This window comes from Chenopodium album, chromosome 24 (genome assembly GCF_948465745.1).
Source record: "Chenopodium album chromosome 24, dcCheAlbu1.1, whole genome shotgun sequence".
Lineage (NCBI taxonomy): Eukaryota > Viridiplantae > Streptophyta > Magnoliopsida > Caryophyllales > Amaranthaceae > Chenopodium > Chenopodium album.
In genome coordinates this window covers 34036687-34240511 of record NC_137857.1, presented here as the reverse complement: position 1 = coordinate 34240511, position 203825 = coordinate 34036687, and the positions used below count along the sequence as shown (strand labels likewise).

The window sequence follows — 203825 nt, the reverse complement described above, 5'->3', positions numbered from 1 at the left end:
GCATGCATGGAGTAATACCAAGGAAATTAGTTATCCATAATAAAAGTATATCAAAGTCTTATTTCCTTATGTATGACAATGCTAGTTGACAACAACCGCCGCTTCGTCAAACAAATATAGTAGGACTTGTTACACTTGTATGCAGCGCCGGTCCTGACATTTTCGGGGCTTTAGGCGAAAAAATTATTTAGGGGCCCTTTTATATAAAAAAAACGTAAACACTATTTTTTTTTTTAAACAAACCAAAAACTTGTATTAATTCAAGGGCAAAGAGTACATCAAAACATAATTTTATTGTTATTAATTTTGGCATTTTGTATTTTTAAAATAATAAACATCAACTCAAGATCAAAGAAGAAAAGTAATCAAAGGTGCATGTAAGAAACATCATTATACAAAGCTCAAATAACCGGATGGGAAGAACTTGTTGAATTCAAAAGGAATATCTACTAATCTACATTACATATAACAGATTATATAACAGCAGATGGAAAAAAAAAATCAGAAAACTAAAATTCCACTTCAATAATCAATAAACAATGTTTTGCACTCTAATTATAAAAGTAAAATAAAATAAAATAAAAAACTTGAACTCACATTAACATATAATGCCAAAATTTAAATAACTAATTAGTGGGCTATGGTGAGTGTTGGGACGAAAAACTCTATAGGGCATCAGGGCATGATAACTTTAGTAGATAGTAGATATCATAAGAAGAATTGGAGTTAAATGATGAGAATAGATCTAAACAATCGAATTACCATTCTTATAAATTATTGTGTTATCAAAAAACAAAAACAAAAAAATTAAAATTTATTGGGAATGATCATATTTTCAATGCAATGAAACTTTCAATTTTCTTATTTAATGCCTTGTATATTGAAATTATTGCAATATTTTCAACGAGTTGGAGAAGCTCTTTGAAAACAGAGCTATGCCTATGACTAATAATCTACTCTGTATCTATTACCCTAATAAGTATAGGGTTAATAGTGATAAAAAAAAATTTAACTAACAGATTAATATTTTGGGCCCCTTTGACTCACTTTGAGCCTTGGGCCCTAGGCGGCAGCACTCGGCGCCTACCCTCAGGGCCGGGCCTGCTTGTATGTTGTACGAGACTCAAGAGGTGTCTAAATTAGGTACAATGAAATCGGATTGGTTTAGATCAAGTCAATTTTTAAACTTAAGTTATGCTAAATTATTGTGTCTACTCTATATTGTAGTCTTTTTTACAATTTGGCGTGGTGCTGAACACACTGTTTATCGGCCTTGTATATAATTTAATGTTGAAACGTAGATCAAATAATTGGATTTGTTGTACTACGTATGAGCCTAATTGATTTTATGACCATCACCTTGAAAATGAGTAACTAGATTATAAGAATAAGTAAACATAATAATGAACTTTATGTTAGAATAATATAAAGCCCATTGTAGGCTTGTAGCCCTTAGAAACAAGCTAATGCTTCTGCGTGTAAAGCCAAACCTGAAATTGTTTTTAGTTTTTTACAGTGACTATTAGTTGCACATTAGTATAAATCTATTAATTTAATAATGTTAATAAATTACTCATTGAACCGACTCAAATAAGACCCAATTTGACTATGTTATGCTGTATAAATAAAGAGTAATTATGAAAATCCTACCATCTTATGAATATGTCAAGATTTCAAATAGGAAGAACAAAAAGTTGTAGTTGGGAAGGGGGATTTTACATCCAACTAAAGATTACATAGAGTTAGTTTAGACTTCAATGCATCATTATCTTAAACGTTTGATAAATAACAAACACAAACTGTAATTGGTTTATAAGAGAGGCAACTTATAAAGCTTAAACTTAAAAAAAAAAAAAAAAAAAAAAAAAAAAAAAAGGTTTTAACCATCTTTTTGATATGGGATAATATATCAATTTTACAACTCCAATAGAAGTTAATTATTTAATTTGCATTCAAGAATCAAGATTATCTCTTATATATCCAATAAATAAAAATATTATCATGAAAATGTTTTCAAACTCAAAAAGAAAATAAAGTAGTTCAATGATTCTATCTTCTATGTCTACTTGATTATACAATTGAATTAAAGTTTTCTTCTTATGTACTAATTAGGGTCTGTTCACATTTACTTAATTTCAGTTCAGTTCAGCTCCAATCAGTTTAGTTCAGTTCAGCTCCAATCAGTTCAATTCAGTTCAGCTCTTAATTTCCCTCTCTCATAAAATATTCATTTCAGCTCAATTCAGTTCAGTTCAGTTCCAATCAGTTCAGTTCAGTTCAGCTCCAATCAGTTTAGTTCAGCTCAGTTCAGTAAATGTGAGCGGGCCCTTAGTCTAATCACTTAGCAATGCTATTAAGGAAGTTACATTTATCAATGTGATGTATAAGTTCAACAGTAGTTATTGGTTGTTATAAAATTATTTGCTTATTTTTATTTTAGCTGTTATTGTGAATTTTAAAAAAGCATGAAAAGCAATTAACAAAGGGCGTTGCTTATGATTGATTGATTGAAACTTGCTTGAATGCAAATGAAATTTACACGATGATCATGATGATAGAGTGTAATTAGCTATCAGCGTAAATTAAATATATGTGGTTATAAATTATTTGGCCCCCATGCCTTATAAAGATTGGTCTCTTAGAAAAGAGCTATTCTGTGAGTTTGTATTCTTTTCTTTTTGGTTTCATGCTTTAAACCTATGAAATTTTTTCATACAATCAATGTTTTAATAGTGCATCAGTGAAATTTCACTTGCTAGAACTATATGTGCTACAAATTCAATGCATAGTTGGCATACTTGACTTAAGCCCTGAGGGTTTAACAAAGACACGTGTCATACTAGCGTCAATTTGAAAAAGTCACTAATGAGGATACTTTGAAGTTGGATTAGACTTGCTCTCATAGAAGTTCCATCAATTTAAAGCAAGCTAGGAAGTTGACACTAAATTTGAGAAACGAATATTAAAAGTAGGGAACACGTTCCATCTCGGAATTGAAGCTGTGAAAGATAGAAATGAACCTCTAATTTCCCAAATTGCTATTTGATATCCTATGTTGTACCCTTGCCCTTGTACTACTTTACATTTGTTTAAACAACTTTGTTGATTCACCATTTTCGGATTTTTTTACTTTTTTTATTTTTAAAGAATAATGGTCTAAAGATTAACTATAGGACGGTTTTATAGGAGACTAGCTAAAATAAATCAACACGAAAGTAGTCTTTTTCGTCTTTAATCCTAGGGTGCATAGTGCATTCCTTGGAGTTGGGAATAATTGGAAGAACTCAACCTACAAGGCCATATGTAATGAGATCCCAATTGGACGGTCTACCATAATTGTGTAATCATGCATCAATCCAATGGATATACAAACCTCGCAAATTATTAGCTGAGGTTGATTTCAGCCAAAGCTCGCTGAGGTTGCCAAAAAAACAACAACGTTTTACTTGGTGTATATCCCAGCTGTATTTTTCTTCCTTCTCTAAACGACGCCGTTCTTCTAAGATGTTACATTTCATTTTCTTTCGCAATTTTATTCTCTTAACTGGGCGTATATGTTATTTGATTTGTTTTCAATTGGTACAAAATTGGTACAAAATTACGTCGTTTTGAGCGACCTCACCAATTTTTGGCTGAGGTTGATCTTAGCCATTAAGCGTTGTACAAACCCCGCATAAACCAATATTCAATACGGCTTGAACCGATTAGACCTAGTTCGTAATTAGAATTGATCGTAGGCCTAATTTGACAGCTTTAGGAAGAACTCAAGCTCCCAAGGTCCAAGGAAATGAGATGAGCCCATTGGACAAGTTCTCTGCCATAATTGAGTAGCCTTTAGAAATTTTCAGCCCAAAGGAAGTGTTGCCCAATTTTGAATTGGACTTCTCCAATTTCAAGTTTTTTTTTTTTTTTTTTGCTTGAAGTACATATTCCGTACAACAATTTGTCTTTTTGTGCACAAAAATGCTGCAAAATATATTTCCTTTTTGTTTGAATTAAACTCTGCAAACTTTACAAAAAAAACCACTGCCACCCTTTCCTTCTTCAGCACTCATCTTCACCTTCTTCATCTACCACAAATTACTTCAATTGTACTGTAATTTTTCAAGGTTTTTCTTCTTCAAAATTTTCACATTTTCAAGGGTTTTCCTTATTCAGAAAAATGGGAGATTCAGATTCATCAACTGTTTCTGTCTGATCCCGACTCCACAGAGAACTTGGACTTGAGATCCTGATACTCCTATCGGCAAGCTGAGAACCTACACAATGAGAAGAAGTTAGCTAACCCCGGGGTGATCCGGGGATAACCACTCCGATGGTAAAGTCAGAAAGGTGTTTAAGAAAAAGAAAGTAAGAGAGAGAGAAAGTAGAGAGAGATTAGAGAGATAAAGAGTGTAATTAATGTCCTCATTAATGAGGTCTTACCTACTATTTATAATGGTTTATCTTGACAGGTGGCTCTCATCCATGCAGAGCCTTTTGTGCCAAGTGTCGAGCTTCTGTTGCCACGTGTTACATTTCGGTGGGCCGACATGTCTTCAATCTGTGACATATCAGCATATTCTCCATGATTACTAAAACCTGATCATGTTTTCATAAGATATCGGTCATGCCAGATATCATCCCATACAATTAGCCCCCCAAGTGAGGACGTATGATTACTCATCGTCGTGCTCAGTTTATACCAATAACAAGCTGATTCCGACGAAACAAACTTTGGGTTCCACATCTCATTCTTTAGAGTTTTCCTTGTGGTGTAAATTCTACTGTAGCAACGTTTCTTGTACTCTGTCAAGCACCACTTGTTAACAAAGTTTTACTACTGATGTTGTTGTCTTGGCTTCGTCACAATTCATCTTACTTGCTTGCTTGATTTATATTCAGATAAATTAGCTTGCACATATGTATTGTAGGTCTATATTTAAGCTCTATGTTCTTTTGCTGAGAAGTTTTATACTTGTATAAACTCCATTTCCCCCCCAAGTGACCTTGTGTGCTGATAGCAGACAAGGTCTACTTTCTGTAAACTATCTGGGAGCGAAAAACTCCGTTTTCCCCCCCAAGTGACCTTGTGTGCTGATAGCATACAAGGTCTACTTTCTGTAAACTATCTGGGAGCGAAAAACTCCGTTTTCCCTCCCAAGTGACCTTGTGTGCTGATAGCATACAAGGTCTACTTTCTGTAAACTATCTGGGAGCGAAAAACTCCGTTTTCCCCCCCAAGTGAATCTGGGAGCGAAAAACTCCGTTTTCCCCCCCAAGTGACCTTGTGTGCTGATAGCATACAAGGTCTACTTTCTGTAAACTATCTGGGAGCGAAAAACTCCGTTTTCCCTCCCAAGTGACCTTGTGTGCTGGTAGCAGACAAGGTCTACTTGCTGTAAACTATCTGGGAGCGAAAAACTCCGTTTTCCCCCCCAAGTGACCTTGTGTGCTGGTAGCAGACAAGGTCTACTTGCTGTAAACTATCTGGGAGCGAAAAACTCCGTTTTCCCCCCCAAGTGACCTTGTGTGCTGATAGCAGACAAGGTCTACTTGCAATAAAATTGAAGTGTAACCGTTCCTAAAAATATATTTTACTAATTTTTTTTTAGGCGGGAAAATATTTACACGTGTCACAAATCCTGCCGTTGCTTTTTGAAAGGGCTTGTTAATTAACAGCCGTAGGATTCCTGAACCGCCTTTCATTTCAATTGGCGATTCAGTTTTTCCTTTTTAGATCAAAAATCCACCATTTTTACCATTTCACACCTCTTCTCCTTCTTAATTTTCTCCCGAAAGAAATTCTTATCAATCTTGCGCTTAGTTTGTGCATTTCGTCTCGTCGGGCGTTCCTTCTCTTTCTTCGTCGCTTTCATCTGTAAAAGGCGTTCCTTCTTTTTGCGATTTTCTTCGAAGGTATTTTCGTACCCTAACCCTTGATTTTTATGCTGTTTTATGTGCTTATATTCAATTAAATGTCTGAGGATAGTGTTGAAGAGAACTTTCCTAACCTTAGTACTGCTAGGCGTCGTTTAATTAGGCAGTCTTTAGGTAAAGAAACTGGTAGTAATAGGGGCAATTCATCTTCCCTTTCTGACAATATCGACTATCCCTTTGAGGCGTTAACTTCTGAAGAAGAAAAACGTGCTTTTATGATACATAGGACTATTGCTCACCGTGAAAGTGCCTTTCACCCCTTTAACCCTGATATTCCTGCCGATACTGAAATTCTTGACGTTGAGCCTGTTAGTGTCCGTTATCACTTACGCAACTTTACTGGGAGACGCTATTTTAACCAATACGGCACTAACGTTGGCAATATAGGTATTAACACTATGCCAAGGGTAAGGAGTACCAGTTATCAGCCTGAAGTTGCTGCTCGTGAAGCCGCCGAGGCTGCCAAAGCAGCTAAGGCAGCTGAGGCCGCTAAGGTGGCGGAATCTAGTAAAAGACCTGGTCAAGGTCAGGTTATAAGTTCTTCTTCAGAAGAACTTGGGGACGACATCCCACCAAACCCCCAGGAAGGTCAGGTATCTCCTGTGCATGATTCTGCCGTCAACTCAGTTTTAGGAGATGACGAAGCTCAGGAAGATAGTGTAAGTAACGAGAGTAGGGATAACATTGTTGATTTAACGGCTGAGGTTATCCAAGAGGAGAGTTTGGACGAAGGATACAATTCCGAGACTGACAGGGCTGAATTCCGACAACCCATAGTCCTTGCCAACGATGGAAAAGTTGCGAAGGAAACAATAAGTGAAGCTTTTAGGAAAACGGCAATTACAAAAGATTACTGCCGTCGTGCGAAGAGGTTTTTTAATCTTCCTGACGGCTATGAGTTGTCTCTTCCTCCATCTGGTGCTTCAGTATTGGATTGCCCAGCCGGGTCCGTGGCCGTTTATCTGAGACATCTAGACTTCGGTCTCCGTTTTCCCCTACACCCATTTGTAGCCAAAATTTTGAAGGCCTGGAACGTTTGCTTAGTTCAGCTAACCCCTCAAACTATTCGTGCCGTTATTGCCACAGTTTGGGTTATGCTTTATCGGAACTACCCTTTGACCCTTAATGTATTTCGGCGGCTAATTACCCTGAAGAGAGATGGACAGTCTGATGGGTGGTGGTCTTTGTACACTCAACCTCACAAATATACCGTCCATCCAAAACTTTCTAGCTGCAAAAACTGGAAGGACAAGTTTTTCTTCATGTCTGTTCCAGATGATTATCCCTTGAGAAGGACTTTTTTCAAGCCTCATCCTCATTTTGACTCAATCCCCGAGAGAGATCTCGGGAAACATGAAGAGAGGGCCGTCAACCATTTTGACGTTTCCGAATTCGACGAAGGTGACGGCAAAGTCCGTCTCATTCCTGCGGTGTGGGTGCCGAATGTGAGTTACATTCTGGGCAACGCGCCGCTATCACGCGTCGGTCTCTGTTGGACTGACCAGCATGGTATAACTTACTTTTCCTTTTACTCCTATGCACTCTCTTATTTCTATGACGAAGACGGCATAGCTTACATGTTACTTTCCTCGTCCTTTCTTTATTGTCATTTGTATCTCTCTCCTTTTTTTTTGCATTTTACCGATTTTTTTATTTCTTTTTCTAGGTACCGATAAGTTGGATAATAGGCTACTCGGCCTATCTGCTGACGGGACTAGGGTTATCAGGCGGTGTCCCAAAGCTTGCGATCCGTACGACACCCTTGCTACTGTTTGCGGTCGCGCTCCAGCCATCAGTGCTAAAAGAAGAGCTGAGATCATGGCCGATGAGAATGCTAAGAAAAGAAAACTTACACCTCTTGCCAATCGGCGGGGTGGGATCGTGATCTCAAGCCCTCGGCAACCTGAAGGGCGTGCCGAGAAGAGAAGGGATCAACCGGCGCCCGAGAAAAATAAAGAGCAGTCGGTTCCTGAGAAGACCCCGACTGCCAGCCAAGTTAAAAGCCCCGAGGCCATTGTGAAGAAGGTCATTCAGGGTATTGAGATTGAAGATCTCACCTCTGCCGAGTCTCCCCCTCAGCCTCAGGTTACAACCGTAATCGCTCCTATGACAGTTGGGTCGGACTCCAGCATTCCGGCCTTGACTTATCGATCCAATCAGTGGATCGAACGAGTGTCTGGACGGTTTCCAGAGGAGGTTTTAAGGGGGTTTTCTGTCCCTCCTGGCCATTCCGGCGACCGCTGGCAACCAGCCATGGATGTCGGCCGGAATGAATCCATGATAACCGACGACCCTATGCAAGGTGGGAATCTCGGTTACCGGCTGCTGAGTAACCTGACGCTGCCAATGGACAGACCCGCTGGTCCAATCGGCCCCCTTGCTGCGTCTCATATGCATAATTTGATGAAGGTTAGTGTATTACTTACGCGTATATACTTATCGTCTTTATCTCTTATTACTATTGGTATTTCTATATATATATTTCAAGTACTGATATCGGTTTTTTTTTTTTTTTTTTTTTGTATGTATCGTACAGGCCGTCATGTCTGGCACAGAATTGGTTGAGATGTACCGCTATTACCAGGAAAAACATCATCAAGCATCTGCCAACGAAAGCGCCATGCAGGAGGCCATCAAGAATGCTGAAAAGGCCCTCAGTGATCTGAGGAAGATAAAAGAAAATGACGACAAGGAGATGTCGGCCTTGAAGATCAAGGCTGAGAAAGTTGCTGGGTTAGAGTCGGAAGTGCAGAGTCTGAAGACTCAAATTGCCAAAAAAGATGAAGCCATCCAACGTCTTCCTTCCGTCGAGAAGAACCTCGAAGATGCCAAAACCAAAATTAAGAGCCTTGAAGAGAAGGTTCAAAAAATGGAGGCTGACAAACCTGGTATTCGTCAGCGTGCGGTTGGCCGTTATCTAGCGTCCGATGAGTTCTGCTCCAAACTCCAGGACCGTTTCGATGGGGGTTGGACTGCTGCTCAGAGGTGTATTGCCCACGCCGCCGGTTGGAAGAAGGATGATTGGGCAAAAGTTGAGAAGGCTTTCAGCGAGGAAGCCTATAAGATTCCTTCCGGCTTTGAGGCGCAGCAATTCTCCGAAGAAGACTTATATAACTTGGCGCCAGCTGCTGATGACGGCCCCAGCAACCCCAGTATTCTGGACTCCCCGGTGCCTGAAAACGGTCAATCTTGAAGGGGCGGGCAGTCATCACCGACATCTTCTTGTGGGTCTTGTATCATTGGGCCTTATCAGCTATAACTTTACTTGTTTTTTGTATGTATGGACATTTCTTTTGACAGTGCTGTTTTATCGGCATATACCCTTTTTTTGTGGTGATGCCTGTCGATTGTTATTTTTATCTATTATGTATTAACTGTGTATAAATTTGTACACTTTTCGCTATAACTGTATTGCTCTCTATCTGCTATTTTCTAACTTGTTTACAATTATTCCAGTATGATAACTGCATAATCTTGCAAATTAAGCATATATATAGAGAAGAACTTGTAAAAAATAAAACTTACTTGGTAGTTTGCTTGAAATCTGCCACTGAAAGCTCTCTAAAGAATGTCGGCCTCTGTAGATACCAGACTTCGAAACTTCATCCTTGGTGGACACTTTATCAAGACTGCATTTTAAAAGGTGCCGACATACTATGGATACCATTATTGTACTGAAAACTTTAAACATTTTTTGAAATTTTAAATATTCTTCAAATAACATATCATCATGCAAGCAACATACCATACAACCTCCAATAGCATATAATATATCCAAATAACATATCCAAATAACATATCATCATGCAAGCAACATAATATATCATTATGGTACTCCTTGCCCCCCTTAGTATACATAGTTCTTCTCGGAGCTATGTATACTGATTCGTAACCGGCTGTTGGTGGTTCAGATTATAACAACGGTCACCCACTGCTTTGATATTACAGTCAGTTAGGTACCCTCTCGGCGATCACATTCTGAGCTACGCCTCATGTCGGCATATACTCGAATTGATTTGGCCGGTATTTATACTTTGAACCAGCAACCTCATGAGTTAACGTATACAACTGATCAGGTTGTACAACTGTTAACTGCATGGAAGCGGTTTTGAGCTGTCCGTCCCATTTAACGATGTTTTGTTAAATGGAGGATGCCTATTGAAATGCACATTGTCTGAATACTTCTTCATTCATCACCGATATCTTTGTCCGATATCAGCTTCAAAAAGTGAGGTTTATTCTCTACACATAGTATTTTTTCAATACAGCTGAATTCCATACATTCTTTAGAGGAGTCCCATCCAAAGTTTCCAAGTAGAATGACCCTTGGACGATGATAGCTTTAATCCGATAAGGTCCTTCCCAGTTTGCAGTCAGTTTCCCGTCTTCATTTCCCTTACCGGTTGCGGCGGTTCTTCGTAGCACCAGATCCCCTATCTGTAACGGCCGATGGGATACCCTTCTATTATATGCCCTAGACATTCTTTCCTTGAATGCAGCTGACTTAACGGCTGCTTTTTCTCTTAGTTCTGGCAAGAAATCCAGTTGTTGTCGTAGGAGTAAATCATTTTGATCTTCACAGTAATGCTGAACTCTGAATGTCGGCAGTCCAACTTCTGCCGGTATGACTGCTTCTGTCCCAAAAACCAGGTTATATGGTGACTCTCCTGTGGCCTCTCTTATTGTTGTCCTATTTGCCCACAATATCTCCGGTATCAAATCTGCCCACAAACCCTTTGCATCTTCGATTTTCTTCTTTATGGCCGTTATGATCTGCTTGTTTGCTGCTTCTGCCTGGCCGTTTGATTGTGGATGGCATACTGCTGCATATGCAAACTTCACTTTATACATCATCAGAAGATCTTTGACTGGCTTGCAATCAAATTGAGTTCCATGATCAAAAACCATCGCCATCGGCAACCCAAACCTTGTAAAGATATTTTTCCATATAAACTTCTTCACTTCTGCTGCCGTGATCTTTGCTACCGGCTCTGCTTCTATCCACTTTGTGAAGTAGTCAATTCCTACTATCAGATATTTTCTGCCTCCTGTGGCTGATGGGAACGGCCCTACTATATCCATTCCCCACTGGGCAAATGGAACTGGGTTTAATATCGGCGTAAGGTCATTTGGGGGGAGGTTGATAACTGGGGCATACTTTTGGCACTTCTCACATTTTCTAACATAAGCCAAAGCATCGGCGTTCATTGTCGGCCAATAGTATCCCCTTCTCATAGCTTCTCTGGACAGGGCTCTTGCCCCAAGATGATTTCCACAACTTCCTTCATGCAATTCTTCCATTAACTTTACCGATTCAGATCCTGTTATGCATCTCTGTAACGGCAGTGAAAACCCTCTTTTATATAACTGGCCTTGATACATAACAAACCACACACTATCCTTCTGTAACTTCTTTAACTCCCCCTTGTCTGTCGGCCCTACACCATGAACAATGTATGCCAGTATTTTATCATACCACTGATCCCCTATCTCAACAGAACAGACAGTTGCCGGTATCTCATCTATGCTTCTCTGCCTGAGTATCTCAACCATTACTGTTCTCTCCAAGTCATTAAAACTTGAACTTGCCAATCTTGCCAGTGCGTCTGCTTGAGCATTTTTCAATCTGGGAACCAATTTAATCTCAAAGTATTGCAGCTGAGCCGCTAACTGCTTCATTTTCTCCAAATACTTCACCATTGCCGGCTCTCGAGTTTCATATTCCCCACTGAACTGGCTTGACACCAGCTGTGAGTCAGTTGTCAGAACTAGCCGTTTTGCCTCTGCCGCTATCGATAGCTGCATTCCAGCCACTGCAGCTTCGTACTCGGCCTCATTATTTGTTGCCTTGAACTTGAATTTCATGGCGTATTCAAATATTTTTCCGTCTGGGGCCGTTATCACAATTCCAGCGCCTGCCCCCGTTGCTGTGGCTGACCCATCAACGGATACCTGCCACGTCCCCAACTCTTCTTCTTCATCTGTGTATGTGGTTTCTACAATGAAATCTGATAGTGCTTGAGCCTTAATTGATGTTCTAGGCTTGTAACTTATCTCATACTCCGACAACTCTACTGCCCATGCAAGTAACCTTCCAGACGTATCCATTTTTCGCAATGATTTCTCCAAGGGATGGTTGGTGAGGACTTCTATCGGATGTGCGTCAAAGTAAGGTCTTAACTTCCTGGCCGCTATTAATACAGATAAAGCCATCTTCTCTATAACTGGATATCTTCGTTCTGCCGCATTCAGAACATGGCTGACAAAGTAAATCGGTTGTTGACGTCTCTTCCTTTCAACCAACAAAACGGCTGCTACCGTTTTTGGTGACGCCGAGATGTATAACTGCAATACTTCTCCCTTCTCAGGCCTGGCAATTGTGGGAAGAGATTTGAGATGATTCCTCACTACTTCCAAGGCATCACTTTGTTCTTTTCCCCACTCAAACGCCTTATTCTTTCTCAGCACCATAAAAAACGGAAGAGCCTTATCAGCTGATTTGCTGATGAATCTGGTTAACCCTGCCATCCTGCCCGTTAACCTCTGTATATCACGAATGGTTTGTGGTTGTTTCATTTGAAGCACTGCATTCACCTTATCTGGATTCGCATCTATCCCTCGTTCACTGACCATAAAGCCCAGAAACTTCCCTGATCTCACTCCAAAAACACACTTCTCCGGATTCAGCTTCATTTGATACTTTCTCAAGGTTTCAAATGTTTCCTTCAAATCGGCTACATGGTCTTCTGTGCTCTTGCTCTTAACTATCGTATCATCTACATATACCTCAACATTCCGCCCTTTCTGTTTCTCAAAAATCTTATCTACCAACTTCTGATAAGTTGCCCCAGCATTTTTCAGTCCGAACGGCATTGCCTTATAACAATACACACCTGCATCCGTTATGAAGGCCGTTTTATTCCTGTCGGCTCTATGCATGCTGACCTGATGATACCCTGAAAAAGCGTCTAGAAAACTAAGCATTGCATGACCGGAGGTTGAATCAACCAGTCTATCAATCCGAGGTAGCGGATAGCAATCTTTTGGGCAAGCTTTATTCAAGTCTGTAAAATCTACGCACATCCGCCATTTCCCTGTCGGCTTTCTCACCATAACTACATTTGCCAACCATTCTGGATACGTGCAGGGCTCTATAAACCCTGCCGCCAAGAGCTTATTCACCTCGGCCTGGATCGCCTCTATTTTCTCAGTCGAGAAGTTGCGCTTCTTCTGCCTTATCGGCCTGAATTTTCTGTCAACATTCAGCTTATGTTCCATTACCTCAGGATGTATTCCTGGCATCTCACTGGCCGAGAACGCAAAGACATCAGCGTTCTCGCGCAATAAACTTATCAGATTGCACCTAGTCTCCACATCCATATCAGCCCCAACTTTCACTGTTCTACTGGGGTTGCCTGGCTGTAACTCAACTTGGATGGTTTCTCCTCCTGGCAACGGCCTTGGTGTTTCTTCGGGCCTTGCATCGAAGTTTTTCATGGCCAGATCTTGCACTGTCGGCTCACTCTCCTTTGCTGGGTTACATGGAACTGCAGTACTTCCAACTGGGTTCTTCAACGCTGTTACATAACAGGCTTTTGACATAACCTGGCCTCCATACACCTTTTCCACGGCTCCCAGGTTTGACACATAGGCTATAGCCAAATGGTATGTTGATACCACAGCCTGCATGTCATGAATTATCGGTCTGCCGATAATTGCATTATAAGCCGACTTGACATCCACCACTAAAAATTCTGCCATCACATCCCTTGCTTGTGGCCCATCACCCATCCTTACAGGCAACACAATACTCCCCTCTGGCCTCACTGTCGACCCATTAAAACCAATTACGGGATATGATACCGGCTTCAAGTATTGTCTTCCGATATTCATCTCTTTAAAGGCTTGAATGAACAGGACATTTGCCGAGCTACCCCCATCTACTAGTACTCTTTTGACATCAGCACCATTTATCCTGGTTATCAGGACTAACGGATCGTCATGCGGGAATACTACACCTCGTGCATCCTCTTCTGTAAATACAACTTGCGGTATTGATGCCGGCCGAGGACGATTGTCTATATCTAGAGCACACACCAGATGTCGGTGCTCCGCCAAATGTTTCTTTGCTCCACTAATCGTTCCCCCATGAATCGGCCCGCCCGTTATCACATCTACTCTTCCAGTAGATAACGGCGGCATTCCCGTGTCCCCTTGTCGGACTATCCTCCCTTGAGTCCTTTCGGGCCTCGCTTCTATTTGTTGCCTCTCAGCTATTTGCGCTGGTTGTTGATTTCTACCAGTATTCAACCGATACTGTGCTAAGTGCCCTTTTCTAATCAACTCCTCAATATTATCCTTCAACTGAGTACATTCCTCTGTGTAATGTCCCACATCCCTATGAAACATACAATACTTCTTTACATCTCTAGACTTCGCCTTCATCGGAGTCGGCCTTGACCAATCTTCTCTATTCTGATTCACTGAGTAGATTGCGGCCCTTGGTGCATTCAGGGGAGTGTAGGTGCTGTATCTCATTGGGAGTCTTGTCGGCCTGGTATCTTGCCGACTTCCTCCTCCCCTTCCTGGGGCAGGAGCTCTTGACCTGTTTCCTCCAGATGAAGTCCCTTCATACTGACTTGGTCCCTTTCCAGCTGCCACATGTCTACTACTTGTTTTCATCAGCTCTTCACTTTTTATGTAATCATGGGCTTTACTGAACGCCGCTGCCAATGTCGGCAGGCTTTTTCTTGTTAGATATCTTTTGAAATCCGAATCAACCAACCCATTCATTAAAGCCATCACGGCTATCTCCTGTTGCAACCTCGGAATTGTGTTTGCCTCATTATTAAATCTCCTGATATAATCCCTCAAAGATTCATCCGGTTTCTGCTCTACAGCCATCAATTCTCCAGAAGTTCTCTGCCTTACACTATTACTGACATATTGCCCTACAAACATCTCAGTCAGTCTTTCAAAGCTGTCTACTGACCCAATTTCAAGGTTGTTGAACCAATCGGCTGCAGCCCCAATCAGAGTTGTCGGAAATACCTTGCACCAAACTGCATCCGAGTTTGTGTATAGCATCATGTGTCCCTCATAGGACGTTATGAATCTTGCTGGATCCCCTCTTCCATCATACCTACAAGTCGGCATTTTCACCTTCTCCATTGGTTGATCCAAGATGTGCTGGGCAAACGGGGATGCCCTTAACTGCACCACCGTGCGCACTGCTTGCCCTTCCACTTGCGAACTCCTTTGTTGCTGAGTTCTGGTGCTCATAGCACGGCTCGAGGATTGTTCATCCTGCCGTAATGTTGTATGCGTCCTTACCGGCGACTCATGTCGGGGCCTCCTTGACGGGTTCTCCAACTGATTATACTGTTCTTCTTGGTTTCGGTGCAATACTCCTCTTTCTGCCTGAGCAGCTTCTCTTTCAGCTCGTGCTGCCTCTGCTTCCTTCCTTTTCCTACTCATTGCACTCATCACCCTGGCAGCCGTTTCCAACTCATCCGGGGTGAATGCTGCCATAGGATCCTCTGCCTCCCCTCCTCCTGCTGGGGGAGTTATCGGCATATGGAACTGGTTATCCTCTAGGGTATGGGTTTCATCTACTATCTCCACCTGGGGTTGTCCTACTGGTGTTCCATTGTTTCCAGTCATGATTGTTGTTGTTATACACGTGTTTTATTTTTGTGTGAGGTTCTTAGGCGATAGAAGTGATCAACTGCTCCCCTCCTTCTAGCGCCAAACTGTTTCTGTCTGATCCCGACTCCACAGAGAACTTGGACTTGAGATCCTGATACTCCTATCGGCAAGCTGAGAACCTACACAATGAGAAGAAGTTAGCTAACCCCGGGGTGATCCGGGGATAACCACTCCGATGGTAAAGTCAGAAAGGTGTTTAAGAAAAAGAAAGTAAGAGAGAGAGAAAGTAGAGAGAGATTAGAGAGATAAAGAGTGTAATTAATGTCCTCATTAATGAGGTCTTACCTACTATTTATAATGGTTTATCTTGACAGGTGGCTCTCATCCATGCAGAGCCTTTTGTGCCAAGTGTCGAGCTTCTGTTGCCACGTGTTACATTTCGGTGGGCCGACATGTCTTCAATCTGTGACATATCAGCATATTCTCCATGATTACTAAAACCTGATCATGTTTTCATAAGATATCGGTCATGCCAGATATCATCCCATACAATCAACAATGTCAGAAATGGCTGAAAATTGGCGAGAATTATGGTCGGAAATTCTGAAGAGAATCCCAGCAAAAGAGTTAGTAAAATGCATTTGTGTCTGCAAAACATGGTATTCTCTCATTTTATCTCCTCAGTTCATAACTTCACACACAAAATTTCATCAAACCCATCTCAATTTCCTCCTTAGAAGCTTCACTAAAGCTTCCCTTACTGAAAATGGTGTTGAATCTTACCATTTTTCCTCTGATTCTGAAGAAATTTCTGGGGTTTTTAACAAGAGTTCTGTTCTTCCTTTTAAAACTGGGGTGGGTTTGAATTTTCGTGTTGTTGGGTGCGTTAATGGTATTGTTTTTCTTGCTGATACTCAATTTGGGAACAAATATACTTTCTATTTGTGGAATCCTTTGATTAAGAAGCATATTAAGTTACCAAAACCCAGAATTGTGTTTGATGTTGTTGGGCCTTATATGCATGTTTTTGGATTTGGGTATGATTCCAAAACTCAGGATTTGAAGGTTGTTAGGGTTTCTTACATTCAGCTTAGTTCTGGGTTAGATGAGATTCCTCCAAAAGCTGAGGTTTATAGTGCTAAATTGGGGGTTTGGAGGTGGGTTTTTGCTGATGATGTTACTACTTGCATTGCTGAGGATATCTGGTCTCAGTGTTTTCTGCAAGGGTGTGTTCATTGGGTTGGATTTGATAGGAAAGACGAGTCGGATTCATCGTTTAAGAATAATTGTCTGTTGGTGTTTGATGTTGAGGAAGAGAGGTTTAGGAAGATGGAATTGCCTTTGGCATTGCTTGAGGTCTGCCCTATTGTTCTCGAGGTTTCCGAGTTCAAGGGTTTGCTGTCAATGATTCAGTATAATAGGTATGGAGATGGTTTTGAGATGTGGATTCAGAAGGAGTATGATGTGATTGATTCCTGGAGTAAGGTTCTGAGAGTTGATTTCGAGGAGCCGAAATTGCTGAAGGTTCTAAGGTGGAAGCAGAATGGAGAGGTACTAGCACAAACCTTTGAAGGAGAGCTGGTGTCTTATGATCCTGGCACCAAAAACATGGTAACTATTCGCTATGATGGCATGTTTGCTGCCTTTTATGCTTGTACATTCACAGAGAGCCTGGTTTTCCTGGAAAAAGATTGTGAGGGCAAGAGGTATGAACAATTTTAATTTCATTGTGTGAATAAATTAATTAATTTTTCTATGCTATTGAGTAAGAAATTAAGCCTTAGTTACCTATGCTTTCTTATGATTGAGTGGCCAATGTGGTCTTAGTGAACCTGATTTAATTGTTCGTATATTTTCCTATATTCCTAATGCTTATGCTAAAGATATCTCTATTATCATTAACTTCATGTCTTTCATGGCTCTTCACGTAGCCTTGCTTCATTGGTTGGTCTCAATTGAGTTGGTTGTTTCTTAATTACTTGATTCCTAATGCAGAAACTAATCATAAGTTAAAGATATTGAGTCTGAAGTATTTGACTGATGATAGTTTTCTATGATTGGAACTTTTCATGTCGAAAAGAAATGTTCAGCTGATATAAGAGCTATTAACCTGTTTCACTATGTCATTTGTGAAGGAATGGATGAAAATATGATTTAGTCTCTTGTACGATTTTATGTTGCGTTATGAGGAATGTTAATTGTGGTTACAGGACTGTGCGTTTGGAGGAAGATGGTACTGTGTGCAATGAAGATGAGAATATTTCATCTCTAGATACTATCAGAGTGTAAGATACCTCTATCATCTACACAAATTTCCTTAAGGATTGTCCTAAATTGTTTCCTTTTCTTGTAGAAAGGTAGTACTTGGGATGTTTGACAGTCTTGTTCTACATTAGTCAATGCATTACATTCATATTGGTGTCTGACTTTTTATTTCTGTGAATTTGGAAGAAAAACACAGCTTATTATGTTCACCAACCTGACTAGCGTGCATGTTAAGTGTCATAATGTATAACATATATGATTAAAACCTTAAATTCACCTTACTAATTTGCTTCAGTCCGAGCATGTACCTATTCCTTGGTTGCACACACATTGTAGGATAAGACAAGTGTATAGTATAAGACATGTTCAAGGTTACCTCTGGCCTTACAACTGAGAATCTGGATTATATTGTAAACTCAATGACAATCAGAAAGTCACTCTAACCCGAGTAACCCCTAAATTGTATATAAGGCACCCCAAGACACAAAATCTTAACCTATATATACCTTTGGTCTACCGTACCCTAGAAGTGCTGTAAGCATACTTTTCAAATCATCTGTTGATTTTAATGCGTTTGTCACCTGATGCTCTTTGACTGATACTAATTTTGTTGTGGTTCTTTGTAGACGCATGGGAAAGGCTTTTGTAATGTGCAATCAAATGATAAAGTTTCGTCGTGAATTCTAGATATGCTTTCAGGTTTGTGATGCTAAATTACTATTTCTACCAAGTGTATTGATTCAGAATTGAAAGCTGAAACATCTTAATGATATCTTTTTCTATTATTATTTTTTATCATAATGAAGATTCTTCTAACATTGCATTTGTCGGATAGTAGACAGCTAAGTGACAACTAAACTATGTGAATTAAGCTTTGTGCGTGCCTAGATAACTTCATGTTCATGTGTCTAATCCAAGTGAATATAGTAGCTCATGGTTGACAACGTGACATCTTTTTTTCCATGGAACATTAATCCTTTATCTCTACATTAGAAACCAAGTACTCTGTACTCTCTTTCAGATCCAGGAAATAACTCTCAGAAATCTTTTTTCCTTTTGGAAGATAGGGGAGCGAAGCAATCAACCTATTAATATTGGAAGACCCAAAGGATTTTTCCAATGTATCATTTCTGGGTCCAATGGAATTCATAGGTATAGGAAGAAATATAGATTTTTTTTCTTTTGACCATATATCGATTGACCACTACTACCACAAAGAGTCACAAAGCCAACTTTGTCGATTGTGTAATTAATATTTGCATTTTATAACACATGTATGCTGGAAAATATGTTATGTGAGATTCCTGTGGAAATCTGTTATTTGATATTCCTGTGGAAATCTGTTATGTGAGATGGATTTTACAGCATAAAGTCTGTGAATGATCATTGTGTGTGTCGATTGTGTATAATATTTGCATATTATAACACATGTATGCTTAATCATGAATGAACATTATTCAGCTTATGAAAATCTGTTATGTGAGATTCCTGTGGAAATCTGTTATGTGAGATGGATTTTACAGCATAAAGTCTTTGAATGATCATTGTGTGTTGTTTATGTAGTGTTAATTCCTCTGTTATGCTAATGTTTGATTTGCCTATTTTGTTTCAATTCCATGCTATATGCAGCTTGCATGTTGGTGTGATATTGCGCGTTGGACCTTTTTTTCCTGATGAGGCTTGTGAAGTGGTTGCTTCGGCTTGTGGAGTGGTTATTAGTTTGACTCGTAAACGAATTATGCTTAGTAAGATGGTAATTAGACATGGGAATGTTATTGTTTAGTTATTAGTTTTGTGACTAATTATCTACTTAGTACTTACTCGGTTACTCCGTAGTAGCCTGGCATGTTTAGTACTAACTTGAAATTGAGCTTGCTTTGTTACTAATCAGAAAATGCTTTGTCGCTAATTCTTGACTCTAAGAAAAAGAAAGTGGGACTGAACCCATCATATTAACTATCAAGCTCATCTATATTCATAATTTCTTAAAGGAAAATTTCACATTTGCTACCAGGGAAAGCACCCTATTTCACATTTGCTACCCCTTTAATTTTTTATTTTATACTACTACCACCTAAATCAGAGTTTTTTAAAAATCAAAGAGTCAAAACGATGTTGTTGCTGCTGCATACTACTCCGTAGTATCTGCATTTTGGCCTAATAGAAAGAGCTCTAATGGGCAACGTTGTTTTTTAATATTAATATATAGAGTAGTATTCTTTTGATTTTTTTTTTTTTGATTTTTTTATTATTTTTTTAACTACAAGGTGATTAATATATTAATGATCAAAGTTGTGCATTGACAAACATGTATAAAATTCAAACTTTTGTGTTGTTATTAAATATAGTATTTTATTGAATGTTGGTGTAGTGGTGATTAGGACTATATTTGGTAGGGAGGATCCGTGTTCGATCCCGTGCAATACAATTGGGAGGGGACTGAAACCTAATCACCCAGAACTGATCCCAAATCCGGATTAGCCCAAAGGGTGAACCGGGTGTAACGACACCAAGAAAATAATTAATAGAAGAGGAGAAGCCAGGGGTACAAACATAATTTCCAAAGTCTTACATGGTGAATTTGTGATTAATCAGAGGGGAGGGAGGGTGGGCAACCCAGGCCAAAATGGCAAAATCCCTATCATTTTTGCTTAAAATTCTCATTTGGGTTGTAAAGTTTGTGTATTGATATCAGTTTGAACTCTGAAGTATGTGATTACTAACTTGCTTTAAATTTTCCATGGTATGTAAACATTATGCTATACAGTAGCTGCAACAAAAACACTTGCTGGTCTAGTTAGTGGGTTAATATCTCCTTGCATTCGAGAGGCATATGCTCCGTACACTTTTGAAGTACTAGAAGCGAAATTGAATCAGTTGAAGGAGAAGCTAGAAACAGGCAAAGATAAGCTAGATACATTCGAACGACAAGTAAATGGGATTGCAATCCCCAATAATGACGCGATAAAATGGAAGAAAGAAGCAAATGACACCCTCAAAGTCGTAGAAGAAAAGATTAAACAGCTAGAAAACAACATAGAAGCCACATGTACGAGTGGCTGCTTGCCTAACTGCTGTCGCAGGCGTGCTGCAAGAAAATCAATTCAACAAGAAATTGAGAAGGTTGATAAGTTGATAGAAAGACATAAGCCTGTGGTGAAAGGATATAAGTGGTCTCATAGCGATATTGTGTTGAAGACGAGAGGCGATGATGTACAAAAGGTATGGGAGTGCATCAGCCAGAGGAATGATGTCAAAGTCGTCTGCATACATGGAATCGCCGGTGTTGGCAAGACTGCTGTTGCACAAGCTGTTTGTAACAAGGCTATGACCGATGACCACGAAACGTTTGCTTATGTTATATGGGTGGAAGCTGACTACGGAATTGAACTCAAGGCTTTCCAAGAGAAGATTATGAAGAGTCTTAACATTGACATCATTGCTACTGATGATAATAGAGACAGGGCTACAAAGATTCGTGATGAGTTTGTTCGAAGGCAGAAGTGTTTAGTATTTATTGATTTCTTATGGGAGAATTTCACCCTTCGCGATATTGGAATTCCAGAGGAAGACGGAGTTGTTTGCAAGGTTGTATTGATTTCCAGGTCACAACTTACATGTAATAAGATTGCTAAAGACGAATATTTTGAAATAAAACCTCTCTCTGATGGATGGGAATTTTTCGAGAGTAATCTTGGCCGTCCCCTTCCTAATTTAAAAGGCGAGGCAGTGGATCTGATGAAGAAAGCAGTAGAAAACTGTCAGGGATTGCCATCAGAAATCATGATGTTGGCATATCATATGAGAGGAATACATTGTCAGAGCTTGAGTGAGATTTCTTCTATACTCGCGCTCAAGGAAATGTTGAGTAGCCGAACTAAGCCTGCATCTTCAGCTGACACACAGTTTAAGAGATTGGAATACAGCTACAGGAAGCTAGAAAATACTACCTATAAAAATTGCTTTCTGTATTGTGCCTTGTATCCAAAAGGTTGTCCTATCGACGTAGAACAGTTGATAGACAATTGGATATGGGAAGGTTTGCTAGATGTGTATATTGTATCACTGCAAGAGAAGAGAAAGAAAGGGAGGAATATACTGACATTACTCAAAACTGCGCGTCTTCTAGAGAAAGCAGACTCCAATGGCACCAGAGAGACAGTCAAGATGCTTAGCTCATTACACGATATGGCAGTGAATTTGATACAAGGATCAGGGGTGCTAATCGATTCAGGGAACGATCTCACAGACTTTCCATTAATCGATGATCCGAATGGTGAGATACTAAGAGCTTCTTTCATGTACAATAAACTAGGAGTACTTAAAAATCAACCCAATTGTCCAAAATTGTCCACATTGCTACTCCAGAATAACCCACTTGATCTATTTTCAGATTACTTTTTCATTGGAACCCCAAATCTCAAAATACTAGATTTATCTTGCACCAATATTTATAACCTCCCATCATCATTTTGTAGCCTGAGATTCCTTCAAGTGCTTCATTTACGCCACTGCCTCAACTTGAGATCCCTACCTTGCTTGTCCAACCTCGAAGAACTGATTGTACTAGACCTTTTCGGAACACCTCTAGAAGAATTACCATTAGGAATGGAAAATTTGAAAAAGCTTAGGCGTCTAGATCTTTCCCACTCCAAACTGACCAAACTCCAAGCTGGATTAGTGAGTGCATTAGAAAGTTTGCAAGAATTGCTTCTCATGATGAATGATGCTGAGGCTTATAGTTGGAAATCGAAACAAACAAGGTCAAACTCAAGGGAAGCTTATGTTGAGGAGCTTGCTTATATAAATGACTTGAGGATTCTACAACTCAATTTCTTTAACAAAGAGGTGTTCAGTGAATACATGAAAGCTATTCCTGGAACAAGGCCACGCCCACGTGCACCTCGTTTTAAGTTCTGTGTTGGTGGATTCAACATTAATGGGGCCTTAGGTGAAAACAGTATAGCATTCATTGACGGCTACCCTGTTGGTCAGCAACTTCCAGAAGGAACCTTGGAGCTATACCTGAGTGCATGCAGATCTGGCAGCTTAAGTCCCAGCAACACACTCGAGAAAACAGGCATCGACTTTCAGAACTTGAAGGTCCTGAATCTGTTTAATTGCAGTGGCTTGAACTATCTTTTCTCTATAGAGATGATGCAGTGTCTCCGAAGCCTTGAAAAGATACTTTATAAGCTTACTGTAACTCTGTAAGTCTGTAATACTGTTTTTTTTGTTATCAGTTTACTGAAAGAGGAATTTGAGCATGTTTATAAAGTACTAAATCTACCTGTATTACACTCAATTATGTTTTATAGTGTAAGGCTATCATAACTAGCAACTTTAAGCAACAATTTATAGAAATCATCATCTAAAATTAGTAAATTACCTTGCATTTTTCTTCCTGGGTGCTTTGTATACTATTCAGCTTTCTCCCATCTAGCCGGTGGATGGTTCTTGCATCATCTATTAGATCAAAGACCTTCCTACCTCTTGCAAAAGTCCCGTTACTGTCATTCTATAATCCACTACGATACATTGTAGGTTGGATCAATCTGACGATAAATGAGAGGGTCTGAGGGTGTTATAGTTATATATAATTATATATACCTTCAATTCCAAGAAGAAAGACTTTCTGAAACTTCATCTAAGAGCATAGTTAAGGCAACATATAAACCAATATCACGATTATCACCTGTATTACAATATATCTTTGGAGTTAAAAATCTCGTAACACTGTTGAATCGAGGTTAGACATTAATTAGTGCAGTTGCATAAAGCTACTCTAGTTGTATACCTTTCACCAGGATCAGATTACTCTTGGCAGAATTGATTCGTGGAAAGTTCAGCAACCTTGAGATTAGTGAAATATTTTCGATTCTTGATCATAAAATTGTCAATTCAGAATATGTCAACTCAAAACTATACGACAAACAAAAGTAATACTAACAAATTAGCATTATTAGATCAATTATGTTACAGATTAGATCAAATAATGTCAACCCAAAAATACAAAAAAAAGTTGCTCTAGAAGGAAAAGAAGAAGTGAAAGCTATCGTTCTAACATTATTAGACCAATAATGTTACAGATAGTAATACTAACAAAAGTTTACATAAACAACAAAAGGACCCAGAAAGGGGGCACGTAGTAATCAAGCTGAATCGTGTTCTACAGTATCATACCGCTTACTTCTGTGACTGTGACTGTGACTGTAACTCTCAGATGGGCCGTATGCTCGACAACATAGAAGAAAATACAGGAAATTAATCAAACTCAGAAAAGCAACCAACCAGTAATAGTAGTCCACATGACCCTTATTCAGATTGCTTGATAACCAGCTCACCTTTCCCCCAGTGCTTGTAAAAGTATCAACAAGATTAACCAAGAGGCTACCCACCACACTTGATACCGCCATTCCTAGTGTGAATATACCCATCGCAATGCTTGACATGCTCTTAGAAAGGTGAGCATAATAAAACTCTATCTGACCAACAGCGTTAAAGGCCTCAGCAAATCCTAGCAACACAAGCTGTGGCGCCAGCCACAGTGCTGACATGTTGACCACTGCATCAGGTTTATCTTCCAATCCCTCATCAATAGCAACTTTTCGTCTGATGGATTCCACTACTCCAGCAATTGTCAGTGACGCACATGATAACAGTAACCCAGTTCCCATACGAACTCTAGGTCCAAGCCCACGTGGCATGCCAAGGTACTTGGCCATCAATGGCACAACAACACGATCATAAAATGCTACCCAGAACGTGATAGTCACAATTGAAAAAACTTGAAAAGTACCTGCTGGAATTTCTAAACCTGCAATGATATGTCGGTCCATACTTTTCGCTTGAAGGGTTGTATAGCTGTTGTTTAGAGCTACTAGCATCATGATTCCTGTAGTCCACATAGGCATAATTCTTAAAATAGATTTAAGCCTTTCCACTCTCTCCACAGAGCAGAGGCTCCATGGGTTTGATGCAGATCCGTCTGGATTCAAGTCCCTTGCAGGATCTATAATTACGCAAGCATTGTTTAAACACCTACAAATTGCAACAGATACAACACAATCAACTACATAGCTGATTCTGAGTTCTATATAGCTAAAAACAAGAAACCTCAAAGCATGTAAGGTTGGTTGCAGAAGTATATAGACATTCAGTGATGAAGAATGACAAACTAAACCATAAAACACTGTGAGGTTGGTCGCAGAAGTATTCAGACAATCAGTTATGAAGGATGTCAAACTAATTAAGTGTACCTTACGTGATCACTTGGGGTAGTGGCCTCAGATTCATTTTCGCAATAGTAATGCACTTCAGCATCATCAACAGAGAAACTAATTTTCCTTCTCCGGTATGCAGCTACTGGAACTTGAAACAAACCAAGAAATAAGTTTTCTTTGGCCTTTATATGTACATACAATGGAGAACCGAGTAGGAAGGTCACAAGAGAAAGAACCATTAAAATTGCAGGCACACCAAATCCAATTTGCCAGCCAAATTTATCTTGGATATACACAATAAATGTCAGGGCAATGATAGTAGACAATCCTGTTGAGGCATAATACCAGTTAAAGAAACTATCTAAAACCCTTTCATTATTAGGGTTCTCTTTATCATTCACTTGATCAGCCCCAAAAGCCAGGGAACAAGGTCGCACACAACCAGCTCCAATGGAGATTAGGCCAAAAGAGCCGAACAAAACAAGATATTGAAGCGAAGTAGCTGTGTCACAATCATTACTATACTTTGCACAAGGTGAAGGTTTCATCCATGGGAACACAGAAGTCGACCAAAGCATAATTGTTCCCTGTAAAAAATGAGCACGCAGATTCTTAGTTTACTGATGCATACTGTTAATTGAAATAGCAAGTCAAATGAAGGTTTAAGCACGATAACTAATTTCTTCAAGAAATTACTACAGTATTATCAACTTAATGTTGCCCACTAACAAAAATGTAATTCTTATATAGATTCCAAATAAATGAAGTCCAATAAACTTATCCCTTTGTTCGTTCAAACATGAGAACTATTCACAATTTCCCTAATCCTTGTGGAAATAACCCTATTCCACATAAGAGCTCTTATTTCAATGAATAGTTGACTAAAATGACAATACATTACCTTCATAAGAAACTTTCCATAGTTCTTTCCTTCACAATATTATCTAACTCACTTAATAGTATAATTTCCATTCCCATTTACAGAACCACCACAAGTCTCATACTCCTATATTTTTCAAAAAGTAGCATATTTCCTTATACTATCATATCTTAAATCATTCAAAGGATGAACTAACTTAACAGAACAAACATAGAGTTTTACGTAAGGGGACCAAAATGCTTCTCTTAGCAAGGCAGTAGGAAAATTAACGGCATTGCAACTTATATCAATCAAATGCCGTCACATTGAACACAAATGCAAACCAACATGTCCTATTTTATCAAATACTCTATTAAGTACTATATACATGATTTCAGGAGGAAAACAAGCAAGAATTATTCAGAATCCTAATAAATTTCCCCAGAAATAGTAAGAACCTGAATTGGAAATAGTATTTAAAACAAAGACATCAAACAATCCAAAAATCAACTTACAAGAAGGCTGCAAAAAGTCCCAAAAGCAATGACCCGAAAACGACCCAAGTAAGAATCTGAGAGAAACCCCCCAAAAATGGCCAGTACATTGGAAGCAGCAGACCATAGTGACAATATGATACTCCCTTTTGCAGCTTCCAAGTGATACACATTCATCAAGTAAAATATCATGTTGGGCAATAAACCATAGCTTGCTACCTTCTCAAATGACTCATTCACTGCCCATAAAAATCAAATTACAAAACCAAAAAATGCAAACAACCCATCAAATATTAACATTAAGCATTAACTAAGCAATAATTACACCAATTGAAGCATGAATATGCTATATACATGTATTTCTAATCCAACAAACGAAATATACTTAATGATGCAAAACCCAAAAAAAAAAAAAGGTAAACAACCCACTAAAAGTGCAAACTTTAAGCATTAAATAAGCAATAAAAACACCAATTGAAGCATGATTTTGTTATATATTCCTAACCCAACACAGGAAATAAATTCAATGTATATTAGTCCTTAAGGCTGCATATATCAAACTGTTAAAAGAAATAGTATAATCCAAAATCAGAAAGAAGTATAAGCTAATAAAAGAATTGGGAAAATGCTTAGAAAGAAGAAATTAAGTTGTACCAATAATGAAAGGCAGAGTAAGTAGACCACCCCTTGTTCTGGGTTTAGGGGATTCATGATGTGAGTTCTGATGATTTAATAAAAACACCCTTTTTTCCTCTTCTACACTCTCATCAATCGCCATTATTTGATTTCTTTGTAATTTAATTTCAGAAATTGCAGAAACAAAAAAATATATATTGAGCTACTGAAGATTGTATAGTTATGAAAAGCTGAATATATGAAATTGAAGAGAAGTTGATGTTGATGTTGATGTTGATGTTGTGCAAGAATAAGATATTAGAATCCCAAGTCAATGGGATAGTGAATACGACCGTCTTCGCATTAGTTACTGACACAACGCGAGGCCCTCGTGGTTTCTTTGGTACCACCATAAATTTATGTCATGTTTTCTGTTGCTCTATAGTCTATTCTTTATTTGGGACATATAATGGTCAAGAGATTGCCAATGGGTTAGTCTAGACTATAGGCTGGGGTGGTATTCGATGTAAGAGTCTGCTTTGATTGATTGGAGCTGAATTGAGCTGAACTGAACTGAAATGAACTGAATATTTTTATGAGAGAAAAAAATTAAGATAAGAACTGAACTGAATTAAAAATAAGCTGAAGATAATAGGCCCTAAGTTGGGATGGGACACGGGAAAACCCGAGGTGGGACCGGGTTGGTTGAGGAAAACCCGACTTTGGCTAGTTTGTGGATCGATCAAATCATGTATGAGTTGAGTTAGATTGAGCGATTTATAGGTTAGAAAGTGGGTTTGAGACCATTTTTTTTACGTAGTATTTGTATTTATCACTAGTTTTTGTGAATAGATTTATGTCCAAAATACAAAAGTGCTACTAGCATTTTTGTTTACAAAGTAATCCCGGCCTTTGTGTGTGTGGGGTGTGTGTATTTTTATTTATTTATTTATTTTTGATAACTTTGTTGGCATGTTTACCAATACACAACTTCAAATTAACTTTGATACGAAAGCGTGATCAAAGTTAGATATGTAAATAGGGACAAAAATTTGGTAATAGTGGTTAAAAAACACGCAAAGCATAATCATTTGCAAACATGAAATTAACAATATTGGGGTTTCGGAAACTTTATCAATATTTATTAAAATGCATGCTCGATCATGATTTCATGATCTATAAGTGATTTTGTTTGAAACAAAGATAGGTTTAAAAGCTTGCGTGTAAGTTTGTAACTAGTGTATATATGCGAGTGTGTAAGTATGTTGTTTTGTACTCTCTCCATCCTTTATTATTTGCACTATTTGACCTAAAAAGCTCTCACAAAAAGTATGTTTATGGTGCAATCAAAAGAGGATTGAGGGAGTATGTATAAAGTATCTTATACTTCCTCCGTTTCTTTTTACTTGCAACACAGCCTTGTGGCACGTGTTTTGAGGTCGGGTTTATGTAATGTAAACGGATAAATTATTCATTATAATTTTTACAAATGATACTTAACCCTATTCTAATTTTCGTGTAAAAATTATATTGATAAATTCGCTCGTTTACCCTCACTAATCACCTCCTAAAACTGCGTGCCTAAAAGGTGTGTTGCAAGTAAAAGAAAACGGAGGAAGTAATAATTTTACACAACGGGAAATACAAAATATAATGTGGATATTGATATCTATACTAATCTATTAAAAGGCGTTACTATAAACGTCTATGCGCCATGTAGACTCCCTTATTTAGACTCCCTTATTTCGCCACGTCACTTATTCAATTTCTTAGTATGCCACGTCATCCACACAAACAACAATACTCCGGTTCGAACACGTGACCTCTTAAAAGAAAGGTTATTGTTCAACCAACTAAACTAATTGTCAAATATGTTTTAACCTTGCACAATAAATAATATTGTACTATAAAGTATTGAAGACACATACACATACACAATATTAGATGCTCTTAAAATTAACAGTTGCACAACTATAAAAGTAGTAACTCGGGACAACGCCCGGATTACTCACTAGTTATAAATAAAAAAGTGATAAGCCCATCCATCTACCACCAAACTAATTGGCTTGTGACTTGATTATGACTTGTTTCTTAATTATGGTCACTGTTAGACGAGACAAGATAATTATATCTATATACGTAGTAGATTGTAAATTTCTCGAGCTAGAGAAAAATTATCACACAATTCAACCATCCTCAAAGAAAAGGGTACAGCTATGAATTTAGCTTGAATCTAGTACCAAATAAGAGTTTAAGAAACAAGTTCATAATAATTAAACCCCTTTAATAATCTATTAATGTACGTTCATTGAGGGAGAAATTTTGGCTACAATCTACAATCTCTAGCATTTCATACATACAAAGGAATGGCCCAAAATGGGCAAAATCTACACCACAACATTCATATCACGCATTACTATCCGGCGTAGGAAGAGGGTGACTAGTTTCGAAAGGCCGGTTAGGCGAGGACTCATCTATATCTACCACATAACCATGTTGGTGTACCTTCTTATCATCTTCATCTTCATCTTCATTTTCGTCGTCTTTATGATAATCTTCCTCGTGATCATCCTCCATGTCTTCATCTTCCACGGCGTGTATGATGACAGAATTCCTAGGGCTTTCATAGTCATCTTCCGGTTTTGATAGGAATGCCAAGGCAGTTACAACATCACTAATTAAAGGTCGTGTGCTAGCTTCTTCTTGTAGACACATTGCTGCTACTGCAAGGGCTTGATACAAACTTTTTACTGGATACTTGTCTTTTAGTAGTGGGTCTGCCATCTTTGTGAACATCTTTCTATCCTTAAAGAGTGGTTGTGCCTACAAGAAGGTAAAAAATTAGGCTTTACAAACTTCAACATGAGATAAACAGTTTATATACATTGCATAATAGAGTTGATCATGGGCCGAGCCATAAAAGGTTGTAGTACAACTAGTTAGTGCCTATAATTTATGCCCAAGTCCACAAAATCCGAGAAAGGGGGAACAGGTGGATCAACTTAGGTGAATTATGACCAAACTAGGTCATATTACTCATATACATACGCTTCTAAATTCAATAATAGTTCCTACACAAATTTGGTATGAATAACTAGGTTATAAACTTGCCTAAACATTATTGTTAATATAATGTAACAAATTTCTTTAATTTTTACTAATAGATAATCCAACATAATAATTCTCAAAGCCGCTACAAGTTTGCACAACTAATAATTATTAAAACAAATTAAACAGAGTTGCTAGTTAAGAATTTAGACATACCCAAGAAATGAGGTTTTGTTCAGCTGTTGGTTTAGTAGTATCAACGGCTCTCCTTCCTGAGATGAGCTCAAGGAAGACAACTCCAAAGCTATACACGTCCGATTTTGTGGTGAGCTTACCAGTCATGGCATACTCGGGTGCACAATATCCATACGTGCCCATGACTCTAGTCGATACATGTTCCTTGTCCCCAGTTGGACCAATTCTAGCTAGCCCAAAGTCTGAGAGTTTAGGATTAAATTCTTCGTCTAATAGGATGTTTGATGCTTTGAAATCGCGATAGATCACTGGTGGCTTGCTAGTCTCGTGCAAATACTCGAGCCCCTTGGCAGCTCCCTCGGCTATCTTCATCCTTGTCTGCCAAGACAAGGGCTCCGTGTTCGGAGGAAGATCTAGAATAGGTGTCAATAGACTAGTCAAACAATTGACTCGGCCTGCTAAAATCGGACCAAATATAACTTGATAACTCATGAAAATTTATCTAAAAATACACATTTCATCTAGAATTTGCAACCTAGCTAAAATAAGTAACATATAAAGTCAAATGTAATATTAACTTTAGAAGTTGACTCAACTTAAACCCGATAATTTTAAGTGATCTAAGATTTCGATAACCCTAAAAAGGAATTGATATTGATATTACCTAAAAGATGATCTTCCAAGGATCCAAAAGCCATATATTCATATACTAAAATTCTTTGATCACCATCTGCACAATATCCAATCAAATTGACAAGATTTGGGTGATCAACAAGGCTTAACATGAAAACCTCTGAAAGAAATTCTCTGTTTCCTTGCAGTCCATTCCTGTCAAGCTGCTTCACAGCCACAACCTGATTCAAACAACAACAACAACAAATAAAATTAAAGATCATTATTCCATATTCGCGACAAACTAAGCTAAATCTATGACTATGGACTAAACTTCATTTCCTTTAAAACTGCAATTATTTGACCAGCAAATTTGTCAATGCACAACTTTAATCATTAATCTTAAATAATAGATTAGTTAATATTATAAACCTTTGATACAAAAACATATTGAGACAAATCCAACTAATACGTGACCAAAATTCGTGTATAGAAAATGCATGCAAAAGCCAAATTGTTGCAATTCTAAGAAAACAAATTAGAGGAAGTGTGACATTACCTTGTCTACACCTTGAAGGTAACCTTTGTACACCCTCCCGAATCCGCCTTCACCTACGAGATTATCGATGCTGAAGTTATTGGTCGCGTTAGCCATTTGCCGAAATGTGAATGTTTGAGCTGCTGAAATCTTTTGGCCTGTGATTGATCTATCAGAATAATCAACCGTCTGCTGTTTCTTCTTACCTATCACATACATTGATACATGTTCGGGTTAATTTAGATCATATAAAAATATACTACATCCGTTAATTGTTACCTGCAACTTTAAAAAAATTTATATCTTACAAATATTACCCCAAAGTTGCACATATTAATATCATAACATATATTTTCCACCTTCGGTATTTGAATTAGATTATTATTTTCGTCAATGTTGTTTTTTCCAAAACCTTTTTTAACACAAAAAGGAGGCTACACCTCAATGCAAATCATTGGAAAATCATACTCTTTATCTTTACAACATGTATGTGTACATTAATAGTAACATCATCTATCCCTAAAATCATAACATATTAATCATGTAATAAGATCATTTTCAAAATCATTCTAGCATGCATTATGCTAATTAAAAACAAAAAAACTTGAAAATTTTAGCATTTTCAAATAACGAAAAAAAAATCCAAATTTAAAAAAAAAAAAAAACAAAACAAAACAAAAGAAAACCTTTGGTAGTAGTTCTCAAAGAGAAGGTCTTAACAACGGTAGCAATAGACATCTTAGCATGATAATCAGTACCATAACTCTCGTTATTCATAGTGCCTCTCTTGCTACTCCTTCTCCTCCTCCACCTATTGCTCTTCCTCGGCGTCGACACGAGGCTGCTACTGCTGCTGCTACGGCCTTCCTCGTCGAGGATTTCCGCCCTGCAGCAGCCAAGAAAGATCATCTTCTTTCAGCTTATTATTTTCCCCTCCTTATTTTCCTTCAAAAAAGCAAACACCCCAAAGTTAACTTTGCCTCCTTTAGCTTTTTATCATAAACCATTCATTACTAAATCAATTTCTCTCCTTTAAATTTAATATATAATAAACCAAAAAAAAAAAACCCCCCCTCTATTTTCTCTAATTTATAAATAAAATATAATATTTTCCATTTTATTTCCATTTATATAAAATTTAATTAAATTGAAACAGTTGGCATATTACAAGTCTAGGCCTGCAATTTTTGTTTGTTACAACATTACAACTATGTATTGGCTGCACGACCATATGTATGTGATTAGGTTGACAATTTGTTTTTTAACAGAATTAATTATCTCATCTATTTTATTTTTTTTCCTTTTTTATACATGTTTATCTCTTTTTTTCCGTAAACTTTTAACTTTTATTGGCTGATTTTTTAACTAAGGTGTATTATATCTGATCTTGGTCAACCTCGTGTCAGCATCATCCTAATAAACATTAATTAATTTTAATAATCATTTAATCATGTATGCATGTATTTGTACTTTCTAAATAGATACATGATCAAATGATCATTGAATAATATACTTACAAAAAAAGGCTTTTATATAAGTTGAATTAAGACTACATTCTTTTCACTTTATAAGATAATTAGATAAGATAAAATGTAATAAAATTAGATAAGATAAAAAGTAATAAGTTCAAATAAGATATGTGAAATCAAAAAATTAGCTTATGTGAAAAAAACACTACATAAGTTAAAAATTAGCTTATGTATGGTGCGAGGGAAATAAAGTGGTTTTAAAAACGTAATATTATTTCATCTCAAATTCTTGATCAATATGTGATTTACAATAATTACATCCCCATCCCTCTCTAATTTGGTTCTTTTTTCTTTTTTTTTTATTTATGTATTTTTTTTTTTTTTGGTGTACGTTATGCAAGGACGTTTGACCAAACATTTAAATAACAGTCAAAAATAAATAAACAAATTGATAAATTAATAAATAATCTAACAGCATTATTTCAAAAAGTAGGAATTAGATCATGGTACAAAGACTAGATGTATATTGTATACACGACTACATTAAGATAGAAGACTAGCTAATATGCGTAGCATTGATGTCAATGTTGTGTGATCAATTAATCAATGAAAATTGATGTTTGTTAATTGGAAAGTTCTAAGGTTTTTGTTTGGGTAATTGGATAGGTGGTTTTAGTTAATAAAATCAATTCGGAACAGATGAGCCATAAAAAACATACCAAGTATATACATATTGACATCATGACATATATGAGTAGTACTAAGGGTCAAAGGAATGATCAATTTGATAATGTAGTAACAATAAGTCAACAATTTACTATATTAGCAAAGGACAAGATTCTATTCCAATCACTTGAGAAAAACAAGTTAACATAAGGTGTGATAAGTTAACAATTAATTAAATTTTAATAAGATAGCAATAGCCACTAGCCCATTAGGTCATATGACTTGCAACCTTATGGCACAACCCGACCTGACATGAAAAAAGCGTAGCTCAAGCACGAAAACCATAGACACAGACAAGCTATCATGGCTATCCATGCGTACTTTGTCAACCCTATAGCTTTACTTTTCAAAATTGATTGTCTTTTTAAAAAATTAATATGACACGTAGATAGTGAGCTACGCTATGGAGTTTGGATCGAGCCTAGCCAATTTCGAAATAAATGAGTTCGACACGAGGCACACCCCATAGTAGCCACAAGCCCACAACCTAACTTCAATAATCAACACTTCATTCAATCATTCCTTCCTAATTCAAGTTTTTTACTTAAGACAAATGGAACAAAAATGGATAGTTAGTCAACCACGTGTTGTGCCACCTTTCATCTTCTTCCCATCTTAAAAAAACCCTCCTAAAACCTCCATTTTTTCTTTCTTTCTTCCTCCCCAATTAATATAATCACTTGTTAATTTGTTAATTTTGAAAAAAAAAAAGGAAAACAATTGAAATCAATTGATCTTCAAGCTCAACAACAATGGCGATCTTCAGATCCCTTCAGAAGATCATCAAAAACCCTAATCTCAAAATCATCTCAAAAATCAAATCCCAGCAACCATTTTCTCGAAACCCTTTTCTCTCTCCTCTTCATTCTCAATCTCGCTTTCTCTCTCCTCTTTCCTGTGACGTCATCATCTCCCCTTCATTCTCTCTCTTCAATGGGCCCCTCTTCCTCTCTTCATCTCCATGGATGCTCTCTCAATCTGCTACCCCACTTCTTGTTCGAAGCGACGTCGTTTTACCCCGTAGCTTCAAGATTTTGCAGAATGCTAAATTAGGGTTTCCGATCAATTTAGGGTTTGTTAAGCCGTCTTCTGATGCGAGGGTTGAGAAAATTGATGCTAAGGTTGATGTTAATGGCAGTGGTTTGGTTGATAGTATTGTCAATTTGCCTAATTTCGTCTCGTTTGCGCGGTTGCTTTCAGGTCCTTTGCTCGGTTGGTAAGCATTTTAAGCTCAATTGCTCTTGAATTAGCTAGTCTATCTTCAATTTTGCTGTTAGTGATGTTTTTGTAATAGTGTTGTGTTAAGAACTTTCAAGATTCAAGAACATAATTTTAGTACTAGAAGAAAGCTACTATGATCACTTTTGGTTCTGGATGAGCCACAATGGCATTACAATTTACGAACTTGGGAGGAAGTTTCGAACTTGTGACCTATTGTACAAATGCCCTCGAAACACTAGGCCAAGGCCTCATTGGTTGATCACACTATTATATGTGACAAACTATTGTTTCGACATTGTGGTAAAATAATAAGTATATGCACTATTAATTTCGAACTAGAGAATGTCTTACTTTTAGAATGATGATATAATAGAGGGATAGCTTAAGTGGTTAGAGCTTCCCTCCCGGTTCCGGTCGATCACGGGATCGATTCTCATCCCCGCCCATGTGACTCTCTAAACACCAAAAAAAGAATGAGGGGGATAGCTACGGTGAGTTTATTCCCGGTTTCCCCTTACTCTATTGGACTTCACAAGACTAGAAATCATAGGGGCTGTAGTCCTGTGGAGACTTGTAAAGGCAAGGATATGGTGAAGATTTTTTAAGATCCACAATAACATGTATGCAATTGTGTCGGTTTATGTAAATGAGTGAGAGCAGTCAGCAATATGTTGAACTTATGCGCTTATAGGATTTTGGCTTGACTGTCTTCATAACTTATGCTGAACTTATGCTTGCAATAAGTGTTTACCTTTATACCTGTGGCTAGTGTTAATTCCATGCTGTCTTTTGTTCGTTCGGACTCTTCGGAGGATTGGGGAGGTGTTTGGCTGATTGACTTGAGGAGAAAAAGAAGGTTTTGATGTAATCTGATTATGTGCAGGATGATTGTAAATGAATGGTATCTTCCGGCATTTGCAGGATTAGCCATTTCTGGTGCTTCAGATTGGGTGAGAATGTCTTTCAATCGTGTGTCATCAGATTTTTTTTATGATCAAGACCTAAGTCTTTTTGTTTATGTAGCTGGATGGATTCCTTGCCAGGAAGATGGGCATTAATTCAGTTGTTGGCTCCTATCTAGATCCTCTTGCGGATAAGGTAAAGGAGCTATTATACTCTCTTCCAAGCTTCATTCTTTGAAATATCATACACAATACATAAAAGAATGATACACTATAATTCTCTCTTCCAAGCTTCATTCTTTGAGAAATTTCACACACACTATCTACAAAAGAATGATACATTTGTCCACTTATCTTAAAGGTCTGCAATTATGCATTTTGGTGGTACAGGTTTTAGTTGGATGTGTTGCTGTTGCAATGGTAGAGAAAGGTCTTCTACATCGTAAGTGACCTATCTGCTTACATGTGGGTTAGGAAAAAGAATTATGTTCCATATTTTGTATTTAGGCTTCGTTCTTATAAAGACATGATACACTGGCTTTTCCGAGTTTATTCAATGCTTTTTTTCTTTTTAGAAAATAACAGCAACAGCTTAGTAAATAGTTATTTCTGTTCTAAATTAAAATTACAGCTTCCTTGATACTTTACAATTAAGAAAAAAGATTTTTATGAAAGGAATTGCTTGTTTGGTTTAGTTTGAGTTGCAAATGTCATCCCATCTCCTCCATTTGATGTCTTATCTACTTCTGTAGAATTTTCGTGCCTTGGGGAATAGAACACAGCAGCCAAATATAAATTGGAGTCATTTTGTCTCATTAACTTTTCCATTTTCTGGATCCTGAAGTTTTATATTTTTGTGATGGTTCAAGTGTTACTGGTCATTATTTGATGATTTGAATCAAGTCTGGGATATGCATTTGAATTAGTTCTATGCCATTCATGGATCATTTGTTTGGTTCAAGTATATGCATAAATATCCTTGCCATATACTAGGCTTGGCTAGTTGGGTGTAAAATCACAGAGTGAAGAGCATAAGTTAGTAGTGTGTACATGTTTGGAGAACTAATTATGAAGCTTTGGTGGTAATGTGAAGCTGGACTTGTTAGCATAGTGGTGCTGCGGGACGTAATGCTTGTTGGCGGTGCTTTCTACAAAAGAGGCAGTAGCTTAAGTTGGCAGGTTAGTCTCCTCTCATGAATTGGTAGTTATTGTAAAGGGGGAAAAAATATATTTTGCTACTTTACAAACAGAGATCTTTGTACAGTGGAAGAGTTGGTACGACTTCTTCAATATTGATGGAACGCATCCTGAAAAGATTGAACCTTTATTTATCAGCAAGGTGAGTATTTTGGTTTTTGTGGAGCTCAGTTCCCACTTCCTGGTTTGTGTTATGGGGCATGTGTCCTCTTCAGGCCATGACAAGTCTTTGGGCAGGTAAATACATTTTTCCAGATCATCTTAGTCGCTGGTGCCTTGCTGCAGCCTGAACTTGGTACTCCTGAGACACAGACATACGTCACATATCTGAGGTATATTGGTGAAAGAGTATTGTTGTTTATACCATTTGGTTGACATGAGCTACTAAGCAAAGCTGGATATATGTTATTTGGTGCAGCTGGCTTGTGGCTTCTACAACAGTGGGTTCAACTGCAGCATATGGAGTGCAACACATGAGGAACAGATCACTCTTTAGAGTAAGGAGTCGTTAAGGTGGAATATTCACCGCTTCACTCTTTAAGTTGCAGAATGATTCCGCTTGATGGAAATGATGTGCACTATGCCAAGGCCGGCCTGTCAGACTCTTCTCTACGTCATGCATGATTTTTGACTCGGAGTTTGTTCTTTTCAAGTTCACTGGGTAGTAGAGAGTGGATCATTTATGAGAACCTGAAAGCTATAGTGATGATCAGACTCCAACCTCTCGAGCTGCAAGAGTTTTAACAAGTGAGGACTGATTACAAAAGAAATGGTGATTAGTCCTCCTATGCTGTACTTTGCCTTTTTGTAAATTAATAGTTTAGGATGTAGATGCGGCGTAAAGTAATGTAAAAGGGAAGATGTGCTGTTGGTCTATTGTCATGAGTACTATTCCATTTGTTGTCTGTGGATTTCATGAGTATCACAAAAGAACACAACTCCAGAGTATCACAAAAGAACACAACTCCAGGATTTTTGCTTTTTCTATCTTCCAATTTTGAATAATGATTACAAGAGTTCCTCAAAAAAAAATTGCAAAGCCGTTTTTAACAAGTTTACACCAAACAAAAACATATTAGAGAATCCAGATGAAAGCATAAAATTCTTTTCCACTTTAGTACTTTAGTCTTTACATGAGATCTCGCATGTAATACTACTCATACAAAGGTGTGCACATTAGAGAATTCAGAATTCTAACCCTCTTGATCTCACAAATCACTACAAGACTTAGTGTGTGTGAGGCTCACCCTGCAGCTGTTGAGGTATTAATGGTAGTTCTTGGTATCTCAATAGCAATAATAACCGCCTCAGCTACAGAAGTAATGGTGTAATACAAATTACAAAACACACTACACAGAGCCGTTCAAAGACAGTCGTCTACAAAATAGCAAATCTGAATGTATATGTTCTCTGGCTAGATTTCACAAATTATTGCTGCTTGCAAAACAATAATTAAACAGCAATGATGAGAGTGGCCATTCAAAAAGCACCATCACTAGGTCAAAGAAAAGATTCTAAGGAAATATCAGCAAGCAAAAAGAGCTAATGACCTTATCTTATGTCAAAAAAGCTTAGTATCTAGGCTTAAGAACAAGGAGGAGCTTTTACAAAATACAAAGTAGTACCCAAGCAGACATCTCCGCTACAATGTTATTAATAGTATAATATCCAACAAAGCATGTGAAGATCAATTCTTTAGTCCCCCTTACTGTGATAGCTTCTCTTCAGTTTCTTTCCAAAGATCAGCATTGTTTGGGAATTTCTCCTTCAATAGAGCAACAAGCTCCTTGGCTTCATCAACCTTTGAAACGCTCACCAGACCTTCCACAAGAGATTTCATGGTAGTAAAATTCGGAACCCAATTCTTCTCTATACTCTCCTTGGCAATCTGCAATGCAGTCTCATAATCACCACCTTGGCACAAGTAGTATATAAGAGTAAAGTAGCAATCAGTGTCCGGTTTACATCCATGATTGATCATTCTCTTAAACAACGTCTTTGCATCCTCAAGTTTCCCTTCCCTACAGAACCCATGGATCAAATTAGAGTAGGTAATTGAATTCGGCTTGATATGCCTTTCAAGCATCCCATCCAACAGAGCCTTAGCCTCGAATGACCTTCCCAACTTACACAAACTCTGGATCCTGACATTATAAGTGCTGAGCCCTGGTTTCAATCCATGCTCTTTCATTAACTCTAGTACTTTTCCCACATCCTCAAACTTCTGCTCCTTGTAAAACCCAGCAATCATATTAGTAAATGTTGTTGCATTTGGCTTAATATTATTTCTCCCCATCTCAGCCAAGATTGAATAACCTGAAGTCGACTCACCCGCCTCACAAAAAGCCTTGATCACAGTATTATAAGTTTCAATATCAGGCTGAATGTTATACGTTTTTGGAAAATCCGTAAAAATTCTCTTGACCTCGTTATTTTTCTTAGCAAAAATGCAAGAAAACAACAAAGCATTGAGTGATTTGACTGTCCTATGTATACCCAGTTCTTCCATTTGCTGAAAAGTATCAATGGCATTTTGGAGCATACCTGCAAACAGCATTGTTCATCAGTTTGTTGGCGAAAAAAAAGGTAAACTAGAACTTGCAAATTCAGAGATCAGCTGGGTCTGGACATCTAAACTAGAAACAAACACACCATGTGTTCTCAATTTCTAATCACCTCAAGTTCACTTATCTGGAATGATCTTAACCTATCTCAACATATCAAAACTTGTTAAACTTACCAAACTTATCAGAAATTATTTATTTATGTCCCAATAAATTTGTTTATTAGAAACAAACACTTATATAAATTTATTTATGTCCCTATTTGAACTTAATACTCCAGAACTAAATTCTCTTAAGGTGAAAAGATTTGAATGGTTTCACTAACCCACATATGCCCAGAAAATTTGAGTTCAGAACTGTCAGATTGACATAGCCTTCTTTACTCCATCACATCGGCAAGTTTCAGAGTTAAACAAACAAGATTAAGAACCACCACCAAAATTACTCCATCACGTAACCTTGTATATCTCCATTGTCAAATACCATAATAATTGCATATTTGATCTCATTCTAGCTCGAAAACTTTCAACATCAGAGACACAAATTAACCCCAAACCAAAAACTTCCCCTCTTAATTGTGTTATTATCCCTCATCTAAAACTATCTTTCAGAGCCAAGTTCAGCCAGAACAATGTAAACTGAATCACAAAGTTCAAACATTATAAATTTCTCACCATAATCATCCCCCAAATCATGTTCCAACCACATTCAACTTCACCCAACACACACATCAGTTCGAACTGACAAATAAACCCGAAACCTAGTTTTTGCATCTAAAAGGGATATCAATTCACAGTTCAGAACAATTCAATGTGCAAATTTGCTCATAAAAGCTGTTATAATCAGTAATGTCATCACTTCTGTCGTCGAAGGTAAAATTAAGTCTATCACACCACCTTCAACAAATGAACAGAATATATACAATATCCAACTCATAATTTGACTTTGCACTGACCCAACACAATACTCAGAAAAATTACAACTTTGAAACAATACTAAGGATTTAAATTCAAATTCATCCAACTAAATTTGAAGCTAAAACAAGAATTTACACATTTCTAGCAATAACAATTGATTAATTTACTCAATTCATCATTTCCAATACCCAAATCCAATTCAAAATCAAGCACAAAACAAGATTTTCCTATTAATTAATTCCTCAGTTCACAGTTCTAGCAACAACCCAAATCAACAAAATTGCCAAGTAACCTAATAAAATGAAGAAATTGATAAGAAAATGAAGAGAAACGTTTCATACCAGCTTGCCCATATAGTACAATAGAATGTGCAATAAATCGCTCGTTTCGCAAATCTGGGCGTTTCTTAAGTTCCTCAATAAAAACGCGAATACCCTCGAAGTAATTCGATTCAGTGAGCTTAGAAACGGCGACAGAAAAACAGATGCGATCAAGGTGAGATTCTGGGGTTAAGGAAGCTGCTCTGCAAATGTCGAGGATTTTTTCTGGGTTTTTCTCGGTTTTTAGGAGAGAAAGAGCTGCCCTAGATTTCTCTTTGCTTGTTAAGATTGTTTTGGAATCTGAGCTTAGGATTGATGAGGGAGATAATGAGTAGTTTCGGAGTTGAAGAATTGATCTTGATCGAAATCTGGCGAATAACGCCATTGATGAAGGTTGAAGAAAGGTTGAGGAGAGAGAAAGAATAGGGTTTTAGTTTTGGCTTTTGGGGGGGTTTATGAAGTTCTGCAGAATTGTACTCCGACTCGTGGAATTGGCTAGTAAGGGTCTAATGGGTCGAATTGATAAGCTCGTTTCATTAAGGGTCTGTTTTCATTTATTAAAAATAGTTAAACTGAACTGTTTATGAGGGAAGGAAATTGAAAACTGAACAGAATTGAGTTGAAATTAAGTTGAAGAGAACAGACCCTAAAATCGATACGGACGTAGCACAAGTGCACGACTTTTAACTTGGAAACTAGTTTTTAGGCCTCGGGTGATGCCCCGGGTTATTACATTAATTTCAAGATTAAATTATAAAACTTCGTTTTTCATGTACTAAATGTATTGAATTTGCTAGCTTGCAAAAATGTCTAATACGAATATATCGGATACAAAATACGTCAAAAAAGGGTATATATGCAACTTTATAAGATCATTAAACCTCTCATAAATACGTAAAAGCTACTGCGTAATAAAATATCTTAGTCTAATACACCTCTTTGTTGCAAATTTTGCATGTCCAACGAAACTTGAGCATTTTCACAATGAATCAACTTTTCATTTATTTGCTAATCCCTTTAAATGATTAACGTAGTTAATTAATGCAATTGCGCATTAGATAAAGTGGCTCTTTCACTGGGTGTCCCTAATATAAATGAAAGAGAATACGTCACTTGACATGTAAGAAATGTAACGAATTTATTCATATGCTAAGATATCTAATATATCGAATACAAGTATATAAGACATGCTACCTACATGAAATGTCCACGCAACTTAAACATAAAAAGACAAAATTATTGATTATCCAAAACATGAAACATGAAATGTCCGTATAGCTTACTTTAATGTTGCAAATCAAACCACCAATGAACCTTTAATACTTACACTACCTATTAAAATCTCAAACTATGAGTTGATAATTGCACTAAACAAATTGGTTACTTGAAATTTTAAAAAAAATTAGCAAGTCACTTCCAACCCATAAATCAATTAATATAATGAACTAATAATTTAAATTAAAAAAAAAAATATCCGTTTTTGGATCGGGGGGTTTGAACCCGACGTGAATCGAACACGCAACCTTCTGATCTGGAGTCAGACGCGCTACCATTGCGCCACGGATCCTGTTGTTGACTGATTAGCTTCCTTAATCAATATTACAGGACACTAATTACTATTTACTGCAGTAATTTTGTTATTATTCCAAATTTACTTTCGCATTGGACTTTATATGATCTAATGTATTATCAGATTGGATTAAATATCATTCACTGATTGGATTTACAATCATTCTAGTTTTACAGGAATTAGATGATTGATGAAAATGATTAAAAAAATAATTATTATTCATAACAAGGTGGTTTCAATGCTCTAATATTTACTGTATCATTTTGTTCAATATAGGGGTTCTGATCTCTTTCATGATTCCACCACTAACTAAATAAACAAGACCTTATTATCCTAATACCCTAACTAGACGTCAACCCTCATAATTATTTTGGTCTTGTTTGAACTAAATATATGACAGACACTCGAAAGTTGAAAGTGAGAAGGGATGGATAAGGAGATCTTCATCCCCAAGAATACTACGACCTTATGATTTCGAAGTTTTAAGATGATTTACCCCAACCTTGTTTGGTACTGTACACCATATCATACAAAAACCTCTTTTCTTGGTAAGATAAAGAGTCTCATTAAACTTACAAAGTGATATGAAATAATAGTGAAAAATCCTACCTCTCTTGGAACCTTCGATATTTAGTAGCTTAATTGTTATTTTAGATTTTGCTTACAAGTTTTTACCTTTCACTTGAAAGGGTTTTTCTTGTTTTAAGCGGTTAGGATTTATCTCCTTATTTTAATCTTTTATTTTGATTAGTTTTTAAGTTTAAGATTAAGTTTAGGAAATTTTATCTTTTAAATAGTTCTATCTTTATTAGAAGTGTGTTTAGGAATTTGGCTAGTTGATTTTATCTAGGACTTCCAATGTAATTAGAAATTTTAGTACTTATTTGTAGCCTATATAATGGCATTTAGGCTCTTAATAAAAATCAGTTTTTGTCAAATTGAAATTTATAAAGTTTTACGTAAGCTTGTGCTTGTGTATTCTTGGCCTAGTTTAGGTTTTAAGCTCGTGTTGCTTAGCGTTTCTTGACCGAGACTCAAGATTCCAAACCTTTCAACTGCGAGTCTGCGATTGAAGGTTATATCCATCAAAATCCATATCATTAAGTCAACTCAATCACGGTCAACAATCCTTATGCATTGCAAAATACTGTACGAGACTACGAGTATACAAATACGAGTATTAATTTTGGACACATGGACGAGGGAATAAAGTTTGAAAATTGAAACTGAATCTAAAATCAAAAGCTTTAGGTATCCACTAGTCAATTCAAGCATTGACCTTGCAAGAAACCCACAAGACTAGTTGGTAATAAGCTTTATTCAAAACACTGGATGCTGCTTCCACTACTCTGCAGTGATTCATCTTCTCCAACTTTTTAACCCAGAAAAAATATTTCTGGGCAACTCAGAAAATTTTGTGGGAATCAACAATGACATCTGAATTTGTGAAATTGGTGAATAATGTTGAAATTGGTAGGTTAATTACAAGCTGGTGGAATGAAATCAATGACTCAGTTGGGTGGCAAGATGCCATCTTTTTCACTCTTTCTGCTCTTTTTACCCTTATTTCTTCTGTTGCACTGGTAAGTGGTAACTTTCTCTTTCTCTCTCCTCCCTAGAATGTTTGAATTTGTTCTCCAATAGTTAAATTTGCAGTATGCTGAGAATTATGTGTTGGGTTTTCTTTATATTAATTCTTTATGACTAGTTTTTACTGGAGAATGTGATTTTTGATTGTTACAATGATGGAAATGGTTGTGTTTGGATGATGTTGGGAAATGGGATGAGTCTATGAGAGTTAGTAAATTTCTGTTTTGGGTAAAATTGGTAGTTTCTTTGTTGTAAAAAAAAATGTGTAAAAGTCCAATTAAAATCGAGCCGAATTATTTTGGTTTAGATGGGATGTTTTGGAATCATTTTTTAAAAAAGTTTGATTTTTGGTTTGATAATGATTTTGATATTTTTGCTCTTTTTTTACTCTTTCAGCCAATTTGTTCTGTTACATTATGGCAGATGATCTTTTGTTTAATGTTGAAAAAGGGGGAGGAAGGGTGAAAAGAATGATAATTAGATTGTTGAGGCATCTGAGGGTGAATGGTCTAAACTAACATTCTTTGGAATTTTTAATGCCAAGATGTTTGTATCTATAAAATGTATGGTGTGGAAACTTGAAATATTCAGTGTGTTTGCCAGTGAACTTGCTGCTTGTGTTTTTTTATAGAGCAATGGAGGATCACTGTAATGGCTGTGGCAAAGTAACTGTTTTCTGGTTCTCAATTACAAGTTTATAATCTGCAGGTTCAGCTGATTAGAATCGAATTGAGAGTTCCCGAATATAGATGGACTTTACAGAAGGTGTTTCATCTTATGAACTTCATTGTAAATGGAGGTGATGGCTAGATTCTGTATTTGTAATTTCCTGAGTAAAATGGTTATTATCCGTTCCTATATGTTTTGACAGTGACTTTTATATTTTCAGTTCGGGGAATTGTATTTGGCCTGCACAAGCAAGTATTTATTTTGAGTCCTAGGGTAAGTTTTCTTCCATCCCTTAGACTAAGGCATTCTTTCCTTACTTTGGCTGGTGTTGTGTAATTTTACTCTATGCACTGTGAATTGGTCATAATCCAATCATGAATTTGGCAGTAGAATTAGTCTTTCATTCCAATATTCCATCCATCGATGTATAAGTTCATAACAGACCTTCATTAGAGGTTATATTAAAGACTTTGAGTTGAGATACGATACCCATATTCTCTGTGTATGTTTTTACTTCTCCAACATGGAATAAGTAATCTTTAGCTACACTGTTTGGTTTTAAAAGCATTTATGGACAGAGGGAGTATCAGTTTATTATCGCAATTCCTCTCTGCAGTCTGACGTGTCAATGTAACCACCATGCTGGATTACTGATGGATTTCTGGCATGCCTGGTAATGGCTAAAAAAGACTATTACTTGTATTTTCTTGTACAAGTACATATTGCCTCTTATGATTCTTAATTGCCAATGATTAGTTAGGGACCTAGCAAATAAATTTATAAATATATGCTTGCGCTACTGTTTCATTTGAGGTTTATCCTTTAGAATGTTTTGTTCAAACCGTAAAATGTTGATATCATGTCTTTACCATAATCCATATTATGTTGGTCCATACTCGCTGTTCTTGAATGCATAATTCTTCTCCACTTCCCCAGCCATCACTTGCCAGGAGGTTGTCTCTGAGCAAATTCTAGAGCTTGCGAATTTTATCACAATGAGCTTTATTCTGTCTCTTTGGAATATTTGTACAGAAATGTGCATTGAGATTTTTTGTGTCTATCCTATGATAGGTTCTAATGTTGGTGTTACTGGATCTTCCCGGACTTCTATTTTTATCCACATACACACTCCTTGTCCTCTTTTGGGCAGAGATTGATCATCAGGTAGAGTCTAATTTGATGTTTCCATGCTTACATTTGGTACCGAAGTTGTAACAGACATCTCATTTTAGCTCCTTTTTCCGCCTAACAAGTGATTACTAAATTAATCATCAGGCTAGGTATCTACCAGCTGATAAACTGAGGCTTGTTTACATTTTGCTCAATGCTGGAATTTATATCATACAGGTTTACTACAACTCACATTTACTTGTATTTTTTATGTCAGTGATTTGTTACCAGTTTATCTTCACAGGGTTTGAATCCATGATATTAACATTTTGTTCTTTAGGTTTGCATCTGGATTTTTCTCTGGCTGTACAACAATGAAATAGTGGAAACCGTTGGACGGATCTTTATTGCAGGTTCGTTTTTTTCATTGATGATAATGTTTTGTATTGGGACCACTATTTCCGTACTCTCATACTTCTTAACTTCTTTTAATTTCGTCAGCTGTCTCACTTGTTGCTGCGATCAGTTTCTTGTTTTATGGACGAAGGTCAGTTTTTGAATGTTTGATCTTCTAAAGTTGAACACCAATGCGGATTTGTTATACCAATATACTTTGTATTTGTGTTTACTAGTCGTATTTTCCTTGAATGACTCCAGATTATTTCTAATGCTGAGACAGTTCCCAATTGAATCTAAAGGGAGAAGTAAGAAACTATATGAGGTTTGTGCTTTTATCTGAAACATTTTTTACTCCAGTATCTCACGTAGTTTTTTTTTTTTTTTTTTTTTTATGGATTGCATTTTCTCCGTACACAATCTTTTAAAGATTTGGATTGAGTAGAAACCTTCAAACCTTTACTCACAGAAAATTCAGATTTTCGTACTTCTAATCATGGTTTCGGAAGTGTAAACTGATAACTTCTATTTCTAACATTAGTTGACACTCCTGAGACTTGACATACATTTGAGGCTAGTCAATTTCTACAACCTCAGAACTAGAAATTCTTTTAGAGAAACCATAATTTTATTATTCAGAACAGATTCTAGCGTGCCTTTAGTAAAGAATCAAAGCTGCTCCAGCCTCATCCAAATCCCAATATTTCATATATCCTCTCCCCACCCTCCATCTTGTTTGTAATATCCCCCGTAAGAAAAAGATCTTAACTTGCAGTTTCTGACATTGCCAGGTTGGATCAGTAGCAGCTGTATGTTTCACCTGCTTTCTCATAAGATGTATTGTGGTGAGCTTCTTATTCTTCACTGAGGTGTCATAAAAGTCTGTTTGCCGATTTTCTATGTTTGAGCTTAACTAGCAATGGTTCTTGCTCCTACTTGCCTACTCTGCTTAACTTGGTAACTTGGTGATTTGGACTTTTAATTTCACGCCAATTACTCGACACTTCATCATGTTTGGACACATACCTGTGTCTGAAGCAAGTATCCGAGTCTGTTAACACAGGGATTAGGCAATGTGTATTGACATTCACCTGATATAGGTACTCGTGTCTGCATTTGATGTGGATGCCTCCCTCGATGTATTGGATCATCCAATCCTAGACTTTTTCTACTACATGGTATAATTTTTCTCCCATCAAAAGTAATGTTTTTAAGCCTGAATTCTACATTTACCTGAGACATCTTTTTTTCCATTTACTCTACCAATGCAGCTTGTTGAGATATTACCTTCGGCACTGGTCCTTTTCATTTTGCGGAAACTGCCTCCAAAAAGAATCTCAGGCATATATCACCCAATCTGTTAAACTCAGGCGCTTCTTCAGCCCCGCGCTTGATGTTCTCCTTTGAGATGCAATTATCCTCAATTGCAAGAGTTAAGACACTGCACAATTTTGAACTTCAACAAATTTTGTCACAAAGAATTTATGGACTATTGATATAGTATGCCCTATGAAAACTATATTTCGTTTGCAGCTAAACAATGGGAAGTTTTCCCCAAATTTTTGTATGGTTATATGGGATTTTGTTTAGCTAGAAGGGCATATATGTGATGGATTCCTTATTTGTTGCTTCAGTGGTTGCAAATTGCACTACGCAAAGGTGGTTCAAAAACTAAGCACAAAGCTTCGTGCCAACACTTGCTGCACAAGTCTTGTTTAGGGCCGGTCCTGAATTGCAATCCTTTTAACTAGAAAAAACTGTTAGTAAAGCTGTTCTCAAAATGAAAATTCAACTCTGGGTTTTTCCCTTACTTTGAGTTGTTTCTGTAGACCATGCTTAACACCGCGGCAACAGCAAATTGTTTACTATAGTTTGAAACTTAGGGTCATGCAAGTGTAATATGGAGTACTCTGTAAATTGCTTTAGGAGAGATAGCAATATGGACTAATACGTTATGAAATCGCCTTCGTGTGATATAAAAAAACGTCTCTCAAGAGTCTCAACAATATAAAAAAGACTAACTAATACTACACTTGATTCATCAAAATTGCCTTAACATAATATAGAGTTCACCTCTCGAGAATTGTACGAATACAGCAACAAAATAAAAGTTTACAAGCATTTGGCAAATGAAAAGGCAGATCAAAGAAAATCAACATGCCTCCCCAAATACGAATTAATCCACATATCTCATTTCATGATTCTGTTAAACACAAAAAACTCGTAACTCAAAGCATAACAGAAGAAGTGCTGGAAATATAACAAATGCACGGAGAATAGGCCTAGCCTACACTATAGAAAATATCCAGTGACTTAGCTTTGACTGTAAAAAAGCCAAATTGGTGAAACTGGAAGTTTACATTACAGCTACATTCCCAACAAAATAATCATCATTGTCACAATAATTAACATTACCCTGTAGTTAGTCATCAGTAACGGCAACAACCGCGTTCAGCCCCAACTATTGCCGCACATAAAATAATTACAAGTAAACGCAAGGCTATATAGACATATAGTCTTGGTTTTTAAGAAGGGTTTAATCTTGATGGAGCTCGTCTGCTGCAGGGGCTGCAAAACGGACGTTTCCAGGCTGTGCTACCACAACAGGTTCATCAGCGAACAGCGCTTTAATAAAGGACGGAGTTTTAAGAGGGCGACGACCTGTCATTCTTGGATATACATCTTCAAGGAAATAATAAGCATGTCCGGCAATCATTCCCTGCAAACCAGAACCATTAATGCTTGTTGCCAAGAAAAGACTAGCAAAGTTCATAACTAATGCAGGATATCAGGAAACAAAATCATCTTTATACATTTATATGGACATAAAATATTTGAACCACTATAAATCACCTAGGCTAAACATGACAAGAAACAGTTGATTCCAGACTCTCGAAAGGTTTTCATATGAAAAAATCAGCAAAAGTGAACCACTATAAATTAGCCTTTACTCAAAACAACCCTGACTTGTTCAAAACCCTTATCAATGACCCTGAGGTGGAAAATCTCTGAAAAAAAAAAGCCTTACTCTGAACAGTAGGCTAACAGCATAAAATTTAATGCACAATCCTCATAGAAAGACCCGAGAACCAAGGTTATTTGGTATTCTGATTTTACCACAAAACACTGTCCTCAATAATAACACCTCAAGTTAATGACCAAAAAAAAAGAATTTAAGGGTGACATGTACAACTATGCAATTTAGAATGTCTTGTCTATCCTTGAAAAGTTCAATTCCTTTCAGAGTAATTGTCTCTAACTACTCCAAATACGTAGTACATGAAGTCTAACCAACTAAAACAATTCGTTAAAAGTGATAAAAAGATTAAGAGGAGATACCAGAAGGTCGACCCAGGGGCTGGCGCCAACCAGGATAGAGAATCCCAACAGGACCTGAATTCAGAGAAACCAATTTAGCATTTTGTATATGATTATACTTACAGACAGCAACACAAATACTTGACATCACTTAGGGTATTTTACACTAGAATAGCATGCTATTATTCACCATTGGCATCGCCCCAAATAGCAAAAAGTTCGTGAAAAGGCAGCCAACACTGTGACAATGAGACTACAACTTAGATACATAAAACTAGAGGTTTATATGCAATATTTTACAGTTATGTCTCTTTGGTTTCCATGATTTCAAACATGCACAGCAAGCGGATACTTTATCTATCCTAATGTAATTCTTACCCATGGAAGATAAGCTGCGGTAAATGTAAAGAGGCCCAAGAAGCTCATGTGGATAAAAGGATTTTGCTTGCTCCACACATACACCTGCATATTAACCAAATATATGAGGACACCGTCAAAGAGCAAATACCGCTTCGATACAAAAATTGAATGCAAGGAAAAAAAAACTGACCATCATGAATGTCAAAGAATTGCTCAAGAATATGATTCTTGCAAACGACTCAGACACGTATGGTATCATTCCTCCAACAAGAACAATTCCAGTCAGAACAGTAGCCCCAAACAAGAGCATGTAAAAGAAATCTGCCGTCCTTCCCCGGAATGAGTTTTCCTCCAGAAGTTTGCAATATCGGGCGAGAAAGAACATGTGGAACAGAAAGTCCAAATCTAACAAGAAGAAATCATATTGAAGTAAATAAATCAGCTTCGGTGAACTAATTCTGGCCAACCACTAATCAGAGTATCAAAGTGCGGTGATTCACAAATAGGCAAATACAACTTCCTATGTTTGACTTGGATTTTCTTAGTACCTGTGTTTGGAATGTTTTGAATTGGACACCCTAAAAATTAACATTGCTTTCCGGATATCAATGCCTAGCTCTTTTAAGAGGTGCTATCTTTTATCATTTCTAACACTCCTTTTAATATTTATGTTTTCCCATCCAAGATAGTCCAGATTAAACAGAGAGTACAAATTAAAAAACCATCTAAAAGTGTTACAAATTTACTTACAGTTAAAGACTTGTAGGGTAATTTATATTTAGCCAGATATGGAAGACCTCTAATCCTCTATCCAACAATGTGAAAAAAAAATGCATACAAAAGACGAGGAAAACTCACAAAAACCCAAAGGATAATCATATACAGTATAAGGTAACTAAATCACACATGAACAGGTAACTTCAACCAAAAAGTTCACGTGAGTAAAAAGAAGCGGGGAAATTACCCATTTTCCGGAAGTACAAGAAATTTGTAACAAGTCGCCAAAACTGATACTGCTTCATTACTAGCCGTGGATTCAAGTACAGGTTGTACGGAGAAATGATCTGCAGATCATTAAAATACATATTATGTGTTTGTAGTTCTAGATTAATGCATGACGAAGTTATTAATTGGAACTTTACAGATTCTAAGTTACTCTAAAAGATTATATTAGTGAAAGCATGATACATAGGTGGACTGCAGACTTGTGGAGTCTAAAATATAAAGAGTGGCAGGCAGATCAGTAATTCACCACATGACCATAATTTTTCTTTGCCTCACCTTTGCTTCTAATTCTAAGATAAACAATAATATTGAAATTTAAGATACTAGCCTGCATCTAGTAACAAACTTCAGAGACAAACACTTATGTTGCAATCTGATATTGGTATGTCAGTATAATCATACTTATTAGGTTATTACTAAAAAAAAAAGGCATGCTATCTCTAATACGACCGGAATAGTGCATGCATATACAAATATACAATGTTGCTGCCAAACACCAGTCATGTTGCCTTCAACATGTTACCCTTTTAGGCCTCTATAAATTCACTAAAAAAACCCAACTCACATAGTTAATATTCAGTAATTATGCAGTAATGTTACTTAGACTCTTCATTTAACCTCAATTACCCGTGTCGGATCCTCAACACTCCGACATGGGTATGGACGCTCCGAAACTTTATTTTGGGCTGAAAATTTTCACAATTTAGTCGAGTAGGACACTTGAACACGTACCCGTGCTCGACACTAGTACCCGGTCCATGTAACATAGTTCAGTAGAAACTCCTAGGGAAGCTAAATTCAAAGTTTTAGAAGCTTGAGCCGGGTGAGCTTTAATAAAATAATAGGAAAGACCACTCTAACGCTAGGTTTGGACTGCATTACACATTATAAGTGATAGACAAAAGCAGACGTGTGTGAACTGGCATTTCTGTGACAGCAAAATATAAGTACTTCACTATTCCTTCCTTTACCCATCACTATAGACTCGCAATTTCTTTACTTTTTTTTTTTTTATAAAAGAAAATCAAGAATATGTTCATAAAGATCTCCATAAAGAATAGGAATTGACATCTACCGAGCATCTAAGCTATATCAAAACGCTTTATAGTCAATAATAAAGCATCCTCCTGCCTAAATATGCTACATCATTTCTAACTATACTACATCTTCTCACTATGCTACATCAATTCTCACTATGCTACATCAATCCCAGTTATAACTCAGCTATTAAATGAATGTGCTTTGTGCTTCATACTATTATAGCAAATAGAGACAACGATACTACAAAAACCGCAATGAAATCCTATCCTGGATTCATGGGATTCAAATAACAAACTCATTACCATCATTTCTTTCCAAACAAAAAGAGAGTTACGTATCATAAATGCAAGCCGCAATGCATTCCCGAGAAATCAAACAAAAGCCCCCAAAATAGGCACCTCCAATTCAAAATCATTCCATACAAACCATCCTAAACCCACACAAGAAATTACCATCCTCGAAACTTAATTTACTATGATTTCCGCCACACATAAATAAATTTTCAGACCATCTAAAATCAAACAAAAAACCCCACAAATCTCCACTCAAGAAACTAGCTAATTGACCAGAAACATCTGCCTCAAGCTCTCTAACCATAAACCTTCTACCAGCAAGCTGAACACCATGGCAGAAACTTAATACCCAATTCAACCATTCAATTACAAATCCAACAAAAATGCCCAATTCAGAATCAACCCTTATTCAAGTTTGTAGGCATAAACCCAATTCAATTCACCATCAAAAAAAAAAAAAAATCCAGAGTACTCAATTCAATGTACACAAGACAAACCCTGATTGTCCCAAAACTAATACAAAGAACAAAATCTAATTATCCCCATAAATTGAACAATACCCAGTTCATATCATACAACAATAAACCAACCCCAGATGCCCAATTCAATAAAATTACCCAATAAATTAAAATCCAAGCTCAAATTCAATCAAAACAGCAATAAAAATCATATAAACTAGAAAATGAATTGAATTCATGATTGAAAAAAAGAAGAAAACAACGTACATCAAGAGAACATCCAATTGTTGTAACAATTGCAGCAGTAAGATAAGATCGAGTGATGATTGGCATCTGCTTATACCATTCTTCGACCGCTTGAGCCATCTCAAACACTCTTATATAAACTTCGATTCAATCGAACTGTGTTTGATGTTGCTTAAGAGGAGAGAGAAAGTATTTGGAGTTCGAGCTAAATGAATTGGTAATGGTACGCTTTTAATTGAGTTGGGATTAAAATGAAATTTTACAGGAGAATTTCGTAAATTATATATATAAAGCCTATTAAATTTCAGATGACATTTGTTTGTCCAATAATACGGCGTGTATATCGCACGACCCAATTGTATTTTCCCAATTATCTCTAAACTTGTTTTACACAGCATAGTTTACTCTCCAAATTTTTATTTGGAAAATTTGTACATTACCACCCTAAAAGGGTTCTATTTGGAAATTACCACCCAAAAAAACTTTTATTTAAAATTACCACCCTTAAATTTAAAAAATTTTCAGATTACCACCTTTTTTGGAATTCCGGTGAAATTTCTGTTTGAGGGCTCCACCTTATTAATTTTCCTCCTTTTTTTATCTTCCTTTCCCTTGACCTAATTGTCTGACTGTAGTATTACACTCAAAAAAACAACTTCTCTCATCAATTCCTTAAATTAATTCATCCAAAAGCATCAATCTTTTCCCTCTTTCTTCCTTTAATTCTCTATCAAATTCGCAACTACTACTAAAGGCTTGAATCAAAACCTTAACTTTTCTATTTTTCTGCAAATTGAATGCTTTATTGTACTTGCATGTATTGTTCAAGTCGCCATCTTGGTGTGTTCTATAGGGACTAGAAGCGCGTAATTGAAGCTCCTGACAATTGCTCATGTCAATGGTGACGCCTGAGGTAAGCATTTCAGACAAGTACCCTAATTGCAAAAAAAACCCCAATTTAATTGCCTCAACAACCCTAATTCCTAAATATAACCATTTACCCCAATTATTGTTGGTGAAAAAACCCTAAATTAAGAAGTAGTGGATTCATACCTTAGATGCGAATTGAGAGTCTGCACTTCAGTGGATAAATTCTTCAAATAATAACAGCTGAAATTTGAGTAAATTTGGTTGAAATTGGGGCAAAAATCGTGAATTGAAGTTGCAGACTTTAGAAACAAAGAAAATCGGGGAGGGAAACAGTCAAAGTAGCCGTTTTTAGCCGTTGGGTGGGGCCCTCAAACGGAATTCCAAAAAATGAGGTAATCTGAAAACTTTTTTAATTTAAGGAGTGGTAATTTAAAATAAAAGTTTTAATGTATGGGTGGTAATTTCAAAATAGGACCCCTTTGGGTGGTAATTTATAAATTTTCCTTTTTATTATCGTGTAATGGTTTTTGTTATCACACTACTCTTTGCGTGAGGAAGTAGTAATGGAGGAATGTTACGTATAATGGTGTTTGTTATCACACCAAAATATGCAATTGTTCAATTGTTTATACATATGTGTAATTACATGAATGTCTCTTGTTATGCATTACTCCCTTTAAAATCCCTTGCATGATTGTATGTTTTTGTTATTCTTTTATATTCAAAACAATTTAGCCCGTATCATTTTTTACATATAAGAGAAGATAATATAATTAATAAATGTTTTAAATTCAAAAGACATAAATTTTTTAAATTAAATGAGCAGCTCGTGATTGACTCAACTCACGTCGGAACTTAACGAGCACGAGTCAAGCAAGCCTCTGCTCATGATCGAATTTTACTCGATTATGTTACAAAATATGTCTTAGGAAATGACAATATTTATTTGTTAGCTTTGAACTACTACTACTACTACAAAATTCAAAAATCTATTCACATGAAATGTTTCTCTTGCTGAGGAACTAAAAAGACTAGGTACTTAATTAAGAGCACTATCACAATGAGCAAAAACTGGTTTCCTTATTCTCACTCTACCCACTTTCTCTTGGGGGCGCCCTAATTGATCAGCTTGATCAACAAAATATGTTAATTAGTTCCTTTTGTGAGCCAACTTTGCAATATAATACACTTTTTATTTTTATTTTTATTTTTAAATAAAAGGCTTAGATCTAGCATCACGAACCACCACCATCTCCATCTACCCCCTATCTCACCGGTCATCGGTCATCACGAAGCCACCACGCTACCATCACTATCCCCCTATCATCTCGCCGATCAACCACGAACCACCACCATCATCTCTGTCTTATTGTGTTTGTCTCAGCCGACATTCGACCCTTTGTTCCTCTCCGAAAGGTCCTCTTCATGTCCCTCTTTGTCTTCCCTTCTTCCTCCTACTACATCGCAACTACCCCAACGTCGCTTTGCGGTAATAACAAAAAGACACCCTAGTGGCAAAAGGGTGTAAAAATAAAGTGGTAGGAAAAACAAAAATGTTTCTTTTGAAAAATCATAAATGGTGATACTTTAGCGATTTTATTTTTGTTTACTCTTAATAATAAAATAAAATAAATATAGTTCATTATGTAGGTCTGCATATGCTAATTTGACTATGTATACATGCATTACCTATTTATGTAGTGGTGTTTGGTATAAAATCATTGGTTGTTAACTTGTTACTCTTGATAGTTGATAGTTGATAGCTAAAAATCATTGTTATAGATGTGTGCATTAATTTATCATTAATTTTGAACAAGTTTGACAATGAGTTGTTAATTTATTTGATCAATTCTCATATGAGTCATATAGTTTCCCTTCAAAAAGCTCTTATATTGCTTCAATGTTACTAGTAGTTTTTTTTAGACTGGATAAAATTTATTAGTTTTGAATTTTTAACAAGAATTTTTTTTTAAAATCCATTCTCAATCAAACACTTACAAGAGTTATACTAGAAGTTTGAGGCCCTGCTCTTTAGAGCTACTCTGCTCTGTCTTGCTCTGCTTTGCCCATAAGCTCAATAGAACAAGGCTTGAGTTAGTTAACCTCTATTTTGCCTCAAAACTATTCTTATGTATATTCCAAACTTCCACAAACCAGGTGTCAATAAAAATAGAGTTTTTTTTTTGTTCTCTATAGGGCCCTTGGAAGGGTTATTCCTAGTCTCCATTGCTAGGTTTTTTCAATTTTTTTGAAGGTTTTTTTTATCTCTTTTCTCACTTGTTTCTCCGATCCATCTCTGCCATCTCTTTTCCTCTTGATCTCAGTTGTAAATCTTTGTAGGGGCTTCTATTGGCGTCCTTACCGGTGGTAAGCTCTAAAAACCGTTAAATTACTTTCAATAAATAGATTTCATCCTTGAGATGATTTATCTCTTGAGTTTATTTTCTTTCTATGTTTCTATGGCGAGAGCTGAAGATCTAAGATTAAATTAATTTAATTATTTAGTAGTTAAGTGAGTGTTAGAGAGTAATTAAAAGAGATTAGAGGTTAATTGAGTTAATTAGTGATACTAGGTTTTTTTTGAACAAAAAATTATTAAGTTCGGGTTTTTTTTAAGGTTTTTTTTTGCAAAATGCTGCATTTAAAAGGTTTTTTTTGACAAATTTGCCTAAAATACTTCCTCCGTTTTTTTTAGTTGACACGTTTCTTTAGTCACGTTTGTCAATGCACTTATCATTAATATCTTTAATTATCGATAAGCAAAAATTATGAAAAGTTGATACTTTGAAAGTATATTACGTGACGAATCTAACAAGATCCCACATGACTATATTTTTCATTACGTATGAAGCACAAAATACAGTCAAAGGGAGGTGGATGAATAGTGCTAAAGTCAAAACGTGTCAACTAAAAAGAAACGGAGGTAGTAAAAAATAACCTACCATAATTTCATAATAATCCTCTTCATTCCTCAATCCATAATCCTCAACACTTTATTTTACCGCTTATTCTCTCTCTCCAAAATTCAAATTTGAAAAAAAAGCACGTTACACTTCAAATCCATACATATTCATTCAGACAAACTCCTCCCAAATCCGATAATCATCCATACATACAAAAATCGCCCAGAAAAACTTCCGATTCTTCATCTTCAACAATGGCGTCTGAAAATCGTCAACCTCCATCTCCATCACCAAACATTCCTTCATTCCCTTCTTCTTCACTGTTCAAAGACATTTCCAATTTCAAAACCCCAAAACCCAAAACCCCTTCTTCTAGAATCTTCCAATCTTCTACTCCCAGATTCTTCACTGCTTCCAAGCAAATGCAAACCCCTTCATCTTCTCTCTCCTCCCGCCGCCGTCGCCGGCCTTCTTCACCGGCGGCGAGTAAACTCCGGCAGTTCGAGCTTGAGGTGGCGCAGTCGTCGCGGAAGGAGGAGGTTAAGAAGGAGAGATCGATGAAGTCTTTAGCGAAGTCGCTCACTGCTTGGCTTAATTTTTTGTTTGAAAACCCTAGGTCTTGCGGTTGCGACGACGGTGGGGCCGGCGCCGGAGGTGGAGGCGACGCCGCCGGTGGTGGTGGTGGAAGGAGAGGAGGGAAGAGAGAGAATGTGTTTGGTGGTGGTGTTGGCGGTGGTTGGAGGTTGCCGAAGAGGCAGAGGGAGGAAGGGGGTGGTTTCATGGAGGAGGATCGCCGGGAGGTTTTGAGTTCGAAGAAGAAGTTCGGGTTTTTGTGGAAGTCGTTACGAGAGGTTTGTAGTTTCGACGATTTGGAGGTGAGGATGAGGGAGTATTTGAGTTTGGAAGGGTGTATGGAGGTTTTCACTGCAATGTCTCAAGTTGCTAAGGTGTGCTTCTGAAGTCCTAATGTCTTATTAATGTTTATGTGTTACATTTTTATTTATCATGGTGTAGTCTTATTGATATTTCTCGATTACTTCTTTTGTTTGTTTAATGTTACCATGTTATGTTTTAGTGATGTGTATGGATTGGGTTTGGAATGAAACACGCGACTTAGTTTTGTTAGACTAGCCACATGTGTAAGTGTGTAACGTGTACATCGTATCAAATTGCAAGTTCAGGATTGATTAGTGCGTGTATGTGAGTATTACTAGATATTAGGATGCTTTCCTAGGCTTGATAAAATTTATAGATTTTTACATGTTGATTGAAGATTAATTGTCTAGCTTGCATTGTAATGTGCCATTGGGGCGTTCCCTACTGAGCGACGCGCTGCACTTCCCAGACCCGGGTGCAGTGATAAGTATGTAAGGGTTGCTAGGTCGTCGCCCAGAAGCGACGCGCCATATTGCCCAATTGTGGTGTCAAATAATCAAGGACTTGGAGTTGGGATCAGGAGGGAGCGTGGGAGAAAAGAATTTAGTTTGCGGATTGGTTCTTGGAATGTGGGGTCTCTTACGGGAAAATCAGCAGAATTGGTAGAAGTAATGAAAAGACGACGCGTGAACATCATGTGCCTCCAAGAGACAAGATGGACAGGAGAAGGAGCTCGAGGCTTGGTTTTGGGGTATAAGGTATGGTATGTTGGGCAAGAAACGAGCCACAGAACAAGGAATGGTGGAGCTAGGAACGGAGTTGGTGTGGTTCTCGATGAGAGGTTGGCAAAAGAGGTGATCGAGGTCTATCGGAAGAACGATAGGTTGATAAGGCTGAAGTTGCTAGGTGGCAAGGAGATTGTGAATGTTATCAGTGCTTATGCTCCCCAAGTGGGTTTAGATGCAGAAGAGAAACGACAATTTTGGGAGGACCTAGACGAGGTGGTGCAGGGTGTCCACCACTCAGAGAAGTTATATATTGGAGGGGATCTAAATGGGCACGTTGGGGCGAGCCGAGATGGCTATGAGAGTGTCCATGGAGGCTTTGGGTATGGGCAGAGGGACGCCGGTGGTGAAGCTATTATGGATTTTGCCCAATCATATGATTTAATTTTGGCTAATACTTGGTTTAAGAAGAGGGATTCACACTTGATAACTTTTCGGAATGGAGCAAATGCAACTCAAATAGACTTCCTGCTCACAAGGAGCATAGATAGACAAAGTTGCATAAACTGTAAGGTTATCCCAGGGGAGAGTGTGGTCACCCAACACCGGCTATTGGTAATGACTATTCGTCTGAAAGAGAAGGCGAAGAAAAAAGTTAGACAAGAAGAACCAAGGATAAGATGGTGGACCCTAAGGGATGCAAAAGCTAAGGTTTTTACAGAAAAGGTAATTGAAGAAGCGGATTGGGATGGAGAGGTGGATCCGGACATGACCTGGTTACGAATGAAGAACTGTTTCCTAAGAGAGGCCAAAGAGGTCTTAGGGGAAGTAAGGGGAAGAACTTCGGTACAGAGAGATACTTCGTGGTGGAATGAAGAGGTGAAAGCAGTAATTAAGCAAAAAAGGGAATGCTATCAAGCCTTAGGAAAATGTAGGAGTGATGAAACCTTTGCAGCGTATAAGGAGGCTAAGAGTAAGGCAAAGGCAGCTGTTCGCCAAGCAAAAGAAAAGGCATATCAGGAGGTTTATGAAAAGCTTGATTCCAAGGAGGGAGAAAGGATCATTTATAAGATGGCAAAGAGAAGACAAGAGGCAAGGAAGGATATTGGCATGGTGAAGTGTGTCAAAGATAAGAACCAAATGGTCCTAGTGCAAGAGGAGGGCATCAAGGACAGGTGGAAGGGGTACTTCGATGAATTATTTAATGGAAGTAATGGAGTTGTGATAGGAGATACCTCTATGAGTGATGAAGAAATCAATATGGAGTATGTGCGAAGGATTAGGAGAGTAGAGGTGGAGATTGCACTGAGGAAGATGAAACCTAAGAAGGCGGTTGGCCCTGATGGGGTACCGATAGAGGTGTGGAGGTGTTTGGGTAAGATTGGTATTGATTGGTTAACAAACCTTTTCAACAAGATATGGACGGCTACAAGGATCCCACAAGATTGGAGGAAGAGCACCTTGGTCCCGGTTTATAAAAACAAAGGAGACGCTCAAGATTGTTCTAACTATCGAGGAATTAAGCTTATGAGCCATACTATGAAGTTGTGGGAAAGGGTGATTGAACAAAGGTTGAGGGCATGCACAAGCATTTCAGATAACCAATTTGGTTTTATGCCTGGGAGATCTACTATGGAGGCAATCCATTTGATAAGACAAATGATGGAGTTTTATAGGGTAAAGAAGAAAGATCTTCATATGGTCTTTATTGATTTAGAGAAGGCATATGACAAGGTGCCAAGAGAGATACTTTGGTGGGCAATGTTGAAGAAAGGTATCCCACGAAGGTATGTAGACCTAGTTAAGGATATGTATCGGGATGTGTCAACAAATGTGAGGACATGCGGAGGGTTGACAAAAGATTTCCCTATTACAATCGGATTGCATCAAGGGTCTGCATTAAGCCCTTTTCTTTTTGCAACGGTTCTAGACGAATTAACTAGACCAATTCAAGATGAGGTTCCATGGTGTATGCTGTTCGCAGATGATATCGTTTTGGTGGATGAGACTAAGGATGGGGTTAATGTCAAGTTGGAGCAATGGAGGCAAAGGTTGGAATCTAGAGGGTTTAAGCTAAGTCGGAGTAAGACTGAATATTTGGTATGTCGTTTTGGCACTCAGAGGGGGACAAGCAATGAAGTGGTGAGTTTGGATGGAAAGGATTTGACCATGAGTGAATGTTTTAAGTACCTAGGGTCGATCATCCAGAAGAATGGTGACATTGATCAAGACGTGACCCACAGGATTAAGTCAGGGTGGCTTAAATGGAGAGCGGCCACGGGAGTGCTATGCGACCGCAGCATTCCCTTAAAGTTGAAGGGAAAATTCTACAGGACTACCATAAGACCAGTGTTGCTCTATGGTACAGAATGTTGGGCTTCTAAGAAAGAGCATATTAAAAAGATGGAGGTTACGGAAATGCGCATGTTAAGGTGGATGTGTGGAAACACTTTAAGAGATAGAATCAGAAATGAGGTTATTCGCAAGAAAGTAGGTGTGGCGGGCATTGTAGATAAATTAAGGGAAAATCGTCTGCGTTGGTTTGGACATGTAAGACGGAGACCCGAGGGTGCATCGGTGCGAAGAGTGGAAGAGTGGGACCATGGAGGGATTAAACGAGGAAGAGGGAGACCAAAGATGACTTGGTTGGAAGGAGTGAGGAAGGATATGAAGTGCATGGATTTACGTGAGGATGAAGTTTTGGATCGTAAGGGATGGAGGAGAAAGATTTATGTTGATGACTACACGGAATAATCAAATTTGGTTCATGTTAGCCGACCCCACTTTTGGGATTAAGGCTTTGATTGATTGATTGATTGATTGACATTGTAATGTTCAGGATTAGCATATGCTCCAAGTCTCCAACTGAAAAGATATAGCTTTATATGATAATGTAGAATTGACATAAAAAAATACACATGGAATTTTAAGTTATAGTATTCCTACAACGAATTAGTCCAATTCATAAAGTATTAGGACAATTTTATATTATGGATTGTAGTAAAAATTAATATACATGAATCGACGAATTAATGGAAGAGCTAATGGAACTTCATGTCAGTATTGTATGACAAGAATCATTCTACCTAATGCAAGAAATATGGAATTAATGGAAGCCTTTTGTTGTAGAAATTATGTCCAATGTAATGATGCTCTTGAATGAAAATATATGGAATAGGAAATGTGAACAAAACCTGTTGCATTCTTATTTCTGAAACACGGGCGAGTCAGTTAGATGTATGCTATTTAGTGAAGTTCTGAACTTCTGATCTGGTAAAAAATCAGTACAGTAACGATTACTGAGGATACTTCATAATTTTCAGTATGGGAGTAAAAGTTGTTACTTTGTTCCTAGTCTAATGATCCAATTAAATTGTTAACTTATTCTTGTGTTAGCTGTCTGGGAAATTTTTCTCACTTTCATATGCTGCCTTGTTTCTCAGAATATTGATGAAGGCAGGCTCAAAATGAAGGCACATTGTCCCATAGTCACTGATGTTGGAATGAGAGAAAAGGCCATCAAAGTTCTTATGAGCTACAATCCAGTTTGGCTTCAGATTGGATTGTACATTATCTTTGGTGGTGACTCTTTGTTGCCTAAGGAAGATTCTAGTAGGGAAGACGATATTGCATTCCTGAAGATGGTGATTGAGAAACAATTGTTCTCACACGCGGGTCTGGCTAAAACTTATGCATATAATAAGTTGGTTGATGGCATGTACAGGCCAGGGTACTTCGAAACTTTAGGCAATGTCATATTAAAGAGATTTTTGTTGCTTGTTCTTATACTTGATAGAGGTAAATGCCAGAGTAGCTTGCCTATCAAGTATGGTATTGATGGGCTAGATGGAGGTTCTCCCCTGTTGTTCAACGTGAAATCTAACATCAAATCAAGTAGACAATTGATAAACGGTAAGAGTATTAGTTATGGCTGTTTTCTTACCTGAGTTAGTGAGCCTGACATCATTCCTAAGTTGACTTTGCTTGTTTGATGGTGATAATCAGATTTCTTATCATCTGAAGTCATGCATGGAGAGGGTAATCTACTTGCTCATCTAGTGATTGTGGGGTACAAAGTATCATACCAACAGGTAAGTACTAAGCAGCTTTTTCTACTGTTATGAATTCCTAGTATCCTAGTACTCTAGTAGTAATTTCTATCATTATGGCTGTAAAAGCACCTTGTATAAACCCTTAGAATTAAGCTAACACTGCTTGAAAGCATGGAGATCACGGAAGAAGAAATAGTATAGAGAAAGAAGCATGCGGGTGTGAGTCCCAACTTGAGAGAAAAAGTGGTGAGATAAACTTAAAGCTGATATGTAAACTTAGGTCTCAGATGGAGGGAGTATATTTCTTAAGTTAATGTTTTAGCAATTAGCATGCACTTAGGTTCTACAGTATCTATAAGCAGTGTGCTTTATTATCTTTTTAAACAACGTCAATGCAGTATATCAAGTACATGTTTAAAGATGAAAGATAAATGTCTATGTGCAGAATCCTCTCATTGAGTATGACTTCAGAATTACAGATCTATTCCAAGATATTCAGGATGGTGTGAGGCTATGTCGAGCTATTCAGCTCTTACAACATGACTCTTCTATTCTACTGGTTAGACTTTCTTAAAACATAACAACTTGCATTGTAGCCTTTCTGGGTATTATGTTAACTTTCTAATCTATTCTTGACATGATTTATATTGAGCAGAAAGTGGTGCTTCCATCAGATACTAATAAGAAGAAATTGGCAAATTGTCGCACTGCGCTGCAATATCTCAAGCAGGCAGGTGTTCCCTTGCTTGATGATGATGGTACAATGATAGTTGGAGAGGATGTTGCTAATGGAGACAAGGAACTTGTGCTTTCCTTGTTGTGGAATGTATTTGTTCATCTGCAGGTCTGTGTTATCTGTGGGTCACATGCCTTAAGGAGAAATGGTCTATAAGTTGACATGATTTTTTGCATGTTCAATTATATAATTCTAAAAGTAAATTATAAACTAAAACATGATAATATGTAGTCATTTGCTTTCTTGACAAGGTAGCATTCAGCATTTGCCCTGCCTTTTGTCTTCCCTGCAGCTACCTCGACTTATAACTAAGAAGATATTGTCAGAGGAAATTCCTAAAATCAGTAAAGCTCATACTGTATGTATCCTAAATTTATTACTTAATATTCAGTTTCCTGAACAATAGCCATGTTTGTGACTAGGTTTTTGCCATCCATTTTACAGGAACTCATGGATGTAGATACGAGTAATCATTTAGATATGCTCCTAAACTGGATGAAGGTAGGGCTACTTAACCTTTGTGCATCCAAAGGCATTGTTAGTTTTTAAATTGGAGATCAACCAGTGACTCCTGTCAATTCTATGTGATGTTTCCCTTTGTGAAATTTGCTACAACATCTGTCATGTTAAAGCGGATGGATTTTTTTTTGGTTTAGTTCTAAGTGAGTATTAGGAAATTAGGATGAAACTTGTTTTGGAATTTATGCTCTGATATCAAGTTAAATAGTGTAGATATTAAGATGCTAAGAAGTAAGAAAGTGGGTGATTTTGTCTCTATTGTTCTATTTTTCCTATCAGCATTTCTTGCCCGCAAGTCATGGTTGTGTAATTTGTGTGTCATCTTTTCAGGAACTAATACCCTTATTCAGATTATGATTCTTTTTTTAAATTTTTTTTGAGAGGTTTGTTGTGATGTTTTTTTTTTTTGGTGATAACTAAGCTGGAATATGTACTTATGTTGTCGCAGGCAATCTGTGGAAACTATGATGTCAAGATGGAAAGTCTGGCTTCATTGGTTGATGGGAAAGCTATGTGGTGCCTGCTGGACTTCTATTTCCGGAAGGAACTTCATTGTTCTTGTTCAATTAAGGCATGCTTTTCTTTTTCTCTGGTTGGTTATATGATATTTCACTTTTTGCTGCTTTCTTTTGGTCATTAATCTCACACTATACTTTCTTACAGGACCTCAATGATACAAATGAAGGATCAATTGTGTCTATGCGAGATACTTCAGATGCAGTACACAACTTTGTCTTATCTCAGAAGTTGACAACATTGTTGGGAAATTTTCCTGAGGTGAATGCTTTACTTAAGTCATAATGTGGTCATTTATGGTTTGAAAGAAGACATTCTATTTTGTATGGAGTGTCTTGTAGCTATTCTTTTTATTACCTTCCGCAAAGGTTTTAGTTAATCACTCCATGAAGGTAGTGACTCAAGACTCAAGAGTCAAGACCATGAAAGAAAAACAATTTTTAGAATTAGAACATAACACAGCTCCTGTAATCTACTCCAACATTAAACACCTTACAGTTGCCTAATGCAACTAATCTTATTGCTCAAGTGTAACACAGTTAGGTAATCACTTCAGCTTTAAATAAATTCTCCATATTCTCATTCCAGGTCTTGCAAATATGTGACATACTCGAGTACAATGGCGCATGTAATGACAAGAGTGTGATCATATTATTGGTCTTCTTGTCATCCCAATTGCTTGTCAAGAAAAGTAAGGTAATGTCAGTGCTTCAAAATTCTGTCTTCTAAGTCATGATATGTGACTTACATTGAAAACAACTCTTAACAGGATAAACTAAACTTCCACAAGCTCATGGGATGCCAATGCCAAAATCCAGAGAGGAAAAGGTGGTCCATGAGTTCCGAAACTACATGTCATAGAGAAAGGGAACGGTCTGCTGAAGGTTGTTTCATCTGATTATTGACTTTTAATGTAGTCTGTAAGCTGCTGTTAACATACTATATACTATGCATGAAATTGTTGATTTTTGAACCTTTGACATCGCCACTTTTGCTTCTCTAAGATTCTGGGATTCTATGCAGCAATTAAAAGGATGTTCAATCTTCTCTGATTTTAATTTTTTCACTTAACTGTTTGAATTAATATCTAGATGGTGGAATGAAGTTTAAAGCAGTCCAGGCCTGGTGGCAAGAAATGGCCAAAAGAAATAGTGATGGCGCTAATCATTCAGATGCTCTTGCTATCCTGCCCCCCTCTGCTGAAAATTGCATCTTTGAAAGTTGGAAAGGTGATAATTAACGATCACGTGCATTCTATTTTCTAACTTGTTATCTTATTTCTGCTAATACTTTCACAGTTTTCCTATTTCAGCCAATGTATTAATGACTACTTTTGGGCTTTAAAGTAATGTGAAACTATACATGGCAAAACCTGGTTTAGTTACTGAAGTTATGTTTTAAAGTTTGTTTCTGTTGACCTTTTGCAGTTAATGCTGCTGTAATCATACAGAGCCATATCAGGAGAGTGGTTGAGCGCAAGAAATATTTGAAGATGAAGCAATCAGCAGTGACCATTCAGCTTGCTTGGAAGCAATTCATTGCCAGTGAGTACTGGCAGACTCGGTGTTCAGCTGCTACTATAATTCAGAGGCATATACGTGGCTGGATAATGAAAAAAAGATTCGTGAGGCAAAAGCAAGCGGCTCTTCAGATTCAAAGTGTTCTTCGCTCCATGAGATATTTGAAGGCTTTTCATGAATATAGTATAGCAACCAAATCTGCTATCATAGTTCAATCTCATGTTCGGGGTTTTATTGCTCGTAGAGACGCTTGTCGACAAAGGAACTGCATTCTTCTGGTGCAAGTAAGTTTGAGTAGACAAGTATTTAAAAGAAAATTTTGCAGGCCCTTCCTTCATTGATAATTCTCCATTTACACTTTTTCAAGCAGATGTTGCCAACAATTGATGTAACCTCTTTCATGCTTGTGCTATCTGTTTGGTTTGATTATGAAGCATCTTCTCATCACCTTGCATGACTGTTGGGCAATGTTAATTCCTGTTGTCAATAGTAACCACTTTTCGTATTTGTAATTGCAGAGTTATTGCCGTTGCTGGCTAGCTAGGACGAGCTTTCTTCGTAAAAAAGAAGCAGCATTAACAATACAAAATGCCTTTAGGGTTAAGATGTGCCGGTATGCTTTTCATCGCAATAGGAATGCTGCAACTGAAATCCAACGCCTTGTCAGGGGAAAGATTTCACGAAATAGACTCCTAGGTTTCTGAAACATTCACTCTTTTAATAAGCTCCGTGTTATTTACTTGATTTTTACAAATTTCTTCTGACAATCTGAGATAACTTTGATGCTGAACATTTGTATGAAATTTTGGTTATGCAGGTTCTTCCTCCCTTCGTGTTGCTGCTTCTGGTCACACTACTCTTACTTCAAGCTACAGGTCATACAGCATTGAATTAAGTATAGTTTTAGATGCAATTGTGAAGCTGCAAAGGTGGTGGAAAAGCGTTTTAGAATACAGATTGAGAAAAGAAGCAGCAGTCGTTATTCAGTATTATATTCGTGGATTTATCTGTCGGCAAAAAGCAATTAAAGAGAGACGTCATGCCATTACTATTCAAGTAAGATTGAATCCTTTACTAAAATGACGCCTGGAATTTTTTTTCCTAATGGAATATTTTGATGTTTGGACTGTTAACTTCTAATATAGATTCCTGTAACTCTCTGTTTGGAGTTTAAACACAAGCAGGAATTTTATCTTATGTTTTACTCTGTATTTGTTGTGGTTAACTGAGGATGGTGTAATGTGTAATCTATGCATACAAAGAAGCATCTACTTTTAACTATAATTTTTTTTTTGGAATGAAAAATAGCTTTGCTGTACCAATTTTCTTGATGAGTTAGTTTGTATTGTGTAGGCACATTGGAAGGGCTACCTTGCAAGGAAACATGCAAAAGAGCAACTTGCTGATCTGCGCTTGAGAATACAGAAGTCTGCTGCCACTGTGGAAGATAGAATGCGTATTATGAATAGACTAATAGCAGCACTAAAGGAGCTAAAAAGCATGAAAAATGTTAGCGGCATTCTTCATAATTGTGCAACTCTGAGTGAGTTTCTTACACTGTGACCACCCCTCCACAATTGAATTAGCTTTAGTTATGTATTTCAGTGACAAAATATAATGTGTTTCCTACATTTGCTCACAGATATGGCAACTACACATTCCCAGAAATGCTGTGAGCGGCTTGTAGAAGAAGGGGCAATTGAAATTTTGCTGTATCAAATAACTGCAGTCACCCGAAGTATACCAGATCAAGAAGTTATGAAACACTGCTTATCTACTCTCCGAAACCTTTCAAGATATGCACATTTAGCTGATGTGCTTGTTGCCCATCAAGGATCCATTGAAACCATCCTTCGAGAGTTTCTAAGGTTGGTATATTATGTCATTTACAGCTTAGAATTCCTTTTCATTCTGGATTTTTTGGGGGGTTTATTAAGCTGCTGCTAAGTTGGCAAATCTGAATCTGGTTCAGGAACAAGGAAGAGGGCTATTTCATTGCTTGTGAGCTACTGAAGAACTTGTGTACACGCCCAACAAGTGTGGAAGCAACACGCGGTTTGTCTTCCATGTTGAAGCGACTCCAAGCCCTTGTGGACGATCTTACCAGAAAAGCAAACCATGAGAAGAGGTTAATTTTGTTTGTTCTTTAAAATCATTTTTAAAGATAGCATTTCTAAAACTGCATTGATTTGTCTTCGAGTTAATACTAAGAATATGGTATTGCATATGCAGGAATCCTAGAGCTGGGGCTGCACGAGATACCACAGAGCGAAGATTAAGAGAGGCCACTGAACTGCTGAATTTGATTACATTTCGGCTGAACAGTTCAAGGCCTTAAAGCATTGAACTAGTTTTCATAGAAACCAAGTGCAACTGTAGAATTTGTTGTAGGACAACTCCAAATTTTTTTTTTAGCTTTCTTGGAAGTTCTATTCCACTGCACTATTTGTGCATAGTTAGAAATTTGTTGAAAATGTGAGTACAATTAACAAAAGTTTTAGTGTTCATATTTTAGGAAATTTGCATTCATATGCTGATATACTATGTATATATCTCCTTACCTTTGTTAATCGGATTTTTAACTTGATTTATTATTGACAATCTCGTCAGCTATAATTCCTTATCTTAGTGTTAATTCTAAAGTAACTAAAGATTTAGGAACACACTACCCCAATTCGAATTCAGTTGTATCATCAGTTTCATAAGCAGCTACTTATTGATATTACATGATTTAGCTCTACCCTGTAATGCAGCAAGGAGAGGGTGCAATACATAGAAAGAAACTATTGCCAGCTTTAACTTTTGTTTATTCTTTGATTAGAACTAGTGGGAGTTTCTTAAGCTGCAACTTGATTGGCATTTTGGGCGATTAACAGTTGTTTAGCGTAATTATTTGAAATTCAACTACGCAAGTGGAATTTTTTTTTGGATGTTCGCGAATGATTGATTAGTGGTGTACAAGTACAAGTAAATAGAAAGCTTGACTAGGCTGCCAACGACGGATCTGTTGAACAAGATTCTGCCCCCTATAATAATCAATAGCAAACAATTCCGAAGCACACTCTCTTGCACGTCTTCACTATCTGTTTTTTAAGTAGCCTGTTGGCTAGATTACACTTGAGCATATGTATGCTAAACCCGTGTGTAATGCAGTAACATCAGAACGTACACGGACTGCCTCGACGTCCTTTAGATACACAAGTGTAGGGTACAACAGTGTTTTTAATCAAAATTTACCCTCCAAAATGTAAAATTCATTACATATATATGCTGAAAACAAAACTTGGGTGAAAATGATAGTTTGCATTTGGCAAAAAAATTAGAATCCACAATTTTTTTTTTCTTTTTTTGTTATTTTTTTTAAAAAAAGAAAGGTTCAAAATAAATTAGATTCCAAGTGGGAACTCTAATCAACTGAAGTATGGACCACTTGATCCATTAACAGATTCCCAATATCAGAAGTTGTTGAAAGTTGGATATATTTTGTCTTCCTCTTTCATTTTCAGAGGGCCCAATTTAAATTAATACAGCATTTCAGCCTTGTCTTATGATATATTTATCCAATAAAAAAATTACAGAATTATTATTGTTGTGACTTGTGAGATCCAAGTAAATACTCGGGATTTAAGAGATGACTTGTTATATTGAACTCCGGTTAATTTTTAACATCTCTCGACTATAAACCGGTACCACAGTTTCTCCTAAGGCTTGATTTACAATAATTGCTACCTTTGTAATTAGTTTTCCCATATAAGAGCCCGACTCACATACAAAAAGCCGTAAAATTTCCTAGAACAGTTGCTTAAATTCAACATATCGAAACAATAAAACTAAAACATTAATTTATACAAGAACGGAATAATCACTTTTGATTCATGTAGCCAACCCCACTTATGGAATTTATGCTTTAATTGATTGATTAATTTATAGAGAAATCAAATATTAAATGCGAAATGCTACATAAAACAAATTTAAGCAGCCCTTGCAGTAATTTTTAGTCTATTAACTAAAACAGCAGGATCAATGAAAAAACCTCTCCTAGGCACAGTTACTGTAAGAACACCATCCTCATACCCAGCTGATATTCCATCAAGATCAACTCTTCCCGGAAGCCGGAACTTTTTCATGAACCTCCTCGGAGGGTCCACGGTATCATCACCGGCCTCGGTTCGTATTATTAGATACTTTAAGTCCTCTAGTTCCACCTTAATGTCTTCTTTCCTCACCCCTGTCATTACCAAAGTTACAAGTTGTATGATTATATCATTCATTGAATTTAAAAACAGCCATACTTGTATTAACTAACTAAAAAGTGGGAACTATTATTTCTGATTAGCCATATTATATCTTCTGATTTCAGCTTAAGTTGAAGTGTATAAAGATTAAATTTCCCATAATCTTGGAATTGATTTATTCACCTAAGACGGGGCACATTTAAGATGTATGCACTATGCAGATAAACTTCAGTACTTCACAAGCTTAAACAAAAAAGGACTAGGGATTGATGACTGATGACTGATGGCCAAGTTTGGCGAGGTTCAGATGTACACAATCTTACGTAGTACACGAAGTATTTCACAATATAATAAAGAGGAAGAAAGAAAGTAAAGTATAGGTACCTGGAAGGTCAGCAGAGTAGACATGAGAATCAGGAGTTTCTCTCCAGTGTACATAGTTTTCAGGCTTATGGAAGTATGGTAATAACATGTATGGATTGTAAAGAATGTCCCAGGAATAAGGATGAAATGGGGAAATCTCCATTTTTATTGATTTGATTTGTTTTGGTTTTTTGAGGTTTAAGGTATGCAAATGCAGAGACTAACAGTAGGGTTCTGTTAAGCAGGGTCACAAGGATATGGGAGGGTGTCCTTTTTTATAGGCCAACTTGGGAGGTGGATGTGGTATCAACATCAAAGTTTACAAGTTGTAGATTTGGTAATCGAGCTCTTTAATTTTTACTTTTTCTGTCCGAAATTAATTGTTTCAATGTCTCGATCTCCATAATTAAGTATTCGTCAACCGTGATAATGTCACTAGAAACCCTCTTTTATACAAGTTGTCATCATCTTCTAGGATATAACTATTTCGAATATGATACATACATGAGTAACATGACACGGCAATCTGAATCCACAATAACAAGTTCACAAAGAGTAATATTTTATAATTATAAAAAAATATTCAATGCCCAACTATATACGGAGTAGAAAAGATATTTTTGGGAGGTGAGGACCAGAAAGATTGGTCGCTGATACAAAATGACATTTTTGCCCCTAGATTTTTTATCCCGATTTTCAAATTTCAATATCTACACAATTGAAAAAGAGGTACCATGTGCTAACTATATGGGAATACTGAAATAGTAAAGTTTAAGTAAAGTTCAGAATCCTGATACCTTGGTTTCATGTGTCCTTTTGCTTTTGGGTAAGGCCTGCTGCTGTCAATTATGCAGTACAAGTATTTTATGTAACATAAAGTATAGGAAATTCAGGCAGCAAGTTTCAGAAATTAAAACACTAAAATTCAGAAATTCCAGCAGCAAGTTTCAGAAATCAAAGCTTCAGTAACATATATTGCAGAGAAACACATATAGTTAAAGCAGTACATGTATCATGGATCCATGGAAAGGGCCAGTTTCGATAGGTCATGTGTGGTTGTTTTGGTGCGGCTAAGTTGAAAAAGGGTTTAGGAAAATATGTGACTGTAATTTGGTGTCACGAGTCACGACTCACGACTATTATACTTTGATTCTTTTATTTATCTTAAGTTTTTGACTTAACACTCGTACTAACCTGAGACATCGATCACCCTGACAAGATTTTTGTAGAAAAAATACAGATATAGCAAAGAGAGTTGTGCAATATATGCTCAGAAATGGGCTTGAGATACGATTTTAATCAGGATTAGCAGACGAGCCTATATGAAAATGTGTGTTACTGTATCTAGTATCTACTAGTAATGTGAATGAACATTTTAAGAAATATTTTTGATCTATACCTCATCCCTCCCTGCTTCCATACCCAATTTCTAGGACAGGTTGCCAGGTCAAAGTTTTTAACATGGTGTGATTGATGCTTGTACATATTGCTATGAACATGATGTGTATGAGTGACATAGTCGCGCAAACAGATTTTAATAAGCACAGTGAACTGACTACTAGCATAAGAAATCAATCACCAGAAGACCTGAAGTCTAAGCAAGTCATATCTCAGAGCATTTTATCACAGAAGTAGATAATACAATGAGTGCTATTGAGAAATTCTTTTTGTTGCATTCAGACACCTCTCTTTCTAATGAAGCTCCTGGCACAGCAAGATGCGATATCAAAGTGTATGAATCCAGAGCATACTTTTTTGCGCAAGTGTATATTTATCATAATATCAGACCATAGAGGAACAAACATTGGCTACCTCCCTGGCTTAGATAAGTCTATACCAACTATACATATAACTTAGGTATCCAAATACTAATGTTCAGTATCAGCAGTTCCTTACTTTCCTGACTTCAAAGAACTGGTCAACGACATGCATGCCATTTGGTATAAATATATGAAACTACAAAAATGTATTCTAGAGACCTTATTTCATACCAATCCTTCAATAGGTTTGGATTATTGTCACAGGTTTGACAGCCAGAATTCAATCAACTAAAACTATCATGCATCAGATCACCACAGTAGGAAACTCTATAAGAATATAAGCAGCAAGTTCAGAGACTAACTATAGCTTTTCATAAAGAAATGGTCTCAACGAAGATTTATCAACTCAATGAAGCCCTTAAAAGGAAATTAGTTTTTCTACATGAAAATAACTAGAATATCTAATGTCTCATTACACTAAAAATGTAGTACAGTAGTCATACGTACGACACATAAATAATGTATTCAAATTCAATCATGTTCCACTAATCATACAGTGAACTTCAAGTTTATTCAGAGTACCTTAAAGCTTATATCTTTATCATGGATTTTCCATCATATTAAAATGACAATCCAATTACACACAATATTAAGTCACTGTAGTCAGCCCAAGCAGACAAAGCATTAACTGTAAGATGGCACATTTGCTGAAGGTCTTCTGGAGAACGAAAAGGAATGGAATGACAGGATGAGTAATAAGCGGGGCAGCTGAACGAAGAACATGCTTAGCAATTGTGCAAGAAAATTTAGACTGGTTGGTTAAAAATACAGTAACACCCATGGATTTGATCAACTCAAAGAGCTCCACCCCTAATTATATTGCTCTCTAATTTACAGTTCATTGCAACAATGACATGAGGAAAAGGCAAGTGGGAAATAAAAGTACTCTCATTGCAAGCTCCTCTTCTCTTTATTTCATGGCTGTATACAGGCCACACATGCCCTTATGAGACACCTTCCAAAGCTGCTCCTGGTAATTAGGGAAACAATAACCTATCGCACGAAGATCTACTGCAAGGACAAAGACTAAACCACATCGCCTCAAAGTACCATTTGAATATGCTTTTTAAGTCATAAAATGGTCTTCACTAGTTGGTTCTGTATACTCGGTGGTGGTTGAGTTGGCTGATGAAAAGGTTTTTTCCTCATAAGCCTGACCAGGTGGATGTGAAACTGTCACTGCTACAATATCATTGCCCTTGGCCATCCCTGCTGGCCATTGAACATCCACCGTTTCAATAAATGGCTCAAAACGCATAAATTGAGACCATTTGGTTGTGGCTTGCACATCTTCTTGTAGCAAAGGGTGAACCAAAGTCATACCTCTCATGGAAGCATACACAAATCTAAGCTCCTCAAACATTGGATTCCTATATCTAAGCTCACCATCAGAATTGCAACACACAACATCAAAAACAGGAAAGTACTCAGTTCCTTCAAGAGACAAAGACTTGATCATTTTCTTGTGACAAGGAAACATTAAGGACTCTTTCTCAAAGGTCACCCTCATAATCTCAGTATTCGGGGCAGGAATGGTTTCTCTTAGCTTTGTTGCCTCCTGAGCATCATTCTCAGATCGATATAGATAAAACGCTAGATCCCCACCATCCCCCCCAATGAATTGGACACAGGGAAATGGCTGCACTCTGCCAGGCCACTCAGAGTTTTTGCCAACCCTAACACCAAAGAAATGTCCGGGCCGTAATCGCCTCCATGGATCAGTCCTGTATAGAGCTGCACCAGCTCTATAGAGTGACTTGATGAAAGCAGCAGTTACACCCTCGACTTTCATCAAGCAAGTACTAGATGCAGGACCAAGTCCTGGCCCAGATCCAAATTGCTCATGGAATCTACCAACCAAGCTCTTCAAATGCACATCCATATTAACTTCAAACTCCTACTAACTTCCACCCCAAAAACAAAGATCACTGAAAATTCAACAAAACAATGACCTCAGAATAAAGCAGCTTATCATCCAAATCAAAATCAACATTGTTAATACAAATTCAAAGAACACTGAAAACCCCAAAAATCTAATAGCAGAATTAGACTTTCCAGGTCCCAAAATCTCTTCTTTTAATTACTAAACAAGGGAAATTCATTCTCAAATAAATTACAAAATTAACGAATACCCAGAAAGCCAATTTCATATATGTTGCAACCCAGATGCCAAAATTTAGTCCCTTTAAACTAAAGCAGTAAGATTTTAGAGAGATAAATAATATACTTGCAATAAACTTAGTAATCAAACGAATTAAATAAAGCAACAATGATTGAAATGGCTATAAGATAAGCAATTAGATTAAAAGGAAGAGTGTAAGGTTACTAGGTTAGTACCAGATTTCAGTTGAAGAAGAACAAAGCCTTGCAATTTTCTTGATGAAAAAACCTATGAATTACTTCTACATGGATATGGCTGTTTTTTACCTCTCGGAATTGAGAAAAAGGAGGGGGGAAAAAATCTACCACTTTGACTAATGGTGACCAAATTAAATTGAAGTCAATAAGATATTCATTGGTCAATAAGATATCCATTGGTCAATAAGATATCCATTGGTCAAGTACTCAATTTTTTAGGTAATCTTAAAGACTTAAACCTTGGCTAAGTATCCTCTAATATTTTTATTTTTTTTTTAAATAAAAGGAAAAGGTACACAGTAATACAGTACTAGTAAGTACGACTGTCTGAGTATCCTCTAATGATGGTATGAAAGACTACCTTTAATTTAAGGGATGATATGAAATCATGAACTATTAAAGACTACCTGCTTAGGTTTAAGTAATTTTTTTTTTCAAGTAAAAACAAGTTGATTTAAGTGAAAATTTTATCAAAAATAAGTCAGTAAACAAAACCTTATAATGTTCAAAGATATCTATAAGGGTCTGTTCTAATTTATCGAACTGATCTGAATTGAAATGAATAGAACTGAACTGGACTGATTGGAGTTGAACTAAATTGAATAGAGCTGAACTGAATTGTTTATGAGAAAAGAAAATTATGAACTGAACTGAATTGATTGGAGCCGAACTGAATTGAAATTAAGCTGAAGAGAACAGGCCGTAAGCTAATTTTTTTTTTAATCAAATTTTGGCTTATTGTTTAGGGAAGAGCGGGCCATATTACAATTACTGTAGTGTTAACTGTACAAAAATTACCATTTTTCTAATATACATTTTTACCTTAAAAAACACTTATAATAAATCAAACTAATTATATTACTTGTCAAAAATATATATATATATATATATTAGCCTTCATAATATGTGTTCATTATAAATTATTCAATAAAATACAATTTTACTCACTACAAATTAAAAATTACCATAAATATTGTTAAAGCTGCCTTCAAATTGACCGTCTTACAATAAAATAACACAAATCCGTCTTATACAAATTTATTTTTATTTTTCTTAATAAAAAAAAACAACTAACAATAATAAGGGGTCGTTTGGTTTGCATGGGGTAATGGGAATGGAATGAACAAAGGAAAAGAAATATGGATGAAAATACCTTATATTTGCTATGTTTGCTTTAAAAACAAAGCAAAACCATCCCACCACCACAACAACAACATATTTCATTAACTTTCCACCTTTTCCGCCCACCATCCATCTACCAAACCACTCCCCGCCCTTCACCAGCCCTCCCTCTCCCTCTCCCTCGTCAATCCCAGCGCAACTCATCCCTCCCCCGAAAACCTCTCGTAGCCCAAAAAACCCTAGAAACTAGTCTCACTCCCCGTAGAACCCGTTGGCCAACCGTTTTATAGTGAGTGAGAAGGGTTTTTTTATAAGGATTTTACGGGTATGGGGATAGGGTTTCGATGCGGATGGCCGACAAGGGGAGAAGAGGCGCGACAAGGGTGAGGGGATAGGCAGCGAGTGGTGACGTGGCTAGTCGTGGGATGCGAGTCATGTGACTAACCGGTGATTTGGGTAGGTAGGAGAGTGGTGGTATGGTGGCCAGGTGGTGTAATGGTGGCTAAGGAATAGGAATGGAAATACCTAGGGGGTTGCAAAATCAACTTAGAAGGATTTGGAGGAATGAAAAGGGCAAAGAAAATGGAAAAAAAGGCCTAACAAACAACAACAAAGAGAATCAAGAATGTTCCCATTCCCTTTGATAAAACCCCCAACCAAACGACCCCTCATTGTACTCCAATAACCTTCTTTCCATGATTCTATGTTTAAATTTTTTTTTTTGGAATAAAACTTTCCTTACCAAAAGTGGTGAAAATTCAGACAACCATTAGTTAATACGGCCCGAAATCATAGCCCAAATAAGTAAAAGAAAGAGAGGCCCATAACTTCAATATAAAATAATTGGCGCTCATGATACCCAAAATATCTCCACTTTCTTCACCTTCTTCCTCCTCCTCCCATTTTCTCTCTCCTAGGGTTTTTCTCTCTCCTCTTTCAACGTCAAATCGACAATGATGCAACCAGGACAACAAGGTATGGTAGCTCCACCACCATCAATGGCGGCTTCGCAACCTTCCATGGATCAGAACTACCATCAGCAGCAGCAGCAGATGCAGCTGTTGCAGCAACAGCAACAGCAATACCAGCAGCAATGGATGGCGCAGCAGGCTCCGCAACAGCCGCAGCAGGGTTCGCAACAGCCGCAGCAGCAGTATCAGCAACAGCCTGCTGCTACTGCTGAGGATGTTCGTACGCTTTGGATTGGAGATCTGCAGTATTGGATGGATGAGAATTATATTCGTAATTGTTTCGCACATACCGGCGAGGTATATTGAATCGTATTTGAATTTTTATTGATTTTCATCGATTTTTTAATTTTGCGATTTTTGTTGTGAATTTGTTGTGTCATTTGTCTTGTGTTTGGTAATCTGTTTGATTAAGGTTATGGAAATATATGATCTGTTGATGTTGATGTAATTAAGGTTGTGGAATTTTATGATCTTGTTTGATTGAGGTTCAATTTTTGGCAGCTTATGTGATTATTGATTTATGGTAAATTGTTGTAAATTTGTTATTGTTTTCACCTTGTTGAAGGTTTTCTGTTAGATTGAAGTTGTGAGAATGTATGATCTGTTCATGTTGTGATGATTTGATTAAATTTTAGCCGATTATGTAATAATTGATTATAGTGTAGGATTAGCATTGTCGTGTGTATGACTATATGTATAAAACAGGGAAGCGATTAGGTCTTAGATGTTTAGCATTGGCTCCCTGACTGGTCCTGATTGATGGTGAGGGAAGGTACTAATGAGAGATCTTACTTGGGAATTTTCTGTGGCGGAGATTGAGGAAATTATATTGTTGTTAATTCCGTATTTACTAGACTTGGGAAACCTTGATGTTTGACTCGTATTTCTTCTTAATTTTAAAGTTAATGTTTTTTTTAAGGAGGCTGTCTTTTATTTGTGGGTCTTGCTAACATTCTGTTTTACTGAAAGCCCAAGCTTTAATAAGGTGGCTTTGGTTGCCGTAGTTTGTAATTACTCAAAGTATAAGGATTAGATTTGGTGAATTTTGTAAGAGAGGGTTCTTTATAGTGTGAAGTTAGTTTTATCTTTTGGGAGGCAAATTAGCATAAATAGTTCTTTGATTTGATTTCTGATTGGTATGACTGAACATGTAATAAGTAAATGTCATGTGTAAGTGTCTGCTTCCATGTTACAGAGTTACTTTATTCACCACTAATGTTACCTAATCTTGCAGCTTTCCAATGTCAAAATCATTCGTAATAAGCAAACCATGCAGTCAGAGTGCTATGGATTTCTTGAGTTCACTACTCATGCTGCTGCTGAGAGAATTCTGCAGACATACAATAACACCCTGATGCCAAATGTTGAGCAAAACTACAGATTGAATTGGGCTTTCTATGGATCTGGAGAGAAAAGGGGAGAGGATGCATCTGATTATACAATTTTTGTTGGTGACTTAGCCACAGATGTTACTGATTACACATTACAAGAGACTTTTAGAGCCCGCTACCCCTCAGTTAAAGGTGCTAAGGTGGTGATGGATAGGCTTACTGGTAGGGCAAAGGGCTATGGATTTGTTCGTTTCAGTGATGAAAGTGAACAACTACGTGCCATGTCAGAGATGAATGGAATGATGTGTTCAGGTCGTGCAATGCGTATTGGAGCTGCTGCTAACAAGAAAAACGTCAGTGGAACAGGTATTTACTAACACTGGTCTGTGTGTATTGATTAATTCTGCATGCATGAACTTGTTGATTTTTGTATTGGTTCCTCCTTTTGTTGTTTATATTAGTCAGAACATAAAGTTGGTAAGGTTGAAAATATGGTGGTTGCTTTTGCTCTATGTTGGTTTGTCATTAAAGTTTCAATTGGGTCTCCTACATTCAGTTGTTCTCTTGAAGATGCGCAGAATTTCAGTTCCAGTGCTTTCCTTTCAGATTTGGGAATTATTAATTCTAAATTGAAAATCTTATAGAACTCCCATTGTCTCAAAGCAGGGTGTCAAGAGGCTCTACCATTTAGGGGCCTGGGACTGAATTCAGCCGAAATGGTTACCCCCTTAATACGTTGCCTTGTGTAGGTCAGTAATGTCATAAATTTTCCATTTACAGCAGTTTCCAGTGCTAAAAGTTATTCTTCCATTCAGTTTAGTATATTATCCTTTTTACAACTATATCAGTTAAGTCCAATTTCATTACAATTTAGGATGTCAGTTTTTGGCATTTCTTTCGCATTAGCTTAATACGTTACCTTGTGTAGGTTAGTAATGTCATAAAATTTCCATTCATTCTTCCTTTCAGTTTTGTAAATTATCCTTTTTATAGCTATCAATTCAGTTCAATTTCATTACAATTTAGGATGCCAACTTTTGGCATTTCGTTCACATTCGCTTTTTCTTGATGCTACTTTGCCCTCCTTTATAAATTTCATATTCTAGTCTTATAAGTGTTAACTCCTTGCTGTAAGATCTTGTACTCTTTTTCTTCTTCTGTTATCAAGAGATGCCCTGTTTGCGTTGCTTCTTTATTTATTATTATTATTATTATTTTTTTAAAAAAATAAGATTTACACGAGTCTGTGGTCTAATCTAGTTATGTACCTCTTATAAACAGTCAGTAGTATTGTCTGGTTTATTTTGGTTCTTAGATTATTATCATCTCCTTGGTGAGCATAACTACCCGTTTATTTCATTACAATGTTGGGATTTAATTCAGTGCTCTCTATAAATATTCAAAGTATGTATTAGTTGGTCATAAATAATGTGTATGTCCTTATGTTTGTTTTGTTCAATGGTGAGGGATTCTTTGGAATTTGTTTGCTGAATGTTTTCTGTGATCACTATTTTTGTGAATTGAGGTGGTGTGATTTTACCTTATGGTGATGGTAAATATTCCATACGGGTTTTAGGTCATTTGCTCTCTTTTTGATGTAATATTCAGTAGATTTGTGCTCCTTCAGATCTTCAGCTGATGAGCTGATGAATAATTTTATTTTGCTTTTTTGCTTAGAGAGCTAGGTCTTTGGCACTTTTCATATGGTTGTGCTGGTGTTTTGTATGAGTTCCTTTTGTTTTTGTGTTATAATGTTCTGTTTTGCCTGTTCCCGGTTTTACTTAGTTTTATTAAGCCTACTAACTTTTCATTTTCCATCTCCTTGTGTTTTGTAACCTTTGTTTTTGCACCCTTTTTAAAGACTGTAAAAGTAGAGAGAATATAATTGGACAGGCAATAAATATGTCAAAATTAAACCCTACCAATAAAGGTTATGTTGATTAATGGAGACTAAAAAAGTTGTTGCAAATATAAAATGACAATGGTGTATTAATTTCATATCACTGCATTGCACTTTGATGATCTGACTTTGTAGTTGAATATGCTGTTTTTAATCTTTTTTCTTCAGTCAGGAATATTAGCACTTTTGACTTGCGTTGTCTGTCTGAGTTACATGATAGTCATTATTTTTTTTGGTGGAAATAAGCTTTTATAAGGTCGTTGTTGCTTTATCCTTGTCCTCTTTCTTTATCGCAGCTTCATACCAGAACTCTCAGGGAACTCAAAATGACAGTGATCCAAGTAACACGACTGTGGGTACTTTTCCCTTAAAGAGTTTCATCTAAGTTGTACTTAATAATATCTTGACTTGATATATTTTTTTTCCAGATTTTTGTCGGCAATCTGGATTCTAATGTTTCTGATGAAATTTTGAGACAAACGTTCAGTCCCTATGGGGAATTGGTACATGTCAAAATACCTATGGGCAAGCAATGTGGATTTGTTCAATTTACTAACAGGTTTGCATGGATTTTTTATTCAGTGTACATCTTTAGTTACATATGATTTTTGCAGGTCTGCATATGTGATTTGAAGTTAATATATTGTCTTGCTAATTTGCAGAAGTAGTGCTGAGGAGGCATTGAAAGCATTGAATGGAGTACAATTAGGTGGACGTAGTGTTAGACTCTCTTGGGGACGTAGTCCTTCAAACAGACCGGTATGTTTTTTTTTGTTTTTGGGTGCTCAGTATAGTATATCTTTGTCCTAGTCCTGAGCTAAGTGGTTGAATGTATGCAGTCACAACCTGATCAGAGCCAGTGGAATAATTCTGCTTATTATGGATATCCACAAGGATACGACTCCTATGGATATGTGTCTGCGCCTCAAGATCCTAACATGTACTATGGTGGTTATCCCGGATATGGTGGTTACCCAATGCCTCAGCAGGCACAGATGCCATTGCAACAGCAACAGGTTAGTTGATGTTCATATTTATTGTCAGTAAGTGTCAGCATGTCTTCTTTTGAGGCTTTCGGTTTCTGTGGAACAAGTTTGATACTTTTGGATGAATCACCTATTAAGCATTATTAGTGTATCCAAAACGATGGCTGTTCATGTTTTACTGTTGCAACTTTAAAGTCGCAGTTCTGTAGCCCCTAGGTTTCCAGTGTGTTTGTTTGAATTTATAGATCCTTCTTATACTCAGTTTTCTGGCTTCTTAAGTTCTCGGAACTTTCTTGTTAAAAATCTCATTACATTTGTTTTTTGTGCAGTGATCCAGCTACGCTAAGCGCCTAAGCGGGATAAGTTGATTGTCAGGGAGCTTTTTTTTCACCTGAGGCTGCTCTTCTGGAGCTACGGTCCTCTCTGAAATGGCTGAATGTAGTATACTCTGTGATTCTGCTGGTCAAAATTTTTTTTTCTTTCTTTTTTTTTTTTTTTGGGATTTTGCTCAAAGCTGCTTGTATGTAGCTTGCTTTTGGTGCGGCTCGCGTAATGTTCTTGAGATTTGTCATACATGGATATGGCTTGTGAGTTTTGATCGTATCATGTGTTATTTTAAGTTAGATCTATTTTTGATTCTATATTTATCTCTTTGGTGCCTCTAAATGTCTTTTTAATGGAATAGTAACGACCTTTAGCTAGAAGTAAAAAGTAACGGTTTTCCATCATGTGCCTGTGGGAAGTTCACATGTTTGCAAACTTTCAATTCCCTACCCTATAAAAAGTAGAAACATACTCTTATGAATAGTGTAATGTCAATTATACCCTTCAAAATGTGTATTTACATACATATCCTCATTAATATGTGGATGTTATTTTAATGAATAGTGTTTAGACAACTATACCCTCTAAAATATTTATGTACTTTTATGCTTTCATAAATGTTAGTTGTCTTGAACATTTTTACCACCTAAATATAGTTGATTATATTTTCTCTTATTGTTTTTTTTTAGGAAAAATTTCTCTTATTGTTAATTTAACTAATTTTGTGATTTAAAAGCTAAACCAAAAAAAACCTTCAAGATATGGCTAGCTATGACGCGCGCATTGCGTTAGCTGCCCTAGTTTAAAGAAAAGCTATATTGCCTATATACTAGTATTTAAAAAAAAAGAAAAAAAGATAAACACTAAACTATATAGGTGGATTATGAATATTGCAATAAATTTTATTGAAAGTGTATTCAAACAACACAAATTGATAATAATATCATATATTCACATGGAGTACGAATTTGTTTGTAACAACTTACAAGTAGCCAATCACAAAACGTCAGTATTAGAGGTGGTATTGATGTTTATTTAGTCTTGTCTCAAGTTAAACAAGCATCTTCAACAAAAAAAGTGAATGGCCTTTGAAATAGAATTTAAAGTTGTAATTAGCTGGTTTAGGTCCATTCACTATGCACCGCCTTGTTAAGTTTGCTGAGCATGCATGCGCACTGGTTTATGCCTATACATGCCAGCCTAGTAACATTTTGCTTCCAGAAACAGTGGCCAACAGTTAATGACAGAATGACAGATCAATAACAATGGAATGCAAGTTAGTAAACTCAACATGTCTTCTTAACAATTTTGTTTGGGCACTAAAAATTCTTAAGCCAAGCTACGTGCTACACTAAGATTACTAACTAAAAGATACCGGCTTAGTTCATTCTAAAACATTTAACTAACAAATGCACAATATTTGGGAACTGTACAAAGATGACAGACACAGGCTGCGTATCCTCCTTGTTTGAACACAACTTCAGGCCAGTAACTTGATCAACGCAGACAAGATCTACAATCCTTTTTTCTTTCCCAAGGGGAAACATCTTCAATATGGTTTCTTCATGTTCAAGCATTTATCAGACGCTTCACTGAACAGATCCTGGACTTGCTTTAATTCCTTATCTGGGCAGAAAGAAGAAAAATGTGTAAACCATTACGACTCAGTGACTCACTGCCATTAGCTTTACTAAACACCAGAAAAGTAGCATCAGGAATCTATTTAGGAAAACTTCCTACTGAAATCAAGCATCATATTCAATTAGTTTAAAGTAACAGATTCTGTAAGACTGATAGCTACCACATTAATAACTCACAGGCTACACAAGTAAAAGTGTACACATATAAGGTACACAGTACACAAGTCAGTTAACCACCCTCATGCATCAAGAGTAAGCTAGTTGATCCAACTCCTCAATTGAAGGCATACACACAAAGTAGAACTTTTATAGCCAGTTACACCTTTCACAGCACATTATAGCAGAACCTTATGCTCTGCTTATTCTGGTTGCACAACTATTTATAGAGTAAAATGATTCAATGGGGCTCAATGTGGTTATAGGGTGTATCAACTGAACCAGAAGCTATGTGCAGATGGTCAGGTAGTACACCATCAACTGGTTCGAGTAGGAGCCAAAATTACAGATTAAAAAAATTCTAAAATATTTCCAGTCAAGTATTTGAGACTTTGAGAATAATTTATGACAGGGGCTTTATTTCACGCAGGCAAAATCTAACGAAAGAGTAGACAATGCAAATTATTCCATACAGAATATAATTTATAGTAAAAAAAAACAAGTCATTACCAGCAGCTTCCAGTTGCTTCTGCAATTCTTGGCCAATAGCATCATTTTCTGCCTGGTAATATACACAAGAAAGACTGCTTTAGTAGGCTCTATAGATTTCTATATTTCACAGAAAATTATCTACTAGACTACTTAAATACCTGAAGCTCAGCTATTCTTTTCAGTTGAGCCTCTTCACCTCCCTCAGCCAGTGGTAGGGCATTAACTAAGGCATCAAACTGTAAAAGTGCAAGTTAGTTAAAAAAAAAAAAAAAAAATTAGCGATGACAAATTATTTGAAAAGGCAGAAGAGAAAATTATTGAAGGCATTTGATGGGTTAAAATACTTTCCCCAATGTAAAACTCCTTATCTCCCCAACAAACTAATAAGAACAAAGAAAAGAAAAGAAAAGAAAAGAAAAGCTTGCCATATCTGCACTGGTCTAAAGAATAACAAGTCAAAAATAGAAGACAAGAACTGATATCTATACAAAAAAATCAGTGGCAATTTACACAGGACATTACTAGTTATCTAATACCTATTATTATAAAACATGATAGGAAGCTCAAGAAGCAATCAAATCTTGAGAATAAGCCCTAAAACCTCAATAGAACTATCTACGGTAGAAACGGAGGCATGTAACAAACAAAATGGCAACATCATTTTCATCCTAAGGAAAATAAGAAACAAGATGAAAACGGAGGAAGATCTACATTAGTTTGCCATGTGTGTGTGTGTGTGTGTGTGTTTTTGGACAACGGTATCCCATGTTTATAATAGAAACCTGGCGGCTAAAAGCTGCATTATAGATATCCAGGCATAAGTATGCAGCTAAAATTTTCTTGTAACCCCGATATTTGAAATTTCTATGCTCAAAGCTTACACCTCTATTTTCATCTTTCCACAACTATTAAAGACTCTCCCCTTTAGAGAGATGTCAAGCCTAACAAGATCCAGAAAACAGAATATCTTCATCACACTCTAATCATAGGGAGGACACAAGCACAGATACAAATTGGATCAACCTAAAATATAGAGCTTCTTTGCTATGTGTCTTACTCAAACTGAGCAGTTACTCTCTATTGTAGTAGTTGCAATGAATTGTACGCCTATTACCACTTCTTCAAGTCATAATCAAATCAAGCGAAGAAAAGATGGTCTAACTTTTTCGGACAGAGTTATCATACACACCGAACCAACGAATTCCTACTCATTGACTCAAGAAAGCCATTCTAGTCTAAAATCATAAACCACCACAAACAACCCTATATGTGTATAGAATGTCTCAGGAGCTCCGTGCATAAGCAATTTTTTTTATAAGCTAATTGACACTAGCAAAAGAAGCCCGTCTCCATACATTATAAGTTTGAAACTAGAATAACATCTCCAACAAAACACATAATTAACATCAATATTATGAGCCTAAAATAGCACAATTCCAATAATTACAGTTCAAATTTCATCAATATACACCCAAAATTCAATTAATAAAGAAACTTAAAAAGGGCAGAAGAAAAACAATAAACCCCAGAAAAATTTACCTGCTTTGCAGCCTTAACAAGAGCAGCACTGGCGGTTTTGGGTTCATCAGCAAAATTGGCAGAAGCATCAGGCGGCGGTTGTTGCTGCTGCCCTTGTTGGGATGGATTGGGATTCGAATTATTTGAATTAGGAGGTTCAGGGTAATTAGGAGAGAGACGAACAGGAGGAGCATCTCTTTGTAAAGTTCCGAAAGTATTGAATGCAAGCGATGCTATCAAATTTACTTGTTCTTGCAATTGCGATATTATATCCATCTTCTTCGTAAATTAAAATTGAAATTAATAAAATATTAGAATTAAGTAGCAAATCAATTGAAGTATAACAAAGACGGTATAAGTGAGAGAGATTGTGAAAATTTGCGGATTTTTTTCCTGCAAAATTCGAAGATCAATCTTTAATTTGGTTACCTATAATGGTTGAGCTCTCTCGCAAGTCGACAATACTAGGGCATAAAGACGATATTTTAAACGAGATATTTGGGAAGGCTAATGATCTACGGATGAAGACGCTTAAGAAAGTGGTGGAAATCTTAAGTCCAATCCAAGCCGTTGATTTTTTGATTGCTGCTGCTGATGCTAATTCTATTTCAACTTAATTATTTAATATGTCATTCTTTTTATGTTATTAGTGTTATTAATTATTTAATTAGTAAGTTTTTTTTTTTTTTTTAGGAAAGTTAGTACTGTAAGTATTATTAGTACTCCGATCTTATTTAGCATTATTATAAGATATGTATGTGAATATTAAGGTACTCAAACTGTACAAGTATGTATTTATTTTTTTGAAACCATACAAGTATGTATTTTCGTCAGTACTTACATACGAAGTAATTATATTACTATGTGTATATGCATAATTAATAAACTACTAGTAGTCATAAAAAAAAAAATGTTAGTAAATTAGTAATGTATGGATTTCTAACTTGTACTTCTTTAGCTATATTTTTGAGAAACGTGCACCAAATAATTTATCAACTAAAGAATTAAATATCCGAGAGTACATAAAAGGAGAAATCTCATAGGACAATGATTGACTTACACTTATTTTTCCAACTTGTATTATATGGTAACAAACTAACAAGAGCAGCACCGGCGGTTTTGGGTCCATCAGCAAAATTGGCAGAAGCATCAGGCGGCGGTTGTTGTTGTTGCTGCCCTTGTTGGGGTGGATTGGGATTCGAATTATTTGAATTGGGGTTTCGAATTAGGAGGTTCAGGGTAATTAGGAGAGAGACGAGAACAAGAGGAGCATCTCTTTGTAAAGTTCCGAAAGTATTGAATGCAAGTGATGCTATCAAATTTACTTGTTCTTGCAATTGAGATATTATATCCATCTTCTTCCCTTTATTAATTGATCGAAATTGCAGTAAATTAAAATTGAAAATAAGATCAAAAATTAAAATTTAACAAGCAAATCAATTGAAACATAACAGTATAAATGCGAGAGATTACGAGTACTTACTTGTGAAGATTTGTGGGTTATTTTCTGCAAAATTCGAAGAGAAATCTCTGTAAATTTGAAAAGAGGAACGAAAAAGAAGATGATTAGCTAATTGCTGTTCTTGTAGGGAGAAAATACAAGATATCAACAAAAATTGTTAATATAGGGGTATTGTGGTCTTTTTAACTATGTTAATGAGGGGCAAAATTGTAAGAATAAAATTCCAGCTCATTCCCGTAATTCGAAGCCCGTCAATTTCGCTTTAACCAACGCACTCTTGTGGCTGCCTTCAATGGAGAATGCAGAGTTCATCTTCAATTGTGAAGCAATGAAAGCTAATCTTTAATGGTGGAAATAATGGAGGAGTTTAACACCTACCCTTTGGGGTTAATTATATCCTAAATTACTCCTTTTTACTTTGGGGACATTGTTTAATTTCTCTCTCCTCCTCCCCAAATTTACCCACAATTGAATTAAAGGAGTTGACGACATCAATTTTCACATCTACTAGAGTTCCGTAAGAGAAATTGGCATAACGGAGTCCACCTCAACACTGCCATGAAATTCACAATATTTGTTGATATCCGATATCAATGGGGAATATGCATAATGCTCAGGCTCGGTTACTCATAATCCAACACGAGTACGTATAACGTATCTAAATGTCTGACTAGTCTATTATACGAAATTTTTTCATGATTTTGAATTAAAATGAAGTGTTTAAGAGTCATACCTATGATCGAGTGTCGAGGGTCCGACATGGGTACTTGAGGTTAAAGAAAAATGTGCTCGGATATATATAGTGTACTTAACGTTCTCCCCTCTGCCTAAATAGTCATTTATGCATGAATTAATAGTCATTTATGCATGAATTATATCAAATTAATGATCATGCAGATAAAGGTCACAATACTCACAAACATTATTTCAGTTTTTAACAATCATGCAACATTGCGGATGAAGGAGATATTTGTTTATGTTCATCCCTGTTACTGTGCTAGCTAGGCATTAAGACAAAGTGCTCAACTGTCGAAGTATACCATAGCAATTTCAAGTAAGCAAGAAAAATAGATCAGATCAGTTGTGTAATTTAAGAGCCACAAATAACATACAAAAGCACAAGTGCAGAAATTATATTTATTCATAGATTCTTATAAGATAGAACTTTACTAGTTCATTACTACAATAAGAAAACATAAGCTAAAAAATTGTTTATCATAATCATAACCTACTAAAAGCAAAGGAAATCTTAAGCCATCAGCGTTCCAAACAACAACAATCCCACATAACCAACTCAAAAGCCACCACGGAGACGAAGGACAAGGTGGAGGGTGGATTCTTTCTGAATATTGTAGTCAGCCAAGGTGCGTCCATCCTCAAGTTGCTTCCCTGCGAAGATCAATCTCTGCTGGTCCGGGGGAATCCCCTCCTTATCCTGGATTTTAGTTTTCACATTATCGACAGTATCTGAGCTCTCAACCTCCAGGGTGATGGTCTTCCCAGTCAAGGTCTTGACAAAAATCTGCATCCCACCTCTTAAACGCAGCACCAAGTGAAGGGTAGACTCCTTTTGGATATTGTAATCCGCAAGGGTCCTCCCATCCTCAAGCTGCTTCCCAGCGAAAATCAACCTCTGCTGATCAGGGGGAATGCCTTCCTTGTCCTGGATCTTAGTCTTTACATTATCAACAGTGTCTGAGCTCTCAACCTCCAAAGTGATGGTCTTCCCTGTCAAGGTCTTAACAAAAATCTGCATCCCTCCTCTCAAGCGCAGCACCAAGTGAAGGGTTGACTCCTTCTGGATATTGTAATCAGCAAGAGTACGCCCATCCTCGAGCTGCTTCCCAGCAAAGATCAACCTCTGCTGATCTGGGGGGATTCCCTCCTTGTCTTGAATTTTGGTCTTAACATTGTCAATAGTGTCGGAGCTCTCAACCTCCAAAGTAATAGTCTTTCCTGTTAAAGTTTTCACAAAAATTTGCATACCACCCCTTAATCGGAGCACAAGATGAAGGGTTGACTCCTTCTGGATGTTGTAATCAGCAAGGGTACGCCCATCCTCGAGCTGTTTCCCAGCAAAGATCAGCCTCTGCTGATCTGGGGGGATCCCCTCCTTGTCCTGTATCTTAGTCTTAACATTGTCAATAGTGTCTGAGCTCTCAACCTCCAAAGTGATAGTCTTCCCTGTTAAAGTCTTCACAAAAACTTGCATACCACCCCTTAGCCGGAGCACAAGATGGAGAGTCGACTCCTTCTGGATGTTGTAATCAGCAAGGGTACGACCATCCTCGAGCTGCTTTCCAGCAAAGATCAACCTCTGCTGATCTGGGGGGATTCCCTCCTTGTCCTGAATCTTGGTCTTAACATTGTCAATCGTATCAGAACTTTCGACCTCCAAGGTGATTGTTTTTCCTGTCAAAGTCTTTACAAAGATTTGCACTCCACCACGAAGGCGAAGCACCAAGTGCAGAGTAGACTCCTTCTGGATGTTATAGTCTGCAAGGGTTCGGCCATCCTCGAGCTGTTTTCCAGCAAAGATCAGACGCTGCTGATCTGGGGGAATTCCCTCTTTATCTTGAATTTTGGTCTTAACATTATCAATCGTATCAGAATTCTCGACCTCGAGAGTGATGGACTTGCCAGTTAGGGTTTTGACGAAAATTTGCATCATCTAAATCATTCAAAACAATAATCAATTAATCAACCATTCAAAACAATAATTTATAAATCAACAATTCAAAACTATAATCAACTAATCAACCATTCAAAACTATAATCAACTAATCAACCATTCAAAACAATAATCAACTGTATACAATCCCCATAATTGAACATTCACATAAATCAAAACATAAATTCTTACTTTAATCGACAACATTGGAAGATTAATTCACAAAATATTATAGCAATCAAACATGAAACCATCTAGAAAAAACCATGAAAATTTGATCTAAAGAACAATTTTTGCAGAAGCAGAACAAAAAAGTAATCTAAAGATAATTAAACCCTAATTTGTAAAGACAAGATAAACCAATTTCAATTCATACCAAAATAATCAAATTCGGCATAAATTTCCCATATTGTATGCAAAATAAAATTGCAAATTGATCGATCAATTGACGTATAGTTAGAGATTGAAACAAAATAATGGAAAGATTTCAACAAATTGAAAGAAATCTAGAGAACTTACGATTGAATATTGTGGAAAAGGGTGAAGAAAGAGAATTGAATGATGATGAAGTTATTCGATCGCTTTAGATGTGAATAAGTGATGAACTTATGAAACTTATGTCGAGTATTTATAGGGTTTGTTTGACCGGCATGAAATTAGCAAAATACAACTAGGGTTTGGAAATTGGAATATAGAGTTGCCAAAAGCAAACACGACATAAACCAAACGTCTAAAGACTCCAAACCCTTTAATATCGGGTTAGTATCAAGGTTTTGGGCCTGTTAAATTAAACGATTTTACACGATACGCCATGACACATAATTAAATAATGATCAATAATCTATGAAATTTAAATAATTTGAACTATCCTTCAAAATAAATAAAGAAATTAAATGATGCTTACATATTTTTAAAATAACACGACACAAACCGAAAAAAATGTGTAAGTGTCAAAGGTTATTAGCATGTTTAAACATATACTCGTATATCAACATTACACGATACGTTATTATGAGTCTCCCTAACTAGTTTATAGTTGAACATGAGATGTTTTAACCAAGATAGAGAACCTTCTAGAAATTTATTTTTATTATTCTTCAGCTATTTTGTAACCCATAATTAAAATAATGCAAATGGATACTCTAGTTAATACTCCGTATTAGTTACCAAAAGTGCATGTTACCCCAAGATTTTAAGTTTGAAACTTTCACTTCTTAAACACTTGCTAAAAATGGAAGTTCAAAATTAGGGTCACTCTATACTAGATTAGATGGGTGCCACCACTGTCATGTTGGTGAACTCTGTAGAATATAGTGAGCCAATCTAACTCAGCTTCTACACTTTTAATAAACTTGATAAAAACTTCATATTGAATCAAATCATGAAAGACTTCATGGAGTTCGGAGTTCTAACACTTGAACGAATGTATCTATGTTTGACAAATTGGAACGCATCAGAACAACACAATCCAACGTTTGGTCAAGTTCTAATTTAAGATTACATTACAGAAACGTCCAATCCAACAGTTGATCTAAAACATGAAACATCTGTTTCTATTAGTTCATATGCGACAGAAAAATGCATCAGAATATAAGAACCGTCTACCAGGTGATTGCTACAAACATAAAACTAAGTGTTTCATCAAAGCCATAAAAAAGTTTAGTTCCTACAAGTTTATCTGTGGAAACCATAAAACAATCAAGAAAAATCTAACCAAAATTATCAGCCCAAGCAGTCAGGAGGGTCTAATTCTATCTAGTTTGACATCTGCAATGACCAAAAAATATCTATAAATTGTGAACAATTAGAATCATTAATTCCCCTAATCATTTGTCTCCCCCTTGTTCTGTTTCCATTGGGATAACGTCATTTGGTGGTTCAGACATTTCATCTTCATCGTCTGGATTCTCCAAGCTAATCTGAAAACCTGAAGTTGGACAAATGTCCTGCTCCATGACTGTCTGAGCATCTACTGATGAGTCTTTCAGGGATATTGCGATTTGAGGAGGACTAATATTTGCTTCCATAGGCAAAACAGTATTAGTAGCTTCTTCAACAGGCTTGACAGCATCCTCAGAATTTTCATTTATGACAGCATGCTCAGAATTCTCATTAGTGACAGCATCATGTTGTATCATATCCTCCTCATTTGACAGACTAACAGTTGATTCATCAGTCTTCTGCTTCTTTACCGGAGGCTCTGACAAATCTTTCAGACTCTCCATTTTAGCCGAGACCTCCTCAATGATCTCAGCTCCTAGTGAGAGCTTCTCCTGATCCTCCACATCAGCTAAAATCTCCTGCAGTTCCTTATCATCTGATGCTTTCTCATGCTGCCCCTTATCTTCTGAAGCTTTCTCCTGCTGCTCCTTATCTTCTGACGCTTTCTCCTGTTGTTCCGTCTCATCTGAAGCTTTCTCCTGTTGTTCTTTATCCTCTGATTGCCCCTTCTGAGTGAAACTTGGGGAAGGGACCTTTTCCTGCTGTTGGATTTCGATGTTTTCAGCTGGATTCAAAGAAGAATTACGAGCAGTTTGTTCAGCTGCCTGAGTGCTGACATTCATCGAGGGGATTGGGAAATCTTTTCTCTTATGCATCTTAGTATTGGGAGCAATATCATTTTCAGGGGTAACAGGAACAATACATTCTTCCTTGAACACAACGCCTCGCATGTATACATTACTATCCCCAACTTTGACTGAAAGAAAATACCCTGCATCAAAGGCATACTCTAGGACTCCTGTAACCACCTGCCCAACCATCTCATCATATTCCTGATCATCATCATCATCATCGACATCTTCAATACTTTCTTTTCCTTTTGATGGATTGCTTGCTGTAGGTTTAAGTGTACTAGATCCCTCCCCTTGTATGATGGGAAAGCTGGGAACTGGAGGTCTTGGAGGTGCTTGACTCTCATCCTTCCGAGGGCGCCCCCGTCTCCTTTTTGGTTGTGCCTCTGCTGGTATAGTAACAGTTCCCTGATTCATCAGTTGGCTCATCCTGCATGCACATACAGATCCAACTTCAGAGACAGCATAACATCATATTTTAAGGTGAAGCATAAGATAATAAAGAGAATTCAGCTCAACCTAGAAAACAAAATACTATAACACAAGTTAAATCCATAAATAACAGAATACAGCAGTTCAGTTTAAAATTCTCTCAACCATCAACTGTTATTACAAGAACCATTGCCTAGGATGGCCCGTAACGAAGTTTTTCTTCCTGATGATTTATAAGATTAATGAATTGGAAAGTAAGATGTGCTTCAAAAAAAAAAAAAAAAAAAAAGTCAGAAACTGCGGATTTTATGTGACAAACAAAACCATATGCTAAACTAACCAAAATTCATGCCTCTCATTTCATTTCTTTAACCTCTTTTAATGCAAATAATCCAACAAGGAAGAAATGCACATTGAACTAGAGATTCCATCGTATCATCGTACAACATGACTTGGCATCACTAACACACACAACACACGTACACGAAGGATGACAAAACAATTCTCCGTTCCACATCTCGTAATTATAAGTAATGTCACTTTGATAAGACCTAATCATAAACCATAACTATTTAGAAAAGGCGACAACTTTTTCCAAACATCCTAAAATTGTATCGGATACATAATGTACCTCGTAAAGAGAGAGCACAAAGCAAAGTTCTAGCAAAGAAAAGCTCATCTGCTGATTAAAGTCTTAAAGATGCTTTTGCAGCTTTGAAAAAACAGGGGAAAAGTTACTGATAACAAGATTTACAGAAACAGGACAACCAAACTTCTCAAGAAACTAGTACGTCTAATGGTAATCACCATTAACGCCATTACTTAAACTCGAACCGAGTTCATCGTACTCCATTCAGCCTTAAACATACTGAAAACCAACATGATATTGTCTCTAATTTCACTAAACATCTTCAAATTAAGCATCTAATATTAACACAAAATTTCCTGGAAATGTGATCTTGAATTATATACGATGATCATGCATTATGTTACATAAACAAGAAACTTTAATCATCATAAAATTAATCTAAACATACACAAACTAGCGTAAAAATCATCATTACATGAGTAATCTTCCAAGAAAGCAAAGATTTAAAAAAAAAAAAAAAAAAAGCCCAAGAATTATGATTAATGTGTTATTTATTAATAATAAAAATTGTATAATTCACTATAATTATTCAAGATCAAATCATTTTTACGAGAATAATTAAATCAAATAATGGGTAGTATCATACCTGTAAAAGTTGTAATCTTGTTATCACTGTGAATTTGCTGATTTGCAGTGAAAATTATGAAAAATCACAGTAACCAAATTAAGAAGATTTGTGTAATGTTGCGACACTTAAAATCTCCAACAAATTGGTAAAGGGTTAAAGAAATGAAGAAATTTAATTTTTGTTTGATGGTGCAATTACCCAGAAAAATGAAATGGGATGATGAAATGAAATGGGATAATTGGGTATTGAATGAACATATTTATAGTTCCTTGTGAAGTCTCAATTAATGCTCGACTTTGAGAATTCCTCAATAAATTGTTTATCACCAAATGCCAAATGGGTTGGGAACCAATTGGGCTAGGGTTATTTTGTGTAAAATACCGATCTTGGCCTGAACTTGAAAAATGGATCGGATTGGATAGGCATATTGTATACTTTCGTGTTATATTGATCTTATCATTTTGATCAATTTTGTCTGACAAAAAGATGTCTAATTGAGAAGATCAATATAAAATCGAATGAGTAATAGTTACTTTTAAATAAAATCTTCTCTATAAAGTTTTAGTTTTGAATTTTGTATTGTCATTTTCTCATACTTTTCAAGCATTAATATGAGTTCACGGCTTCACAGCAATCACAAGGTATTATATATAACTTTATAATTCTTATTTTCAATTAGTTTTCTAAATAAAAAAAATATATAAACCCATATGCATGGTGTAATCAAGGTTATTTTTTTTGCTCATTCGGTGACTATATGAGTAATACCCATTAAAATGAGTAAAAGAAATACTTTTAGGTGCACCTTTCATCATAGTGTATACAAAGTATATCTTGTGAATTTTCTTGTTATAGTATAAATCTTTATATAATATTATATTAACATGTACGGGATATTCTTGTAATCCTGAATTCAACTCATAATACTAGAATCGAATTATTAGTTAACTTTCTAATATTACAATATTCACAATATATTGTATTTCCATTTTATGTCATACGAAGTATCTCAATACCTTTTTTCAAGTTGAGCATGTAAAACCACGCGCGTTGGCACATTAATGTAAGAGTTTATAGGTACTAAATTCGGAAAAAAACATGAATCATATTCATACAGTACCTAATCCCAAGATCTAATGCATAACACATAAAAGAACATATAATTGTACCTTTGAAGCGTGATTCCGTGTGCGATCGGGCAAAAACAATGGGAGATAAAGAACCCCAAGCGTGATTCCTCTACTTGGTCCACGGGCACAATTTAAACCTCCACTAATGCTAGTTAGTCGTGATTGAACGCTTCAATCAACCTTTGACAGAGAAGAGAGGAGACAAACGAGCCACGAACCACCACCACCACCACTACCGTGCGACCACCGTGCGCCGGTGTTCGTACCGTACGAACAAGGGGAGGAAGAGAGAGAGGCGTGTGAGAGAGAGGGGTATAGTGTTTGGTTGCTTGCTTCACAATTTACTATATGGGTAAATTATGACTTATGTCAACCCTAGGCATGACCTCTATTTATATATCACATATATAGTTAGAGTACATGTGAAGCCCAAACACTTAGCCCACTTCTAACCACACTAGCCCTACTCCCTACATGGCTTGTCATATCCTCATGAGGCCCATTAATGGGCCTCTAACTTATTTAACCTAATACCCTTGTGTGTGACCTCATAGAATCCATTCTAGCGGGCCTTGGGCCATTTGACTAGTCCAAAGATCATCGTTCATAGTCTAGTAACAGATGATGACGACCCAAGAGAACGAACTTATTATCTCCATAATAATGATTCTTGATATATCTAGTAATTGCATTTATCGAAGACACTTCAATTAAGCCAATCAACGTGATAGGAATATAAGAAAACTATGTGTTCAAGTTTTGAACCCAAAATGGAACACCTTCCCTACAAGTAAGGGGTTCTCACACATCCAACTTGGCACAACCGTTGTCATACTTATCATTAACTATCATTCCCGTCATTTCATAATATTCTGTAAGGGATTTTAATCTTAGTGAAGAATTGGTGTTAGGATAGAGATAGGGTTTAGGGTTAAGACTTTAATTAATGTTTTATTTGTGGGACAATATGGTCTATTATTAACTACTTCCTATTATATAAGTGCTATATTTTGGTTGTATGCATTTGTCGAGTTAGCTTTTTTTAGCTTATTGCTCTTTTATTTTTGGTGACCCTTTCATAGCAAGTCAATTGTATGTTTGAGCTAGCTATAAATTATGGCAAACTTGATTGAAGAAGATTTCACACACTTGAGATTGAAGAACTTTTCACAAATTTGTCATTGGATTAGGCTAGCCCGTCGACAACCTTGCACAACATGAAAAGGCCCAATCCAACTTGAGCTCAACTAGACAACCAATGACCTAACACGATTCGATTTTGTTGGACCACATCTTTTTTTTTATGCATAAGCCACACAATCATACCAACCCGAAAATAGGTCACTATTCATCACTAAGCATTGAGAGAAGTTGAGGATTCGAATAAACATAGTAACACAACATAATGTGCGTTCTATTTATATGATTGTCTCTAATCTAGACCTAAATGAACTCACTTCAACTTATCAAAAAAAAAAAAACTCTTATTTTAGTCGTGAAATAAACTTAAGCTAACCTTATTTTCACTTATTTCGAGTGTAATAAGTTCATAAGTTTAGTTAAGATAAGTTCATATCAGCGAAAATCAGGTGAATAGAAACACACCATAACCGTTATCTTAACTTATATAGCTTGTAAAAAAACAAATATAACAGGGCCTCTAAATATAAACCGTGATTTCAATGGTACGTGGTATGTGCCCATGCCTACTTGTCTAGCCAAGTACTCAAGTCTAAGCCTCTAAGGCATCACCAACCCAACTCCACCAATGCCCATCCTTTTCACCCCATCGAACTAACCAAGGGTCAAGAATGCCCAGAAATCCAAGATGAACTAAAATTCTTGAAACCGCCATATGATCCAAGATGGTTCGTGTCATCCACGAGTCTCCCAAATTTCACAGCCACAAAAAATCAAAGCATAACTACAAATTTAGAATTTCCTCCTAAATTTACTTCCACTCAAAAACATCATCTTCATCTTCTTCGATAATTATTCATTCTGCGGAAAAAAATCAGCCATGGCATCTCTACTAGCAAACACCATCTCTCGATTCTCTCTTCAACCCTCTTGCGACCCACCATCATCGACCTTAATTCATCAAAATCCCAATACCCTAAAACCCAGATTCCCAAATCTCACAAAAATTAGAGCTGAAGTTGGGTACGATTCAAGCGCAACAATTACTTCTGACCCAGGTAATAAATCAATTTCTCCTGCTTTAATTCCTAAAAATGAAGATGACCCACTTCAGAGATTCCTTAAAAGGGAGTATAAATGGGGTTTTAGTGAAAAAATTGATTCTTTTACAATCCCAAAAGGGTTATCTGAAGAAACAGTTAAGTTAATTTCTGCCCTAAAAGAAGAACCTGATTGGATGCTTGAGTTTCGATTGAGTTCATATCGTAAATTTTTGAAGATGGTTGAACCAAAATGGTCAGATAATCGATACCCACCAATTAATTTTCAGGATTTATGTTATTATTCTGCTCCTAAGAAAAAGCCCACTTTGAATAGCTTAGATGAAGCTGATCCTGAGCTTCTTAAGTATTTTGATAAATTGGGTGTGCCTTTGAATGAAAGGAATCGTTTAGCTAATGTTAGCGGTAGAAATGTGGCTGTTGATGCTGTTCTTGATAGTGTTTCGATTGCGACTACACATAGGAAGACATTAGAGAAATCGGGGGTGATCTTTTGCTCGATTTCGGAGGCGATAAGGGAGTATCCTGATTTAGTTAAGAAGTATTTGGGGAGGGTAGTGCCTTGTGATGATAATTACTATGCTGCTTTGAACTCAGCTGTGTTTAGTGATGGGTCATTTGTTTATATACCTAAGGGTACTAGGTGTCCTATGCAAATTTCGACTTATTTTAGGATTAATGCCTTTGAAACCGGGCAGTTTGAGAGGACTTTGATTGTTGCTGATGAGGGTAGTTTTGTCGAGTACTTGGAAGGGTGTACAGCCCCTTCATATGACACAAACCAGTTGCACGCGGCTGTGGTTGAGTTGTATGCTGATGATGATGCGGAGATTAAGTACTCTACGGTACAGAATTGGTATGCTGGTGATGAAGAAGGGAAAGGTGGGATTTACAATTTTGTTACTAAGAGAGGATTATGTTCAGGGGAAAGATCAAAGATATCATGGACACAGGTGGAGACAGGGTCAGCTATTACTTGGAAGTACCCAAGTGTTGTTTTGGAGGGAGATGGCTCGGTGGGTGAGTTTTATTCTGTGGCTTTGACTAATAATTACCAACAGGCTGATACTGGGACAAAGATGATACATAAGGGCAAAAATACCAAAAGTAGAATTATATCCAAGGGTATTTCAGCTGGGAACTCAAGAAATGTTTATAGAGGTTTAGTTCAGGTCCAATCGAAGGCAGAAAATGCTCGGAATTCCTCACAATGTGATTCTATGCTTATCGGGGATAAAGCTGCTGCAAATACTTATCCGTATATTCAGGTATTTCCTTGAAGATGTCATGTTTTCTTATACTTCTCATTTTACATGTGTATGTGTTTTCTTATGCTGGTATTATTTTCAGTGGAGCACTTGAATTAAAATTGTCTGAACTTTGTTTTTGGTTTAAGATTATTTTGGATTGCCTTTAAGCTGTATTGTATTTGATAGGCCACTAAATATTGCTGATGTTCTTAGAAGTAGAGTTCTCTTAACCCTCCCCCCCCCCCCCCCCCCCCCCCCCCCCCCCTATATGTTTAGTTGTGAAGAAAAGAAGAGGTTTTATGTTTTCAAAGATAATGCTGACGTTGGTTAATGATAATATGACAATTGTTATGCATTTTAGACTTATAGGGAGTTAGTGACACTTTCAAATAGATTCACCTTCTTATACTTGGTTATTTCAACAAAGTTCACCCTATCTAAACTTTTAAAGTTTTAATTATAATTTATTTGAACATATGTATAGTTGTAAAGTGAATTTGGTAGCCCTTATCAGAAATCATTGATCCTCACCAAGAATTATCCTAAAAAAAAGCCTAATAATCAACTAGCGACAAAGAATACTAGAATAGGACTTAGAGTGAGTTATTTTAATTCAATACTTATTTCATACGTTGAGTTGTACAATGATGCAATGGTTAGAAGGAAGTATGTTGGAGGATTATGTTGTGGGGCACAGTGGAACATATATTGAAAAAATGCTGAGAACAAAGGACTAATGGAGTTGTTTCATTAGAGTTAATATAGTATATCATATAAACATGTAAACAATTTGTAGGATTATGTAAAAACTTACTTGGAGAAATTCGAACAGAAGTCTCATTTTAATTTTCTCTCTTGCTTGCTCATTTATGTTGGTACTCCAGTAATCAATCTGATTCTATAAACAATCATTATAAACTTTCACTTTTATTTCCTATGTGCCTACCATTGCCTGTAACTTAGTTTTCGTAACTTGGTAATTTTAGAGTTGCGACTCTCGTTTACTTCATCTTTTCATTGACGCTTTTTGTGCAAATAAGTTTTGTATTATCCTACTTCCAACAAGTACAAAAACCTCTTCTCTTAGCAATTTGCACTAGACATGAGAGTATTGAAATTATCCCCCTTATCTACGGATGCATCCTTCAAATATGGATGTTCTAAAGGCTTATACACAAATTTCAATATCAATTAGATTTCACCTTATGAAAAAAGTATAGACGTTGTGTTGCATAGGCAATAAAAGCCAAAAGCTCTGTTTTTTTTTTTTTTTGGTTAATACTAGCTTCGAGGTGAAGATATAACCTACTAAATTGTACTTAATAGACATCTTGTTTATGACAAACTATGTAATTGAGATTTATGTCACACTGCCCTCTATGGTTTCTGACTTGAAGTCAGCAAGCAAGGCCAGTAAACATGTGGAGGAGAGGAACAGCTTGCGACTCTTAGACAAGCCTAGCTAAGTTGCACCTGCTTGCTTCATTTTTAATTACAATCACTGTTAACTAACTTGAAGCCAGCTCAGATTAATGAGAACTTGAAATGCTGATTACTTTGAATACTAATCATTAGTCATTTCTTCATTGGCCAATATATTTTGGTTCTTGAATTGCATTACCAATTTTTTTTTATTCATGAACTTGGTATACACATGTATTTTTGATTATCCAGATAGATATAGCCGTTTGATCATCTTGTGCTGTTTATCTGGCCCTAAACACTGTTAGAAGATCTCCAATTATTCTGAAAAGCAATAGGCAATAGCTTGCAGTACAGTTCTATGCTTGGTACACTCATTACCAACTCCTATTTTTTATTAGTAAAATAAGCCTATTTTAATTGCACACTAGTGAATATTCTGAGGTAGAATTAGAGTATGACAATGTACAAAGTTGTGGTGATTTTTTTTTTCTATTTAGGTAATATGTAAGGCTAATCAGAAACTTGGGAATGGTTAAATGGTCTTCTAAGTGTCTGCATGAAAATGCATTAATAAAGAGGCTCAGTGTTATGATCTATTTGGACCGTAACTCTTAGGCTAAGAACATTTCTGTCCTGCCTTTTGTTTTTTTCCCCTCAAGTATAAATTAATTGTGGTATGTAACAGATTACTAAGTCTGCAATGAAATATTAAACAAGCAAATGTAAAAGATGAAATCTTTGAGGGAAATGAGGTGAATGTTTCATTCAAAAGTAGGAACTTTGTTTACAGGGGGGTGGCTTGAGGCCACTACTCTCTAGTGGTGACTTTAGGTCACGACGCTCAACAATTCTATTACAATCCACAAGCTACTCAGCCCGATGCTGCTCCAGCCCATCAAGTCCCTTTTTTCCCCTTCTCTTGTATGTGATGATGCCTTAGTGTGGCCTGACCTCAGTGTGTATTACATGGTAGGATGTGACAATTCTTGATTTTTAAATAATCCACCATCAATGATCTCTCCTGCTATTCAATGACTGGCGATTGGCAGCACTACACGACCTGTATATTTATGTACTCAATACTAAAAGGCCAGGAGATTCTGGTGGTCAATCCATACATATAGGCAACAATTGAGACAAATTTTAGGCTCATATAAGCGGAGTCAAATTCTTACTGGCTATACTCATTTGATCATACGGACTTATACTTGGTTGCTTGCCTCTACTAATTTTAATTAGTGTATAAATGATGCCTTACATTGGAACAATGGATTGATAATCTTATATCTCTTTTTCACGCTCTATTTCAACCTCCCCTACACCCCTCCTTTTTCTAGCTGGAAAAGGCAACTTTTTGCTACCACTGTTGGCCTTGGGGCCTTGGGTAGTGCCAAGTGTCCTGGTGTACTCTCTCTCTCTCTCTCTCTTTTTGTGTGTGTGTGTGTGTTTTGTTGGGGGTGGGGGTGGAATTGGTAGGCCTTATTCAGTTCAGATATGTAAATTCTCAAACCCATTGTATAGGCCTTGTTCACTTCACCTTATTTTTCCTAAACTGAATTTATTTTTCCTAAACTGAAATTATTTTTGCTGAATTGAAAATAATTTTGCTAAACTGAAATTATTTTTTTACTGATTCTCTGTTACATTTCTTCTTTAGAGTTACAGATTTTTACTGAAATGGAATTAATTTTTCCGAATTGAACTTATTTTACCGAATTAGAATTATTTTTACCGAAGTGAAATTATTTTTGTAAGGTGAACTGAACAGGGGCTTGGTTTCACTATCTAGCCACGGGAATGCATGAGCTTCAACCTGCAACCTCATTGTTGGATAGGATAATGTTGGAAACACTTTATGATTTAGTTCCCTTTTGTCTTGAAAATATGCCTTAGTGAGTTAGTGGTAAAGCAGGAAGTTTCACAAAGTTTACAAAGTATGAGGAATAATGTTGCTTAATCAATCGTCTATTGAAGACTTGACAATTGTTAGTTTGCTACTTTGCTGTTATCAGTTGCTGCTTCTGTGACTTTTTTTTCAACTGGTATAACAAATTTTTGTAAAAAAGGAGATTGGGAGAATGTTAATAATTAATGTTGTAGAGATACATATGTTGAGATGGATGTGTGATAACACCTAGGGGGATAAAATTAAGATGTAGATAAGATGAAGGAGAGCGGCATGTGAGATGTGTACCAGAGGATGCACCACTAAGCAAGGAGCAGAATTGGGACAATGGAGGTTTACAAGTGGATTTGAGGGAGGCCAAAGCTAGCTTGGATAGAGGGAGTTTAGAATGGCATGAAGAAAGGGATTTGCAAGAGCATGTAGCACTAGATAGAAAAATTAAGATAGGGAATTGTTGTGGATGACCAGAGTGATAGAGTCTTGGTTCATGCAGCCGGTCTCATCCTTTCGGAAATAAATCTGTTATTTTTTATATTCTTAACTGGGATTATGAACGTTTGATCTGACTCACCTCTAAAATTTGTCCTTTACTCTCATAGTTTTTTACTTTCAATTTGAGGCTCTCTATCAATTCAATGTCTGTCATAATTAGAATCGAAAATTTCTAGAACATGTAATGCTGAATTCAAATGGAGTTGATGCAAATCAGCAGCACAGTCCAGCCAAAGCAACTTTGGGGGTGGGTATGGCCGTATGGGGAGTGGGAAAGGGAGTTTGAGGACTGGGAATGGAAGTTTGGGGATGGGGAATGGAAGTTTGGGGATGGGGAACGGAAATTGGTGTTGGGAATACATAAAAATAGTCTCATTTCCTTGTTTGGGTAGTCTTGAAATAGTTTGGGATTAACTTACAAATTTACCGGTCTACCCTTATAGCTATTCTTCCCCCCATTCCCTTTCATGAATAGCAAAAGGGTTTTGATCTATCTCTCAAAATGGTTGGAATGGGCGCCTCCAATTCCCATCCCCGTTGATTTATTCCTAATCTGTTCATACATTCCCGTTGATTTATTCCTAATCCGTTCATACAAATAAGGGACTAGGGATTTTGTTTAACTGGGATTATGACTCCCAATCCCACCCTCAATTTTTCCCACATAATGAACTTCTCCAAAGTTACTTGAATAGGGTAATATGGAATTGTATCCTGTTTTTTAATAGCACGCTATCTTATTTTCTCTAGATGCCCAGTAGTGACTGGTTGACTAAAGCACTAGTACCTTCTGCCCTGCCTTTTAGCTTCCCTATTTCCATTTAACACAGTAGTTCAGGGTTTGTTATAAGATGTAAGTATCTCCCCCTTCCATTGAGTAAATACTTGAAACATGAGGTTTCTCCATTATAGTCTTTAGTCTTTACACCTTTTGCACTTTATTACCAAGTCTTATGTTTTCTGAACAAGTCTACGGGCACCTCAGATATGAATGATAATGATTGATTGTGTTCTCCTAGAAGCCAGGGGATATTGGTTGTCAACTCATGTATTGGCATAGGAAGCAATATAAGTGTTTTTTATTTTGGCAGCTTGTTTGAGTATCACAATTTGCACTACCTTTGCTAATTTAAATTATTGTCTGCTTGCTTCCGGTGTTCCTCCATGTGCTTCACTTTCTATTGTGTAGGCCTAGTCCCTTCAGTTGAAGATGTGGAGTTTTATGTCTCCCCATACCAAATGCTCTGCTTTTCTTCTTCTCTCTCTTTTTTTTTTTTTTTTTTTTTTTTTTTTTTTTTTCTTCTTCTTCTTCTTCTCTGCTAGCGACTACCAGATCAGCTTGGCTGTTGTCTTGTTAAGCCACGATCATTTTTAGATTGCTGGTTTGATGCTATGAATAGCTGCTTATGCTACTTTCCTAATTTTGAGTACAAATTAGTGGTCTGACTCCTTAGTTTTATCCCCTTCTCCTTTGCTCCTAATTTGATTAGCTTTATCTACGGTTGTCATAATTAGGGAGTGATGCAAGTGGCAAACTAATCAAGGCAATTCTAGCTTTAATGGAAATGACGAAGCTGTATCCCCCTCTTATTATTCCAAACATTTAAATGGGCTGTGCTGAGTCTCTGAATGTCCGACATTCAATGACTTCTACGCTCATCATTTAACTTATTTTTAGGATTGCTGCTTGTGCTTTGTCATTGATTGTCTAATGTTTATGAACAGGTAAAGAATCCTTCTGCACGGATCGAGCATGAGGCTAGCACATCCAAAATTGGAGAAGATCAACTTTTCTACTTCCAGCAAAGAGGAATTGACTATGAACGGGCAATGGCTGCCATGATATCTGGGTTTTGCAAGGATGTCTTCAACGAGCTTCCAGACGAGTTTGGTGCAGAAGTGAACCAACTTATGAGCATCAAACTTGAAGGATCAGTTGGTTAGATACCTTTTTATTTATATGCATTCTGTATTCATGTGGTTGTGATCGACTTTACCTTTGTGAATAATCGAGTAACAGAACTGTGCTCCCATGTCTTTTTTGAGTCACACTTCAGAAAATTGTATGATGCTTAGTTCTTAGGTCGACAAAGTTCTGTATATATTGTGTTTCCAAAACATATGATGTATGATGACCTCAACCTGCCAAAACATACTAGCGATAAGTGGTGTGCGTTTTTGCAATGCTTGTAAACTTCTTATTGTTCCCTCGTCTATTACATGTTTCTCGGTCATCTCTAGGTAGTATGCTGCCTTCTTTCTTAATTGTTGGATACATATGTTCTTAAGTAAAAAATACTTCGCAATTATTTTAAATAGTATTCCATATTTCTTGTACTTGTAGTCTTGTACCTTTTACATTATTTCATGTACTTAGCTATGAGATACAGTAGGGACCTGATTTATAAATTATACTACCTCCGTTACACATTATTTGCAACGATTTAACATAAAGTAAAGAGGAAAAATGTCTAATCGTTGTAAATAATGTGTAACGGAGGTAGTATGTTCAAGGTTACATTACCTATGTTGGAAGAGGATAAAGTGGTAGAATTATATCGCTCCCACCTCGAATCTCCATGGTACATGGATTAAATGTCACGATATTTATTTGAAAAAAAAAAAAAAAATTCTTCTCTCCCTTTAGACGGTTGCATAATCTATGATGAGAATATATATTCGATTGCTATTCTAGGCTTAGGCAATTTGTTTACAAATTAGGATATTGATGTTGAAGTAAACAAACTGTTAATTAGCTACTCATAATTGACACCTAAATTTTTTTATTTTTATTTATTTATTTATTTATTTTTAGGAATGAAGTCATTGATCTAGAATAAAAGTTTAAAATAAAGAATAAATCATACTGTACTAAAGATTTGTGAAAATTTGTCAATTTTCTCTTGATTTCTAAAATAGTTCTGCTTACATACATTGTCCATGCAATTGGTTTAGGCATGAAATATGCTGACAACTTGACAAGTACCTAACTCCCACCATGTAATTTACCTTATTAAAAAAAAAATAAAACGTTATAATAAGGCTACTAGAATACTACAGAACGAATTAGCCATGCAGTATATTAGAGTTGACAAATTGGCTAGCCATGCAGTATGATGACATTCACTAAGCAAGAGAATAAACAATTTCAGTTGAGTTCAGTTTAATTTTTTTTCGATAAATCGGACGCAGGCCCTAAATCATTTAATTTAAATTTAAAATCTACTAATTTGATTTCTTCTCCATATCTTTTTAGGTTGTATAAATGTGTAATATGTTCATGTCACTAATTTTGATTAAATTATAACTGTGCAACATGTATATGTCACTAATTTTGATTATATTATATGGAATCTTGCCATCTACTTGTCTTTTGAGTGGATATTCCTTTTCTCCACGACATCATTCTTCTTATCCCAATACTTTTAGGTGTAGACCTGCGTAGTTGGGTAGACAAATTTGTGAGATCTGTCAATTTAGCAAGATTATTTTTCATACTAGCTACGTATTAAAAAAAATTAAATTAATAAATAAAATCTGTATATTATTGTATAATTCTTTAATTACTTGTAGAAAATAAGTGAGCAACCAAATGATTATATGAATCAATAAATCAAAATGATACATTTATATGATTGCATGATAAAATATATACACCAATTTGTAGAAGGATATTAAAGTTGAATTTGAGACAAAGTTCGCTTATATCAACTTCATTATTTATCATCATCGAATTCTTTTTACTTCATTCCTAGCCCATTGTTTACAATGTATACATTTGTCTTCAAAAAAAAAAAAAAAAAAAAAAAAAAAAAAAAAAAAAAATCAATGTATACAATTGAACAAAAAAAAAAAAAAAAAAAAAAAAAATCAATGTATACAATTGAACATAAATATATTAAATAAAAACTCCTAAATCAACTGAATGAGAGTCTTTGTCATTTTTTTTGGCTTGTAATAATTTTGATCAAAGCCATGCAATTTTTAATGCTTCATTCTTTCTTTAATATTTTTCTCCTTTAGAAGCTTGCGATTGAAAAGGAAATATATCAACAGAATAACAGGTCAAGTTAGGTATTCATATAGCAAAAGGAAGTTAGTTTAATTTAATTTTTAGTACATGGGTCATCTTTTTGTTAATTATGAATTAAGTGTAAGTTCTTGTATGGTAGTCAAGATGACATATTAATTTAATGGTTCGGTGAAAATAAATCACAAAATATGTTGCCGCCAATCTTCAAGAAATTGACCGATTGGTTAAGTTTATAAATTAATTCATCCTAAAATATGTTTTTTGTTTTCTTGTAATTCTTTTTTCAGCGCTTTTATTTGGTCTGCAGGCGCAATAAGCTGACACACATCAAAATACTGATTGAGTAACCCCTGATGAGTAACCCCTGATTGACTGAATAACCCTCACCTCACAACCCCTAACTGACTGAGTAGCTCCTAATAGAGTAATAATACCATGTGACCAACCACATACGTAAAATTGTAAACCTTTTTATTATGAAATGTAACATAAAGTTAATTCTTTTTTAAAAGAAAATTTATACTACCTCCGTTACATGTTGTGTGCAACGATTAGACATTTTTTCTCTCTGCTTTATGTCAATCGTTGCACATAACCTGTAACGGAGGTAGTATATGAAGTTGTTTTATCGATAAAATTTAAATTATCAAACAAATTATATTACTTCAGGTTTGTTAAAAAACACTACTACAATTAGAAGAAGTTTGAAATATGATTACAAAAATATGTGTGATTACAAAAGTATCAAACACTCTATTACTATATTTTTAATATTTTTTTTAGTACCAAGAGAAGATAGGATATAAATTTAATATATTTTTTATATGATTCGTTAAAATATGTACCTATTATTTAATTTCTTTTATATACTCCATATTTGTTTTAAAAATCAACTAACCAATAATACGTGGCATGGCATGATGATCATAGTTGTAGCTTGAGAGTGACAACTTAACTTACCATCAAATTAAGACAATTAAATTACAATTATGTGAATTATTTGTATATATTTGCCGACCCAAATAAAAATTGTTGGTCTTTTCCTTATATGAAGAGTTTATTTGGCAAAATTAGTGTCTTGCATAGTTTTGTTGGTCTATTTCGAATAATAATAATAATTCACTTAAAATAACCTTGGCCTTAAAAAAAAAGAAAATAGTGATTTGAGGGCAAAAGTTGTACCAAAGAGAAACATATACCATTGATAGTGTGCTAATTCAATGTCAACGCCAATTATAATTAACTCCAAATAATTTTGGTTTATTGTGTGTCTTGATATGGTGTAGTGAACAAAAAAGAGTACGTGTAATGTATGGTTGTCAAGTGGAGGGCACGGTTGAGAGTCTCTTAGCTTGCCTCTTTTTATTCTTTTGTTGGTTACTTTGGGCCCAAAAGATGCTTCATTCTCTTTCGTTGTTAATTGATCGTTTGATTGAATGTACGAAGTTATAATTCTTATATAATCATATCATATCATTATTGTTATACAATTTCACTTCCCACAAAGTGTAAAAGTTTCTTTAATTAGTTAACTAAATATTGATTGTTGATTGCAATAATATAATTTTTAGAAGAGATTTTCATCTATGTCATTGGAAAAAAAAAAAAGAAGCTAATCTTCTTTTTGTAGTAATTAAGCTCTATTGTTGAAGAAGTCTATCGTTCAATTCTTTGCTTTATTTATTGCATTTTTTTTATTCGTATTATTTTGTCAAACAAATGATTTCACGGTCATATACTCCTCTTATAATAATCATATTATAAAGTCAATAAAATGACCATTACACTTTCAGTATCCTCTTAATTAGTAAGCGTCAATAATCTGTGATACTCTAGCATGATGTTAAATATAAATTGTATTTCTCATACATGTTTGAACTTGGAAAAATGATCTGAGGCCTGTCATAGTAAAACTTAGACCTCTAGTAACCAGTGATGAATTGAATCTTAGACCAAAAAGTATGAGAGGTCAAAATTTGATCGAACCTTAACCTCTACTTAAAACAATAGATTGAGATTTGATCAATGAAGGAAAATATGTAAACAATATTTTATAAGGGTATAAATATCTGCATTATACAGTTAAAAAAAAAAAAAAAAAAAAAAAGCATTTATCATTAATGGGGGTAAAGAAATAAACAAACATTTTTAAAGACGTAAATGTCTGCAAATTATTCATAAGCGTTTGTTTGAACTTTTTAAAAGACATGGATAAGTAACCTTTATCATTTTTAAAAACAACACGCTATCGAAATAATTAAATTTAATGTTCAATTAAAAAAAAGTGGATTTTTAGCACATTCAACTAGCTAAAATTTAGGTGATGATTAAGTACACATCAAGTATAATTAAGACTTAAGAGAAGCATAATGCAAGATTATACTAGTCATTAACAATGCAAACTACTTTAAGAGTATGAATGTGATTTATAAATGCACATGCATGCTATATACTATGAAAAACTCCCGTTTTATGTCTCGGAGTTTCGTTTCTTTCCATTTGTATTAAACTATTAATTATTGTCATTTGTCAACTTGCTTGATTTGTTTACTATGTTGACTCATTATCACCCATTTTACAAGAATATTCGTGTCAGTTTTTGGGTTTAATTAATCAATTTTTCAATTAAAAGGGTGAATGATTTTACATAAATAATACTTCGTACGTACTTTCTAAGATGAGCCGTTCCCCCATAAAACCTATAGTTATGTAACATCAATATATACAATAATGCATTATTTATGTAGGTAAGCTTTGTGATAATTTTAACAATTATGATTCTATTTTTCATGTTGTGCCAAGTAGAAAGCTGTATAAACTTCATCATCACGAATTCATGAGATTGTGACAATATTTTGTGTGTATTTAAATTGATCTCAATGTCATCACTACTTTTTGGTGTGTCTATAGGGAAACAAATCGAGTAGCAAATTAGTTGATAAGTCAGCATTACTTTGAGTAGCGCAAAGAATATTCTATTAAGCTAATAAGTGATATACTGATATGTATATCATATTACATGCATTGATGCATGTAATCAGTTATATTGACAGTTAGGAGGTAAAGTAGACGGTTCCAACTATCCAAGCCGTGACCTCAATCATGAGGTCTCATATGGTCCATGGGAAGTCCATAATCGCCTTTTTTCCTTTTCGGTTCAAAAAAGTTTAAAATCTAAAATTGAAGGGATAATACATAATTTTAGGTCATTATTGTTGGAGAGTTTTTCCATAATTATATTGAAATGGATATGGGGAGTGACTCCTAAGATTATAAAAGTTGTTTTGTAATCGAAATAGGCTACTGAGTAACCAATAAATTTCTAAAGTCTCAAGAATGAGTTTGATTCAATGGTCGACAGGCTTTTTTGAAAATCTATTGTAATGGTAGTTATTCCAACCACCAACTAGGCATTCCAATTCCATGTTTTTTTTAAGATTAATCCTTAATTGTGTTATCGCAAATTTGATGATTTTGGTTGTTATAGTGTATTAAACCCTCCATTGATATGGATTCTTTTCAATTCTTTACAGAGAAAAGGTATATGTGATATGCCAAAGAAGATATATACATACCTAAATTGGGGCCTGGCCTTATGATAACTCATAGAGTAAAAGAATTTATATGATCTATTCACATTATAATTAAGGGGCACCAAGGCCACCAACTGCATGCTACTATCGTTTTGATGAAATAATTCAAGGAGAAATTTCATCATTATTATATGCATTATGGTCATCATAGTTCAAACATTCTTGGACTTATGTTTGATTAGAGTTGTCTAATCATAGAGAATTTTCATCACCTATAACTTCGTAATTATTGATCAACAACTTTGACAAATTGGATTTTTATACATGCTTTTATCTTATAGAACACTCTTTTTGCTTATGAAATGATATGCACCACATTTTTAGTCTTAAAAAAAGGAAGTAACAAAATTTGTAAAGAGCGAAAGATAAAAGTATTAGGTGTCTGGTGTCTTCATTGTGCGGAGGTAATTCTTTTTATTCTCACCTTATATTTTATTCAAAAAAAGTTTGTAAATAAAGATCAGGGCAAAAGATAATTATAATATCGTGTTAGTAAAGAGTTGAAGTAAGGAAAAAAAGATTAATTAATTAAAGGATGAGGAAAGAGCATTTAAAAAAAAATTAGTCATGCAAGCAACTTATCATGTTAATGCTTGCAAGTATGATAATAAAACAGCTAGCTCGAGATTTGAGATCGATGAGATGCATTTATCTGCTGTCTTCGAGGAGGTGCCATCTTCTTCAATTCTTAAGAAATACTCACTTATAATTAATTGGTTTAATTAATTAAACTATTAAAGCCATAACTTTTGGTTAACATAGACGGGCAATATGACACATTTTAGACTAATGACTTGACTTAGTACAAGTTTATTAAATCTATTCTAAGTTTCCAAGTACAGGTACGTCTAGGGGGTACTAATACTCTAATAGACTATTTCAAGTTATGTTTAGTACAACATTTGAGTTGAGATTAAGTTAAGTGGTAGAGTATGTCGAGTTTGAAATGCTTTATTCCATCGTTAAAGCCTTAAGAAAGGTAGTGGTCGGATGTCAAATAATCTCATTGCTTGATAAAATTTAGGAGGCTCCTCCGTACATAACTTCCCATATCCTCCGTACTTAGATGTTATCTCTTCCCATATCCTCCGTACTTAGATGTTATCTAGAATTTGAGATATCATATATGTATTCTCATATACTCTTACTGCGTGCATCATTTACCTTATGATTCTCTTTACTATAAAAATACATGTAGTATATAAACTTAAAAGTAACCTGACTTGATTATACGTACTGATTGAACTTCCATTTCACCATCACGAGGTTATCGAGTTAAATATTCAAAACAACATAAAAGTACGTAATTTATGTAAAAATGATGATAAAAACAAACTAAGTTATAAATGCGACTTGCATGATTGGAGTTGTCACATAGATACGTATATAGTGAAGTGAGAGATAATGCGATATGAGTAAGATTGAAATAATCATACCCAAACCTCATGATCGTTATGTACTTATGTGTATTTAGTGACGGATTATTGAACAATGTTATTGCATGCAATTCTTCGGTATAAAATTGTGAGCAATCACATGCACATCAATTTAGACAACCTTATGAAAAAAAAAACATAAAAACGTACAGATAGTATCTTAACATATTGATTGGAAAGACTTACGTACCTAATACTAATAAATTATAATGATAATAATTGTATTAATTTAGCTTGACAATTATTTGGCATCATGTTTATGAATAAGACCGACTTATATTTATATCATAAAATTATATAATATGGTTAGAGGACAAAATAATATCAACAATAGGTGCGGTGCGCCTTCGGTCATCAAGTTGTATAGTCAGTGCTACGAAGTTAAGGGAGTGTAGTGTGGCTTACATGGTAGCAACAGGCAGGGCTCATGCTTCGTGTTCTCACTCCTTTGACTTTGACTTTTGAAAATTGAAACTCTTATCAATTGAACTACCTAACATGCTTCCTGAAGTATTTGACGGTGCTTAATAATTATTATAAATTTAAAATAATGCTACTATACTATAGTTTAGTGTATACTGTAATTTACATTTATATTTTCTACATACTAATGTATCATGGCATTGATTCAACGCTCATTTGTTTCTCCCAAGCTAAATCATATGAATAATTTGATTATTACATCATCTATATACTAATGTATGTCTTATTTTATAGTTCTTGCAATCATTTTATTGTCTTGTACGTAAATAAAGTGACTAAGTGAGTCTTGCTCTCATGGTACGGGTCTTGGAATTCGTGAAATTCCTGTTATTCCTCGATCTCCTTTGATCTCAAATTCTCAAATCTCAATAGTCTATCTAGCTGGTTCGTGTTTCTACTTTCTAGAGTATCTGAGTATGTCTTTACAGATTTAGGGTCTGTTTTTTTTCAGCTTAATTTCAGTTCAGCTCTAGTCAGTTCAGTTCAATTCAGTTCTTAATTTCCTTCTCTCATAAATAATTCATTTTAGCTCTATTTAGTTCGGCTCAATTCAGTTAGGTTAGGTTTAGTTCAGTTCAGCTCCAATCAGTTCAGTTCAGTAAATTAGAACAGACCCTTAGGTTTGTTCCTTTATCATCCAATATAGTAGTATTATAAATAATCAAGCTTTCTTTTGAAAAATTTAATACTCGTATTATTATATTTTGGGATCTAACAACGATCATTAAAATGCAACAATTGAATGAGAAAGCGTAAATCCTCAACTAATAACTTTAATTTTTAATATTCAAAAGATGACTCTAAATCTCTATGTACTAGAACCTTGCATGTTATATATACTCCCTCCGTCCCTGAAAGAACGACCCATTTGGGTTGATTACGCGGGTATTAAGAAGGTTAAATAAAAAGAAGTAAAAGTATATTGAAAAGATAAATTTACATGAGGTTTGTAAAAAAATACAGAAAGAAAGTAATAAAATTACATGAAAAATCAAATTTTTATATGGGGAAGTTAATTTTGCACAAATATTATTGCAAATTGGTGGGGTGTTTTAATGCAAATGAGTCATTCTTTTTTGGGACTAAAATTAAGCTAAATGGGTCGTTTTTTCGGAGACGGAGGGAGTAATATATATTACTACGGACTACGGTGACTTGATGAGATTAATGTCTGTCACATATAGTGTTAATACCACATACAGTGTTAATACCACATACTTTTTAAGGTATATTCTTACAAGTTATTTTAAAAATGGAATATGTAGAATTATTAATTTTAAGAGAACGAAAGTTCATATTATTCGTATTGTCTTCTAATACTTATCTTTAAAAGAAAAAAACAGAAATCAATTAACAATATAATGTAGGAAAATTGGTCCATGGTCCATGCATGCAAAATGCAATGTCGTTTATGTTACTATTGTGTATTGCGACATTCAACTATAAGAGGTTCAAAATGTTTGAACTCAAAAAGTTGCAAATCTTTACCCATCATTTGATTTGACACTTAGTTTACCTACCCTCTTGTGTGTTAAGAGTCTTAAGACTATAATCAATTATTTGATTTGAGTTCTCCTACTCCTCACGTTCTTAACATTTCCAAATAATAACATTGAATAAAGTAAGAAAAAGCATTAATTTCAAAAAAAAAAAAAAGGTAAGAAAAAACATAAACCACAATTGCTTAATTAAAATTATTGGAGAAATCTTAAGGATATATGGGCTTGCTTTATGTAAAGCAGAAATTTGATTTAGGATACTTATCTTTTTATTATATGAAAGAAAACTAGTTTTAGCCTTGTGCAATGCACGGATTTATAAAGTATAATATAGTAATAGTCAATTGAAATAGAATTAATTGAAATTAAATGACTTATGTAACATTTTTTTTTTAAAATTTGAATTTATTAATGTCTATCCTTTAATATTTTAATATTTTAGTACAAATTTTAATTTTTTTTTTTTTTTAAAAAAAGTAAAGCATTTTGGAGGGAAAATTTTTCATAAAATCATGCCAAGTGTCTCCTCCGGTAATTACTTTAGTATATAGTATAGATTTAAATTAGGATTGTCTTAGAGACCTCTTATAAATAACTTGTAAGAGGAAAAAACAAAGTTATAATGATGTGCCTTGAGACTCACTATTGTATATAGTTCTAATTTTATCGGATTTTTTATAAGAATTATAATTGCAATACATTTAAGATAGAGGTAATCAACATTGACTCGACCTGCTAGCCTGGCTCGAAAATAGGGTTAGTTTGGGCAAGATTAAAAACGTATTTTTTGTTAAAACACGAACCCGGCCTAAGAAGCTTGCTGTTTTTTGCGGGTTTGGACTTGAGATACTACATTAAAGCCCGGCCCGACCCGAAATTTTGATCACCTCTAATTTAAGAACAAAGATGTTCATTTTATTCCAAGAACGAATTGAACCGCTAATTAGAGACAAATAAATGAGGCAATGTAGATAAGTAGATTGAATATAAGTTGTGACTTGGAACTTGGAAGCTTAATTACTAGAGAACAATGAACAAACAGCCAAATAGCTACTATTGTGCACGAAGATATACATGACATACAGTCAAATTTGGCCTTCTATTTTTGACGTGATATTGGCCATCTCACCTTCTTGAAAGACATTCTATTAATATTAATACCAATAGCAATATCAATAATAATATTAATAATCTAAGCAATCTAATTAAGCATGGACCAATGACCATACTTGGAATTTGACCCAAAATATTACCAAGAAGTAGTCTTTTTTTTTTTTTTCCTCTATGCAAAATTTCTCTTGGAAGTACGAATCATGAGTGAAAAAATAACCTTTTTTTTTTTTTATAAGTGCTATAGAATATAGAATTGTGGATTGACCTTAGACACTATGTATATTTATTTGTGAGTTTGAATAAAAAGGATTGAATAATTTCTTTTTTGTTTTTAATTTCTATTACTCCGTATTATATATAACTCGCATGATTGATACTGAAGTACCTCACAACACCATAATTGTTTTTTTTTTTTTTTTTTTTTTTTTTTTTTTTTTTTTTTTTTTGGGCCAATCTGTATCCTTTACCTTACTTCCATCAACATGACATCATTTTTAGGATAAGCTTAAAAAAAAATTACACACAAAGTAGTTAAATTTTGTTTAGTATATAATTCTATTACTAAACGTATGAATGCATGATGCATGATGATGAACGCAACCGAACATTTTCCTTTACCTTAATTTATTACCCGGAATTGGAACCACCGGGTCCAATCTCGGTTCCGGACCCGCCGGTTCCTAACCGGTTCCCGTTCCAATTCCGGGTACCCGGAATTTTTGCTCACCCCTATGACTAGTGATGTAATTCTGCGATCCTTTATTTATTTATTTACGAAAGTATTTTTATCTTGCCAATTGAGGCTGAGGGTAATTGAAGCTAGAGATTTCCTACTTTCTTATTTACACTATGAAAGTCAACCTTAAAAATTGTTTAATTAATTTTCTTGTACTTGTAATTAGGGATAACTAATCATAATGTACACTTGTATATTATTACTCTTTATTTGTAATTAACATACTCTAATTTGTATAAATAAACTCATAAATACTACAATTTGCGATTATTCTTAATCAATTTCTCTAAGACAGCTCCAAATTGAAATAATGTATGTCCTCATATATTTCCATGTAATTTCATTTCTTTTTCCCATTTAGTGCTTAAACATAAAGTGCACATGGTATGCTTTTCCAAACCCCTTAAATTAATTCTTTTTTTTTTTTTTTAAAAAAAAACCCTTAAATTAAATATTAATTCTTTGACTACGTACCTCACTTCTTCCTACTTATATATATACACCAAAATCCCTCCCACCCTCATTTCATTACATAACCTCTCTCTTTTTCTCTTCTTTCTCCAACATTTTTGGTACACAAAATTTTTCCTACAAAAATAAAAAAAAGACCATATTATATACAAAAAATATGGCAACTTTATTCAAGAAAAACAATAGTTTTAATAGTTATGGTTACACTATGATGGAAAAAGAAGATCCACAAGATAAAAAACAAAGAGAGGCACAATTTTTAATTTACAAAACATTGAAGCAAGCTGATCAAATGGTAGTAAGAAGACCATTAAGGCCTTCTTGGTTAAAGTTAAGAATATGCAAATTAAAGGTGAGAATTGGTAAGAGACTTTTGAGTTTAAGAAAAACTATGTTGTTGCCTAACATTGTTAAGACTAAGATGTGTTTTTACAAACATGTTATGGTTCAACTTAAGAGCTTCAAGCGCTTGTTTCAACTTTCCGGGTGCCGAGAAGGCGGTGTTGCTATCGGACGTCTTCCTCAACCTTTGTTCACTTGATCATTCAATGAAATATTAGACCAATTTGCATTGGTCTTTTCTCTTTTTGTTCAAAAGCTTATGGTAAATGTCAAGTTAATGCAAGCTTTCCTTTTTTTTTTTTTTTTTTTTTTTTTTTTTTTTTTTTTTTTTTGGTTTTTCTCTTTATTGAAGAGAAAAATTATATGGAAAATCCAAGTACTTCCTATATATAAAGTCTATAATTATATTTTAGAGAGATGATTAATTTGCCATTTTCTCTATCAATAAATATCATAGTAAAAATGTGAATATGTGGTATGAAATAAGTCAACAATTTTCACTATTTGAGTATTTTGGTAGGAAATATGGTTAGATTCCTTTTAGCCAGCGTTGAATAAGGAGTGCCTTTTCCATATGTCTAAGGTCTCATTATCAATTCTCATACATCTAGAATTTTATTTATTAATTAAATCCTAGATATTATAATTCATGTGGTGATGTAATACACAAGATAACAGTTAGTTGGCTAAGTTCCATGAATAATGCAAAACTATGATTTTATTATTCATATGCAGTTGAGGGCTTAACAAAGAACATGTCCAAGTTTCCGGTGTTAAATTACTACAGAAGGTTTTTTTGCTAGCTAGATTAATGAATAATAATGGCCGGTTTCATAAACATAAACAAACTATGCATAATTCAATAATACTTAGCTTGGTTAGGTATCTTTGTCATACTACCTCCGATTTTTTTTAGTCCAAAGTTGCAACTAATACCCCAAAGTTAAAAAAAACGGAGTTAGTATTTTTTTTTTAAGAACCGATAAATATTGATTTCGAACAAGTTAAGTTCATACTACCATATATGGTATTGTGGTGTTTGTTTGAGGGTTCACGTTTGACGTGCAAAATAATGGCTAGTGTGCATGTATTTTGTTTACTCTCTTCGTCAAAAATTTGATCTCTTTTACGTGATTACGTCTCTTGTTACAAGTTTGGCATAAACTCTAATAATTTGAGGGCGATTACATGTGTTAGTTGTTGTGTTTTCAAACACTACTACTTATCCTACGGCTTCTCTTGAGTCTTGACCCAATATAGTTCAATTGGGACCACCATAGTTGCCAATTGCATTAAAAAACCACATTAGTAGCAACAATCACTTGCAACAAAAATTATATGCTATTGAACCTTATAGTTGATTATCTTTCGGATACATATAAAATCACATGACAAAGTTAAGAATATATATTACGTATGATCAACCCAATTTATGACTTATTTACCACTCTATTTATGCAGTGTTCGTTATACGGAGTACTATGCATTACATCCTTTTCACACTAAACAAAAACTCAAATAAAGTACTCAACCTTCTTGACTTAACATACTTCAAATTTCTGACTTTCATTCCATTATTCCAACTTCAATCATTCTCGTTGTTTTGCCTTTTTATGAACTTTGAAGTCCAACAAGGAGGGCTACACATATCAGCACACATATAATATAAGTGGTCCTACTTATAATATTAAACCAAATTAAACTTTGGATCCTCTCTAAAACAAAGACAAAAAGTTAATATTACATAGTGCATATATCCGTACCATCCCAATCTACATTAAAGGTTGGTCCATCCTCCCACTATGAAATGTGAGTATTATCTATTATACATGCCATGATTGGCATTTAATTGGATCGAGTTCTTCATCACCGCGTATGTCGGGTACCACATTATTACTTAGGTTAGCAAGAACTCAAGAATATGCCTTTGCTTAGTTTATTCATCATGTTAATTAATGCTCCGTATGATATGATTAGTACGTACTACTCTAACTAGCTTTACGATATGTGTCAAAGTCGCGACCATTACATACATAGATCTATGCTGCCTCCATCATATGGTAATAAACATAATTATATTTTGCATTTGTGTAGCCCGTCTCAAATGAAGAAATGACATTGTCTATACTCTATAACGTTTTTCAAAGTCAGAATGAACCTATACATACAAAGATCTATGTTACCCATGAAAAAAATGTATTTTGTATTTTGTATATCAGTATATGTGTAACCTCTAATCCACCAAATGAAACAAAAAAACGACTCAATGCATATGCAAATTAATTATGCAAGTGGTGAAATATTGAAAGCTATGCTAATCTTATTAGAAAGTAGATTAAGGACACTACTTCAACATTTGCCATTTGCCCTAAAAGCACTTCTAAGAACTACAAATCAACTTAGACACATTTGTCTCATACTTCCTTGCTAGAGATCGATCTCATAATAATAGTTCTAGTAGTAGAAGAAGAAGTTTAGTAGTGTAAGCTAAGTTAACATGGAAAAATTAGCATATTCTTTACATGACCCACAAGTCACGCCTCACAAGTCACAACCCGCCGACTAACCCTTGCCTCCCTCCCCCGAAAATGGGAAGAAAAATTGTGGGCTTAGTAATTAATTGCAATAATTAGTTAATCTTCGTTTTTTAGATTAGAACACTTTGATCATTTTTATGATTTGTACTATTTACACACGCACTTTACTTCCCTATATGGCTAGATTTATACTTCGTATTAGAGTATAGAAAAAACATCGTTTTATACTACGTAGATAAGTTGAGTCTTATATATTTGTCTTATAATGTTAGAGACTTAGAATTTCACCAATAATGATACTGAGTATTAAAATACATTAATATTTGAAGTTGCAACTATAAAACATACTGTGAAAATGAATAGGTAAATTAAAAAAAAAACAGAAGAAGTATCCTAGTAGAATGTTTTGGTCAACCATAGCTATTCTGTTTCAATTTTCAAATGCAATGATAGATCCATATATCCAATACAATTACAGAGTAGTAACAATACTTCAATATCATGCTTGCCCTTGTGAATCATTTCAATATATAACTAGTGTTATCGATAAGTTAAAAATAAATATATTATAGTTTTCATATATTATTATATTTTATGCAGATAAAACTTTACTTTTAATATTTTGTATGTACATAATAGTGTTAAATATTTTTATTTTAGATTTAGTCTAAAAAAATTTTGACATGTAAAAGTACAAATAAAAACACTCTCATGGTCTACATTAAATATATTTAAGAAGAATAAGTTAACCATATTATTAGACAGCAAAGTTGGTATGACTTCTTATTTATTTTTCAATGGGACTCAAGTTCGATTCTTATCCTTGATTAGGAACGCCTTTTAATATATAGTATAGATATGATACATCATGTTAATTAATGAAATGAAATAATAGTATAACGTAGTGTATAGTAATGTTTTGTACTCCGGATAAATTAATGAAATAATAACTCTTGGGGTCGTACAAATCTAGCTAGTTAGCTATCTTAATCACTGGTATTCATATGATTGATTCCAAATTTCCACGAATATAAATGTTGTTTGTTGCTGATATTCCCTGAAATCGGACGTTTTGTTATAATGTTATGTACAGTACAAAGAAAAAGGGCAGGTAATAAGATTAATTCTCATAATTGGGTGCACGTTACCTTAAATTCTATTGTCCAAAAAATTAGATGATCAAGTTATCAGCAGGCAACAGCTAGCTTAATTAATGTCAATCTTAGCTTGCAACTTTGATCATATCGAATATCGATCTGATCCGACATCACAAATTAATACTTGGAGGTGGGTTTTATTTGGGGAGCCTGACATTTTGTACAGGTTTCATCTTTTTGTCATGGTGGTAGTGGTATATTGGTATGGGTGAGAGTTGAAAAACTCCATGAGGGATCGGTAAGCATCTATCTTACATTTTGGTGTACTATTATACTTACAATCTGTACGTGGCGTACTGACATATCATATATGTAGTTGTATGAAGCTTTTTAGGGGGGTGTTTGGTATGAAAATTTGTAATGTAGCAAACGTAAACAAATAAGTGTTTTCCTTTCTATTAATTTGGTATGAATTACAAGTAACAAATACCGTTTCCAAATGGTAACAAAATTCCTCAAATTGTTACCCTTATCCACCTAGTGGAAACAAACTGTGTTTCCCTCCTCAATCATAAACTCCTCAACTTGTTTCAATTCCATAAAGATAACAAACATATATCAAAGGTAACGTGTATCATTACTCTTTCCCTTACTTATATAATCCTTTCCATTCCGTTTACGGAATTTATATCAAACACCCCCTTAGTGTGTTTATAAATTGGTGTTGGTGTCACTGTGTATGATACGAGTAAATGAGTAATTTATACTCAAATTATGGGTATTAATACTCAATTTGCTTAAATATGTTGTTTGGTTTTTATTTTTTTAGACACATGACATGATGAGTTGGTGTGGAGAAATGTACACTATATGCTCAATAGTGTAGATCATTTATTAAGTTCTTAGTATTTTTACTAGTGAGATGATAAGAGTTCGAGTTATGTAATAACATACTCCGTATGGTAGTTGACTAGTTGTGTCATTGGAGTGTCAATAGGCTATGGAGCATGTCTTGATCGACATTGAGTTTTGATGATATTATACAATTGACATAAATTATACTTGTACGTACTTTTTCAAGTTGAATTTGTGCTTCATTATGATTGACAATTATTTTCTTTTAGAAAGACATTGTGATTAACAATTAAGGTAATTTTTATCCATTGATTTTAAAATAATTTATTACTCTGTAAGAACAAAGCAAAAAAAAAAATAGAAACAAGATTAAAAAAAAATACTACCTCCGTTTCTTTTTAGTTGACATGTATTCCTTTTTAGGAAGTTTTTTTTTTAGTTGACACGTTTCCTTTTGGGGTAACTTTTTTACATTGCATTTACAAGCTACTCCACTTGCTTTTCAATTCTCTCTCTCTCTCTCTCTCTCTCTTTCTCTCTCATCTCCTTAATAGTTAATATATGTGTCTAATTCAAACGCGTCAACTAAATAGAATTGGAGGAAATATACAAGTAGCAAGGCTGACAGATTTTGCCTCAGAACCTAACTTGTCATGCTAACGAGGCTACTAAACAACCAATATTTTTGTCTTTAGTCTTGAATAATCGATTTTGTCTTCATTGAACTATTAGAGTATTAGACCCAACCCAAGATATGTTATGGATCCTTTAATTGGGCTGGTCTAGCCAGGCCTCATATAGATATTATTTATTGTGGTGCTCAAGCCAGTATCATACTCAACTAGTCAACTACACGAAAAATAGATGATTTCAATGTGTACATTTTTTTCTTGTTCCTTTATTGAAACATAGCGTGTCTACATTACTACATATACTACCTGTAATTTTGGAATTTCATTTTAAACACTTTATTCATGGAATTACACATTTACACTCAATGAGTTAAGTTGAGTGCTAATGTGCTAAGTACATAAGGTCCGATCAACTCATGATTGATGTATAATTAAGGAACAAGAAGCCAATCAAATTAAAGGTTGTCAGTGGAATATTATTCATTCATATTTTGAAGTGATTTGTTATCAAACAAAGGTACTGACAAAAATACAAGAGTTTGCATGGTACACTAATAATTATAAACCCATGAATTAGACAAAAAACAATTGCAAATTTGCAATATTGCCAATATAAGAACTTGCATGGTGCACTAATACGAAATAAGTTGAACCAAACAAAATCTTATTCTCTACTTCGACCAAACAAGGGATATGCAATTGTAATTTGCAACATTTCTATGAATATCCAATCAACAATTCCTTACCCATGCCCACCCTAAATTCTCAAACTTATATTCCCACATACTAAACTCCCTGTCTATTGTTATCAGTAATAATTTATGCCCTTTGCTATCTTATGTATGTCTTCAACCACCCTCCTTAAACATTTCCTTGAAATTTCTATTAGGAAAGATGCTTAAGATATTTAAATGCAAGCAACTAGTTTAAAATTATACATATCCCTATGTTTTAAATATTCATCACTTGCAATGAAGTTATACATACTTGTAAGTGGTTAGGATCGTGACAAGCAAGTGTAAAAAAAAAAAAAAAAAAAAGATCGTGACAAGCATCCATATCTGCATATCTAGGTCAAGTTTATCATATATGCATGATCATTGCATGATTAGGTCAAGTTTCTTATACAAGCCTGATAATACTTTGAAATCAAGTCCAAATCTACCGTAACAAGATCTTCAATGTGTATGATGAGGAACATCTACGGTCTTACGCAACAACATTATTTATATAGGTGACTTCTTCTTCTTCTTCTTCTTCTTCTTTTTTTAAATTTTTTTTACGAGTATATAGATAACTCTTAACTAGTACAGAGTAAATAAACAAAACATCATATCAATTACGCAATTTACTATTCTACTGTGCTTCTTAATACTCCATGATAAGTTGATACAAAGTAATTAGGAAAATTTGTCAAAAATAACACCACCTTTGGCTGGTATTCCAATAATAGCACCACCTTTTGATTATTCCAGAATAACACTACTCTTCACATGCATTTGCCAAAAATGGTACAAAACCGGTTGGTAACCTGGTTTACAGGTTACTTATAACACGTGTCACAATATCATTGGTTGATTCTTTTTATTTTTAATTTTGATTTTTAAAATAAAAGAAAAACATAAATTTTTTTTTTTTAAAAAACCTTAAAATTAAAAAAAAAAAAAAAAAAAAAAAGAAGAAGAAGAAGAAGAAGAAGAAGAAGAAGAAAATCACCCTTCCAACCCAGCCCCCTTCCACTGCCCAGCCCCATAATTCACCAGAAAACACCAGCCACCCCCAACCTAGCCCCCATTTGCGGCCTCCCACCCACAACCCTCCCCTTCCCTATTTCCTCCATTTTCCGACCAGTACCAACCACCCTTGTTCCGTCGCAACTAAACCACCACATCCATCATATAATTCAAGGTAGGGGAATAGAAGGTCGACGAAATTGACGGGTTGTGGGAAGGGGATTGGGGCCAAAACCAGGGCGTGGGGAGGGGCCGAGAAAGGTACACGGGAAGGGGATAGGGCCGAAAAAGGTACTGTGGTGGTCATGGAGGGACTGAGGAAGGTTGAGATCGGGATGAGGAAGGGGTTTTTCGAGATGTTTGGTGGTTTAGGGGGGAGGGGATTCGACGGTTCGGGGGGGGGGGGGGGAGATGACGGTTCGGGGAGCGACAATGGTCGGCGCGGCGCTCTAGCGTTGGTTGGCAAGCAGGGGGTCGGGCTGGTAGGTGGTGATCTGGTGGGCGGCAGTAAAGGGTGGTTGGGCTGGTGGGGTGGTATGAAGAGGGTGCTGGAAAGGGGTCGGGAAGGGTAGGGGTGCCAAAAAAAGGGGTCGGGAAAGGGAGGGGGTGCCGAAAGGGGGTCGAGAAAGGGAGGGGTACCGGAAATTGGGAAGAGGGCCGGGGAGAAGGTGGTTTTCAAGGTGGGTGGTCTTGCTGGGGGGTGGTGGTCTGGTGGATGCCGGTGAAAGGGGTGGGCAGGGAGGACGGGAATGTGGAAGAGGGGGTTTATTTTTTTTTAAATGTTTAGGTCTTTTTAAAATAAAATCTGACTAGTCTGATTGGGACGCGTGTTCCAGGATTACCAGGAAAACAGGTTACCGGTTTTTTGTTATATTTGTGGCAAATCTTTGTAAAAGGTGGTGTTATTTTGAAATAATTAAAATATCGTGTTATTATTTGAAAAACCGGCTAAAGGTGGTGTTATTTTTAACAAATTTTCTAAGTAATTATCAAAGATTAGTGGTCTAGTGGAAATCCCACAAACGTTTTATGCTTACTTTGCAAATTGGCTCAATACCAAACCAAGGCACACAAACACAAAACCAATTAAAACATCACCTTTCGTAATTCAAATCAAAAAACAAAAGAAGGAAAGAAGATGAAAGGCCATTGTTCATCTTTCCAATAAATATTTTTCCGTCAAATTCGGATTTTTTAAGATTCTCAAGCACGTTTACTTCTTAACTTCACCCAAAAACTCCAAAAATTGGAATTTTATCAATTTCACATCACTACATTTTGCAATTCCTTTGAAAATTCAAAATCTAAATTGACTAAGAAAGTTGAATCTCTGTGAAAATTCATCGTTATTTGCTCCCTCCATTTCTAGGGCTCCTTTTCTCCGAATTTCGGCATTTCAGCAATTTTGGTATATCTTGCTTTTTTCTCGTTTGATTTGAGTTTCATTTTAATTATTTCAGCTTGTTTATGATTTTGTTTGTTTAAATTATAATTGTTGTAATTTGTGAAGCTAGTGCAAGTTAATTGATGAATTTTGGTTTCTAAATTGCTGCAGATAAATTTCTTCTTTTTTTGCTGTGGTTTTAGTGTTATTTGTCGTTAAATTTCCTGTAATTTAATGCAATCAAGTGATGATTTTAGTGTTATTGTTATTGAATTTCCTGTAATTTAACGCAATTAAGTGATGATTTTAGTGTTATTTGTTTGAAATTGTTTGATTATGGTAAGGGAGAGAAAGAGAGCGAGTAGATGAAGTGATTAAATTTGTTGATATGTTAATAAATGGTAAATTTGGTTTATTAATTGAAGTATGGAGCATTGTGATTGCTTCATGTTTTGGAAATGTGATTGATGGAATCATGAATTCATGATTGTTTATATTTAATTCGTGATTACTGAAATTTGAAAGGAATCGTCTGTTTCTTTACAAGGAGGAAGTCGTGTTGAACCGGGTTATTGATTGTTGTGTATTAGGTGATATTGTAGTAAGATCTACGCAACATGAGTGTGGTGGGTTTTGATATTGGAAACGAGAACTGTGTCATTGCGGCTGTGAAGCATAGGGGGATTGATGTGTTGTTGAATGAAGAATCAAAACGTGAGACACCAGCTGTGGTGTCGTTTGGGGAGAAGCAGAGATTGTTTGGCTCTGCAGGGGCTGCTTCTGCAACCATGAATCCGACGTCAACAATCTCTCAGGTCAAAAGATTGATAGGTCGGAGGTATGACCATCCCAAGGTTCAGGAGGATTTGGGGATGTTCCCGTTTGAGACTTCTGAAGGTCCTGATGGTGGTATTCTGATTCATTTACAGTACTTGGGTAAACAACATACCTTTACACCTGTGCAATTGTTGGGAATGCTTTTTTCACATTTGAAGCAGACAGCTGAGAAATGTTTGGAAGCACCTGTTAAAGACTGTGTGATTGGGATCCCCTCATATTTTACTAATTTGCAACGGAAGCTTTATCTAGATGCTGCAACTATTGCAGGTCTTACACCGTTTAGGTTGCTGCATGACTGCACAGCTACCGCCCTTGGTTATGGGGTTTACAAGACAGATTTCTCCAACAAGGGGCCATGCTACGTTGCCTTTGTGGATATTGGGCACTCTGATACTCAAGTCGCAGTTGTCTCATTTGAACCTGGACATATGAAAGTACTTTCTCATGCTTCCGACAGTAACTTGGGGGCTAGAGACTTTGATGAGGTGCTCTTTCGTCACTTTGCTTCGCAGTTTAAACAACAGTATAATATTGATGTTTATTCTAGCCGCCGAGCTTGTATTCGGCTTCGGGCAGCTTGTGAGAAATTGAAGAAGGTCTTGAGTGCAAACCCTGAAGCACCTTTGAACATTGAGTGCTTGATGGATGAGAAAGATGTAAAGGGTTTTATTACAAGGGATGAATTTGAAAAATTCTCGTCAAATCTGTTGGAGGGAATAGCTGAACCATGTAAAAAGGCTCTGACGGATGCCGGTGTGGCAGCAGAGAAGATACAATCTGTGGAGCTTGTTGGTTCGGGATCTCGAATTCCAGCCATTTCTAGAGTATTAGCATCTGTTTTCAGAAGAGAACCAAGCCGGAAGTTGAATGCCAGTGAATGCGTCGCTCGTGGTTGTGCACTGCAATGCGCTATGTTTAGTCCAAGTTTCCGTGTTAAAGATTACGAGGTTTGTATTTTTATTTAATTTAGGTTTTTGCTATTTTGGCACTCATGCTTTAATGCTTATTTTCTTTGTTTGTTTGTTTGTTTTTTTTGAGGAAATGCTTTAATGCTTATTCAATAACTAGTAGCTTATAATTTCTGTTTGTTTTTTTTAAGAATGTTGCCTTAAGAAATTTGTTGCTTTCAGCATGTAAACCATTTGTATATCTCATCCATCGAAACTTAGGAAGGTGACAATTAGAACCTTGTACAATTTCATGAAGTTTTTTAAATGTACTTGCTCATCTGAGAGAGATATATGTATTCTTCTGGCTGAGTTACAATTTGATTTTATTTAACTCCCCAAAGTTTAATTACGTACCCTTTTTATTTTATTTATTTTTCTTATTGTTGGCAGCATGAATGAACAGATAGAACACCCTATTGTTAGTCTAGTTCTAGTTTCAATAGTCATAATTTCCTTTTTAGTTACCTGTAGAAATGTTTCAAGCTTGGTCTAATGTCAGCATCTTGTTTTTGTTTCTGTAACTTCTCCAATCTTAGTTAGGTACCCTGATTCAGGTTGCTTCCCTATCCATTTTTTTTGTTTTCTTTTGTGTGTGGGGTTGGTGGGGGGATGCTCTTGTTGAGTTGTTTTCCCTCTCATTTCTGATTACACCTACCTTTGTTTTGGAAAACTTGCAGCTAGATACTATTTATTGATGTTGCCTTTTTGCTTTTGATCCCAAAATAACTGTTCAACTAATGATAACGGATATGAAACGCTAGATGCAAGACTCAATCTTATGTAAAGTAATCTTGTTTTTCATGCGCTGCTGAATTCATGCAAAAGACTTAATATGCTAAACTGAATCTTATGAAACTAGTTTGCCATCCAGTATAAGTTTAATGGAGTTATGTGGGTTAAACTGTAAAAGCTGTGAAACCATATGCTGGTAATATAACTATTAATTGTGGAAGCCATTTCAAGCTAATAGTTGTCAGACAGTTTTTTCAATAAACACACTCGTAGTCTGCACTTTCCTCAAAATAAGAAATCATCAGAAATTCAGTGGTGGTCTTATAGGGTTCCTCTGCAAATTTGAGTGATATGTCAAAAACAGTAAGTAATATGCTGGGGGCTAAGAGTACTTGAAAGGGTGTTAATGAGAAAAGAAAAGCAGTAGCTACCAAAAAAGATGCATTAAAAGAGAGATAAGAGATATAATTGCTCAATGATGTAAGTATGTGACATTTTGGCAAGTGACCCATGAGAAATGGGGAGAATAATAGTAGATATGAGAATTGATCGATTTAGGAATCTACCTTGGGGACAGTCTGGGTGTGTCAATGTGTACGTAACCGTCCCTGGATGCAAAGAATCTGTTTTCATGAGGACCTTGTAAAGTTTTACAGTAATTCATATATACTTGTAATGAATACAATGCAAAAACAAAAAAAGTTATAGTTTTGGTTGATTGACATGCATCTAAAACATATACTATTATTTACTTACACTTTTGTATTGGGTCAAAGCCCTGTGTGTTTCGTTAGATTTGGCTATTAGAAGCCTTCTGAATTCTGATCAGGTGCATAGCTGATTTTCTGTCGCGTGACAGTGGCACTTACCCAGTTGGCGATTTACCTTTTCATGTGTAGGTGGAGGATTCACTACCATTTTCCATAGGGCTCCGTATACCTGATGAGGGTCCAATACACGCACTTCCAAATGGTGTATTATTTCCCAAAGGCCATCCAATCCCTAGTGAGAAAGTGTTTAAGTTGCAGAAAAGTAGTGAATTTCAGCTGGAAGCCTTTTTTGCTGATGTAAATGAATTACCTTCGGGTGTATCTCCAAGAATCAGCATATATACGGTATGTGGTTGATTGAAATCCATTTTTTTTCTTGAATGATGTGCAATCAATGTTATATTTTTCACGAGGTATGAGTCTGATTCTATTGTCATTTATGCTGGTAATTTTACTAAGTGTACTTATTTATGCTCTTCACTAAAACTTCAATTTCTGTTTCAAAGTCAAACATCACAACTTTGACCTTATTGTTCCACTAAGACTTTGTTCTTTCCATCTTATTTCACTTATTTAAGGTCTAAGACCCTCTCCAATGGTGAGACTCAAGTAAGTATTTTTAGGAGAGAGAGTATTTTTTGCAATGTATACCAATAAGTTGGTATCTAAACTTAGCAACTCCAAAAGAAAGTTGCTAAGTTTAGATACTCAACTTTGAGTCTCATCTGACAAAAAGTGTGGGCCCTTGTCAATATTCTGATATATTTTGTAATTTATTTAAGTTTTACCTTTTTTTTTATATTATTTTTTAATCTTATAATAATTGATGGCTCATAAATTGAAAGTGATATTTGTATATTTAGAAAATCTCACCATTGAGAATTTAGACTTCATATGAGTTGCTAAATTGAGAAGTGGGTATGGTATTACCATTGGAGGTAAAAAACAACTCATTTTGTATTTCAATACTCAAACTTGAGTCTCACCATCGGAGATGGTCTAATAAGATTGAAATAGTTTATTCTAAATAAGGTTAGTGCTAATGAGTTCAAATAAGGTAAGGACTAATAAGTGTAGATAATACAATTATTTATGAGTTCTAATAAGATAAGACAAGGGCTAATAAGTTCGTATAAGGTTAAATAAGGCCTATAATAAATTAATATTTCCCCCATTCCGTATCACTCACAATAGTTTGACACTTTCCACTATTCACATATGTACTCAAGTGGGATCTTGTTAGATTCGTTTTAATATATGTATTTATAATATCAACTTTTTACAATATTTTCCAGTTTGACCATCTTTAGTGATTGATATGTAAGGCCTTATGTACTCAAGTGGGATCTTGTTAGATTCGTTTCAATATATGTATTTATAATATCAACTTTTTATAATATTTTCTTAAACATAAATATATTAGTGGTTGGAGTTATGCATTGGCAAACGTGAAAGTCAAATTATTGCAAGTAAAATGGAACGGAGGAAGCATAAGATATTAATTGTTAATAAGATTAGATAAGGGATGACAAGTTTAGTTAAGGTAAGGGCTACTAGGTTTATATAAGATAAGATTATATAAGCTCATCAACTATATGTGCTCTTTTTGTTGGTTACAAGTTGCACTATACTTTATTCCTATATTGGCTAGGTTTATCCCATGTTATTCAAGCAGCTTCCTTGTTCCTACCCTTTTTTTTTTTTTTTTTTTAATAATTCTTATCTATGCATGAACCCCATATACAACACTCTCTTTCATACCTTATCATATTAAACATTACGTGCAACACTCTCTTTCCTACTTTATCTTACACATGACCCACATGCTAATCTCTCTCTACTATCAACATAAGGAACATAGGGAGTAAGTAAAAAAATTATCATGTGGAATCTTATTTGATTGGTTTCAATATGTTTTTAAGAAGATAAATTTTTATATCTTTCATCAATACGTAACTAAAGATATTTTTGATTAAAGACGTTTTAGAGATTCCTAATAATCAAATGGCTAAATTATACAGAAAATTTTAGAACAAAGGAAGTAATATAATCTATCATGCACAAAGCACAATTGTTTTATGAATAGTTTATTGGTTCGACTTATAATTTAGCCGCAGAAACGTAGATCTGTAGTTTTGTGCTACGCACTTATCTGAATTCTGCTTCACATTATGTAAAAGTTTTTTCAATGCTTGGCTAGTTGGCTGCAACTTTAGGATTCGTAATCTCAAGTTTAAATTTTAGTAGCTGTTATAGTGCTAAAGGTTATAGGTTATAGTCAGTGATGCCCTTGTCTTTTGGATCTGCTAGATGGTATATTGTGTTTTTAGACTTGCCACTCGGCAGATTAACTTCTAATGTCTAATTCTTTATATCCGTCTTCATGCTCTGCCAAATTAAACATGCAATTACGTGTAGCAAAGCTTACATGCTAAACTATTATCCTTAGTGAAATTATCTTCAAATGATGAGTAGGGTATGTTCGTATGTGTTAGCGTTTTGTCCATGTGCTGTGGCTGAAAATCCTGCAACTGATTTTGGCTTCAACCCTTCTTAGAGTTTATGAAATACCTTACCTACCCCTATGTTTGTCGGATGCAGTCATGAATTTTTTTTTTTAAATATCTTTAATGAAATAAGCATTCGATTTGTTTTTGAAAAGACAGACTATTAAGTGAAGAGGAGAAATGAATTCAGGAAATGGGGTAATGGATATAATTTAGTCTGATGGTTAGCAAGTATTTAGTTGTTGCAATAGAATGGATGTATCTTGGTTATACGTATAACAGCATAACCTATTAGGATTGAGAAACATTTTGGCTGTAACCATCGTACATGACCGCCTCATTTTATGCCTTTTCATCTAGGTTAGTTGCTTATTTAAGTATCATGCCTGCAGTATTAGTGGAACCACTGAAATGAAATTAAACCCTCAAACTCTACTAATTAGTATTTTTAGCGGCACTTGAGCATTCTTATGATGGATTTATATTGCATTAGTGTCATTATGCTTAGTTTTAGATGATGAAAAAAGTTTTATTTTATCTAGTCACATAGTGAAACCCTGACATCTTTCTACTAATAGGTATGTAGCTGCATGGAGACCACTTGGTTTGTGTATGATGAGATAGCCAGTTCTTTTTGAATCACATGAATGTCTTCTCATTTTTTTTTTTACATTTTTCGTACATGATAAAGGACATTACCAACCTCTAGATGTTTTTGTTCGTACTCTATTTATTTTATCATGAAGTGTGTTGCTTGTACTAAAATTTTCATCCAAATGTTTGAACTTTCAACTGAGGATATTGTGGCTTAGGTGAATTTGTTAAATACTTCATTTGATGAAATTCTCTCTTTGCCCTCTTTTGCAGATTGGCCCTTTTCCCATGGCTGCTGAAACTGCTTATATAAAGGTTAAAGCTCATCTAACTCTCCATGGGATTGTTACTTTAGGATCAGCCACTGTGAGTATTCTACTTTGTTAACTTATACTCCATTACAATGAGAAGCTATATCTTCCTGCTCATAGGATGTGAGGGAGAGAAGGAGAGAGACAGTAGAGCTAGGATCTACCCTCTCTCTCCCCTGAAACTCTGGAGGATTCTATGTTAACTTATCATGGACTATATCATTGTATCAGCTTGTAGGGGCTTATGTGGATGAACCAATTTTGAGGAGTGCAGACAAGTCCTCAGAAAGGATGGAAGCTGAATCTGATTATGGATCTCGTGATGCAGAAGATTATGCTGAATATTCTGCACCTAAGCCAGTGCCTGCATTCAATGTGAGTTGACATTTACACGGTTACACCAAATATTGGATCATGATATTAGCGGCTATATTGTTATTACCTTAATCTCAAAACAATTTGATGTGTAACGTTATCTTGTTATTGTATACTACCAATATACTGTAATTTGTATTTAGCTCTAATGTGTAATTAGTATATGTGAATTGGTTTTATAGGGTACTTTTCTAAGATTTTGATGTAGTTGTATATAATAATAGTTACTACCCTGAAAGTTTTTTACACTTTACGTTTTAATGGAAGTCTTATACACATTATTTTAATTCTAATTTTGGCAAGCTTTTTTTACTACCTATCCCTGTTACCCCACAATGTTTACATCTTCCACACACACAATCTTTCTTTATCCACCTTTTTTCGTACACCCACTTACCACATCGTGCAAACAGTAACTGTAAAAAACTTTTGGGAAACGGGGTGGTTCAGGTTTAAAATTTGACCACACAGTTGCTTGTGCCTTTTATGTTAGGTTGGAGTGACTATCTATTATGAAACATGCTGTCATTTGTTTTAAGAATGTTAAGTAATCCCATGTCCCACTGTGAATATCTTAGTTTACATTATGGGTCAAACTTGCACAATTTATTTTTCAAGCTATATAGAATTGGAGAATTTAAATGTATACATAATATTTACTAGTATTGACCGGTAAGGCTTAGGCTGCTCACATCTTGACCTGTAATAATGTTTGCTGTAACATTCATAGCCAGCATAAAGATATTTCAATATTTCAACTGGAACTTCTATCTCTTCCCAAAAAAAAAATGCTAAGATAACATTTGGTCTTTTTGCAGAGCCACAATAGAAAGGGTAAAGCCATGACTCGGCTACCTATACCAATTAGCGAGGTTGTTTGTGGACACTTAAATGAGGCAGAGCTTCTTAAAGCTATGGAGAAGGAAGCTGAACTGACCAAGCAAGATTGTAAGGTTGAACAAGCTAAAGAGAAGAAAAATGCCCTGGAGTCTTATGTATACGAAACCCGCAATAAGGTAGGGATTTTCAATCTCTGCATTTCTTTTGCTTCTATAAAGGTTTCTCTTTCCCTTCAATACATGTGGGTCTAGCATCACTTATCATCCTTGTACGTCCAAGCGAGCAGTGGAACTTCTGACAAATAAGCAAAAGTTTTGTGATGAGCAGCCTATAATGAATTGAGTAAGAAGAGAGAGTAAGCTACACATCAGACTACTGTTTCTGTTCCTTCTTTATTGGTTACATGCTATGTCCTCTGCCTCTTCTGGTCTTCCCCTTACTAATCATAGAAGATATCAAGAAAAAGCCCGTCTCATCTCAAATTTTTCTTACATTTCAATTGCCATAAGCAGCAGCCAAATTATGGCTACCAACCATCAAATCCATTGAACTCTTTCCATCTCTCTTTTCACTTCCTGTTCACTTGTCATCTCTACCCTCTTAATCCTCACTTGCTGTCAGCCTGTCATCTATGGTTGATACGATTGGATTTACTGTTAATTTTGAAAATGTTAGGAACAGAGTGGCATTGGGTACATGAGGAGTCCCATCCTACCGTTGAAGTCGTGGGGCAAGTGTTTTCTTCGTAAATTGGGAGCTTCCCGATATACTGTTTCAGGGTGTTATTTGGAGCTGCTTTTTATTTTTTATTTTTTTATAAGGAAAATTTGTCAGAAACAACCTTTTAAAGTGTCCACTTTATTTAAAACAACCTTTTAAATTTTTTTTTGCAATTTCAGACCACATTATAAAATTTTTTTATCAAAGACAACCAAATGTTACTTTTCGGCGTTGACTCTATTTTTCCCGATGTTGACCACGAGTGTGCGAGTCACGTGACCTCCTATATTGCTTAATACACCCCTTTTCCCCTCCAATTAACTCCTATTAAAACCCCTGCTTCTCTTTCATCCCTCTTTTTGTACGAGTGAATGGAGGGAAAATTGGTGTATTAAGCAATATACGAGGTCATGTGCGTTGCACACTAATGGTCAACATCGGGAAAAATAGAGTCAACGCCGGAAAGTAGCATTTGGTTGTCTTTGATAAAAAAATTTTATAATGTGGTCTGAAGTTGCAAAAAAAAATTTAAAAGGTTGTTTTTAGTAAAGTGGACACTTTAAAAGGTTGTTTCTGACAAATTTATCTTTTTATAATCCCCTTTTGAATTTAGGGCTTTTCAAGAAGTAAAAGTACCTACCATGTTTTGTGTTTGCCTAGTTTCAGCTTTTAGGTCCCAGAATCTTGGCCAAAAGACTATCTTAGTTACAAAGGAAGGATGAATAAGAAACTTCGGAAGATGGTGTATTGGAAATTAATCAAAGATTGTGTGATTTAGTGAAAAGAGTGTAAACATATTTTTAGTGCTTGTTTGATTGTAATGGAAACTAATTGCTATGGAAGTGACTTTCCTTCTAACCCTCCTAGGAAATTGCTTGAACTTATTTTGGTGACATCAGGGAGTTTACAATTCATGGGAGTGCAAACACATGGGGATGGGGTACTAGGTGGATGTTGGGACGTTGGGTAAGTAACTTCCCACATGTGGGAATGTCAAAATCCCAAGAAGTTGCAACTTCCAGTTTGCAAATTTCATGTAGAGCTTAAATGAGGTAGAGGTAGACCGAGAATGACTTGGTTGGAAGGAGTTGGAAGCATAAAAAGCAAATGGATTTGCATGAGGATAAGGTATTTGATCGTAAGGGATGGAGGAGGAAGATTTTTGTGGATGTACGGAATAATCACTTTTGGTTCATGTAGCTGACCCCACTTATGGGATTAAGGCTTTGATTGATCAATACATGTTAACCAAAGAAGTGACATGCATTCCTATGAGTTGTCATTGCCTATGTGGGCCATGTCAATTAGGGGCAACTAAACAAGCACATTAATTCATTGACTTCACCTCAGTAGAGAATAGAGATCCTGCCTCTTGGTCCTTTTTGTACTTTTTCTTTAACTTTAGTTATCTTGATCAATTCTTGTTTTCAATCTTTTTCCCTGTCTGCAAGACAATAACTAAGTTCCATATTTGCATAGATTTTGAGTACGTACAAGGATTTCACTGCTGAGTCAGAAAAGGAACATATCTGTAAGCATTTGCAGCAGACAGAGGACTGGCTTTATGACGATGGAGATGACGAATCTGCTCATGTTTATGCTGAGAGGCTGCAGGATCTTAAACAGGTAATTTGTAGATTGATATCGAATCTAACATTATACGAATCATAGTAATGTACTGAATTCATTTGGGTAATTGTAGATGGTGGATCCAATTGAAGTTCGATGCAAGGAAGAAGAGGCCCGACCTCAAGCAGTGAGTAATTTACTTCAAGTAATAAAGGAGTGCCACACAGCTGCTATACCAGCTAGTGAACGAGAAGATGTATGCTACTTGATTTGATTAATATTTATAGTAATTTATAATATTTGGATTTGATTAAGCAATGAGCTCTGGCTATACATCTTATAATATATATATATTCCTTTCTTCTTTTGTAGTTACTAGCTGAATGCAATAAATGTGAACAATGGCTCAAAGATAAACTTCAGGAGCAGGCTTCGCTGCCTAAAAACATTGATCCAGTGATATGGTCAAGTGATGTTGAAGAATTAACAAAAACCCTTCGAGAGTAATGTTTTTGTTGCCATATCTCTTATGTACTGTCTGTGTTATTTGTATGTGCAACCCTTTTAACGGCATGGAGAAGTGCCTTTCAGGTGTTGCTTATCAACTTAATTGTGGCTGTCTGGCTACAGAATGCAGACTTTTACTATTTATTTCTGGTTGGAAGTATTCTAATTATATTAACATATTGCTAATTCTTGAATGTTTGACAGGATGTGTTTTAGGCAAGTGAACTCAAAAGGTTGTCACGGTAAGCCTGAGGATAATATGCATTCTGATCACAGAAGCAAAAGAGATGACATGGAAGTAGATTGACGTAATTTAAGACCATACATTGTGGCATTATTACAAATTATTCTGGTGAGCAGCAATGTTTTTTGTACCTAGATTTTTACAACATTTTGGAATTTAGTGGTTATTATATATGGACTACACAATAGATTGAATTGCCATTATTTTCATATCTCAAACACCCCCTCTCGCATCAAAAAAAGAAGAAAAACCAAAAAAATGGAGGGTTAGAGTCCTTGGAGATCTGAAGAGTAGCTTGAGTTAATCCTGCAATGTTACAAACATGTAAACTTCTGAGCTAAGCTATACCTTGATGAGTTAGCATTATTCACGCACCAATTGAATCTTTTGACTTTCTTAGTGATGCCTTCTTAATGTAGACCGACTATTATTCCGTAAGCAATAATATCTAATGGTTTATTTCTTTTTGTACACATTTAAATTCCAACTTTTCGGTTTTTTTTTTTTTTTTTTTTTTTCCCCTTTATCTAGTGAGATAAATTTTGTGATGTATTGCTATTTTTATTTCTAAGTTCTGTTTATCTTGATTTTGCTTCTGATCTTGACTGTTTGAGACGTTTAGAATTGCTATTATGTCATTTCTAGTTAGAATATGTAAAATCTTGCAGCACACTAACTAGTTATACACTTCGAACTTGTCTTTTTGGCAATAGTATCTCTTAGGCACTTTGATGATTCAACTCTGAGAAAATGAAATATGGAGTAGAAAATCTTTAATTTAGATATATTCTCCTTTGTCAAGTTGCTTCATTCTTCATATCATCCCTGATGTTTAGGTCTTCAACAAAGGTTTTTCTAGTCTTCCCTTTCATCCAGACACTTTTTTGCCTTCTCCACCCTTTAGTAATGGTAAATTTTTACAGCTGCTAAATTTACTACATCACTTCATGTTAGAGGATAGCCGGATACATTATCATCCAAGTAGTCAAGTGTTCTTCCTTGAAAAAGATCGAGACATTAAAAATATTTTCATGAAAATATGAATTGAGATTAATCCAATGACTTTTTACCTACTAATATTAATCATATTTAATTTAGTAAAAATATTGTGGAAAATGATATGGATTATTATCTAATACATCCGGCTATCCCTAAAAATGTACCCCTAAATATTGTCTATGTTTCTCCATTTTGGATTAATCCTACTAGGCCTAATACGGAGTACATGTTTTTTAACATAGGGTTAAGATCAAACCAAAAGTGGAGCTCGTTGCAGAGAGTCAAAGAAATGTAAATAAAAGTAGACCGTTATCATGTAAAGAAGTATTACAATTAATCTAAAATGTAGGAAACTCTCTTATATACTTACATGAGCATCGACTCTCACTCATAATGAGTTTGTTTACCCTAAAATATTATCTTGGTATCAGAGCCTACAAGAAACCTTAGCAAAGCATAATATTTTTCCTTTCTATCACTTTCACGTAGGTCTAAGTAGGGTTGTTCAGAATTTTTTTGTGATTTGCTGCGGTTTATGTTTTGAAAATTGTAGTGAAGTGTACAAAAATGATCAAATCTATGATTAGTCAATTTGGTTATACTCGCAGTTTGGTGCGGTTAGTCAATTGCAATTTTGCAGGTTGATGTAGCATGAGATCCAAAGTGCATTAAATCGGGCCATGATTATCCTTATGTTTAAGGTGTCCAACCTCCATGGCGATTCTGCCTCCTTTTTCTGTTTGTGTATGGAGTATCATACTCCATGACAACTTAAACCACTAGTGTTGATTTGCCAAGTGTTATTTGAATTGCATTTTGTGTGTAATTAGCCACGCCATGTGGCCGATTGTAAAAGAACAAAACAACCTCTATAATACTGATCAAGCAACCCATATAACACTGACCAAGTAACCCATATAACACTAACGAAATAACCCTTGTAAATTGACCGAGTAACCTCTGTAAACAACATTATATACTAGTATTTGATAATTGCTTTTTACATGATTATTTTCTATTATTTTTGACATACTAGTATTTGCTTTTAGTTAAGTTGAATACAACAAAAACTTTCTTATTCTATGACAATACATCAAGTACATATGTACAAAAATACTACTAATTACAAATCATTAGAGCTATCAGTTTTTAAATAGAACCGTTAAATCTGACTGTTTCGAATCGATTCAAAAAGAAACTGAAGCGTTAAAAACCCGTTTTTTGGAAATCGAAAACCGACTTGACCCAATTTTTTTCAACCTAAAACTGAACTAAACCGAAATTTGTGCGAATTGTTACTAACCAAACCCGTTATCAAGACAAACCGTTACAACTTGAAACTGAAAACGACCTGAACCGATTACGTCTGAACCGAATAGTAACCCGACCCATTTCAAACAAAAAACCGTTTAAACCCGACAAAATTCGATAAACTTGAACCGTACCAACCCGTAACCCGTTGTGACCGAACCATTTATAACCTGTAACCTGTTGTAACTTAACCGTTTTTAACCCGTAACCCGTTGAGACCAAACTGTTTACGACCTGTATCCCGTTGAGACTGAACCGTTGCCAACCCGTAACCCATTTGACTAAGTCGTTTACAACCCCTAACCCAGTATGTTTATAATATGATCTCGTTTCAACCTATTACTCGATACATTCAACTTATTTATGACTTTATTTGATTATAATAAGAACCGTTCGTACCAATTATCTGATTAACCCGACTCGACACTGATCCAACTCGATTTAACCTATATGATTTGCACTGAAACTCGCTTCAAATTGGGTAAACCCGTTATCAAATCAACCAAGTTCAATCCAAACCGATTAAGTTCTGAACCGATAATGACCAGAACCGATTTTACCCGGTCTGTTTTGAACCGAAACCCATTTTCAAATTGATGACCCAGTTAAACCCAAAATGATTATGACCCGAATCGATTATAACTCGACCCGATTAGGAACCGAATTGTTTTGATCCAAAACCCACTTTAAACTGGCTAAACCGTTTTCAAACCGACCCAGATCAACCCAAATTGATTAAGACCCGAATCGATTACAACTTGACCCGTTTAGGATCCGACCCAAATAGAAATCGCGTAAAAAAAAAAAAAAACCAAACCAAACAAATCCGTTAATTTTCAAAACCAACCCAAATCGACCTGTAAATCATTTCGAACCGTTATAAATCGACCCATTATAACCCGAAACTGATAAACCCAACCCAAATCCAAACACACTAAACTTTTTTTTTTTTTTTTTGGTGAGAACCCACTAAACTTTTCAATAGTCAATGCCTAATCGCTAGTTAGCTACTACTGTATGAGATTGCTGCACATGGTCTCACACTCCTCCAAATTTGTCTCATCAATAGTAACAAAACCAATAGTGCAATTTGTTTTTAAAAAAAACTAATAATGTGATTTCAACATTAATTAATATTTTTTCTATTAGTTTATTACATAATCATTGCAATTAATAAGGCAATACTCTTCATCACTCGATTGTTAAGTTGTTAACTAGTTGTACTACGTTCCAAATTCAAACAAGCTTGATGGAGATGGTGGGAGAATTTATTACCTTTAAGTTACAAATTCGACCATTACAAGATTTACAACTTGAAAATTTTGTTATACCTATTCTTGAGCCCTTATTTCTTAGTCCTTAGCATTTAGGGTATGTTCTAATTGACTGAACTGAGTAGAACAAAACTGAACTAAACTTATTGGAACTGAACTAAACTGAAAATTATATGAAGAGAACGGACCCTTAGTCTTGCACAGTTGCATACTTGCACATAATAAGCTGTCTGACCAATAAGATCAGGTACCTATTTAAAAGAGTCTTTTTTTTTAAATAAAAAAAAAGGAAGAAAAGTAATTTTGACATAGTTATCCGCCACTACAAGAAGTTTTTGAACTTATAAATTATCTCTTTTATCACACCTTAATACGTTGAGACAGTATTTTTTGATAATTTATCTCCATTATAACACAATAATACAGTTGACACAGTATATTTTTTTTATAAATTATCTCCATTATCACACCAAGTTATTGACGAACATGAATAAAATGTATGGATCGGAGTACAACTTACATTGCACCACCTACTTATCTGGTTCTCATTTTTAATTTTAACATCATTAGGGCCTGTTCATATTTACTGAATTGAGCTGAACTGAACTGATTGGAACTGAACTGAACTGAACTGAACTGATTGGAACTGAACTGAACTGAATTGAGCTGAAATGAATATTTTATGTGAGAGAGAAATTAATAGCTGAACTGAACTGAACTGATTGGAACTGAACTGATTGGAGCTGAACTGAACTGAACTGAACTGAAATTAAGTAAATGTGAACAGGCCCTTAGTTATTCCATCCGTTACCTATTCATCAAATAAGAGAACTTTCTAATTTGTGCCTATTATTAAATATAAGACATAATATAGTCATGTGCAATCTTGTTTAATTCATGTTAACGAGTACTTTATACAGGTGCATAGACAAATGAAATATTTAAATAGGATAAAAATTGTTATAATATTACTACGAAATTAGATCTGGACTTTTGGACTGATAAATATGAATCAAACTTCTCTACCTTTTACTATTGCATAAGTATACCATAGCAATTTGCAATTCTTCTTCTTTAATGTGTGAGATTAACTAGCTTTGGCACAAGGCTTATCTTCTTAATATAGGTACGAAGTTTTTAAAGCCAATTTAGTTTTCCAAGTGTTGATATTTTTCATACTTTTATATACATGTAATTTTTTTTTTTTTCTACTGTATTTGCAACTTCTAAAATAAGCCTATTGTTGTCTAATTTTTTTCGTTTTTATCTTAAAACAGCTAACGAAGATTTAAGATTGAACACTTGCGAGTTGCGACAAGAAGCACCATGATAGGTACATTTAGTTTTCAAATTCTAAAACCTTCGTATCTTAATGCATGTATTTTAATTAATTTGAAGCAATAATTAGAGCGGGATTCACTGTTTGAGGGATATGAGTTGAAGTAATAACAGCATTATGTAATAAATTAATGGAAATAGACCATATATCTTCCACAATTCCTGAAGAAAGAGTTCATTAATAGATCGACTAAGTGATAAAGTAATTCGACTCATTCACATCCAGATTAGTAAATAGTTAGTTAAACATAGAAAGAGCTGATTTTCTAATTTGAACTTATAATTATTAGAATGCTATTCTAGATTACTAATTTTTTGATGATATTTTCTGTTATTAATACAGACGTTTGAATATGACTACTACATAATTTAAATGATAGCAATATGATTATAATATAGACACAATTGGCTTTTTTATATCTATAATGCATAAGATTTTTTGACTATTACCACAAAAAAAAATCAAAAAAATGTTTTTTACCACCAAAACTTCTAAAACTTTTATTTTACCACAAAATAAAAAATTAAAAGTTGTTTTTTACCACCTGTCGTCAAAAACCTAACAAAACTTTTTAAATTCTTCGATTTTCGTGTCAAACACATGCTCTTAAGTGGTTTTGGGGGGCACTTTGGCCCTACGAGAACTTTAATTTAAGGTCAGAATTGATAAAAAATGATCGGAAATGCCTCTTTTTGCGTGTCTAAAATACCTCAAACGAGGCATTTTCGATCATTTTTTGTCAATTTTGACCTCAAATTGGACCCATAGGGCCAAAGTGCCCCCCCTAAACCTATGAAATACGTATTTTGCACACGAAATTCAAAGGAAATCTTTTTAATAAGCCGTTAGATTTAATGGTTTTCTTGACGTTTGGTGGTAAAAAAAAATTTTTAGAAAATTTTTTAGTGGTAAAATAAAAGTTTTAGAAGTTTTGGCGGTAAAAAACAATTTTTTGATTTTTTTTGGTAGTAAAAGTCAAAATTTCCTAATGCATATACAGGTGAAAATTTTAATCTAACATAAAATGAGTATTTTTCGAGAAACTATAAAATAATAATAAAAATTACATAACCGAGACTTAAAATTTGAAAAAATCAAAAGTATTGATAAGACTATTTTATACCAAAAATAAAGTAATATTTTAATTTATGAAAATTTGGTTTTAATAACCCTAACTTTAGGTCATTCGCTTTTAATAATCTCAACTTTGTAATTAAGGTAATGTTCTAAGATATTATTTAAACTCAAGGTAATCTTTTTCATTTTATATTTAAACATAATGTGAGGCATCACCCGAACCCAAACTAGTTGTCTATTAATAGTTTAATACACACAGGGAGACCTCTGATGGACGTACATTGGTATCCCAGATTTGGAGGTTATATAAACGGAGGGTTGAGAGAGATTTAAAAGTGTCTCGCAGGGGTAGGTTGGTCATTTCATGCGGGATTTAAATTTTGTCATTTTAGATTCAGTGGTACAAAATACACTCTCAGTGGAACAAAATATAATTTTAGTGGTATTTAAAAAAAGGTTCAAATGTCTAATTAGGTTGTCAAATAATACCATTACATCTCAGTGGTACAAAATACACTCCCAGTGGTACTCAATGTGGTTTTAGTGGTACTTATAAAAATCCTCAGTGGTACAAAATATACTCTCAGTAGTTGTGGTCCTAATTTTTTTTGTCGTTTTTGCACGTGAAACCATTTCTGACACCAAAAGTGGGTCCTACCTCACCTTTTTTTCACTCTCTCTATCTCTCTCTTCCTTTCTCCCTCTTGCTAGTACATTTGCTATATTATTTTATGTTGTGAGACATTTTATTTTGTCTCACAACCCTTGAAATATACTTCCTCCCAGATTTGTTTAATCCCAAAAGGTACAAGTGTATCCCAAAAGGTACAAGTGTACAACTCTAGCTAAATGTTGACACTAGAAACTAGAAAGAGAGATGAGAGATAAATATTTGATTAATCAAATTCTATTTTACTCAATACGGAGTACAAAGTAACAATTTATAGAAATTAAAATAACAAACTAAGCCCACTACTAATAACGCACTTTGAATTACCAATTAGTTGTTGGTGCACTGATAATTGAAACTGCACTTGGTAGGAAGGACCCGTGTTCGATCCTCCACAATATCAATTGGGAGGGGGCTGAAACCCAACCACCCAAAACTGATCTCTAAATCTGGATTAGTCTAAAGGGTAAATCAGATAGAACATCAAAAAATAACATAATTTGAATTAGTTAAGCATCCTATGCTTTATTAATGGCAAAGGGTCTGTTCTCATTGACTGAATTGAACTGAAATGAAATAAATATTTTATAAGAGAAGGAAATTAGGAGCTGAACTAAACTGGACTGAATTTTAACGTATTAGAACAGGTAAACAAAACAACTACTCCTTTTGAGTTCTGACTAGCCACTATTATACATCTTCTAAGATAGTATCCAAATCTGTAACTCTGTTAGGTAGATTAAACCTTTTGCTAGGCGAGACATGACATCCTTGCAGTCGGACTCGAGGATAATGTGCTTGAAGTTAAACCTGTGCGCCAATCTAGCCGCCATACCCTCGGCAATGGCGGGAGGCCAGCAGCCTCGCGCTCGCCTAGAAAACACCTTAACCTGAGTTATTAATATAGCTTCAAATCAGCCATGCACACCAAATGTTCGACAATATGCCCAAGTAAAGTCAATTTTATTATTTATTTTGACTTATTGTCTCTGCATTAATAGTTTAATAGATTACCAATTAGTTGCTGATTATTTTAGCACTCTACACTATATCATGTGTGATTTTATCTGAAATTGTATGAAACATTTTTTTGAGTAATTTACCTAAACTTATTTTGTCTAAATTTATATGAACTAGATGAAGCATTTGTTTGATTTTATTTATTTATTTATTTATTTTTGAGCTAAAATTTGTTATATGTTTAGGTAAAATTCCTAATATTAAAACATAATATTTAATATTTAATTAATTTAAACTTAAAAATCTCATTCGTCAATTTTTCTTATGTGGCATTTGAATTAATTAATTCTAAAAGAAATTAATAATCTCTTATTTAATTGGCTAATACTAAGATTTATAATCCTAAACTCTCCTTTAAATATATATATTAAATTTATTTATCTTTTAATTAGTTGAATAAAGTAAAAGTATATACTCGTAAAAGAAACACTTGCTAAGAAGATCAGGACGAGGAATGAAAAAGATAAGATCGGGTGTGCCATTGCACGAAACAACCATGCTCAAATACCATTAGGCAAACATACAACAAACACAATGGCACATTAACTTAAACAAGTCTGATTTCTTGGTAGAGTCGTGTCGTGTCGTGTCATGACCATGCTTCCACAACATGCTGCCTGTTATAGTGTTATCAGTACTAAATTCCTCACAATTAGCAGCTCTTTAGCTTAGACTCCTAATGCTCGAGCAACAGCTCCATGCCTTGTGTGCATACATTTGACAAATCTAGGTGGTCTTGCACCTACTTCGCGGTAAGTGTCTACAATGAGGTTGTCTAGCTACAATTTCTTCATAACTTGTTACTGAAAAATAAGGTGAATAATTAAAAACTTTTAGCAAACAAATACAGTAATAAAGGACATACATCATGAACATCTAAGAGTAGCAAAAAAGTTTCAGACTCAGTTTTTATTATGTGATTTCTGAAGAGAGACCAAAAACCATGCATCTTAAAAGTTTTTCATCTGGATTTGCAGCATATCATGTAGCAGCTATTGTATGTGGCGTTGTGGGAATATTGACGTCGATATTTGGATCATCTGCCTGCATTTATAATTTATACACAACTAGCAGAAACAGTTTGTCGATACTTGAGCAGAAGGTTAAGGAACTAAAAGAATTGCTGGAGGACATCGAACAGAAAGTGAATGAGGGAGGTGTGTTTATGCCTACGTCAGTTGACCCTTTAAAATGGATTGACGATGTCAAAAAAGTCATCAATGAACCCTACGAAATGAATCATGGAGGCTGTCTTGATGAGAGCTGCATTGGTGGGGTGGTGCCCAATGTTTGCTGTGAATGTAGGACTTGGAATTCAATTGAGAAGCACACTAGAAAAGTTATAAAACTGTTGAGGGATGGTGAAAAATTCAAGGTCATAGGATATAAGAGGTCTAGTAAGATGGTTTTTGGATCTGATTTTAAAAAACTCAGAGATAAGATATGTAAGAAGGTTTCACGGGGAAAAGTTCAGGTTGTTTGCATTCGTGGAACAGCTGGTGTTGGAAAGACATGTATGGCTTCAGAAATCCACAATCTGGCATTGAATGAGATGAAGGACCTTGAGAGTGTTGTTTGGGTTAAAATTGGGCTTAACTCAGTGATCAGAGACATCCAAGAGGAAATTGCGGGACAGTTATTACCTGCTGTTAATTTGTCTAAATGTGCAGATGATACTCACAGAGCTAAGAAACTGCAGGGGACTCTGACAAGCAAGAAAATTCTCCTGGTTTTAGACTATTTACCAATGTGGGAAGATTTCCAACTTGATCGTATTGGAATTCCACGTTCTGGTGATAATTGGAAGCTGATAATTGCGTCAAGAAGTAATTCAGCCTGCAGTATAGTCAAAAGGAGGTTTACACACAGAAGCAGAATATATGAAATAAAACCTCTCTCCCCGGAAGAGGCTTGGAAATTTTTTATACACTGTGCAGCAGGTCCCAATCTTTGTCTTTTACAAGATAAAGCCTCCAAGGATACTGAGGCTGTGGTAAAAGATCTTGATGGCCTTCCGTCAGCTATTAAGATGTTAGCAAAGGCCCTGAAAGAAATACCTGACGACAACTCTACCAGAATTATCAAGGCATGGAATAGAAAATTGCTTGAATTCAATAGTTCCGGGTCCTTGATAGGTAGTAAAAGCCAAAAATTCTTCGATAGATTCAAAGATATCTTCGAAAGGTTAGAAGAGGCTTATTTATCGTGTTTTTTGTACTGTCTGTTGTTTCCTAAAGGTAAAACAGTGAAAGCAAAGGAGCTGATAGAGTATTGGATGTGGGAAGGGCTTCTCGGTGAGGTTTCATCCTTGGAAGAAACCATGACAAATGGATGGGAAGTATTGTTTAAGCTCAAAGATGCTCACCTTCTTGAGATCATTGATGAAGGGGACGGTAGGCCTGAAGGATCAGTCAGGATGCTAAATGTAATTCGACTTGTGGCAATGAATGCTGCTGTAAAAACAGGACAACAGTTTTTTGTTAACTGTGGAAATTCTCTCAAAGAACTTCCATTAGCAAAAGATTGGCCTTCAAACACCAAGAGAGCCTCATTTAGTCAGAATGAGATAAGTGCTTTAGAAAGTGGCCCTGATTGCGAGAAACTGTCTACTTTGTTACTGCAAGACAATGAATCCTTGGGTTCGATAAATCCCTGTGAAAGCTTCTTTTCAAAATTAGTTGATCTTCGAGTCCTTAATCTATCCTGTACAGGATTCTCATCCCTACCAAGCTCACTCTGTGACTTGAAAAATCTACGTGCACTTCTTCTTCGTAATTGTAAAAACCTGACATCTCTACCATCCTTATCAAAACTCCAAAAGTTACTTGTCCTTGACCTCTCTGGGACACCCTTAAAAGAGTTGCCTAAAAGATTAAACAACCTGTCAAGCTTAAGACGTCTGGATCTTTCGCAGACTGAGTTACAAGTTTTTCGAGCAGAAGAAGTTGGTAAATTGGCTCAAATAGAAGAACTTCTATTGTTGTGCAATTCTGAGGGAAAACTTGTATGGGGATCGAATAAGGTTTCTCCACCTTCAAAAGGCCTTTGTACAGAGAAGCTCAAAAAATTGAAAAGGTTGGCTGTACTTGAGCTCAAATTTTCAGACACTGCAGTCTTCGTTGATTTTTTGAATACTGCAGAATTTGAGAAAAATGCTGCCAGGCCAGGAGTTGCGGAGCGCAGGTTTAAGTATTTTGTGGGTGAAGTCGACAACAATGACGTTCATGTAACCGGTAACAATAGTCTAACTATTGTGCGAGATTGCAAAGCTACTCTCCCTGAAGGAACTGCTGAGTTGAACTGGATGAGGTGTGCTCAAAAACTACCCTCACTGAGTATTGATGGATGCTTCAAGTACGTGACCATTCTGAATATCTCTGACTTCAATGAACTTGAGTATGTGCTAACACGGGATGTGCTTTACGAGCTCCAAAAGCTCAAGAAGATACAAGTGAAGCGATGTAGGAAAACTGTGTCTATAATTATGCCAGATACCAAGGCCAAACATGTTAACATTGATATTCCGGAACTAACAACATTAGTGCTTCATGACTTGCCAGAGCTGAAGAGCATATGTGATTGTCAAGTGCTCAACTGTCCTTCTTTGCAGAAGATTGAGGTTTCTAGGTGTGAAATCTTTAAGCTTCCCGAGATCATCCCAGGTGGACAACGTGAGGTTTTAATCAAAGGAGATAAAAATTGGCTTGAGAGAGAAAAAAATTGTAACAAAAACTCCAGTTCTACCTTTAAATACGAAGAAATACCACAGCCAATGGAGATAGAGCTCCATTCTACTTCAGGTGCGCCTAAAATTTTAAGGCTTGCTTTGTTTCTTCTTCATCTCCCTTTTTTTTCTGTCTGTCTGGTTGTCTGCATTGTGTATCATGTCTGTGCTTGCTACGTACATGGTACATCCAATTTTAATTCATCAACCGCCACCTTATACTTAGTATAACACAGAGAAAAAACTATACTACTAGTATATATGAATGGTAAATTTAATTTTCCTTGTATGCTAGTTATCCTTGAAAAGTTGAAACCCTTTATCATGCTCTATTCAATCTTTGTTATGCAGGATTTCCATCAGCTTCACCAGTGCGGCCAATTAGTCGTTCAGGTATCTATGAGCGTATCATATCTTAATTACAATCTGCATTTGTTTCACCAGCAGTGACATAATAATGGATGTGGTCTCTTACTCTTTTTGGCTCTAGGCATATTAAGTCTGCATAGTAATACAGAAAATTTGCCTAGTTAGCTTACAGTTTCTGGAATTCTTTCACCGTACCCCTCAATTTCTCTTGTAGGATATTCAGAGTTGATTTTCACTTATTTCTTTCAAGGGTATGTTCTATTCACCTTATATTCACTTATTTCAGGTGTAATGAGTTCAGTACATATTTAATAAGTTCTGATAAGGGTTATCTAAGTACAAATTAGAACTAAAATAAGTTTTAATAAGGTCTAATAAATTCAGATAAGTGAAAATCAGGTGAATAGAATACACCATGATGTAAATGCATGAAATTTATCATATTGTATTCATGAACAGGAGATTCAACTCCCAGTTCTTGGAGCGGATTTGATTTCATATATAGGGGTGGCCGGGCATTTTTACCTGGTGCAGGCGGCCTTAAAAGAAGTGATGGTAGCCTCGAGAACACCGTCCTTCCACCCGCTGTAACTGGTAGGTTTCCCTTAACTGTTTCCTATGGTATCAATCAAGACAAACCTAGTTTTTTGCTGATTAAATGTTGCATAACCTGAATGCAGGTCCATCACAAAGAGGACTAAACAGAAGCTTCAGCAGCCGGTCTAATTGACATTTGAGCTACAAATGTATCTCAAAATACAAGTGACAGAGGGGGCATTCGAACCTGTGACTTATTGTACACACATGCTCAGTATTTGCTACTAGGTCTAAGCCTCAATGGTTATAATTTAATCTTTCATTGGCATACATTTGGTTAAGCTTTCTTCTAAATTCTAATTGACATCTTATTATTCGCATAAATTTGGTAAATCTTTTTTGTTATTAGAAATTGTTGTCATTTTTCCTTTACATCTATAAAGGTTATGAACAAATCATGTGTAAAAACTTCATGTTATAGGGAATGCTTAATTGTTTCATCTTCTTTTAACTTATGTTATCTTAACTAAAGCAAATAATTCCAGTCATTAAATAAAATAAGTTCAACAAATATAATTTCAACTAAGTAAGGTGAAAAGAACATGTATTTTATTTTTGCTAAATTGAAATCAATTTTACTGAATTGATTTTTTTTTTTTTTTTTACTAATATTTCCTATTAATCTATTATATGTCTTCTTTAAAGTTATTGATTTTTATTAAACTGAAAATTTGAACTTATTTTTACTAAATTGAAATTATTTTATAGAATATTATATTTGTAAGGAAAAAAAAAAAAAAAAAAAAAAAAAAAAAAAACCCAAACAAAGACTTAATCTATTTTATCATAACCTACTTCATTATACTTGCAGTAGTTGGATATACTATATGGCAAATTCTCTTTTATCATAACCTACTTCATTATACTTGCATGAGTTGGATATACTATATGACAAATTAAATTCATAAAATACATACTAAAACTGATTTGTAGAAAAATTCCTGAAGATATCGTTCTTTGGTTGAAATAGTATCATATTCAATCACTTTCAATGGTGTAATCGACTAACTTAACAATGTAGCTATCTTTACAGCAAACTAAAACTGATGACTAAATGCAATACCCAAACCATAACATCAAAACATTGTTGAAATTCTCTTGAATGCAAATATGCAATGAATATAATTTCCACAACAAATATGCATCCATTTTCACTACGAACAAAATTTGCTTTCGTGTTTGATTTGAAGCTCTGTATGTAGATGAGATACTCTTTTTTCAGATGAGATACTCAGTACTGCACTTTTGTTCAATTTTCATCGCACAAATTTGATCGTTAATGATGATTTACATTCAACTCATCTTGTTTATCAATGGCTCTTTCATGGCTTCCCATGTATCTAGTCGTTCTGCAGCTTTCTCTACCTGCAAATTTTACATAGAATGTGATTCATCATAACCATGTTCACAATTATACATTGATACAAAGTATATTCTTGCTAAGCTAAGATCTGTTCAACAAAACAAAAACTAGTACAAACATTATCGAACACATAATTGAAGTAAACGTATGCATTTGTTATACGGCGACAATATGTTACCATACATGAACATTTCACTAATTGAGCCAAAACTGATTGATGATATTGGAACAAACGTCACGAAGAGCTCTTACTAATTGCTATACGTAGAAAAATGCAATACAAACGGAAATAATTGTCATTGTGGTACTGTAATTAAAATTAGTAAGACGACAATTAAAGGTTTATAATTGTACACTTACACTATATAACAAACAAACATTGCATCAAAAGAACACTATATAACAAACATTACCATGTAGAAGTTCAATATATGCACTCATTTACCCAATAAAATCAAAATTAATACTCCTACGTTACATATCAAAGATGCAATATGCTCTCAATATTTGACAATATATGCATTTAAGTTAGATAATTATGTATTACACGTTAATTGCACTCATCATCATTCATGTTTTGGATAATAATCAATTCTTCACCCACTAAAATACTCCAAAAACACGTTTGTTATATAGTGACAGTACTATCAGAGAGAATTAAATGGCTTTATCAACTGAATTCTTGACAAATTAAGACAAAATCCAAGTATATCACTGTCCTTGTGGACTGCCTAATTAAACTCGAAACAAATTGTACAAATATTATGGCATAATTTCAGAGGTTAACATCTCAGTTAGCTCTTCTATAATTAGCTTATGGACAAGTTACTTGATGCCTTATATATAATGGTCCAAACTTATTGAATTCTCCGACTGTAAATAGTCAAACCAACAATTTTATCATAAAATGGTCCATACTTAATGTAATAATTCTAAAAAGGAAGAGGGAATCCGTGTTAAAAATGCATCTTGGAGACTGTAAACAGTCAGACCTAAACGATTTTATCAATTATAGCTTCATTATTAGCATTAATCCCATATTATATTTGGTACAACGCTCCAATTAAGTCCTTTAAATGAGGTACTCCGATAGTCCGACCACCAGAACATATTTATAAAGATACGTACCTAAATCACATAAAATAGAATAAGCATGAATAGCAAATAACAATACCTCTTTTTCCCAATCCGTTCGATACGTGACCCATAGTAGAATAAGAGTTTGTATCACAGTACCTCCGATCATTCCACCCCATATGCCCTACAATGAGACAATATGTCGACATTTCGTAAGTACGATTAATAAGTACCAAGTATGAATTTAACAAGTGACTTTAAGTAGCTATAATTCGATGAATGAAAAGTAATGAACAAAAGGATTTTACCTTAACACCAAGCTTAAAGTAAAATCCGAGTAGTACTCCAACAGGGATTCCAACCACATAATAACACGCGACATTTACATAAGCAACAAAGGATTGCCATCCACATCCAACTGCCACCCCTGCATATTATCATAAACTTTAGCAAAACATATTCCTGTAAATCTGTAATCATGTACTAAGAAATCGTTAAGACAAACGTCACATAGATGAGCAACAATTATCATTTGCTGAGTACAACGTAAACTGTGTGACTTGTGATGTTGTTATATGGAGTACAATGGGTTACAATGTTCGTTCTAACTACTGATAAAGAGACCTTATTCTGTTCACCTCATTAGATAAAAGATAACAAGTTTGAACAATGCATTTGTAACATTATTATGTTAAATTATAAGTTCCAAAATGAAAAAACAAAACTCGAAATTCTGTTACCTGATAAAACAGGTTGAACTCCATTCAGAAGGATAGAAACGGCGAGAAAGGGGGATAGATCAGCAACAGCTTCAGAGACTTCAGTTCCACCAGTGAAGATGTAACTCAGCTGATACCGGAAAATAAGCACAAGGATAGCAAAGATAAGGGCGATCAAGAAGGAGATAGTTGTCACTGCTACGACAGAAAATGAGGCCGATTTTGGGTGCCTTGCTCCTAGCTCATTGCTCACTCTTACACTGTCAATTCAAGTACAAACAAAATATTTAATTATTGAAAGTTTGAAACCATATTTTCTTCCTTATCACAAGTACTCAAGGGACAAAGTGTAGCGAACCTTGCAGCTGCATTGAATCCCACCGAAATCATGAACACCCAACCAGAAATTGTCATGCTGCAAGATTACACAAAGTCACAACTCATAAGCTTAAATCATGAACATATAGTCATGCACGGAATTTTAAGGGTATGTTCTTCTCGGTTTACTTAAATAAGTTTCGGAAAAGAAAAATTGCTTTGACGACTAATTTAATTATAATCAAATAGAACTCAGTTAAATTTCAGCAATCAGTCAAGTTAAGCAAAAATAAGTTAAGCTCGGCAAAAAATAATCTATGTTAAGCCAAAGTTCAGTAAAAATCAGTTGGGATTGGGATAATAGAAAATTCAAGTACCATATTACAGAACAACAATGTAATTATATACATATAGCAATTCTTACGTATAGTTAATTAAATTGGGCCATGTTTGTTGTAGCTAATTTTTTGCAAAAGTCGAACTAACATATTATACAACTGATTACATGCATATGATCATATGTCCTTTTGCAGGAATTGTTACATTTTTGACCAATATGACAAATGACATGTACATATTAATGATTATATAGGTATTGTTTGGCAATCGGCGGTTGACTGTTGGCTTGATTTGTTTGACTAACTGGAAGTATTAACCTTATGGTTTAGCTTTTTAAGTTAGTTGTTTAAGCCGACAGTTTACAAAAATTTTTGGTAAAATAATTAATTGTTGTTAGTTGATTATTAGTGATAAAGTGGGCCAACAAGCCAAAAGCTAATAGAAAAAGCTACTATTATTATCTTTTGGCTTTTGGCGGAAAAGTCAGCTTAAAAGCCATCAAAAAAGCCAACTACCTAACAATTTTTTTTGGGTTGTTTGTCCAAACTAAAAAGCCAAAAGTTAGGCAAAAAGCCAATTGCCAAATATCCCCTTAAAGAAGGAAAGCATGTTATTTATTTGTATTTGATTTTTTTCGCTTTCACCACCCTTGAGAAAGAAATATCTATGAATTAAATGTTGATACATTATTTTTATGCATTACGTGAGGTCCAAATCGTCCAATTTATTAGAGTTAACATCAATCTAGTAACATAAGAGGCCCATACCTCTATTATATAACACTTCTATACTAACAGTATCCCAATTTAAGGGAACATTAAATGAACTGATTTTCAATGGTGGCAATCTCTCCCTAACCCACTCAATATTGATGGATGGAAAAACAAAATTGAAAGATTTAACATTTTAGACCCTACATATATTTCAGATGTGTAAGACCACTACACATCATTTATTCATTTGTGATTCCGACTTATAACAAGCCATGACCCATGAGTAGCTATTACTCTTCAGATTCGGAACCACTTGTAATAATTCATTTCTGGACATTCTAAATAAGTATACGTGATTATTATTTCTAAGTGGAGTGTATACATAGGAAAAACGGCAATGAGGCTAATTATTAAGCCTTAAGGAACGCTTACTCGAATTCAATGTAGGTTGGAGCTTATAATTTATATGTATATGTATAGTTGTGAATGTTGTCAAAAGAAGAGGATACATAATGCATGTTTATAATTTATTAACTTGAAAAACAGAGCAAAAAACTCATACCTTACTGAGAGGGAGTCTAAGGCGAGTTGAGCATTATCAAGCAAGCCAGCAATCAACACCAATATCTGAAAATACCAAGTTTCCAAGCACAGCATCACAGCTGAGGCAGCAGACAGCTTGAAGAACTCGTAAAGCCCACTAAACGCAGCCCAACTAAACCCGGTCCAAGTGTACTTGAACCTTGAGCTCACCACAATGTAAACAAACTGTGCCACGACTATGATCCACCACGAAAAACTCAACACCAAACCAGCCCCAAGGAGGCCCCATCCAAGCTTGTAAACCGCAACCCAAGTAAGCCCAATGTGAGCCACTAGGGCCGCGGCTGAGATGTATGCACTAGGGAACACCACACTTTGTGATTGAAGGAACTTTTGTATAGGAAAATTGCACGCGTATGCAAATATCTGTGGGATCAAACCATATATGAAAATCGCGGCTGCTGAGGCTATGTTCTCTGGCTCCCCTAGTAGTAAAAGGATGTCCTTAGAGAAAAGGTACACGACCATTAATGGTATACCGGTGGCCATTAGGAGGACAGTGGATCGTTGCATATAAACTCCAAGCATGTCGTGCTTATTAGCACCGTATGCTTGCCCACATAGTGTTTCCACCGCGCTTCCCATACCAAGCTACAAGTGCATACATACATAGTATTAGTAACAAGGCCATACATCAAATACTCCAACGAAAAATCAAGGTACATATGTTGCTTAACGTTATCTAATTGTACATAGACGTGGACCTTGACAGTGTGTGTATCGATAATGTGACAACTGACAATCAAGATGGTGCTACTCTATAATACCAATAAGTAACATTATAATATATATATATATATATATATATATATATATATATATATATATATATATATATATACTTCGTATAAAGAGTGTACAAGAAAACATTTTACGAGTCACAAATTATAAATAACCAAAGTTACTTAATGCACATAAATTTCACAAATTATTGTGCATTTTGTGATCAACATAAAGCATAATGAGGATCAAATTAATTTAAGTCTCTTTGGGGGCGAAAATTCCCTTATCCTTTCCTTTCCTTTCCATTCCTAAAGATCAGGTTTTTTCTATTCCTAAAGATCAGGTTTTTTCGCTAACTCGATTTGATTTGACCCGAGTGAGACTTTAGCCCCATATGTCATTTTCTTAATAATGATATAAAGTGTGGTATTGCAAGATGCAGCTGCGGTATATAGATACAGTCATAGAAAGTCACGTGATCACGTTGACAAGTCCATGCCACAGCCGTCTTGTCCTGTCTGCGCATCTACATTGAGACAAAAGCATTCATCTACCCTTTTGGCTTACCAACTCTTACACTTTCAGTCTTCCATAATAAAATAAATATCTACGACCAAGTATTCACTAGTCCCAAAAATAACGACCCATTTGGCCAAAATTTTGTCCAAAAAATAATGACCCATTTGCATTAAAACACCCACCAATTTGCTATAATATTTGTGCAAAATTAGCTTCTCCATATAAAAATTTGATTTTCCATGTTATTTTATGGCTTTCTCTCTCTATTTTTTTACAAACCCCATGTAAATTTATCTTTCCAATATACTAATACTTCTTTTTACTTAACTTCCTTAATACCCGCGTAATCAACCCAAATGGCTCGTTCTTTTTGGGACGGAGGGAGTACAAATATAAAGCTGAAATTTTAATACTCCTTAATTAGTATTTAATCTATTTCTTAATGTACTTGAACAAATCAAATGTCAATTAGTAATCTTTTGTTACTCCCTCCGTCCCTAAATTACATTCCTCTTTCGAGCATTTATTCCTCACATAATAGAGAAAAAGAGGAATGTAATTTAGGGACGGAGGGAGTATTAAATTACTGTATCACGGTAGTACAATTGAGTAGTTAGAATATGTATGAAAACAACATAAACTAATCTAACATCAATTGCCAAACAAGGTTGGTGGAGTTACAGAGGAGCTCATCTTGTGATTAAGGTCACTAGTTCAAGCTCCCCATACCAATTATGGGGATCTTAGGAGTATGGGTATTCTTTGACCACTGTCTTCCCCTACTCTCAAGCATTGGCCTTAAGTCGCTTCTTCTTCTTCTTTTTTTTTTCTTTAAAAGAAGCATAACAAGACACAACACGTAAATACAGAATGCCCGGGTTGCCTTTTTTAGGATTTTGGCTAAAACACATGACATGGCTCAATATTGGTCACAGCCACCTTTAGGCTAAAGTCAAACAACCAAATGAATTACTAGTAGACTTTAAATATAAACCTATCTTAATCACGATTATGAGTGTCTCTCGCAGCTCAAATACAATAATTAAGAAATGGTGTATTAGTATATACTTTCCAACAACACCCCCTACTATATAATATTGACAAGTACTCCATATTCTACAAATAAAGATCATCATGACTACCACTAAATCTAATTCTCTTAACAAAATATGCGTGTCATGTTAATTTGTCCAATTACTGAATTGTTCTTTTCAAATCAAACTTTGATACCTTCCCTTAATTTTATTATATTCTACTTTATCTTAATGATTTCTTTTTTTAACCAAAATTTGGCACGTACTACTGCATTAATTTCTGATTAGTCTCTGCCATACGATCCAATGGTCCCTAGATAAGTACTCCATATGAAAACTTTATGATAAAACAAAAGAGATTATGAACTATGGAGTATTGTAGTAATTAGCATTAATGAGAAATTAACACGTAGTATACTAAAATGGACAAAAGACTTTTTTTTTTTTTTGACAAAAGACTAGATTAGAAAATGAAAGGTTAGAAAATTTTGGAACATTCTATTTCTCAGCCTTTATTTTCAGATTCAATAAGTCATTATACGAACTTATGTAGTCGGTCTAATATACAACGGGTATAGTGTATAAAGTAAAATTATCTCAACTGATCAAAGTTGATTTTTATTTTATTATTTTAATCATGTGGGTTACTTATGTTACATATTGGTAGAATTCAATGCCCACATTTATGAAACGCTGCAAGTAAATAAATATCTTAGGGGAGTGTACGCCTTAACTCTTCCAATAATTAGGCAAATGTGAACAAAATATACTCCGTAATACGAGTAATAATAAATATCGTATTAATTATTTCAATTGATTAATTCCCATAATTTGTAATTCATAAATGCATATGTACGGAGTAGTAATTAGGCAGGCAAATTTTAACAAGAAACAATTTACTCTGAAAATTAATAAAACATTAGAATGTACCCATATTAAAAATACAACACATGATGCAACAACTACATTTTTTTGTATTTATATTCTCTCCGTCCTTAAATTACATTCTTATTTCTACTCGTAACATTTATTCCTCATATAATAGAAAAGTAGAAATGTAATTTAGCGAAAAATAAAAATTAATGATATACGGGTAACTAATGGCGAGGAATTAGGATTGAAAATAAAGATTAATAATAAAAAAAAAAAAAGTAGGAAAAGAAAAAAGTTGATACCATGAGACCATAGGCCAAGAGTTGAACACCGTTATTGCCGAGAGAAGTGGCGGCGAGTTCAAGATTACCGAGGTGACCGCAAAATATTTGTGTGGACATCGATATCACGTTGTTTAGCAAGTACACTACAATTGCGGGTCCCGCAAGTGGGACTAAATATGTCATTTCCAGCCACGTGGCGAGCCATATACGGCGGAGAAATGATGTGTCACGGTCGCTTAAGGTCTCTTCTAAAGCCGGGCTCGTCTCCTCCGCCGCCTTATTCGAAGGCGGCGGAAGGAGAGGAGGTTGGGATGTGAGGAGAGGCTCCTCAAAGTCACCTCTAGAGCCCATGTTATGGGTGTTGGTTTGAGGTGGTGTGTGTTATGTTTTGGGTTGGTATGAATTATGAAATGTATGATATAGAGTTTGATGTAAAATGAATAGAGTAATTTGGGAGAATTTATATTGAGAAGTTGAGGGTGGCCTGGTGGGGGGAAATGTTGTGGCCTAGTGGGGTACATGTATAAATAAAAAATGTAAAAAAAAAATAAGGGGGTATAGTATATCTAATATTTATGGCTATAAAATAATTGTGGGATGTTTTTAAAAATAAATTTGGAAGTAAAGGGGTTGGATATTTCAACTAAACCACAACTCCACAAGTCTAATTGTGTAGGTGGGTAAATTAGAGCCATGTGTGATGTGTGGGAGTATAGAACAGTATGGAGTGTGTTTCATGTTTTTTTCTTTTTCAATATCGTGGTTTAATACAATGGTTACACTATATCGGCAACAAGATTTTCTTATAACATGCTTCCTCCTTACTTTTTTAGTTGTAATTTTTGAAAATTAACATTATTTTATTATTTTTACTATTTTTGTTAATTAATCAATCAAAACCTTAATCTCATAAGTAGGGTCGGCTACATAAACCAAATTTGATTATTCCGTGTAATCATCATGTTAATTTATATGTTGGGCAAAATATACTCAAGTAGAATCTTTTTAAATTTGTCTCAATTTATCTATTCACAATATAAAAAGCGGATAGATTATATATTTTTTTTTTCAAAATGTGGAGTTTATGCATGGTGTTTAGTGATTCATCCAATTAGGGTCTGTTCTGTTCAGCTTATTTTCAGTTTAGTTTAATTCAGTTCAATTCAGCGCAGTTCAGTCAATCAGAACATGCCCTTAATCATATAAATGCATTCAAGAAAATGATGAGTTGATTGATGGTAATATATATGGACACTAGGATAATTTTAAATTATTTTAATATGTATCCTAAATAATCATCTAATCATGATGCAAAAGCATATAGCAATATCAATTATTTGATTTCCTTCCATATTAATTGGGTGATTAAATTCCAAACAATAATTATTTTACGCCCGTTACAAAAAAGATGTCCTCATATTCCTTTTTGTACAGTTTTTCATAGTGTTAAACTTTAAGTGACAATATAATTATTGATAATTAATTGATTTTAATATAATAAGGTATAATTGGGGTGGATGAGGTATTAGAAAAATTGCAAGAAAATATAGTATAGGTAATAAACTAATAATCTCTTGAAAAAGTAAAGGAAGTGGTAGGTGAAATAATGTTTTTAAGAAAATAGTGGTAGTGGGTATGTGTGGGGATGAAACTATGAGAGGAGACCGGAAAGAGATATACTCCGTACTAAAATATGTTGTACTCCTAATAGTTTGCCAAAAAAAATAAAGTAGATCTTCTCGGCCAAGCTAGCAAACCAGATTTTCTCATACCAATTAAAAAAAAGGCATGTATTAAAAAAAAAAAAAAAAAAAAAAGGTGTAATTGTCAAAACAAAATTAAAGGAAGATTCTTTTTTTTTTTTCAATTTTTAGCTCAAAAAATACTATTTGGACTAGAAATCAACCCTGAAACACACACAGAGTGTCACAGACACACTCTTTACTCTTCAATATATAGCTCGAATAAATTACAAAAGGTGTAATCTCTTTATTTAGGGTCTGTTCTCATTATCTGAACTGAGCTGAATTGAAATGAATATTTTATAAGAGAAGAAAATTAGGAGCTGAACTGAGCTGAACTGAATTTCAACATATGAGAACAGACTCTTACTCTTGCATAGTATAAAGTCATACAACAGAGTTTCATCTGACTTAGGGGAAATTTCCCATATTATAAATTAGTACTCGTAGTTGAAGAGTTATAGCAAATGTCAAGTTTTGGTTGATGATCAAATACGATGAGTGTTAACGTTTTGTTGTATTTGTAATGTAATTTTTGCTAACTTTGTCCTTTTTTATAACGTATTGCATGACTTCATAATATTATATTGGACCACCTAATTTCATAAACCAATCAAGTATTTTGGTCTTACGTTAGAAATAAAGTATTTCATAATTATATTTTTATGTGACTTTTATTCTTTAGTCTGTTATATACTCCGTATGTAACCTTTTTATGAATCATGATTCAATTATGATATGCCTTGAGCCTATCAATTTCAGAAAGTGGTATGTTTAAGCTAACCTAGACATTATAAAGATAAATTAATCAAGTTAAAGATAGTGAGTAGATGATTGATTGCAACTTTGCAAGCCTTTGTTTATTTCTTTTTTATTGGTTTAATGGTTTTTGAGATCGAGTTATTCTTTGTTTGTAATTGTACTGTCTTAATAGCTAGTGGGGAAAAAAAAAGTATGTGACATTGTATAATACTTAGGGGTGAGCATAACAGGGTTCCCTGTAAAAATTCCAGGAACCGGAACCGGAACCTGTTGCAACAGGTTTCTCAAAATGGGAACCGGAACCGGAACCTGTTGAACAGGTTCCTAGAAATTGGGAACCGGAACTGGAACCTACAGGTTCCGGTTCCGATGTAGGTTCCGGTTCCGATTCAGGGTACCCTGTATTAAAAGATACTCACTAACTTTTTCCAGATTTTTTTTAATAAAAAACTGGTTAGTCACTAATTTATGATGTTTACAACTCGCAAATAAGACAAACTAATAGTAGTTGTCTTATAAATTTAATATATATATTTTTATAATTGCAATTTTGATATATATTATTTAAAAATTGAGTACAAATTAGTGTATAATTAAAAATTAAGTGATATTTTTATCAGGTACAGGGTACCCTACAGGTTCCGGTTCTAAAAAATTGAGAACCTGATCCGGAACCTGTTACAACAGGTTCTCCAATTTGCTACCCGGAACCGGAACCTCTTATACAGGTTCCGGTTCCGGAACCTGCGGTTCCTAACAGGTTCCGGTTCCAATTCAGGGTACCCTGATTTTTTGCTCACCCCTAATAATACTTCACTACGTAGTAAAAAACAAATTTCATTTGGAACAGGGATTAGATAAAAGCCAATTAAATTAAGTAGTTTTTTTTTTTTTTTTTGTTGAAAGCATTGTTGTCGTTGTTGTACTTACTACATAGTACAACTTTGATTGAGCTTTAATTAATAATACAAATTTTAAAATATATTTTATTTGATTTTTTAATTTTATTTAGGGCATGTTCTCTTCAGCTTAATTTCAGTTCAGTTCAGCTCTTAATTTCCTTCTCTCATAAACAATTCATTTCAGTTCACTTCAGTTCAGTAAATTAGAACAAATCCTTATTATCTCAACATAAAGAAGACGTGTGTGACGATCACACCACTTAATCACACCTATAAATCAACCTCTTAAGACAAAATAAGCATAAGGAAAGAGCAATAGCCCAGACCAACCTACAAAAATGAAACGGCCCCTCCGTAACCAGTCATTCATACTATCAAACAAATCTTTTTCGTCTTTAGTAAATTTACCAATGGCTATAGTCGGACTCATAGTTATCCTCCTATTCAATTACTTCGACCAATACATTGAGGTTAGTATCAACATAACTAATAATCTTCAGCTTTTTAAGGCCTATTCTGATTTACTAAACTGAACTGAATATATATTACAAGAGGAAGAACTGAACTAAATTGAACTGATTAGACCTGAACTGAACTGAACTTAACTGAAAAATAAGCCAGAAAGAACAGAGCCTAATAACCAATGTATTATCTATCTCTTGTTCCTCATCCATCACTAATGATTGTCATATAACTGAAATTCTCACTTTCGTTCTTAATAGTCATGCCATAACTACTGTACAATGCATTAACCATGTTTTCTTCCATTCTAGCTTTCTCCTCATTTCTCCAATTCCAAACTCACACATTTGTCTCTTATTCTTTTTAAGATGTGTTCTATTCACCTAGTTTTTATTTATCTGAACTTACTAGAACTTATTAGATATCATTAAAAACTTATTTTAGTTGTAATTTGAAATTGGTTAACCTTTATCATAACTTATTTTTCCTAAATTGAACTTATACATCTTAACTTTTTTTTTTTTTTGAAACCCATATATCTTTTAACTTATCTGAATAGTACAGGTGAACAGAAAAGGTCCTTATATTCTCTAATATAAAGTTATTTAGGGCCTGTTCACATTTACTTAATTTCAATTCAGCTCAGCTCCAAGCCTCCAATCAGTTCAGTTCAGTTCAGCTCTTAATTTTCTTCTCTCATAAAATATTCATTTCAGCTTATTTCAGTTCAGTTCAGCTCTAATCAGTTCAGTTCAGCTCACTTCAGTTAATGTAAACATGCGCTTAAACTTAATTAAGTGAACTTATTGATCATCACTAATTTCAATTGAAATATTTAACTTATATAGGCTGACCATATCTAAACTTATGTGCTCTTATTTTAATTTCTAAAACTATCTTATTTGAAACTATCAACTCTAATTTGAACTTATTTCTCGTAAAAACAAAGAAAAAGCTTGATATATATGCATGGTTTGGCCCAAACTGTGAAGTGTGAACAACTTATAGTTTATTAGTTAAAAAAAATAAAAAAAAATAAAAATAATTAAAATCTATTAACTATTACTAAAATAAAACATGCTGACATCATTAGAGGATACATGTCAATTTCTTATTAAAAATTTTCCCGCCTAAACTATTTTTGACAACATTTTTTTTCCTCTCATCTATTCCAAAACTTAATAAATACAATACTATACTTCTTTCAAAATTAATTAATGACATTATAATTACACTGTTTTTGAATATTAAATTAAACTATTAAAACAAATAATAGCTACTCCGAGCAGCGCACGGGGACTAAACTAGTAAAATAAAATAAAATTGACAGTTAAGTAATTTCCAATCCCACTATACCAAGAAAGTCACAAACCTATATTAAGAAACGGTGAGAGTAGCTAGTATAACATTAAATAGTCGAATTTATAAGTTATCAATAGGTGGAAAACTACACTAATAAAAAAATATATATATTTGAAATTTGAATAATTCTAAGTAGAACAATGATAGTTGAGATTAATAGATCAATCATAAGGAATACTTTGTATTAATCTTTCCTAAATTTATTGCCACACCTTACCTACAAATACAAATAATTAATAATGACACTTAATGATTTAATAAATTTGTAAAGTGACAAGATGTATCTACTTTGTAATTCATAAACTCGCCTTCAATTCCCTCTACTAGAACTCAACCTCCAACCCATAACCAACTTCATGATAAATAGTCGTAATGTGGAGGCTATTTGTAAAGGTAACGTTTTGGTGCATTCTATTTACCTTTTCCACTTACGAAGTTCTCTAAGCTCAATTGATGAACATATCATTACTAATTCTTTTTTCTCATTACCCATTACTAAAGGCCTGTTCTCATTGACTGAACTTAGCTGAACTAAACTGAACTGAACTTATTAAAGCTGAATTGAACTAAAATGAATATTTTATAAGAGAAAGAAATTAGGAGCTGAACTGAACTGAACTTATTAGAGCTGAACTGAACTGAAAATAAACGTATGAAAACGGGCCCTAACTACTTACCATATCATTGTTTTCTTAGGCCCTGTTCTTTTGAGCTTCTAGGCAGAGCAGAGTAGAGGTTAGCAGAGCAGAGCAGATTAAATTTCGGCAGAGCAGATCCGAGCCGAGCAGAGCAGAGCAAAGCAGATTTTAACATTATTATTAATACTATTATTAATGTTGTTGTTGTTGTTGTTGTTGTTGTTGTTGTTGTTGTTGCTGTTGCTGTTGCTGTTGTTGTTATTATTATTGTTATTATTATTACTACTCCCTCCGTCCCTTTTTGATAGTCCCTTATGGGCAAATTTTAGTCCCAAAATGTTCACCCTATTTGCTTTTTCCAACAACCATAAATATTAATTTTTTACCAAACTTCCCTCCAATTTGCAACAATACTCGTGCAAATTTATATTTCCCATGTAAATTTTGTTTTCCCATGTACTTTTATTACTTTCTCTCTCTACTTTTTTACATACTCGGTATCAATTTACTTTTTCAATGTGCCTTAACCATTTTTATTTGTGTTTATTAATTCTCGTGAAAAATGCTCATAAGGGACTATCAAAAGGGGACGGAGGGATTATTATTATTATTATTATTATTATTATTATTATTATTATTATTATTATTATTATTATTATTAAGTGCATATAGATTTAGGTGAGTGAAAACATAAATATATGTGTACCATATTCAACATATGTTAATAGTAGAAAGATAAAAGACAACGGTTTACTTATTTTTATTTCACAAAAATTTTAAAATATAATGATTTAATGACTAATAATGATTTTACTTATAAATTTTTCTTAATCATATATTTTTAACTCTAAATAATATAATATACAAAGTACTACTGGAAAACAACCTTTTTTTTAATTCTTAAATTGTGTGGAAAGATTTGAAAATTAAATTTAACTCTATGAACTAACAATCAATACCCACATAAAATGTTTTTACATATTGTGATTCTAATATCAAATGTTTATAAAAGAAAATGTTATTATTATTATTACTATTTATTTATTTGAAAGAATTGTTATAATTATTAGAAATTATTAATTAATAATATTATTAAATATTAATTCTTAATAGTTTGAATTATTAAATTTTATTATTGATAATAATTATTAATTATTATTATGATTAATAAATATTAATTACTATTAATATTAATAATTATTAAATTTATTTTTAATATTAATAATTATTATAATTATTCAATATAATAACTTATTATCATCAATACAATATTAATTATTATTATTATTGAATATTAATTATTATTTTTGTTATTATTAATTATTATTTGAAAATAGAGTCGAGCCGAGCGGAGCAGAACAGAGCAGAACTGAGCAAAGCAGAGCAGAGCAGAGCATATTTGATTTGAGCGAAGCAAAGCAGGGCTCAGCAGAGCATATCAACTCTAAAGAACGGGGCCTTAAACTATTTGCCACATCAGCTAAATAATGCGTGGAATGGACTTCCTCAATCACCCCGAGGCCAGCTTATGTATTCTTCAGTGCAAGTCTTCAACTCAATTGATCAAGCAATGCTTCAATCCACTAGAGAAAGCTTCATCCGAAGTTATTGTTTTCAACTTCGTATATCAGAAACCATCACATTAAAACCCTTGATGGAAAATCATCACACTTATTTTTTCCCTAGCATTACCCATTTCCACCCTCCTTTTTTCTTCTTTTCCCTAAAAATATATTACTTCCGTATTAAATTATTGCAACAATTTTATGTTAAATCATTGCAAATAATTTGAAACATAAGTAATTTTAGAATAATTATAAACTAATCGTACAAATAATCCAAGTAGAACGTACATGACAGTTGACATCAATCTATTAATCATGCTACGTATTAATTTTTACAAAAATCATTACTCCCTCTGTGTATTTTTAAGTGTTACACTTTGACCGGCACATAGTTTTAGGCAATTCAATTGATTTAAATAAAATAAGAGGTAAGTGGGTGTAGGGAATATTTCAAGCATCCCAAACTTGAACCCCACTGTGATCATACACTGAAGCATGGTGGCGTCCAAAGAGAAGGAAACGAGAGCAAATTAAAAGAGTCGCCAACAAGTTTTAGGAACTTGTAAACCGTTCACAGGGTGAAGGTTACACCCCTTAACGATTTATGAGATCGTCAACTCCAATAGGTCTGGAACCATGACTAGTGTTCGGGGATGAGGGTACGAATCCAATCTAAAAGAGAATGAACTCGCCATATAAAATAGGCCTCTACTTTATTCTACTCGTATTCATGTGCGCTTTCTGACTAACATGCAATCAATAGGTTAACCCTAAACCTGTTTAATCTATGTTGGTTGAAGATTAATGCACAAATAAATCTATTATTGGCGATCACTTGAATTAAAATCATATTAGCCTAAACCAATTTATTGATTATCTTATTAGGCGCGATTTCAAGTACAAATTCCCTTTAAACATGCATAAAAGGCGTGATCAAGCAATAACAATGAAAATAATATCTAGCTACAATAATATCAGTCATAATCATAATTATCATAATAACAATCATAATCATATCAACGCTAAAGCATAATAATAATAATAATAGCAAGATCCTAGGCATGATACTGACAAGATTAGTAATAAACTCTAGTATGTCACTAAACAGTAAAGATCAAAGCTTTAAACCTAACATGATACTAACATGATATTGATATGATATTAGAAAGCGTAGGAATCACCCTAAACATGATACTAAAAAGCATTAAATAACATTCTAACGTGATACTAGGAATTAATAAATAATAAACATGCTTTCTACAAGAATAGAGTAATAAGATTACATATTTTGATGCCTCGTACCTCTTTCTAATAACAAAATACACACGTTAGTAAACTTCAATAAAATATTAAATCAAATAATTAAATCAAATAACTAAAAGAAAGAGTTAAAAAGTTTAGACTGGATTTGGGACCAAACCCTCAGAAGGTATCACCCTTTCACGTCTAGGGCGAAGACAGCTTCGAACTTGGCTAGGTGTGTCTAGATCTTGCGAGTGCGGAATTGTGTTTGTAAAAAGGGTTGACTTAGAAAGAGAGAGAATAAGCTTCAGCTTAGAAAGAGAATAGAAAGAATTAGGTGATTGTTGATGATTGAAAACGGAGATCTAAGACCCTATTTATAAGAATATAGTCCGGAAACCGATAGAAAAGAGTTAGAGTTTCAAAAGGAATAAAACACATCCTGTCGCCGTCGCCAGGCAAAGAACTTGTCGTCAAGCGATGCAATGGAATTTAACACGTTTTCCACACGGAATCCACCTCTCAATTGTAGAATCCGTTTTTAAGGGTAAAATCGTATTTTCGTAAAAACACTTATTTTATTCCAAGTAAAACTTGTAATGCGTAATTATCAATCCTAATTCTACTAGGATAAAAAAGAACCTTCTAGATGATTCTAGAAGACTATAATCAATTCTACTAGCTTTAGGAACAATATAGGCTCTCTTCGTATGAAAGAACCAAATAGGGCCAAGTTTAGTATTTTGGCCATAACTTCCTCATTATTCATTCGGAATTGGGCTTATAATATATCGTTGGAAAGGTCTTTTCGAGCCCTATCCAACTACACCATTATTGGACCCTTATCACGGACCAAACTAAACTTGACTAGCTATTTTCATAAAATAGATTAGGTTTTTTAAAACAGAAAGAAAGATTTTTATAAACACTATCCGCAACACTAGACTTTTCACACTTTCATTTCATTCGATTATGATTCGACGCGAAAGGTATTCATCACTGGGTTTGGTTTTGGAGAGACACAATTGAGTGTCGACAGTGGGGTAGTTGGAGTATTAAAAAATTGTAAAAGAAAGATAGTGGGGTTAATAGTTTATTGAAAAGTAAAGAATATGAGAGGAAAGATATAATTAAAAAAAGTAATAGTGGGTTTAAATGGGGACTATGAGAAGAAAGAGATATAATATTTTAATGTAGCTTTTTGCCAAAAAGCGAGGTGTAACAATTATTAAAGCATGGCCAGATTTGATAAGTGTATGTAATACTTATTAAAACACGAAGGGAGTGTCACATCTCACTTTAAATAAAAGGAAATAATGATGACACTTAATAGTTTCATACTTTCATTGATTGCTAAAGTGACAAGATTTATCTTCTTTATACTCCATATTATTTAAACTGACAACTAAATTCTTTGGTATCGTGTGATATTTTACACCATTAAAATTTTCTCTAAACAGTAAAAAAACATAGTTTCACGTATTGTTATTCAGTTATTCTACCCTACTTTGATATGAAATTTAAATCATTACACTTTTATGATTCCAACAAAAGATGAGATGATTGCAAATAAAGCCGAACACGTGAAACTGGTGTAAAGAAAGTACTGGCCATATTTGGGCCAAGGCAATTCAACTTCAGTGGCTGCTCAAGGACCCAAAATAAAAAGCCCAATGTTTGTAAAGGAAAATACAAATAATTAGAAAATAACAAAAATGAAATTTTCATTTTCAATTAATATATTGATTCTCAATCATTAATTGAATATGAATTCAACATCGTGTGTTGCTCTACATTTCAAGAAGATACAAAGATTAAAAGCTGCCTACCACAAACGTTTATAACAACATATAATGATCATATATGGTTTCAAATGACATTATAAGACCCCGAGATGTATCCCTTAGAGTCTCAAGACTTTTCGTTACCAGGCGCCGGAACCTCAAAATTTCCTTAAAAAGCGTGGATTATAACCTTTAATTTTGTAATTTTTTGACCTTTTTTCGCCTGCAAATAAAAATTGACGAGATTTTTACCATGGTCCTTAATATCCTCCAAGAGTCCAATTGGGTCGGTGGAACCATCCAATTTGCCCTTAAACGGTCATTTTACCTGTTCACAACTTGTCGTGACTTCGTAAACTCAAGCCTACAACAGACGTTTATGACAACATGTAATGATCATATATGGTTTCAGACGGTATTATATGACCCCGAGATGTATCCCTTAGAATCTCAAGACTTTTCGCCACCAGGCTCAGAAACCTCAAAATTTTCTCAAAAAGCGTGGATTATATAGCCTTCAACTTTGCAATTTTTCGACCTTTTTTCGACCGTGAATAAAAATTACTGATATTTTTACCATAGACCCTAATACCCTCAAGGAGTCCAATTGGGTCGGTGGAACCATCCAATTTGCCCTTAAACAGTCATTTTACCCGTTCATAACTTGCAGTGACTTTGTAAACTCAAGCCTACCACAGACGTTTATGACAACATATAATTATCATATATGTTTTCAAACGACATTATATGACCCCGAGACGTATCCCTTCGGGTTTCAAGGCTTTTCGCCACCGGGCTCCGAAACCTCAAAATTTTCTTAAAAAGCGTGGATTATAGCCTTCAATTTTATAATTTTTTGACCTCCTTTTCCCGGGAAATAAAATTGATGAGATTTTTACCATGACCCCTAATACCCTCCAAGAGTCCAATTGGGTCGGTGGAACCATCCAATTTGCCCTTAAATGGTCATTTTACCCGTTCACAACTTGTAGTGACTTCGTAAACTCAAGCCTACCACAGATGTTTATGACAACATATAATTATCATATATGTTTTCAAACGACATTATATGACCCCGAGAAGCATCCCTTAGGTTTTCAAGGTTTTTTCGTCACCGGGCTCCGAAACCTCAAAATTTCCTCAAAAAGCGTTGATTATAGCCTTTAATTTTGTAATTTTTTGACCATTTTTCGCCCGAAAATAAAAATTGCCGAGATTTTTACCATGGTCCCTAATACCCTCCAGGAGTCCAATTAGGTCAGTAGAATCATCCAATTTACCCTTAAACGGTCATTTTATCCGTTCACAACTTATAGTGACTTCGTAAACTCAAGCCTACCACAGATGTTTATGACAACATATAATGATCATATATGGTTTCAAACGGCATTATATGACCCCGAGACGTATCCCTTAGGTGAAGGAGCTATGTCTTTGTCGTGTGCAATTAATAGATATATAAATGGATCAAATTATGGAGATAATTAAGTCCGTACATTTGGGTCGTCTTTATATCATAGCTAGAGGTACTAACGATCTTTGGACTAGTAAAATAGCCCAAAGCTCAATTGGACGGATCCTATAAGGTCACACAAAGGGGCTAGATCGAGCATTAGAGGACGAGGCCATCATGGGCCTCATCACTCTAGCTGGCCGGCCATATGGAGTGGATAAGAGAGTTTTGGGCTTCGTGCCCTAGTCTAATTGTAATGTGATTATAAATAGACTAGGTGCCTAGGTTTGCAGGAATGCAGTTTACTGATCTTTTGATCAAACCCGATTAGCAAACACGAAACCCAACCCCTTTCAAAGTCCTCTCTCTCACGGCTCTCTCCTCCTCCTCGGCGCCAGTGGTGTCTCGTGGTGGTGGTGGTTCGTGGGGTGGTCGGTTGTCCATAAAGGTGCACTACAAAAAAAGAGCCTAAATTTCTCAAAATCCGTCGGAAATATGATTTCCGATGGTTTTTCGTCGAAAAATGGTTATCGGAAAGTCCCTCGTCGGAAATTTACACTTTTCCGATGGAAAAGCCATCGGAAAACGATGGTTTCAAATGGCCATCGGTAATTTCCGATGGACTGTTTTCCTCAATCACTCGACCAATATAGTATTGGTGGACGGCTCGTTTGAATCTCGTGGACTAAGTAGAGGAACAACACTTGGGGCTCTAGTCTCTCCCTGATTTGCTTGTCGAATAGTTTCGTGGAATTCACGCTTCAAAGTTATGATTATGTGTCTTGTGTGTTATGCATGTGATTTTTGGGATTAGATGCTTAATTGAATATAATTCATATTATTTACGATGCGTAGTACCTATAAACTCCTACATTAGGGTCTCAAGGCTTTTCGCCACTGGGCCCAAAACCTCATAATTTTCACAAAAAGCGTGGATTATAGCCTTCAATTTTGTGATTTTTTTACTTTATTTTCGCCCGGAATTAAAAATTGTTGAGATGTTTACCATGGTCCCTAATACTCTCCGGGAGTCCAATTGAGTTGGTGAAACCATCCAATATGCCCTGTCATTTTACCCGTTCATAACTTGTAGTGATTTCGAAAACTCAAGCCTACCACGTACGTTTATGACATCATATAATGATTATATGTGGTTTCAAATGACATATATGACCCCGAGATGTATTCCTTAGGGTCTCAAGGCTTTTCGCCACCGGGCCCCGAAACCTCAGAATTTCCTCAAAAAGCGTGATACAAGGAAGCCTCAGTTTATCATATTGATAGTATTGTCCATGTAATTTTCATATATACTACGTATGATACTTCCTTCATTTCATATTCGATAACACGTTTTTTTTAAACACGTTTGCTAATACATACTTTATAATGCAAACATCATTGATTACATATTAGTAAAAATTTAATAGATGTTGAGACGAGTGTAACAATACCATACATGACTATGTTTTTTTTTTTCCATCACGGAATTACAATACAACGCGAAGTGAAAGCAAGTTATTTTACATATTACTCCTTACCTCAAACACTCATGAATGTATCCACATTCCACACTCACTAGTTACTACAATACCCAGAGAAAGCTTAATTTATTACATTGATCAACTTTTTTTTATTTAAACCACGTAAATAACAGAGGAAGCTTAACCAACCATTTTCTTAACAGATTAATTATATGTATCATAATATTATTCATTCATCTGGTTCATTCATCTGGAGCATCAGGTTGCGCTTCAATAACAGCGTCTCGAAACGTGCTTAGTTGATAGTACGAATCATACAACCTCTTCAACAATGGAAAGTCGTTGATATCGATGTCGAACAACTTGATTGCACAATCTATCTCCGGCGCCAAATACACATCCGCCAGTGCAAATTGATCACCAGTTGCATATTTGGTAGCATGTTGTTCTAACAACTTCTCCAATGCTGCAAACCCTATTTTATATTGATGTTTAGCCAAACCCTTTTTCTCACTTGACCCGAGTCTGTCTTCTATGTATTTTTGCACTTGTATATTTACAAACGGCTGTAAACTCGAGGCTACCAAGTTTGCTACCTGTTATTTTATCATTTCCGTACATATAAACATTAAGTGTTAGTTGGTAATTATGATATTTACAATATAACAAGTCAAGTTTAACAACTTTTTAGTACAGCAGGCTATACAGTGTGACAGGGGTTGCTCGAGTTATTTTGTTAGGGGGTTACCTAAGTTATTCAGTTAGGGATTACTTGAGTTACTCGGTTAGGGATTACTTGAGGAGTTTGGTTAAGGATTACTCGAGGCGTTCACTCGGTCGAGGGTTACTTGGTCAGGGTTTGTTTAAGGAGTTCGGTAAGGGGTTACTCAAGTAATTTGGTCAGAAGGTATTTAAGGAATTCGGTCAAGGGTTAATCGGTTAGGGATTACGTACTTGAGGGTTCAGTCAAGAGTTACTTGAATGGTTACTCAATCAAGGGTTATTTGAGGAGTAACTCAAGTAACATCTGGCCGAGTAAGTGAGTAACTCTAGCTTAGTAACCCCTGCCACATGATACAACAGGCCGCATGCAAAAAATTGTGCAAGTCTAAACGTAACATAACATAAAAGTCACCTCTCAACAATATATATCACCCAAGCAACCAAGACCAACTACGTGTGCATAATCACCGAAAGATATAAATATAGAAATTAAGACAGATAAAATAGAAGCAACAAATAAAAAATAGACCTGATAATTGAGAACTCTTTTATGAAGATGATTTGGTGGAGGCAACAAAGAGGGTTGGGGATACTTCTCTTCCAAATACATAATTATAGCGGAGGACTCAAAGATGACAGTATCACCATCAACTAAAACAGGCACAAAACTTCGAGGACTCATCTTCACAAACTCGGGTTTAAATTGATCTCCTTTGAGTATATTCACCTCTTTATAATCGAATTCGATCCCCTTCAAGTTTAGAGCGATTCGAACCCTTGCCGAGGCTGAACTCCTCCACCATGAGTACAGCTGAATCTTCTTTGGCTTATGCTCGCCTTCTTCAATCAAACTTGCCATTTTATTTGTGTGTGTTTATGTATATATTTTGTATGATTTATTATTAATTTTAGTGAGATGAAACCAAATTATCTTAAATTGATGCTATATATATAGTGCTAATTTAGTACCCTTCAAAAAAATATATATATAGTGTTAATTTAGTCTTCAATAATTTAGTACACAATTATATTAATGGCAACAATACAAGGCCGCAGCAGCCAGGGTTAGTTTTTGCTTACCTAATACCTTACGTAATCCATGTCACTAAGGGCCAAAATTTAGAAACATGATTTATTATACACTAATCTATATATATGATAAGTTTAATTAAATTTTAATCTCTATTTTACGAACAACGAATGTTTTAGTCTTAGGATTTGTTCTCTTCACCCGAAACAAGTAGATTTGGTCAATTTGTAAGTTTTGACCGCATTTTAATACTAATCTATAAAGAAAAATATCATCAAAATGGGATCTTGTTAGATTCGTCTCATTATGAACATTTTAAATATGTAATTTTTATAAAAAAATTTAATACACAATTAACGATATTTAGCGATAAATAAGTGATAATCAAAAGTTCTGATCTGAATCTTTCTGATCTGATTTGAATTTATTAAGGAATAAGTATCTGAAATAAGTTGAAGAGAACAATTCCTTAATTTCATTTCAAGATTATACTATACCGGAAGCTAATTTTACGAAGGAAAGTAATTTATTTTAAAATGTATAGCAGTTTAAGTATTATTGTTATGTTCCGTTAAGTATTTAAAGATATATATCAAAATCTATATTTTCACCCGAGAGAATGAAATGACCAAAATACCCTAATTAATACAAAAGGACAAACATCACCTCTTATTTCTTCACCTCCTTCACGTTTATGAGATGGAGATGGATTGATGGAATTTGCTTTTCTTTCATTTGTTATTTAATTCCTAAGCTTATCACTTTGCAAATGACAAAAATTGATCTTGCTCACCATAAAAGACAAAACCCACCTCTTCTTAATTAACAATTTGATAAAAAAGAACACTTATACTAAGTGAACAAAAAAAACAAAAAAAAAGGCATATAATATATTTTAAACTGACCAAAACCTTAACAAGCATATTGTGAGCTACTCAACTAGTGCTTGTTCAAAACTCTAACGAGCTGAGTCGAGCAAAGCCTTGTTGAAATTAGCGAGGAGCGAGCATGAGTCAAGCACGAGTAAAAATCGAGTCGAGTCAAGCACCCCTAACTCGTGATCAACTCACTCAATTAGCACCGAATTGTTATTTTGCCCCACTCTAATGTGAACTCTAACATGACACAATCATGATTCTAACAAAAAGAAGAGTGATTGCAAATCAGGCTGAATACATGAAACAGGTGTAAAGAAAGCTCACTACACTTATAACCAAAACAAAACATCATCTTTATCGTTGTGAAGCCAGTAACTTAAAATCCAACAATTACCGGGTTCTAATTTCTTCTTTCTAAAAACCGGTGGAACAAAATTTATATCGCAAACAAATAAGAAAAATGATTTTGGTTTCCTTAAGATCCTTGATTCCTACGTCCAACACGGGCAACGAATCCGGCTTTAATTGGTGCAACCGACCGTCCAGAACCACACTGCAAAATACAATCAATCAAATTAGCAAAGCACATTAGAGGGAAATAATTCAAGCTATCAGTCGATCCGTGATAATGTAGACATCCAACAGAGATGAATACCAGAATATGTAATGAGTGAATCCAATGTGTGGATAAATTTTCAAGATAGATATTAAAGGAAATGGCAAATCATTTATTAGACAAACAAAGTTGGAGTTTTGTGAGAAAAACTTCTAGGAATAAGGCCTCAGAACTGAATATTCATTATCATGGACTTGTAAGTCAGACAATGTAGGCAAAATATCTTTAAATCATCATTGGCCTACGCAAGGAACAAGCCTTTTGTTCAACTGGGAGGTTATCAATATTATCGTAAAACATCAGAGAGCTTGAACGTTATCTCTCTCTACAGATCAAATATACAGAGAAGAGGAAAGCATAAAGGCGCTTCACACATAGCATTAATAGGCTATTTTTATTTTAAAAGGTATATATAAAAAACACTGTACTTAAAAGACTTCTAACATCAATGGGAGGTTGTATTTGGCAAATATCCAAGTATAGAAAGGTCTGCACATGGATCAGGATTCAATCTGATCAGTAAATTGGGGAAATAGAGAAGGATATTGCAATAAATTTCTCCTCAAACCAGTGACTGAAGCTCTAATAAAAAACATGGGATTGGAAATGCACGTTTTATATTTACAAATATAAGAACCTCTTACGTATCAGTAATTTTTACACAGCAGAGATGGACCTATGCCCAACGGCAAGGTTTCAAGAAAACACAAAAGCTGGGATGAGGCCTCAGAACTCGGATAATAGTTTTTTCATGGGCACATATTGACAAGTGCTCAAAAATACCACTAGTCATCATAGGCCTTTCACACAGCTTTAACAAGAAAGGACTTAAGAAAGATACAAGTCGATCATGCACAAAGACTAGCATATCAATATACCAAAAGGAAATCAGCAAATTCAACGTATGACTAACCTGTTCACATCTGAGGAAGAAGAGTCGATTTTCCTTCGACAATATGGTGTCTGAGCTCTTACACCCATTGCATATAACATACTCATCTGCAATATAATAAAATGCTGGCTTTCAGATCTAATTGCTTAGACTACTGCAGAACATGATTGGGGAACTATGTAATTTTGTCATGAAAATTAAGCTGCTAAATATATCCAGTCACAAGAATATGCAAGGCCATTTGTAATTAAGTACATCATATCAAATAAATTTTCTATTCATGCAGTTGGTCAGTCATGATAAGCCTATATAATTATATATAAGGATGACACACTATAAAAAATACGACTTTCTAATGCATAAAATCAGTATTCATGGATAGGCAGATGGGTTATATAGAGCAAAGCATAAAAGCACTTGTTACAACATTGAACAACTTAGTTCAGGACAATGATAGAAAGCAGGTACTTACTGACATATCTCCTCAATATTCCTTCAAAATTCTTTGGGGCAAATCTTCCTTTCACCACCAATCTCTGCTGTCCATCAAGCGATCCACTAGTTCCCATTTCTGCTAGTAAAAAGGTCATAACATGTTCTGGTTGCCTATGCATCCTGAAAAACAACATAGAATGTTCAATATATAAGACCTTTCTCTTTTGATAAATAGAAATTTAGAAGTGTTAAACCAGATTAAAAACAGAAATGGAGAGCAACACACCATAAATAAATCACATATATACCTAAAGGCATTGCCTAGTATTATATTATGACGTCGCTAGTAGAAAACTGATCCATTTGGCAAGCATTCTACTTTGCCTAGTATTCATTCAGCTACATTCCGGTTTATACCACAGCGTAGCAAGCCAATTGCTACAGCAGATCAGATCTAAATTTTGATTGGCTTAGCCAAACTTTGACTCATCTCAGTATAACTTCAGTGCCTCAGTGACTGTTCATTTTCTTTATTGTGTTTACAAGTATTTCAAACATAAGATTCAAATCAAGATTTAAAGTTAACTTGTAACCAAAATGAGTCTAGCCTAAAGCCTTTCGATATTCAGCCACAGCCATCGCTCCCCATCCCTCCCTTACTCGCTCAACCCAAGCACCAGAGCTTGAGGTCATTTTTGCCCTATCCCTCCATTCCCCAGGCGATAAAAAAATAAAAATTAACAAAAACAAGAAAAGGTATCCTTCAAAGAACATAAAGGTGAAAATTAAGAATAACCAAAGACCTAAGAACTTTAGATAATCTAGAGAATAGTAGAAGATAAGATCTAAAAAGTTCGCAAGATACAGCGGGTTATTCCAGTGATTTTGTTCAATTGCATTTACATGACCTAAACAGTGAGCAGTGACCAATGCCAGGTAACAAGAAACAAGAATCCAGCAAAGATAAGAACATCAACCAAAGAAGAATGATGAGTATTATACATACGTCTTGCAAAGATCCATAAAGTTAACAAAAACTGTCTTTTTCGTGCCTTCACGCAACACTTGTGGAGGTCTCATAACTGTTCGGCGCCTGTCTCCAGCAAGTTCTGGGTTATTCTCCCGAAGGATGTTGAACACCCTTCCAAGAAGCTGCAAATTATAAATAAGATTTAACCCAAAATACAATAGTGCCTAACAACAAACAGAAATCAAATCAAAGGGAAAACAATATTCTTCACTCTCAATATGAAGATACATCTCATACACAGAAGGCAAGGAAAGCAATAGGCCACAGAAGATGACCCCATGACATGGAGGAGAGCAATGTCAGAAAGGACCAAACTTTATTGTTGAGGTAATCACATGCCTCGGTTATTCAAAACCAACAGTATCACAATTCACAATGTTGAAAACACGTTACCCCTGGACATTGATTGTTAGAGCTAGTGGATAACAACTAGTAATCAGAGTATTTTACACATTTTCTCATGATATAAGTTGCATATATAATATCAATCTTTTACCGAAGTGCAGGGCCTTTCCACTACAACAGAGATGATGGGATGGTGGAAAAGCATTTTCTTTTCAATTTCTCCGGGTGAGAGAGGCAGTATATAAACCTCAAAATTATCCAGAGAATAAAAGGAAAATGTAGACATCTCAATAAGATCCTCTAATAACAAATTTTATTCACCATGGGAACAGATTCAACATTTGAGACACATAACTACTGAAAGGAACCCAACATCCACCGGCATATAAGAAAAAACATATTATATAAGTTACAAGGCAATTATAGAAATAGCAATTTTACTATTTTAACATTTTGGTTTGCAAATAAGAGAAATAATGTATCAAACAGACCTCCTCATAAGTATAATCTCTGTCACTTCCTTCCCAAGGATATAGTGTTCGTTCTGCTTGCAATACTATCCCCTCTCCCTCTTCATCTTCATCAATGATATCTGGGTCAAAAGCCACGTCAGACATAACTTACTAAAGCCTCCCTAATATAGTTGACAAGAATGGTAAACTTATGTCAACAGCTCTTCTCTACAGATTTGGTGATGAAAAGAACTGCCAAAAAAACAAAAAACAAAATCGCTCTAGTAAAAGGTAGGATGAAATAGCTCAGAATCCTACCATCTTTCTCTTCCCCAAAGTCAGGAGTATCATCGCCTGAAAGGTTATTTTCGACCTGCAAACAGAATCTCTTCATCAAAAGTTATTCAATGATAAGATATTCCTAAAGTAATGTAATTTCACCCTTCTTACAGGCTTCTTCTTCTTTTTCTTCAACCCAGCAAAGGAATTTTCAACTCCATCAGATACTGCAGAAAAGGAGCAGAAGTATCAGAGGTGGACATATCTCAAATACTGAAAATTAGTACACACTTCATCAGCTATACCCTAAATCACAAAATAGTGTTTCATCTTTTACTCCCTCTATCCCATTATGCAATATGTATCAGATTTCAGCATGGGAATTGGAGATACAGTCAAAAAGGAAAGGGGAAAAAAAAAGTGTGCAGTTTATCTTGGAAAAACCCAAAAAACAAAGAGTGAAGTTAACCATATGATCGAGGGAGTCAAAAAATACTCAAATTCTTGGCATTCCACATAATAAAAGTACATTGCAAAATGATGATCCAAAAACAGTACATCTTAAAATTATAATTTCACGAATACTTAAGCTACACCAATTGTTCAGCATCTTACACAATTATAGGTAGACACATACCTGACAAGTTTTCTGTTTTCTCAGTCAATTTATCCACAGGTTCATCGGCAGGATCTTGAATGACAACCTTCTTCTTCTTCTTTTTCTTAGTGGGATCAAATGGTACTATCTGGATGAAGAAAAAGATGTGTTGTCAACAAAGTAGACAATATATGAAACTCAATGTTGGCTCTAGATAAAGTAAGGAAATTGAAGTTCCAACCAAATTAACAACTGGAATTAAAATGAGATTATCTCTATCTAATCTCCAAATGAAAAGCCTCAGCTCCTACCAATAAAGACACCGGAGATGAAACTATAAGGGCTAGAAGGTAATTCTAATCCAAAGGAGAAGATTCAAAAGCTCATTAATTTTTCATAATAGTAAATCAAGCCTCAAGAAAAAATTCATATTCTTTGCATAGTCTAACAGCTATCACTGTGGATGAAATATTTATCACTGGCTCCAACAGGAACAACACTAGGGAAAATTAATTCTCAAACAGCATCAGCAATTTTGCCCATTTGTATTATTCTTGGACTAATTTGATCAAGGAATAGATGCCAATCTTCCCCTAAGTGTTTCTACTCCTTCACACCATACAGAAAACTGCCAAATAATGAAGGAAAGTGGCTTTCTATTCCTGTCACAATTTGCATATAGGGTACTGACACTTACTAGTTAATAATCTAAAATTAATGACACATAATAGAGCTGACTTGACTATGAAGACCCTAGAATGTTCCAATTTATTTCATTCCAGCAAGTGCTCCAGCTTACGATATCTTAATTCTAAAAATACTTCATATCAAGGTATTATTCTGAAAGCTTTAAATCATCTAGCTCTTCAAGCCTTTAATGTTGAGCCCCTGGCCTTCCTCTTCCAAAAGATGCATCACTTTTTTATATTTTTATGGTCAAAATACTATGAGATGGAAGCAGAGTATAGAATTTTGTTCCACACCACAGTGAAGGCCACTAAATCGGTCAGAATAACAAGACCACCAAAGATGCATCACTTAAATTGCTAGTTTATCCAATTTATTTGTTCAGAGTTGCCCACGAAAAGTCATTTACTCAAATGAGTATACTTAAAATCTCCTTACAACAGTCAAAGGGGAAGTTTTGACAGAGGGTACATCACTAGGAAGTTGGACCTCTTCATTGTGACAATAAAGCACTCTATCTTCTACACAAAGCCATAAATCAGAGAAAAGGTGATCGAGGGGTCTTCTCTACATAAAATTCACCAGTTCAAAACATGCATACAGACTATAAAATTCACTAAACAAGACCCCGTTTTGTTCAACATTAGCATCTCCTACACAAGCTGGGATTACAAAATTTTCGACACTCAATAGCTTTTCATGGATGGCGATACCCACTTAATTGTATTCGATTTTCATCGCCACTCGAGCACGTTTTCTATGAAGTTCAAAGGCCTATCCCATTCCCTTACTAAGGGCCTGTTCTCATTGACTGAAATCAGTTGAACTGAACTGAAATGAATATTTTATAAGAGAAGGAAATTAGGAGCTGAGCTGAATTGAGCTGAACTGAATTTCAACGTAAGAGAACAGGCCCTAATTAATCACCTCTGTAATCAACTACTAATATTTGAACCAATTGAAAACTTCATATCAATAATATATCCTGAATAAAACTATCAGCATTCAGATAATCTCTGGCTCACCCAACCAATCCGACCCCATCTTTTTGGGATTAGGACTTTGGCGTATGTATATACCCAAGTGTAATAAAAATATAATCTTTCCAAGATTTCATGTAAACTGAGAGAAATACGATAATTTGGGCAAAACCTAATTGCAATTACATTCACCAGAAAATAATATAAAAATAAAAATTGTAACCTCAAAAGCCACACAATTAAGCAGTGAATTATACTGAAATCAATTGCTGAAAATTACTGAAAAATAAAACGATAAAAAGATAAAACCCTAAATTAAAAATAAGAAATACCCACATCTGGAATTTCTTCTTTCAATTCAGTGACGTTGTCCTCGGAAGCCATGATTCCTTAAATCAATTACAAACCTATACAAATCAAATAAAAAAAAAGGGTTAGAATTAAAAATAGCTGAGAAAAATCGAATCTTTTTTTTTACAACAAAAAATTGGGAATTGAAAGAGAGATAAAAAAAAGCTTCAATCTTGAATCAGAAAATTAAACAAGAAATTGGGAAGAAGAGATCGAGAGAATCGGCGGCTAGGTTAGGGAGAAAAGTACGAACCTGAGAAAAGGGGGGTTCAATTGAAAACCCTTATTTTGCAAAAGTTGCGAGCTTTGTTTGTTGCTAACTTTCAATTGTGTTCTAAAACGATAGAATCCCCAAAATACTCAATTCACAACTCGGTTTATAAAATTGAAGTAGGAAAATACGGTCAAGGACAGACTTTCCTTTCGTATTATACGGAGTAGTCTATATTACTCGATTTATAAAATTTATTTGGTGTTTAGAAAGCCACAGGCCAAACGGCGGGTGATGAAAATCTATCTCCTAGAATAAAGAAGAAAGTTCTGACCACTTGAGTTTTCTTAACTCTCTAGTCTCTACTCTGTTTATAATTAGTCCAAAGATTTTACATGATTGATATATATGTCCAACTTGAGTTTGTAAATAGTGTTAAAAGTCAAATGACTCAAATCTATCAATTTATTTAAATCGTAAAAAATATGCAAGCATCCAACTATAATGATACGAAAATATAAATTTCGTTACCAAATATTGAAATACATCACCATAAAGAATATCCAACTATAATGATACGAAAATATAAATTTCGTTACCAAATATTGAAATACATCACCATAAAGAATAAACTATTCTGAGAAAAGGTGTATTAAACTATTAATCAATTTTAATTATTGATGGTTATATGATAAGACATAATGTGCGAGTGTAAACATAAACTTAAAATTACTTGTTAACGAAACTTCTCCTAAGTTATTAGGGGGAAGTGTAAAGGTAATTCTTGTCTTTAAAATGGCTCTAATGGGGATTGAACCTCCAACATCAAAAGGTGTATATAGGTTATTTTATCAACCCTTACCACCTGAGCAAGCTTTGGTAAATACAAGTTCTACTTGCACTAAGAGGGTTTTCGAGGGTGTGTGTTGGTTGGAGAAGTGAAGAAAGAGGGGGTTGTGTGGTGGTTGTGATTTCCTTTGTTTACTTTAAACAAACAACATTCTACATGTTAAGAATTTCATTCCATTATCTTTCATTCCATCCCGTTTATCACGTGCAACCGGCCCTAAATGCTAAGTAGTGTTCCTTTGACTTGAATCTAACTTGAAGGAGAATTGATATATTGGAGGCAGGATTGACATATTGGTTCCCAGATAAGGGCATTTAGTCAATAGTCATTACTCAAGAACTATGGCTTATTCAAACATAAGCTAGAAATGGCAAATAGCAATCACCAAGAGCAAGTAAACTAGAAGTTGAACAAGAAATTATGTCCGATAGAAGTTGTAACTTGAATAAACAGTTGCAAATCTGTACACATTGAAGATTCAAACAGCTGATTTCTTCCCCTTTAAGGCTGATTAGCTGGTATAGGATTAAAAGATAGATGTACACAACTGCAATACTATACATAGCCAGAAAGGAAAATAAAATTAATGGAGTGTAAATATAGGCCTTTTGAACATGACTTCTATTGAAACAATGAGAAGGGTTGTGTCATCAACTCGCACTCCACAATCAGCTCCAAAGTAGGCAGGCTATGCCGGCAATGGCTCTTCCATAACTGCCAAAGAAGAGCCAAAGCATCAATATATTGTTGACAAAGATGGGGGATATACAGTTGAAATAGAGAGAGGATGAGGAGGAAAAATAACGAAATTCTGTGAGAATTTTTCAAATGCCATCACTATCTTAGAATGGAAAAACAAAGAGTGAAGAATGTTGAAGACAGAAAGATATCTACCTTTTCTCTTCTCAGGGATTTTATCTGAAACCTCCTCAACATCATCAACAACGGGAGCCTTGGTAGGAACATCAGGTAGATCCAACTTCTCTTCCTCTTCAGGAACTGCAGTGGGAACTTCTGGTAGATCTTGGACAGTAAGCTACACCAACAAAAGCATACCTCCATCAGTTAAAACTACGACAATAACATACACAATGCTAGAGTATAATATGCAACCACAAGATATGATAATAGAATATCTAGTAGGGCTTCAAGGCTGCAGTTGAGATCAGAGATTTTCTAGTAGGGCTGCATACATATGAAGCAAATTCCAAATGCATAGGCATGGTCCCTTCTCACACAGGTTTACATACCTTTGTTCAAGTCTAATAAGGTCTGTACTTCTTGCCGTGTCACATGTGCCCAGGTGTGTGCATTCAATTGTATATTTAAGTTTGAATTAATCTAAAAAGATCAAAGTTCAAGGTTCATAATTATTTCCATGCCTAATGACTACCAAGTCCATACAAAAATGAGCATATATTCTTAGGATAGTGTCAATGTGTCATGATATACAGGAAAATCCTGGAAAATTAAACTTAAGTACATCACTATATCGGAATGAGCAACTGAGTTTACATCTCAATCTCTGTTCTTCATAAACTATGCATATATATTAGCATTTCTTGCTAAAAGTCTTATCCTTTTTTTCTCATTGAAGTAGCTGTTTGAGAGAATTTCTGATGCAACAAGAATATCTTTTACAGTTTGTGGACAGAGTATTGTTGAATCAGGTCAGACCGTCAGAGTATATACAAGGCTTCCAACAAAACTTTCAACAATGTAAAACAATCACAAATTCACAACAACAATGTAAATCAAATCCAGCCTCACATGTGCACTTGTATTTCAGTAAATTCACATGAAAGAATATGCCTCTACATGTCCGTGTATATATAAAGCTGTATCTGATTACAGAATTATACAGCAGAACAAAGACAAAATCACTATTAATTTGTGTTTTTTTTTTGTTGGGGGGGGGGAAGGGGGGGGGGGGGGGGGGGAAGGGGGCCATCTAGGCCCTACCCCGCAACTCCCCATAAAAATAATGACAACAAAACTTTATACACTAAATACTGCCACCAAAGCTTGTCAATGTATAAATTCCAAGTTTTCTCTTGCTATAAAGCATTCGAAATCTTCTCTACAATTTCTTCTTTATAAAATCTCTATATCCTGTAGAAATGATGCTTTGGACCTACTCCATGTGGACAAAAATATGCTTATGGGAGCCAGAAGATATGGTGTTCAGCACATCATGATAAAACAAGCCATAAGTAATAGCTACAAGGGGGTAAATAAATACGGTCTCTAAGAAGTTCGGAAGATGTGGGAGCCTTCTCCCCTCAGACTACTGTTCAACTACGGAAACTTTCCTTCACGGTCTTATACTGTTTGTGGAAGGGGTTCTCCTATTTCCTGAGTCAATCAGGCTTATGATTTGTATCACATGTGATCCTAAAGGGTAATTCATTACATAATTGCCCAAGGCTTAAATTATGTGTGCTTTTATATTATGAACATATTCTCATTTTATAAGTTCCTTTCAGCTGATTACAGACTGATTTCATCTAAAAAGCCATAGATAGAAATTAATATGCAGTCTCAATCAGCTCATCAAGCCCTTGATACTAGACACAGCATAGATAAGGACAAGTATCTCAAAAAATAAACATACCATTGCTTCTAGATTATCAAATTCTGCTAATACTTCTTCCTCATCATCAGCAGATAATTTCTCCCCCAGTATAGCATGTATTTCCTAGAAACAGATACCAAATGAAAGATTATTAGTTTCCCAAAAAAGTTGGAAAAAAAAAAATCATAATTCGAACAAGAAATGCCCACAGGTTCACATAACATGCACCGTGTACAGCTATAGCCAATCACATAAAAGCAATTCTGAAGAGACGTTACTGGAAAGTTATAGTGCTTAGGTTGCCATTAGTTATAGCCAACCGTAATTAGTTTTACAAAGCCACCTTCTGTCTATGACTCTATCATGCACCTGAAGTGTTTTCTCCGTGACTTGTACTTCTTATTAATTTATTATATTGATAGCATCAACTCTGTCAAGTACTCAAGTCTATCATGTATATTGTCCTAACATGTCATTATCAAGCACAAATATGAAGATAGAAGTAGTATTCTTGTTCTAAGCACTACCCTATTGGTAACGGCAGAGTGCTGATCATTCTAAAGGACACACTCAGGGATCAAGTGATCCAACTTGATGGCATATATGGCAAGAAATATAGGAAATGTTGATCACAAGACATTTTCTAATGAGTAATGACTAACTGCAACTTCTTAATGAAGGAGAGTTGATTTCAAGGAGACCCGGGTATCCCAGGGACTAAGAACAAAATTACATATTAACAGCTAGAGCTTGATAACTGATAACTAAGGGCTAAAATTGAGAATGCAAGTATGCAACTGCTCCTATCAAAATGCTTCATGCTGTCAATATGTAAATACCAAATATCTGGTCCTGACATCATGGCATTACAACATGAAAAGATGAATAACAATCTCTGAGAAAGGACAGTGAACATTTATTGGACATGGGACTATGGAGTCTACTATGGCCATCAAAACTAAGGTCAAGACTCGCAAGGTTACTTCTTATTTCTTGTTATTAAAACTTAAATTTTTATGTTTCTTTATAATTTGCAGGACTTATTAATTACTTCGTTCTAACTTTACCCCTTACTCCAAAGCCTTTAGGAAAAAGAAGAAATAAATGTGACAGTCAAATCAGCAGGAAAACTATAGTTTTAAGAATCTGAATAAAGAGAAGCATACATCTTGATAGGCTCTTGCTTCTTCAGTGTCATCCATCAACTTCTGAACATCATCCAGGTTAAGTTCACTTTGAATTGCTTTCATCGCATTGTTTCCTGCTTGCAAGCTCTCAAAGACAGCCTTTTGCTTGCTGGATAATTCTATATCTGCCAACTAAATAAAAAAAAATTGTAAGACTAATGACTCGGAAAGAGTAAGGTCATTTAAAATGGCATCAAAAGCCGGAGGGTCATAATGGTTGAAATTCTTACTTGCTGCTCAACATTAATTAGCCAAGCATCAACTTTCTGCAGCAAGTCTTCCTGCACCTTCTTCTTCTTCAATGCAAGTAAGGCTCTATCTTTTTTCTTTTCACGAATCAAGTCCCTTGCGGCTTGTTTTTCAGCTTCGATGACAGCTTCAAGCTGAAAAGAGGGGGAAAAAAGCAACAAAAAGATATGAAGAGGTGCTATAGCTGGACATGATGAGCAAGTAACAAAAATGTAAAGTGAATAAGTACAAAACTACGAATATTTATCCAGTGGGTCACCAAAGAAAAATTTACTTGTATACAATTTAAATCCAACCCAGATATTACCTCTACTGTTGAAGCATATCTGGATATACATACACTCAGAATGGCAATAAAAAGATATAAACTTTTACAAATGGATCAAACAACAAAAATCACGAATCTAATCTAAAACCCCACACAGAGACAAGTGATGCAAATATTAAAAAACAGAGGGGGTATCTAAAATCTAGATCTGTATTGGCAATGTGATTGGAGTTATTGGACCCCTTAAATTATCTTATTTACAACCTTTGAAACGTCAATAAACCATCCCTTTTAAGTATTATCTGTTCAAGCAATAAAATTTTTCAGATTTGCAAAATTGTATACTTGTGTCTAACATATTACAGGTATATCCAACTTTTCTTCTTCAATTTGACACATAGTATAAAATTTTTATTGGGATATAGCAAAATACATTGTTACACAGCACACACAATTATTAAGGTCCCTAAACAAACTCATTCACCAGAACAAGCTCTTACTCTCATATGTATAACGCCCAAAGTCCAAACTCACCCCCTCCAGAAGAGTCCATGTTACAGCAATTTATGCTTTCATTGTCTTCAAAGACTTAAATGGAGTAGATAACCACCACCAACCCCCCCCCCCCCCCCAAAAAAAAAAAAAAAAAAAAAAACCTCTCTTCCCAAAAAGCAGAAAAAGAACAAGATTCAAGCTGAAGCTGCAAGAAGCAGATTTTCTCAGCTAAATGTTTTTTGTTCTCCAAAAGCTGAAGCTGAACTTTCAACAGCTACTACTAGACAAAATGGGAAATGAAAATTCAAACAGACACCCCAGTTTCTAGTGCATAATTTATACGTATCTAGAAATCAGTTAGAAAATTCATCAGATTTTGACTCCAACCACCATGATAATATTATGACTCCTATCACCGAGCATCTCTAGGTGTCATTGCATCTGATCAGTATATTGAGGATTCTATAGAAACCACAATTTAGATACATTTTATCAAGCAATTCAAATACAAGTAGCAATTAGTATTATGAGTTTATGACTATAACAATGTCACCCTGGATCACATACAATGCCCAACAATAACATAAAAGTGAATAAAGTAAAACATATACTTTCTTCCCAAATATATTTTAATAGTTCAACAGGTATTGAAACTATAAGCAATTGATTCAGTTGATTGCACCAGCCGACCTTCTAAGGTTAATCCTCTTTCTGAATTGGTGATGCATCATTACATTATTTCATCGCCTTCAATGCCTCCTCCAAAGCAGGCATCTAACACGATAGTATCAATTCCCTTCTCTGAAGTAAATTTATTTGGTACAGTAACACTTTAATCACTCCACCAGTCCCCCCACGACCCTATTCTAACACACAATAAATTACAATAGCCAGCTTGCTCATTAGAATCATCCATCCGTACATATCATCTATTCAATTAAAGAAATGCAACGAATATAGCAAATGGCATAACTATAAGAACATGGATTCAACCCAATTGAAGTCAAAATATTTTGGAACTCTATGCAACAAGCAACCACAACAGAATCCAGCATATTGGGCTTACTTACCATTAAAGCTACCTTCCTCACCATAGGCTAATAGCTAAACCCCCAAATAGTTGTAATTGGATTCCTTTGCATCGAAAGATTAAAACCTCACCCCATCAGTAATCAAATCAACCACGTTTTATACTAACTTCAGACAACAGAAAGCTTCTACTTAAAGCACAAAATCGTTTCCATATCCACCAAAATCGAACCCGAACTCGAACATACTTTCATCCTTAAGCAGCACAATGCATAACCTAATTGAGGACAAAATAGCTAATTGAGCTAATCAACACCCCATTAAATCAAAAACTAATCTTCACCACTCTAGCTGATAAAATTTGTGCATTATTTTTTTTCTTTTCTATACATATTATAAAACATATTAATAATCGAAATCAAAGAGAATCAGATCAGCATACACAACAACATTTCTCAACATAATTCGCCATTTTAACATTAACCCAACAAAATTAAATAGATTACAATTATTACCCAGAAAACAAAATTCAAAAAAAGGGGGAAAAACAAGGAATTAATAACCTGTTGCTGATATTGACCAAGCTTGCGTCTCTGAGTTTTAAGAGAGAGAATTGCACGATCAACCTCAGTGATCTTGGGTTTTTTCACAAAAATATTACCCATTTCAACAAATTAAATACCCACCAATTTAATTTGTCAGAAAATTTATCAAGAAGCTGAAAAAAAAAGCTTCCCAATCTAATCCCTCTAATAATTTCTCACTTTTTATCTCGTTATGAAATCACTCTATCAGCAAATGCTACACGGCACGGCCGTGGCGGAGGTGGTGGTGGTGGTGGTGCGGTGGCACGAGGAGAGAGAGGGGTTTGCGGGAGGAAAGAAGAGGGGGCAAGAGTCGCAAGACCGTCGAGTAAACTAAGCTCGATTTCCTAATCACTTGTAACTTTTTCGAGGGAAAAGTTGGTCATTCTCTTGATCACCTTGGCTTATTTTTGCTTAACTTGACAAGTGGTGGAAATGGTTGATTTAGGTCTCGTTTGGTTACGATAAAGAGATTATTACATACATCTGGGCACGCTTAGATCCACGAGAATTTGTTCCCATTTGGATGATTGTTTTTCATTTAATCATCAAATAAGAGCGTATATAACAAATTCTAGTTACGATAGGGAATAAGTGATTAGTCGTCAAACATATCAAAAGTACTGTATTAAAATATGATGTGAAGGGGGACTATCGTCAATATTTTGGAGAATTTGATTCTAATAATCCAACCTTTACGCGATCTTTTTTAATCATCCAACCTTTTGATTATTCTATAATAATTCCACCTTTGAACCCCATTCTATTCTATTAGGCCAAACCGGTTATCAACTTACAATAGCAAGTCACCTTGCCACGTGTCAAAATTTGATTAGTCCAAATTTAAGTTATACATTTAAAAATTGTATTTTTGAATTTTTTTTATTTTATTTTTATTTTTTTCCCTTCCTTACTTTCTCTTTCTTCCCTCCATAATTTCCAGCCAGCAGCCACCTCCAACACTTCTCTTTCCTTCCCACTCACTTCTCTTTCTTGCCACTCCACCACTGCCCACCTCCTTTCCACGTACCCCTCACCATTTCCCTATGTCACCCACCACCTGGAATCCCCACCTCCGTCGAAATCTTGAAACCCGGAAAAAACAGCCACCCACATCCGTCAAAGCTCCGTTGAAAGCTCGAAACCCATAAAAAATAAACCACCCACATTCGTCGAAAGCTTGAAACCCAGAAAAACCAACCTACCTTTCCTCAAAATCCGGCCAAAAACAGTAGATCCTCCGACAACTGCTCCGATAAATGCGCGCTCGAAGATTGAAATGTCTTTTAAGGCGGAATTTGATGTGGGTTTTTACGGAACTACAGAATTGGGTGATGGGTTTTGAAGCTTGAGTTCCATAGAAATGGATGTTGAGAGGAACTGGGGAAGATAGACATTGTTGTTAGGGTCTGTTCACATTTACTGAACTAAGCTAAATTGAACTGAATTAAACTGATTGGAGCTGAACTGAACTGATTGGAGCTGAACTGAACTGAAATTAAGTAAATATGAACAGGCCCTTAATGGCAGATTTTTGGGTTTTAGGGGAAATGAGGACGGCAATTAGGAGAGAGAAGTGAGAATGAAGATGATGATGATGAAGAGGTTAATTAACCTTTCACGGTGGTGGTTGTTGGAGTTTTTGTCGATTGATTTTAATGGTGGAAGGAGGAAGGTGGCTAAGGGGGTGGTCGGAATGGAAAACGATTGGGAAGGGGCGGCAGGAAGGTGGGCGTGGTTGGAAAAGAGGAAAGTTGGTGGCTGGAAAGAATTACTTTTTTTTAAAAAAAAATTCCTTATTTTAAAAAAACAAAATTTCCTGAACAATAGGTAGCAGGTCATCTTGGCCTGATAGAATACAATGGGGTGTAAAGGTGTGATTATTGTAGAATAATCAATAGGTCGGATTATTTAAGAAAGATCGCGCAAAGGTTGGATTATTAAAATCAAATTTTCCTAAAAGTTTTTAAAAAATGGAGCAAATAATTAAATACAGGTCGTAAAAGAAAAGTGGAGCAAGTAATAAAATGCAGATGGAGTACTAAAGTGCAACCAGACAAGGCCTAAGTTAATTTAAATAAATTCACTTAACACGATTTGATCTGATATGATCTTAACTAAATCAAATATTTGCATTTTTTTCATTTTTAGGTAATTTTAGATTTTAACACCACACAAAAACCTGAAAATGGTTTTTAATACCTCCATAAAAAAATTTATTTTAACACCAGACAAATTTCCAAAAATTAGGTATTTTTTCCCCATTTGTTATCTTGTATAAAGCGGTGGTGGCTGGGTAATTTTAGGTTTTTTTTTTTAAACAGGTAAAATGGTGACACGTGTCACTGTGGACCACATTTAACGGAATTTTTGAATGGAAACCGTTAAGTGATGGTAATATCAATTTTTAGTAAATTTGTCTGGTGTTAATTTTTTTTTAAGGGTGTTAAAAATCATTTTCGGGTTTTTGTATGGTGTTAAAATCTAAAATTTCGTTATATTTATTGCAACATTTTGATTAAAATCCTAATACTCCATTTACATTTGTTGCAAATCATATGACATTGTCATATAATGAATTAAAAAATCATCAAACATATAAAAATCATAATAATTTTGAAAACTGACAATTAAAAAGTAACAACATATTTTTCTTGTTTCTATTTTTGTTAATTATTTTATAAAAACACAGAAAGTTGAAAACAAAAAAAATGTTAAACAAGCCTTTAAGGTTCGTCTAGCATCGATGTGATTTAATTTTTTGTTTTTCATAATTTTGATATATGTCATATAATGATATAATGAATCAAAAATTAATTAAACTTTTTTTTCAAAAAATAATCAAACTTATTAAAACCATGATAATTTTAAAAACTGACAACGGAAAAGTGAAAAAACTTTTTTCTTGTTTCCTAATTTTGGTTTTTGTTTTCAAAAAAAAAAAAAAAAAACTAAAACAAAAAACGAACGATGTCAAACAAGCCCTTAATTGTCTTTTGTGTGTGTGTGTGTGTGTGTGTGTGTTAGGGTTCCTCAAAAATCATCTTTTCCCCTATCATCACTTTGTGGATAAAGATTTATCGGGATCGCAACAGTTGTCAAATTTTCAAAAACGTTCAAGTAAATTAGATGAAAATCATCCTTACATCTATAACAAACGTATCTCTGAAAAGGTTGTATATATTAGTAATGTGTACGAGAGATATACTATAGTGTTAGATCTATTCAATGATCGTAGCTTTGATGAAGGAAACCGTTATTTAATTCATTAATTTTTTTTTATGTATTTGGTAATTTAGATTTCATTTGTATAGTCGTACAACCTTTTATTAATGAATTAATTTGTGTAAAAAAAAAAAAAAAAACCTTGCAACACACTTTGACCAAAATGAACGACGGAAATATGATCTAATTTGAACTTAATATACTATTAATATTTTTAATCTATCATAATTTTGTAAAATAAAATATACTTCCTTAGTTTTTGTTTTTAATAATCCGTTCACTATGATGGGATTTGCTACAGCTAGAGGAGTGGGGCCCAAATTATGTCCCAGCTTTCCTACTAATTTATGGTAGGTTGTATGACTTTGTCTGTTTTTTATTTATCATAATAATAATAATAGTAATAATAGTAATAATGATAATAATAATAACCATCTTTTATAATTTCAACCGCTACTTTTGCCAAACACTTAGGGCCTGTTCACATTTACTTAATTTCAGTTCAGTTCAGCTCCAATCAGTTCAGTTCAGTTCAGTTCCAATTAGTTCAGTTCAGTTCAGTTCAGCTCTTAATTTCCCTCTCACATAAAATATTCATTTCAGCTCAATTCAGTTCAGTTCAGTTCAGTTCAGCTCCAATCAGTTCAGTTCAGTTCAGTTCAGTTCAGTTCAGCTCAGTTCAGTAAATATGAATAGGCCCTTAGGCCTCGTTCTCTTCACCTTAATTTTATTGAACTGAAATTATTTTACTGAATTGAAATTATTTTTGCTAAACTTAAATTATTTTTGCTGAACTTAAATTAATTTTATAGAACTAAAATTATTTTTGCTAAAATTAAATTATTTTTACTGATTTTCTATTATAATTCTTCTTTGAGAAAACTGAATTATTGTACTTATTTTTACTGAACTGAAATTATTTTTACTGAACTTAAATTAATTTTACTGAACTGAACTTAGTTTTACTAAACTAAAATTCTTTTTGCTTAATGTTATTTTTTTAAGGTGAAGAAAACAAGGCCTTGTAGTACGAAACATTACCTTAATACTTGACAGCTCACAGCTACCTCTATAGCTAACAACTACTCATAAGCTAATAGCCAACAACTACTACTAGTTTTGCCGAATATAACCTTAGAAGATTTGTCAAAATTACTAGACAAGTGAGAAGTTATACTTTGTTCGCAAGAGATGAATTTAAGTGCCGAATGAATTTTATTATCTAAAAAATCACCCCTCTTATTCCATTAATATTTAATAAGGACTTAAAGGTACAAAACTTAATTTAAAAAAAAAATCACCCCTCTTATTCCTTTAATTAAAAATTGACGGAAAAAGGGCTAAAAAGGCGTGTCAATTAAAAATAAATTTATTCTATTTAAAAAATAACGTTAAATGTGACTGAAGAGACAATAGTTAAAAACCAAATCTATTGATTTAATTAATTAAAAAAAAAATACCCTTCTATTATTGTCTTAAAATAAAATGAAGGCCAAAGGTAACTGGGGAGACATATCAGTTAAAAATCAATTAATTCCATTAACAAAAAAAAAAAAAAAAAAAAAAGGACAAACGTGATTAGAGAGACGTGTAAGGGCCTGCTCACATTTACTGAACTGAGTTGAATTGAACAAAACTAAACTGATTGGAGCTGAACTGAATATAATTTAGCTGAAATGAATATTTTATGAGAGAGGAAAATTAAGATCGAGCTGAACTGAACTGAACAGAAATTAAGTAGATGTGAACAGACCCTAAGTTAAAAATTAATTTATTCCAACGGCAAACGTGATTAAAGAGACATGTTGAAAAATCAATTTGAATTTTTTTTTGTTTGAAAATTCAATTTGGTAATTAATACGAGTAAAATATTAACATCTAAATACTACTACACAAATAATACTCCAAAGTTACGATTGAAAAAGTTTGGAGGTAACGTAGTATATGTATTACTGATAACGTGACTTATAAATGTGTCAAAATGCAGATTCATATTATACCACAAATATTTTAATAAGATCTAGAGAGAACAAATTTATCTTATTTATCATTTCAAATAATAAAAAAAAAGAATTATCTTGTTTAAAAGTATTAATTCAATAAATAAAAATTACGAAGTAGATTTTTGTATCAATTGTCCATCCAACAGACAATGTAGTCCGTATTTATACAAGATTCCAATACTCTCGAAGTCGTCGATCGATGAATTACCAACATTTATCCTTAATCATAGTTATAGTTATCAACTCTATTCACTTCATTCAAAATTAGCTCTCTTCCAATAAGATAATTTTTTTTTTATTTTTGTAAGCTTGAAACTCATCAAAATATTCATAAAGTACTACCCGCAAATTACGCTCGTATTAGAAAGAGGTCAGGTTGCTAATAGAAAAGAAAAAAGAAAAAAAAAAAAAAAACCTACGCTGTGGTTAAAAATGAATAGAGAGGTTATGGATCTTAATTATTGATTATCACAAGTATATTCTTTCTCAAATTTTTTGTAAAGCGATGACGGAGACACTAAAAAATTGTATTATAGTATATGAGATAACAAATCGAGAATTTGCCAAATTGTTATATTGTATCTTATGATTTTATGTAATTGGATGCCAGCTTAGCCCTTCTTTATAAATTTATAATTGGTACTCCCTCCGTTTTTAAATACTTGCTCCATTTCTATTTTTTACACTATTCATTCATCCTACTTTGACTATTGTTTGTGATTTATACATAAGAAAAAATATAGTATTGTGGGTTGATAACACATTTATATACTCATTGTTATATGTTATATTTGAGGGTTTCTATCATATTTTCTCTATATATTTAATCTTTTAGAGCTACATTTCTTTATATTTCGATGTTGCTCTCCTCGTGCTCTCTTTCTTTATTTTGTAGGATTTACGCGTAAAAGAGCACCTTTGCAAGCTAAGTGAGCTAGGAGCGTGTAGGAGATTACGAGCCCAACATCATATGGTCATATTCCAAGCTTGAAGTTGTTTTCGAAGGAGTTTTGTGTAGAAATTGCCTAGCCTTGGCCTGGTCGTGGCTTGTTGCATTAAGCTTTGGCCTGGTCGTGGCTCCTCCTTTTATGCCCAAGAGAAGCCTACCAAGATCAGTAGACACCACGGGTTGGCCGTGGCAAAGTCCTAGCAGCTTTGGGTAACCCGTGGCTATCACCTGACGAAGCATCGAAGCCAAGTTTGAGGCGGTTTGGAAGACCTATTTTAGGAAACTTCTTAACTTATTCCTAGGGATATAAATAGGCTTTGGTTAGGCATATTAGAGGACTTTTTGGACTCGTTAAATTGAGTTGAAGAATTCTACAATTCCCTTCAATTTCAGATTTACTTTGTTCAAGATTCTATCTTCAATTCCATTAATTCAAGTATTTCTTCTTTCCTATATTATTATGTCTTTTGATTATTTTGTTAATTTAATTATGAGTGAGTAGATTTATATTCTAGGGTTAGGTTGAACCCTAGTTATGAGTAATGCATGATTTTCCCCAATTCCTTATTTTATTAGATTAATTGCTTTGCTTATTGAATTGTGCTAATTTATCAATGTTAGGTTAGACGTAATTTGATATTGATTGAACCAAGTATCTTATTTATCAGTGGAAGTTGAGATTAGATGGTTTGATTAAATTCAATAAGGGCATGAAATTCTCCATGGAAATAGGTAGGATGGATTGCTAGGATTGAATGGATGTTGAGTTTAATGTCTCTAAATTGCATGATACCATGGAAATAGGTTTGATTGGATTTTAGAGAAGCCATAAATACTCGGAAGGGGTTTATTGGTATTTTCAAGGGCACGTCCTTCCTTTGAGTATTATTATTTTGATTAATTGGGGTAGGGATTTATCTTTGCATTATTCATACTAGTGGTGATACTTAACTCTGGATGTTTTTATTAATCGAATTATTTCATCTTGATTCTTCTTGTTTATTTTGTTTAGAATTAGATTAGTTGAATTTCACTATTGATTGGTTACTTGCTTAGTAGTTACTTGAGTCTAATTAATTAGTTGAACCATAGTCTCTTGGGATCCGACCCTTACTTGCCCGTCTACATAGTAGTGGTCTTGTTAGGTTATTTTTGTTAGGTACGCGACACGCCTATCAAATTTTGGCGCCGTTGCCGGGGACTAACGGTTTCATTCTAGTTATTCGTGATTCGTTTTTACTAAGCATTTATTTTGTTGCTTCGGCTATTGTTCCTTGTTTCTTTGATCTTCCGTTTTAGTTTCTTTGTTGCATGCAAACTCGAAGTTCAGGTTCAGACGATTTAACACCTTTTGATTCTGAGATCGAAGCTACTGCAAGAAGACGAAGAGGTAAAAGGAGGAAAAATCGAAATACAAGAGACATGGTTGATCCAGGAACAAAATCTCTTTTGGAGTATGGCATTCCGGATACAACAACCGGATTCCTCTCTAGTATTGTTAGACCACCTGTCACCGCTCAGAGTTTTGAGTTGAAACCCCAATTCATACAATTCATTTCCAATGACTCTTTTGCGGGCTTACCGAATGTTTGCCCTGTGACTCACATTGATAGTTTCTTGGAGAAGTGTGACACTATGAAGCTCAATGGTGTCTCTGATGATGCTATTAGACTACGCCTCTTCCCTTTTTCACTAAGGGATAGGGCAAGGGAATGGCTACGAGATGAAGGTATTGGTTCTTTTGATACGTGGGACAAGCTTGCCAAGGCCTTTCTAGTCAAATTCTTGGGGCAAGAGAAAACCGCAAAATTAAGGAACGAGCTATCTACTTTCCATCAATCCAATGACGAATCCCTATATGAGGCATGGAGAAGATTTAAACGATTGCAAAGACAATGCCCTCACCATGGTATTCCAGAGTGGATGTTGATCCAAACGTTCTATAATGGTTTGACCAATGAGTTTCGCATATACATTGATGCTGCGTCTGGAGGTTCCATCATGACTAAGAACCCAACCGATGCGAAGGATTTGATTGAGAAGATGGCGGCTAATGATAATTACCATCCAAGGGGACGATACGCTATCAACATAGGTAATAAACATGATGTTGATGCTCTAACCATGTTGACTAGTTCTGTGCAGGCACTAACTCATAAAGTCAATCAACTCCAAGCTGAGTCCCCTCGACCCTCGATGGAAACTTGTCAGATGTGTGGATTGCAAGGCCATACTGCACGGGAGTGTCAACCCAATTATGATGGAATGACGATTGAGCAAGCTAATGCTATTTATACCACGACCTCCACAAGGCCATTTAATGAAGGGTGGAGAAATCATCAAGGGTTCTCATACAAGAACACTCAAGCTATAGAGAATCCTCCATCACCACCCGCTTTTCAAGCAAGGGCACCTATCAATCATCATCCCATGCACCAACCACCACCTCAATTTTCAAATCTTGAGTCCATTATGGAGACTTTTGCTACTTCCCAACAACAACAACAAGAGCTTATTTCAAAGCAATTTGAGTTACAAGCAAAGCAGAATGAATATTTTGAAAACTCAATCCAACTGCTCGTTACTCAAAATAAGAGGATAGAAACTCATCTTTCTCAATTATCACAACAAGTGAGTCATCTATCAACTCTTCAAGATCAAGCAAAAGTCCAAACAAAACAATGCAATGCAATTTTCGTGAAGAGAGATGAGTTGACTACGGGGGGATTAGAGGAGAAAGTGTGCAATCCAGAGTCGAAAACTAAAATACGTGAGAATGAAGGTCCCAAATATGTTGCTCCACATGCCTATGAGGAACCGATGCCTTTCCCGCAAAGGTTATCAAAAGTCGTGCTCGATAAGCATTTTGGGAAGTATTCTGAGACTCTTAAGAAGGTATATGCTACCATTCCTTTTTCCGATCTTGTAATTCAAAGGCCTCAATTTGCAAATTTTGTGAAAGGAATTCTAGATCATGATCATAATGATAAGAAATTAGAAAGTTTGGTAGGAAAGGAGAAATGTCCTGATCCTCTACATGATAGCTTACCACCTAAATTGCATGATCCTGGTAGTTTTACTATCCCTTGCATGATAAACGAAACATATTTTGATAGGGTCTTGTGTGATCTAGGTGCTAGTGTTAACTTAATGCCTTCTTCAGTGTATGACAAATTAGGTTTGAAAAACCTTAAACCCTCTCCTATATCTCTTCATATGGCTGATAGAACTGTTAGACTCCCTAAGGGTGTAGTTGAAGATGTATTAGTTGGGATTGGTGAACTTGTTTTTCCTGTTGACTTTGTTGTAATGGATATGAAAGAAGACCATAAGATCCCGATTATCTTTGGCCGCCCTTTTCTTGCTACAAGTCAAGCTTTAATAGATGTTCCCAAGGGACAAGTGACCATTAGGGCTCAGGATAAACAAGTTGTGTTTAAGCTTTTCAATGACCATAATTTTACTTTTGACGGTGGTACTTGTTTGAGAATTGATGCTACTAACCCTTTGGTTGATAATTGTGTTTCTAATAGAAATCTTGTGAGAAAAAAGGGCGATATTCCAGCACATGGGTTTAGCTACCTGAAAATGAGTTCGAATACAAATCACGTCAACTTCAATTTGAAGGAGCCATATAGAGGTGAATCCAAAAACAGACAGGATCGTGGAGTATTCTCTCTGCGTGGTGGTGACCCAGGTTGAGCTACTAAAGGAGGTCGAGCTTATGACCTTATAAACAAGCGCTTTTGGGAGGCAACCCAATTTTCTAACCCTTAATTAGTTTTCTTTTAATCTTTTAGCTAATTGTTCTAGTTTTAGCTTGATGTCTAGGATTAAAGTTTTCCTTTTTATTTTTTATTTTTTTTATTAGTCCTTAGTTGTTATTATTTTTTTTATTATTTTTTTTATTTTAGTGTCCTTGTTCTTCTGCATTTGTTTTATTCTCTAGGATTTTCGTTTTCTGCAGTTTGGTAGTCTTAGTGCCATTTTCTTGTATTATTTTGGTATGTTAGGTAGAACCTATGTACTACCATAGTGTAGTATTTTCCCCTATTATATTTATTCATGATATATTTTGCATTGTGGACATTGCAATATTCAAGTGTGGGGGAGGGTTTTATTCACTATATTTATCAGGCTTTAGTAATTTATAGTGTCATCTTGAATTTCCATTCCAATATGTGAAACAAGTGATTCTCAAAAGAGAAGAACATTTTCCACTATTTTTCATGAATTGATTGACATTGGCTTGAGTAATTCGATAAGAGCGTAAATCCTTTCGATGACAATTGTTTGTGGTAAGATGGTTTCGCTTTCCTCTTGTGCGATAAGTACCTTTTGGAGGGCCACGAACCTCGTAAGACTCAAATCGAATACCCTCCTTCTTGATCGCCCTAATTGAGACTTGCATTTTAGCTTCCTGAGATCGATTACCGAATTGCTTGGGAAATATGATTGAGGCATATTTTATTTAGAGCTTTCAGAGTCATCTTTAGGAATTTTTCTTTATATGTTACATCCTTCTCTTGATAGCCCCTTTGAGCCTTATTTCTTTCTTGACTACCCTTGTGTTACAACATTATGGTTCCGTAATGCATTGTTTGGATAAGAAGAGTATTTTGTTAAGGCATGTTGATTTGTATGATGAGCTATTCGAAGGAAGGTGGTATGAAAAAAAAAAGAAAAAACAAGGAAGGTTGTATGAAAAAAAAAGAAAAAAAAAAGTGAATAAAGATATGATATAAAAAAAATGAAAAAATGAAAAAATGAAAAGAAAAAAAAGAGTATTGAAAAATGATGATGAGAAATAAAGAAGGGTAAATGTTAATGTTGAATCAATGGAGTTGACAAGGAAGAGCAATGCGTTCATTGTTGGAAATTTGTTGTTTTTAATCTCATGGTTGATATTTCATGATTTCGTGCATATCACATTCAAGGGTGTTATGTATGAGTTTTTGTTGGATTGATTTTAAGCACCACATTCCCAAATTTATATCTCTGTCACCCTATCACCCAAGCTTACCCTTTAAAAGTCCTCTTGATTTTCCTTGCAAATTGGTTACTAAAACGGTGGAGGGTAAGATTTTGTGCAAGTCTTGACGAAGGTCATCAAATCAAAGTGAGGCATTGAGCTAATATGGTTGAGCATCCTTAGGGAAGGTTCAAGCTTGAGGAAAGGAAGTGGCAAGATTGGTTGGTTATTGAAGGGTGCTACAATTTATCGTTTCATCTATGTCATTGATTTGTGATGCATAAATTGAGTTTTTAATTAAAATGATTTTGATTTTCAATTTAATCACTTGGTTGAACATTTTGGTTTGGAAGTTCTTGGTTCGGCTTTGTAGGTATGCCTTCTGAAAACCTTCACGAGACCAAACTCGTCCACTAGGGTAGCCTAGGGGTTTAAAGGGCTTGTTGCACATGCTAAGTGCAATCGTGATTCCTACGACAGTGAGTATTAGGATTTATTGCTTTCTAGGTTAGTTTTGTTTTCTTTCCTCGAGGACGAGTAAAGGTTAAGTGTGGGGGAATTTGATAACACATTTATATACTCATTGTTATATGCTATATTTGAGGGTTTCTATCATATTTTCTCTATATATTTAATCTTTTAGAGCTACATTTCTTTATATTTCGATGTTGCTCTCCTCGTGCTCTCTTTCTTTATTTTGTAGGATTTACGCGTAAAAGAGCACCTTTGCAAGCTAAGTGAGCTAGGAGCGTGTAGGAGATTACGAGCCCAACATCATATGGTCATATTCCAAGCTTGAAGTTGTTTTCGAAGGAGTTTTGTGTAGAAATTGCCTAGCCTTGGCCTGGTCGTGGCTTGTTGCATTAAGCTTTGGCCTGGTCGTGGCTCCTCCTTTTATGCCCAAGAGAAGCCTACCAAGATCAATAGACACCACGGGTTGGCCGTGGCAAAGTCCTAGCAGCTTTGGGTAACCCGTGGCTATCACCTGACGAAGCATCGAAGCCAAGTTTGAGGCGGTTTGGAAGACCTATTTTAGGAAACTTCTTAACTTATTCCTAGGGATATAAATAGGCTTTGGTTAGGCATATTAGAGGACTTTTTGGACTCGTTAAATTGAGTTGAAGAATTCTACAATTCCCTTCAATTTCAGATTTACTTTGTTCAAGATTCTATCTTCAATTCCATTAATTCAAGTATTTCTTCTTTCCTATATTATTATGTCTTTTGATTATTTTGTTAATTTAATTATGAGTGAGTAGATTTATATTCTAGGGTTAGGTTGAACCCTAGTTATGAGTAATGCATGATTTTCCCCAATTCCTTATTTTATTAGATTAATTGCTTTGCTTATTGAATTGTGCTAATTTATCAATGTTAGGTTAGACGTAATTTGATATTGATTGAACCAAGTATCTTATTTATCAGTGGAAGTTGAGATTAGATGGTTTGATTAAATTCAATAAGGGCATGAAATTCTCCATGGAAATAGGTAGGATGGATTGCTAGGATTGAATGGATGTTGAGTTTAATGTCTCTAAATTGCATGATACCATGGAAATAGGTTTGATTGGATTTTAGAGAAGCCATAAATACTCGGAAGGGGTTTATTGGTATTTTCAAGGGCACGTCCTTCCTTTGAGTATTATTATTTTGATTAATTGGGGTAGGGATTTATCTTTGCATTATTCATACTAGTGGTGATACTTAACTCTGGATGTTTTTATTAATCGAATTATTTCATCTTGATTCTTCTTGTTTATTTTGTTTAGAATTAGATTAGTTGAATTTCACTATTGATTGGTTACTTGCTTAGTAGTTACTTGAGTCTAATTAATTAGTTGAACCATAGTCTCTTGGGATCCGACCCTTACTTGCCCGTCTACATAGTAGTGGTCTTGTTAGGTTATTTTTGTTAGGTACGCGACACGCCTATCATGGGTACTTGTTGGAGTCGTCTCAGTGAATAGATTATTAATTTTCAATTGTTAGAATTTATACTTATTGATAATTAAAGATATTATTGATCAAAGATTAGCATCGACATTCGTGCCCAAGAGAAATGGAGCAAGTATTTAAAAATAGAGGGAGTAATTGTCAATTATAAATGACGTATGATTTTAATAATTTAAATAGAGTGTCCTTTAAGATTTCTGTTAAAAAAAAAAAAATGATTGTATTATTTTAATTTAAATTAAAATTTTGAATATGCTCTAGTTTGAATTTATTTTTTACCTAGTCTAGTTTGAATTAAGTAAATATTTAATGATAATATGATTTAGTCTGTACCTTTTTCTTTTTTTTTTTTTTTTTTTTTTTTTTTTGCCACTTATTTTTTTTTTAGTATCTGGTCCAATTTGAATATGATCTAGTCTGAACGTATTATTTTTACCTGATCTAATTTGATATGATTTTTTTTGTTCAATTAATTTTGTCTGATTCTTTTTCTTTTATTAATAAAGATTGATTTATAAATGAAAAGTCATATGATAGCTACAAAAAGATTTATATATAACAAAGCTTTGATCGTTATATATAATTTACAGCCTTATTCATGTGATTGTAACCGAATTAATATCTTCATTATTTGATCCCACACAATCTTAACCCATAAAACAACTATGGGAAAGGTGGTTACGTGACTATAGAGACTAATACAGTATAAATCAGTTTGTTGATTTAATACAGTATATTACGGAGTAGAGTACTAATAAACATAAATAAATAAATAAAAAAAGTATCTAGTTGTAAATCCATACCATGTACAACAATGCTAATACGATTTCATGACTATTAAAAAGAAATTATCTTGTTTGCAAGTACGATTTATAATTTTATTTTTATATAATAATAATAAAAAATATTACACTTTCACAAATATCCATCCAAATCATCAAAATAGTTATTATACAGCTACATACCTAACTTTCAAAAAATAAAAAAATAAAAAAATAAAAAAATAAAGCCGTTTCATGAGCGGGGGGCTAAGCGTGTTCCAAGTAAGGAATGGAAGCACATCTTGGGCCTTCTGCCAATCTCTCTTCGATTCCTTCATTTATGTGCCATTCACTCCTTAATACAGCCATAGGCTCAGGATTTACAAGAGGTTAAGACGTTAAGCAGTTTAGGAGGTTGACTTACATACTTTTTTTTTTTTATTTTTAAATTTTTTTTTTACAAAGGGTTGACTTACTTACTTATTGTGTATATATACATTAACCTGAGATTATTGAGTTCATTAAATTTCATTAAAGTTCTTCTTTGTTTTAATTAAGCAGTAAAAAAAAAAAAATGCATCTTCCTTCAAATAATAATTTTCCATCGACATCATACTCAAATTACATAAAATGGACTCCGGAAGAAAACAAGAATTTTGAAAAATGTCTTTCGAGTATATTGGATCATTTTTACAAGATGGACAGAGATAGTTTCTTCCAACAAATCTCCAACCTTCTCGGCCAATCAAGAACTGCGTAGGATTGAAAGTGGCCAGGCTGATTACTTTCCACGACATTGGTACGAGGAGGAAACTAGTTGTCGCATTATCCCAACCCCTCCGAATAAAAAGATTAAGAATAGCAGCAAAGGGGCTCAGTGGTCTGTTGATGAACACAGGTACGTAATTGTTATTGCTACAACGTAGTAGTATGAAATTTAATTCAACAATATAATGGCTTAATTACTCTTTATTGTTTTGCTTTTAGAAATTACATAGAATAATTAATAAAATGTTAATTACATCACTTACAATTTGTAACTTATATTGATTTTCATTAATCTTTAAATTCTTTAATTATGTGGAGTACAAAATTTAACTCCACAATAATAATCTTGATGAAGACGGAGTAATTGATTTTCATCAATGTTGTTTTTATCTAATATCCACGTGTTATTTTTTTATTAGTATGGAGCGTGAGCCAATAACTAAAATAATGTACTCGTATTTTGATTGCTTTGATATTCTGCTGCTTTGCCTTCTGCTCGTCATCTGTTAATTTTTCATCAAAATGTAGAATATTGTTGTCCTTTCAAAGAATTCCTCTTAATTTTTGAGAAATCTATGCATATATAATTTAATTAAAGTGGATGAAGATCGGATTGAAGCAGCACAATTAAGAAGAATGTAAGATAACAACATTGAGCGAGGAAAGAAAAAAAAAATGAATGAGAGTGGGATAGAACATGGGAGGAATTCTTTTTATTTTATTTTTTTAACGTTTTTCAAAACAATTTAAAGTCAAATTTATTAATGGTTTACATTAGTCAAAAGAAATCACTAAGGTCAAAAAAATAAAAATATGTGGGGCACGTACTTTCTGTCAGTTTCTCTTGTTTATGGAGGTTTTTTTTTTTTTTTTTTCCTGGCTTTTTATTGTTGATTCAGAAATCAGAATTCATACACCTGCATAGTAGCTTCCCTCGTAAAGCTTGGGGAATTGAAAGATCTTAGCCTTAATTGATCTAGGATAGAGTAACTCTGAATAAATTGAGGAGCAAAGCCAAAAAATTTACTCTACAAAAAAAACTGACAAAACTTCGTGGCCTTTTTTAATACTAGTATTATTTTTTAAAAATTAAAAGTAATCTATATCAACGATTTATATTGGTCACATAATAAATAAATGGTTGTGATCAAATTAAAAACTACGTATAATAGCTAAAATTACTGTATATTGTAGCACTTAAAAGTCATTCTTATTTTGCATACTATTTGCATGTTTCTTGAATATAAGAATCCTAAACCCTCCTTAATCCCGAATAAAAAAATCTTAAACCCACCTTAATTTTAAATTTTCCTATTACAGGCTGTTTATAATCGGAGTGGAGATTTATGGATTAAGTGATTGGAGAAGCATATCAAGGTCGGTTGTGTTAACAAGAGATGCAAGCCAGGTAGCTAGCCATGCCCAAAAGTTCTGTATCAAGAAAAAATGTCCGAAAGTCACTAAGAGGTCTAGCATCCATAACATTACTACCGTTAGTGTTGATGAAGCTATCGATCTATATAGAAAAGCGAAACTTTCATCTCAATTGCTATACGTGTATCTACAAAAACTTGGTTATGCACCTAATGTTCCCGATCAACAAGAAGCTCATACATCAGAGCCTCTACAAACACTTGCCTCTGGTTGTGTCCAACAACAAGCTTATGTACCGGAGCCTCTAAATACACTTGCCTCTGGTTGTGTCCCACAAGAGACTCATATGCCGGAGTCTCCAGAGATGTATGAGTCTCTAGAGACGCTTGTCAAAGTACGCTCATTGGATCCTCTAGATGTACTTGCCTCTAGTTGGGTTCAACAAGAAGTCGCGCCAAGAGCAGCAGAGCCATGAACAGAACGATACCAGTGTCCTTAGTCCAGTATTTGTACATAGTAGTAGCATTTTGACTTATAACGTAGTAGTAACTAGTAAGTTGAATGGTTGGTATTACTCTCTTCGTACAAGACTAGCAGCTTATTATGCGCTCCCCAAACTCTTGATTTAGAAATTAGTAAAAATTACTCTCTTTAGAGTAGAATAATAATTGGGACGTTGGACTTTTTTTAATACCTATGTATTAGCTTTGACTGTAATTTTTTACTAACAAAATAAACATATTTTTATCATAAAATATGTTATAGACTTGTTACATAGGCATTCATATATAGTTTCACTAGGTTAGTTCCCGTGCCATGCACGGTTATTTTAATTGCCCCATATTTTCTTTTGACAAATTAATTTATTTATAGCATAAAATATAAAAATTGTTTAAAATATCTTGAACAAAATTGAATAAGAATGGTAAAAATTATTGCTCATTTTATATAGTTGACGTAATAAACATCTTTTTTAAAAATAATTTCCTTAAATAAACTATACTTCGTAATAATTAATTATTAAAAAATAATGTATTAAGGACACACCAGAAATTGACATGTGTCATTGTTAGTGTGTCTATTGACCTTTTATTACTAGATGAAGCCCGCGCGATGCACGGTTTGTTCGTGGTTTTTTACAAAATATCTTTCATATTTATGTGATTAAAATTGTTATTATATTAGTTTTAAAATATTAGATAAAATTTCTAATATCAAAGGAAAATATTTTGTATTTAATTAATTTAAACTTTACAATCTCATTCGTTAATTTTGCTTACGTGACATTTGAATTATTTAATTGTAAAAGAAATTAATAATCTCTTATTCAATTGGCTACAACTTAAATTCATAATCCTACATGGCGCACTAAGAAAATTAAATCCTACGTGGCTCTCTAAAAACTCAGGGAAAAACTCCCTTTATATATATACTAGGGCGTACCCGTGCTAAAGCACGGAATATATTACCTGTATATATTAATGTGTTTTTTTTTATTACTATGATATTATTAATTTATTTTTGTAAATATAATAGTGGAAGTTACTGAATTTCCTTAGTGGAAGTTATAGAATAGGAAGTTATGATGGAAATTAATAAGGTTTTTTTTTATTAGTTTTTTTTTAAAAAAATGTAAAGTTAACATAAATTGAGAGTTGGGGTTTTGGAGCATTGTGATTAATTGTTGAAAAATGACTCTAAAATTATATAATAGATTATTATTATTATTATTATAATTATTATTATTATTATTATTATTATTATTATTGTTATTATTATTATTATTATTATCTTTGTTAAGTCTTTTATTGAAGGGTATTCTTCTTAATTCTCCTTTTGTTAAATCAAAGATTTTTTTAAGGGAAAAACTGCATAATTATATATCACTGTATATATATTAGGATAATCATGGTATATTTAGTAAATATTTTCTTGGTGATTATTATCGTTTCCTTAATTCTGTGAGACCCACCAGGAGATGACACGTGTCATGGTTGGTGTGTCTTTTAGTATATAGTTATTGATGATTGATTGATTGATAATATAAATTTTAATATAATATTCATTAATACTTAATTATATAAAAATAAAATTAAATTATTTCATCGACATGTGTGTAAAGTTGATCGTATGTGTCAGTTATTTTGAGACAGAGGGAATACTTTAGATGTCAGGGCCTCAAGGGTTGACTTCAATAAAGGATAACCAAATAGCATTCATTTTCAATTAAAAGGGTGTATGTTCCATTCTGTATATTATATATTTTTATCCATATAGGCTTCTATATCTCGGAACAAAATATTAACCATCTAATGTTTTACTTAAAAAATTAATACTTAACATTTATCAAAAATT

At 34.9% G+C, this 203825-nt stretch overlaps 22 protein-coding genes and 3 non-coding genes across 29 annotated transcripts; 10 read left to right on the top strand and 15 right to left on the bottom strand.

Moving 5' to 3' along the window:
• Positions 1 to 16125: 16125 nt before the first annotated feature.
• Positions 16126 to 20241, top strand: LOC145610905 (F-box/kelch-repeat protein At3g23880-like). Its single transcript, XM_081666167.1, has 4 exons — positions 16126 to 17273; positions 17778 to 17852; positions 18459 to 18531; positions 19462 to 20241. The coding sequence occupies exons 1-3, from the start codon at positions 16126 to 16128 to the stop codon at positions 18517 to 18519; spliced, it is 1284 nt and encodes a 427-aa protein (XP_081522293.1). The 3' UTR covers positions 18520 to 18531; positions 19462 to 20241.
• LOC145610904 (putative disease resistance protein At1g61300) lies at positions 19279 to 23163 on the top strand. The gene is made up of 3 exons (XM_081666166.1): positions 19279 to 19337; positions 19462 to 19577; positions 20600 to 23163. Exons 1-3 carry the CDS (start codon positions 19279 to 19281, stop codon positions 23044 to 23046), a joined length of 2622 nt encoding a protein of 873 aa, XP_081522292.1. The 3' UTR covers positions 23047 to 23163.
• A 699-nt stretch (positions 23164 to 23862) lies between these two features.
• On the bottom strand, positions 23863 to 27201 carry LOC145612642 (protein NRT1/ PTR FAMILY 1.1-like). Its single transcript, XM_081667967.1, has 4 exons — positions 27063 to 27201; positions 26430 to 26647; positions 25092 to 25642; positions 23863 to 24873 (listed from the first exon to the last, which is right to left on the bottom strand). Exons 1-4 carry the CDS (start codon positions 27184 to 27186, stop codon positions 23985 to 23987), a joined length of 1782 nt encoding a protein of 593 aa, XP_081524093.1. The 5' UTR covers positions 27187 to 27201; the 3' UTR covers positions 23863 to 23984.
• Positions 27202 to 29429: 2228 nt separating this feature from the next.
• On the bottom strand, positions 29430 to 32367 carry LOC145610903 (putative serine/threonine-protein kinase PBL23). The gene is made up of 5 exons (XM_081666165.1): positions 32103 to 32367; positions 31438 to 31622; positions 30931 to 31120; positions 30288 to 30679; positions 29430 to 29846 (listed from the first exon to the last, which is right to left on the bottom strand). Exons 1-5 carry the CDS (start codon positions 32323 to 32325, stop codon positions 29430 to 29432), a joined length of 1407 nt encoding a protein of 468 aa, XP_081522291.1. The 5' UTR covers positions 32326 to 32367.
• A 1827-nt stretch (positions 32368 to 34194) lies between these two features.
• LOC145612643 (cardiolipin synthase (CMP-forming)-like) lies at positions 34195 to 37881 on the top strand. The gene is made up of 8 exons (XM_081667968.1): positions 34195 to 34827; positions 35716 to 35782; positions 35856 to 35930; positions 36125 to 36176; positions 36828 to 36913; positions 36999 to 37073; positions 37169 to 37263; positions 37350 to 37881. The coding sequence occupies exons 1-8, from the start codon at positions 34364 to 34366 to the stop codon at positions 37441 to 37443; spliced, it is 1008 nt and encodes a 335-aa protein (XP_081524094.1). The 5' UTR covers positions 34195 to 34363; the 3' UTR covers positions 37444 to 37881.
• A 276-nt stretch (positions 37882 to 38157) lies between these two features.
• On the bottom strand, positions 38158 to 41154 carry LOC145611549 (pentatricopeptide repeat-containing protein At1g11630, mitochondrial-like). Its single transcript, XM_081666892.1, has 2 exons — positions 40754 to 41154; positions 38158 to 39475 (listed from the first exon to the last, which is right to left on the bottom strand). Exons 1-2 carry the CDS (start codon positions 41115 to 41117, stop codon positions 38637 to 38639), a joined length of 1203 nt encoding a protein of 400 aa, XP_081523018.1. The 5' UTR covers positions 41118 to 41154; the 3' UTR covers positions 38158 to 38636.
• A 1073-nt stretch (positions 41155 to 42227) lies between these two features.
• Positions 42228 to 42299, bottom strand: TRNAW-CCA (transfer RNA tryptophan (anticodon CCA)). Its single transcript has one exon. It is a non-coding gene; the product is annotated as a tRNA-Trp (tRNA).
• Positions 42300 to 43588: 1289 nt separating this feature from the next.
• LOC145610365 (tobamovirus multiplication protein 1-like) lies at positions 43589 to 47694 on the top strand. The gene is made up of 11 exons (XM_081665706.1): positions 43589 to 43885; positions 44601 to 44691; positions 44782 to 44834; positions 45633 to 45725; positions 45837 to 45908; positions 46012 to 46084; positions 46173 to 46218; positions 46329 to 46392; positions 46859 to 46912; positions 47168 to 47245; positions 47339 to 47694. The coding sequence occupies exons 1-11, from the start codon at positions 43733 to 43735 to the stop codon at positions 47429 to 47431; spliced, it is 870 nt and encodes a 289-aa protein (XP_081521832.1). The 5' UTR covers positions 43589 to 43732; the 3' UTR covers positions 47432 to 47694.
• Positions 47695 to 48104: 410 nt separating this feature from the next.
• LOC145611179 (derlin-2.2) lies at positions 48105 to 53027 on the bottom strand. Its single transcript, XM_081666466.1, has 6 exons — positions 52810 to 53027; positions 50710 to 50809; positions 49936 to 50150; positions 49764 to 49847; positions 49407 to 49460; positions 48105 to 48786 (listed from the first exon to the last, which is right to left on the bottom strand). Exons 1-6 carry the CDS (start codon positions 52906 to 52908, stop codon positions 48604 to 48606), a joined length of 735 nt encoding a protein of 244 aa, XP_081522592.1. The 5' UTR covers positions 52909 to 53027; the 3' UTR covers positions 48105 to 48603.
• Positions 53028 to 56633: 3606 nt separating this feature from the next.
• LOC145612022 (uncharacterized) lies at positions 56634 to 68099 on the top strand. The gene is made up of 19 exons (XM_081667401.1): positions 56634 to 57508; positions 61606 to 62074; positions 62168 to 62253; positions 62660 to 62773; positions 62870 to 63058; positions 63243 to 63308; positions 63395 to 63451; positions 63918 to 64040; positions 64133 to 64246; positions 64574 to 64681; positions 64755 to 64869; positions 65077 to 65214; positions 65413 to 65789; positions 66024 to 66201; positions 66323 to 66561; positions 66859 to 67048; positions 67148 to 67373; positions 67478 to 67633; positions 67738 to 68099. The coding sequence occupies exons 1-19, from the start codon at positions 56816 to 56818 to the stop codon at positions 67841 to 67843; spliced, it is 3744 nt and encodes a 1247-aa protein (XP_081523527.1). The 5' UTR covers positions 56634 to 56815; the 3' UTR covers positions 67844 to 68099.
• A 1222-nt stretch (positions 68100 to 69321) lies between these two features.
• LOC145611850 (15.4 kDa class V heat shock protein-like) lies at positions 69322 to 70366 on the bottom strand. Its single transcript, XM_081667230.1, has 2 exons — positions 70125 to 70366; positions 69322 to 69733 (listed from the first exon to the last, which is right to left on the bottom strand). Exons 1-2 carry the CDS (start codon positions 70264 to 70266, stop codon positions 69477 to 69479), a joined length of 399 nt encoding a protein of 132 aa, XP_081523356.1. The 5' UTR covers positions 70267 to 70366; the 3' UTR covers positions 69322 to 69476.
• Positions 70367 to 72678: 2312 nt separating this feature from the next.
• Positions 72679 to 74417, bottom strand: LOC145612026 (uncharacterized). The gene is made up of 2 exons (XM_081667404.1): positions 74261 to 74417; positions 72679 to 73851 (listed from the first exon to the last, which is right to left on the bottom strand). The coding sequence occupies exon 2, from the start codon at positions 73803 to 73805 to the stop codon at positions 72990 to 72992; it is 816 nt and encodes a 271-aa protein (XP_081523530.1). The 5' UTR covers positions 73806 to 73851; positions 74261 to 74417; the 3' UTR covers positions 72679 to 72989.
• A 1852-nt stretch (positions 74418 to 76269) lies between these two features.
• On the top strand, positions 76270 to 81472 carry LOC145610328 (polyadenylate-binding protein RBP45-like). The gene is made up of 7 exons (XM_081665655.1): positions 76270 to 76671; positions 77609 to 78071; positions 79902 to 79957; positions 80034 to 80164; positions 80268 to 80364; positions 80445 to 80621; positions 80921 to 81472. Exons 1-7 carry the CDS (start codon positions 76357 to 76359, stop codon positions 80921 to 80923), a joined length of 1242 nt encoding a protein of 413 aa, XP_081521781.1. The 5' UTR covers positions 76270 to 76356; the 3' UTR covers positions 80924 to 81472.
• A 684-nt stretch (positions 81473 to 82156) lies between these two features.
• MED21 (mediator 21) lies at positions 82157 to 86287 on the bottom strand. 2 transcript variants are annotated; one of them, XM_081667072.1, is made up of 5 exons: positions 86205 to 86287; positions 84743 to 85000; positions 83362 to 83439; positions 83222 to 83273; positions 82157 to 82541 (listed from the first exon to the last, which is right to left on the bottom strand). In XM_081667072.1, the coding sequence occupies exons 2-5, from the start codon at positions 84995 to 84997 to the stop codon at positions 82465 to 82467; spliced, it is 462 nt and encodes a 153-aa protein (XP_081523198.1). In that variant the 5' UTR covers positions 84998 to 85000; positions 86205 to 86287; the 3' UTR covers positions 82157 to 82464. The 2 variants fall into 2 exon arrangements, with proteins under 2 accessions (XP_081523198.1, XP_081523199.1); XM_081667073.1 differs by lacking the exon at positions 86205 to 86287 and adding an exon at positions 85151 to 85215.
• Positions 86288 to 87381: 1094 nt separating this feature from the next.
• LOC145610130 (polyubiquitin-like) lies at positions 87382 to 89543 on the bottom strand. Its single transcript, XM_081665398.1, has 2 exons — positions 89374 to 89543; positions 87382 to 88854 (listed from the first exon to the last, which is right to left on the bottom strand). Exon 2 carries the CDS (start codon positions 88852 to 88854, stop codon positions 87478 to 87480), a length of 1377 nt encoding a protein of 458 aa, XP_081521524.1. The 5' UTR covers positions 89374 to 89543; the 3' UTR covers positions 87382 to 87477.
• A 6576-nt stretch (positions 89544 to 96119) lies between these two features.
• Positions 96120 to 103817, top strand: LOC145611172 (iron-sulfur cluster assembly SufBD family protein ABCI8, chloroplastic-like). Its single transcript, XM_081666454.1, has 2 exons — positions 96120 to 97675; positions 103206 to 103817. Exons 1-2 carry the CDS (start codon positions 96227 to 96229, stop codon positions 103422 to 103424), a joined length of 1668 nt encoding a protein of 555 aa, XP_081522580.1. The 5' UTR covers positions 96120 to 96226; the 3' UTR covers positions 103425 to 103817.
• A 19300-nt stretch (positions 103818 to 123117) lies between these two features.
• LOC145611118 (heat shock 70 kDa protein 16-like) lies at positions 123118 to 134856 on the top strand. Of its 4 annotated transcripts, none has more exons than XM_081666359.1 (10): positions 123118 to 123448; positions 124015 to 125211; positions 126846 to 127061; positions 130091 to 130183; positions 130360 to 130503; positions 131322 to 131519; positions 133543 to 133689; positions 133766 to 133888; positions 134005 to 134135; positions 134344 to 134856. In XM_081666359.1, the coding sequence occupies exons 2-10, from the start codon at positions 124042 to 124044 to the stop codon at positions 134444 to 134446; spliced, it is 2325 nt and encodes a 774-aa protein (XP_081522485.1). In that variant the 5' UTR covers positions 123118 to 123448; positions 124015 to 124041; the 3' UTR covers positions 134447 to 134856. The 4 variants fall into 4 exon arrangements, with proteins under 4 accessions (XP_081522485.1, XP_081522487.1, XP_081522483.1 ...); XM_081666361.1 differs by having other exon boundaries at positions 123975 to 125211; XM_081666357.1 differs by having other exon boundaries at positions 123972 to 125211.
• An 8160-nt stretch (positions 134857 to 143016) lies between these two features.
• On the top strand, positions 143017 to 146896 carry LOC145610902 (putative disease resistance protein At4g27220). The gene is made up of 4 exons (XM_081666163.1): positions 143017 to 145873; positions 146149 to 146190; positions 146626 to 146760; positions 146847 to 146896. The coding sequence occupies exons 1-4, from the start codon at positions 143017 to 143019 to the stop codon at positions 146894 to 146896; spliced, it is 3084 nt and encodes a 1027-aa protein (XP_081522289.1).
• An 820-nt stretch (positions 146897 to 147716) lies between these two features.
• Positions 147717 to 155799, bottom strand: LOC145611122 (protein DETOXIFICATION 40-like). The gene is made up of 7 exons (XM_081666365.1): positions 155347 to 155799; positions 151855 to 152486; positions 150281 to 150337; positions 149944 to 150182; positions 149512 to 149630; positions 149301 to 149387; positions 147717 to 148128 (listed from the first exon to the last, which is right to left on the bottom strand). Exons 1-7 carry the CDS (start codon positions 155677 to 155679, stop codon positions 148057 to 148059), a joined length of 1539 nt encoding a protein of 512 aa, XP_081522491.1. The 5' UTR covers positions 155680 to 155799; the 3' UTR covers positions 147717 to 148056.
• A 13139-nt stretch (positions 155800 to 168938) lies between these two features.
• LOC145612399 (glutathione S-transferase 2-like) lies at positions 168939 to 170328 on the bottom strand. The gene is made up of 2 exons (XM_081667774.1): positions 169974 to 170328; positions 168939 to 169317 (listed from the first exon to the last, which is right to left on the bottom strand). Exons 1-2 carry the CDS (start codon positions 170301 to 170303, stop codon positions 168964 to 168966), a joined length of 684 nt encoding a protein of 227 aa, XP_081523900.1. The 5' UTR covers positions 170304 to 170328; the 3' UTR covers positions 168939 to 168963.
• Positions 170329 to 171662: 1334 nt separating this feature from the next.
• On the bottom strand, positions 171663 to 178396 carry LOC145610295 (eukaryotic translation initiation factor 2 subunit beta-like). Its single transcript, XM_081665617.1, has 10 exons — positions 178271 to 178396; positions 178003 to 178073; positions 176039 to 176147; positions 175573 to 175628; positions 175441 to 175495; positions 175162 to 175262; positions 174302 to 174447; positions 173333 to 173475; positions 172882 to 172967; positions 171663 to 171905 (listed from the first exon to the last, which is right to left on the bottom strand). The coding sequence occupies exons 2-10, from the start codon at positions 178048 to 178050 to the stop codon at positions 171828 to 171830; spliced, it is 822 nt and encodes a 273-aa protein (XP_081521743.1). The 5' UTR covers positions 178051 to 178073; positions 178271 to 178396; the 3' UTR covers positions 171663 to 171827.
• On the bottom strand, positions 172128 to 172212 carry LOC145612879 (small nucleolar RNA SNORD34). The gene has a single exon (XR_014106790.1). It is a non-coding gene; the product is annotated as a small nucleolar RNA SNORD34 (small nucleolar RNA).
• A 1100-nt stretch (positions 178397 to 179496) lies between the features above and the next one.
• LOC145611599 (vacuolar protein sorting-associated protein 20 homolog 1-like) lies at positions 179497 to 185883 on the bottom strand. Its single transcript, XM_081666938.1, has 6 exons — positions 185445 to 185883; positions 183071 to 183223; positions 182820 to 182972; positions 181693 to 181776; positions 179973 to 180114; positions 179497 to 179792 (listed from the first exon to the last, which is right to left on the bottom strand). Exons 1-6 carry the CDS (start codon positions 185544 to 185546, stop codon positions 179767 to 179769), a joined length of 660 nt encoding a protein of 219 aa, XP_081523064.1. The 5' UTR covers positions 185547 to 185883; the 3' UTR covers positions 179497 to 179766.
• Positions 185884 to 193064: 7181 nt separating this feature from the next.
• On the top strand, positions 193065 to 195344 carry LOC145610901 (uncharacterized). Its single transcript, XM_081666162.1, has one exon. It carries the CDS (start codon positions 193065 to 193067, stop codon positions 195342 to 195344), a length of 2280 nt encoding a protein of 759 aa, XP_081522288.1.
• LOC145612912 (small nucleolar RNA R71) lies at positions 193449 to 193555 on the bottom strand. Its single transcript, XR_014106815.1, has one exon. It is a non-coding gene; the product is annotated as a small nucleolar RNA R71 (small nucleolar RNA).
• Positions 195345 to 203825: the final 8481 nt, after the last annotated feature.

Bases quoted from the DNA above. Each gene is read 5' to 3' on its own strand.
- LOC145610905 (XM_081666167.1), top strand. From the start codon at position 16,126: ATGTCAGAAATGGCTGAAAATTGGCGAGAATTATGGTCGGAAATTCTG. The intron at 17,274-17,777 runs GTATGAACAATT...TTGTGGTTACAG, and splicing joins AAAGATTGTGAGGGCAAGAG to GACTGTGCGTTTGGAGGAAG. The intron at 17,853-18,458 runs GTAAGATACCTC...GGTTCTTTGTAG, and splicing joins TCTCTAGATACTATCAGAGT to ACGCATGGGAAAGGCTTTTG.
- LOC145610904 (XM_081666166.1), top strand. From the start codon at position 19,279: ATGAACATTATTCAGCTTATGAAAATCTGTTATGTGAGATTCCTGTGG. The intron at 19,338-19,461 runs GTGAGATGGATT...TGCTATATGCAG, and splicing joins TTCCTGTGGAAATCTGTTAT to CTTGCATGTTGGTGTGATAT. The intron at 19,578-20,599 runs GTAAGATGGTAA...TATGCTATACAG, and splicing joins TCGTAAACGAATTATGCTTA to TAGCTGCAACAAAAACACTT.
- LOC145612642 (XM_081667967.1), bottom strand. From the start codon at position 27,186: ATGGCGATTGATGAGAGTGTAGAAGAGGAAAAAAGGGTGTTTTTATTA. The intron at 25,643-26,429 runs GTAAGTTGATTT...CATTTTTTACAG, and splicing joins GGACTTTTTGCAGCCTTCTT to GGAACAATTATGCTTTGGTC. The intron at 24,874-25,091 runs GTACACTTAATT...TGCAATTTGTAG, and splicing joins ACCCCAAGTGATCACGTAAG to GTGTTTAAACAATGCTTGCG.
- LOC145610903 (XM_081666165.1), bottom strand. From the start codon at position 32,325: ATGATCTTTCTTGGCTGCTGCAGGGCGGAAATCCTCGACGAGGAAGGC. The intron at 31,623-32,102 runs GTTTTCTTTTGT...TGTATGTGATAG, and splicing joins TTTGAGAACTACTACCAAAG to GTAAGAAGAAACAGCAGACG. The intron at 30,680-30,930 runs GTAATATCAATA...CACCTATTCTAG, and splicing joins CTTGGAAGATCATCTTTTAG to ATCTTCCTCCGAACACGGAG.
- LOC145612643 (XM_081667968.1), top strand. From the start codon at position 34,364: ATGGCGATCTTCAGATCCCTTCAGAAGATCATCAAAAACCCTAATCTC. The intron at 36,914-36,998 runs GTTAGTCTCCTC...ATCTTTGTACAG, and splicing joins GCAGTAGCTTAAGTTGGCAG to TGGAAGAGTTGGTACGACTT. The intron at 37,264-37,349 runs GTATATTGGTGA...TATTTGGTGCAG, and splicing joins ACATACGTCACATATCTGAG to CTGGCTTGTGGCTTCTACAA.
- LOC145611549 (XM_081666892.1), bottom strand. From the start codon at position 41,117: ATGGCGTTATTCGCCAGATTTCGATCAAGATCAATTCTTCAACTCCGA. The intron at 39,476-40,753 runs GTATGAAACGTT...TGCTGTTTGCAG, and splicing joins TGTACTATATGGGCAAGCTG to GTATGCTCCAAAATGCCATT.
- LOC145610365 (XM_081665706.1), top strand. From the start codon at position 43,733: ATGACATCTGAATTTGTGAAATTGGTGAATAATGTTGAAATTGGTAGG. The intron at 43,886-44,600 runs GTAAGTGGTAAC...TATAATCTGCAG, and splicing joins TTATTTCTTCTGTTGCACTG to GTTCAGCTGATTAGAATCGA. The intron at 47,246-47,338 runs GTATAATTTTTC...CTACCAATGCAG, and splicing joins TAGACTTTTTCTACTACATG to CTTGTTGAGATATTACCTTC.
- LOC145611179 (XM_081666466.1), bottom strand. From the start codon at position 52,908: ATGGCTCAAGCGGTCGAAGAATGGTATAAGCAGATGCCAATCATCACT. The intron at 50,151-50,709 runs GTAATTTCCCCG...TCTTCTTGTTAG, and splicing joins CTTGTACTTCCGGAAAATGG to ATTTGGACTTTCTGTTCCAC. The intron at 48,787-49,406 runs GTATCTCCTCTT...TCTGGTTTGCAG, and splicing joins GCCCCTGGGTCGACCTTCTG to GGAATGATTGCCGGACATGC.
- LOC145612022 (XM_081667401.1), top strand. From the start codon at position 56,816: ATGGCGTCTGAAAATCGTCAACCTCCATCTCCATCACCAAACATTCCT. The intron at 62,075-62,167 runs GTAAGAGTATTA...GGTGATAATCAG, and splicing joins AAGTAGACAATTGATAAACG to ATTTCTTATCATCTGAAGTC. The intron at 65,215-65,412 runs GTGATAATTAAC...GACCTTTTGCAG, and splicing joins CATCTTTGAAAGTTGGAAAG to TTAATGCTGCTGTAATCATA.
- LOC145611850 (XM_081667230.1), bottom strand. From the start codon at position 70,266: ATGGAGATTTCCCCATTTCATCCTTATTCCTGGGACATTCTTTACAAT. The intron at 69,734-70,124 runs GTACCTATACTT...TGGTAATGACAG, and splicing joins CTACTCTGCTGACCTTCCAG to GGGTGAGGAAAGAAGACATT.
- LOC145612026 (XM_081667404.1), bottom strand. From the start codon at position 73,805: ATGGATGTGCATTTGAAGAGCTTGGTTGGTAGATTCCATGAGCAATTT.
- LOC145610328 (XM_081665655.1), top strand. From the start codon at position 76,357: ATGATGCAACCAGGACAACAAGGTATGGTAGCTCCACCACCATCAATG. The intron at 76,672-77,608 runs GTATATTGAATC...CTAATCTTGCAG, and splicing joins GTTTCGCACATACCGGCGAG to CTTTCCAATGTCAAAATCAT. The intron at 78,072-79,901 runs GTATTTACTAAC...TCTTTATCGCAG, and splicing joins GAAAAACGTCAGTGGAACAG to CTTCATACCAGAACTCTCAG.
- MED21 (XM_081667072.1), bottom strand. From the start codon at position 84,997: ATGGATATAATATCGCAATTGCAAGAACAAGTAAATTTGATAGCATCG. The intron at 83,440-84,742 runs GTAAATTTTTCT...GCACTTTTACAG, and splicing joins TTGTTAAGGCTGCAAAGCAG to TTTGATGCCTTAGTTAATGC. The intron at 82,542-83,221 runs GTAATGACTTGT...CTTTCTGCCCAG, and splicing joins GAAGCAACTGGAAGCTGCTG to ATAAGGAATTAAAGCAAGTC.
- LOC145610130 (XM_081665398.1), bottom strand. From the start codon at position 88,854: ATGATGCAAATTTTCGTCAAAACCCTAACTGGCAAGTCCATCACTCTC.
- LOC145611172 (XM_081666454.1), top strand. From the start codon at position 96,227: ATGGCATCTCTACTAGCAAACACCATCTCTCGATTCTCTCTTCAACCC. The intron at 97,676-103,205 runs GTATTTCCTTGA...GTTTATGAACAG, and splicing joins ATACTTATCCGTATATTCAG to GTAAAGAATCCTTCTGCACG.
- LOC145611118 (XM_081666359.1), top strand. From the start codon at position 124,042: ATGAGTGTGGTGGGTTTTGATATTGGAAACGAGAACTGTGTCATTGCG. The intron at 125,212-126,845 runs GTTTGTATTTTT...TTTCATGTGTAG, and splicing joins TCCGTGTTAAAGATTACGAG to GTGGAGGATTCACTACCATT. The intron at 133,889-134,004 runs GTATGCTACTTG...CTTCTTTTGTAG, and splicing joins CAGCTAGTGAACGAGAAGAT to TTACTAGCTGAATGCAATAA.
- LOC145610902 (XM_081666163.1), top strand. From the start codon at position 143,017: ATGCATCTTAAAAGTTTTTCATCTGGATTTGCAGCATATCATGTAGCA. The intron at 145,874-146,148 runs GTGCGCCTAAAA...TTTGTTATGCAG, and splicing joins AGAGCTCCATTCTACTTCAG to GATTTCCATCAGCTTCACCA. The intron at 146,191-146,625 runs GTATCTATGAGC...ATTCATGAACAG, and splicing joins GCGGCCAATTAGTCGTTCAG to GAGATTCAACTCCCAGTTCT.
- LOC145611122 (XM_081666365.1), bottom strand. From the start codon at position 155,679: ATGGGCTCTAGAGGTGACTTTGAGGAGCCTCTCCTCACATCCCAACCT. The intron at 149,388-149,511 runs GTAAAATCCTTT...GTCTCATTGTAG, and splicing joins ACTTTAAGCTTGGTGTTAAG to GGCATATGGGGTGGAATGAT. The intron at 148,129-149,300 runs GTATTGTTATTT...TAAAATTTGCAG, and splicing joins GAACGGATTGGGAAAAAGAG to GTAGAGAAAGCTGCAGAACG.
- LOC145612399 (XM_081667774.1), bottom strand. From the start codon at position 170,303: ATGGCAAGTTTGATTGAAGAAGGCGAGCATAAGCCAAAGAAGATTCAG. The intron at 169,318-169,973 runs GTCTATTTTTTA...ATAAAATAACAG, and splicing joins AAAGAGTTCTCAATTATCAG to GTAGCAAACTTGGTAGCCTC.
- LOC145610295 (XM_081665617.1), bottom strand. From the start codon at position 178,050: ATGGCTTCCGAGGACAACGTCACTGAATTGAAAGAAGAAATTCCAGAT. The intron at 173,476-174,301 runs GTATGTATAATA...GTTGTTTTTCAG, and splicing joins TTTATGGATCTTTGCAAGAC to GATGCATAGGCAACCAGAAC. The intron at 172,968-173,332 runs GTAAGTACCTGC...ATTATATTGCAG, and splicing joins AATATTGAGGAGATATGTCA to ATGAGTATGTTATATGCAAT.
- LOC145611599 (XM_081666938.1), bottom strand. From the start codon at position 185,546: ATGGGTAATATTTTTGTGAAAAAACCCAAGATCACTGAGGTTGATCGT. The intron at 182,973-183,070 runs GTAAGAATTTCA...TTTTTTATTTAG, and splicing joins TAATTAATGTTGAGCAGCAA to TTGGCAGATATAGAATTATC. The intron at 179,793-179,972 runs GTAGATATCTTT...CTTCTTTGGCAG, and splicing joins AATCCCTGAGAAGAGAAAAG to TTATGGAAGAGCCATTGCCG.
- LOC145610901 (XM_081666162.1), top strand. From the start codon at position 193,065: ATGGTTGATCCAGGAACAAAATCTCTTTTGGAGTATGGCATTCCGGAT.